Source organism: Mustela putorius, unplaced genomic scaffold, assembly GCF_011764305.1.
Source record: "Mustela putorius furo isolate JIRA1106 unplaced genomic scaffold, ASM1176430v1.1 tig00003853_pilon_pilon_pilon, whole genome shotgun sequence".
In the NCBI taxonomy this organism is placed as follows: Eukaryota; Metazoa; Chordata; class Mammalia; order Carnivora; family Mustelidae; genus Mustela; species Mustela putorius.
This window is the reverse complement of record NW_025422005.1, coordinates 74,334,169-74,607,545: the sequence shown is the minus strand read 5'-3', so window position 1 is coordinate 74,607,545 and position 273,377 is coordinate 74,334,169. Positions and strand designations below refer to the sequence as shown.

Genomic DNA, 273,377 nt, shown 5'->3' with positions numbered 1-273,377 from the left:
AGGGGCGCCTGGGTGGGTCAGTGATTTAAACATCTGCTTTCAGCTCGGGTCATGATCCCAGGGTTCTGGGAATCCAGTCCCGTGTCGGGCTTCCTGCTCAGGGGTGAGTATGCTTCTTCCTCTACCCCTCCCTCCTGCTTGTGATCTCTCTCTCTCTCCCTTTTCTCTCTCTCTCACGCTCTCTCTCTCTCAAATAAATAAATAAAATCTTGATTTTTAAAAGAAGAGAAGTGTTATATTCTTTCATCTGTGAGAAATCTCAAATATATCCTCTCACTTAGAACCCTTCCTGGCCTCCCCTTCCCTCGGCTCAATACTACTCAGGTCTCAAGCTAAATCCTAAGACATCTGGGAAGTCCTCACTGACTCCCCAGCCTGGATTTCTGAGGTACTCCCAGAGCACCTTGCCCTCACCTTAGAGGGGGCTTGATCACACTACACTGTCATTGCCAAGTGACTTAAATGTGCCCCTACTGGATTGTATTCTTTACGGAGGCATTGTCTTGTTAGTTGGCACTAATATCTGGTGACCAGTAATAGGGGATCAATAAATATTTTTTGAATGAATAAACATCATATCTTCATTTCTAATGGTCAAACAACATATAATGAGGCCACGTCCCCCCCATTTGGACAAAGCAGCAATTTTTTTTTTTTGTATTTTTGATAGCATAAAACTTAGCTGTAAAAAAAAGTTCTTTGAATTTCAAGTTTCCCTTTGAAATTGGCTATTCACAGAAATAGAACAAACAATCCTAAAATTTGTGTGGAACCAGAAAAGACTCAAACTGAAACAATCTTGAGAAAGAGGAACAAAGTTGAAGGCATCTCCCTGATTTCAAGCTGTATTACAAAGCTACAGTAACAGTAATGGTTTGGGCATAAAAACAGACATAAAGATCAATGGAACAGATAGAGAGCCCAGAAATAAATGCATGCATATATGTCAATCACTTATCAATGAAGGAGCCAAGAATATACAATGGTGAAAGGCAGGTTTCTTCAGAATATGGTTTGGGAGAATTGGACAGTCACAAGCAAAAATGAAACTAGACCAATGTCTTATATCTTACACAAAAATTAACGTGAATTATAAAAACTTGAATGTAATGCCTGAAACCATAAAACTCCTAGAAGAAAACATAGATGGTGAACTCCTTGACACTGGTCTGGGTAATGATTTATTTAGATTTGATACCAAAAGCAAAGGCAACAAAAGCAAAAATAAACAATTGGAGACTATACCAAACTAAAAAGCTCTGAATAGCAATGGAAACTCATCAACAAAAAGGCAACCTACTAAATGGGGTAAAATATTTGCAAACCAAATATCTGATAATGCATTAATATCCGCAACATATAAAGAACTCAAACAACTCAATTAAAAAATGGGGAGAGGACCCAAGTAGACATTTTTCTAAAGAAGACAAACAGATGGCCACCAGGTACATGAAGAAAAAGCTCAACATCACTCAGCATCACGGAGATGCAAATCAAAGCCACAATGACATATAGCCTTACATCTATTAGAACGGAAACTGTGGAAAAGAAACTGTGGAAAGTAACAAGTGTTGGCAAATATTTAGGGCAAAGGGAGCCCTTGTGCACTGTTGGTGGGAATGCAAACTGGTGCAGCCACTCTGGAAAACTGTATGGAGGTTCCTCAAAAAATTTTAAAAAAAGGGATTACCATATAATTCAGGAATACCACTTCTGCGTATTTATCTGAAGAAAACAAAACAAACCCAAAAAGATATCTGTACCCCATGTTCATTTCAGCACTATTTAATATAGCCAATATATGGACACAACTTCGATGTCCACCAGTGGATGAATGATAAAGTAAAAATTATATCCAATGGAATATACACACAAACACCTTATTCAGCCATACAAAGAAGGAAACATTGCCATTTGTGACAACATAGATAGACCTTGAGGGCATTGTGCTAAGTGGAAAAAGACAGAGAAAGACAAATGCTGTATGATCTCAGTTATATGTGCAATCTGAAAAACAAAACAATACACCAAGCTCATAGATGGGACAGATTGGTGGTTGCAGAGGTGGTGTTGGCAGGGGGTGGGCAGGGGGGTGGTGAGATGGGTGAAGGTGATCAAAAGGTACAAACTTCTAGCTATAAAATAAGTAAGCCATGGGGATATAATGTAGAGCATGGTGACTATAGTTAATACAACTATACTGCATATTTGAAAGTTGCTAAGACAAGAATATCTTAAAAGTTCTTATCACAAGAAAAAAGTTTTTGTAGCTAAGTATGGTGAAAGACATTAATCATATTTACTTTGGCAATCATCTTGCAATATATACAAATGCCAAATCACCATACTGCACACCTGAAACAAATATATGTCAATGATATCTCAATAAAAAAAGAAAGAAAATTTGCTGATTATAACCAAAAGAGTTTATTTGTTTGGGAGGATTATAAATTTATGACTAAAACTTTATTCATTTATAGATCAAATTGTAAAGCCCCAAACTCTTTAGATTTCTTTTCCCATTCTATGCAAGTTCCTAGAACAGAGGAAGTGACTTTAGTTAAAAAGAGAAAGTTCAGGGTGCCTAATTGTCTCAGTCAGAAGACTATGTGACTTGAACTCCTGGTCACGAGTTTGAGCCCCATGTTGGGCATAAACAAACTAACAGAGAGAGAGAGAAAGTTCAAATTCTTACTATAAAGATATTTCTGAAAATATTTCAGAAGAAAAGAACGGGCTGGTTTTGAAAAAGCCCACCTTGTATCATATGAGTGATCTGAAATAAAGATGGATTGGATTCTTCTCTTTTGATTGCCTTTAGCTTAAAACTGAAGAGACAGTTTGTAATTCTAAAAGAAAACCAAGTTGGGGTAAGGGGATGGGGGGGAATAAAGGCAACTTTTAGGATGATTTAGGTAAGTCTAAAGCACTCTGTAGAATACAGTGTAATTATTAAAATGTGTAAATTTAGGGGCACCTGGGTGGTCCAGTCACTTAAGTGTCTGCCTTCGCCTCGGATCATGATCCCAGGGTCCTGGGATCCTGCATCGAGTCTTGCATCAGGCTCTCTGCTCAGTGGGGAGTCTTCTTCTCCCTCTGCCTGCTGCTCTCCCTGCTTCTGTGTGCATGCTCTCTCCATCAAAAAAGTACATAAAATCTAAGAAAAAAAGGAGAAAAAAGTGTGAATTTAATCACTGAGAAAATATTTCAGATGTCATTCTAAAGAGAAGTAGAATGAAAATTTATAGCCCAAATGAAGGGTTTGTAAGTTAATGGAGAACCAGCATGTTAGAGGAGTAAACATGAGACTGAAGAAAGAACCTCTCACTCAGTCTCCCAGAGCTGAATTTTTCCATTTCTTTTCTTTAATTTTTTTTATTAACATATATTAATAGCCCCAGGGGTGCAGGTCTGTGAATCATCAGGTTTACACACTTCATAGCACATACCTTCCCCAATGTCCATAATCCCACCAACCTCTCCCTACCCCCCCATACCCCCAGCCACCCTCTGTTTTGTGAGATTAAGAGTCCCTTATGTGGGGGAAGAGTCAAGATGGTGGAGAAGTAGCAGTCTGGAGGTAGCAGGAGATCAGCTAGATAGCTTATCTAAAGATTGCAAACACCTACAAATCCAACAGCAGATCAAAGAGAAGAAGAACAGCAATTCTAGAAACAAAATCAATCACTTTCTGAAAGGTAGGACTGGCGGAGAAGTGAATCCAAAGATAGACCTTGGGGGGAGGGGCCGGCTCCCGGCAAGCAGCGGAGCAACAGAGCACAAAATCAGGACTTTTAAAAGTCTGTTCTGCTGAGAGACATCGCTCCAGAGGCTAAACTGGGGTGAAGCTCACACGGGGTCAGCGTGGCCTCAGGTCCTGCAGGGTCACAGAAAGGCTGGGGGTATTTGAGTGTCCTAGAGCTTACAGGTATTAGAACAGGGAAGCCGGCTATAGAAACTATGCCGAGGAGTGAGCTTCCAGCTCGGGGTTACCTTGAACTGGTCTCAGACTCAGTGAACTTGGAGCGTGGCCGGAGGCCAGGGAGACGGGAAGAATTGGGCGCTATTCTCTGAGGGCGCACTGAGGAGTGGGGCCCCGGGCTCTCGGCTCCTCCAGGCTGGAGACCAGGAGGCCGCCATTTGTATTCCCGTCCTCCGGAACTCTACGGAAAGCGCTCAGGGAACAAAAGCTCCCGAAAGCAAACCCGAGCGGATTACTCACCCCGGCCCCTGGCAAGGGCAGGCAATTCCGCCCGGGGCAAAGACACTTGAGAATCACTACACCAGGCCTCTCCCCCAGAAGATCAACAAGAAATCCAACCAGGACCAAGTTCACCTACCAAGGAGTGCAGGATCAATACCAAGGAGAGCAGTGGAATTCCAGAGGAGGAGAAAGCAAAGCACAGAATTCATGGCTTTCTCTGCATGATTCTTTAGTTTTGCAGTTAATTTAATGTTTTTTTTCTTTTTTCAATTTTTTTCCTCTTCTGCTAATTTTTTTAACTTTTACCCTTTTCTTTTTAACGTTTTTAAACTAGCTTATCTAATATATATATATATATATATATATATATATATTCTTTTTTGTACTTTTATTAGTTTTCTTTTTTTAATTGTTTTCTTTTATTTTCTTTTCTTTTTTTTCTCTTTCTGAACCTCTTTTTATCCCCTTTCTCCCCCCTGACGATTTGGGATCTCTTCTGATTTGGTTAAAGCATATTTTCCTGGGGTTGTTGCTACCCTTTAAGTGTTTTACTTGCTCCTTCATATACTCTTATCTGGACAAAATGACAAGGCAGAAAAATTCACAACAAAAAAAAAGAACAAGAGGCAGTACCGAAGGCTAGGGACCTAATCAATACAGACATTGGTAATATGTCAGATCTAGAGTTCAGAATGATGATTCTCAAGGTTCTAGCCTGGCTCAAAAAAGGCATGGAAGATATTAGAGAAACTCTCTTGGGAGATATAAAAGCCCTTTCTGGAGAAATAAAAGAACTAAAATCTAACCAAGTTGAAATTAAAAAAAGCTATTAATGATGTGCAATAAAAAGTGGAGGTTCTCACAGCTAGGATAAGTGAGGCAGAAGAAAGAATTAGTGATATAGAAGACCAAATGACAGAGAATAAAGAAGCTAAGCAAAAGAGGGACAAACAGCTACTGCACCATGAGGAGAGAATTCGAGAGATAAGTGATACCATAAGATGAAACAATATTGGAATAATTGGGATTCCAGAAGAAGAAGAAAGAGAGAGGGGAGCAGAAGATATATTGGAGAGAATTATTGTAGAGAATTTCCCCAATATGGCAAAGGGAACAAGCATCAAAATCCAGGAGGTGCAGAGAGCCCCCCTCAAAATCAATAAGAATAGGTCCATACCCTGTCATCTAATAGTGAAATTTACAAGTCTTAGTGACAAAGAGAAAATCCTGAAAGCAGCCCAGGAAAAGAAGTCTGTAACATACAATGGTAAAAATATTAGATTGGCAGCAGACTTATCCACAGAGACCTGGCAGGACACAAAGAACTGGCATAATATATTCAGAGCACTAAACGAGAAAAACATGCAGCCAAGAATACTATATCCAGCTAGGCTATCATTGAAAATAGAAGGAGAGATAAAAAGCTTCCAGGACAAACAAAAACTGAAAGAATTTGCAAACACCAAACCAGCTCTACAGGAAATATTGAAACGGGTCCTCTAAGCAAAGAGAGAGCCTAAAAGTAGTAGATCAGAAAGGAACAGAGAAAATATACAGTAACAGTCACCTTACAGGCAATACAATGGCACTAAATTCATATCTCTCAATAGTTACCATGAATGGTAGTGGGCTAAATGCCCCAATCAAAAGACACAGGGTATCAGAATGGATAAAAAAACAAAACCCATCTATATGTTGCCTACAAGAAACTCATTTTAAACCCTAAGACACCTCCAGATTTAAAGTGAGGGAGTGGAAAAGAATTTACCATGCTAATGGACATCAGAAGAAAGCAAGAGTGGCAGTCCTTAAATCAGATCAATTAGATTTTAAGCCAAAGACTATAATAAGAGATGAGGAAGGACACTATATCATACTGAATGGATCTGTCCAACAAGAAGATCTAACAATTTTAAATATCTATGCCGCTAACACGAGAGCAGCCAACTATATAAACCTATTAATAACAAAATAAAAGAAACACATCGACAATAATACAATTATATAGGGGACTTTAACACCCCCTCACTGAAATGGACAGATCATCCAAGCGAAAGATCAACAAGGAAATAAAGGCCTCAAATGACACACTGGACCAGATGGTTATCAAAGATATATTCAGAACACTTCATCCCAAAGCAACAGAATACACATTCTTCTCTAGTGCACATGGAACATTCTCCAGAATAGACCACATCCTCGATCCTAAATCAGGTCTCAACTGGTATCAAAAGATTGGGATCATTCCCTACATATTTTCAGACCACAATGCTCTGAAGCTAGAACTCAATCACAAGAGGAAATTGGGAAAGAATCCAAATACATGGAGACTAAATAGCATCCTTCTAAAGAATGAATGGGTCAACCAGGAAATTAAAGAAGAATTGAAAAAATTCATGGAAACAAATGATAATGAAAACACAATGGTTCAAAATCTGTGGGACACAACAAAGACAATCCTGAGAGGAAAATATATAGCGGTACAAGCCTTTCTCAAGAAACAAGGAAGGTCTCAGGTACACAAACTAACCCTATTCCTAAAGGAACTGGAGAAAGAACAAGAAAGAAAGCCTAAACCCAGCAAGAGCAGAGAAATCATAAAGATCAGAGCAGAAATCAATGAAATAGAAACAAACAAACAAACAAAAAACAATAACAAATCAACAAAACTAGGAGCTGGTTCTTTGAAAGGATTAATAAGATTGATAATCCCCTGGCAGACTTATCAAAAAGAAAAGAGAAAAGACCCAAATAAATAAAATCATGAATGAAAGAGGAGAGATCACAATTAACACCAAAGAAATACAGACAATTATAAGAACATACTATGAACAACTCTACGCCAATAAATTTCAGAATCTGGAAGAAATGTATACATTCCTAGAGACATTTAAATACCACAACTGAACCAGGAAGAAATAGAAAGCCTTAACAGACCCATAACCAGTAAGGCAATTGAAGCAGTCATCAAAAATCTCCCAACAAACAAGAGCCCAGGGCCAGACGGCTTCCCAGGGGAATTCTACCAAACATTTAAAGAAGAACTAATTCCTAATCTCATGAAACTGTTCAAAAAAAAAAAAAATAGAAATGGAAGGAAAACTTCCAAACTCATTTTATGAGGCCAGCATCACTTGATCCCAAAACCAGACAAGGATCCCATCAAAAAAGAGAATTACAGACCAATATCCTTGATGAACACAGATGCGAAAATTCTCACCAAAATACTAGCCAATAGGATCCAACAGTACATTAAAGGGATTATTCACCACGACCAAATGGGATTTATTCCATGGCTGCAAGGTTGGTTCAACATCTGCAAATCAATCAAAGTAATACAACACATTAATAAAAGAAAGAACAAGAACCATATGATACTCTCAGTAGATGCTGAAAAAGCATTTGACAAAGTACAGCATCCCTTCCTGATCAAAACCCTTCACAGTGTAGGGATAGAGGGCACATACCTCAATATTATCAAAGCCATCTATGAAAAACCCACTGCAAATATCATTCTCAATGGAGAAAAACTGAAAGATTTTCTGCTAAGGTCAGGAACTCGGCAGGGATGTCCATTATCACCACTGCTATTCAACATAGTACTAGGAGTCCTAGTCTCACCAATCAGACAACAAAAGGAAATTAAAGGCATCCAAATCGACAAAGAAGAAGTCAAACTATCACTCTTTGCAGATGATATGATACTATATGTGGAAAACCCAAAAGACTCCACTCCAAAACTGCGAGAACCTGTACAGGAATTCAGTAAAGTGTTAGGATATAAAATCAATGCACAGAAATCAGTTGCATTTATCTACACCAACAACAAGACAGAAGAAAGAGAAATTAAGGAGTCAATCCCATTTACAATTGCACCCCAAACCATAAGATACCTGAGAATAAACCTAGCCAAAGAGTCAAAGAATTTATACTCAGAAAACTATAAAGTTCTCATAAAAGAAATTGAGGAAGACACAAAGAAATGGAAAATGTTCCATGCTCCTGGATTGGAAGAATAAATATTTTGAAAATGTCTATGACACCTAAAGCAATCTACACATTTAATGCAATTCCTATCAAAGTACCATCCATCTTTTTCAAAGAAATGGAACAAATAATCCTAAAATGTATATGGAACCAGAAAAGACCTCGAATAGCCAAAGAAATATTGAAAAAGAAAGCCGAAGTTGGTGGCATCACAATTCCGGACGTCAAGCTCTATTACAAAGCAGTCATCATCAAGACAGCATGGTACTGGCACAAAAAGAGACACATAGATCAATGGAACAGAATAGAGAGCCCAGAAATAGACCCTCAACTCGATGGTCAACTAATCTTTGACAAAGCAGGAAAGAATGTCCAATGGAAGAAAGACAGCCTCTTCAATAAATGGTGTTGGGAACATTGGACAGCCACATGCAGAAAAATGAAATTGGACAATTTCCTTACACCACACACAAAAATATACTCAAAATGGATGAAGGACCTCAATGTGAGAAAGGAATACATCAAAATCCTTGAGGAGAAAACAGGTAGCAACCTCTTCGACCTCAGCCAAAGCAACATCTTCCTTGGAACATCGTGAAAGGCAAAGGAAGCAAGGACAAAAATGAACTATTGGGACTTCATCAAGATCAAAACCTTTTGCACAGCAAAGGAAACAGTTAACAAAACCAAAAGACAACTGAGAGAATGGAGAAGATATTTGCAAATGACATATCAGATAAAGGGCTAGTGTCCAAAATCTACAAAGAACTTAGCAAACTCAACATCCAAAGAACAAATAATCCAATCAAGAAATGGGCAGAGGACATGAACAGACATTTCTGCAAAGAAGACATCCAGATGGCCAACAGAAACATGAAAAAGTGCTCCACATCACTCGGCATCAGGGAAAGACAAATCAAAACCACAATGAGATATCACCTCACACCAGTCAGAATGGATAAAATTACTAAGTCAGGAAATGACAGATGCTGGCGAGGATGCGGAGAAAGGGGAACCCCCCCTGCACTGTTGGTGGGAATGCAAGCTGGTGCAACCACTCTGAAAAAAAACATGGAGATTCCTCAAAATGTTGAAACTAGAACTACCCTATGACCCAGCAATTGCACTACTGGGTATTTACCCTAAAGATACAAATGTAGTGATCCGAAGAGGCACATGCACCCGAATGTTCATAGCAGTCCACTATAGCCAAACTATGGGAAGAACATTGATGTTCATTAACAGATGAATGGATAAAGAAGATATGGTATATATACATAATGGAATACTGTGCAGTCATCAAAAGAAACGAAATCTTGCCATTTGCGATGACATGGATGGAACTAGAGGGTATCATGCTTAGCGAAATAAGTCAAGCAGAGAAAGACAACTGTCATATGATTTACCTGATATGAGGAAGTGGAGATGCAACATGGGGGGTTATGGGGGTAGAGAAGAATAAATGAAACAAGATGGGATTGGGAGGGAGACAAACCGTAAGTGACTCTTAATCTCACAAAACAAACTGAGGGTTGCTGGGAGGAGGGGGGTTGGGAGAAGGGGGGTGGGGTTATGGACATTGGGGAGGGTATGAGCTATGGTGAGTGCTGTGAAGTGTGTAAACCTGGTGATTCACAGACCTGTACTCCTGGGGATAAAAATATATGTTTATAAAATTAAAAAATTAAAAATTAAAAAAGAGTCCCTTATGGTTTGTCTCCCTCCGGATCCCATCTTGTTTCATTTTTTTTCCTTTCCTACCCCCCAAACCCCCCCTGTCTCTTCTCATATTCTTCATATCAGGGAGATCATATGATAATTGTCTTTCTCTGATTGACTTATTTCACTCAGCATCATACCCTCAAGTTCCATCCACATTCGTCGCAAATGGCAAGATTTCATTTCTTTTGATGGCTGCATAGTAATCCGTTGTATATATATACCACTTCTTCTTTATCCATTCATCTGTTGATGGACATCAAGGTTCTTCCCATAGTTTGGCTATTGTGGACATTGCTACTATAAACTTTGGGGTGCACATGCCCCTTCAGATCACTCCATTTGTATCTTTAGGCTAAATACCCAGTAGTGCAATGGCTGGGTCGTAAGGTGGTTTTATTTTCAACATTTTGAGGAATCTCCATGCTATTTTCCAGAGTGGTTGCACCAGCTTGCATTCCCACCAACAGTGCAGGGGGGTTCCCCTTTCTCCGCATCCTCGCCAGCATCTGTCATTTCCTGACTTAGTAATTTTATCCATTCTGACTGGTGTGAGGTGATATCTCATTGTGGTTTTGATTTGTCTTTCCCTGATGCCGAGTGATGTGGAGCACTTTTTCATGTTTCTGTTGGCCATCTGGATGTCTTCTTTGCAGAAATGTCTGTTCATGTCCTCTGCCCATTTCTTGATTGGATTATTTGTTCTTTGGATGTTGAGTTTGCTAAGTTCTTTGTAGATTTTGGACACCAGCCCTTTATCTGATATGTCATTTGCAAATATCTTCTCCATTCTCTCAGTTGTCTTTTTGGTTTTGTTAACTGTTTCCTTTGCTGTGCAAAAGGTTTTGATCTTGATGAAGTCCCAATAGTTCATTTTTGTCCTTGCTTCCCTTGCCTTTCGCGATGTTCCAAGGAAGATGTTGCTTTGGCTGAGGTCGAAGAGGTTGCTGCCCGTGTTCTCCTAAAGGATTTTGATGGATTCCTTTCTCAGACTGAGATCCTTCATCCATTTTGAGTCTATTTTTGTGTGTGGTGTAAGGAAATTGTCCAGTTTTATTTTTTTGCATGTGGCTGTCCAATGTTCCCAACACCATTTATTGAAGAGGCTGTCTTCTTTCCACTGGAGATTCTTTCCTGCTTTGTCAAAGATTAGTTGACCATCGAGTTGAGGGTCTATTTCTGGGCTCTCTATTCTGTTACATTGATCTATGTGTCTTTGTGCCAGTACTGTGCTGTCTTGATGATGACAGCTTTGTAATAGAGCTTGAAGTCCAGAATTGTGATATCACCAACTTTGGTTTTATTTTTCAATATTCTTCTGGCTATTCGGAGCCTCTTCTTGTTTCATACAAATTTTAGGATTATTTGTTCCATTTTTTAAGAAAAATGGATGGTATTTTGATAGAAATTGCATTAAACATGTAGAGTGCTTTAGTTATCATAGACATTTTCACAATAATCGTTCTTGCAATCCATGAGCATGAACATTTGCCCATTTCTTTGTGTCTTCTTCAATTTCTTTTATGAGAACTTTATAGTTTTCTGAGTATAGATTCTTTGCCTCTTTAGTTACTTTTATTCTTAGGTATCTTATGGGTTTGGGTGAAATTGTAAATGGGATTGACTCCTTAATTTCTCTTTCTTCTGTCTTGCTTTTGATGTAGAGAAATGCAACTGATTTCTGTGCATTGATTTTATATCCTGACACTTTACTGAATTCCTGTACAAGTTCTAGCAGTTTTGGATTGGAATCTTTTCGGTTTTCCACATATAGTATCATATCATCTGCAAAGAGTGATAGTTTGACTTCTTCTTTGTCGATTTGGATGCCTTTAATTTCCTTTTGTTGTCTGATTGGTGAGACTAGGACTCCTAGTACTATGTTGAATAGCAGTGGTGATAATGGACATCCGTCCCATGTTCCTGACGTTAGTGGAAAAGCTTTCAGTTTTTCTCCATTGAGAATGATATCTGCAGTGGGTTTTTCATAGATGGATTTGATGATATTGAGCTATGTGCCCTCTATCCCTACACTGTGAAGAGTTTTGATCAGGAAATGCTTGTCAAATGCTTTTTCAGCATCTACTGAGAGTATCATATGGTTCTTGTTCTTTCTTTTATTAATGTATTGTATCACATTGATTGCTTTGTGGATGTTGAACCAACCTTGCAGCCATGGAATAAATCCTACTTGGTCGTGGTGAATAATCCCTTTAATGTACTGTTGGATCCTATTGGCTAGTATTTTGGTGAGAATTTTCGCATCTGTGTTCATCAAGGATATTGGTCTGTAATTCTCTTTTTTGATGGGATCCTTGTCTGCTTTTGGGATCAAGTGATGCTGGCCTCATAAAATGAGTTTGGAAGTTTTCCTTCCATTTCTATTTTTTTTTTTTTGAACAGTTTCATGAGATTAGGAATTAGTTCTTCTTTAAATGTTTGGTAGAATTCCCCTGGGAAGCCGTCTGGCCCTGGGCTCTTGTTTGTTGGGAGATTTTTGATGACTGCTTCAATTGCCTTACTGGTTATGGGTCTGTTAAGGCTTTCTATTTCTTCCTGGTTCAGTTGTGGTATTTAAATGTCTCTAGGAATGTATACATTTCTTCCAGATTCTGAAATTTATTGGCGTAGAGTTGTTCATAGTATGTTCTTATAATTGTCTGTATTTCTTTGGTGTTAATTGTGATCTCTCCTCTTTCATTCATGATTTTATTTATTTGGGTCTTTTCTCTTTTCTTTTTGATAAGTCTGCCAGGGGATTATCAATCTTATTAATTCTTTCAAAGAACAAGTTCCTAGTTTCATTGATTTGTTCTATTGGGTTTATTGTTGTTGTTGTTGTTGTTTCTATTTCATTGATTTCTGCTCTAATATTTATTGTTTCTCTTCTCCTGCTGGGTTTAGGCTTTCTTTGTTGTTCTTGCTCTAGCTCCTTTAGGTGTCGGTTTAGGTTGTGTATTTGAGACCTTTCCTGTTTCTGGAGAAAGGCTTGTACCGCTATATATTTTCCTCTCAGGACTGCCTTTGCTGTGTCCCACAAATTTTGAACAGTTGTATTTTCATTATCATTTGTTTCAAATTAAATTAAAAAAATAATTATCATTTGTTACCATAAATTTTTTCAATTCTTCTTTAATTTCCTGGTTGACCCATTCATTCTTCAGAAGGATGCTGTTTAGTCTCCATGTATTCGGGATGTTTCCCAATTTCCTCTTGTGATTGAGTTCTAGCTTCAGAGCATTGTGGTCTGAAAATATGCAGGGAACGATCCCAATCTTTTGATAATGGTTGAGACCTGATTTATGACCCAGGATGTGATCTATTCTGGAGAATATTCCAGTGCACTCGAGAAGAATGTGTATTCTGTTGCTTAGGGATGGAATGTTTTGAATATGTCTGTGATGTCCATCTGGTCCAGTGTATCATTTAAGGCCTTTATTTCCTTGTTGATCTTTTGCTTCATGATCTGTCCATTTCCGTGAGGGGGGTGTTAAAGTTCCCTACTATTATTGTATTATTATCAATGTGTTTCTTTGATTTTGTTATTAATTGGTTTATATAGTTGGCTGCTCCCACGTTAGGGGCATAGATATTTAAAACGTTAGATCTTCTTGGTGGACAGACCCTTTGAGTATGATATAGTGTCTTCCTCATCCCTTATTATAGTCTTTGGCTTAAAATCTAATTGATCTGATAGAAGAATTGCCACCCAGCTTTCTTTTGATGTCCATTAGCATGGTAAATTGTTTTCCACCACCCCCACTTTACATTTGGAGGTGTCTTTGGGTCTAAAATGAGTTTTTTGTAGACAGAATATTGATGGGTTTTGTTTTTTATCCATTCTGATACCCTGTGTTAGCCCATTTACATTCAGGGTAACTATTGAGAGATATGAATTTAGTGCCATTGTCTTGCCTGAAAGGTGACTATTACTGTATATTGCCTCTGTTCCTTTCTAGTCTACTACTTTTAGGCTCTCTCTTTGCTTAGAGGACCCCCTTCAATATTTTCTGTAGAGTTGGTTTGGTGTTTACAAATTCTTTTAGTGTTTGTTTGTCCTGGAAACTTTTTATCTTTCCTTCTATTCTCAATGATAGCCTAGCTGGATATAGTATTCTTGGCTACATGTTTTTCTTGCTTAGTGCTCTGAATATATCATGCCAGTTCTTTGTGACCTGCCAGGTCTCTGTGGATAATTCAGTTGCCAATCTAATATTTTCACCATTGTATGTTACACACTTCTTGTCCCGGGCTGCTTTCAGGTTTTTCTCTTTGTCACTAAGACTTGTAAATTTTACTATTAGATGACGGGTGTGGATCTATTCTTATTGATTTTGAGGGGGTTTCTCTGCAACTCCTGGATTTTGATGCTTGTTACCTTGCCATATTAGGGAAATTCTCTACAACAATTCTCTCCAATATACCTTCTGCTCCCTGCCCTCTTTCTTCTTTTTCCAGAATCCCAATTATTCTAATGTTGTTTTGTCTTATGATATCACTTATCTCTCGAATTCTGCCCTCATTGTCCAGTAGTAGTTTGTCCCTCTTTTTTTTTTTTAAGATTTTTTTATTTGACAGAGAGAGAGATTACAAGTAGGCAGAGAGGCAGGCAGAGAGAGAGAGGGGAGGAAGCAGGCTCCCCGTGCAGCAGAGAGCCCGAGGCAGGGCTCGATCCCAGGACCCTGGGATCATGACCTGAGCTGAAGGCAGAGGCTTCAACCCACTGAGCCACCCAGGTGCCCCTGTTTGTCCCTCTTTTGCTCAGCTTCTCTATTCTCTGTCATTTGGTATTCTATATCACTAATCCTCTCTTCTGCCTCATTTATCCTAGCAGTAAGAGCCTCCATTTTTTTTTTATTGCACCTCCTTAATAGCTTTTTAAAAATTTCAACTTGGTTAGATTTTAGTTCTTTTATTTCTCCAGAAAGAGCTTTTATTTCTCCAGACAGGGTTTCTCTAATATCTTCCATGCCTTTTTCAAGTCCAGCTAGCACCTTGAGAATCATTATTCTGAACTCTAGATCTGATGTATTTCCAAGGTCCTTATTGATTAGGTCCCTAGCCTTCGGTACTGCCTCTTGTTGTTTTATGTTTTTGTGTGGTGAGTTTTTCTGCCTTGTCATTTTATCCAGATAAGATTATATGAAAGAGTGAATAGAACACTAAAAGAGTGGCAAAGACCCCAGGAAAATGTGCTTTAACCAAATCAGAAGAGACTCCAAATTGTGGGGGAAAGAAAGCAAGTAAAAATGAGTTAAGAAAAAATGAAGAAAAAAATATAAAAAAGAAAATATATATATTAGACCAGTGAATAGAACAGAGTCACCCACTTAATTTTGGGAGTATTTTGATCTCTTAGAAGAAACTATTCCCCAAATTTTAAAGAATGAAAATACACACACACACACACACACACACACACACACACACACACAATAAGGTTAAACATGATGAAGGGATGGAATATGACTATAAAGATGAAAATTTTTTTAAACAAGTTTATAAAAAAGGAGTTGATAAGGTAAGTTGGTTGGGAGAATAAAGAAAAATAAAGTGGAGGGAATTTGCTCAGGCTGGAGACTAGAAGAAAACCCTGTGCTAGATTTGGGGTTTATTTTGATCTATTAGAAGAAGTTGTATTCCACATTTTTTAAGAAGAAAAAACCCTATATGTATACAAAAAATAAAGTTAAATATAATGAAGGATAAAATAGGACTATAATAATGAAGTTTCAAAAAAGATTTTTTTTTAATGAACTAGGTATTGTTAAGATAAACTAGTTAAAAACCATTCAAAGAGGTAGGAGTAAAAGTTATAAAAATTTTAGCATAAGAAAAAATAAAATTAAAAATATTAATTAACTTTGCAAGACTAAAGAATCATGGGGAGAAAGTCATGGATTCCATGCTTTGCTTTCTCCTTCTCTGGAATTCCACTGCTCTCCTTGGTAAGTGAACTTGGTCTTGGCTGGATTTCTTGCTGATCTTCTGGGGGAGGGGCTTATTGTAGTGATTCTCAGGTGTCTTTGCCTGAGGCAGAATTGCACCCCCTTACCATGGGCTGGACTAAGTAATCCCTTTGGATTCACTTTTGGGAGCTTTTGTTCCCTGAATGCTTTCCATAGAGCTCTGGAGAACAGGAATGAAAATGGCAGCCTCCCAATCTCTGTCCCAGAGGAGCCGAGAGCTCAGGGCCCCACTCCTCGGTGAACCCTCAGAGAAAAGCACTCAATCACTCCCGTCTCCCTGGGCTCTGGCTGCGCTCTGAGGTCACCTAGCCTGTGACCAAGCGTCTCTGTCTCTGGCACACAGCCCCTCCTGGAGTCTAACCCAGCAGATCCCTGCACTCTTCTGGGGTGGGGGGGGTGTCTCCCCGGATCTTGTGGGGTCTCTGCTCACAGAACAGTGGCCTGACTGTGCCACGGTTCACAGTTTAAGGTAACCCTGAGTTGAGAGCTCACTCCTCGGCTCCGTCTCTGTAGCTGGCTTCCCCGCTCTAACCTGCGAGCTCTGTGACACTCAGACACCCCTGATACTTCTGTGACCCTGTGGGACCACGCTGTCCCTTTGTGGGCTTCACCCTGGCTTAGCCTCTGGAGTGATGTCTCTGTGGAGCAGACCTTTTAAAGTTCTGATTTTTTGTTCTGTTGCTCCACCACTTGCTGGGAACTGGCCCCTAACCCCGTGGTCTATCTTCCTGTTGCTTTGGATTCTCTTCTGCACAGGTCCTGCCTTTCAGAAAGTCGTTGATTTTCTGTTTCTAGAATTGCTGCTCTTCTTCTCTTCAATCTCCTGTTGGAATTGTAGGTGTTCAGAATGGTTTGATAAACTATCGAACTGATCTCCTGCTACCTGATATCTTCTCAGCCTGCTAATTCTCCAACATCTTGACTCCTCCTGAATTTTCACATTTTTTAAGGTGAGTTGAACTAGATGATAGTAATCACTAACTTTATGGCAACTAGTATGGATTCACTTGTCCAACATTTAACTTTCTTCTTTCTTGAAAAGGAGGTTAGAAGCAAAAATTACACCCCTCCAAAAAAAAAAAAAAAAAAAAGAAAGAAAAAAATCCCCAAATACCAGATTTCTTTGAAGCTAAAATTTTGGTTATAAGTTCTTACCTATTAGATGCCCCCACGTGATACTTGAATTCACAAAGGAGTCCAGTGGGGGAGAACACATAACATCCATTGTGCAGGACAAACAGCTACCAGATTCTCTGAACAACAGCCACGTTGTGGCAGGAGCAGCAAGTCCTCGGTCCAGCCCCGGGGCTGTGGCTATTTTTCCTAGTTAAGTCTGGAGTCCATTTCCTTGGTCTTCCCAGTGATCCTCTCAGCCACTGAATGGCTGAAGCTAAATTCTTTCTGGAGAGAGTTCTGTTTTCTGCAAGTCTTAGGAAGTAGGGGAGCCAACACCATTCAAGAGTGTTACTGTCATGGAAGTTCCGGTGCAGCTCACTGAGCAAGAACTAGCACAACTTCCATCTTACAGATGAGAAAACTGAGGGACACAGTCACCATCCCAGGACACACACTCTTATTTATCAGTCTCTATGCTTCCTCTACTAGAAGATTCCAATGAGTGATTTCATACCTGACGTCCTGACTCTAGTAGTCTGTATTCTGGGACAGAATGGTGATATATGTTATGAGTCCATGAGTGGAGGAAATTTCAGGTCCTAACATTCCCAGAAAAAATCCTGGATTATTTCAGACATGGGGCAGCTTACATATCCAGCAGGCAGTGTTCTTGGGGACCATAAGTTTTTCTTTTCAGAGGCTATTTGGCGAGTAGGCCAGCACATAGTACAGGCTCTTGGTGGCTCTTTATGTCTGGAGCAGGAGTGGACAAATGGGTTTGTGTGGTCACTGTACACTCTCAAAAAAAAAAAAGGCATCTTCCTTTCCCATGAAAAATTCATCTTTTTAGTACTAATAAGTTCTCAGACCAGTGTGTTAGCAGATGAACAAAGAGAGAGCATAGATGTGAGTCCTTTTTGTTTTCTAGAAAGGAAAAATAAGGGAACTCTAGTGGTTGACAGCCTGGAAGTTTACACTTAATTGCAGTTTTATAATTGTCCCTTTTTTCCCCCAAACAAAAAGTATTTATTGAACAACCAGACCCTCTGAGTATGTGTTATGTCAGGTGTGGGGGTTCACTTTTGGGGATTTGTTCCTTTTGAATTCCCTTCTTGCCATTCATTCACTTGCTCATTAAGTATGGAGAACATAAGAGCATAAGAGCATGGATCTTGCTAGGAGATGGGGTTTGAGTGCTGGCTCTCCCAACTGAATGTGTGCTTTGCACAAGTTAACTCTCCCAAGCTGCTGGTCCCTTTTTCAAATAGAATACTTTAGAGATTTTTCACAAGATTGCTATGAAGATCCTGTATGACCACACTGCATTAATCATACTTCATTACTATTTTTTAAACTCCTATGGTGTTAGCTAAATTGCTGTTCCCTTGGCATGTGTAAGATGTATTCATGTAAGATGAATACATGTGTTTGAAGAAAAGAGATATATAAATAAATAAATGCAATGGGGTGCTTGGGTGGCTCAGTTGGTTAGCTGTCTGACTCTTGATTTAGGCTCAGGTTCTGATCTCATGGTTGTAAGATTAAGCCCTGAGGTGGGCTCTGCACACAGCATGGAGTCTGCTTGTGATTCTCTTACTCCTCTCCCTCCCTTCACTCATGAGAACTTTCTAAATAAATAAATAAATAAATAAACAAAATATCTTTAAAACAAATAAATGCAACAAAGTATGAAGAGTCTTTGCAGGTTATGGTGGGGGCCACAAATGAGGATTTGATTAATTCTATATGGCGCAAGTGTGATCAGAAAAAGATTAATGTTCTTCTTTAGCAAAATCTGGAAAATGATTAGCATCTACGGTTCTTGGTTGTGGTTCCATCTCTGGGATGAGAGAAGATGGACATTATGAACCCAGGAGGTTCAGGCTGGATGGATCCTGTGGGAGTTACAAGCATGTGGGCAGCTCTCTTCACTGGCTCCTTCCTATACACATATGAACATACTGTAATCGTTTCTGTGTCCTAATCTTCTTGATCACTGGCACTTTCTTACCCTTCATAGCCAAAGTTCTTAAGAGATTCCTTCCTATCCCCACCATAAAACATTCCTGCCCAATTTCAGCCCTGGACACATCAGTAGAACTACTCTCATCATGGTCCCGATAATATCTGTATTACTAAAGCAGGTGTAGATGCCTTAGACCGCATCTTAACTGATTCATATTTGATATTATTGTCCATTTTCTCCTCTTTGAAATACTCTTTCCCTTGGCTTCCATGATAGTACTTTATACTTTTCATTGCCTTCCTACCTCTGGCTACTACTTTAAAGTCCCTGTGGAGTGTTCCTCTTCTACTCATCCCTTTTGTCCTGGATTGTGTCTTTTATCTACACGAAGTTGGATGATCTCATTTACTCCTGTGATTTTAGCTACCATCCAGTGACCCTCACATCTCCAGCACAGTTCCCTTCCTGTGCTCTAGATGTGGACATCTCAGCATGGATAATTATAAAACTAATTACAGAATACATATATATTCTCTTTTACTTTTAATTTATCTAAGGTGTTATTAGTTAACTAACCTAGAAATAACTTCCAGTTTAAGATAGTCATATTCACTGTAATTCAGACTGCTCTTTTCTTCACAGGCATCATTTCAAAGATCTTCAAGATGGAGTACCATACTCAAATGACAACTTTTAAAAGGCCATGACTGAATATTCTTATTTTAGGGATAAGGATAACATATAACATTTTCAGCTTAAATAACCAAAGCAACATTAAATAACTACAAAATATACACTTTACAATAGCATCAAACAAACTCAAACCTTACTCCTTCACTAAAATAAAAGATGCCTGATAAATATCCCTCAATCCTCCCTTAACTTACTTGGATTTTTCCCAGGTCAGGCTTTTTTCATTATCATAATTTAAGATAGCAAGCAGTATATGACAACTAGATGCTGTATAAAAATGATTCTGTTTTAGTTGATCTAAAATTACCTTTTTCAGTTCCACATTATCTCATTTGTTCAGCAAATACTATACACCAACCAATAGTATCTGTAAGTATTTTGCATGCTAGGGATATAGTGTTGAACAAGGTAAGGCCTGTGCTCTTATTCTAGACAGAGAAAAAAATACATAAATAAATGAGAAAAAATTGATTATGAGTACAAAGAACTAAAATATGATAGTAACTGAATATGTAGTTACTTTTAAATAAGTGATAGAAAAAAGACACTTTGAGATGTTTTTAAAAGCTTTTTATTATGAAAACTTTCAAACATATTCAAAACAGAGGGAATATTGTAATATTCCTCTGCTACCCATCACCTAGCTTAATTAGTAACATTACACAATTTTTGTTTTATCTTCTCTCTTGCCTTTTTTTTTTGAAAAAGTATCTTAAAGCAAATTCCAGAAATCTTATCATTTCATTCATAAAGAGTTCAGTATCTGATAGGAAATTTTTAAAAAAATATATAAAACCTTGAGATGTCTGGCTGGTTCAGTCAGTGGAATGTGTGATTCTTGGTCTCTAGATTCATGTTGGGAGTAGAGTTTACTTAAACCACCCCCACCAAAACCCCACATAGCCACAGTTATCATACCCAACTAAACTATCATATGATATGCAGTCTCATGGCTCCTCATTTGGTTTCAAATTATATTTTCCCCAAATTAGGACCAAAGTTCATACAGTTTTGCTAAGATTCATTATTTCAATAGGAATTGCAAAAAAACCAATTTCCTAATCCTGAATTTGTTTCATTTATTAGCTATGACTCTTCTATCAAAAAACAAACAAACAAAAAAACAAAAAACAACAACAAAACAAACAAGCAAAAAACACAAAAAACCTCTCCCCATATCAACTATTTGGTTACCCTGAAGTATAAAATGGTACAGGAAGGACAGATGGATCCTTGATTCTTTTAGTAATATATTTTCAGAGTAATAAATTAGAACCCTTATCAATCTGAAAAGCTGATATTTAAGCTGAAATCTGTCAAAATACAGCCATGCAAGAATTAGGAGAAATAGCATTTCAGTAACAGAGAACAGTTAGGGTTCTCTAGGGAAAAGGCCCTAAGGTAGGAAGGATTTTAGCGTGTTTACATCCTAGAAAGGAAGTCATTTTGGCAGGAGGGGAGTGAAAGGGCCAGGCTTGAATGAGACAAGATTGAGATTGAGTTTGGACCACATCATGCATTGTGAAGGCCCAAACCACATCATGTCTTTATAGCCAGGATAAAAGGATTGGCATTTTATAATGAAAGAGGTGAGAAATCAGTAGAGGCTCTGCATTTTTAAGAGAACTTTGCTGTATGGGGCAGTAGACTATAGGTAGACAAAGTAAAAGCTGAGGGGCAAGATGGTAACAGCTTGAACTAAAGTGATAATAGAGCAAAAGTGGGAGGGGGAAGTCAATACTCTGCATTAACCATCTTAAATTTGATCTCTCTTCCGGGCCACTCATGTATAATTGTGGAGAAGTCACATAGGCAACTGGACATAAGTCCCCTAAATTTCCTAGAAGAATTGAGACTAGAAATGCGATTTCTGAATTAGTGACACCTATAGGAATTGTATTTTAAGTCTTGGGACTAGGGACTGGATAGACAAAAAAGAGAAGGGGCTGAGAACAGAGCCCTGGGTTACATGAGCACCTAGAAACCAGAAGAATGTACAGTGGTTATGCCGAGAATGCACAGATATTGTACTTGGTACACCTTTCTTCCTTAGAAAGTAACAGAACACATGCATATATGTGCATCAGCTAAAAATTATCTGTCCGTCATTCTTGCAGCTAATATTAGGCCAATGGAACAAGAGTGAAAGTGATATAAGCAACTTCTGAGTCATCCCAGTAAAGGAAAAAAGTGTGCTCTCCTTCCCTTTCCTTCCTTCTTCTGACTGGAATGGAAATGTGCTGCAAGCCATGCAGCCTAGGGCACCTGGAAACCACAGAGCAATAAACTGAGTCTGAGTCACAAGATTTACCTTGCAGTAAGTGCAGCCACACTAACCTCTCCTTTATTCAAGTCATTGCTCTTTTCTCTGTTACACAAAGTAGTAGAAGCTATATTCTAATTCAGAGTCCAATCATTTTGTAAGATGATAAATATCTCTGAACCTACAGAGCTAAGGACCACACTGTGAATCTCTGGTAACTTCATAATATGTCAATATTCACAGTACTGGATGGTTTAGTTTTCTACTCATCCTAATTAGACTATGACAAACTCAAGGAAGTAGTCAGGCAGTAGCATCAGTGTGTAAAGATCAGGTGCCAAGGAGGCACAAGGGTCCCTTAGAAATCAGACTGTAATTTACTTACTTTATCTTAAAGAGCCCTGGATTTGATGAGTCCAGGATTGTGGATGAGAAATATAGCCACACCTCTCTCTTATAGTATTTAGACTGCTGGAAATCCCTAGAAGTCAATGAGGTTTATAAGCAGTTTGGTTGTCAGAGAAAAATTAATGGGATCAATTTTTAAATATAATTTCAAATTTATAAAAGGTAAAAGTAGTTGCTATTTCCACAGAAATCCAATTCTTTTGTTAACAATTCTTAACTATTTCAGGCACAATAGCACAGATTTGCCTTAGATAAGGCAATAAAGTATTTAGTTCCTAAATGCAAGCCCATTACTTAAACTTATGCTCAACTTAAAAAACAGCAACGTGTTCCAATGCTGGAGGACAAATTGACTCCGCTGACACAGAGACAGTATTTTTCTCCCATGTATAAAGAAATAGGGCTACAATAACATTAGCAAGCAATCAAAATTAGAATGAGAAAAACATCAAGGAATAAAAAAGGCATCCAGGGGCACCTGGGTGGCTCAGTCGTTAAGCGCCTGCCTTCAGCTCAGGTCATGGTCTTGGGGTCCTGGGATCGAGCCCCACATCCGGGTTCCTTGCTCAGCAGGAAGCCTGCTTCTCCCTCTCCCTCTGTCTGCTTACTTGTAATCTCTATCTGTCTGTCAAATAAATGAATAAAATCTTAAAAAAAAATAAAAAAGGCATCCAAATTGGAAAGGAATAAGTAAAACTGCTACTTGCAAATAATAGGATCTTATATAAAGAAAATGCTAAAGACTCAACCAAAAAACTGTTGGAACTAGTCAATGAATTCAGTAAGGTTGCAGGATATAAAATCAACATGCAGAAATCAGTTGCATTTCTTTACATTAATAACAAAAGACCTGAAATAAATAAAAAACATCCCATTCACAATAGCCTCAAGAGTAAGCTATTTAGGAACAAATTTAACAAAGGAAGTGAAAAATCTTTTTCGATGAAAACTGTAAGACTTTGGTGAAAGAAATTGAGGAAGACATAAGGGGCAGAAATCAGAGAGGGAGATGGACTCTGGGGAACATTCTGAGGGTTTCAGAACGGAGGAGGGTGGGGGGAGGGGGTAACAGGGTGATGGGTACTGAGGAGGGCACTTGCTGTGATGAGCACTGGGTGTTATACATAACTAATGAATCACTGAACACATCAAAAACTAATGATGTACTATACAGTGGCTACCTGAACATAAAGATTACAAAAAAGGAAAAGATATCCTGTGTTCATGGATTGAAGCAATTATTGGTGTTAAAATATCTACATTACCTAAAGCCATCTACAGGTTCAATGCAATCCCTACCAATTTCCAATGTCATATTTCACAGAAATAGAAATAACTATCTTGGGACACCTAGCTGGCTCAGTCAGTAGAGCATGTAACTCTCCATCTCCAGGTTGTGCAACCCCCACACTGGGTATCGAGCCTACACTGGGAAAGGAAAAGGAAAAGGAACAATCCTAAAATTTGTATAGAACCACAAAAGACCCCAAAAGTTCAAAGTAATCTTGAGGAAGAACAAAACCAGAGGTGTCACATTTCCTGATCTTAAACTATAGTTGACCCTTGAACCATGCAGGGTTAGGGGTGCTGACCTGTGCTGTCTAAAATCCACACAGAGGGCGCCTCGGTGGCTCAGTGGGTTAAAGCTCTGTCTTCTACTCAGGTCATGATCTCAGGGTCCTGGGATCGAGCCCGGAATCAGGCTCTCTGTTCAGCAGGGAACCTGTTTCCCTTCTTCTCTCTCTGCCTGCCTTTCTGCCTACTTGTGATCTCTGTCAAATAAATAAATAAAATCTTAAAAAATAAAATAAATTCTATAAAAAAAAATCCACACAGAACTTTTGACTTCCCCAAAACTTAACTACTAATAACTTACTGTTGGCTGGAAGCCTTAACAATAACATAAATAGTTGATTAACATATATTTTGTAGTTGTATGTATTATATAGTATATTCTTATAATAAAAAATTAAGAAAACCATAAGAGAAAATACATTTATATACTGTTGTGTGTTTATTGAAAAAAATCTGCATATTATGTGTACTCACACAGTTCAAATTGGTATTGTTCAAGGGTCAACTGTATACTACTACAGAGCTATAGTAATTATTATTATTTTTTTAAAATATTTTATTTATTTATTTGACATACAGAGATCACAAGTAGGCAGAGAGGCAGGCAGAGAGAGAGGAGGAAACAGGCTTCCTGCTGAGCAGAGAGCCCGATGCGGGGCTCGATCCCAGGACCCTGGGATCATGACCTGAGCCGAAAGCAGAGGCTTTAACCCACTGAGCCACCCAGGCGCCCCAAGAGCTATAGTAATTAAAATAGTATGGTACTAGCATGAAAAACAAACAAACACTACAAAGACCAATGGAACAGAATGGAGAGTATGCACTGTGGTCAACTAATATTTGACAAGGGAGCCAAGAACTAAATAGGAAGAGCCTCTTCAATAAATGATATTAAGAAAACTAGAAAACAACATGAAAAAAAGTGAAGTTGGGCCCTTATCTTCTACCATTCTCAAAAATTGACTTGAAATAGATTAAAGACTAAAAACATAAAACCTGATACTGCAAAACTTCTGGAAGACAATGTAGGGAAAAACCTCCTTGACATTGGTCTCTGGGCAATTATTTTTTAGATATGATCTTAAAAGCACAAGCAACAAAAGGGAAATTCAGCAAGTGGGCCTATGCCAAACTAAAGTTTCTGTGAAGCAAAAGAAATAAAAAGGTAACCCACAGAATGAGAGGAAATATTTGCAAACCATATATTAGATATATGGTAGATACATTAGATTTATATCTAATATAAGCATTAGATATATCTATATATAAACCATGTATTAGTCAACTAAAAATGGGCAGAGTAACCAAATAGACATTTTTCTAAAAAGACAAACACATGGCCAACAGACATGTGATAAGATGCTCAACATCACTAACCAGGCGAATACATATCAAAACCACGATGAGGTATCACTCACACCTAGAATGGCTTCAAGACAGAAGGTAACAAATGTTGGCAAGGATGTGGAGAAACGGGAGCCCTTGTATACTGTTGGCGGGGATGTATATTGGTTCAGCCATCATGGGAGTGTGGAAGTTTCTCAAAAAATTAAAAATGGAAATACCATGTGATCTAACAATTCTATTCCTGGGTACTGTTGAAAAGGAAAACACGCCCCAAATGGAGATGCTTAATGCTAGGTCAGGTCATCAAATTGGAGCTTAATACCTACCCTAATTACAGTTTCAATCTCCTTCAGAATTGTAGTCTTACCAACCAGTCAGGAATTTTCTGGTCAGCACCAATAAGCTCATCTGTCTCAGGGGCCCCCTCCATCTCCCAAAAAATGATGAGGTAATCCACCAAATAAGATCGGATTTTCCTCAAAGGAAGGGGACCTCACACAAAATAATCCTTTTTTTCTGTTTGGGACTCTCTTGTTCTGCCTTTGAAAACTTCTCCTTTTCTGCAGCTCTTTGTTGCTCCCCTCTACTTGAGTGAATGTTGCCTGATTCAGGAATTGATTAATAAAGCTAATTAGATCCTGAACTTGATTGGATTTTCATCACTTACGTTTATAGCCAATGGAAATTAAAACAGGGTATCAGAAAGATATGTGCACCCATTGTTTATTACATTACTCATAATGGTCAGGATATGAAAATAATCTTAAGTATCCATCAATGAATGAATGAAGATATAGTGTGTATATATATATTTACATATATACAATAGAGTATTATGTGGATATATATTTATATATATACAGTAGAGTATTACTCAGCCATGAGAAAGAAGGAAATCTGGCCATTTGGAACAGCAAAGATGGCCCTTAAAGGGATTTGTTGGGTGCGAGGTATTTGCTAGTGCTACAGTGGTAATCATATTACAATATAAAAGTATCAAATCAAAACATTGCACACTTAAACTTACACAATATGTCAATTTTATCTCAATAAAAAGAAATTTAAAAATGGAAAAATCAAATGATTCAGTGTCCCCTGTGATGAGCTAAGTTTGTTATAAGACTTAAAGATAAAAAAAAATTAAACTTGCCGTTGGAAGACACAAACAGCAAACGTGTGCCTATAGTTGGTTACACACTGCGAAAAAATTAACTGGTTTGTACAAAAAAGCAAGAGAGCAGCAGGGAGCTGAGGGTATTTGTGAGTGATTATGATGGATATGGGAATAAAAGCTGGAAAAGGAGAACAGTGAGGACTCGGGGGGGGGAAGCGAAGGGTATATTACTTGTTCTTAACATACTGAAGACTGACCAAGATGAAGACCTAGAATACTGACAACTTCTACCTACCACGACCATATTCTTCTGCCTCCCCACCAGATATCACTATTTTAATTTTTGGCATTTCCCTGCTTAAAAAAGACAAAAAATGTTTTATCACCTTTATGTTTGGTTTGGCTTAGTGTTTAATTTTAAAAATATGATGCACATAGTTTCTTCTTTTTAGCTTCTTTCATAGTTTGTTTCATATTGTTCTCTATAACTGCTTAATTTTAATTGCTCTCTAATATTCCATGGCTTAAACATATACCATGTATATTGTAAAATATAAAACATTTTATTAAGGCATCCTCTCCATTAATGAGCATTTGGGTTGTTTTCAGTTTTTGGTATTACAAACAATGCTGTGAACATTCTTGTTCATGACTCTTATACAGACATACAAAGAATTCCTTTAGGATATAGTACTTAGGTGGAATTGCTAGGTACCAGAGTATGTAAATGCCCAAATTAAAAGATAATTCCAAATTGTTTTTCCCAAGTGGCTATATTTCTTTACACTCTCCACAGCAATTTATATGGAATCTCATTGTTCCACTCCATCCTTACCACCTATCAGAATTTAAAATTTTTGCCAGTTGAATGTGTGCAAATGTACATCTGTCTTCATTTGTAGTTTCAGATTCCTGTTTAGATTGGGCATGTTTACTGCCTATGTGAAATGCCTGTTCATATCTTTTGAGCTTTTCTATTATTTTCCTTCTGGAGCTTTAGTAATTTTTAATATATCAGCTACAATTTTTTTCCAGTTATGTGTGATGTAAATAAACTTCCACTCTGCGTGCCTTGTCTTTTCACTTTTTGATATCTTTTTGTAAAAACAAAGTTCCTAATTTTGATAAATTCACCAGTTTTAATTATATTTTTGTGCTCTTTTCCTATGTACATATTCTTAATGTTTTGAAGTTTTACTTTTGACATTTATGTTTTAATTCATTTGAAATATTTACAGATGGTATGACAAAGAAACAATTTATTTTTCCCTTTCCACATGGATGGACAATTTTCCTGTTTCTCTTCAGGAAGTGTTTTTCCCCTCCACTTATTATAGTTTCTTTTTACATATCAAAATTTCAGATATGTGTGGGTCTCTTCTTGACTTTCTACTGTTAAATTTGTAATATGTATCAATATTTCATTAATTCCTACACCTTTATAACTCTTAATATCTGGTGGGGTAAATCCCCTCTTTTCTGTTCTTCAGAAATTTAACTATCCTTTACTTTTGGCTCTTCTAAATAAATTTTAGAAAGAGCTTATGAAGTTCACAAAAAATTGCTGGGATTCTAATTGGAAGTGCACTGAACCTGCAGAGCATTTCGAGAACTGACAACATCATAATATAGGATTCTTCTTTAATGTCTCCCAGCAAAGAATTTATTTTTTACACATCTTGCACATCTTTTGTTAGATTTCTATGTAACTTAGTTTCGTTCCTATTATAGAAGACATTGTCTTAAAAATATTATGTATTCCAATTGCTTCATGATGGTGTATACACATTAGTGGCTTCTGTATTTTCATCTTAAAACAAGCATCTTGGGTAAACTATCATTGTCAGTAAATTGTAGTCTTTTGAGTTTTCCAGGTAGACAATCAAATCATCTGCAAGTAACCATTTTTCTTCCTTCTTTTAATCACTATATTTTTAAGAATAGCAAAGTTCAATGTCAAACAGTAATAGTGATGACAGGCATTTTTGTCCTATTTCTCAATTTTAAAGGGGATACCTTCAGTGTTTCCTCATATGGAATGACGGCATTGATTTTAGTTTTGCTGTTGTTGTTTTAATACAGATACTATTTATCAGTTTAAGGATCACCCAACCCCCTTTAAAAGCAGAAATGTGATTAGCTTTTTCTAAATCTATTATTTTTCTCCTTTAATCTGTTAATATGGCAAATGACAATCACAGATGTTCTAGTATCAAGCCAACCTTTCATTATGAGCATGAACCCATTTTATAGTATCATTTTTATGTATCACTGAGTCTGACCTGGTAGTATTTTGTTTAGTATTCTTTTACAAGTATTCTTGAATGAAATTAGGCAATAACATACTTTCTTTGTATATTTGTTTTTCTAGCTTATAATGACTTCACTGAATGCGTTAGGAACTATAACTTTTTCCCATTATCTCAAGAACTTTCTATAAGCTTGGAAGAATTTCTTCTTTGAAAGTTTGGAAAAATTCTCTTGTAAAACAATCTGGATCCTGTGTACTCTTTGTGGACTTTTAATTTCTGCTTTTATGTCTTTATGTGATGAGATTATTCACTCTTCTTCCTAGTTTTTTTTTTTTTTTAACTTTTCAGGTTATGTCTATTTTTTCATATTTATTTGCATTTGTTCATAGTATTTTTTTACTCACAAAAGTCTTTGCTTGTTCATTTATAATAGCATTTATACCTACTCTCATTTTTCACTTTTTCAGAGCTATGTGTATTTCATTAGGATTTTCATGGAATAAGCATTTTGCTTCTATTATACTGTTTTTTCTATTGTTTACTTTGTTATTCTATTCTTTTAATGACTTAAGATGAATAGCTTGATAAATTTTTAACCTTCCTTTTCCTAAAAAAAGCATTTAGTTTACAAAGTTTCCTGCAAGAACTGTTTTTGCTGCATTTAATGACTGCTGTTGTTTCTTTCTCTGAGCCACTAAAGGGTATTTTAACATTTTTCCCCCAACCTATTTATCTTTTAAAATCAATTTGTTCTAATCAGTAAGAAAACATAATTGGTATTACTATATTTTGTAGTTTTCTATGATTTGTTTTATGGCTGTTTTTTATAAATGTTTCATGTATTCTTGAAAAGAATGTGGAATCTCTTCACTGCTGGATGCAGAATTCTGTAAATATCCATTGGATCAAGATTACTGTTTTGTTCAAACATTCTGTATCTTTCCTCTTTAGAAGTCTATTGTCCAATAATGCAAGTTGAAATCTTCCAACCTGATGGTATATATTAAGTATCTTTTAGTAGCATTATCAATTTCTGCTTTAGTCTGTATTTAGGGACTATTTTAGTAAATACATATACATGGTTAGAAATAATGTATCTTTTTGGTGAACTGAATCTTCTATCATTATGTAGAAACACTACTCTTGGTGATATTTCTTCATGATGGGTCTAAAATTGGTTTTGATATTAAGTAGAACTACCATAGCTTTAATTTGATTTGTTTTCACATTGTGTTTTTTCCCTCATACTTTTACTTTCAACTTTTCTATATACTTATATTTCAGATGTATCTTGCTAATATTATAAAGCTATGTTTTTTAAAAAGTAAGTTACCTTACTTTTAACCAATTTGTTCCATTTATATTTATTGTGATTTATTGATATATTTGAATTTATTTCTACTTTTTTATCTCTTGATTTGAAATTTATATGCACTATATTTTTATGAATATCCTGGACATTTAATGATGTACATTTAACTAAAGTTAATGAATACCTTGACATCTCAAAAATACAACAGAATATTTCAGCTCTGATCTTCCCTGTCTCAACTGTCTTACTACTGCTGTCTGGAATATGACTTAAAACAAACAAGTCATGTGTTCTATTGTGTTGTGTTTATTTTCACTTACCTAAGTGTTTACCATTTTTTCACAAGGCTTTTTGGGTCTTAGATCTATCATTCTTATATCTCTCCTCCTTTTGGAAGTGCTTCCTTTAGAGTGGGACCCTTGAGAGAAACCCTTATTTATCTATTTTTTAAAAAATATTTTATTTATTTATTTGACAGAGATCACAAGCAGGCAGAGAGGCAGGCAGAGAGGAGGAACCAGGCTCCCTGCTGAGCAGAGAGCCTGATGCGGGACTGGATCCCAGGACTCTGAGATCATGACCTGAGCCTAAGGCAGCGGCTTAACCCACTAGGCAATCCAGACGTCCCAACCCTCCTTTATTTTTTAAAGCAAATTTTCATTTGCTCTTAAACTAATTTCACTTTCTACATAACTTCAGGCTAACATTGTGCTTTCCAATGCTCTATAAAGAGAATATTGCACAACTTTCTCTGTTAATATTGATAAGTCAGCTGTTAGTCTTTCCTCTATAGCTAATTTGGTCCTTTCTGTCTGGGTAGTTTCAAGATGTTGTCTTGGCGGTCTACAGTTTCATTACAATGGTTCTATGCATACATTTATTTATATTTATCCATTATGGAGAATATTTTGCTTCCTGGATATTTTTTAATTTCTGGGGAATTTGCAGCCTATTATCTCTGCAAATACTGTCCCTCTTCCGTTCTTTCCTCTTGGGTCTCCACCTCATTTTCTGTATCTCTCAACCATATTTTCATATTTTCCATCTCCTTTTTATTTTATCCATTTGGGACTGATTTTTTAAATATATTGTTCAGTTCTCCAGTTCTCTCTTCAGCTGTCTCATCTACTGTTAACCAACATGGTTTCAAATTTGATCAATTATATTTTTCATTTTTGGATTTTTAAAATGTGAATTTCTTTAAAATTTTACTTGTTTATCCTGGTAATTTTAGGATGTACATAAAATATACATAAATACAGATAAAATGGATATAAATATGGATATAAATATATAAATATAATATGGATAAATATATGGTTATAAATATATAACATGGATAAATATATATAAATATGGATAAAATGTACATAAACATTTTATACATAGCTACTTTCTATTTTGCATCTGAGAATTTGCAATCTGTTGGAGGGGATGTCTAAATTTACTATTTTGTTAGCACTCATTCAAGTTAGTTTGCTGTCTCTCATGTGTTCCATGATCTTTTTTTTTTTTTTTAAGATTTTTATTTATTTGTCAGAGACGGAAAGAGAGAGGACAGGCAGACAGAGAGGCAGACAGAGGCAGAGGGAGAAGCAGGCTCCTGCGGAGCAAGGAGCCCGATGTGGGACTCGATCCCAGGACCCTTGGGATCATGACCTGAGCCGAAGGCAGCTGCTTAACCAACTGAGCCTCCCAGGTGTCCCTGTTCCATGATCTTTAATAGTATATTACTTGATCTTAACTTGTGGAAGTCCCATGCACCCATTCTGGAGAAGCTTTCTTCAGAATGCATTTGATTTTACTGGTAGAAAAAGAGTGACTTGAAAATTAAAACTTGGGCTCCTCTGGAGGATTTTAACACAAAGCATAAATTCTACTGCTACTGCAAGGTTTGTTATCCTCATAATGGTGTTGCTATAGTAATCTATCCTTGGCAAACTCATTTCTTCTGAATGCCTGCATTTCAAAAGCTAGTTCCTTGCCATTCTGGCACTTACCAGCTCTCCAGCTTCCTACTTCTCTGGCCTACTCTGTGGACTCAGCTTCCAATCCCAACCTCTGAGTGCTCATTTCTGTGTTTGAGCACTCCTTAATTCTTAGGTGCAAAAGCCCCAGCTTATTCAGATTTATGCTCAACTGTATCTGTTTTGGGGAAAGGGGTTGCCAGACACCACTCTTACCTTTAATGAGACAAGCAGTACCTCAAATTATGTGTCTTATTGGAGGTGGAAATCACGCAAGATATCTGACACTTAGAAGTTATTTAAAAACTTACCTCTATTTATATATGTATATAGTTATATACACATAAGGCCAGTATCTCAGAGATACATTAGATTTCAAAAGATAGCTAGAAAGCAAATAAGAATTCTAATTAAGATTATGACAATGATACGTGTTCCTTTGGGTTTCTCATACTCACCCTCAGTTGCTTTGGGAAGATCAACAACACCTGTAAAAATTTTGTTAGATTTGAATCTATACTATAATGCAGCTTTCACCTAGTCAACATATAATAACAATTTCCCCTGTGACCTCAGTTTGTGTTATAGGGATTTCATGGATCATTTTATATTTCTAAAATATTCCAACTGTAGTATTTGATTAAGATGACAATAAAATGACTAGCATTCTGTTTTCATTTACCTATTTTCTAAAAGGTCAGGTCCTAAAATAAAGTTAACCTCAAACAAGAGAATGCTACATATATTACTGGTGCTTACATTTTAATGCACACTGTTTTTCATTTATTAAGACTTTGATTTTTTTTTCATCTTTATATCTTCAGTGTGTAGGACACAGAAGGCATCCTATAATATCCAGTGAATAAAAGATACTATTGATATTATAAAAGTAGAATGCAAACTTTTCCCATTACTACGAGTGAAGAGGACAACTCGCTCTGAATCAGATTTTGCCTTAGCAGGACAAAAAGCACTTGCAAGAAAGCTAAGTAAAGTTAGTCTTTGAGATCTTGATTATAGTAGAGCTAATACATATTTTGACCGGCAGGAAGCTTCCAAAGGGAAATAATACTTAAAACCAAAGTTACAAATTATAATCTATTTAAACTTTAATTTGCGCATTTGTGGTAATTTATGACTGCAAAACACTTCTTTCTTAGAATGACATAAAGGCACATTTCATTTGAATGCATAGTGTACCATTCTAAAATATACTAATAATTTCCTTACAAAGTGCTTGAGCAGTCACTTACACATACAGTAATAGCAAAATATATTTACACTCTATAGAGTTTAAAATTTTAAAATCTGACTAAAATATATATATATTTTAAAAACTACAGAAAATATTAGTGCTTTCTTCAGCTTAATTGTGTGATATACCCTGCCCTCTAATTTTTTTAGTGATTGACTTCAATTAAAAAAAAAATTTCTGTACACTGTGTAGTTACAAAATGCTATGTCAGTTTTTAATGCTAAAAGCCTATTTTAGACATTGCTTTCTATGCATATTTGAGAACCAGAAATGGTGAGCAGACTGTACCTCAAAAGTATTTAGTGTTTTTCTCATGTTGTGTTAACACTGTAAATTAAAGCTGGATAAAGCTAAGATCCTCTACTGTCCTTTAACAAAGAAGTTAACTGGCATTTTAAAATAACTTTAAAACATACTGCTCCCTGTTTCTTTAAGATTCTCCCCCAAGGAATCTTGGGTAAGAATTAATTTGGAAGGAAATATGAATTACCTCTGAACAATTTTAATTGTTCTTAGAGTACACAAAAACATGCCAACATACCTAGCAAGGCTGAAATATATATAAACTTTCTATAAATCAATGTGCTTTTATGCTTCTCATAGAATTTAAATTTGAACAATTTTTAAGACATGAGATCACTGTGATTAAATGGTGAATTTAGTATAGTTAGTTAACAATTTGCTATTCCTGAGATATGATGACCCTAATGTGCTTAGCACAGAATCAAAGATGTTATTATTGAACTAAGGAAAAAGAGTAAAGTTGTAGACTAGGAGGAAAAGAGTGCAAAAACTAACAACAACAACAAAAAAACAAAAAACTCCAGGCAAGTGGAAGAGTCACGGCTTCCTATAACAGCATTAAAAAAGCCACAAATGGATCCTCTGTGAAGTTGTAAAAAGTATTTGATCAAATTATTTTTGAGACTTTTGAGGTACAGCTTTAGTGTTATAATAGTTTTTATAAAATATAGACTGTTTTATCAAAAATATTTATACATTCTGTTACAATATATTGCTTTTGCCCTCAGTAACTGCCAATATAAAATCTGGATCCAGTGGCCTAAAATGTACAAATGCAGTTAACGTAAATGCTGGAGTTTGAGGCGTCTGCTTGGCCACCGTACAAAAGTGATGAAGTGGTGAAATTAAATAATAAACCTACAACATAGAATACATTACAACTTACACATATACATGTTCACAGCATGTATACAATGATAATCCCCATGTTTTAACAGATATAGTTCTCTTCTACAGTAGACACAAGAACAAGATAAACTGGGTTGATAAATGTACGATGAATATCAAAAAAGGAGTAATTAGTTCATTGATTTTGGAAGAAGGTATGATTGAACATATCAAGTGTCTAGACTTTGGGAATGCATACAGGTAATACAGTATCTTGGTTCAGGCTAATCAGAAGTCCTCATTCTTAAAATTTTAAGTGAATGCTGATGTTTAGTTGTTCCTGTTTGTTTCAGCATGGTTTAATGAACAAAAAAATTGTTTGGCAGGTAGCTCTGTTGGAAAGCTATGAGGCTCTGTAACATGGTTGGTAAAGATAAGGCAATAAAAATTTTTTTCCTAATAAATATAGAAAATTTACAAAACAAGACATCAATTCATTTTTTTTAAAAAGCCAAAAAATGTGCACTTTTTAAAATATTACAGTTATTTCATTAAAAAAAGAGCATTTGCCTTATTCAAACAGAATTACTATATGTAAATAGTAGTAACATCCCAAGCCCTTTTGTTCTTTTTGTAAAATATAGCTAAGTGCAGTGAAATGATTAATCTTCCTTTCACTTAAGGCATAGCTAGGGACTGTGGAAGAGTGGGGTTCTTTTTTCTTTTCTTTTTAAATAGACTATTGATCCAAAAGTATTCATTTGTGATAGGTATTCATGGCCAATGTTCATTTCACTTAAACTCCATGAAACTGTTTCCAGTGCTCAGATTTACGTTGAAAATACATTAAGAAGCCACTTTCAAGAAGATTTTAGAATAGTCTTTTAAGAAATCTTCATGTGTTTAAACAAAAAACTCAGAAGCTACTGGTGGCACAGAGAGCAAATGAAGGGTTGCTATTGTTAAGAGGTCTTCTTGTGAGTCAGTTTGCTTGGTTTCACAGTATCTAGGAATTTAACACCAATCAGCAATGTAGTCAAAATCTCTGAACATTTCTTGCTCCTCTTCTGAAAGTATCCTTGGTTCTCGAGGTGGAGTCAGAATAGGTGCTTCTGAGGTAAATTCATCATCAAAATTGCTAACATCTTCTCGTCCTCTAATGGTAGGTACAAATGGTGGCTTGACTTTTTTGTCCATGAGAGCACTCCAATCAATTAGCTGGATTACAAAATATAAAATGACTAGTTTAGTTTCCTACACCTAATTGCTAGCTTCACGAAAAATTTTAAACTTTCACACTTACCCGGAAAAATGGGTGCTTTTTTACATCCTCTGCATCTTTCTCACCAGCTCCAAGGCGCCGCTCAGGATTTCTTCTTAATAGCTAACATTAACATAAAGTATAAAAGTTAAAATAAGAGCAGTGACTTCATTGATAAAGGTTCTTATAACCTGCAAAGATTTAGATGTTCTTTTGGTATATGTTTGTCTAAACCATGCAACATCTATGAAGTGACAAACAACTTCTAAAATTCCAATTGAGAAATGTCCTTCAATATAAGTAGTTTATAAACCATTATTTCTTACCCTTCTCATTATTGATATGGCTTCTGTAGATAAGAACCTTGGATACCTTACTTCATCATTTACAATACTGTCAAAAACCTCCTCTTCATCATCACCAGGAAAGGGAGACTAGAAAAAAAATATCTTTGAGTAAGTCAAAAGGAATTTTAATACTGTAAAATCTTATCACCTATCCAAAGTACAACCAAGAACCCAGGCAGTGAGGAAAACCAACAAACCAAACTACCAAAAAATCAAAAAACAAGGACTATAAGAAGCCACAAAAGAGACACAACAGATTAACCAGATGATACACGATATACTCTCACTGCAATCTACTTCAACTTTATTTCCCAGACTGTAATAACACATTTGGTTATATTGCATAATACCATCTTTCGGTTAATTCTGTACCATTTTGTTTTATTCATTTATTCATCTGGCCTGACAGTCAATATTTTGAGTGCCTACTACATGCTGAAAAATATTTAGATTATTAACACATTCCTCAAGAAGCTCAATTTTGTGGAAAGACAGATGGAAATGGGTAAATATGGTAATAAGTGTAACCATAAAAGCACAGAGTTTGTGGGAATATTTCTGATATGGATGTGCTTTGAATTTCAGTCAATAGAAAATTAATTAGCAAAACACAATGAGAGATCCGCAGGTATAATGACTACACTGAGAAGCAGCTGCCAACAAAGTTAAACTCAAAAGCACACATTTCTAGGCATTTTTAATTTAAGCTCTATATACAACCAGTCTTAGGGCATTTCAGTTAGCAGAGTATTAAAACTGTTGTTCATAATGATAGTAATGACCCTAAGTCATAAAAAAGGTAGTTAAATTACATTCAGTTTAACAATCTGATGCACAGGGATGCCTGGGTGGCTCAGTTGGTTAAGCGGCTGCCTTCAGCTCAGGTCATGATTCCAACGTCCTGGGATCGAGTCCCACATCGGGCTCCTTGCTCGGCAGGGAGCCTGCTTCTCTCTCTGTCTCTGCCTGCCACTCTGTCTGCCTGTGCTCGCGCTCTCTCGCTCTGACAAATAAATAAATAAAATCTTAAAAAAAAAAATCTGATGCACAAAGGGATAAACTCAACTATGTTGAAATGTAGCTATGAAATAAGACTTATTACCTCACAATTTGAGATGACTTAGATTTGACTGTTTGACTCCTGTAAAGTTATTAATGAATAAGAGCCAGAGAGAAAGCAGTACTAATGGAAAGAGAGGGATCTTTGACCTGAGGAGTATATAAAAATGAATTTAGAACCCAACTTCCTAAAGCTAAACTGCTAATCTTACTGCTCATATCTAAGGAAATTTCAAACTTTTCAGTTATCAAAACCTCATTTGCTCACTCAAAATAGATAAATAGATAAATGAAATATCTACTAGGTAGGATAATAAAATTTCTTTCTGGGATTGGACAGAAGCAAATGAGAGGAAAATTCTATTTCACAAGAATACTCAATCAGAATTTCAGGTGGTAATACAAAGCATTTTGTTTATTTGATGAGTCAATTTTGAATTTAAAAAAATGTCACTCTATATAAATTCCTGAATAGTGAAGATATACCCACATATTCATTAAGATGTTAAAATTCCCTGTTTCTGCAAATAGATTATAAGCTAACAGAACTAACAGAATGCTAACAAATGTGTCTTAAGCAGATATAAAAAGAATTCAATGGCTTTTTCAGATGTCAAGAGTCCAACTCTAGTATCTAAGTTTACTTAAAACTTCTCTTGATACTTTCATTCTCATTTGGCACTGGGAAAGAGACCTAGTTTATTCCTGGAGTCTTTCCAGTCCTCAAAACCCATACAAACACACATACAAATCTCAAAAACAAATTTGAAAATGCATGATACACCCAGTGAGTTTTCAATTATTTGTAACAACAGAGAAATCAGACATAAACTTTAGCCAAACCTCACTTTTATCACAGTTAAAAGTTAATGCTAAAATTTTACTAAAGCTATAAAAGTATAAAGCATATCAGTAAGTTTTAAGATTAGTTCTTTTCCCAACTATCCTCTTACAAAGATGCTAAAGAAAAAGGATACTGCAATAAAAAAACGGTGAAAGAACAGCTGGATCCTTTGTCTTTTATATCCTAGTAATTAGAAGGTTAATCAATTAGAAGCTCTTTTAAAAAATACAGAAGAGCTTCCTCAAAGTCCAGTCACTTTAGGATAGGAGGAGGTAGAATCGACTGGCTCTTAATTCTGTAGTTATTTTATAATAAATTCACATTTTTTGCCTGTCAGCTCTAATTTGGAGAATAAATTTTAAGCTAGCATCTAGTTTTCGGTAACTCAATTAAATCTCATCCATAAATAAATACACCACATTTGAAAAAAAAAGCAGCAAAAATGTTTCTTAAGAAGGAAAAAAAAGGGGGGGGGCGCCTGGGTGGCTCAGTGGGTTAAAGCCTCTGCCTTCAGCTCAGGTCATGATCCCAGGGTCCTGAGATCCGGCCCAGCATTGGGCTCCCTGCTCAGCAGGGAGCCTGCATCCCCCCGTCTCTCTGCTGTCTGTCAAATAAATAAATAAAATCTTAAAAAAAAAAAAAAAGTTGGGGGGGAGATCATGTATGCCAGAGCTTATAGAAACAACTATTATGAGTGCTTCTGGGATTCTTTGAAAGCAAAGATCACTGTGGATTAGGGATAAAATATATCTTTCCATCCTAAAATGCTGTAATACAGCTTTTCAAGATAGAGGTAAAATTTTCAGATCTGGATCACTGGTCTTAAGAACAGAAGTAAGTTTGAGTGGATTCCATACCCTGAAGTAGCAATACATAATGGTTTAGAGAGGTTGTGAAGCCAGAGAGCCAGAGTTAAAAAATCCCAGCTGTACCACATGAGAGCTCTGTGACTTTAAGCACTTTAACTTCTTTGGGTCTCCATTTATACCTTAAAATGGGCATAAGACTAGTACTGAGCTCATTAAAGGCTGATGAAAAATTAAATCAGCTAACATTTATGAAGCAAATAATACAGTGCCAAGCACATGGTAAACATTTTAATCAGCCATTTCTTCTCCTCCTTTTCTAAGTATCCACTCCAATTTGACATACCAAAGGGGTTGTCTTTTAGATAGACAAATCCTTTGTTTGGGACAAGTATCATTAAATGGTAATACACAGGAAAACTAGAAATTTCTGACATTCAATAATTTGGTCAATCATTTATTCAGCTACTAATTTATTCACACCTACACTGTACAAAGAAGATTGCTGGTGCTGGGAAAACTGCAAAGCAATGAACCAAGATTTTTTTTTGCATCCCAAGTTCATCAAGCCCCTCTAAGCAGTTTTCAATTACTTGTCTAAATATCTACCCTTTCCTAATTCTACTTTATCATTTCCAACAATTTGTAACAAAATAGATTAGCTAGTTATCGTTACTTTATTAGCTATAACTCATCATTTTCCAAGTAGTAACAATTTCTGTGTAAAATGAAGCTATCCCCAGAAATTACTTTTTTCAGGGAGAGTGAGCAAGTGCATGCACACATGAGTGGGGAGGGCGGAGGGAAAGGGGAAATATCTTAAGCCGAATCCACATTGTGTGTGGAGCTCAATGAGGAACTCAATCAATCTCATGACCTAAGCCAAAACCAAGAGTCATTCACTTAACCAACTGAGACACCCAGGTGCACTCCTGAAATTTAAGTTAATCTAAAGAAAACAGGAGGGGAAAAATATTAATCTTTTAATTCTACAATACCTTTTTTGAAGGTAGTATTTATTTTGACCAATGTATAGCTAACTTTTTGTTACAGGTACAGAGTATAAGATAGAATTATTATTATATCTTATAATATTGATATTATTATATCAGGCAATTATTAGTATTTTATAAATATGTATAAAACTTAAGTTCCACTTATTCAGAAGACATATTATTTATAAATGACATCTTTTGTTCTTTCAATCATCTTTCCTCTTTTGTCTCTCATCTATTTTATACTGCTTACCTCACCAACGAGCATTTCATATATAAGAACACCAAGTCCCCACCAATCTACAGCCCTTGTATAGGATGTTTCTGTTAATACTTCTGGGGCAAGAAATTCAGGAGTGCCACAAAATGTGCTTGTTCTATCTCCATATCCCATTCCTGAAAAGGTAAAATTTAAGTATTTGTTAGCAAAGAAAAAACCTAGATGATAGATAAAACAAAGGATGAATCCTTAGGAAGCAAAATTAAAGTTCCACATTTGTGTATGGTGAGCAAACTTAAGATATCCCAGACTTCAAAATAAAATGTTAAAGACTGGTGTAGAGAAAACTGTGCAATAGCAACTCTACTATTTAATTAATGGGTAAAAAATAAAATTTATATTTCATTTTATTTATTTATTTTCTCTTTCTTATCATTACAAGTGATGTTAAGAAGCTACAACAAAAAAACTGATTCTGAGCTTCAATTTCTATTATAAAAATAACAATTAGTATAGAAAATACCAAAAAGCAAACCCTTAGATAATCCAGAGTTAGCCACCAAAACAATTTTGAAAAAGAAAAATGAAACTGGAGGTATCACAATTCTAGATTTTAAGTTATACTACAAACCTAGAGTAATCAGAACATTATGGTACTGGCACAAAAAGAGACACATAGATCTATGAAATAGGACAGAAATCCCCAGAAACAAACCCACAATTATGTGGTCAATTAATCTTCAACAAAAGAGGCAAGAATATGCAATGGGAAAAAGAAAGTCTTTTCAACAAATGGTACTGGGAAAACTAGGCAGCTACATGCAAAAGAATGACACTGGACATACAAAAAGACTCAAAATGGATTAAAGACCTCAATGTTGATATCTGAAACCATAACAATCATACAAGTGAACATAGGCAGTAACTTCTCTGACACTGGTCATGGCAATATTTTTCTACATTGGTCTCCTGAGACAAGGAAAATAAAAACAAAAGTAAACTACTGGGACTACACTAAAATAAAAACTTCAACACAGTGAAGGAAACAATCAACCAAACTAAAAGACAACCTACTGGATGGGAGAAAATATCTGCAAATGACATATCCGAAAAAGCATTAGCATCCAAAATATATAAAGAACTAATATAACTCAACACCACCAAAAACAAATAATCCAATTAAAAAATGGGCAGAAGACATGAATAGACATTTCTCCAAAGAAGACATATGGATGACCATCAGACACATGAAAAGATGTTCAATATCATTCATAATCAGGAAAATGCAAATCAAAACCACAATGAGATATATCACCTCATACTGTCCAAATGGTTAAAATAAAAAACACAAGAAACAGGTATTGGAGAGGATGTGGAGAGAAAGGAACCCTCGTGCACTGTTGGTAGGAATGCAAACTGGTGTAGCCACTGTGGAAAACAGTATGGAGTTCCTCAGAAATTTAAAAATAGAACTACCTTATGATCCAGTAATCACACTACTGGGTATTTACCCAAAGAATACAAAACCACTTAGCACTTAACACTCAAACAATCTGAAAGGATATAGGCACCCTTATGTTTATTTACAATAGCCAAAATATGGAAGTAGCCCAAGTGCCTATTGATAGATAAGTGAATAAAGAAGATGTGGTATCTATATCTATATACACAATTGTGAATATTATTCAGGTATAAAAAGGAATGAAATCTTGCCATTTGCAACAACACAGATGGAGTTAGAGAGTATAATGCTAAGTGAAATAAGTCAAAGAAAGATAAATACTATATGGTTTCATGCATATGTAATTTAGGAAACAAAGCAAACAAATAAAGGAAAAAAAGAAGACAAATTAAGAAACAGACTTAACTATAGACAACTAATGGTTACCAGAGGGGAGGTGGTTGGGGGGATGGTAAAATAGGAATGGGGATTACAGAGTACACTTATCATGATGAACACTGAGTGATGTACAGAATGGCTGACTCACTATATTGTACATCTGAAACAAATGTAACATTGTGTATTAATTATACTGAAATTAAATAAAAAAAACTGGTAAAATAGGGGTTCCTGGGTGGCTCAGTGGGTTAAGCCTCTGCCTTGGACTCAGGTCATGATTTCAGGGTCCGGACTGAGCCCTGCATCAGGCTCTCTACTCAGCTGGGAGTCTGCTTCCCCCCTTCTTCTCTGCCTGCCTCTCTGCCTACTTGTGATCTCTGTCTGTCAAATAAATAAAATCTTTAAAAAAAACCCTAGTAAGATTAAAAAATTAACTAAATGGGGGCGCCTGGGTGGCTTAGTGTGGTAAGCCACTGCCTTCGGCTCAGGTCATGATCTCAGGGTCCTGGGATCGAGTCCCACCTCAGGCTTTCTGCTCAGCAGGGAGCCTGCTTCCCTTCCTCTCTCTCTGCCTGCCTCTCTGCCTACTTGCAATCTCTCTCTGTCGAATAAATACATAAAATCTTAAAAAAAAAATTAAATGTGTCATAAAATGAGATATGGTATTAATCTTTTAGTTAACTAGTCCTCAAATTTATGTTCCTCATAATTTATTTTATAATAATTCAGAATATATTAATCAAATATACATTGTACATATTGAAAATAAGGTCTCAATATATTCTGAAGTGTTAAAAGCTCCTTATAAAGCATATTATGAAAGAATCTGGAAGAAAAATTCTCAATTCTAAATTTTAAAAGGTATAATAACTGAAAATTTCAAATGAATTTTTGAGTCTACAGATAAACACATGAAAAGTATAATTAAATGCATTAGTACATAAGGGTGGAGAAATTTTTTGTTTTTGGAAAATTTTGTTAACATTGTCACACCGTTTTTTTTTTCAATAAAATATTATTTTTTAAAAAGTTGATATAGGATCTGCTAAGGTCTACAAAAGCCTTTTAAATGACTTGGCCAAGATTAGGAAAACCTTAGTTTAGGAAGATAGAAATAGAACTAATGTTTCTTGATCTTTATTCTATGCTTTGATCACAACTAGTGTATAATACAAATGCCATACTTTCGGGATAAAACTATTCTAATTTTTTGCTTACTTTTGTTTATAATAGTGGTATTATAAAATCTGTGATATTTTAATGTAATATATGTGTCAATTACAGTAATTTACTTATCATATCTAATTCATTCTGATAAATTGTCTTGTCCTGGTATTTTTAAAGAAAGGTGAAAGTACCCGAATTAGCTAGGGCTTCAAATTGGCAAAACTCCAAGGAGTTAAAGGCTCTAGAGTCATAAAAATCTGGGTTTAAACTCTTGCTTTGCCACTTGTTAGCTTTGAGAAGTTTAGAAAAGTTGTCTAATCTCAAAGGCTAGTTTCCTCATCTATATGTGGAGTTAATACTACTACCTACCTTCACAAGACTGTTAAAAATTAAAGGAGATCATGCCCATGAAGCATTTGGTAAAGTACTTGGCATATTGTAAATGCTCAAAAATTGTTAGCTATTATTATTATAATATATTACATATTTTTATGATAATGAAGAAAAAACATGTTTCATAAGTCTGGTTATTCGATATGTATTTTCTGTGTACCTGTTAAGTTCTAGGCATCCATGCCAAATGGTACAAACATAAAAATGAAAGATACAGTCCTTGTCTTTAAGGAGCTTACAGGACACTGGAAGAAAGCAGATATATATAGGTTTTTATTTTATTTTTTTAAAGAGAAAGAGAGGGAGAGAGAGGGTGAGGGTACAGGGGAGGGGCAGCAGGAGAGGGATAAAGAGAATCTTAAGCAGGCTCCATGCTCAGTGCAGAGCCCAACATGAGGCTCAATCTCACAACCCTGAGATCATGACCTGAGCCAAAATCAATAGTTGGAGACGCTTAACCAACTGAGCCACCCAGGCGCTCCATATATTGATAATTTTATAAGGATACAGTATGAGTAAGATATTAGGGAAATACTGACAAAGAACTCCTAAAGTTGACTTGGGAGGTGGGATAAGAGGAGAAAAACCTCAGGTAACTTTTCTGGGGAAGCAACACCTGAGTTGATTTTGAGGGGTGAGCAAATCTTACTTAGCAAGAGAGCTAGGATGGATGATACTGGTGAGAGACAAAGACTGTCAACAGTTCACTGTTGCTGGAGCAGAGGGCACTAGACAGAGAGCAGCAAGACAGCTGGGTGGGGACCAGAAAGTGCACTGTATACCATGAAGGGTTTTTAGCAGGGGTGTGTCATGGTCAGATTTGAATTTAATGGGCACTTTTAGCATTTTGGCACCTATATGGCAGGTGGATTTGAAGGAGAATAAAAAAAATCTAGATAGAGTAAAGGTGAAGAGGCTATTAATTTTGTCAAAACTAGATGACAGGTAGCAGTAGTAGAGGGGAAATGAAAAATTTAAGACATATTAAGAAGGTAGATGTCAGCACAATTTAGACATTAACTTGATATGGAGAAGTGAAGAGAACAGAGTCCAGGATAATAACACATTTTCAAGTTCGGAGGCTGAGAAGATTGTGGCAAAATCAACTACAAACTAGACTATTTGAAGAAAAGAAACTATTTTTGTTTGTATAGTGTTGGAGATATCTATTGACTATTTAAGCAAAGCTGTCAAGTAGATAGTTAATATTTATGTTAGGAAAGGAATAATAGATCTGGGAATCATTAGCATATTGCTTGCGGTTAGAAACTAGCAGTGAAGAGCAATGAGCTAAGGACAAATTCTGAGGAACAAAAGCATTTAAAACAACAGTGTTCAATACAGGGAAGTCCAATAAGAGAAAAAAAAATATTATCAAATTCAGATTGAGAGGTTGGGGGGTAACTGATGGAGTTCACTCATTTACTCGTCCAACCACTTATATTAATCGGATGTTCACAGAATACTTAAGATGTGTCAAGCATTATATTATACATGTGCTATGGAAACAAAGCTGAATAAGAAATAAGAAGCTATCCAGTATAGAAGGGGGGCAGAGACAATGTTCATTACAATGCAATGTACTAAATGTCAAGATGAGAATACCTATTTACTATACGTTAGGCACTGTGCCGCATATCTCCAATTCTCAAAATACTCTTGAAGAAGAAAAATTACAGACTCTATGAGGTTTGAAGAAACTCATCCCAAAACACAGCAAATAAGTGGCAAAGACAGGATTCAAATCTAGGGCTGTCTGGTTGCCTACACCTACAGTCTTTACACTTTTGCCACATTGGATTCACATTTCCCATTTATTTATTTGCTTTTGAATATATAGAAAGGATTCTGATATATATGCATTTTTTTCTTCTTATTTAATAATATTGTAAGTTTTAAGATGCTGGAGAGAAGTTATTAGGCCTATGTAATGTACTCTGTACAGTCCCAGCAGAATAAAAAATTTGGTGCTTAACCAATGTTTTCTCAGAGTAGTGACAGAATTATTAATTATACAAAGAGGATCTTAGGTTTTATGACCTTAGGTTTAATGATTCATATCAACAGAATTTTAATAATGTGATAATAATAATGCTATGAACAGTCCATAACATCTTAATAAAGAATAAATTAAAGTTAGAAATATATTTTACTCTCCATAGACAAATTTGAAAACTACCAAGTACAAAGGAATAGTAATCTATTAGAAAAGGAACTTTAAAATATCCAATTACCTTCTTTGCAAAGACCAAAATCAGCAATTTTCACAAAGCCCTCTGTATCTAGCAATAAGTTATCCAATTTCAAATCTCTGTTCAGGATTAAAAAAAAAAAATGCAAAATGAAAAAAATCAATAAAATCAGTAGATAACGTAGAACAAAAATCATTTCAATAGGAGCTGTACTTTACTAAAAATGAGTTTTTCAAGTTATGATTTGAGATTTTAATATTATATAACAAATGTTCACTCTTCTTCCTTTTGGCAACTTTATTTCTCTACATAATCTAATTTCTGAATAATTTTTGCCCTGTTATATAGAGAAGAATGTATTTTAAAATGGAATGTTTTATCTACTCAAATATGTATTTTAAAACATGGAAGGAATTCAAGTATTTTTAACTCTGGTCCTATTAATTTGTTATTTGTGATAAATCTGACTTGGAATAAGTTTAAAGTTTGTCTACACACCACTCATAAGAAAAGACTATCAAGCTCACGTATAAATAAAGTATCAAGACTGCAGGTTTAACCTTCTAAGAGAATAATGCAAAATAAAGAGAAAGCTATCTATCCATACTAACTGATTAAAAATTAGTTAAAAATATTTTATCCTTTGAGTAAAATCAGACCAGGAGAAAACCCTTACCTTGGAAATACTGTTTTAAGTATGAATAAATTGATGTTTTTAGTCTCCTGGTTCTTACTGGCCTTCCTGAATTTGTCTAATCTAAAAGCAATGCTATTCAAAGTAGTCCACTGCTTGGCTGCTGGGCTATTAACTATTTGTTACTGGTCTGCAACGTGGTAAGGTGCTTAGACTAGTACATAAATCAGCTCTGTCACCAAGTACAGTATTTAGCTGACACCAACACTTAAGCAGGGTGACGTTTTATACTCTGGCACAAGCTACTTATTTTATCATGGACAAATTTTGGGAAGTATTGGTCTGTCAAAGTTTTCAGAAGTGGATCAGCTGAACATAAAATATTCACCAGAATGAATACTGTTGGTGATTTTTGTTATCATAGGCTGACATATAATTTGACTATTTTAGTTAGGTAACAGGCAGAAGGAAACAAAAGTTTCATCATATAATTACTGCATTAACTATTTCTTTTAGAAGTGGAGCTTAACATTTTTAGAGGTCACTTTTCATTTGAACAAGAAAATTAAAAAGCTGGTTAAACACAAATATCTTTCTTAATTATTTTTAATTCAAATTTACACCAAAAAGTAAGCCGTTACAAGGATCAAAACTTTACTCACCTATAAACAATTTTGTGTTCATGTAAATACTGCAATCCAAGAACTACACATGCAGCATAAAATCTGAAGAAATAAATCAAAAGAAGTTTAATAAATTCTAATGCTCTTGAATCCCAGTTTAGACTTTTATGCTTCAAAGCAGAATTCTGTAGTTAACTAATTTCACAAATATTTATTTAGTCCTTACTGTGTACCAGACACAGTAAGACATGTGCTAAATAATGTGTAAAATTAAAAAGAAAAATACAATCTCTATAATGGAAGCCATTAACTTTGCCTGGGGGTAGTGTCACTAAAGTCTAGAGTAGACATTTCATCTGGATAAATTACAATTTTCCTTAAGGGCAGAAGGACTGTGTGAAAAGTAGAATTCTCATGAGGGAAATACAGGGCATTCATTCCCTAAGAGGGAAAGCAATAGAGGTGTAAAAGGTGTAAGTCTGACAACTATTAACAAGTATTTGTGGCTGAACTAAGAATGGGGAAGAAGTGGGAGACAAGCTGAAAAGATAGCCTAGGGTCAAGTTGTGAAGGACTCTGAATATCATATTATGGATACTGAAATTTCTTTTTTTTAGCAATAGAGAAGCACACCATTTAAATCAGAGCAGAATGATCACATTTCTGTGAGAAAGATTTTTAGGGAGAGTAGTATGAAAACTGGAGTACAAGTAGGTAGGTATCTAGAGGGAAACCAAAGACAAGGTTGTTTCAGTATGGTAGCAGACGGAAGACACTAAGAACCTCCCATGTAGTGGTAACAGAGAGTAGGAGATGGATTCAAGAGAAACTTTAAAATTAGTATGACAAGAATTGGTGTCTCCCTAGCAACAGAGGATGCAGGAGGGGGAAAGCTTAAGATTCTCAAGCTTTCCTTCTTTGTGTAAAGAATGATAGGTAAAGAGAGAAGTAGCCAAGGTTTTGTGGGGGAAATGAGGTTAGCTTTAGACATGTTGAATTTGAATTGCCTTGGGGCAGGTGAAGAAATTGGAAAAGTGGGTTTGGAGATTAGGAAAACTTGAGCTCAGCCAGAAACATTAACTCTTGAGGAACAGGGTCATGTTTGTCTCTTGCACTGTTTATCGTAAGTGTTTAGCACAATGCCTGACACATAGCAGGCTTACTGAATGAAAAGTTAGGTAACAAACGAATCAATTTTAAAAAGCAGATCTATCTTCAGTGTAGAATAGCTTATAAGGAAAAACGCAGGAGAATCAGCTCTTAATTATGCAAGTGATACATAAACATTTTCTCTGTAAGTACATGTACTATCCCTGGGTCTCAAAGCATAATATTTAAGCCATCCATCCATCCATCTCACCCCAATGCCACTATCATCTATAGTGATAACTACTCTTGTTAATTTGGTGCATGTTTTTCAAACTTTCAGAATACACTTAGAGGCAAAAAAAACAAAACAAAAACGAACTTATATGCACATGTTGGTAAATTAGCTACATGTTGTATTTACTTATTTTTACAAAATAAATGGGGCCATAATTTGGAAGAATTAAAAAATGCAAATATTTAGAAATATTTAATTATACATTAGATCTTATATAATAATTTGCTGAAAGTTTAAAGAATTTAGCTGAAGTCTATTAAACAGATGTGATTCTAAACTTGCTTAAGGTAGTTAATTTTATACATAAGTTTTTAGGAAACCTATTTTGGTAACAAAACATAATAATTATAAAAATATCTTGATTTGGGGCGCCTGGGTGGCTCAGTGGGTTAAAGCCTCTGCCTTTGGCTCAGGTCATGATCTCGGGGTCCTGGGATTGAGCCCTGCAACAGGCTCTCTGCTCAGCAGGGACCCTGCTTCTTCCTCCTCCTCTCTCTCTCTGCCTGCATCTCTGCCTACTTGTGATCTCTCTTTGTCAAATAAATAAATAAAATCTTAAAAAAAAAAATCTCGATTTCTCCTTTCGTTTTTTATAAACAAATTACCCTAATGATATTCAACAAATAGTATATATTGTTTAAAATATATATTTTACTGAAGCTTACTAAACTATGTGTTAGGTACTACATTGGATATTTTTTACTTTTAACATTAAATATTAATTTAATATTTAATCTTCAAATCAGCCTTTAAATCTTTTACAGAAACAGAAAATGAAGCTCTCAGAGAGAGTAACTAATTAGTCTAATGGTGCAAAGCTAGGAAACAAATTATTTTTGATACCACCATCTTGGTCAGTAACAAGTCACTAATCACCTAGTATGTACCAACCATACTTCTAGGTGTTTCACTAATAGAATAGACACTATTCTCCCTTTTAGTGAGGGGAGACAGGCAATAAAAGCATAAAAAATAAAGAGATGGTTTCAGGTAGAAATAAAGTGCTATGGAGATAATAAAACAGAAAATAGAGTAAGACTGATCTGATTTGGGCATTAGTGATACAGTGGTATTTTAGATAGGGTACTCAGGAAAAGATTTTGAAGAAATAACATTTGAGGTAAGATCTGATCTAATCTAATGGGATCTTATCAGAGGGAGGTACTTCAGATTTGAGGTACTGCAATGCAGCATTTTATTTTTGTATTTCACTGGGCTCAACAATTTCATTTGTATATGCCTTGTATTCTCAGCAAAAACAGAAGTTCCTTAAGGCAGAACTGGATTTTAAATTTCCTTAAAAGAGGGCAGAGCATAGTAAAACAAAAACAAATGAACTCCCATGTGCAGTTAGCACACGCTAAGCACAGTCAAGATGCTCTGCTTTTAATCCTTAAATATTCAGGGAAAGCCTTCTACTTTTTGGCATCTGTCTCCTTTTTGAAAGCTTCACTAACCACCAGAACTAATATCTCTATTTCTTCAGCTGAAACTTGAAGGTATGAGAGGACTCCTATTTTCTAATTGTCATGATGAAAATCAAATAAAGGAGTGAAAGTGAAAATGTTACACAAATGTCAGTTGTCAGAATATAGATATAAAGGTTTACTACCGGTTTATGATCTTTATGATTTGGGATGTTTTGAAAGTGGGCTGATCAGACCTGCTAATAATCTGGATGTTGCATGTGAGGGAAAAAGAGGATCATGAATGACACCCTCAAAAAAAAAATCCCTCAAATCAAGAAACAGACTCTTAATTATAGAGAGCACACTGATGGGTTACCAGAGGGGAGGTGGGTGGAAGGATGGGTTAAATAGGTGATGGGGATTGAGGAAGGCACCTGAGATGAGTACCAGGTAATGAGGTGATGCATGGAATTACTGAATCACTATATTGTACACCTGAAGCTAATATGATACTACGTTAACTGGAATTAAAACCTTAAAAAAAATGACTTCTTATGTTTTGGCTTGAACAACTCATGCTGCCATTTATTAAGTAGGGGAAGATTAGAAGAGTAAAAGGCCTGGGAATGGTGGGTAAGGTTGCGGGGAAATGGGAAAAATCAGGAATTTAGTTTGCAAAAAGAAATACTTATTAGTCATACGAAGGGAAAAAGTCAAGTTGGTGCTGAATGTTACTAGAGCTGGAAGTTTAGGCAAGCAGTCAGGGCTGGAGATATAAAGCTGGTAAACAAGAGCATAGAGAATGTGGCCATTTGGAGCACTTTCCTAGGTTCAAACCCTAGCTTCATTACTTGAAGAGCTATAAAACTGGGATAACAGTAGGGGGAAAATATATATATATATGTATATTTAATCTCAAGTTTCCTATTACTTTTCTTAATGCATCTGAAAAAGCAAAATCTTCATATAACACTGAATTCAAAGACCACAAAAAGAGAGTAGGAAGTTTGCTTTCTACACCTTTCACTAGAGGCAATATACGTACAAGTTTTTTTTACGTCCTTTCAGAGATATTATAAGCACATGCAAACAAATAATTTATACCTTTTTAACTTATTGCCCTTTAAAATGCAAATATAAATATTTCATACAAATACACGACAGAGACTCCTTTATACTTTCTTTTCTCACTTAACAATATACTTAGAGCACAGTTAGTATTTAAAGTCATGGTTTCTTTAAAAAAAAAAATAACAAGAAAACAAGGAGAAATTTTACTAATATGAACCTAAACTGTGTATCTAAATTATCAAGTATGATTTAGGGTAATCTATAAAATTTTCAACATGGACAACGGAGCAAAATACATTTATATATAGCAAAAAGTAAGTAAGATGAGTTCTCATATTCTTTGCAGAAGTTTTCCATTTGGAAAGAAAAAAAAAATCAAAGAGCTTTTTTCCTTCCTAGCAAGAAATCTGTCATGAAAAAAACTTAGAGAAATGTCTAAAGCATACTCACACAGCTCTTGGTTCAGAAAAGACATCAGTATGAATGTGCATCATTAGGTCCCCACCGGCAGCATATTCCATTACAAAGCAAACATGCTCTTTGGTTTGGAAACATGCAAAAAGGTTCACCAAAAAGGGATGTCTTACACTATTCACAGTTTCAAAAATTCTTTTTTCACACATCAGGCTGTAAGAGAAAACATTTAAAAATCAATAGTTTTTTCAACAAAAGTTCTAGTTTTCCAACTAGACATTTTCCAACTAACATTCTTTAAAAAATTACTGAACTCTAAAATAACCAAAGTTCTTACCTATTATAACTTTAAAACCATAAAATGTATCTTAGTTTTGCTTTAAAAATTTGGTCTGCTTGATATATATATATCTTTAAATATTTTCTTTCTTTCTTTTTTTTTTTTTTGATAGACAGAGATCACAAGTAGGCAGAGAGGCAGGCAGAGAGAGGAGGAAGCAGGCTCCCTGCTGAGCAGAGAGCCCGATGTGGGCCCTGATCCCAGGACCCTGGGATCATGACCTGAGCTGAAGGCAGAGACTCTAACCCACTGAGTCACCCAGGCGCCCAATATATATATCTTTAATTGAAATATATCAATGAAAACTAAAATGTATGATCAGCATGACATAAAGGTCAGAGTTCACATTGTATCAGAAATGAGAATTTAGCAACCTAAAGAATAGTTAAAACCACTTTTTAAAGGTTTATTTTATAAAGAGGGAGAGAAAGAGAACATGTGTGCATGGCAGGAGAGAAGAGGGAGAGGGAGAGATGCAGATTCCCTGCTGAGCAGGGAGCCTGTGGGGTTCAATCCTAGGACCCTGAGATCATGACCTGAGCTGAAACCAAGAGTGGGATGCTCAACTGACTGAGCCACCCAGGCACCCCAAGAATAATTAAAAAAATATAAAATTTGTGATAAAGGTAATATCAAGGACAATATTTATAATTCATAAGCTATAGTATTCAAATATTTTTCCATATAAAATATGAAGTTGAAAGGTAAAGATATGCTGCATAAAATTTTAAATTTAGAAGCCTGACTGGAAAATAAAGAGACTCCCCAGAGAATTCTATTAACATGCTTTAAGGAAGAAGTTCTTTGAGAATGATCTAATTTATAAAAATCTATAGCAATCACAGGTTTTGCCTTTGCGCAGCTTGTCACTCTTAAAAGCTGCTACAAAGAACAGTGATCATCCTTATGGACTCTGGAACATTAATTTTGCTGAAATAGCAAAAAATACCATTCCTCCTTTCCTTGAAAATATTTAGTAATCAATTTGACTTTAAAACTCAATGTGGAAGAAAACCAGGTCAAATATTATTTATTTTTTTTAAAACCTTTATTTGAGAGAGAGAAAGTGAGCGAGTGAGTAAGCAGGAGGAGCAGAGGGGAAGGGAGAGTCAGAGAATCCCAAACAGACTTTGAGCTGAGTGCAGAGACCAACATGGGGCTTGATCTCATGACCCTCAGACCATGACCTGAGCAGAAACCAAGAGTCAGATGCTTAACCAACTGAGCTACCCAGGCGCCCATCAAATATTATTCAACTGCAAGTTGAATTAACATATTTTAAGTACCTGATTAAAATAAAGATATTTATATACATTTTATGAACAATTAGATTATGTCTTTAATATAAAATAGGCACTTTGTTGACATTGTTTAAAAGCATTAACAATGTCTTTGTTTTTAAAATTAAAAAATTGCTTAGATTTTTGTTATTGCTAATTTCAAAATGCCAAAAAAAGCTAATGTTAGAGGGAGATAGATCCATTCTTCTTTCCTTTGGTTGTTTTAAGAAGGAGTTTTTTTTTTTTTTTTTTAAAGGTAATTTTAAAGATAAAATATTTATTTCGGTATCTGGGCTATACTGCTATGATTCAAAAAAAATTTTGAGTAGAATTTTGAAAACATTTGAGAGCAAGACAAAAGACCCTTATAGAGAGGGTAGGAGACAAACCATAACAGACTCTCCATCATAGGAAACAAACTGAAGGTTGATGGAGGCGAGGGAGGTGGGGGGATGGATTAACTGGGTGATATACATTAAGGAGGACACTTTATAATACTGGGTATTATTTAAGACAGATGAATCACTGACCTCTACCTCTGAAACCAAGAATACATTACATGTTAATTAACTGCATTTAAATTTAAAAAATTAAAAAAAATACCTGTTGTGTAAAGGAACATAATTTTTTTTTTTAAGATTTTATTTATTTGACAGAGAGAGATCACAAGTAGGCAGAGAGGCAAGCAGAGAGAGAGAGAGAGAGAGAGAGAGAGAGGAGGAAGTAGGCTCCCTGCTGAGCAGAGAGCCCGATGTGGGACTTGATCCCAGAACCCTGGAATCATGACCTGAGCTGAAGATAGAGGCTTAACCCACTGAGCCACCCAGGTGCTCCGAGCACAAAATTTTTAATGTTATGTTAATATAGTTGCCTTCTGGATTATGAACTAAAATATCTGCTCACTTTTAAATACTGAGAGTAAATGCAGCTATTATGGAATAGTGTTTAGACTCTACTTAATAAGGTCACATTCTAGACAAACTCTTACCCTGTCTCTGATTTCACACAATCTGTTTATAATTTTACACATACTAAAAAAGAAAAAGTCCCACTGTAATTGTTTAAAAACTAGGGTTATGTCTACATATATTTGGTAAGGTTTCTAAGTGTTATTACAAAGTAAGTGATTATTAGAAATAAATTCCAAAGAAAACTTTAAGAAAGTTAATAGCTCTGATTTTTATCACCACTTAAATATATCAGAAAATAATGTCCGGTTGGGTAAGACTGATAAGATGGCTTCTAAAACAATAGATTCATGAAATCTATCTAAATTTTGGGTACTATAGGTAAAATATTCAGACAAAATAAAAACAAAATAAGATGTTTGGGCTCAAGCAGGTAACAACACTGTCTCTTCATTGTCTATATGGTTTTATTTATGGGTAAATTACTAATTTACTAATGGGTGAATCACTAATTCTCATGGATGGGTATTAGGTTAGACTTGTGTTAAACATGTAAATGATGTAAAAGATTGAGACTCACTCATCAGAATGCCTCTTAAAATGGCTTTAACGTCATTCACAGGAATGCTTTGATGAGGACTAGGAATACTCAGGAGGACTCGATAGATGTCTCAGACTCTTAGGTAAAGGAGGCAGGTTCTTTGTAGACCAAAATTGTCACAATAATTTCAGGTATTTTACGGCACAACAAAAAGCTACACTGTTAGCATCTAAATTTTCCCAACCTTACCAAAATTGTATATTCCCCTTAAAAATTCATGGGACAATCCAACCTTATTAAAAACTTCAAATTTTATTCATTCTGTCCAGAACATTTCCCTCACTTCTCTCCATATTTCCAAGCATCTTCCATCTGCCAAAGAATAGCACAAATCCAATCTCTCTTATAAGGCCTTACCTAAATCCATCTGCACACAATGATGCTCCCCTTTCTTTGAGCTGCTACTGTCTGTAGTGTTTAAATTCAAACATACCTGGTCTATTTTATTTACATAACTAATGTACTTATGTTTTATTTCCCTAAGTAACTAATTCCATCCTAACATTTTTGTACACTTTCTTCAGAGTTCAGTACATTATTAGACATTCTAGAAACTTAGAAGCTTGTATAAATAGTTATTTTGGTCAGTGGAAAATAACATTGTTAATAAGACTATGGTCTTAGGATTGAATCATATTCATGTATATTTTATATGCATTTATAGATTTTAAATATAAATAAATGTATACTTATTTATAAAATATTATTTGTTGGTTGATTGATTTGTGAAGATTTTATTTACTTATTTGAGAAAGAGAGAACATGAGTGAGAGGAGAGGCAAGGAGATAGGGAGAAGCAGACTCCCTGATAAGTATGGAGCCTGACTCAGGAGACTCAATCTCAGGACCCTGAGATCATGACCAGAGCCAAACTCACATACTTAACTGACTGAGCCATCCAGGTGCCCCAGTATATATCTGTAATATCTGATTAGCTGTGCTCTTGTTCCATGACTACAAAAATATACTTCCAACCAATATAATTCCAGTAATATTCTGCTGTCTTGAAATATGAACTGGTAAGAAAAGAATGAGGAGGCACTACAGGGACATAAAAATTCTTACTCAGGAATGGGCATAGACGGGACAGAACTATCTATTAATGGCAGGGGGAGAATGCAATCTTTGTAAATGAATCAATCACATTACTTTAGAGTCACTCCATAATTTTCATTTTTAAAAGGAGACTGACTTGGAATTTTCTATGATTAAAAAAAAAAAAAAAAAGGCAGTTTTCTAAGTAAAATGATAAAATCCAGACTAGAGAAAGAAAACTTGGAAAATGGTCATTAAGTATTTTGGAAACATCTATTAAAAAAAAACCAACAGTAATATGCAATAACAATGAATTCTATGAATCTATTAAAAGGATGAACTAGAAAGTGAATATAAAACAATACGCTTACTTATTAGTTTGAGTTGTTTACTATCTGGAATTGCAAGTTACAAATATGTATTACTTTTCAAAATATGTTCATCCATTTTTTGATATTCTATTCTTTCCTTGCTTTGTTCTAATTGTTCCTTTTTGCTGTTCCTCAAATTCCTTCTAACAGTGGGTTTTATATCTCAATCCAGATTTTCTGTTTCTGTTTCTGTACCTGTTCTACTGAAGATTATTTTACTTCCATGTTATCGAATATGTGGATTAATAACTGAAGTTAGTAAGGATCACTCATTAACTTTTCACCAAGACTGGATTGATTTTCAGTAGGGCTAATAGCTTAGGCTCTGGCTAAAGCTCCAACCTCTGATCTGGACATCCTTCGTTAATGGTAATATTAATGTTATTTTGTCGAGATTTAATTAGAAAGCGTTCTTCTATTAAGACTTGACTCACAGTAGTAACAAGTTAGCAAGAAGCTATATAAACCACCAAGATTATCAGAGGGAGTACCGGTTTACTATTACTTTTGGGAAAAAAATGAATTTACCATTCACAGATCTGGAATAAAGCAAATATTCTTCCATAAAAGAAATATAGTTGACCCTAGTATTACTGCAGTTATAAAAAGACTGACAGTGTGATTAAAGGTTTGCTTTAACCAACTACTTCAGTAAAATAGAAATAGTTATAAATATATACTATGGTACACAGCATAGTGTATAAATATTCAGCAAAATCCTCCTGAATAGTTTCACATATCAAGAAAGTTTATTTTGATGTAATTGAGGGATATGGAAAACAGGTAAAAGATAAATAGGCAAATCCAAAAGAAATTTCTTTTTCTTACATAAAGGAAAACTTTTTTTTCTTTCTTTTTTTTTTTTTTTTTGAATTTTACTTATTTATTTGACAGACAGAGATCAAAAGTAGGCAGAGAGAGGAAGGGAAGCAGGCTCCCAGCCAAGTAGAGAGCCGGATGCAGGGCTTGATCCCAGGACCTTGGGATCATAACCTGAGCTGAAAGCAGAGGATTTAAGCCACTGAGCCACCCAGGCACCCCAAGGAAAGCTTCATTTTCAAGAGGTATCCTAATTCTAAGAACTTCCCAGAGTGCCTGGGTGGCAGAGTTGGCTGAGTGACTCTTGACTTCAGTTCAGGTCATGATCTCAGGGTTGTCAGACTGAGCCCTGTGATGGGTCCTTGTGGGACTCAGCACGCAGCCTGGAGTCTGCCTGAATTTCTCTCCCTCTGCCCCTTCCCAGCCTCAGTGCACACGCTCTCAATCTCTCAAATAAATAAATAAATCATAAAAAGAAAGAAAGAACTTTCTATAGGATGGGGAAAAACATCAGAAGTAGCAGTGTGTGTGTGTGTGTGTGTGTGTAGCACTTAATACAATTCACTAAGGCAAGCATTACCAGTAAACATGTTTTACAAATATGTGGGTTAACTGAGGTTCAAAGATGTTCAGTGAATTTCCCTGGGGTCAAATCATTAATTAAGAAGAAACAAGCAGGAACAGAGAAGCCAGTCTTTTCACTCATAGTCCTAGGCTCTCTTCATATACAGGGCTGCCTTCTATTATATCAACTGATGTTTCCAAATGGTTTAAGACAAATATTGCTTATAAATACCAAGTGAAAGTCTCTCTCTGTAATAAATACGCCATTTGTTATGCAAAAGTTTTTTATTTAATCATCCTATTAGGACAGTCTTTTTAAAGCAGTCTCTGACCAATTATAATATTGTCCCCCAAGCCCTTGCATTTTAAAAACTGTATATAAGGATGTATCCATATCAATTTACATTTATTAAACCCAGAGAGGTAAGATGCTCTGGTTAGGGGTGCCTAGGTGGCTCAGTTGGTTAAGCGCCTGCCTTTGGCTCAGGCCATTGTCTCAGGGTTCTGTGATCGAGCCCCAAGTCGGGCTCCCTGCTCCATAGGGAGCTTGCTTCTGCCTTTCCCTCTTTCTGCCACTCCCACTGCTTGTGTTCTCTCTGTGTTAAATAAACAAATAAAAATCTTTAATTAAAAAAAAAAAAGATGCTCTGGTTAAAAAATATTTTAAGAAAAATGAAAGCAAAAATATAGATATAGGTACTTTTTTTAAAAGATTTTATTTATTTATTTGACAGAGAGAGAGATCACAAGTAGGAAGAGAGGCAGGCAGAGGGAGAGGGGAAAGCAGGCTCCCTCCTAAGCAGAGAGCTGGATGTGGGGCTCAATCCCAGGACCCTGAGACTATGAACTGAGCTGAAGGCAGAGGCTTAAACCACTGAGCCACCCAGGTGCCCTACAGACATAGGTACATTTTAAAAAGCAGAATATATTAACCACTGGGGTAAGTGCAGATTACCTATAACTGACATTCTGTTCCTTATGTAATATGAAATGGGAAATAGTGTCATCTGACCACAGATGAGTAACAATTTCTGTACCATACAAACACTTTACCATCTCCAAGTATAAAAAACTTAACAGAATTATTTAAACATTTCATCACCTTTCTTTGGTACCCACTAACCAATAAACTGTCGTAAGGAGAAGCTGGGTAGAAAGATAAACAGTAATTAATGCCTACCCTAATCAAGTATAGATACATTAATTTAATTTCTTCATATATAATGGAAATGGAAGGTTTTGCTGTTGCAATATATACATCAATTTTCATGTTCTTGAGTTAAAACTTCAGAAAAATGAACAATTTCATTAAAAAAAAAAAAAACCACTAACCTGTCTACTTCATCTCGAGCCACAATGTCTCCTTTCTTTAAGGCTTTTATAGCAAACATCTCATTTGTGTGTTTATATTCAGCCAAAAGCACCTGAAATGAGATTAAAGTAAGTATTTTCTATTTGAGTTATTACTTTCATAGTCATTCCAAGAAAGCTTAAAAGATTACCTTTCCAAAATGTCCTCTACCCAAGACAGCACAACATCTGAAGTCTTGTAGATTAAACTGAAACATCTGTTGGGATCTGAAAACAGTATGTCAATTAAAAATAAGGCAAAAGTATGGGTCCAAACATGTAGTAGCAAAGCTGTGCATATATTCTTTACCTTCTATCCTCAAGTTCTCGAATACCACTGTATCCTAGGCCTGGTTGAGGAATATCAGGCTCATATTCAGATGGAGATTTTGGAAGTATACTATTTCTGTCATTCTCAATATTAAAGACAGTTTCTGAACCCTATAAAATATTAAGTAGTCATTAAATAATAGAAACACTGAGAAAACAACTTATTTGGTAAAGATAAAGTTTAAAAGTTTCAAAAGTCAAGAGAAATATTAGCGAGAAAAGTAAAATTCAGAAAATGGACATTCTTATAGCTATTAATTCTATATTACACTTACTTAAAAAATTTGAAAAATGAACACATTATCATCATCTTCAATGTATATTCAGAAATCATGTTAACCAAGTTAGGAGGTGAAGAGTGTTTGAAGCAATATATCATCTAATATCAACCATGCTCGTATGCTCCTTTTACCTTCAGCAGCCTATTCCATCTGTACTGGCCCATGAGCTTCCAGAGGTTTTATGTTTCACTCACAAGAAACATAAAAACACAGTTCACCCAGGCAATTTAAATTAATTGAAATGTACACCTCACTATGATGCTTTTACTGGTAATTCATTTGGTGAAAAAGAATTATACAAGGTTTAAAATGCCTTGCCTGTCCTGGTGTATCCGAATCTCTTAATTTAGCAGATTCATCTATTTCTCCAAGAGAAGAATCACGTGTTGGGGCCGGAGGAGGTTCAGGTTCAAGATCAAAGTCCAATTTGGTTACTGTAGAATCACTTATAGGAGATAAAGTAATTCACCAAAAACAGTAATCAAAAGTACAATAGCTTTAAAATTAAAGCAAACAATCTTATTTTTTTTTATTATTTTAAAGTAAGCAGAATACTAAGTTCAATATACCATTCGGAAAAAACCAGACTTTTAATAGATCCACGGTAAGCAGTATGTATGAATGTTACAATAACTATTTCATAAAAGCGATGCTTAAAAATCTTAGACACATACCTAGCTGGAGGTGCTAGTTCAGGGATGCGTACATCAACTACTGGCACTGTAGCAGGCACAGGAGCTTGAGGGCTGAAGGTGCCAGAGTGATTTACTGTAGGAATAGCTCTTCTCACTAGCCTTCCCCATGTGGCAATATTAATATTCATCTGAGGAGCTCTGAGAAATGTTTTGCCTGTGGATATTGTGAATAAAGAAAATAGAATAAGTAATTTTTTAATATATTAGCAAAAGCCATAATTTAAAAATTCATATTCACTGGTTTATAATTTATGAAGAACAAACAAAATTTGTTACTTCAAAAATAGTTCTTAACTATTTGTTATTAAAGGCTAGTGTAAAATAGTGAAAATAGTTTTAAAAATAAATAGGTAGGCACTATTTGTTCAAGTCTAGCAATGATATGTGGCTAAGGTTTAAAAAAGAATTCTCTTAAAAAAAAGAATGAACTGGGGCGCCTGGGTGGCTCAGTGGGTTAAGCCGCTGCCTTCAGCTCAGGTCATGATCTCAGGGTCCTGGGATCGAGTCCCACATCAGGCTCTCTGCTCAGCAGGGAGCCTGCTTCCTCCTCTCTCTCTCTCTCTCTCTGCCTGCCTCTCTGCCTACTTGTGATCTCTCTCTGTCAAATAAATAAATAAAATCTAAAAAAAAAAAAAAAGAATGAACTTTTAGAGCAAATAACTATAATATTTATGGATGAATCAATATGGTGTCTACCTTTGATTCATATAATCTGAAGTAGTATGTGGATGGGATATAAATGAAACAAAATTAGCCATGAGTTGACTGTTGTTGAGGCTGAGTGAGGGTACATAGTACCAGTCTCTCTACTCATGAATATGTTTGAAATGTTTCTTAATAAAAAAAAGTTAGAAATGAATGGAAAACAAAAACAAAGATGGGTATCACTTTTAAATGCAGATCACCTATGCATCAGAATACACCAAAAGACATATTTGATTTCTTAGTAACTACCTTGTTGTTTTGAAAAAATTTTCTTTTGTCTTTGGAGTTTGGGTCTTCTTTCAATAACTGGATTAAAAAAGGTAACCTGCAGTGAAGAAAATTCAAGTTGACATGAGTATAGCTTTGGATTTATGGTTCACGAAATTGAACAAAATTCTAACTTTTGAAAACTTAAGAGAACTTTAGATATATTTTAAGCCCAACTTCTTATTTTCTAGGTGAGAAAGTAGACCTAGAGACGATAAAAGATTTGTCTCAAGGTAATACACCTATGCAGTAGTGGAGTTGAGCGAAAAATTTAAATTGTCTGTCGTTCAGCCTAATACTCTTTCCATTTTTACATTATGCTGCCTACATAATTTCAATGAGAGTGATACACATTTAATAAAACACATTTATTACCTCTGCAAATAAAGTACCCTGTGGTTCCAAATAGAGACACATGCCATGCCGTTGGTTGTCTAAAAAATCTTCTAACCTCAGAAATTTTACAGCACACAGAGATCTCCAATCACGCCAATAAACTGAAATTTCCAGTTCACGTGACTAGGATAATTAAAAAAAATAATAAAACAGAGAAGACATCATTGGACACACACTTGAATAAAAGATCACAAAAAATATAAAATACAAATAAACAAAGATAACACACACAAAAATCACACTATTAAGAGTGCTTTGTAATGTTTCTCTATTATATATTAACAAACTTACATATTTTAACTACAAGGAAGAAATTTATATTCCACCAGTCTCCAGCTAAGATATTCTTTTTTTTTTTTTTTTTTTTTAAAACAAAGAATACACAACTGGAACAACCAATACAGAAGACTGACCACAGAAACTCCTCCCCATGCCACAGCTTCAGTACTGGTATCACTTACAATACTATTACTGAAAGACCTCAGTGCTCTCCACAAAGAACCCATTTCAAACTGTCTTATTACCTTATCCCAATGCGGAGTTAGGGAGGTCTGCAGACAGCATTTATTCTGTACTTACAGACGCCACACACTGTACTAAGCACTCTGAAAGTATTAGATCACTTAATCTTCAAAAGAATACTACCAGGTAATAGGACTAGTAATAGAAAGGGCAGATGCAGGTAAGAAGGGAGATTCAGACTAAGTTTTACACAAAATGATGTTCATTTATTATAACCCTTTTCCCTCCCACATAAGGCAGCAAAGCAGCAACAGCCTGAATGTCCAGAAACTAGGGACAAGTATATTATACCATATTCATATAAGAGAATAACTCTGTAATCATTAAAAATAATGCTTATGTGGAGAAACATATTTAAGGTTTTAACAATCCATTAGAACACAGTTTATAAACTGTGCCATAAACTGACCTCTACATATGTTATAATCTACATATATTTTAATTAGAAAGCACCAGACTTCTCCATTACTTTGTTTCTCAGGATTCTGCAGACCATTCACAAGAAGAGCTAAACATTTTCCCCCTCCTTAGGCTCAAGAAAGTAAAAAGTTATTTCTTTCCTGTAGAACTTTCAATTTATGAACTTATGCCTATTATATAAACTTCTGGCATAAATAGTAACAAACATTTTCACTTTAAATTATACAATGAATTGATGCAAATGAAGACAAAAAAAAACATAAAATTAAAAAAAAAATTAAAAACACAATGCACCAGAAGGTCTCATAACTAATCAGAAAAAGGCATCTATGGCAGTATGTCAACCCAGGGCCACCTCCTCTTTCTCTATGAAATATAATTACTATGAGAGAGAATGCTTGTCATGAAAGAAGAAGTGTAATTCTTTTAAGATTAGGCAAATGGCATCTACTCAAGTTAAAAGTTTAAGTATTGGGGGAAGTTATTCTGGGAAACAAACTAGGTGAATAAATGAACCAGAGACTGGTAATTTACACTACACAGTTTCAGACTTTCTGGCGATGGAATTAGTATTTGTTAAAAGTTCTTATACTTTCACACTGCTAACAGTTAACACATGGTTAAGATTATATCTTTCTCCAGATGAGAAGAGGTCCAATCACTACATTTGTATTTATTCTAGCCAATCTGATAACATACATTAACTCATTTCTCTTTCTGCTTTCACTTTGTTCTGTGTTTTAAACTGAAGTGTGTTAGAAAGATCTAAGCTTTGAGATGGAAGGCTAGCTTTCTTGGAATTCTACACTGAGGTTTTAGGTATAAAGCTCTTCACTTTTTCTGTCTTTGCCTTGTTCCTTGTGAAGATGACTCTCTATAATTTAAGGGGGGAGGATAACTGTGATCTAGAGCAGATGAAGATCTTTTATGTTGATACTTATAACACTGTTTCATGGAACTCTAAACATACTTCACTCTCTAACATCCTGTGTGTATTTGGATAGGTAAACCAGGAATAGAGCACCTAATAAGGAAAATACCTTTTATATAAAGAGAGCTCACTAATGTTTACTGAATTTAAACTCTAAGGGTGACTGCTTATTTGCTGGCAATTTTCCAAATGAAGTAGGCCAGTTCTAGAAAGCAACGACATCTTTCTAGGTAATGTCAAACTCCAAGAGCAACAAAATTCTAGATGGAGTCAAATCATCACCAAAATAGCAGAGCAGTATGATCTGAGCTACTCCTGGGCAGTTCTGGCAAACTGTCCCAACCTGTGCTTCATTTGGTCTTTTAATGAATTTGAACCTAGAATCAAAGAAATAACTCTGTTGTAGATCTAAGGCATCTGAATGATTTGTCTGACGTCTATAAGGCCTGAAAGTAAACAGAAAAAGAGATGTTGAATCAGCCCTATAAGGAGGAGAGGAAGGAAGGAAGAACAACTTAAAAAATGTGCTGCAATTAAAAAAAACCCAGCACACATCTATCATAAAAAGGCAGTGAAACATCAAGAAGGCTGAAGTTCCCAAACTGGGAGGAACTCTTGGGGCAATGGAGGATATTTTAACTTTACAAAAGAAACACAGTGACACCTATGGGATACCATAAGAAATACTAGCTCATAGTAAATTCCATTTGAGCATCAGAATGTACCACAATCTTTCTGATGACATCTTATCTTTGTTATACTAGATCTCAAAAACTGATTTTTCCACATGAAAAATAAATGTGTAAGAGGAGATAGGGATACTGTATTCATTCTAATTCCACGCTTTGAGAAATTATATACTATACAACAGGCAGACTCCATTAGTAAATAACTGGTTACATAAAAATGAAATAAAATTATTTTTTCATCATGACTTGAGCCAAAGGCAGCAGCTTAACCCAATGAGCCACCCAGGCACCCCAGTACTAATTTTTTTTTTTTAAAGATTTTATTTATTTATTTGACAGATGGAGATCACAAGTAGGCAGAGAAATAGGCAGAGAGGAGGAAGCAGGCTCCCTGCTGAGCAGAAAGCCGGATGGGCCGATCCCAGGACCCTGGGATCATGACCTGAGCCAAAGGCAGAGGCTTTAACCCACTGAGCCACCCAGGGACCCCAGTACTAAATATTTTTAAAGTAACTACTTTTTAAATGAAATCGTGTATATTAAAGTGTTTATCAAGAGGCACCTGGATGGCTCAGTCATTAAGTGTCTGCCTTTAGCTCAGATTGTGATCCCAGGGTCCTGGGATGGAGCCCTGCACCAGGCTCCCTGCTCACCTGGAAATCTGCTTCTCCCTCTCCCACTCCCCTTGCTGTGCTCCCTCCCCTGCTTTCTCTCTCTCTAGGCTAATAAATAAAAAGTCATAAAAAAAGGTGTATACCAAGGTATTTTGTACCTATACGCTGAAGATTCTTCCCATCTAGTTAATTAACACATCCATCATTTCATATATTTTATATTTGAGAACATTTAAGTTCTACTCTCAGTAAATTTCATTTACATTAGCTAATTGAATTTAAATGAAAAAATTTCATTTACAGTGTTAACTATAGTTACCATGTTATACAATGGACGCTCAGACCTTATTCATTTTATAATTAAAATTTACATTTTTTTTCTTTTTACCAACCTCTCTATATTTTCCCCACCCCCTAGTTCCTGGCATCCACTTCTCTACCTCATTCCCGGATGTTTGGCTTTATTTATTTATTTATTTATTTATTTTCAAGATTCCACATATAAACGATACCATGCAGTATTTGTCTTTGGCTTATTTCACTTAGTATAATGTCCTCAAGGCCATCCATGTTTACAAATAGCAGGATTTCCTCCTTCTCATGGTTGACTAATGTTCCATATAGATCTCACGTCTCATCTTCTTTACCCATTCATCCATTGACAGACACGTTGTTTCTGTAACTTGGCCATTGTGAATAATGCTGCAATGAACATGGAAGTGTAGATAGCTCTTCGATATCATTTCTTTGTTCGATATCATATCATTCGTTTTCATTTCTTTTGAAATGAAAACATACTGAGGAGTGGGACTAGTGAATCATATAGTAGTTCTATTTTTAATTTTTCGAGGAACCTTCATACTATTTTTCATAGTGGCTGTACCAATTTACATTCCCATCAACAGTGCACAAAGGTTTCTTTTTCTCCACATCCTTGTCTATACTTGTTATCTCTTGTCTTCTTGATGACAGCTGTTCTAACAGGTATAAGGTTGTACCTCATTATGGTTTTGACTGGCCATCTCCTTGATGGTTAGTGATGTTGAGCCTTTACATGTTACCTGTTGACTATGTGAATGTCTTCTTTATAAAAATGTCTATTCAGTTTCTGTCCATTTTTTAATCAGATTTTTTTTGCTATTGAGGTTTAGGACATTTCTATATATTTTGAATGTTAACCCCTTATCTGATCTATGATTCACAAATACTTTCTCCCATTCTGTAGGATGCTTTCTCATTTTGTTTCTGTTTCCTTCTCTGCACAGAAGCTTTTTAGTAAGTACTTCTTAATATGAAATTGTTGGATATTTCTTTTGGCCTGGATACACATTGTTAAAAAAAATAAAAATAAAAATAAAAACTAGAACACTGAGGATGCCGTGAATCAAGAAAGTCAGGGTACCTCTAAGACAAGAAAACGAAAGCTAGGAAGCACTGTTGAAAAGAAAAAAGGGGGGAGGGGCAAAAAGCAAAACATGGAAAGTTCAAGAGCCAAGGAAAGGTAAGACTTTGTAAACATACAACATGGCACATATCACATTAATTGGTCTTCCATTAAATGGCCTTCCGTGGGCTTCTGACAGCACAGACTTGGGAAACACCAGTTAGGGTCCCAGCAGCAAAGAAACTGTACACTCAAAGAGTCTAAATTTTATTTATTTTTAAAAAGGCTTTATTTATTGGACAGAGAGACAGAGAGCATGAGCAGGGGAGGGGCAGAGCGAGAGGGAGAAGCAAACTCCCCACTTTGCAGGGAGCCCAATGTGGGGCTTGATCCCAGGACACTGGGATCATGACCTGAGCCAAAGGCAGATGCTTAATCCACTGAACCACCCAGGCACCCCAAAGAGCCTGAATTTTAAAAATTGTCTATTTATGGAGGTGTGATTAAGGTTAAGGAACCAACAAGTATGGGAAGCAACTGACATCTAGCAGTAGTAGAAAAACCCCTAGCCTCAACGGGCAAGAGGCACTAGTTACCAGAATCCAGTGAGTACTAACAGAACCTTGGAAAAGGGACTGTCCATCAGGAGCTATAGCCATAGTTGAACCAATGCTGTGAAAATAGGCAAGGAGGGAAACAAACACCTTGACTTCCCTCTCCTTCTGCTTCCTAATAATGTCTCTCATTATAAGTCAGAGCCTAGTGGTTCAAGTTCACTGCTATCAGCCTCCAGGGGCAAAACACAGGATAGGGAATGGGGCCAATGAAATCCACTAAGGGCAAACAGAAAACTACATCATCAGGAAACAGTCATATCTCTTTTGAGTTCAGGAGTCCATTAAGGGTGATCTTCCAGATGGACCAAATGTGACAAAAAGAGGGAAACCTTAAACCTTTGGGGAGGATAGGAAATACAAAGAGGAGAGTTTGAGACTGAGACAATGGAGAATATGAGATTGTGATATTTGCTTGAAAAGTCTGCCTCCTACAGATGTGGGTAACTCTGCTCTCTTCACAATGAAAGAGAAAAGTAAACAATTATGATACAAACTAGTGCTTTAACTGTTTTATATAGATACAGCTTATTAGATACCACTTTATATAGATACTGCTATCTATATCAATTCATATTGTATAAAAAGGTCCAAAGACTCCCTATTATCCCAAACCCATTCTAAACTTTCCTGCCTCTGTCTTTACACACAGTTTCTATGTCTAGTCCTGTATCTTATTCCCCAGCCAAAAACTATACTGTCATATGAGATTTCAAACTCTTTGTACCAGTTCAAATTCGCTTTTCATCAAGACCAAATTAAACATCCATCTCCCTCACAAGGGTGTTCTTGAATAATTCCAGTCCATTATGTCTTTCTCTTGAGTTTTTAGATGTGTATAACTTTTTATTTATCTTTCTAGGGACTCGTGTTCTCAAATCTGAGGATTCATGTTTGTCATCATTTCTGAAAAATCCTAGGTTATTATTGCTTCAGACATGACCACTGTCCCATTTTCTGCACTCCCTCATTCTGGAACTCCACTTAGTGTATTAGTCATTTTCATCCTATTCTTTGTATCTCTCAGCCTCTCTTTTTTCATGTTTTTCATTTCTTTGTCTCTTTGTGTTGCCCTAGGGCAACTTTTTTAGCTTCATCTTCCATACCACTAAATCCCCTGTTATTTAACCCATCCACTTAGTTTTCAATTGCAAATGTTGTAGTTCTGATTTTTCTTAAGTTTTATTTCATTCTGCTTCCCACCCAGCTTCAGCAATTTACCAATGGCAATCATGTTTCATTGCCACTATTCCCCCAATTATTTCTGATGCCCATTTCAGATGTCCAGTATTTCCTTTTGTTCTTTAAAAACGTTGCCTAGTCTTTTTGACACTCACTCTTTGCTCATGTTTTTAAATTCCTCTATTACTTTTTTAAATAATTTAAACATTCATATTATACTCTACAACGAATAAGCCCATTATATACTGCTGCTTACTGATGGTGGTTGTATCCTTATGTATTTTAAAGTTTTTGATGCATGCTCATGTTGGGTAGAATTCTTCCCTAAGTTTCTGAAACACAATTAAATAGTTCTTTATTTTGTCTCAAACTGCTTTTTTTAAACCTACCAGACCACAGGGTACTTTATGGAAAGAACATTTCTTGCTGTTTTGTATTTCTCACAGCACTAAATGTAGTACTTTGTGTGATACTTTAAAGATCACAGAGGTAGAAAAAAGCTAAAATGCCAATACGGTGCTATAGGACAATAACAGGTAAAGCACAGGGAAACAAGTCAGACTCACTTGTGTGGGGGAGCATGGGAGTAGGTAAAAAGAAGATATTTTCAATTGTCTATTTTAATGTGTGTCATTCTGGAAATCTATTTGTATGAATCTGTACGAATAAGAGTGTGTCACCTGGGTATGTTGATGTATGAGGGAAAAAGAGGAAATTGAAACAACCTGCTTTTTAAAGATATTTTACATAAATTATTTTCATTCATCCTGTTAATACTCAATGAATACCTATCTTCAGTACTGTGACAGAGATACAAAGAGAAGCAATGTATGGTCCTGTTCTTAAACAGTTCAGTTTTATTAGGGAGATGGAAATGTAAATAAATACTGGCAACAGAGAGGCATATACAACTGGCACAATGATACAAAAGGAAGAACTGACCAATTTTTCCGAAGGAAAAGGTAGTCGGAAGATCAGAAAAGGTTAAGGATTGCTCAATTGGGTTTTCAGATATAAATTACAAAATTAAAGGAGAAGAGAACACAGTAGTCACATGGGAAAGAATGTACAAAGTTAAGCATGCATGAAGTATATCATATGGATAGGAAATAGTTTCATCTAGTTAAAGCCTAGAATATTAAGAATGGAAACTTTGGGAAATAAAGATGAGAAGATGGGCAGACAGTCATGAAGGGCTTCGTAAGATTTGCAAAGTATTTGGTCTTTAACTTGTAAATTATATGCTGCCACTAAAGGATTTAAAATATAGAGGAGTAGAGGTCAGGTCAGATCAGGCAATATAGTAATTAAAAACAAGGCCTCTAGAATCAAGACTGCCTGGTACTGCATAAACAATTAATTTCTGTAGAACAACATAGGTTGACATCTTAGCTTGATACTACTTACTAGTTTTGTGACCTTGGGCAAGTTACTTACTTACCTTTTTTGAGACTCAGTTTGCTCATATGTAAAATATATATAATAATGGTATCAAACACTAGGGTGGTATGAAAATTAAGAGTTAAGACAAACTCAGTACATAGTCAGTACTCAGTAAATGTCAGCTTTTATCATTACTATTGTGATAAGTCATTAATAAAATCTATATTGGAAACAAAAAGACAAGTTAGCCCACTATTAAAAAAGAACATACTGGTGTCAGGTAAGACTTGGCTTTAGTGTCAGATGCTTGCGGTGATTCCCAGAATCAGTGCTTTCTAGCTGTGAGGGCAAGAAAAGTTATTTAACTTTTGGAACTTCAAATAATCCCCAAAACAGCGAAAATAATTATATATGCAAGATTGTTGGGAGGATTAAATGACACTATATGTAATGTGTGTTATTCAGGACCTATTACAGCACAAGTTTCAGTGCAATGTATAATGAATGACAGAGGAAGAATAGATTGTGATCACAAATTACTACTTCAAGGATCTTGAGTATGAGAGACCTATCAACAGAGCTATGAAGAAGCAAAACAAATTTTTTTTTTTTTAGTGGGAGGAATGTTAACATATACAGAAGAATCAGAGGTGGGAAGAAAAGAGGAGATAAAAAAAATATATAGGTGATAGCTGGGGTAACTGATGGAAAAGGGTTTAGGAGATGAGAGAAAATGGAAACTGGAGCACAAACTGAATTCTTATAGGCTCTCACAGGACCGAGAGAGACCTCTTTCTCTAAAACCAATGAAAAAGATACAGAAATATTTGCAGGTGATGGAGGAATCTGAGGAAGCTGCATCCTAATGATCTTAATCTTATCTATAACACAGAAGCAAAGGAGTCTGAGAGGGAATAGAATTTTGAAGAGATAGGTGGAAGAAAAGCTTCTGGTAATGGGATTAAGATCTGAAATGCAGGATAACTTTTATAAGCCCAGCTGAGGTGAGAAACTAAAACTTATAGTAATTGGTAAGATTAATATTTTAGCAGTATTCAGTAAATTAGAGCAAAAAAGACAGATGGTAGAAATGACTGGCTGTTGGGAGTTTCTAGAACAGGTGTTGTTGATATAAAGACAATGTTGAAGAATGTTTTATGTGGAACCATGTCAATAAGGACAAGGTTCGGGATAACACTAGTTTAAGGGTACAGGGAAAAGAAAATGTAATTTGGAAGGGACTGATGGCCCTTCTTCAGTCCTTTCCTGAAGAATCAAAAAAATGGAAATAGTTGATCAAATATCAAGTTCTGAGGTAATAAAGAAGAGAGCCAGATGAGTAACAATAACAACATGAGCTGTCACTTACTATATAACCATTAATCTTGGTGCTTTATGTAACTATCTTCTTTAGAGAAGTAAAAGATTTGTTAAGTCTGGCATATCAAATTTAAGATTTCAGAACCATTCATTGCTAAAATGACAAGGAGTAAAGGTACACTGTGGCTGAGATGCTCCAAGAACTTTGTAATAATACAATGTTAAGTAGGTTATTTACATATATGTTTTGTTCTTTTTTCCCTTTAATCTCCCATAATGATGCTGAAGTGAAGAACCAAAGTCCTTAAGAAATACTGGAGACTGGTCATCAAAAGATGATAGGGATGGGGAAAAAAAAGGTAGATGATTATATACATAGTTCATTGTCTCCAGATTCATAGCCTCAGAGAATATATTGTGTCATCTGATAGAATCTGGAAGCAGCAGAAAGGTAAGAAGGGTAAATATTTTCATAGTTTCATTTCTTCTTCTTCTTTTTTTAATTAAGTAGGCTCTACACCCAACATGGGGCTTGAACTCATAACCCCGAGATTAAGAGATGCATGTACTACTGACTGAGCCATTCAGGGCGCCTGCAGTTTCATGTTAAGTTAAAAAATAGCATCTCAGATTGAATAGTATGGTCAGAGTCAGATAGCTCATACACAGAAGAAATTAATATGTCATTGTATTCCTATTCTATGGCTTGTTCCCCCAGGACTGAGGGAATTCAGGAAAAATGAGGTATTACATAGCTACTAATGTGTTTACAGTAAACATTAAAAAGGACCAAATTTTTAAAGAAAATATAAAAAGGGTAACCTGATAAGAATAGAAAGAACACAGGAACTTCATTAAGAATCCTGGATTATTGGGGTGACTTGTTGGCTCAGTTGGTGGAGTGACTCTTGATCTTGGGCTTGTCAGTTTGAGTCCCACACTTGTCAGTTTGAATCCCACACTGAGCATAGATATTACTTGATAAAAAAATTTTTTTTTAAATAAAAGAATCCTGGGTTATTTATGAAAAGTGGAAACACACCCATAAATACAGAGAATAAATGGATATTGCCAGAGGGATGGGAGTGGATTGAGGGGATGGGCAAAATGGATGACGGAGTGGCAGATACAGGCTTACAGTTATGGAGTAAGTCGCAGGGAAAAAGGATAAAAGCATAAGGAATATAATCAACGGCATTATAACAGCTTTGTGTAGTGGCAAAGTAGCTACACTTGTGGTGAGCAGAAAAATAATATGCAGATTTGCTGAATCACTACATCGTACACTTGAAAATAATATAATACTGTGTCAACTATACTACAGTAAAAATTTTAAAAAAGAGTTCTTGATTATACATTAGGCTAGTTACGCTAGTTACTTACAATCCTTAGGCCATAATTTCCTTATTAATTTGTGAAGTGAGGGGGCTACATTAAATTACATCAGCAATTTTCAAAGCTTGTTTTTCCTTTTTTTTAAAAAGATTTCATTTATTTATATGACAGAGATCACAAGCAGGCAAAGGCAGTGAGAGGGAGAGGGGAGGAAGCAAGCTCCCTGCTGAGTAGAGAGCCTGATGCAGGGCTCAATTCCAGGACCCTGAGATCATGACCTAAGCAGAAGGCAGAGGCTTAACCCACTGAGCCACCCAGGTGCCCCAAAGCTTGTTTTTCTTAAGTGGCAAATTTCAAATATCTTACCCAGAATATCAAAACAAACAAAAAGTCTCTGTGTTCTCTCCTAAGACAATTCTATGGAGCCCTGACCTACCAGGAACATAATTTGGGCTTTCTTAAATTATTCTAGGTCTAGATTATTTCCAGAGTATCTCCTAACTCCAAAAAGTCCTATGAATCTTTGTACCTTGAAAAGGATAGAAACAGTATAAATAACTAAGTTCCAGAATCCCGTACAAAAGAAACTTGACATTTGAGGCAAAATGCTAGGCATGAACACGTGAGACAGTTTAAAATAACATTTTCTATAAATACTTCAATAAACATTTTCCATAAATAAATATTCTATAAATATAAGGGATGAAGTAAAAGGGTAAAAGGCACATGAAAAAGTGAAATGTAATATGTAAACACAAGTGATTATCACAATAAGGAATGTAGTCTCTGTCAAAAAGAAGTTTCTAATCAAATTAGGAACAAGGAACATGCCTACCAGGAACCTAGAAAGTCTAGCTGGCCTCAGGGATGAATAGCTTTACTTAGTCATGCACTGTTTTCAAACTCTGAAAGGGAGGACTACTCCAAAGTAGGAAGACTATCTGAAGTCATGGAAAAAAAACAATTTTAGGTGAAGATCACCACTACAAGTAAAGAAAAACCAATCAACAGTTACCAGTCTTTGTAGTTTTCTAAGCTTGTAGTCTAAGTAATTTTAAATTATTTTCTCTTTCAGATTTCATTATCTTTCTGTTATTTCTTCCTCTATTTAACTGTTATCTACCTCATTCAAACTACCATAGAGGAAAGAATATTCATTTTGAACAACACTGAGGTTTAGTACCAACTCTGACATTTATTAATATTTAACTACCCTGGGGCTCAGCTTAACTATAAGATGATGATAACTTACCTTTTATTTTTTTTTTTAAAGATTTTATTTATTTATTTGACAGAGAGAGAAATCACAAGTAGGCAGAGAGTCAGGCAGAGAGAGGGGGAAGCAGACTCCCGCTGAGCAGAAGCCCAATGCGGGGCTCGATTCTAGGACACTGAGATCATGACCTGAGCCGAAGGCAGCGGCTTAACCCACAGAGCCACCCAGGCTCCCCGGATAACTTACTTTTGAGTTCTTTCTTACTGCATTTTATATGTATGTATGTATTACTTTTAAGTTCTATTTTAAATATAAAACTTCGTAAGACAATAGCCTGCCTACAAGAGAAAGCTTGTAACCAGCTGTTTTCCCTCTAACAATAATCCTCTGAGTTTCATTTGCTTTAAAGATCCATTTATTTATTTGAGAGAGAGAAAGAGAGCACACGCACACCCATAAGCGAGGGGGAGGGGTGGAAAAGAGGGAATCTCAAGCAGACACCACACTGAGGGTGAAGCCTGATGGTATGTGGGGCTCCATCTCACAAGCCTGAGATCATGACCTGAGCTGAAATCAGGAATTGGATGCTTAACCAACTGAACCATCTAGGTGTTCCTCTCTGAGCTTCATTTTGATCATACCATTCATCAAAACTCCTGTAATTACTTTAAACAGGCTCTGAAGTGAAAGAAAATGACATTCAACCAATTAATTCCCCATAACCTATTATATTCTTCTATTATACTTAAATTCATAGCCACCCACAAATCAAAGCCTAGGGCTAAAGAAAGAATTAATGCCACTGAGTGGCTAAAATGTGCCAGGCAATGAAAGGGATTTTCTATACACTACCTCAGTTTTTCTAACAGTCCTGAAAGATTACAAGTTGAACCCTGAACAACGCAAAGGTTACCAATCTGAGTATGACTTCTGACTCCTCAATACTTTACTAATAATCTACTGTTGACTGGAAACCTTACTGATATCACAAATAGTCAACTTATATATATTTTGTATGTTATATACTATATCCTTACAATAAAGCTAAAGAAACCAAGTATTAAGAAAATCACAAGAGAAAATACATCTCTAGTACTTTATTGTACAATATCCATGTATTAAGTGGACCTGCACACTTTAAAGCTGTGTTGTTCAAGGGCTGACCATGTTTTTAACCCCATTTTAGAGATGATGAAACAAATGCCCATTTGTAAGTTTATGCAATTTGTCTATTTTCAAAAGATATTAAGTACTAGATGGACAATGAGCCCATTTTTGCCTGGCTTCAAAGCCAATGTTATAGCAAATCTGATACATTAAAAATGAATGGGAACTGAAAGAAACATTTTATGGTCATAAATATCTATATGTGTTCACACAGTTTAGAAAGAAGCCACAAATACAACAAGGCATGAAAACTATATCTGTATATATTAACAACCCCAACTATTATTTCCCTCTCTAGTGGGCTTGATTGAATTATATTGGTCCAACTATTTAAACAGCTAGTTTATAGCACATAACAATGCTGGTTTTTCTACCTGAAGAGAAAATACCAGAGTTGAAAAAAAATCTTATAAGTTTAACTTTTTCTCATACAAGCATTCCTTTAAAATCTCTTTTACAAGCTGCTCGTTCAACTTTATTCAGAGAGAACTTACTATTTTCTATAGTAGCTCATTTCATTTTTTAACAATTACCCTTTGTACTGAAATAAAATCTGCCATCCATTGACTTTTGCTTTGTCCTCCACAGCCACAAAGTATACAGTCAATCCAAGGATGGAACATGTACAACAGCTTGCTACTTGCCACTTCTCCAAGAATGTGGCAAACATTGCTACTTAATCAGTATAATCTCTGAAAACCAAGACCCATCCAGTAAACCTTAACGGTGAGCTCCAGGACGTCACTACTAATCAATGAGAATAAATACACACAAATTAAAATCTCATTGCTATCCCTACCCTAACTTTTTCCTCATATGTTCCTCCTTTAACTTGAAAGACAGTTACAAAATCTTTGCTGAATTTCTTCTTTAATAGACTTTTTGAAAAGCCCATTTTTCAATTGTTTGATATGTAATAGGATTTTCATCACCTCAAAATTCCTGCAATTATTCACTGGATAAGCTTTTATAATGTTTATCTAAGGTATGATTTGATTGAACTCAAAGTTTTTGACTTCTCTTTGGCAGGCAAACCTTTCTTGGGATACTGCTTAAGAGTTGGTTTTTAGACCTTTGTTTCCTTTACAAACTCCTTCCCAGGGTGTGTCAATAAGTCTTTTATCAGTTTCTATAGTACATGGTACTTACTTCTATCACATCATTTACTATAGATAAATCAAATGATGTCAACTCCCCTATTAAAAGCCCTTCAAATGTCTCCCAATTCCTAACTTAAAAAGATCCTAGTGATTCAGCACGTACCTACATCTACTTCACTTTACCTTGATCTTCTATTTTACAATTTTTATTCTTAAAACGTATCAGGTTCCCTCCTACCCCAGGGGCTGTATATGTTGTCTCCTCTTGCTGGGAATACTCTCACTGGGTCTTTACAAGTTTGGCAACTTTTCACTCATCAGGTATCAAGTCAAATGTAGTCTCCTCAAGAGACTCCCTAATTACTCTAAAGTAATCCCTACTCCCTTATTACCCTATTTACTACCTTCACTGTACTTGTAGTTGTTTTTTTTTTTTTAACTTGTTTACTATTTATTTTCCCTCATTAGGATATAAGGTCCCTCAGTATATGGACTTCAGAGTTTCGATCAGTCATTACTAGGGTCTAGAATAGTGCTTGGCAAAGAACAGAAAATTAGTGATTATTAAGCCTAGGAGTTCTGCTACAGCAATGAGCATATATTATCTTTGTAAATCTAGACCCTAATAAAAAGCCCGGTACATAGATAAGATGTTCAATGAATATTTGTGAAATGAATGGATTGATCTTATCCACCTGGATGGCAATCACTGTGACCTCTAGTCAGGTATCTCTGAATCTGTTTATCCAGACCTGACTTCTAGTTCTACATCTTTATTTAATTGCTCAGTAACTAGGTATAGAACCCATCCTCTTCCAATATATTTTTCTAATAACTGGGGCATTAATTTCTTTGCAAATTATAGACAAATTCCTTCCCTTGTACTGAAATCCAACTAGTTACTAATGCTATTTTTTCCTTCATTTCCTACATATTATCTTTTCTCTTCCTACTGCCAAATTTTACTTCAAGCTCTCCTAATCTTACAATTGTAGCACTGGAGTAGCTGCCAGCCAACATACATGCCTTTAGTTCCTCCTCCCTCAAATTTGTTCTTCATACAACTTCCAAAATCAACTTTCCCATTTTATCTCTTCCATCCCATTTCCCATACAGACAAGTATAAACACCTTAGTCCAGCATTCTAAGACCTCAACATCATTTTAACTGAAATTCTCAAAATAAAGGTATATTTGGGAAATGAGGTGGCAGACTCTTACATTTCAGATGAATGGTAAAAAATTCTGCAACTAATCAGGTATGTATGAAGACCACTTTCTAAGTTCCTTGAGGAACCTTGGAAGATCTTATTTTTTATTCATTGTTAATCTACTGCCTGGAAGTGCTGGGAATATAGTAGATACCAATGAATATTTGTTGATTGAATGAGTAATTTCACAATAATTTTTAAAGAATAGATAATCCTAAATGAGAGAACGAATGCCAAGATGAAGGTAGTATTCTTTGAAAATCAGTCTGGTATTAAGACATGTGGGGATTAGCTAGTAAATTACTTTAGTAAAAAACAAAAAAGCCAACATCAATCAAGTTCTTACCATTTGTCTAAGATATCTTTTTTATATATCTCACTATAGTTGGTGGTATTAAAGCTAAGCAAACCAATGTATATGAAAATGAAGCATTTTGTTCAAGTATATAAAACATTTTTTGAACCAAGAAAAGCAGTGGTAAGGGCCTGATCAGGATGTTGGCTATGCAGAAAGAAAGAAACAAATTGGAAAAAAATATATTTTTTAAAGATTTTATTTATTAATTTGACAGAGAGAAATCACAAGTAGACAGAGAGGCAGCCAAAGAGAGAGAGAGAGGAAAACAGGCTCCCTGCTGAGCAGAGAGCCCGATGCGGGACTCGATCTCAGGACCCTGAGATCATGACCTGAGCCGAAGGCAGCGGCTTAACCCACTGAGCCACCCAGGCGCCCCTGGAAAAATATTTTTAAAGTAGAGGCTTCTAGAGCAATAATCACCACCTCACATCTTCATTAAACACTGTGAATCAGCTTTCACTAATATATATAATTTTAAAATGACAAATGTATCATCAACCTAAATACTAAATGATAAAAAGCTTGGTATCTTTCTTATTTTTTTAGGGAAAATTAGGGGTAAGTTCTAATATTTTCTTCCCACACCCCAATAGATGGATCAGAATCTAAATAATAAAGTTAGCACCATGGACTTGAATCTGCTGTGGACCAAATTTACTTCTGCTGGATTCTAAAGCTACGTATCTCATTCTAGCCATTCACATCATTCATGAAACACACAGAAGGCTGGGTAAGGGAGCACATCAGTGTATTTCAAATCCAGCTTTGATACTATAAACTACAAATGGTGAGTCAGAAGAATCACCTTAGTTGTTAGGGAGTGCATTACTAAAATAAATACATTTCAGTTTTAGCTCTCACTCGGTTGTCTTTTAGGTTCATACAAACTAGACATTTTCAAATCACTGCACAAGCAAAAGCTACTACAGCACTCTGATGTTCACCTCTGTTTTAAGGTAGACTTATATAATTCACCAGATGAGGAATGTCAAAAATACCTAGGTTCTTCGTTCATTGCGTTCAAACTTTTCTAAGTCTTCTAAAACAAAAAATGTACATTCAAAATGAATAACAATTATAATGAAGATTCAAGTAAAATGTTTTCATCTTACCCTGTCCAGTTCCAGTGTAAACTTTTGGTCCCATGACTGATTGGAAATGGGTTTCCAGCTCGTTTGACCAACCACAGTATTATCTAGCTTCAAAACTGCACACACGTCATCTGTAATTACAATTTGTAAACTTGCTTAAGTATTTTAAAACCTTTAAAACAGAAGTACCGCCGTTTAATAGCAACGAAAGAGTTATGATCCTCTGAAAGTAAGGTGTTTCTTTTGTTCCTTTTCTTTTTTGGGGTGGGGAGCAGAGATGCAGAGGGAGAAGGAGAAGAATCTTAAGCAGTCTCCATGCCCAGCGCAGAGCCTGACATGGGGCTCCATCTCACAACCCTAAGATCATGACCTGAGGAGGAACAAAGCGTGGGAGTCTTAAGCAACTGAGCCACCCACGTGCCACAAACGTAAGGGCTTTCTTAATCCTGAAGCTTTTGAGTTTTAAATGGCTACATTTTATATGTACATACATTCCCACTAGATACTCCCAATTTATCCTCTGTGTTTGAGAAAAACACAAAGATTAAATGCTATTTTGTATATGTATATTTGTATATAAATAGCAATCATCCAGTTTTTCAGCCTCTACACTTTTTATAGAGCTTGTTACCTCAGGCAATTTTTATTTTCATACTTTTCCTAAATCTCCGTCTTTATATAGGAAAGCACTGACATATTCACCTCTGTGCTCTATAGTAGAATGAATTATCACAGGCCTTTCCCTTCCACTCCCCAGTTACACCTTTATATCATAGTTTATAATTACATTTTAGAATGTCTCTCAAGTGCTTCATAAACCTGTTGCAGAATAACCTCCACCCTCTCCTCCATTTGTCTAATTGAGCTACTACCCTAGTAAATACGTTTGGTTCAGGGGTTATCAAAATTTCAGTTAGTTTAGAAGTGTCATTATACCACTGAAAAATCAAGATATAACAAATCCAATAGCCTCTGAACACTTTGTTTGGCATGAAGAGTGACACTTGATATTTCATTCTTCTAAAAGAATTAATGCTATATATCATTTAGTTTTCTAAGGTAATTTCAATAAACTTGGTTGCATTTGTTTTCCTGACAGGTATAGCTTTTAATGCTTTAAGATTAAATTATAGAAATCATAATTGTTAAGCTTTTCGTTCAACTTTGGCTCCTCCTACTGCTGTCCCCATTGCTAAATCTTTTGTATAGATCCTTTAATTTGTTATAGGAGCTTTAAAAAATCTGGTTACTGAACTGGATAAGTCGTCGGTTTTTAGGAGATTTCGACTACTTCCACTTTTACTTTTACTTGTTCTGCTCATGAATGATGATCTGGTTTCACTTGGGCTCCAACCAGGTAGTGCAACTGATGTTGCTTTTGACCGTCCAGGGACATTCTCTAGAATATCTTGACAGCCCATAAGACGAACTTCTAAAGTACCTGTTAGCATAAACAGATATCAAATAACAACATCAATTTTTAAAAAATATATTATTTATTAATTTGAGAGAGCAAGCAAGCACAAACGAGGGAGGGGGTAGAGGGAGAGGCAGACCTCCCATTGAGCAGGTAACCCAATACAGACTGGATCCCAGGACCCTGAGACATGATCGATGCTGATGGCAAACATTAACTGCCTGAGCCACCCAGGTACCTTAGAACATCAATTCTTAATATAGAACTATGTCTTTGTTACCCATTCAGAAACAGTGGGAAGAAAAAAAAGATGTGCTAAAATAACAAAATCTCTGCTCCCAGAGGATCTGTGAGGTAATTAATCATAATCTTTCCTGTTTTAATTAGAGAAACCTATTGAAAATTCTTAATTAATACAATCATAAGAAATTTTATGGAAAGAACAACACCTCCCAAAAACTGTCTGCAGGGCATAAAACAAGTTATATAAACTTCTTATATATCTGAATACTCATTTGTATCATTTATATAATTACATGGAAGAATTACAGAATTGTTGCTAGACCATGTGAGAGGGGAAATATAAAGCTCAATAATATGCCTATTAAAATAAACATACAGAAATTAGAAACAAGGAAATCTGACTATGTGAAAAACAGTTGTGTTTAGTAGTTATGTAGTAAACATGGAAAAGGACTTTATAGGGTTTTTTGCATAAATAAACGGGTTTCTGGTCTATTTCAGATGTAAAATAATATTAACTTACATTTTAATAGTTAGAAAGTCAAATAATTATGGACTGTAATTATCAAAGCATAAAATAATTACAATTTCCTTAGGCAAATAAATACTAAAGGTGTTCAAATGAAAATGAGGAACTGCGAGTCCATCTAAAGATTTGGCTTTGTCATTCTTTGGGCTAGGCTTAGTATACTAGAATGTAAATATGGTGCTACAGTATTAAAATTTTAGATACTGCACAGAGAATAACATTTTAGGAAGAGTATTTCCTGGTTCCATTAAACTTAAATAATAAAAGCTTCACTTAATTTAAAAACTTTAATTATTTAAGGTAACCAAAGGACTTTTAACAAAGTAAAAAAGCATGGATTTATGCTCAACTCAAACTAAAAATAAAATTAAGCAAAATACGTGAAAAAAGTGCTAATGAAACTGGATGTCAGGCAATGAAGAACATATACTCAAGAGATGGGAAATAAATGAAATGAACCTTAAGATTGCTTGAGTTTACTGCCTTGAATACATCTAGGGCATAGTGCAGGAGGGGGAGCTCAGGTGCAGCCAAGTGTACTACCTGAGTTAAGGAGCTAGAACCGAGAGTACTGACACAGAACTGATCAAGGTGGCTAGAATTCACAGGCAGTATAAAAGAAAACAGCTCTCCAGACCTAAAACTAAGATGTGGGGAGGGTTCTCCTGATTAAGTATTCAGTCTTGCCCCAGTAGTAGAGAATAATAACCCTTAGACTAAATGATGTTCTCTTATGCATAACAAATATCAAAAGCAACACTGAGATCAAATTATTTATAGGTAATCTAACTGTGACCTAGAACAAAGTTCAAGACCATTTTCAAGAATACAAAAATATCCAGCACCCAGGAAGCTAAAACTCAATGTCTGGCATCTAAGCAGAGACTAACAGGCACATTTGTTTTCTATTGCTGGATTACCCATTACCAAAAATACAGTGGCTTAAAACGACACTTATTTATTACATCACAATTATGTAGGTCAGAGTCTACGCAAGTTGCCTGCACTCTCTACTAGAAATCTCACAAGGCTGAAATCATCATGTCTGCCAGGAAGGCTCTTAAGAATCTGCTTCCAAGCTTATTCAGGTTGTTGGAAGAATTCAGTTTGTAGCTCTTAAGAATCTGCTTCCAAGCTTATTCAGGTTGTTGGAAGAATTCAGTTTGTAGCAGACATAGGATTGGGGTCCCTATTTCCTTGCTAGATGATGGTCCCTATTTCCTTGCTATTTCCTGTTCTTAAGGCCACCTGAATTCCTTACTATATGGCTGGCCCTCTCTTATCTTCAAGCCAACAAGGCACATAAAATCTTTTTCATGATTCAGACCTTTCTTCCTTATCTGCCACTGGCCGGAGAAGATTCTCTACTTCTGGGGGACTCGTGATCATGTTGGGACTACCCAGATCATTCCTCTTTATGTTAACTCAAAGTCAACTGATCAGTAACCTTAATCACACAGGCAAAATCCCCTGTCCCATAAACATAATACAGTCACTGGAGTAATACCTCACTGTATTTACAGGAGAGAGTTTCCAAAAATCATTCTTAAAATTCTGCCTATTCTACCAGGCAAAAAGATAAACACAAAAGTAAGACCCATAATAAGAAAAAAAAAATCAATTAAAAATCAATCTGAGGGGTGCCTGGGTGGCTCAGTGGGTTAAAGCCTCTGTCTTCGGCTCAGGTCATGATCCTAGGGTCCTGGGATCGAGCCCCACATCGGGCTCTCTGCTCAGCGGGGAGCCTGCTTCCCCCTCTCTCTCTGCCTGCCTCTCTACCTACTTGTGACCTCTGTCTGTCAAATAAATAAAATCTTAAAAAAAAAAATCAATCTGAAACAGATGTAAGGGTTAGGATTAGCAGATAAACACATTCACAGTTATTATAATTATATTCCATCTATTCAAAAAGTTAAATAGAGACATGGAATAAAAAAGATCCAGAACAAAATTTTAGAGATTAAAAACTGACATGTTTGAGATTTAAGGAAAAATACATTGGAATGGGACTGGTGGCAGATTATACATTGCAAAAAAAAGGCTAGTGAACTTGAAGCTATAGCAATGATACAGAAATGATCAAAAAAAAGAGACAGAAAGACTTGAGGGAAAAAAGAAAACAAAACAAAGCATATGTAAAACCGTGAGTTTTACTTCAATTGGCCCAATATATGTGCCATTTAGTCCCTGATAAAGAACAGAGAGAATGGAAACAGAAATATATCTGAAAAAATAATAGCTTAAAATTTTTCCATATTTGATATAAACTATAAACCCAGGAAGTACCCAAGAATTTCAATGAACACCATGCAAAAGAAAAATAAGTAAATTACATGAAAGCATACCATAACCTAATTTCTCAAAACAAATAATAAAGAGAAAATATTAAAAGTAACCAGGGGAAAAAAGACACATACAAAGATTAGGATGGCAGTAGATTTCTCATTAGAAACAGTGAAAGCAAGACAGAGAAGCAACAACTTTAAAGTATTGAAGAAATGAACAAGCAAATAAACTGTGAACATAGAAATTCTAGACTCATTGAAAATACCTTTTTTTTTTTAAAAAAAAAGATTTTATTTATTTATTTGACAGAGATCACAAGTAGGCAGAGAGAGAGGTGGGGAAGCAGGCTCCCTGCCGAGCAGAAAGCCCGAGGCGGGGCTTGATCCCAGAACCCTGGGATCATGACCTGAGCCAAAGGCAGAGGCTTAACCCGCTGAGCCACCAGGCACCCCTGAAAATACCTTTCAAAAATGTAGACTTTTCAGATATAAAAATGGGTAAAGAATCCATTATCAGTAACTACTATAAGATCCAGACATATCATTTCTAGGTATTTACCCAACTGAAATGTACATTTACACAAAATCTGCACAAGATGTTATTAACAGCTATATCTGGAAAAAATACAGAATGGAAATAACTAAAATATCTATCATGGGTGAATGGATAAACAAACTCTGAAATATTCACACAACTGAATACTACCAATAGTAGAGAGGAATTATTGATAGAGGCAACACAGATGAATATCAAAGTAATTATTCAGAGTGAAAAAGGCCAGAAATTCCTCTCCCAAAAGAAAATAGTATATACTGTATGATTCCATTTATATAAAACTCCACATAATACAAACTAATAGCAAGTGACAGAATCTGGTCAGTGATTGCCTGAAGACGGATGTGGGTAGGAAGAACCTAAGAACAGGAAAGAGGGATTACACAGAGGCACACAAGGACACTTTAAGGAATGATGAAGATATTCATTATCTTGACTGTTGTGATGGTTAAAGAACTGTAAATTTATGACAAAAACCTTGAAGTTATACACTTCAAATAAAACTGGAGGAGGTTGATGATGGTGCCACAACTATATACATTTCCTAAAAATCCTAAAATTGTGTACTTAAAAGTAGTGAATTCTATGGTATGTAAATTATGTCTCAATAAAGTTACTAAAGATGGAGGGGGAAGCTTCAATTTCATGCTTGGTCAGGCTTTGGAAATCTTCTCTATTGTAAAGCGTTAAGACAGATTCATAGACAGAATTTTTATTTTATTTTAAAAAAACAACTTGTTGGCTTTGTGTGTTTTATTTGGATTTTTTTCTTAAACTGGCAAACTTAGCTCCTTTCCAATGTAAAGGCTTAACTGCAGAAGTCCTCCTGGGGAATCTGAAAACATCTGGTTACTACTTTAAACCCTGGTAGCTTATTAAATATTTTAGTAATTTTAATATATCAGGAGATGACAATGCTCAGCACCTACTTTCACTCAGGAAAAAGAAATTGGAAGGGATTTAATATCTTTATTAAGCATCTAGAAATTTCTTTTATGAGGTGACACCGTTGCAATGGCAAACAACCATATTAGAAATAGCTTAAAATTATTTTATTTTTATAACCCACAATATGCAATTTTTAAAACAAGCAATCCAAGAAATAAATGTTTGTATCCATAAGCAGTAGCTATGAATTCCATTAGAACAAGTAAATCCTTTATTTTTTTAATGTTCCTGAAAAACTATTTCATATCCATCTTACTAATTCAGTATTTCATCTTGGTACAACTAACATTTTTTTTAATTCTGAGGAAATCTTTCATAAAAACTAGCAAATGTCTCAAAATGCAGACCAAAAAATTCAATACCTTAGATCAAAATAGCACTACATTTGCAAATTTCAATTTATAAGCATACAATCACAAAAGAAATCAGAGTATAAATGAGACAAACCACAAATAATAGAATGCAGTGAGAAACTCAGGAAAGTAAATGTTCCTACTACCTGTCCATGATAATTCTTCATTGCGTCTAATCCTTTATTAAGGCCAATATTATTTCTCTTCCTAGTTACTCCATATTTAGTTTAAGGTTCATCAGGAATTATAAATAAGTTTCAGCAGGAATTTAAAAGAATTTTTGCAAAAACTGAAATTACTTAAGAATTGTAAGATACTTTCTTTTACACTGGTGATTTACATCACATTGAATATGGTTCAATAAGGCAATAAGAACTGGAAAAGATAAAATGGAAGAGGTTAAAGAACTGGGGAGAGGAGCCAACAAGCAGAAAAGGAAAAAAAATTTCCAGTCATATCAGATGGTTTTCTAAAACATGCTTTATTACTCCTCTAGAAATATTTTTGGTTTCTAAATACTGACAACCATATTTTATCAATGAATCATTCAGAAACTCTCAAATATTATTGTGTTCAGCACTGAGCCATACAATGGCAAAACTTAAGTAGTAAGTACAGTTCCTTCTTTATCATCAAATAAACTTTACCAAGTATATCCTGAATCTATAAAGTGTCCAGGACTAGGGGTAGAATTACATGTAGGTAGATGATAAGGTCTTTGTTCCTCCCAGGTCTATACTGCAGTTCTGATTTTTAAAAATAGAGTAAGATGGATAATAAGGCAAGGATATTAAGCAGGGAGTGTGCACAAACCAGTTTAATTGTGACAGAAGATTCATGGTAGGAATTATAGATGATGTGACTAGAAAGATATAATATTTAAAACAGTTCAAATAAAATGGGAGGGTTTGACCAAAGGTTCCCCAAGGCTTGTTTCATGGTACCCTAGTGTCTCGATTTTTTCACTGTGCTCCTAGTCTAAAAGATATACCTAACAGTTGTTTCCAAGGATATTGCAATATATTAATAATTATTTACAAAAATAATACACATAACTTGAAAGAAAAAGTAATCTTATTTCATTTGTAAATAACCATGGTTACTTCCTAATGGGATGTCTGCACCTACTAAGCACAATATAGCTAGCTTCTCAAACTCTGAAACTGGACTAGAAACCGCCACTTTCTTTTCTACTCCACACTGATTTTTCACATGGTATTGATTATCACAGCAATGCAGGCAAACCTGGCTTCATTACTGTATGACATCACTGAAAGGAAGATAGCTCTACCTCCTGCTGAAACTGTAACTACCTTGAATTAGTAGTTTAAATGGTAACGCTACAAAGTGAAATAACACTGTGTTTCCCTCAAAAGGTTAAAATACCCCGTTGTACCCTGTGAATTCATTCTGGCATCCCAGGATGCCTCAGATTTAGAAACTCAATTTGGTAACTGCAGGTTTAGACTGAAACTAATAGTGGCAACAACTCGTTTAACCATAAATTTGTCCTTCAAGTTTTAATATAGAAGTCTGCCATAATATAAAACTGATCAATGATATTCAAAGCTACTAGAATATGACAGTATGCTATGCAATTCCGAAGAACAGCTTCACATCTTTAAAATATTGAAGGACATTATTTTTAAGGAAAAGCCCTCACTGACACTGCTAATTTAAGGATTTCTAAGGGCGACAGAAGTCAGTGTAACAAAAATATGTCACATTCATGTGGACCACAAAAACCTTTGCAGCTGATGGTCAGAGAAAATGGTGGAGTAGCAAAGTCTATAGGCACTTTCTTCACAGAAACATAGGAAACAAACTAACTAAAAGTTAGCAAAAACAGAATCAACTGTATGAGATATCTACAAAATAGTTAAGGGTTTACTGCAACCAAGCAAATGGTTAATAAAAAAAGCAATGAATACTCAATGGGAGAGTTCTGTGGCATTTTAACTTACCTTTCCCCCTACCTAAATGGCTTGGTGATGGTCTTCAATATAGCAATCTACAGAGAAAAATTCATTCTCAAGGACATATGATTGTCTGCTCTGACCTAACTGAGGGCTCCTTAAGGGACTAACACAAAGGCATGTTTTTTGTTTTTGATTGGTTTTTTGCTTAACTAGGAAATCGCTCAGGACAGAGAAATAGCTAAGTGGAAAGCATTTAACAGCAAATGAACTAGTCACTGCAGCCTGGGGACAAGGATATCAATTGGGACAAACAATAAGATATCCCAAAAAGTCCTGGAAGAGAATATAGGAAGCGAGATGTTTTGAATAACAAGGGGTTTGCAATGCTTCCACTGGGAAACTAGAAGGCAAGGAAGAAACAGAAGACATCCTCAGAAAAGACCCAAAAAAGCCCTAAGCTCTCACATCTGGCTGATCTCCAAGTTCTGTGTGAGCAATGGCAGAGTTGTTAAAAATGTCTTGGTAACCACTGAGAATATGCCCCAGCACACAAGCACAGAGCTCAGATGCAAAAGCAGGGCTTTTTTTTTTCTTTTTCTTTTTGCCTACATGCATTAAATATCTGTCAAAATGCTAGCTGACCACTAATTTAATGGAGACTTCTATGACCACACATGACAATAAATACAATCTTTACAAAATAGCTTATAAAAGCCCCTAACAACTACATCCCACACAAACAAGAAATTCTAGAGAAGGGGAGTATCTTTCAGAGTTACACATTATAATATTCATAATATTCAGTTTTTAATAGGAAATGATGATACAAGGCAGAAAACAGAATATGGCTAATTAACAAGAAAGGCAGAGATTAACAGAAACTGAGGAAGCCAAGACATGGGATTTACTGACAAGGACTTTATATCAACTTTCAAAGGACTACCTGCCACCCCCCACAAAAAAAAACCCAAAACAAAAACAAATGAAAACAAAATCCAAAACAAACAAATGAAAGAATGGTGTTTTGGCAAATAGAGGATATTAAGAAAGATACAGAATTTTTTATAAAAAAGAATCAAATGAAATTCTAGAGCAGGAAAGTATAGCACTGAATAAAAAATTTACTAGAGAAGTTCAATAGTAGATCTGAGCAGGCAGAAGAACTGGCAAATGTGAAGAATGGTCAATTAAAAGTACCCAGTCATAGGAACAAAGAGGGGAAAAAAAACAAAACAAAAATGAAGAGGAGTGGATATAATTCTGTTATTGAAGCGACTGGGTAACGAGTGTCATTGCATTAAGAGGTATACTGATAAAAATCATAGCCTACTTTTTATAATAGAAAAATAGACGCAAGAAGAAAACATTTTTAAAGATCTGAAAGAAAGAAAAAATACATCCACTAATAATTTTCTTAAAACATGAAGCTGAAAAATACAGGAAAAAGGTGAAAGAATGACACTCTAGCACAGCATCATTACAATAAATGCTAAAAGAAATTTTATAGCCAAAGGGAAATAATAATAGAGAAAATCTCAAGTACAAGAAGAGGAAATGAAAACAGAAAGAATAAATGGGTCATTAAATACATAGGACAATGTCTTGTTTTCTGAAAAAATAAACTCAAAAAATGAGTGATATCTATAGAGCTTTTAGCTCTCTAGGGAAAACAATACTCAAGGATGATGATTTTTAAGGCATATGTAGAAGTAAAATATATTGTAAGAATACAAAAGGGTAGAATGAAAGGATTTGAAAAATTTTTTTTTAAAGATTTTATTTATGTATTTATTTGTCAGATAGAGAAAGAGAGTGAGAGCACAAGCAAGCAGAGTGGCAGGCAGAGGCAGAGAGAGAAGCAGGCTCCCCACTGATCAAGGAACCCAAAGTGGGATTTGATACCAGGACCCTGGGATCATGACCCGAGCCGAAGGCAGAGGCCCAACCAACTAAGCCACCCAGGTGTCCCGAAAATATTTCTTCATAAAGATTTTAAACTGTTTTGGAGGTAAGAGAGCATAATGTGATCACAGGCTGTAATAAGTTCAATATGCATACTAGATTCCCTAAAGAAAGCAATAAATACACACACACGCAAAACTTAAAAGGCTGTTATGGGAGATGAAATGGAAAAATAGAAGGTTTGTTTCAGGAAGAACTACAAATGGCAGGAAAGATGCTATTCAAAAATCAAGACTGTACAGTAAATATGTATCAAAAATAATATTATATTAAAAGGAAAGTTTATAAAGGGCACATGGAAACTTTTGGGGGTATATCAAAAATTATCAAATTGTACTCATCAAATGTGTACAATTCTATTTACATAAAGCTGTTTAAAAAAGGGGGGAGGAAAAAAGGTGGGGCGAGGAATATGACAGACTAACAACTTCAATAAGATTTTCAGGGTAGATAAAAAGAAAAGAGTCACCTATATAATGTATATTAAATATGTCACTTCAAGTAAAAAAAAAAAGATTGAAAATGAAAGGATGGAAAAAATTCTTGCTAGGTTACATTAGGTATTAGAAGGGTAATGTGGCTCTAATAATATTAGACAAAGTAAACTGTATGTCTGAGTATTTTCAGAGATGGAGTATTTGTAATGATAAAAGAGTAATTCATCAATAAGATAAAAGAACACTAAATGGGTATGCTCCTAATTAAAAACAAAACAAAATAAAAAGCAGGAAGTAAAACAATGAAACTAAAGATGGTCTGTAACTGACTTAACCAATTTGACTTCTGGCTTAGTAACTTAAAAAGACCCTTATGAGAAGCTTCTTTCTGAGCTCTACTAAAGTCAGGCTTTTGAGAGAAATCTTGACAGTTTCAAACCAGAGAGACACGATTCATGTTTGTGGACAGAGCTCACAGGAGTTTGCTGGTCGGAAGACTCTGACTTCTGATGCTTTCCTCACCCTTCTAATTTCTGAAGGCCATGGAAGCTGATGTGTGCTTTTGTGTTTACCTCCATCTCTGGGTCCACAAAATGTCTGTACATCAATAAACATTTGTTCTTTTTATAAAGAAATACTGAACAGAAACAAAGTCACCTCTGGAATACCATGAAGAATACAGACACACACACTATGGGAGTTTCAGGAGAGAAGAGAGATAAAGTGGCAGAAAAAATATGTGAAGAATTAATGTCTGAAAATATCCCAAATTTGATGAAGGACATGAATCTACACATTAAGAAGCTCAAGGAATCCAAACAAAGTAAACTCTAAGAGATTACTATTTAAGACATACTATAACCAAACTGTGAAAAAAACCAAAGACAGAGAAATCTTACAAAATAGCAAGGGATGAGCAAGTCACCACTTAAAAGGAATCCTCAGTAAGAATAAAAGCTGATTTTTCATCAGAAAGCACAAAGGCCAGAAGAGACTGGAATGACATATGTAAAGTAATGAAAGAAAAAACTGTCAACCAAGTTTTCCACATATCACAAAACTAACCTTCAAAAATAAAAGATTCCCAGAAAAATCAAAGTTAAGGGAGTTTGTAACTAGTAGATCTGCCCAGAAGTGCTAAAATAAGTCATTCGGATTGAAATGAAAGGACATTTAGACAGTAACTTGAAATTGGGAGAAAAAAAAAATACCAGTGAAACTAACTACACAGGTAAATATAAGAGCCAGCAATACTGTTTCTGATTCGTAACTCTTTGTTTCCTTTATTATTTCAAAGACAGATGCATAAAACAGTACTTATAATGTGATCTAATGGGCACACAGTATATAAACATGTAATCTATGATACAACAACAACATAAAGACAGGGAGACACAGCTATATAGGAGTGAAGTTTTTGTAGGCTATTGAAGGTAAAGTGGTAAAGACTCATAAATTCAGGATATTAATCACCACGGAAACCACTGAGAACAGAACTAAAAAATACACAGTAAAGGAAACAAGGGAACCAAGAAGGTAAACTAGAAAAATTTAAAAACAAAAGAAAGCAGTATCAGAAGAATTCAGGGGGAAAAAAAAGATTAAGACCTGTAGAAAACAAATAACAAAATGGCAGAAGTAAGCCTTTTTGTTGTATAATAAAGGATTTGGCTGGGTTTTGTTCATGGCTCCTGGGAGCAAACCTTTAAATCATTGCTATTTCCCCAGTGACAACAGTGTCTTCATTTCTTAGTGGGTCCCTCAGACCTCAGATGGGTTTATACTAACAAAGTGATTCATGATGGGACCCTACACAGCTTTTGGATGGGGGCTAGCTATGCCAGAAATACAACCATATGGTTAGAGGGGTGGTGCCACGTAATATTAATCTGACCTCCTGACCTTCAGAGAGGGTGGGGAACTAGACACTGATTTCAATCAAGTGGCTGAATCACTCACCAGTGGCAGGTCACTCCCACATAATAAAGCCAAAATAAAAACTGTGGATACTCCCAGTAGAATGAGATTCCTGGTTGGTGACAGAAACTGATACACACTGAGAACTAGGAAGCTTCACATCTGGGACCCCCAGATCTTTCATGTATCTTTTCTAATTTATATTTTTAACAAGTAATAACACTATCATCATAAACACAGAGCTTTCTTGATTTCTTTGAGTTGTTCTATAAAATTATTGAGCCTGAGGTGGCAGTGGAAATCCCTGATTTGTAGCCTGTTCGTCAAAAGTGTGGATAGTTGGGGAAACTCCAAGCTTACAACTTGTGTTGGAAAGGAGGGCAGTCTTGTGGGGGACTGCGCCATTAACTTATAAAATCTGACCCAACTCTAGGTAGTTAGCATCAGAATTGCATTGCCACATAAGTAATTACCTTAAATGTACATGGATTACACTGCTCAAGTAAAAGGGAGAGACTGGCAGAACTGATTAAAAAAACACAATTATAGGCTATCTAAAAGGGCTTATTTTAGATCCAAAGACCCAAACAGATTAAAAATGAATGGGCAGGAAAAGATATTCAGTGCAAATAGTAATAAGGAAAAGAAAGCTGGGATGGCTAGACTATTATCAGACAAAATAGACTTTCAATCCAAAATTATTACAGGAGACAAAGAAGGACATTACATTTTGATAAAACAGTCAATCCATCAAGAAGATATAAAAATATTACAAACATGTCATGTGCACTTAACAACAGAACCCAAAAATACATGAAGCAAACAATTACATAATTAAAAGGAGAAATAGGCACACTAAATAATTAGAGATTGCCCCACTTTCAATAATGGACCCATGAAAATGGAAATAATAAGAATAAAAAAATGGAAAAGTATTGGTAAGGATATGTGCTCTTGGGAACATAAAATGATAAATGACATAAAATGATGATGCTGCCATTGTGGAAAAGTCTGACCACTCCTCAAAAATATAAACACAAAATTATCATGACCTGCTAATTATACTCCTAGGTATATACCCAAAATAAGTGAAAACAGATGTTTCAAAAAAACAAAAACAAAACCAAAAAAACCCTAAACACAAATGTTCATAACAACACTATTCACAACTGTCAACAGGTGGAAATAACCCAAACAATCCAAATATCCACCCACTGATGAATGGATAAACAAAACTCAGTATAAATCCACATACAAAGGAATATTATTTATCATAAAAAGGAATGAAATACTGGTATATGCTACAAGAACAAAGCTTGAGACTAGAACACTAAGTGAAAGAAGTCAGACACGGAAGGCCACAAATTATGTAATTCTACATAATTATGTAATATCTAGAAGACAAATCTATACAGAGAGAAAGTCAATAGTGGTTGCCAGAGGCTGGGGGTATGGGGAGTAACTACTTAATGGGTACAGGGTTTCCTTTTAGGATGATGAAAATGTTTTGGAACTACAAAGTGATTATGGTTACACAACACTGTAAATAAATACTTCTGAACTGTATATTTTTAAATAGTTAAAATAATAAATTTTATGTGATGTGTAAATTATCACAATGTTTTAAAAATCTGGGCATACTTTCTTATTCATTTATTAAACCAGGACCAGATGTAGACACAGAAGAAGGAATCAAAAATAATTAGGAGATGTACACAACCTACCTGTTAGTGCTGCTGGTTTGGATAGTGTACTATATTGGTTTTGTGTGGATATCATACTTTGACGTGGACTTAGTGTTGGTGATGCAACAAGTGAAAGCTCCTCAATAATAATACTGCTTTTGGGATGATTCTTGGGAAGTTCATTTAATCTTTGTTCTAATGAATACTTCAAAAGGTCCAACTTCTGACTTGATTCATTAAATCTTGCTTGGGCCTTGAACAGGGAAAAGACAATTATTATTTAAATAATTACATTCTTTGATTAATATATTTATTAAGTTAAAATATTTATTTAAAATTACTTCTGAAAGTGCTTTTCTGTCTGTTACTTTTCCTGAGCCAAGTAATTTCATTACATTCTTTGCACCTTCTGCTACTGCAAACTCTATCCTAAAATGATGCCTTAATTCTTCCATCCGAAGTTCAAGAGGACTTATGACAGGTTTTGCTAGAGGGGAAAAAAAAAAATGCAATTGAACCATTTATTTGGTATTTTCATGTGAAGTGATTAGAATTCATGAACAAAAAATTTCCTACTACTTAAAAGTTACTTATTAAGTCAATAAACACTCAAGTAATACTTAATAGATACAATGTTGAAATAAAAAGCCTACCATTTTAGCCACTAAAACTCAAAGATAAAAACTAAACATCAAGAAACATAATGCTTCCTCCTCCTTAACTTTGAACTACTGATTCTCTCCTACTTAACATTTATTAAGCACCATGCCCATAATAATAAGAATGACAATTTATCTCTATTCCATCACCATTATCAAAAGCCAATTCATTGGTCTGGACTGCCTGAAGAATCTGCATTCGAATCACTTCTATTTTTGTCTTGCTGTCCTGGAGCAATTGCTGAGCTGTGCCATGGAGTTTCCGATCCTATTAAAATAAGTTTGAAAAGGTAAGCAGGTGAAAAGACAAAACTTTTTCATAACTCCTAAGTCAGATCAAATGATTATCAGCAAGTGAAAAAACAGAGTTAAAAGAACACTTGTATGTAGATATACTTATTTTAAATATAAATAGATATACCTGTAGATACATTTATTTTAAAAAGCCACCAAACTGTTAGCACTATAAATGAGAAAAACAACTCCATAAATTAGGATAATTTGAGTGAAAGCAAGTGAATTTTACTACTGTTTAAAAAACTCCAAATTCACATTTGTAATTTTCTCTTTTCCTGCTTTACACAAAATATAAAGAATTTTCCCAGACCATGGTCAGTAATTCTCATACTCAGAAGCACTGTATGTGACAGAGATGCCTCAGTGACTAGGCCTGAACATTTTGAAAACCTCTTCCTCTCCCATAACAATACATTTACAATCTTCCGGTGTTTCACATAGGAAGGCAAATTTTTAAAACTTATCATAGATGGTATCTGTGATAAATCTGAGAAAGGAAACAAGAAACAGCATTTGTCAACATTAGTGAGATAATGAGAAAGGTTTCTTGAAATTCTTGAATGTCAAAAAAAACTGTCTCAATAAAGTAAGAGGGAATTATAGTGAGTACACCTCTTTTACTTCTTTTAACTTCAAGAAAGGTGAATTTCATGAAATAATGTTACTATCATACTTCAGATTAGTTTCAGTAACAATGAATGCTACTAACAGAGAGTCACAAAAACTTACCATTTTTGGAACTGTGGTCAGCTAAATAACGATCCACCCAAAGATGTCCATGTCCTAATCCTAGAACCTTACAAATGTTACCTTACATGGCAAAGGGGGACTAAGAGAGCAGATGGAATTAAGGTTGTTAATTGCCCAAACTTAAAATACAGAGATCATTTCCTGGATTTATCCAGGTAGACCCAAAGTAATCACAAGGCTCCTTAAATGTAGAAGAGAAGGCAGAAGAAGAGGGCAGAGTAATGTGAGAACTCTACACACTGCTGTTGACTTCAAAGACTGAGAAGAGGGCCATAAGCCAAGAAATGTGGGCAGCCTCTGGATGCTAGAAAGAGTAAGGAAACAAATTATCCTCTACCTCCTTCAGAAGGGAATGCAGCTTTGCCAATGCCTGATTTTTAATTCAGTGAGATCATTGAGACTTCTCAATTACAAAACTGTAAAATAATAAAGTTATGTCGTTTTAAGCCACTAAATTTATGATGATTTATTGCAGCAGCCATAGAAAATAAAACAGTAATTTCTTCCAAAAATTTCATATGTAACTAGTAACAGAAGTTAATACCATCTCCTGGTTAGTTATATTAGTTGTCAAAGTCTAGTGGTTTTCAATCCACAAAAAAAGAAATGATAAGCTACGCATCAAGTTAGGAAACATTTATTCACAAGAAAGGCTAATTTTTGCTTATTATGTAGGCATCTCTACTTTTATCACCAAGGCAGTCAGTACTGGTTTGGAAATAAAATAGGATAAATCAACCTATATTCTCTGGAAGAGTTCAAGCCTGGTCTCTAGCTTCTAAGCTAGTGATAAGTATCAGGTGTGCAGCATCATTTCAATAAAAATACACACAAGTATATGATGACACTGAAAAAAGGGGAGGGTGAAGATGTGGGGTGAGACAGACAATGACAACATTATATAAGGAAAAACAGAAAGTGAGCTGACATATTTTATGATAAATACTAAATTAGTTTGGCTAAATATAGTGGAAGAAAAAGCAGTTTGCAAACTTATTTTCATATTTTTCTACCATTTCTTTCCTGCTTCTAAGGTCAATTTAGGAAAGATCTTCTAGTCAGATTTCATTCTTTATTAAATATTTAGATTTTAAACCAAAGGAGTTGGGCAGCAGAGTTTAATATATGTAAATTAAATATCAAATTAAATATCTCTTAAATATCAATTTATACCATGAAGTACACACACACAACACCCCACACTGTATTTGGTAATTCTGCTTTACCATTAAAAATACTTGCTTGAGTTTGGTGTTTTGTTATGATTAATTATATATGCTTTTAAGAATATACCTATTCACCTTCCAGATTTAAAATGAAAATACTTTACTTTTACTTTAATTATTCCTTTCCAGTATTAGGTACATCAGACAAACTGAAGATTTAAAATAGCTTTTCTATTTCTTTGAGACCTCATTGGAGTAAGAGGAAAAACTTAGTATTCCAAAGCTCTAATTTAATGAGGCAAATATGTTTTGTAATCAGACAGACCGGGGTTCAGCTCATTTAACCTTGGGTTAGTTACCTATCTTCCGCAAACTTTAGGTTTCTTGCAGAAATTATGTAAATGGGGATACCATTCTCTAAAACATGGAGGTTTGTAAGCATTAAATAAAACTAAAATCATACTGCCTAGCACTTGATTGGCATTAAAATGTTCTCTTTTAGAGTAATAAAAATGATTATTAAGATAATGAAGTACTAGTATAAATATGTATAAATATTAAGCAAACTGTATAATACTATGCTCTTCAATTAAGCTACTCCTTTTATTATTTTTATTACCACGAGAGAAGACAGCAGTTCTATCATTTACTTCTTTGGAAATACTTTCCTTTTTTTTTTTTTTTTTTAAAGATTTTATTTATTTATTTATCTGACAGACAACGATCACACTAGGCAGAGAGGCAGGCAGAGAGAGGAAGGGAAGCAGGCTCCCTGCTGAGCAGAGAGCCAGATGTGGGGCTCAACCCCAGGATCCTGGGATCATGACCAGAGCTGAAGGCAGAGGCTTTAACCCACTGAGCCACCCAGGTACCCCTGAAAATACTTTAACTATTTCAATTCAACATGCAAAGAAGAGCATTGGTTCATTTTAAAATTAATTGACTTTTCCCAGACTTCTGGAAGATCTGCACGGATGTCAAAGTATGATGAAAGCTTTTAAAACTGACAGTGGATAGTACCTGTAACAGGTAATTTATAATTACTACATGTCAGTCTTATGCTTTCCAGAATTCAATAAATTTTTATGGTCAGTTTTATGCTTCTAGGGATTCAACAGATTTTTTACTGAGCACCCAATATATTCAAAACAAGAGATAAGGTAGGTCTAAAGTAGACAAACTGGTTTAAGAATTACAGAAATACTGGCCTTTATGTTAAGGTTTTGGAAAGATTTTTATGTATGTTAGGTTGAATCATATGAAAATGCCAATATCTGACTAATTCTGAACTAAAAAGATGGTAATTTTATATGGTTCTATTGGTGATTAGCACTCTACAATGCCTGTTATATTTTAAATGTACAGCATTTTAAAATTTTAAGTTAAAAATTTTGTATTTTCCAATTATGTAATATTTTGTTTTATAAAAAATAACCATTACTGTTTTGCAAGTCATAGTGGGACCTTTATAACAGATAAACTACATCACACACAGATTTCAGAAATAAATAAACCAATCATTATCTTTATTTTTCCATCACATACTTATGGCTTACTTTATATGTATTAATTATGGTCACATCCAGTGAAAATACAAAGATTTATCAGTTAGGATGCTACCTTTAAAAACCTTTAATTTTACTGAACAGATACAAATAATTATGTATGTATCAGAATGTTTAAAGTAGTCAAAGAAAATTCAAAGGAAGATGGGATCAATTTTAGCTGAGAAAATCCAGAAACGTTTTATGGGCTATTAATACAGATGATACTGGACTATATCAAAACTAGAACCATTGAGGAGAGTGAGGCGACGATAGATGATCAGATATTTTCAAATGAGAAAAAGTTTTGAAAGACCTGGGTACATTTAAAGATGTTAACAAGAACCCCAAATTTTAATAAATAGCTTGTCACCTGAATACATCGATGGAAAACATCTCTTCAACATGTCTTATGAAGCCCTCAGATTATTCTGAAAACCAATGGTGATCCTTAGAGCCAATAAATTTACATTCTAATGTTGATAAAGATGATAAAGAAATAATGTAAATTATAATTTCAGGTAGTAGTAATGCAATGAAAGAGACAAGGAGAGACGGGGCTGATACTTTATACAGTAGAGTAGTAAAGAGCCTGCTGAAGTGTTAGCATCTAGCAGTGACTGTAATGAAGTGAGAGAAAAAGCCCCATGAAAAGTACTTCAGTGGAGACATCTAGGCAGAGACACAGTAAATGCAAAGCCTCTAAAGTAAGAGTGTGCTTGGTATGTTCAAGAGATAGCAAAGAAGCTGATATAGCTAGAGTGTATTAAGAGAGAATATAGTGTTTTAAAGGATAAAATCAGAAGATAGCCAGGGTAAGTCATGTATGAACTTGTAAGCCACAATAAGGACTCTGGATTTTGTTCTAAGCTTGCCAGAAAGCCAACAGAAGGTTTTGAAACATGAGTTGAAAATATCTGACTTGGCTTTTGAAAGGACAACTCTGGCTATAATGTGTATTAGGGTAGTAATTTTGTTATGAGGAATATAATAACCAGGTGCTGGAGATGATTTTCACCAAGAAAATTAATTCATTACTCCTACCCTAAATTTGCTCCCCATTGTGAATTACCTATCTGTGTGAAGGGGCACCACCATTCATCAATCTGCCTACATAACCAACCTAAGAATCATCTTCAACTCTTTCTTTCTCATATCAAGACACCACATATTTATTCTACCTAAATAGCTTGACTCCGTCTTCTTTACTTTCACTGCTGTTACAAGAGGAATGAAGCATGTTTCACCTGGCCTCCTACAAAAGCTTATTTAAACTTGCTGCCTATACACTTGACCCTTCTCTAATGAATTCTTCAAGTCTAAGAAAGATGAATATGAACTTTCTAAACTTCAATTCTGATAATGTATTTACTCTGCTAAAAGTCTTTCAGTAGCTCCATATATCTCGTAAGATAGAATCTCAACTGCTTAATGCTATACCTTCTCACTACACCTCACTCACTTAAAGCTCTACTGGTAGGGAATAGGGAGGAAAAAAAAAAAAAGTCTTGTTGGAATCACCTGGAAGACTTTTCCCAAAAATAAATGTGCTTTTCTGGAGATTGAGATTTGTTCACCCATGAGGGCATGGCCTTCCACTGAAGATGACTACAAATGTTAAAAGTGTATTCTACCTACTTCAGATATTTTGGATAAGAAATAAGCTCAGAGTTTCTGCTACAGCCATACAATAGCACTTATACTCCTTAGAATAAGCCATGCTATTAAACAGTTCCTTATTCTGTATCTGCTGGGTTTACCCACATCATCTTCCCTAGAAAGTAATTCCCTTTTAAATTCCAAATCATCCCTCAAATCTCATATCGAGTAATGACTTCTTCTGGCAGTTAAGTGATTCTTATCCACTGTTTCTAAAGTAACTTGAACATACCACTATTATGTACTGTAATTACTTACATGTGATACTTCCTTTTCGGATAGTGAACTTTTGAAAGTGGGATATTTGTTATCTGTTAGTACCTATTATGTTATAAGGCATTAACTTTATTACATTTATACTCCAGAGTTCAGCAGAATAGCTATCAAACTGTTAAGTCCTTAACAAATTAATATTCCACATAACTACAATTTATAAATTTCCCTAATCTCACAGAGATACACTTTGACCCAATGAGAAGTTTAAAGATGAGAAATGAAAACAAGACCAAATCTAGACAGAAATAACTAGCAGGTCTACCTCAGAGACTTAGCAGCTGAACCTCTCTACTTGATCCCTTCTCAAACTAATAAATCCCCTAATTAAAAATAAAAAGCTACTGGGGTATCTGGGTGGTGCAGTCAGTTGAGCATATGATTCTTGGTTTCAGCTCAGATTGTGATCTCAGGGTTGTGGGACTGAGCCCTGCACTAGGCTCCACACCCAGCACAGTTTGCTAAAGTTTCTCTCTCCCTCTCCCACCTCCATCACTCACTCACTCTCAAACAAACAAACAAACAAACAAATAAATAAATCTTGGGGGAAAAAAAGGCTAGCAGAAAATTATCTGTTGTTTCAGTAGGATGCTCATAGTTCTGTTCATTTTGGACCTGTGGTTATCATAAGTTATCTATTTTATTTCCAGTATTTCCATAAACCTGTTCATACTGGGAGTGGAGTGGGGCAATTATGGACCATTTAAGAATGTAATGTATGGCCTTCTCATTCATTCATCTATCAACATACACATTCACTTTTGCTTTAATGTCAAAGGGTTCATAAACCTCTCAATCTAATCCATCAACTTTGTTTTTTTTTTTTTTTAAGATTTTATTTATTTATTTGACAGAAATCACAAGTAGTCGGAGAGGCAGGCAGAGAGAGAGAGAGAGGGAAGCAGGCTCCCCGCTGAGCAGAGAGCCCGATGCGGGACTCGATCCCAGGACCCTGAGATCATGACCTGAGCCGAAAGCAGCGGCTTAACCCACTGAGCCACCCAGGCGCCCCTCAACTTTGTTTTTAAAAAACTTACTCCAGGGGGTGGTGGCTAGGTAAATTTAATTTTTTTTTAAAGACTTATTTATTTGAGAGAGAGAGAGAGAGGAAGAGGGAGAAAACGTGCAGAGGGAGAGGGAGAAGGAGAGAGAGTCACAAGCAGATCCTGTTCTCAGGACCTGAGCGGAAACCAAGAGTCACTGGTGCAACAACTGACTACACCACCCACATGCTCCTGAATAAATTTAATTTTAAAACACCCAGCATAGTATCATGCATTCACAGTTCCAAGAACATAGTATTTGCCTTAAAACCAAAAAAGCCCAAAATAATATTTGATAAAAATGAAAAATGTTCAAAACTAAAGGTCAATATCAAAAATAATAACACAGAAAAAAACTATCACCCTATGAGTGTTCAGTTAATAAAATATGCTATTAAATATCATCTAATATATCAAGTATAAAACAAATATTTTCCCTAAAAATAATTTAAAAATTCATTTGCAATATGGCATATAAACTAATTTTCATTATTAAACTTAAAAAAATCTTATTTATAAATATATACACATTTCTCCCTTTTCTGTACCTTCCCAGATTTCCTTAGGTGGGTGAACAGGGTGCATAGCTCCAAGTTAAAATTCTACCCCATCCCCCATTTCAAATTCTTAAACAAAACAAGACAAAATCAAAACACAACCTAACAACTTTTATTCTGAAATTACTTAGGAAATATCTATTAAAATGTGAAAGAAACATTAATTTGCAGAGGCAAAATCTTTAAATTAGTTGAGAATACAAAGGTAAATTTTATAAGTCCACCTTTCTAATAAGACTTTATGGAAATTATAAAATTACAGAACCTTAGATTGGAAAGAACCTTTAAAACAATCGGTTTAGTGGTAACCAACACTTTCTCTTCTACATTATACCGCAGAACAAGGACACATTCCTATTTGTATCAACTGCTCCCCATAAGATGACTTTCAATTAGGAATTATATGCCCATTCCAGATTCCCAAAAGAACCCACAGCTCTACTCCAAATAATCACTCCCACTAGAATGTCCTGTCTTTCCATTTGTTGTTTCCTGAAAACCTGTCTATAGCGCTAGAAAACTAATATTAGAGTCTAAATTTTTTTTGAATTTTCTTTATTTATTTGCCAGAGAGAGACAGCAAGAGAGGGAACACAAGCAAGGGGAGAGGGAGAGGAAGAAGCAGGAGATGTGGGGCTCAATCCCAGGACCCTGGGACCATGATCTGAGCCAAAGGCAGACACTTAACCAACTGAGCCACCCAGGTACCCCCTGGAGTCTTAATTTTTTTAAAGATAACCTTTTGTGTTAGAACAATTTTAGATTCACAAGAAAGTTGCAAATATGGAGAGCTCCTGTGTACCCTTTTCTCATACAGCTAAATTTTTCTTAACTGGTTTTAGTAGGAGTAAGTTATTTTTTAAAAATTTTTTTAAAGATTTTATTTATGTATTTGTCAGAGAGAGAGACGGAGAGAGACAGCATGCTCGCAAGCAGGGGGAGCAGCAGGTAGAGGGAGAAGCAATACCAAGATGCTGGGATCATGACCTGAGCTGAAGGCAGATGCTTAACCAACCGAGCCACCCAGGCACCCCTAAAAATATTCTTTTAAAAACTATTGGTTCGTACTTGTTTTATTGTCAATACTTTCAAATTTAGAAGCTAAAATTGTCTTAGAAATCATAATACACGTTTAAACAGCAAAGTCACCGTAAGCACAAAAATGCAAAAACTGTGGTACTAAACAGACCATGAAAAGGATACTTGTTTACAGGGTAAGAGCTTAAAGAAGGTAGAGCCCCTTGTCTGACCTCAGTTTTGAACATGCACATCAGACAACTCACATTTTTCAGCCCTCTGTGCATGCCCACAAATGACTGTGAAAATGTCACAAGTATGGATGCTGGGACAAATAAGTTTTATCAGATAGGTGAATTCACACATATGGAATATGTAAATAATGCGGACTGGCTATATACACTTACATTTATAGTACTTACCTTGGAAGATCCATTTGAATACATCTGTATCATGTTCTCTGCACCTTGTTTTACTTTAAGTTCTATATCCAATTGTTTTTGTAAGGCCATCAATCTATTATTACTAGTGGAACAACGAGGGTCACTGCTGGGAGTATCTGGAGTCCTTGGGCAATCTGTAAATTAAATAGTATGTAAAAATTACTTAGCAGGACCAATTGCTGCTTAAAATTAGAAGCTGATATTCTCAAAGAATACAGAATTATAGGGTTTGAGATGAGCTTAAAGTCACCTAAATGGAATCTCCTTATGCTTACCAATAATACAAGAATTGAAGCCAAGAAAATACTCAAGTAGAGTTGCAGGATCATCTGCCAGGGATACACTGAGTTTGAAACTGAATTAGATCACTGCTCCAAAGTCTTCCCAACACTATTATGTTTACATTAAATAAAATAATTTGACTCATCTATTCAACAATTATACTAAATCTATACTTAATACCTGACTGGTTGAAGAAGGTGGCATATTTAAACATTATACAGATTCCTCTAAAGTAATTATTTGTAAATAGAATATAATGCCAGCATTCTTTATAGTAATAACTTAAACATACACATAAAGGATTTCACATTTTGTTTACTACTAGGAGGATTTCAATCACAATGAAAGTATTTCAAGGACACGGATTGATTGATACCACATTGATGATAGGGGTATATCTAAAACATAAAGTCCATGGTTTCTCATAAAGCATACAGTGATGCTTCTACTTTAAAATAAAAACAATAACTTTGAACAGAAACTTCTAATTATTTTGGCAAATCCATTATTGAAACACTTCTAATTTTACTGTATAATTAAAATTCTTCATAGTGAAGTTCATCATTTTGTGTTTTATCTACCTTAGGTCACTTGCTTAAAAAAAAAAAAACAACTTAGATGACTAGAATCCTAAACCTGGTTTAGTTATAAATAACTTGGCAATCACAGGAAAACTGTCTGAACTGAAAGTTACTTTAACCTTTGTGCTTCAGGGTTAAGTGCAATAAAAGATGGTATGACTAACCGATTTTAATGAATATTTTATTTTACATTTGGCTTTATATACTTTTAAAAAAATTCATGAATTTAAAAACAATTCAACATAATTTCTTAATTAACTTGTAAAAATACAGGTGCTATGCTAGTTATGGATATAAAATACCATTTTATCATTTATATACTATGCTACAAAGTATAAGTCCTGATGTAAGGGTTCTATAAACTCATCAATCCTCATAAACAGCCCTGTAATGAGCACTGCACCCACATTATAGGAAAAAAAAAAACAACTAGGGCACAGAGTGGTGAAGAAACTGGCCCAAGGTCATATATCTAGCAAGTCAGTTCCATACCAAAGTCTACCTTACTAAGTGCTGTGCTATGCTGCCTTATTACCATTTTAAAAACCTTGTAAACAACTGTACTAGACTCTGCATGTATGCATACTTACATATATAATAGTACAATTATACACACACAAGTATGTATATGTATGCATATTAATCCTTAAAATAACTTCTCTACATTTTATGCAGCAGGAAACAGGCAGTCACATTTACTAGCTGAGATTCAAATTCAAAAAAGGTTTCTATTGTAACTGAATTCCCCACATTATAAATGAGCTGCTCCAAAAGCTGATTTTATAAGTGACATATTCTTTTTTTTTTTTTTAAGATTTTATTTATTTATTTGACAGAGATCACAAGTAGGCAGAGAGGCAGGCACAGAGAGAGGAAGAAGCAGACTCCCTGCGGAGCACAGAGTCCGATGCAGAGCTCGATCCCAGGACCCTGGGATCATGACCTGAACCAAAGGCAGTGGCTTTAACCCACTGAGCCACCCAGGCACCTCTATAAGTGACATATTCTTATTTTAAAAAATGAATATTAAGTATAGATAACTTTTCTGAACAAGCTCACAAATGAACTACTTAACATATTGTTATGGACAGAATGTTTATGTCCCCGTAGATGCATATGTTGAAACCCTAATGTGATGGTACTGGAGGTGAGCCCTCTGGTAGGTAATTAGATCATGAGGATGGTCTCTCTTTCATGTAAGGATACAGAGAAAAGACTCTGTCTAAAACCAGGAAGAGGCCCATCACCAGAACTCTGACCCTGCGGACACCTCGATCTCAGCTCCCAGCCTCTAGAACTGTGAGAAATAAATGTCTGTTATTTAAGCCACCCAATATATGGTATTTTGTTGAATCAGTCTAAACTAAAACATATGCATCATAGTGGTTAAGAGTACCTACATTTGAATCTCAGTTTTGGAACTGAGATTTAGTACAAACCATATAATAGATGGTAAGCCTCTTAACAGTTCTGTGCCTCATTGTCATTATTGTTAAACAATAAAAATAGCATCAAGCACGCAGGGTTACAGTGATTTAATAAAGAACTTAGAACTGTAAAGAACTTAGAAAAGGGCATGGTACATAGTAAATATTCAATAAACATTAACTAGTAGTAGTTACTGTATAAAGTGTAAGCATATCTCCTATTGAGTCTATAAATGAATTGCACTTCATATTAATGACTAAAAAGTTATGTCTATTTAGATCTTTGAACAGTCAGATTTTCTTTCTTTCTTGTAGAAATTGAAATCACATAAAATTTGGCATATCAAGTTAACTTATAGTAAGCACATTTAAAAAAAAAAAGAACTGGGATGCATTCACAGAAGGCTCTCAGTTGTGGAAATGCGTTTTCTGTAAAATAGCTGATCATGCTTAGCCTAGGGCGAAAAAGAGAAATGATTCTTTTTAATTTTTTAAACTTTTTATTAACATATAATGTATTATTAACCCCAGGGGTACAGGTCTATGAATCACCAGGTTTACACACTTCACAGCACTCACGATAGCACACACCCTCCTCAATGTCCATAACCCAACCAACCCTCCCCCTAACCCCCTCCCTGCAGCAACCCTCAGGTGTTTTTTTGTGAGATTAAGAGTCTCTTACGGTTTGTCTCCCTCCTGATCCAATCTTGTTTCATTTTTTCCTTCCCAACCCCCAAACTCCCCATGTCTCCTCTCAAATTCTTCATATCAGGGAGATCATATGATAATTGTCTTTTTCTGATTGACTTATTTCACTCGGCACACTACCCTCTAGTTCCATCCACGTCATTGCAAATGGCAAGATTTCATTTCTTTTGATGGCTGCAAAGTATTCCATTGTATATACATACCACATCTTCTTTATCCATTCATCTGTTGATGAAATCTAGGTTCCTTCCATAGTTTGGCTATTGTGGACACTGCTGCTTTAAACTTTAGGGTGCACATGCCCCTTCAGATCACTACATTTGTATCTTTAGGGTAAATACCCAGTAGTGCGATTGCTGGGTTGTAGGGTAGTTCTATTTTCAACTTTTTGAGGAACCTCCATGCTATTTTCCAGAGTGGTTGCACCAGCTTGCAATCCCACCAACAGTGTAGGAGGGTTCCCCTTAAGAAAAATGATTCTTGCCTAAATATTTAAATATCTGTCTATGAAAGAAGCTATCCACTTACTATTTCCCCACAGAGCAAAGAATTAGAACAAACAGATAAAGGTAGTGAGGGTAAACATTTTTATCACAGGATAAAGAGAAATTCCTTACATTTTCAGTTATCTAACAATGAAACAGAACCCTTAAAATGTAATAAAATCCCCTGTTTCTGCAAGCATTTACACAAGAGCTAGGTTATAATCTGTTAAAGAAGTTATATAAGAAATTTTTGCACATTGGGGCACCTGGGTGGCTCAGTGGGTTAAGCCTCTGCCTTCAGCTCAGGTCATGATCTCAGGGTCCTGGGATCGAGTCCTGCATCGGGCTCTCTGCTCAGTGGGGAACCTGCTTCCTCCTCTCTCTCTCTCTCTCTCTCTCTCTGTCTCTCTGTCTCTCTGCCTACTTGTGATCTCTGTCAAATAAATAAATAAATTCTTAAAAAAATTTTTTTTTGCACATTAAAACAGGTTGTACTAAGACACTGAAAGAGACACTGATTCTAACAGTCTAAGAATTTGTAATAGTATTATAAAATCTAACATGGTTTTTATGGAAAAGTATATCCTCAGTTTTAATAAGGATTATAAGAACCTGAGAAATAATATAATGATGAGGAGTCCAGGCTCTGGAGGTTAGAATGCCTAGGTTAAAATCCTGTGGCTACTGCTTATTGGTGTGATCCTGATCATATACTTACTTACTCCGTGCTGCCATTTCCTCAGCCACAAATTGCGGGTTATTGTGAAGATAAAGCCTGTATAGTGCTTAGGCCAATGTTTAGGGCTCAATAAAATTACATGACAGGGCACAGTTAAGTAGCTGGTATTTCTGCTCATTTAGTCTTCAAAGAAACTCAGAAATTTCGTAATATAACCCCAATTTACAAATAAAAACAACTAAAAGTTAGAAGGATCAAGTAATTTGCACAAGTCACAAAAGTGTATGCCACGGCAGAATTTTAACCTTAGATATGTCTAGTTTTATAAAGCCTACTTTTTACTCATTGAGAAACTAGAGAAACACTTTGCTGTCCCCCTATTTTTCCTTTCAACAAACTCCTTTTTTTCTCTCCCATTTCCTTTCTTACGGGTTATGGGAAATTACAGCATTATTAAACATACAGTGGCCCGTATATTTGTTAAACACTTTCCTTCATTGTAAGACATATTTTAAAACAGGGATAATCAGAACTCCCCATGTTCTCTTCTTTCAAAAGAGGCAACTTTTTAAAATTCTGTAAAATGAAATTATTTTTCCACACTGAGAAGATCAAATGTTGAATTTATTCTTTTTTTTTTTTTTTAAAGATTTTATTTATTTACTTGACGGAGGGACAGATCACAAGTAGGCAGAGAGGCAGGCAAAGAGAGAGAGAGGGGGAAGCAGGTTCCCGGCTGAGCAGAGAGCCCGATGCGGGACTCAATCCCAGGACCCTGGGATCATGACCTGAGCCGAAGGCAGAGGCTTTAACCTACTGAGCCACCCAGGCGCCCCTGTTGAATCTATTCTTAAGTACATACTTTGCCACTTTAAAAAAATATACTCGATTAAGACTCATGTCAAATCTCCATTTGCTGCATCTATTTGCTATAACTACCAAACCAGCTTTGGGGAGGGGGGTGGATTACAGGAATTATTTGTACTTCTAACCATTACATCTAAACATCATGATATAATTTGAAATATGTTACACAAAATTCAGTAACAAGGTTTTAATGTGTTTATATATTAGACCAAAAAGGTCCCAAATAAATTCCCACTTTCATAGCTAGGCACTTTATGGTCACTAAGTCTCCATTACTGTTTTTTGTCAAATTCAAAAAAATTTGCTTTAAAAAAAAATCTCTTCCTATTCATCAAAATACAATGTACTTTTCTTCCTCCATACCACTGTTAACTCAGCTAGGGCATTACTTTTTCCTTCCCTAGCCATCCCCTCATCTGCTCAGGTGCTCTTTCTAGTGTGTCTCCAAAGTATATTTTCTTCCCTCTATTGAAATATATATTATACAGTATTACAAGGATCTATTTTCATGTCTATTTTCCTTCTGAAACTACAGGTATCTCGATTTAACTATTTTAATGGATTAGTTTAACAGCAAATTAGACATAGAAAAATAGCAGACTCGTACTGAAAAATAAGTAAGTTTAAAAATCAGGTGGAGGGCATTAAAAGGCATGGAGGGCAAAACAACAACAAAACAAAAAATGAAATGTACTTACTGTGTTTCAGGAAAAAAAGAAAAATGATTCGAAGACATTATGTGAAGAGAAAATGGCAATTTTTGCAGAACTTATAAAAGATACCAATCCGTAAATTCAAGCTACCCAATCAACCACAAGCAGAAATCTATCTATCTATCTATATATGTATATACACACATATACATGGGAAAAAGTCCATATCTGGACACATCATGGTAAAACTTCAAAAAACCAAATACAAAATCTTAACAGTAGCCAATAAAAGGGTACCTTTAAAGAAGCCACTGTAGATTGACAATAGACTTTTCAAAAATAGCAATGAAAGCTAAAAGACAGAATGATAGTTTCTTTGTAAGATGTAATTATCATGGTTATATTGTAAACTCAGTGAAAATACCTTGCAAGAATGAAGAAAAAACTAAAACATTATCAAAATGGAAAGAATGTCACAAACATAAACTCTTAAAAAGAAAGCTCTAAAACTGATACAAATTAGTGTATCAAAAGAGAAATAAGGAATGAAGAGCACAGAAAATGGTTTATATGTCAGAAACTTTAAATGACCACTATATAAAATCAGTAAAGTCATGTAAGGGTTTTAAGAAAGCTAGAATAAAAAATAAGGCAACAACAACAGATAAGCCAAGATGTGGGTAAGTAGAGGCATCCTAAGGCCTCTGAATTGTGTGGAGATGAGTAAGGACAATGATTAACAATAGTCTTTGATAAGCATGCATTTTACGTTGTCTAAATTAACCAAAATTTCCAAAATAATTGAATGATGTTTAAAAATACTATAAAAATGCTAAGAAAGAAGAAACACTGAAATCACAAAATATAAATCCAAATATGTCAGTAATTATTTAAATAAAATGAAGTAAATGGTCTAGGTAAAAGACAAAGAAAGATCTTAAACTGATTCTAAGATTAATCTGGGTAAAAACTATACAACTAAATGTAACTATATGTTATTTACAGGACACACATCTAAATTACAGTAATATAGAAAAGCTGAAAGTAAAAGAGTAGAAAAAAATATTCCATACAATCAACAATTCCAACCCCCAAATTATAACAGGCAAAAGACACTTTTAGCACAAAAATTTCTGGAGATAAGAAATTCATTTTACTAACAGAAGGCTCAATTCACCTTCTATTGAAAAGATAAATCAATTCTAAATTTGTAGGTGCTCAAAAACATGGCCACAAAAGAAAGCAAAAGTTGACAGAATTAAAAAGAAAACAATAACTCTGTATTCCACTAAGTAATTACAGTGTTTTTAGTAATGAATAAAGTAAACACAAATCCAGGTTAAGGATGCAGATTTTAACACCATAGTTAAATGCTTGACCTATAAACATACTAAGAATAACACCCAACAACTGGAGGATATGCGTTATTATTATTATTTTTTGGCACACACAGAACATAAAGCAAGTCTCAGCAAATTTCAAGGGACTACAGTGTAATTAATTTAAAAAAATCAATAAATAAAGGATAACTGGGAAGTCCTCATGTTTAATAACTAAAAAATACACTTTTAATTAGTTCATGAGACAACAGAGACACAATGAAAATGAGAAAATGATCTCAAACAGATAAGAACTTTAGGTGGTATCAGCACCATGGTGTTACAGATGTTCCTCCTTTTTGTGCACCCTTTTATTTTTTTAAAAAATTGTTTTTAAAGATTTTTTATTTTTATGTATTTGACAGAGAGAGAAATCACAAGTAGGCAGAAGTCGGCAGAGAGGCAGGCATATAGAGGGAGAAGCAGGCTCCTGGCTGATCAGAGAGCCTGATGTGGGGCTCGATCCCAGGATCCTGAGATCATGAGATCATGACCTGAGCCAAATGCAGAGGCTTAACCCACTGAGCCACCCAGGCACCCCTGTACACCCTCTTTTAAAACAATAAATTAGACATCCGTCTATGAACAAAAGTGCCTTTGTGAAATCTGTGGTATCCAGCACCATAGGCCAAAGGACATGGGAGCAGTCTCGCCCACATTAGCATTCAGTAATAGGCAAGACAAATCTTGTGTATCTCCAAATCTTGTGATCTTTTTTTCAAAAGATCATCAAGAAGACAAAAGGTAACAAGTGTCCTCAAAGGCTTTAGAGATAGAGGAACCCATGTATATTGTTGGTGGGAATGTAAACCCATTTAGCTATTATGGAAACCAGTATGAAGTTTCCTCAAAAAGTTAAAAATAGAACTGCCACATGATTCAGCAATCCCACTCCTGGGTATATACATAAAGGAAATAAAAACATGCCGAAGAGATATATGCACTCCCATGTTTATTGAAGCATTTACTCACAACAGTCAACATCTGAAAATAACCTAAAGATCCAACAACAGCAATATGGATAAAGATGTGGGGGGTGTATGTACCTATGTATGTATGTATACATACACACACAAAATGGAATATATATTATTCAGCCATTTGTGACATGGATTTTGAGGGCATAATACTAGGTGAGGTAAGTCAGACCCAGAAAGACAAATACTGTATGGTATCACTTACATGTGGAATCTAAAAAAGCTAAAATATCATAAAATAGAATGTAAAATGATGGTTAACAGATGCTGGAGGTGGGAAAATTGAGGATGTGTTGTTTAAGGGCATAAACTTGGAACTGATAAATAAGTAGGTCCTAGAGATCTAAAGCACAGCAGAGTGATTATAAACAACAATGCTGTATTATAAATGTCAGAGATACTAAGAGACTAGGTCTTAATTGCTTCTACCACAAAAAAGAGACAATCACTTCATAAAGCTGTCAGCTAATGCTATAGTGATAATCATGTTGCAATATATAAATGTATCAAACCAACATATTGTTAACCTTAAACTTATATAATGTTGCATATCAATTATATAAAAAGAAAAATAAATTAAAAAATTTTTACATATGGAAAATGCAGTTAAGCAATACTGAGAGGATATTCATAACCCTAAAAACATATATTAGGAAAGAGAATAAGTTTTAAAGTTCTAAGCATCTGTCTCAAGTTAGTTTAAAAAAAATAGCCAAGACATTCCAAAGAGACCAGGAGAAAGAAGTACTAAAGATTAGGGTAGAGATTAACAAAATAAAATCAAATACACAAAAGAAAAGATCAGTAAAGATTTTTTTTTTTTTTTTTGAAGGAGCAGAATAATAACAAGAGAAATCTTAGAAAAGTGGTCAAGGAAGAAAAATGGATAACATACCAGTATGAGAAATGAAAGAGCAAATGTTACTAGAGATATATGCTGACTTTAAATGAATGATACAGATGTTATAAATTATGTCAATAAATTTGAAAATTATGTTAAATGGAGAACATCTTAAATTAATTTCACCCAAGTAATTTTTTAAAAAAGATAACCACCTATAAAATTCAAAGTGCTGGGGTATCTATGTGGCTCAGTAGGTTAAACATTCAACTCTTGATTTCCGCTCAGGTCCTGATCTCAGAGTTGTGAAATCAAGCCTGGCCAGCATCTGACTCCATGGTGGGCATGAAGCCTACTTAAGATTCTCTCTCTCTGCCTATCCCTCCCACCCCCACTCTAAAAAATCAAAAACAAAAATCAAAGTGCTATGAGACACCTAAAATAAACTACAGAATTAGAAAATATTTGTAATCTTTAAGTACTAACTTCATACTCCATGTTCAATCTCCTCTCCTGCTTAAAATAAGAGGCAAGTTAAGAGGGAAAACAAAATTTCTCAGTCTCACTTGGACAAGTCAGTACATGGCGCATGTGACCCAATTCCAGAGCAGATAGGAGACAGACATCTTTAGCTTTGTTTTTCTGAGAATGCTTTTTGCTTTTGTGATAAAAAGAGACTTGTTAAACTCTCATCATCCTGTTGGAATAAAGCTTGGATTTTAATAAGAGCCCAAGAAAGGGCTGTGGCAGAAACCTACAAAGTGAGCAATGAAATCAGAAAAAGCCTAATTAAAGACAGATAGCTTATAAGGTGCCATCCATAATGGCTGAATTATCTGCTGACTTGCCTTTGGCTTAGGATGACTGTGGGAAAGAATGGTATCTTTTAAACATTCCTACTGCCCTCATCTAGCTTTGACACAGGAAATCATACTATCTACATGGTCCCCAAAATTTATTTTAATGGGCCACAGGTTGATAATGCTTCCAAGCATCTTACCAAAAGAAATGCAAATCCTCTTTGAAAAAATTCAAACCTAGAGGCACCTAGGTGGCGAGGTCAGCTGGACCACCTCTTGGTTTTGCCTCGGGTCATGATCTAAGAGTCACAGGATTGGGCCCATATCAGGCTCGAGCCATTCTCTTTCCCACCCCAACCCCTCCCACTTGTGCATTCTCCCTAAAATAAATCTATAAGTAAATAAATAAATAAATAAATAAATTCAGACCTGAAAGAACCTCCACAGGTTAAGTTCCGGTGAAAATGTGCACACAATTATAAATCACAAAGATCAGGTAGAAAAAAAAATCACCCTGAGTGAGGAAAAAAGCTACAGGAGTAGCATGGCAAAAATTTCACTTACTGTCATTCTCTAATATAGAATATGAAAAAGTATATTTAATATGTAAAACTAAATTTAAAAAGTATCAAAAGAATGGCCAGGAGAAGAGACTATCAAAAAGTACCAAGATTAACAAAACAAGACTATTAAAAATTACCAAAACTAGAAGTAGTAAAAAATATGTAACAGAAATTAGAAATATATGGGCTCAAGAGCAAACTAGACACAGGTGAAAGAGTATTAGAGAAATGGAGATAGACCTGAAGAAATTACCATGCATCTAACTGGAGTTCCCAAAATGAAAGAGTGGAGTGAACGTAGGAGGTGCAATACTCAAAAAAACAAAAAACAAAAACCAGGAGCTAAGAATTTCCCATAACTGACGAAATATGCAAATCTCAGATTCAGGAAAGTGGAACAGAGGGGAAAAAAAATGATAAACATGTGGGTAATTAAAAACCAACAATGATTAAATAAAATAATAATCAGATCTAATTTGTAGAAATGAAGATAAAATGATAGAACTAGAATATGGACAAGAATGGTACACAAATTAAGTGGAGTTAAGCAGGTTGGAGTTCTAGTATTCTCAGTTTGTTGTATGGTATTGGGAAGATGGAAAACCATTCAGCCTAGTTGATAAACAGAAACCATACTAGGCATTTTGAACAAAGGGAATAAAGGGAATTTAACACAGAGAACTGATTACATCATATCTATCCAGGTATTATTCAAAGGATGAGGGACAAAATAGTAAGAAAATGAAAGAGCTTAGTCAGGTGTACTGCTTTGGAAGTCATCAGAAAATACAATGCAGTTAAACTATCCCTATGGCTGAGATTCTCCAGAGCCAGAATAATTAGTAAAAACTCAATATGTTTTGCCAACAATATGTAGAGCAACAGATATGCTATTTTCGGTGCTTTCAGTATTTTTTCTAAAACCACAACTGAGCAATTGTCTTCCAAGATGAATGAGAGTTTTAGAACACAAGAGCAATCCATATGCTTAAAAGGTTCTTGATTACTTAAGGTCTACAGCCTTAAACTGGTTCCTTCCTTCTTTAGGAGGTGACCTTGTAGCTGACCTTGAGTCTTCCCTCACCCAAGAAAATTTCAGACTTTACTTTATCTCTAAAAAGAGGTTTCATGGTCACAATCAGAAGAGATTACATGCTCATAATTGACCTTTCATCAAGCTATTAAAACACCTTATTCACGAAACACCCTAGAAAGGGCATATATAGTCCATCCTCCAGGTTATACAAATGAGAAAAACAAGTCCTAGAGGGGACATAAGTGGTATATAATCACACAACTCCTGGATTAATCTCAAGTCATATAGTCTTTGATCTTTGTTTCATACCCAGCTGACTCTCAGTGCTCAATATTCATGAAATGGTACGTGTACAGCCAGGATGTCTGCTTATGGAAAAAGGACTATTTATTTACTTTATTAAAAAAAAAAATTAAGAGGAAATATAGTGGAAGTAAACCTAGCCACATTTAAATTAATCAGAGTAATACACTGAAGCACTAGCTTACCATTTATCTACCTCTTTCACAAACTTCCATCTAAAGTCTTAGCTACTGTTTACTTACCAACATTCTGGTTTTCACCTGATACTTGTAAATTATTTTAAGAATAAACTGCTCCCAGGATGCCTGGGTGGCTCAGTTAGCTAAGCATCTGCCTTCAGCTCAGGTCATGATCCCAGGGTCCTGGGACTGAGTCCCACATCAGGCTCCTTGCTCATCAGGGAGCCTGCTTCTCCCACCGCCTGCTCTACCTGCCACTTTCCTGCTCATACTCTCCCTCTTTCTGACAAATAAATAATAAATAAAATCTTGAAAAAAACAAAAACAAAAACAAATTGCTACAATTACATTAACTGTTTATATTTCCCCAGAATTGAGCTTTTGTGTTTAAACAGATATGCTTACCTTATAGAGCCATCTGAACCTGCTCAGACTATAATGAATGCTCACTTATTATTAATGGGTGCTTAATCAATTAATTTGTGTACTCAGGATGACCTTTGGCATAGGTCATCAACTAACGTAATGTTGAGATCTTCTGTAACTAGTACAACCTCAGGATTAGCTTTCTTAATATTTTACAAAAATAGCAGAGGTAAGATTGTGGGCTGTAACATTATTAAGGTTAAATAAGCAACTTAGGCATTAAAAATTTCAGAGCTGCTTCTATCTATTACATCTTAATGTTTGAAACTGACATGTATCTCCTGGTAGAGAAGACTTCTTTATTCTGTACTTAGGGCATGCACAGTTCTTTCATAAATTCTCCTATAGATGGTGTTACTTTATTTTTCTTCTTTCCTACCTCTGATTACAATAATGTGTCTCATCAACCACTATAAATATGTTAGACTGGTTAAAAAATATATTAACAATACCAAGTGCTGGAGAGGATGTAGAACAACTAGAATTTTAATACAGTCCTGATAAGAATGATAAACGATACAGCCACGCTTAAAAACATTTTGGGAGCTTTTAAAAAAATTTTTATTTCAAGTTTTTATTTAAATTCTAGTTAGCTACCATATATGGTAAAATTGGTTTCAGGAGTAGAATTCATCACTCACATTTAATATGTAGTGTTCAGCATAATCCTTAATATCACCCATTTAGTCCATCCCCGGCCCACCTCCCACCATCAACTCCATTCTCTGTAGTTAAGAGTCTCTTATGGTTTGCTTCCCTCTCTTTTTTCTTCCTTTATGTTCACCTGTTTTGTTTCTTATAATGTTAAACATACTCTAACATGACTTAGCAATCACACTGCTAAGTATTTACTAAAGTGAACTAAAAACATGGTCACACAAAAACCGTTAATGGGTAGTTATGGCAGCTTTACTGATAGTTGACAAAAACTGGAAAACCACTTTAAAGTTCTTGGTTAGAGGATAAACAAGTTGTGGTACATCTATATAATAGACTTACTACTCAGCAATAAAAAAGAGTGAACTATTGATAAATGCAAAAATGTGGATGAATTTCAAAATGCAATTCTCTCAAAGAAATTAGTCTCAAAGATTACATACCTTATGATTTCATTTATATGACATTCTTGAAAAGCAAACAACTGTGACAGAAAATAGACCAGCAATTGCCAGGGGATAGGGAACGGGGAGAGAGTGCAACTATAAACATCCCTGTTCCCTTTTCTGATTGTGGTGGTTAGATAAACCTGGTGTGTATTAAAATTTATGAAATGGTTCACCAAAAAAGAATCAATTTTACTGTGTATTACCTGTTTAAAAAAAAGTATATCAAATAATTTAAGTGTTAGGAATCTATGAATCATGTAATCTCACGATTGTAAAGATGAGAAAACTTGCTAATTAATAATCACAATTACTCAATGGCAACCCTCTCATTAAGAATTCAAAACTTAATACAAAGTATGTTTACCTCAAAATCAGAAATTCAGTCCCAAAAGAAAAATACATAGAATTACAAAACAAACCAGGCCACAGATTTCACACTTGTATTTTAATATAGATATAAAATTCAACTACAATTTCTATGCCATATTTAGGTGGATAGACCAAGAATAAAAAAAAATTCAAATATTACTTCTATTCAAGAAAGACCTCATAACTGCACCTTAGTCATTAGGAAAGAAAACTCCTTTAATACAGTTATTATCTCCAGAATTTAGCAGAATTTCTAAGGTTACCTCTAAAAAATTCCAATATTGTTAGTTGTATACTAAATCAGTATTTCCCTTCTGGATATTCTAGATATTAAAGAAAATATTCACTACTTCAACAGGTAAAAATCAGTCTAAGTTTGGTGGAAATGAGAAAATGGAAATAGGAAGAGATATAAGAAAAGGAAATAAGATGATAACAGAGGGACTTAAACTATACAAATTACTAGCTATACTTAATAAAATATGAGACATACCCTTAACCTCTTCTTTAGAGATGATACACAGAAGTTTAATATTCAGGATCCTAGTTCTTTCCCAGTATTTTCTTTTGGAGTCTCAGGTGTCAACTAAGAGAGATTACCACTCCACTTTACAGAGATCCAATAATCTTTTTCATAAGGTGCATTCAGCCTCATCTAACCATATCTTAATAATTTCCATGTGGGATGATAATAATTCCGATAAGACTACCTTAAAGTACATAGAAAGTAAACAAGGCACAGGCATGAAGTAAACATCAAAAATATTAATTTCTTGCTACTCTGAAGAATAAATGAATACTCATATATTCCACCAATAACAGTCCCAAATGATCAGATCTTGTATTATAACATGCAACATTTCAGAGTTTTATTAAGTCTTGAAATGTATCTGATAAAAATCCTTATTTTACAAATAAGAAACTAAAGATTAATAGAGTTAATCATTGCAAAGGTGAATTAAGAGTAGGCTTCCTACCTATTTACATAGTAATTATTCATACAATGCAGCCTTAAATTTTGTCCCTCTTTCCTTGAGTCATTCTGCTTGCAGACCTCCAAGATGAGAGGAGTTAGCTAAACACTTCTGTTATTAATACACATATTTTAGAGAACTGAAAGCAAAGAACTATGTCCTTGAATCTTCTTGTCAGACCTAATCTAAAATGATTTTGTTTACCTTAATACAGAATATAAAACAGATACAATTTTATGGCAATCTAATCTAAAATTAACATTCAACTATCTTTAATCTTGTGTTGTTGTTGCTTTTACTGCTGCTAAATAAGTAATGAGGAAAAAAGAAAAAACAAAACAAAAAACAAACTTATTACCAGGAGGTATGACTATGCCATTTGCAAAGAGACGTTTAAAAAAAAAAAAAAAAAAAAAACCCTCAAATTTTAACAAAATTGTCAAGTTTATTCCACACAAACTTTAAGTATTAATAAGTCACAATATAAAGTTACATTTCATATAACATTTGCCCTGCAATTATATGAAAATTCAATATTAAAAATGATAATAAAAGGGCACCTAGATGGCTCAGTCAGTAAAACACCTGACTCTTGATTTTAGCTAACATCATGATCTTAGGGTTGTGAGACTAAGTCCTGCACTGGGCCCTGCGCTGGGCTTAGAGCCTGCTTAAGATTCTCTCTCTCCCTTTCCCTCTGCCCCTATCCGACCCCTCACAACTGGCTTGCATGCTTTAAATAAGGAAATAAATAAATAAACAAATAAGAAAAACAAAGATCAGTAAAGAAAATTTCCAATTTATTTTAAAATTTTTATTCAATGCTTTGTTCCCCAAGTTGTTAAATTTTTAAAGTACTATGATAAAGTCTATTTTGGTATTAATTATAAGAACTAATACAAGATTTTTATTTGCTGGCTTTTTTTTTTTTTTTTTTTTGAGATATACAACCAAACAGCTATATGTTCCAGGCTCTATGAAAAGCCTTGAAAATAAAAACATGTCCTTCCCCTCAAGGAGCATGAGGTTTAGTAAGTAACTTAAACATGTATGGAAGTAAATTACGATGCAACATGATACAACGATGAATGCACAGAGTAGAACAAAGAAAGATAATCAGAGACAGGAAAGATTTCACAAGGATATTCAAACTGGTTTTTGAGAAAGAAAAAGAATTTGCTAGTAGGATCCCAGGTCATTTCTTTAAATGAAACTTAGGAAAGAGAAATCTATAAAAGGTAGACCAGTGGTTGCCTAAAGAAAGCTATGGATGAGGACTGGAGATTGAGAATTAAGGTAAACAGGGGGACCACTGAAGTGATGAAAAGGTTCAGGATCCACTTGTTTTAATGACAGTTACCTGGGTATATCCATTTGTTAAAACTCATCAAATCATATACTTAAATCTGCATTTTATCATATGTAACTTACACTTCAGTAAAGTTGATTTTTTAAAAGGGTCTGAGGAAACCAAATGGGCTACTCTCTGTGGGGCAGAAACTCTCAATATTCCAATTACAAGGTAGTTATCAGTATTCTGTGAGGAAAGAAATGTTTTCCCTAAATAAACAAGAGTTTAAAGCTCCAGTGCCATTTCTTATTTTAGACCTCTCCTAAAGAAGTAATGGGCAAAAAATGCAGAGCTCGGCAGAGTTCCAGTAGAACAGGCTATTTCTACATTAACATGATATTGCTAAGAAAAGCATTCTCATAATATTAATTTCCATTTATATTTAATTATTGAATGTATGGGTAAGAGAATACTAGAGTTGAAGAGTTCTTAGCTAACTTTGTTATTCTGGGAAAATTCACATCTTTGGGATTATTTTAGTTCTAAAATAAGATGACTGGTTTCTCTATGATAGCTGTCATTTTTAAGATTCAATTCTCCTTACTAAAATGAAATCTCTACATAGAGAGTCTCCAGATGAAATCACTAAGGTAGGCCACAGATGTTGAAATTGATGCATTAAAATTAAGTTTTATTAAGTACACTAAAGATCTGAAGGTATCTTATTCAATATTTTAGATTGGTAATTTGAGATTCTTAGTCACATTTATGTATTTTCTTAGTCAAATGTAATTTTGCTTATATCTGTTATTTCTTATTAGCTAATCTCACAGATACTTCTAAAATTTCTATGGTGTTGGATACATTACTGTACATATACCACTCCTTTTCTCTGTGATGTTGGATACGTTACTGTACATATACCACTCCTTTTCTCTGTGAATGAAGACACTGAAGGTTACAGAGAGTACAAACCTTGCTCAAAATATCATCTTTGCAAAGACAAAACAATTAGACAAATGTGTCTTATGTGATTTTTTAAGTAAAAAGTTTGAAAAGTATGCTTATATAAATGGATAAATATTGATACAAACGTGGAAATTTTTCTTCTGGAAGGATATACAACAAAAAGGTTAGTAATGCTACCTTTAAGGAGAGAGCCTAGGGAAGAGAGGTAGTTCTTCTATTTTTACTTTCTGTGCCATGGAAAAATTTCCAACATGAACATTTGTTAATTCCATTGTTTACAAATCTTAGGTCAGACTTATGGGTTATATTTTTCTTTTCTTTTCTATATTTAAGAAAAAAAGTAATGTTTGGTTTTAAAAAATTTTTTTCTTCTTTCTTTTCAAACTATATGCCTGGTGGCTTGGTTGTTAATTCAGTTGCTTAGAGCACACAGAACAAAGGTCATAGGTTTGATTAATTATGTTGGCAAAGAATAAAAATATCCCTCAGTCACAGAATACATTTTTAACTTTAAAAAGTCATCTGGCAAACTCGTGTTGCTGATCACAAGGATGAATCAGGTAAGAGCATGTGGTTGACTCAATACAAAACATTAATCTTGGAAAATAACTCTAAGTGATGTCTTACTGAAAGAGGGTAACAGAGTAGACAGCAATGTTACTCATCTCCAAGTAAACATTTCAATTTTCATAACCATCAACTAACTGCATTTCCCAATAAATAGAAACAAGACCTTAACAACTGGTCTTTCAGAAAAACCAAAAACAGTTATGTCATAAAGCTAACTAATTTCAAAGATAATATTCTTATTAATACACTATATAAAAATAATTCTTAATACATTATATAAATACCAAATAAAATACATATATACCTGTAACATCTTCTGGATCTGAAACAACAATATGTGCATTTAGTTCCTGTAGCTTGTGATGAAGTTCTTCTAGTTTTTTATTTGACTTTTTCAAAATGTTGTCCACGTAAGCCAAGCTTTTTTTATCTGTTGTGACTTTCCTCAGATTTTCAGCTCCTTCTTTGATTTTCAGTTCTTTCCTTATTTCTCTCTTGATTCGATCCTTGATATCATCCAATTTCTGCTGCACCACAGTATCTGAAAAGTCTAATTTTTGAACAGCACTCACATTCTCAGAAAATGGAAGACTTCGGGAATCTCCCTACAGAAAAAAAAAAACATACAAATGTGGTAGTTTAGGAAAATTAGGTGCTCAGTAACGTGCAGTGTAAGTGCAAATGTATTTAGTGATTCTTTATTAAGAACACTAAATTATTTCCTTAATAAGCAACAGACTAGTTACCTTTTTTATTACCATACCAAATCCTAAATCCAAAACCTCTCTGCCTACTCACTAAATAGCATTATTTGACAAATTTATATTAAAGTAAACACATCTACACACAAAAGCATCTTAGTGTTCTATAAAGACAGTGAATTTCTGATATCCAATGAAGCCAAGTTAGATTCTAACACCTAGGGACGCCTCGGTGGCTCAGCTGGTTAAGCGGCTGCCTTTGGCTCAGGTCATGATCCCAGCGTCCTGGGATCGAGTCCCACATTGGGCTCCTTGCTCAGCAGGAAGCCTGCTTCTCCCTCTGCCTCTGCCTACCTCTGTCTGCCTGTGCTTACTCTCGCTCCTCTCTCTCTCTGACAAATAAATAAATAAAATCTTAAAAAAAAAAAAAATCTAACACCTACACTCCAAATCATGAGCAAGTTATTTAACCTTTCAAATATTCAGTTTAATCATCTGCAAAATCAACATAATAGTGCCACCTTTCAGAGGTATTGTGATAATCCAAAATATTTTATGTGAATCTCCAAGTACAATTTTTGGACCACTATACAGTCATTCAATAAGTGAAAATCATTAAAGCCCATAGGTAATATACAATTCTATTTGATCTTCTATAAAAAAAATCCTCTTAAAAAAGTAATATTGGCAAAAATAAAATAAAGTTATATCCCCATGACCACTTTTTGGTTAATGAATTAAACGTATCAGGATTTGGAAAGACTATATTCACAATTTCATGGCTAACTGTCCCAACTGAAAACTTCGTTGACTCACTACAAAAACATCATTACTAAAAAATAATGTCTCAATTATGTCCTACTGATAGAAGCTAAGATAATACACAGTACCAGTTATTCATCTTAAAATAAAAATCAGATTGGTAAGCACATTAAATCTACATTTAAAACAAACCAAAGTTATGTCCTAGCTATGTGTTTATCATTTGTTATTTTAAACTCCATTACTATAATACTACTGGTTCTAAAATTTTTAATTTCTGAAACACAAAAATTAAAAGATAATGTTTACCTCTGGGAAGAGGAATGGAGTTTGTGAAGGTTCTAGAAAAGAGACATTTCACTGTGCACCCTTATATACCTTTTGAACCACAGATCCAATTAGTTAAAAATCATCCTTAATTCCTTCAGAAATTCATCATAACCATATAAATAAGTTCTGCTTAAATTCTTGGGTACAGGAGCGCCTGGGTGGCTCAGTGGGTTAAGCCTCTGCCTTCAGCTCAGGTCATGATCTCAGGGCCCTGGGATTGAGCCCCACAATGGGCTCTCCACTCAGCGGGGAGCCTGTTTCCCCCTCTCTCTCTGCCTGCCTCTCTGCCTGCTTGTGATCTCTCTGTCAAATAAATAAATAAAATCTTTAAAAGAAAATTCTTGGGTGCAAATTTTTTTTTCTAATATTTTACTTATTTATTTGAGAGAGAGACAGCAAGAGAGAGCATGAGCGATGAGAAGGTCAGAGGAGAAGCAGACTCCCCGTGGAGATGGGAGCCCAATGTGGGACTCTATGTGGGACTCAATCCTGGGACTCCAGGATCATGACCTGAGCTGAAGGCGTCACTTAACCAACTGAGCCACCCAGGTGCCCACAAATACTTTTTATATCTAATTCTTAACCTCTAAACCTTGCAGAATAGTTAGTTAATAGATGGGAAGATGGGGGACCTCGCCTTGGCTTTGGATCAATCTACCCTATGCCGAAGGGCATACTATACAGAAAAATGAAGCAGTTCATAAATCTATTCTTAATGTTTCTAGGGCCAAGAACCCCTTTGGAACTCTGACAAACAAAAACAAAAACAAAAGAAAAACAACAACAACAACAAAAACAGTAGAACAAAGAAAATTTCATGTGTGATATACAGTTTTTAGGTTTCATAGGTCAGAGATTAAGAATCCCTGGGAAAAGTGATCTATACCTAATTGGCCTTAAATTTCTGATCCTTGGGGCGCCTGGATGGCTCAGTGGTTTAAGCCTCTGCCTTCGGCTCAGGTCATGATCTCAGGATCCTGGGATGGAGCCCCACATCGGGCTCTCTGCTCAGCAGGGAGCCTGCTGCCCCCCCCTCTCTCTGCCTACTTGCAATCTCTGTCAAATAAATAAATAAAATCTTTAAAAAAAATTTCTGATTCTTATTTATGTGGATATATAATGATCCCTCCACCTGGACTAAAACAGTATCTAGATTTTCACTACTTATAGTAGACTATAAATCCTATCACCCATTTATTCAGTTTCCAAAGTTTATGAGTCTACCTTTGGCAGGTCACCAAAAATAACAGCACATGACTACTGTCAAAAAATAAAATGCCAAATATCTGCTGTCTGGCTTCAGGTAAAGTGGATTGAGGCAAACAAGCTTAGATGAAAAAGTTTAAGCTAACTGCATTCCTCTAGATATTTTTATTTTTACCTTAGAGGCTTAGAAAATATGAACTGCTTTCATAAATCTGTGCTTTAATATTATGTACTAAGCTAGAGGTTCCCTAAATTTCTTGGTTCCTGGTGAGCTTGGTGTATCATTAATTTTTTCCATATGCCCTACAGGCCAAGAGAAATACCTAAGAATTCTGTATTAAATAGTAAGTTTCTAATTATAATTATAAATTATAATTTAAATTATAATAAATCTATTTATTATACAATATATTTAATTATATAATTAATGACATATAAAAATTATATAACTTAATATAAATTATTAAAATATAATTAAATTATAATTATAAATTATAGCAACTCAGTCACTGCTTGAAATAATACAAATAAGAAATAAAATGCTATATTTTAAAAATTCTTTTAATAACTACAGTTACTTTTAAAATGTTAGGTACTTTCACCATTTCTAAAACTTTGAAATCAGATTGGACACTCCCATCTTTTCTGTTCCTCCATACAAAAGGAATGTAGAATAATCTAATATTGAAACTTAACTGACTCTAGTTAGTTCACAAGATACCCAACAAATAGTGTCACTGTATTTCCCTGGAAATTTTCAAATACAGTGAAACATCCTGAGAGTTTGCTGAGGCACCCCAGAGAGCCTTGTACAGTTTGAGAATTGTGGTACTAAAATATAAAGGCTGTTACAAAAAAAACTTATATGAAAATGGCATCAGTATTTGATGTGAATTCTTGGGAGGTCTTTGGCCTACTTCAACTCTCATTTCCTTTCAATTTGCTACCTAAATCCCAAACCTACCAAACTACAGAATTTACTGCTGGAGACAATGTCTCTTAGCTCAGCTACTAATGGATGCGTGTGCACCTTTGGGATACACTACCTTTCCTTCTATTCTTCAACTATTTCTTCCTAGTCCCCCCTCTGCTAACTTTTACTTCGTTTCAAAGTTGATCTTCCTAGAAAAGAAGATGTCTGTCTATGCCCTCTTAGAATTTAGATTAAATGCCTTTCTTCGCTCCCCAAAGACTATTAGCAATTTGAGAACAAGTCTTAGGCCTACCTGGCAGAGTTGTTCTGTTTCGCTTTCCTAATGATTAGTCCATTATTTTATTTTATAAAAGAAACCTTATAATTTTCATATCTTTCATCACTGAAATCATATGCTAGCTACTTCATTCTAGTCAAATTAATCTAACATTTTGCTGTTTTCATTATTTTACCTTGGCTTTCTTTCTTATGCCCTAATTATCTCATTTTCTAAATTCAGCATCACAAAATCTTGTTTAAAAAATATTTCAAGTCTTTCATGGTTAATTCTATTTTAAAGTTAATATCATCCATATGTTTAGTCATTCAATCAAATGGATCAAATTCAAATAAAAGGAAATCACCAGTAAAATTAATACTCTCAGGATTTATAGTAGAACTAAGATGATTTTTAGTAAAGTAGGCTTTAAGTGGCTAAATAAAAGAAGGAATAGACATCTCAATGAGTAAGAAACAAAAAGTAACCCCAAATTGGATGGATTTCAAAGGGACCATAATAAATTAAAAACTCAGTGGTTAGGTTAAACAGTAGATTAGACCAAGATAATGAATTAGTATACTGGCAAGTAGAAAACTGAGGAAATTATTCTGAATTTATCACACAGACATATGAGAAATTAAAAGGCATGGAAGATAAAATGAGAAGATCCAAGATCCATCTAGGAAGAGCTCCAGAATAAGAGAATAAAGAAAATGAGGAAAAAGTACTGCATGAAGATAAATGAGAATTTTCCAGAACTGAAGAATGGTATAAATCCTTGGGTCAGAAAGCCACATCAAATTGTAATGAAATAAATGAAAATAACAACAGAAATAAACAGAAAAGGTATTTTATCAATAAATGAATGACCAAGCAACAGAAGACTTTTCTTTAGTGACAACAGAGACCCAAAACTATCAAGCTTCTATAAGATTTTGAGCTTTTATCTTAAGGTCTTCAGATATTGCTAAGGCTTTCTCAAAAAAAAAAAAAAAAAAAAAAAAAAATTTTTTTTTTTTTTTTTTTTAAATCTGCCTCAAAATATTAACATTCTGGGGAAAATTACAGATGAACTAACTTGGAGTCCATGTTATACTTACATCATTCTCCTGTTCACTATTTATCTGTTAATATAAATTAAACTGTGCTATGGCAGAAGAGAATGCATCACTGTTACCTCTGAAACTGACAAAGATTTTTCTAATTGTATTGTTTGCTATAATCCAAATGTGAAATACAAGTCTTTAGAAAAGCTGGAAATCTGTAACAATACTTAAAAAATAGTCATTTTCTTTCACCTAGTCATCCTGATTCTAGGAATATAACCTAAGAAATAATTACAAATTATTATTGTATAGAACAATCAATTCAGTAATTTTAAAAACCATCAATAATATATGCAAGGCACTATTACAAGGCATGGACTTCCTCATAAATTTTACAAATAGCCTTGCTTTAAACCAACTTAGGGAGAAAAAAATTCAGAATGCAACTAAGTGTCACAACAAAAGGATTTCACACAGGCTAAGGAATAAAAGAGTTCTGTGGTGCCTGGGTGGCTCAGTTGCTGAGCATCTGCCTTCAGCCCAGGTCATGATCCCAGACCCTGGGATCAAGTCCCACATCAGGCTCCCTGCTCAGTGGGGAGACTGCTTCTCCCTCTCCCACTCCCCCACCTTGTGTTCCCCCTCTCACTGTGTCTCTGTCTGTCAAAGAAATTAAAATCTTTAAAAAAAAAAGAAGAAAGAAAAGAGTTCTCTTATTTTCACCCTTTATTATTCCACCATAGTATATATAGCTTCATATATTGCTGCTATGTACACAGTTTTATTTCAAATTATGTTTAAAATAAAAATGGGGGGGGGAGGCTAGCAAAAAGAAAATTAAAATATTAATAAAAATTATTTCAGGGTCAGGACACCTGGGTGGCTCAGCCAGTTAAGCTCTGGCTTCAGCTCAGATCATGATCCCAGGGTCCTGGAATGGAGTCCTGCACAGGGCTTCTTGCTCAGCGGGGAGTCTGCTTCTCCCTTGCCTGCCGCTTCCCCTGCTTGTGACAAATAAATAAATAAAATCTTTAAAAAATATATTATTTCTGGGTAAGAAAATTTAGAGGAATTTTCATTTTATTCTTCAGAGCTTTCCAAATTTACTCAATTTTTTTTAAAGTAATGAACATATGTTGCCTATCTAATAAGGCAGGAAAGACATTATTTAAAAGAAAACAAAGTAACTTTCACTGTATTTCAGTTTTGGCAAATGTAAAGCCTGAACTGGTATCTTATAGTCTATAATATATTTGTTATTAACCTAGGTTATTTTGAGTCAATACAATTCTACTGCTGCAAAGGGTAAGGCTATACATTCCACTCTATTTAGACCATATCATGTGTAAGCCAAATATTTCAAATGCACAGATTTGTTAATTATATATTTAATAAATACAACTATTCTTAACTTATAAAATAATGAAATTCTGATTTGTAGACTAAAACATAAATTTGTATTTTCAAATTATTACACTTTAACTGGCAAAGAAGTAAAGAAAAATCATAAAATAAAAACAGGATCAGATTCAAAGAAGAAAATACAGAAAAAGGTCTGTTACTTATGATCAAACACTTCATTTAGGGAGAAATAGGAAAGGATGTTTACTCCTCACTGGCCAAGTTCCCAGAGAAGAAGTAAAAAAGCTGTTATTTTCTCTGCACTATAGACATATAAAACATTCTGACCTGTTAGATGCCAAGAAATGCTAGAGCACCCATTAAAAAGTCACTGGGAACAATGGCTCAAATAATGTTTTAGATAGAAGGAACTTCAAAAGATCAAGAAGCCTAAATCCCTTGTTTTAGTTTTGAGGAAAACAGATTCAAAGTAGCTAAGCCATTTGCCTAAGGTCACAAAGAAAAATCAGTGGCCTGCATGAGTTTACCATACTGGTCTCCTGACTCCTGCTCTGGTGTTCTTTTACTCTCTACTGCCTTCTTAGAGGAGAGCCTAGGAGTATCCACTTCCTTATATTTGAACTACACTTTGATCTGATTTGCATTAATTAATAGATATTATGTACCTTAAATTATGAATACTGGCAGGACATAATTCTTCTAATTTCACCATCTAATCCAACCCAGGAGAGAATACTCTCAACCAGAAAACAAGAAACCAGTTGTAACACCAGCTCTCTGCCATTAGCTATGCAATTCAAGCATGTTATCCCCATCTCCCTGTACCTGTTTGCTCATCTGCAAAATGATGTTTGGCTTTTCTATCTTCTAGGTTTTTTTTTTTTTAACTTCATTTATTCAAAATGTTCACTGAATGTTAGGCAATAGAAAAAGAGCACAATCCTGTTTTCTTTCAGGTATTCAATTTATTAAGGTAGACGTGAAAATCAAACATAATCTGAAGCAACAAAGCTTTATACAAATGTAGATGATATTGTGTGTATATATATATATATATATATATGTGTGTGTGTGTGTGTGTGTGTGTGTCTTTAACAGAAAGCTCTGTTAGAATATAGCATAATGGTAAGAACTAAGCATTCAGAGTCAAAATGGCTATGTATAAATTCTGACACTGCAACCATGCTAAAGCTTCAATTTTCTCATACGGAAAACGGAATTATTACAACTACCTTGACTGTATTATTTCTAAGTCACATAATAGCTATGCCTAGGACTGAGAAGTATGTTTTCATAGTAACAGTGCAGTTTCTGTCACATAGCACTGAAGCAGATAGTACTGGATGCCTACTTTTATAATACTCCTCCTTCCTTTATCCTTACTGAGAAAACCCCCCGCTCTGCTAGATTCAAGGAAGTAGATAAAATTCTCACTTCACCAGGCTCTCTTGGCTGCTACAAGTAGCCATATGACACTTTTTATTAAAGAGAAGCCAGTCCAACATTTGGGGAAAGTGTATATTTCTCTCTTTTTGTTTAAAATGCAGATCCAAGGCCTGAAGACCATAGGAGCCATCGTGTGTCAAATAAGGGACAAATAGGACAAAACCCAACATACGAAAGATGGCAAAGCACAGAGTGAGCCTAGGGCCCTGACGGATTTAATAAACTCTACACAAGTCCTATACTGCCTACCTTAGATTCCTCGTTTTCGATATAATATAAATTCCTACTGACCAAGGACAAAGGGCCTTGTAGGCAATATAAAGACTTTGGTTTTTGCTCTGAGTGAGATAGGGTAGGGCTTAAGCAAAATAAGTGATATGTTATGACCTCCTATATCAAGAGATTTGGGGGGAGGGCAGAGAAAAGCAGGGAAACCCATTCTATGAAGCTACAGTAGATGGCTATAAAGTAGTCTCAAATGAATCCTGCCTCCCTGCATTACATTTTCACGTAGCCCCCACCTTCACACTGATTGAAAAATAGCCTTTTCACTTACTCTGACACTGTGATCGAAGTAATATTCTGCTGATAGGCAAAGAGACACAAGGATAAGCTTCAAGAGGAGTCACAGCTTCTGTTTCACTCTTGAAAACCCAAATACTATCTAAAGAAGTCTAGACTATTCTGTTAGAGAGAGAGGCCCTGGAAGATGAGAATGGCCATGTGGAAGAGAACCAAAGCACTCCTGCTGTAGTACCAGACATGTGAGTGAGGCTACAGTGGACATTCCAGTCCAGCTTAGGCACCAGCTGAATGCAGCTGTGTAAGTGAGCACAGGCAAGGCCAACAGGAAAAACACAAAACAAAAACAAACAAACAAACAAACAAACAAAAAACCATGCCTAGTATACCCACAGAATCTTGAAAGGAGTTTGTTATACTGTAACAGATATGTCCTGAGGCCAATGCAGTAATCCAAGCAAGAAATAATTATCACTTTAAGCAGTCTCTTCAATAATTATATTATTATTAACATTATTATTTTAATCCCAATAGATAAAAAGTATAACAATCTAACACTGTTTTATGTTAATTTTTTTCCTTTTTTCCTCCATCTAATGCCCCGACACAATGCAAGGAGGATATAAGTAGAGACAACAATCCTCTTCTTTAAAAGAATAAAACAAAACATAAAGTCATTAATTTTTAAAAATTGACTCGCTTTAAAAAACTGTCTTACTTCCTTACCATTCCTTTAACAAAATTAAGCATAAGCTGCGTGTAGGAGAGAGTATGCAACCCTTCTATTCAGTGACCGATTTAGGATTAGTCATGTGATTGAAGTAGGCCCATTCAGATACCCTTTTCAAGGGAATTGATAAGGAAGTCCTACTACTGGAGAACACCAGTTGCAAAAACAAAATTTAAACCTACTGATGAAGATAAATGCTTTTCTTCTCAGAGATAGCCAGAAAACAAAGCTTACCCTATGAGAGAAAGAGAGCAAGATCACTGAAGACACAGGCTGAATATCTAAATCCAATCATGTTTAAACATACCCCTAAACTTTTTAGTCATAGTGCTTATCAATTCCTCTTCTGCTTAAGTTAGTTTGACCTAAGATTTCTCTTATTAAGAAGGGCGTGTGCTGTGATGAGCACTAGGTGTTACACGCAACTAATAAATCACTGAACAGGGGCGGCTCAGAGGGTTGAGTGTCTGCCTTCCGCTCAGGTCATGATCTCCACAGATACTAGGATCCAGCCCCACGTCTAGCTCCCTCTGCCTCTCCCAACTACTCCTGCTCTCTTTCTCTGTATCTCTCTGTCTCAAATGAATAAATGAAATCTTTAAAATAAAAAAAACACTGAACACTACATCAAAAACTAATGACATATTTTCCTATATGTTGGCTAACTCAACATAATTAAAGAAAAAAAAATTTCTCTTATCACAAATCAGAATCCCAAATAATAAAATATATCTAGCTTCCTGCTTTGAAACATGAAGTTTTATCTAATTTAGTAATAACTCAAATTCCAGATCTATGTAGATTTTTTCCAATATCAAGATCCATATCCTTATAAGTATTTGTGTACACTTCCACAAATATAAATAACCGCATTTTATACCACGAAACTGAACTTAATGGGTCAGATTTCTACTTTTCTTCCAAAGAAGCTACTACTCATTTTTGGTCTTATTTTGCATACTCTTCTCCCTTGAGTTTCTGGATCTTATATCACTCAAACCACGTGATTCTAGTGAGGCTGTCAATTTACATGATCCCGTAATCGGCAAATTAAATCAATCCATGATTTAAGGATGGACATCTTACTAAACCAAACCATAGTGTCCCACATCCTGGCCAAACATAACAAACAAACAGATTCATTCATCTCACAAATATTTACTGAATACCTATTATGGGTGCTAGATGCTGTAATGGATATTGGATCCACAGTGGTGAAGAAATAAAGGACATCTATATTGTATTATGACTATATAATGGCATCTCCAACTCTAATCCATAATCCGTATGTATTATTCTAACCTCCTTCACTTGCTTATCTATAAATTTCCTTCCAGTAAGAAACCTGGCTCCTACTCCTGGCCATCCACTTACTTATTCAATGCCAATACACATGTATACTATGATCATAACTGTTAACCAATATCCCCCCTGGAAATAACTTTCTCAACTATAGTACTGAGCTTACATGCATTTCCTCTTGCTTTTGCAGGTTCCCTCCATTTTTAAGTTACCTACGTTAGCACTTTTTCCCACCACTCTTCAGTGAGGTTGTTTCATATATATGTGTAATATACTTTCTCTTACAACAATCTGTATCCCTTTCTCAAATCTGATGATCGAAGAGTGTATGTGTGTATTCTACCATCAAAGAAGAGGAGTGTAACCCCCCCCAACTCCTTGTATCAGTTGTGCACAGTGACTTCTTTTAATTAGAGTACAGTATGAAGAGGAGGAGAAAAAAAAAAGACTAACTTTATAGTCAGGAGAAATCTGACAAACACCACCTCATTTGGATAATCAAGGTCAACATTAACAGTGATAAGTCTTGTTGGTATTATGTACCCTTGATACAATATGATGAAAACAGTACTTTAACACTGTAGTTTACCTTCCAAAACCCCACAACTCTGGTCTATAAGGAAAAAAACAGAATTCCAATTGAAGGGCATCTACAAAATATCTGACTAGTCTCCTCAAAACTGTTAAGATCTGAAAGAAAAGAAAAAAAATTTTTAAGGGAAGTCTGAGAAACTAAAATAGCCAAGAAGAGCCTATGGAGACGTGGCAACCAAATGTAACGTGGCATCCACGATGAGATGCTGGAGTAGGAAAATGAGAACTATAGAAATCTGAGTAGAGTAAGAACTTTAGTTTCTAAGAAAATTCATTAACTGTAACAAATGTACCATATTTATGTATGATGTTTTAAAAAAGGGGGAAATGAGGGGCGCCTGGGTGGCTCAGCTGTTAAGCGTTTGCCTTCGGCTCAGGTCACGATCCCAGGGTCCTGGGATCAAGCCCCGCATCCGGCTCCCTGCTCATCGGGGAGCTTGCTTCTCCCTCTCCCATTCCCCCTGTTTATGTTCCATCTCTGGCTGTTTCTGTCAAACAATAAATAAAATCTTTAAAAAAGGGGGGGCAGGGAATGAGTCTGGGGTATGTGGGAACTCTCTATTGTCTTCTCAGTTTTTCCATAAATTTAAAACTATCCTAAAAATGTTAAGTATTTTTTTCTTAAAAAAAGACCGGATCCTTACTATCAAGGAGCTTATATCTAGAGAAAAGACAAACATTCAGCAAGTAAACCACAATTAAAAATTGGGACAACTGTAATGAAAGAACATGAGATAACAATGAAAAGCCCACCTGTAATTTGATTAAAACATTGAGGAAAGTCTCCCTAAGACTCTCTGAGAAGCAAATTTTACTTGGAGACCTAAGAGATGATTAAGAGCTATCCAAATAAAGCAAAAGAAAGAAGTGTCCCAGCTTGAGAAACTAAAACAAAAATCAGACTTGTCAAATTTCTGGTTCTGGACAAGATGGAACAAGTTCATTTCTTTCTAATCCTGCCTGATAACTGTAACTAAACACTCTCGAAATAAAACAGCAATCATAAGACTGAAAAAAGGGCAAATCAGTCAGAAACTTCAGGTCCTGAGGAACATAAGGTGGTAAATTCTCTCTCTCTCTTTTTTTTTTTTATCACAGCTTCTCCATACTGGGTAGCAGACAAAAGAGCCTTCAAAGCCAAAGTTAAAAAAAAAAAAAAAGTCATGAAGAGTCTGCTCTCTCTCTAGTAGAATGTGAAAAAGAGTCTAGCAGGACAGAAACCTTTTTGACAACACCCACCCTATCCCAGCCAAGCACCATAGATGGCTCTCCATCTGGGGAGTCTGGACTTCTACACTGGCAGCAGCAGACAGAATGGCAAAAGCCAAGTACCATGAGGTGGTGCTCTCCTTCCCGGTTAGTTCAGTTTCCACAGAGCTGAAGTAAGTATACTGAAGGGTACAGCAGGGTCCAGGACGGGGCTCCTCTTACTCATCCAGGAAAAGACACCAACAGAGACTAAGTAGGGAGTGTGGTCCACTTTCCTTGACCATGAGATAGCAAACGCCTGGTAAGTAGATTTCCTTCCCCATTAGGGCAGCCAAAATAGAGATTAAGCACAGAATGTGTACTCTTACTCAACAAGAGTAGGTAAGTCGGGATGATGCTCCCTTCCCTCACCAATGCGACCTTAGCAGAGACCTGCCCCCAAGTTCAGTAACAGAAGATGAAACAAGATGAAACTCCCATCTCCCATTTGCATGGTGTCAGCATACAATGAAAGGGATTCTGGGCTTTTCCCCCTCATCAAACAGTAGCAGGGAGTCTGAGATAACAATCACCTCCTGCAAAGGCATACTGCCAATGAAAACCAAGTAGGAATCAAGTCAAGAATTCCACTCCTATCTAGAAGGAACAGGCAGTCTCCTCACTACCTCCAAGAGAGTAGAGTAAAAGGAAGAAGACCTGGAAGGAGAGAGCTGGAGAAAAGAATTCATTAAAACTGCACAAGAAGTTCTACATAGAACCATGACATGGCAGAACCAACCCCCAGATCAAGCTGACGAATTCATATACAAAAAGTTTTGAGAAATGGACTACACCATAAAACTCAACCTTTTGGAATAGCTTTCCAGTAGTATACAAAGCAAACCAGAATAACACTGTGAGGGCTCAGGGAAAAAAATGATCATTGGAATTATATCCCGCAAATAGGCCAGAACCTATGTGTTAAACCTAAACAGAGTGAGGGACTTGCTAAAAAAAAAAAAAAGATTTAAATAGGATACAAGGTCTCGTAAGCCAAAATGTCCAGGATAACAATAAAAAGAAAGAAAGAAAGAAAGAAAAAAACCCTCATTCACCGAAGAACCAGGAAAATGACAAACTGAATGGGGAAAGATAGTCACTATAAGCCAAAATGAAGATAAATCACGTGTTGAAATTAAATGGCAGGATTTCAAAGCAATCATCATTAAAAATGCTTCAACAATTTAAAAAAAAGGAAAAAATTGTAAAAAAAAAAAAAAGAATAGAAAAGTTCAGCAAATAAAGAGAAGATTTAAAAAAATCAAGTTAACTGTAAAACTGAAAAACTAATTAAAAAGTTCACTGGATGGGCTCAATAGTATATTGAAGATAGCAAAGGAAAGACTCGTTAAACTTGAAGATAATCTGAATGGGGAAAGAAACAGACTGAAAAAAATAAACAAAGCACAAAAATATATAGGACAAAAGATCTAAGATTTGTGTTACTGGAGCCCCAAAAGGAGAAAAGGAGTGTGTGTCCGAAAGAATACTGGAGGGGAGAAAAAAAAAAACTAACTTCTAAAATTTGCCAAAAGGCATAAATTTACAGACTCAAGAAACTGAACAAATTCCAGAAAGGATAACCCTAAGGATATTCAAATAAAGCCAAGATACAATAAATCAAATTCATGAAAACTATACACAAAGAACCATTTGTGAAAGCACCCAGGGAGAAATGATGCATTTCTCAATGGAAACCATGGATGCCAGAAGCAAGCAGTATAATATTTTAAAATGCTGAAAGTAAACTGTTAACCTCAAATTTTATACCCAGTGAAAATATTTATCTGAAATTAAAGGGAAACAAAGAAATTCTCAAAGAAAACTAAGAGAAATTATCAGCAGCAGTCTTACTCTTAAAGAATGGCTAAAAGTAGTTCTCCAAACTAAAAAGTGATTAACTGAGGGAGGTTTATAACTTCAGAAAGAAAACAAAATAAATAAAAATAGGGCTAAATATAATAGATTATCATTCTCCTTATGAGTTTTTATACGATCATTTGATGTGCTCAGTGTAGAGAGAAACAAGACAAATTTTTAAATGGGTAAAGGGGCCTAAGTAGAAGTAAGATTCTAAATTTCACTCAAAGAGGCAAAATGTCAATATCAATAGTATCTAAAATAATTTATGCATGCATAAATGTAAAAATCAAAGGAGCCACTCTACAAAAAAAACCTGGTAATATGCTCAAAAACATTATAAAATAAAAATGGAATTCTAGGGGTGCCTGGGTGGCTCAGCTGTTAAGCATCTGCCTTTAACTCAGGTCATGGTCCCAGGACTCTGGGATACAGCCCTGCATCTGGCTCCTAGCTCAGCCAGAAGCCTATTTCTCCCTCTCTTGCTCCCCCTGCTTGTGTTCCTTTTCTCGCTGTCTCTGTGTCAAATAAATAAATGAAATCTTAAAAAAAAAAATAGAATTCTAAAATATGTTCGGTAGACAACAAAAGAAAGAGGAGAAAGAAACAGAAGGAACAAACAGAAAACTAACAGTGATCTAGCAGACCTGAGCTCTTACATATCAATAATTACTATAAGTGTAAATGGTCTAACAACGAAAATTCAAAACAGAGACTGGCATAATGGATTAAAAAGTATGACCTAGCTACAGGCTATTTATAAGACCCTAACTTTGATTATTATGGCATAAGTAGATTGGATGAAAAGGATATGCTATATAAACATTAATCAAAATAAAAGCAGCAGTGGCTATTAATATCAGGAGAAGCAGACTTCGAAGCAATGAAAATTATCAGGTCAGGATATGTTTATTACAAAATGACTAAATGATCTATTCACCAAGACAACACAACAATTCTAAATGTAGAAACAACAGAGATTCAAAATATAATAAAAGCTGGTAGAAGCCAGAGGAAAAAATATAAAAATATAAAATTATAATTGAGGACTTCAACACTCTTCTCTCAGCAAAACAGAACTACAAGATTGAAAACCAGCAAGACAGAAGAACTAAACACAACTATCAAAAAGAAATTTTGAATTTTAAATTTTTATTTATAGACTATTCCACCTAACAAGAACAAAATACATAGTCTTTTCAAGTGCTCATGGAACATTTGTCACGACAGACCAGAAACTAAGTCTTAAAACATACCTAAATCAATTTAAATGAATTTAAACAGGGGCGCCTGGGTGGCTCAGTTATTAAGTGTCTGCCTTTGGGTCAGTCATGATCCCAAGCTCTTGGGATTGAGCCCCACATCAAGCTCCCTGCTCAGTGGGGAGCCTGCTTTACCCCCTCCCTCTGCCTGCTGCTCCCCTTGCTTGTGCTGTCAAATAAATAAAATCTTTAAAAAATAATTTAAACATAAACAGCAAGTTCTCCAACCATAAAAGAGTCAAGGTAGTCAACAACAGAAAGAAAGAAAATTTCCAAACACTCAGAAACTAAAACCACACTTCTAAATAATCTATAGTTCAAAGAAAAAGCCTCCAAAGAAACTTTTAAAAAATACACAAAGAACTGAATAAAAATTAAAACACAATGTAACAAAATGTGTGGAATGTAGCTAAACTCTCACCTCAAGAAATAGAAAGAGCAAAATAAACCAAAAGCAGGTAAAAGAAGGAAACAATAAAAGAGCAGAAACCACAATGAAATTCAAAATAACAGAAAAAAAAATCAATGAAACAAAAATTAATTGGAAAGATCAATAAAACTGACAAACCTCCAGCAAGACTGACAAAGACCTAAAAGACACAAAATACAATATCAGAAATAAAACAGTGGATGTGACTATAAATATTACAGCCATTAAAAGTAAGAAAACATTCGGGACTCAATCCCAGAGCCCTGAGATCATGACCTGAGCTGAAGGCAGTGGCTTAATGCATTGAGGCACCCAGGTGCCCATAATCTGAACAGTCTTATTATACCTGTTAGACAATCTTTTACAAAAAAATATGAGGGAATACTTCCCAACTCCTTTTATAAGGTCAATGTTACTCTGATAAAATGAATACAAAGACCAAATTCTCCCATGAATTTTGATGTAAAAATCCTTAAAAAAAAAAAAAAAAAGCAACCTGAATCCAGTAATGTAGAAAATTATACATTATGACCCAGTAAGAATTTATTTCATGTATGCAAGACTGGTTCATATTCAGAAATCAATATAATCTACCACGTCAAAAGAATAAAGATGAAAAATCACACATAATCATACCAACTGATACAGAAAAGTATTTGACAAAATTCAACAGTCATTTATAATTAAAAACTCTCGGTAAACTAATCAGGAATAGAGAAGAACTTTCTAAACTTGGTAGAGATTCTACAAATACAGCTAGTATACTAATAGTGAAAGACTAAGTGCTTTCCCCTAAGATCAGGATCAAGATAAGGACATTCACTCTCAGCAGTGAATAGAATAGAATAGCATTCTAACCATTTCAAAATAAGACAAGGGCATACAGATTGGAAAGGAAGAGGCAAAACTATCCCTATTAGCAGATTAAATGGGTTATTTACATTAAAAAAATTCCAAGAAATTTATCAGAAACTACTAGAATAGTTCTGCAACATTAAAAGTTACAAGACACTAAAAAAAATCAGTCACACTTAAAAAAAAAAAAACAATCATACTTCTGTGGACTCACAATGACCACATGGACATCAAAGTTAAAAACACAATTACCATTTATGATCATTGCTCCAATCCTCAGTACCCATGCCTGTTTCCTATCACATCCTTACTTACCATACCTTACTTTGTCTTCCCTGCTTGACAGTAAGATAAACTCTCTAAGAGCAGCTGCAGTATCCGTCTTGTTTACAACTGTGTCCCCAGCTCTGTGTCTGACACATCATAGCTAATTAACAAATATTTTTGAGGACATTAAAAAAAAATCTGCTTCAAAATTTCCATAGATAAACAATTCTCCCATAGCCAAACCCAAAAGGACACCTCTTTCCCAATTAAAAAAAAAAAAAGTGCTAGTTATATAAATAACATTTCAGGCAAAAAGAAACAAAAGTACTGGGAATAGAAACAGCTAGAGTTAGAAATCAAGATAATCCTTACATTTTATAATACGGAAAGGGCTTTCAGTCACAATTTTTCTTTTAAGTCACAAGCATATTCAAGCACAAAAAAATTATACATTAAGCAAAATATGAATTTTAATGACTACTTAATTTTCCTGTTATTTTATCTTCACATTCCAAATTCTTAGACCCTTATATGCTTAAAGTAGAAAACACTTAATCTTGTCAGCATTCTAACCAGAGGGCTCATTAATAAGCGACAGATACTAGAACTACCAGTAACTCTAGGAGCATCCAATCACCATTCCACTGATCAAGTTTATCAATTTTCCCTAGTAGTGGTTCTTAAACTTTTCTGTGTGTGTGGAGCTGGGGTAAGGGGTGGGGGTACAGGTTACAAATCTACTCTGGGATCCTGATGAAAGCAATGGACTCTCAGAATATTCTATATGTGTAACAAATACACACAAAAACACAGAGTGAGAAGAGGTTTCAGGGCTTCACAGATCCCTAAGTCTATCCAAGCACCCAAAGTTCAGAACCCATGGAGGCCAAGCCTATTGTCAACTAGTTACCTTCTAGCTATCAGCTATTTCTTGTGCAAAAAAAAAAAAAAAAAAAAAAAAAAAAAAAAAAGAAAGAAAAGAAAAAAATGCAAAAAAGACTTTTTGGGAAATATACCATATTCAGAAAAAAGCTTACAATAAGACCTTCATTAATTAACTTCCTGGAATACAAAATTAACTTCCTTTATACAAAATTAACCATGTTAAAAATTTAAGCAGAGCTTTGAATGATCAGAGGAATAAATCATCTTCAGTGTGCCTTGATTCTATTTGTTTGCACACCTCTGAAGCTAAAGCAGAGGATTTTTTTCATTCTGAACATCCTCCATTCCTGAACTTCCCAGGATAAAGCATACAAACTCTGTTTTGTGTCCATGGTCCTAACAATGTAAGAACTAAGAATAATAATCTCATACATTCATTAGTGATCATTGTATTTTAACTGAGACTCTTAAAATCAACAAGTAAAAAAAAAAAAATTAAGGGCTATTTCTATATAATATTTTTCTTTCATCTCTAAATATGAGCTAAAAGTCTTTTCCCCTAGCCAGAGCTTCTCAATATGGGCTTTATCACCACACAGGGCATTTTGGAAAAATGTGGAAATTCTGGTTGTGAAGATGACAATAAGACGGAGACAGACTGGTAGAAAAGTGACTCAGGCAGAGGCAGAGAACTGTGACAGAAAGCAAAGTAAACAAGTATATCACAACAATTAAGAACAAAGGTTTATGTCTCAAAGGACTAAAGTGATTAAATCAGTAAAACACCAAAATCTTTGTCACAGTATCTGGCATTTATCAGTTATTCAAATACCAGGAGAGCCAACATTATTATCATTATCACTAAATACAGCCAAAAAATGGGGAAGGGATAGTAGGACATGATAATGGAGAAAAGATGGGACCAAAATTAATTTTTTGTGTGTAACATTTAATTTAGAACAGATGTGATATATCCCAAACCTCCAATGTTCTAAAGTGTTAAATATTTTTAAATAAAGCAGACAAAATAATATAGTAGTGTATCTATTTCAAGCATAATGGTAAGAATTGGGGGGAGGGGGCTTAAATAAAGATATATCAAAGTAACAATTAGAGGGGCGCCTGGGTGGCTCAGTGGGTTAAGCCTCTGCCTTCGGCTCAGGTCATGATCTCAGGATCCTGCGATTCAGAATCCAGCATCAGGCTCTCTGCTCAGCAGGGAGCCTGCTTTCTCCTCCTCTCTCTCTCTCTCTGCCTGCCTCTCTGCCTACTTGTGATCTCTCTCTGTCAAATAAATAAATAAAATCTTTAAAAAAAAAAAAAGTAACAATTAGAAAGGGAAAGCCCAGAGATGTCTTTGTTGTTGTCTGAAAGTATATAAAGAAGGCAGCCAAACTAAGATTATAAACAGATGAATGGACAGACTGGGAGGAGGGAAGAGGAAGGAAGGAGGAAATCAAACTTGAGACTCTCATTAAATGTTTTATTTTACTGATTAGGTTGAAGAAATAGAGAGCTGGTTGTCATTTACTCAGAGTTGGGAGGTAGGGAAGGCATAATGAAACTATAGACAATAGAACAGGACATCCCTATGGAAGTAAAACTAATTAGTGTTAGTGAAGTGCAAGATAAGTAACAGCTATTTACAAACAGAAACAATGAAAGAGCCAAGTGACTTGGCTGAAACAAGTTAAAAATTAGTGAGTGATAAAGTGTTTTACTGGTAATTAGATAAGAATATGGTGTATGAAACTGAGCGCCGCCTTCCCACTGTCCTTCATATTGGTCTTCATGTCCACTGATGACATGAGGTACAGTATTTATAATTACCATGAGGGTGACTCTCAGAGCTAGAGATTTTATCGAAAAGTAATTTCAGGTGCGGAAATGATAAATACCAGATTTATTATAGTAGTAAGGGGTAGAGGGGAAGAAGTGCTAGAGAGGTACCCTCATTGAATTGTATTGGTAATGTTTATTTCTTTAGCTGAGGGAATATAAGTGTTTTGTTTTATTATTCTTTAGGCATCTTTTGGTATACCTACAATATGCTTAACAAAAAAAGAAAGGAATAATAGAAAAAAATTAAGAGAGAGATATAACTAAAGTAAAGACACCGGATTCCATTACTGTGGAAGAAGTTACAGAAATCTGTAGAATTCCCAGAAGGTCATCTAAAGTAGGATGCCCCTGCCTTCGGCTCAGGTCATGATCTCAGGGTCCTGGGATCAAGGCCCACATTGAGCTCTCTGCTCAGTGGGAAGCCTGCTTTCCCCTCTCTCTCTGCCTGCCTCAGTGCCTACTTGTGACCCCTCTCTCTCTGCCTGCCTCAGTGCCTACTTGTGACCCCTCTCTCTCTGTCAGATAAATAAATAAAATCTTAAAAAAAAATTATTTCATTCAGGGGTGCCTACGTGGCAGTCGGTTAAGCAACTGCCTTCAGCTCAGATTCTGATCTTAGGGTCCTGGGATCAAGCCCCAAGCATCAAGTGGGACTACTTGCTCAGTGGGGAGTCTGTTCTTCCTTTCCCTCTGCTCCTCCTGACCTCTGTGAACTCTCTCTCCCTCTATCTCAAATAAATAAAATCTTTAAAAAATTTATTTCATTCAGCAACAATTTATTAAGTATCTACTATGTGTGAAGTCCTATTCTAGACACTGATGATACAAAGATACCAAGCCATGCTTCATATAAATTGGTGGATCAGAACTAAGTTCACAGAAGTATTCCTACTTTAACTTATTTAAAAACTATAATCGTTTTATCTTGAAAATGTGATTTTTAAGCTCATAAAATCAGTAAAATATATATGTAAAACAAATAATTTTTAAGCCAACGTGTCACAAGTTTACTCATCTTAATAAAATTATGAAGATAAGTCTTCATAAAGGAAAAAGTACGTTAAAAATTATTTCTCCACATGGTTTCCATTTCTCTTACCAAGCCTACACATATAAAAAAAATACTAAGTATAATAATTTTAAAAACCAACAAACTTTTACAGATGTTTATATTAGAACTTTAGAGGGCAATGAAAGAAAATTACATAAAGTACAGTTTCTTCCTCCTCAAATTCTAACAAAATTCAAACCTCATTCTACTCCTATAACTTTAAAACTTGTGGAGATTCATCTCTCTACTTACCCAGCAATTATAAATGATCACATTTCTACCTGCAATTGTAAAGTATCTTTCAAGCATTTTAAAAGCATTCCAAATATATATTCATTGTACATGCATTGTACATCTAAAACAGTAACTTAAATACCTAAGGTTTAATTACTTCATCATATGAAAATCACTTTTTCAGCCCAATCATAGCTCATATTTGCTATTATTGTTGGTAAAAATGGTACTTCTATCAAAAATAGATTGAAAATCTCTATTTTAAAAGACAGCATGTACAAATCTCAGGTTCTCACATGCTTCCAATACAGAAAAATGCTTCACAACCAAAAATACCTAAAGTGATCAAACAAAGGTGGGATATTAAAGACAACAGAGAAAGTGAGAAAGAAAGATTATGACTAAGAAGTCCTAAATGTTAATCATGGTTCTGTCATTGGTTTGCTGTAAGACCCATAGCAAATTCTTAAACTTACAATTGTTTCTTTTCCAAAACAGTAACTGGTTCTAATTTTAATTCAAAGTGTACATGATGTCCATTCTGAATCCTATAAACAACTTTTGTTTTAATGATGATCTGGGATTGTAGGCTTCCTTTTTTTCCTTCTTTATCCTGGCTCAGCAGTTCTCAATATCCATGGGCTCTTAGGAGACCCAATATTCTTGTATTATTATTTAATGTCTATTTTCTTCTCCATATTTTGTAAGTTCCATAAGAGAGGAAAGTATATTTGGTCACTTTTAAATATTTTGATTATTATATTACCAAGCCTCAGAATAATGCTTTGAATATAGAAGGTAGTCAGTAAGTATTTGCTGAATGAATGGAAAAATGGCTGCTCAAAGCTCACATACTGAGTGAGAAGTTAATACCTAATTGAAAAAGAAGGGAAAAAATGGGGCATGTGGGTGGCTCAGTGGGTTAAAGCCTCTGCCTTCTGCTCAGATCTAGGATCTAGCCCCACATCAGGCTCTCTGCTCAGCAGGGAGCCTGCTTCCTCCTCTATCTGCCTGCCTCTCTGCCTACTTGTGATCTCTGTCAAATAAATAAATAAAATCTTTAAAAAAGAAAAAGAAGGGAAAAAAATCATACTACCCACAAAGGCCCTTAGGTACAAAAATAAGAAGTACTACATAACTCAAGAAAGAGTCCAAATTTCTATGTACATTATGTTAAATCAGGGAGCAAAATGTGACATCTATCATATAAATAGGATTTCTGAAAACAGTATTAAAAAAATCAAAGTTTTGGATTTAAAGGAATGAGACTAATTTATTTGGAAAACATACTTCATTCCCCATTATTGAGACATTATAATATGAATCAATATTTAATAAAACCACATGTTAATCACAATTTAAAATTGGTAATTTTAAAGTATAACTTATTACTGTATCCTAATACATCAGGTCATATACTCCAAATGAAGAACCAACTTCACTGATATAAACAATACTGCAAAGGAAAATAAACAGCCATATAAGACTTCAAACTATCTTACTCTTTATTACCAAGTGGAACAAAGTTTATAAAATGACTTATTCCATTATGGGTGAGGTTAGGTAACAAAAACCTATAGAGAAGCACTAATACCCCTAACTAGTTTCCTTATTTCTATTCACATTAACAAAAGAACTACAGGTTAGACAGGTTGAACCACAAAAACCATAGTTAGAGGAAAACAGGTAGGTTACCACTGCAGATCTATGGGATGTCACTAAGGCATTATGTATCAAGGAAACAATAATGAATAACTTGGGCCCCTCCACCCCCAGAATGGCAATCAGCATTAGTGTTAATCATTCTACTGAGTGAATATAACCAAATAATAATCAGTTTTGTTCCTATATACTAAATACTGTCTAATAAACTGGCCTTCCTTCAAATACACGAAACAAGTAAAAATGCATCAAAAGGAGGAACACCTGGGTGGCTCAGTGGGTTAAAGCCTCTGCCTTTGGCTCAGGTCATGATCCCAGGGTCCTGGGATGGAGCCCCACATCGGGCTCTCTGCTCAGCGGGGAGCCTGCTTCCCCACCCCCCCTGCCTGTCTCTCTGCCTACTTGTGATCTCTATCAAATAAAGAAATAAAATCTTTTAAAAAAAATGCATGAAAAGGAAAATTTCATGGGATGCCTGGGTGGCTCAGTCAGTTAACTGTCCTACTCTTGATCTCAGCTCAGGTCTTGATCTCAGGGTCATGAGTTCAAGCTCCACTGAGCTCCATGCTGGGTGTGGAGCCTACTTTAAAAAAAGAAAGAAAAGAAAAGAAAAGAAAAATTATAGACCTAGGGGCCCTACTAATTCAAATATGAATTACACATGGATTACTTCTGCCATTATCTAGAACACTCTGGGATAAGGAAATGTTGAATACTAGAATTTCTTTCCCTCAATATTTTGATTAGAAAAATAGGACTGAGTAACTAACACAAAAGAATTCAGATAGGCAATAAGGATTATCTTAGCAACTGAACTTGTATCTAGAGCTCCACTGCCAGTTCAGTAGCCACTAACCACATGTGGCTATGTATATTTAATTAAACTAAAAAGTCAATTCCTCAGCTGTATGAGCCACAATTTCATGTGGCTAATGACTACCATATTAAACAGTTTCCAAAAGGATATATAACATTTCTCTTTTTAAAATCGAAGTGTTGTTGACATATAATATTAATTTCAGGTGTACAACAGTGATTCAATGTTTACACATTAAGAAATGATCACCACCATAAGTCTACAATGATATTTGTATATATACATATATGCACACACATATGTGATTTCTATCATCCTAGGGACTTTTAATGAACAATGTGTTCTAACTGAAGCCAGGTCCAATGTTGTTCTGTATATACTACAGCTCTTAATACAGTACCTGAATATGGTAGGCACTTCAATATTTGATTTTTTTAAATGATTTTATTTATTTGACACAGAAAGAGATCACAAGTAGGCAAAGCAGCAGGCAGAGAGAGAGGGGGAAGCAGGTTCTCTGCTGAGCAGAAAGCCCAATGCAGGGTTAGATCCCAGGACCCTGAGATCATGACCTGAGCCACCCAGGTGCCCCTCAATATTTGATTTAATAGAGCCAAATCACTACAGTAGCAGAAATGATCCTACAAACATGTCTTGTTTGGTTAATAGTTTTTTAAGAATTGGAACAAATATTTTAAAACTTAGAACTTGTCTCTAAAAAAGGCAGTAAGAGCCCGAACGGAACCAAATCACCATAGCAGAGAAGCAGTTAACACCAGCTGCTTCTATAATGGCTTACCTGTTCAAGAGTCACTGCCAATCCCTCTATGTATGTATGTCCCTTACTCTCACCTGCCTCACTAATTTATGTTACTCGCCTAGACCCTGAAGGCATATTCTCGTTGTAACCTCTGCTTTATACAGTTTATGGACATTTAAAAATTATTTTTTCTAAGTAATAATAAAGATTAATTTTGATCAATTTTCTAAAGCTGTAGATAGTGTTACTTAAAATTGTATGGCTCCATTTCGATATATAATCCTTTTAACAATGCAAGCCCTTAACTATTCTTTATGCAAATGAAAATTTTTGAACAAGAAATTTTCATTTGGTGTCTAATTGGCAATCATAAGATTGCCTAGATCATAAGAACTGATCATATTCAGGAAGACTTTCTCAAAGACACATTTTTAAAAGATTTAATTTATTATAAATATAAATTTATTTGAGAGGGAGAGAGCACAAGTTGGGTAAGGGGCAGAGGGAGATGCAGGCTCTCCACTGAGCTCCAAGATCATGACCTGACCCAAAGGCAGGCACTTAAACAACTGAGCCACCCAGGCACACTCAAAGACACATCTTAATAACGCAACTTTCGTAATTAATAAAAAAAGTTTCTCTGGGAACTACTGAAATGAAAAAAAAAGTGTTTGTTTTAACTTCACAATACTACCACAATTCATTTACTCGTATTTGATTACAACAGTAGGTAAACAATACACATTCCAATTGACTAAATTAATAAATTATATCCTTTCCTAGATATTAAAAAAACTTGCTCCAAGTGTCATCAGATAAAAGCAAAATGTTAGTATTCAAGTAGTGAACTGTGAAATTCTGGTTTGGTAACTTTTCCTGAACTCTTTGTTTGTTATGTGTTTCTGCTATTTGTATAGAAGAATATCTGCAGTGAGACAATTTCCCTTTCACTTAAATCTATCTTACTCTCTTGGTTACTGAAGTTTTTTTTTTTTAAATAGTATCTATTTACGCTAGATTTAAAAAATTACCTACTTCCTCAGCTTCAGTCACTTTATATACCAGCTCATTAACTGTAACTATTGTAAAGAAATAACAAAATAACAAAAGTTCCTGTTTTCTAAAGAACTGGAGTATGAACTGGTATCCTTCCTTAGCTCATCTCCAGTAGTTAAGCCTAAAAAGATACTTATTTCGGAGCTGTTTATTTTCAGTACCACTCCTTTCTTTCCACAAGATCAGAACAATCTAATTTTTATTCCTTAATATTAGTTCTAACTGAAAATTGTTTTTAAATTCATGCAATAATAGTAAGAAGTTTTGATATAGAAAAATTCATTAGATTTTCAAAAATGAGATTAAATCAGTTTCCTATTTACTTTTTATAAGAAACACATAAACCATTACTCTTAGAAATAACTAATTTTATTCTTTTGGCTTAACCTCTTTCTTTTTTTTTTTTTTTTAAGGATTTTATTTATTTATTTGACAGAGATCACAAGTAGGCAGAGAGAAAGAGGAGGAAGCAGGCTCCCTGCCGAGCAGAGAGCCTGATGCGTGGCTTGATCCCAGGAGCCTGGGATCATGGCCTAAGCCGAAGGCAGAGGCTTTAACCCACTGAGCCACCCAGGCACCCTGGCTTAACCTTTTTCAAATAATATACTCAAGGATTTAATAGTTTTTAATTACCTAAAAAATGCTAGATTTAAATGCATTCTCAAACTCAAGCAATTTTTACCAAGTTAAAATAATTCCAAACAGCCAGCAAGTTCAAAAATGGTTTTGAACATCTAAAAAATATCTTCTGATATCTTTTTAAAAGTAATTTTTAAGAGACAGATACACAAACTGGTATTAATAAAAACATATAATCCAGAGCGATAAAGGGAATGTTACACATGCACACACAACATGCTCCTCCAGTTCCCTAAAGATGGCATTTGAGATTGCTGGCAACAAAACAAAACAACACAACCCCCCCCCCTCCAAACTTCATCTAATCTCAGTGACAGTAAAAATGATTAAGAACACAGAATTTCCAGGGCACCTAGATGGCTCAGTTGGTTAAGCGTCTGGCTTTGGCTCAGGTCATGATCCTGGGGTCCTGGGATGAAGCCCCACTTCCGGCTCCCTGTTCCCTCTCCCTCTGCCACTCCCCTTGCTTGTGCTCTGTCATCTCTCTCTCTCTCTGTCAGGTTTAAAAAAAAAAAAAATTCCGGTTAATAGTACTATATATATTTGAAATATTTTAAAGTAGCTAAAAGAATAGATCTTAAAGGTTCTCATCACATGAAAAGCAGATCTGTAACTATGTGTTGATGGTGTTAACTAAACTTACTGTGGTAATCATGTCTCAATATTTGCACATATCAAATCATTATGTTTTATACCTAAAACTAATACAATGTTCTATGTCAATTTTATCTCAACAAAAAACTTAAAACTAAAATTAAAAAAGAGAAAACAGAATTTCCAGGATAAACTATTTTACGATTTCAATAGGCAGAAACTGGACAAATCATTACTAATCATTTACTGTTTTCTACACCTGCAACCAATTAAACTTCAAGTTCTAGAAAAAGAATGTAATTTAACACACATCCCCTGAGGGAATGATGGATACAAAACAGAACTTTAAATTCAAATTATATTTTTTCTGTAAATCTTTGATATATACACATACATATGACCATTTGCGTATTTTTAATATAAACTTCTAAGACAGGGATTACCAATTAACCAATTACTTAATTAACCAATTAAGTCATTTTGCTTGAAAAAATGACTTATTTAAAATCTATCCAGTGCAAAGTATTTTTTTTTAATATTTTATTTATTTATTTGACAGAGAGAAATCACAAGTAGACAGAGAGGCAGGCAGAGAGAGAGAGAGGGAAGCAGGCTCCCTGCCAAGCAGAGAGCCCGATGTGGGACTCGATCCCAGGACCCTGAGATCATGACCTGAGCCGAAGGCAGCGGCTTAACCCACTGAGCCACCCAGGCGCCCCCAGTGCAAAGTATTTTTAACAACATTCCAGTCACAGTGTGAACAAAACCCTCTGAACTCACTGCAAAAATATCTTTAAACAGACATAATTATTTGCTAAACAGAAAAATTTCCTTATTCAAATATATAATTCAATTAATAATTCTATAATCCACAAGGGACTTCTCGGTCTTCTCTAAATTCAAGGTATTAAAATAGACCTTTATATTTATTACCCATGGCTGTTTAATAGAACTTTTTCAATGGTCAAAATATTCTATATATCAATGCTGTCCAATATGGCAGCCGCTAGCAACATGTAGCTAATAAACACTTAAAATGTGGCCAGTGTGACTGAAGAATTAAATTTTAAATTCTGTTTATATTTAATTTAAATTTTTAAAAAGATTTTATTTATTTGACAGAGAGAGAGATCACAAGTAGGCAGAGAGGCAAGCAGAGAGAGGAGGGAAGCAGGCTCCCTGCTGAGCAGAGAGCCTGATACGGGGCTCGATCCCAGGACCCTGGGATTATGACCTGAGCTGAAGGCAGAGGTTTAACCCACTGAGTCACCTGGTGCCCCTATATTTAATTAACTTATATTTTAATAGCTACATGTGGCTAGTGGCTACAGTGGTACAGGACACAGCTACAGACTATCAAATGATCATGACTAGGTATAATAACCTCCAACAATGCTATATTTATTTAAAAAAAAAAAAGCATCACAGGGAAGCAACCCAAGTATCCACTGATGGATGGGTGGATAAACAAAATGTGGTATACCCATACAAATATTATTCTGGCTTAAAAAAGGAAGGAAATTCTGACACTTTACAAAATGGCTGAACTTAGAAGACATTATGCTAAGTGAAACGGACAAGTCACAAAAGGACATTGACTGATTGATTCCACGTGCATGTCAAATACATGGCAACAAAAAGTAGAATAGTGTTTGCCAGGACCTTTGTTTGCCAGGAATGTTAATGTTTAATGGGACCAGAGTTTCAGCTAAGGTAAAAAGAATTCTTAAGAGATAGATGGTGGTGACAGTTGCACAATATGATGCATGTACTTAATGCCACAGAACTGCACACTTTAAATGGTTAAGACGGTAAATGTTACACATATTTTATCACAACCAAAAAAAAAAAAAATTTAAGCATCATGATTTGTCCAAATAAATACTTCTGACAGAATAGCTAAACAGAAATATAAAGTCACCAATAAATGAAGAACCTGTTTCTCAGAGAAGGAAACATTAGATTTGCTCAGAAAAAGTTATAGGAACCCCACAGTGAATCAAGTCATACTATATTACCACATCATAACTAAAGAGCTGAGCATTTAACTTCTACAGGCTCAAGCTGGACAGAACATACTGGAGCTCTTTTAAGAAGTCACCTAAATAAAGTAAAGCCAAAGCTGAATTGTAGTGTTTGGTGTTTGTTGTTTGGTTTGATTTCGTTTTAGGGACTGTCAACAGAGCTGGCCTTGAGCAAGAAAAACCAAACCCAGGAATGTATTATTTGCTATTTGTGTCCAGTTATTTTTAACTTCTTTAGAAGACTATTTTCATGAAAAGGCATAATAAAAGTACAACTCTCTGGTCACAAAGAGCATAGCAAGCAAAACCTCAGGTAGCAATGACAGTATCACCATTAACAAGAAATAACTCATATACAAGAAAAGATAAAATTAATGTAGAGCACAAAAACAAAAGAGATCCTTTTTCATATAACTTATCTGATGTATTTATGCCTAAATGTTATGATCACTAAATATTAATATATTACACCAAAATATTTTAGGAAAGCTGCTAGGTGCTCAAGTGGAAAGGACGTATAAAATGAAGTTTAATCTTAAGATTTTCAAGAAACTTTTTTATTTTTAAGATCTTTACCCCCACACAAACAGACATAAAGGATAAATAAGTGCAGGCTAAATTTTTTTTTTTAAAGATTTTATTTATTTATTTGACAGAGAGAGATCACAAGTTGGCAGAGAGGCAGGCAGAGAGCCTGATGTGGGACTCAATCCCAGGACCCTGAGATCATGACCTGAGCCAAAGGCAGAGTCTTAACCCATTGAGCCACCCAGGCACTCAGGCTAAATTTTAACAGAGAAATATATTATTCCTTTAAAAAGATATAAAACATGTATATTTTTCCAGTTCACTAATATATCTCATGCATATAAAACACTCACTTCCCAAGTCTATTTTGTGGGTAACAAGACTGGCCTCCAGTTTATAAATACAGAAAACATCATTCAACTTCATCAGGAAGTTGATGTTTTTAAATCTTTAAGTGATTTTAAGTGATTTTATTTATTTATTTTTTAAAAGATTTTATTTATTTGACAGAGATCAAAAGTAGACAGAGAGGCAGGCGAGGGGGGGCAGGGGGAAGCAGGCTCCCTGCTGAGGAGAGAGCCCCATGCAAGGCTCGATCCCAGGACCCTAATACAGGTGAAAATGCTTCATATCACATAGGGTGAAATTACTATTAACATTATTCTCGTATTTTTCAACATAGTTCTCTTTATTTTTTATGAGGTCTCTTATAACCAACCCTAGTTCCTTCTCTATAATTACCATTAAACTATACTAAAATAAAGGATTATCCACAATCTTGCCAAACTCAAGGAGAGCAAAAGGAAAGGTATCCCAACCCCTATTAGAAATTTAGTATAGTGCTTTTAGAGACTTGATAAAGAAAGAATTTTGCTTTAGATCTGATATTTAAGGTTCCTGTTAGCTATTGAACCATCCTTAAAAGGACACATCAAAACTAACTGTAGGATTCTGTGTAGAGTTTAGTGAGGTTTTAACACAATAAAAGCATGCACCAGAACAAAAATTTATAGTAAAATGAACACCTTCCTGATGCTGGATTTCAAAGATAAGGCTTCCATAGGAACAAAATGGGAAATTAGTAATGCTAACCAATAAGCAACAAACAATTGGACATTTACTTTAATTTACACAAAATTCAAGCATATTCAACTACAGAGCTGATATTATTTATTAATATTCAGAAGTATATTACCATAAGTCTATCTCTCTGTGCTGAAATGTGCAAGACCATTGTGGACTTTGCAAATATGTAACCTTAGCTCAAATTTTATAAAAAGTCCCAAGCCTCTGGGAAAGAACATAATACAGATCTTAGCTTAAACAGTTTCATGAGATCACTTAATTCTTCTATAGTTCTATATTTGCAATAAATATTTTCTGCATGACACATAACAAACCACAGTTTATTTGGTTGGTTATTAATTTTTTTAAAAGATTTTATTTATTTATTTGACAGAGATCACAAGTAGGCACAGAGGCAAGCAGAGAGGAGGAAGCAGGCTCCCTGTTGAGCAGAAAGATCCTGGGTTGAATCCCAGGATCCTGGGATCATGACCTGAGCTGAAGGCAGAGGCTTAGGCCACTGAGCCACGCAGGTGCCCCTGTTTTGTTTTTAATTTTAAGTGGGCTCCATGCCCAACATGGGCTTAGACTCACGACCCTGAAATTAAGAGTCACATACATGCTCTATGGACTGAGCCAGTCAGGCACTTCTCACACCACAGTCTTCAATGAAATCTCAATCCTAGTAGTTCGTCATATATCAACCTATGATTTCTTTATTCTTACACACATAATCTCAGCATACTGTTATCTTAATATTTCCGTGGTGTCTTCACACCACGGAAATATTCTTTCTGATAGCTATCCTCATTATACCTTCTATAGTGCCAAAAATAAAGAGAAGAGGGGAAAACAATTAGTCTATAAAGCATGATCAGCTCTCTACCTCTCTTAACGTGCCTAACTTTAAACAGTCTGTCAGCCACACAACTTCAGTATTTTTAAAAAAATTAAAATGAAGTAATCTTAAAATGTAAACGGTGGGAGGTCGGGGTACCAGGTGGTGGGTATTATAGAGGGCATGGATTGCATGGAGCACTGGGTGTGGTGCAAAAATAATGAATACTGTTATGCTGAAAATAAAAAATAAATTAAAAAAAAAGAAAAAAAAATTGAAAAAAAAAATCCAAGTTTAAGTGGACCTGCATAGTTCAAGTCTGTGTTGTTCAAGGATCAGCTATAATTTTAAGCCATTCTTTTAATATCTTGATGTAATTTGAGGGAACTTTCCAGTTTCCCTTTTGATTCTTAGAGAAATAAAAATATCAATGTAAAAAATATATATATAAACCTGAGAGAAGGAAGAGTTACTATCTACTATATCCCAGGCACTCTATGTATCATGAAAAAAAAACCAAACAAAAAACCTACAATAACCTTCTGAGCCAGAAATTATCCCCATCCTTGTAAGAAAACTTCCCTCATGTTGCTAAATAACACATACCAAAGCCAGGCAGCTAATATGTGCTAAATATGAGATTTAAACCTAGGTCTGTAGGATTCCAATACTTGAATTACTGACTAGTCAGTGATTTAAACTAGGCCTTGAAATTACTGATTAGTAAATTCCCAAAAGAAACTGGGCAGGTATATATAAGGTTACTGATTTATTTTATTGCCAGTTAAGATATTACTATCAATTATTTTCATCATTTCTTAAGAGACAGTACATTTTGAGAAGTAGAAATGGCAAAAATCTCAGAACAGAGGACAGTCCACCCCTTTACTTACAAATTCACAATTTTATATCATATTCAGAATACATATTCATAGATTGTCCTTAATGTGAAAATATCATGACCAGCACTGGTCCATGACCCAGTGGTTGTTAACATGCTTGAGTATCTTCAAAAAATGCATATGTTTTGTTTTGTTTTTCCTTAAAGCTCAATGAGGTTTCCCTTTCTTCAGGAACCAAACTGATAATGCATCAAGGTTAGGCTCAAGTACCTTTATTGTAACAAGCACTTCTAACTCGTAATAGGCTCATTACCAGATAAAAGAATCCCTCTCCCTCCTCAAAGCTTCCAAAAGATAACTTTTACTGATATACTAAGAAGTAAGTTTTGCTATTTAAAGGTATCTCTCCTTTTAAAGAATTTATCCTATATAAAAGTTCCTTTTGTTAGATGAATATTTGAGAAAGTTGGCTATGCTATCTGAGAGGAGGAATTTGAGACATATCAAGATACTGTATTGTCCAAATGATAATGAAGGCCCAAGCATGGATAGTAGCAAAATAATGAATTCAAGTTACAAAAAAAAAAAAAAAAAAAAAATTAACTAAAGCAGCTTAGACAGGAGTCAAATAAAAATGACCAGCAGACTTCTAGCATGGGCAAGAAGAGGAAGAATGACAACCTTTAAAAATATAGAGAAGTCAGGGGTGTCTGGGTGGCTCAATGGTTGTTAAAGCCTCTGCCTTCAGCTCAGGTCATGATCCCAAGGTCCTGGGATCCAGCCCTGCATCAGGCTCTCTGCTCAGCAGGGAGCCTGCTTCCCTTCCTGCCTCTCTGCCTACTTGTGATCTCTGTCTGTCAAATAAATAAATAAAATCTTTAAAAAATATAGAGAGAAGTCAAGATGTTGCAAAAGAATAATAGAATCAGTCATAGAAATCAGTCACTTATTTATTCAAGCATTTATCAAGCATAAGCATAGGGCAGGCGCTAGGTACATAAAGATGAGTAAGACCTAGTTCCTGCACTAAAATCAGCAGACACAAATATAACAACAATTAATTCCTATATTGGGTAATAAATATATATATATTCAGTAACACGGGCCACAAAATGGCATGTAAGCTAATTTGCCAACGGATCAAATGCTACATGATCAATCACTAAAATTACTTATCAAAAATGTATCTTAAGATTTCTGATTATAGAATATGAATATATTCATATATTCAATAACATATATGCTTTTCTTAGTAGAATTTTAAAGAGTGTCCAATTTGCCAAAAGCTTTTCAGGCAGATGATCAATATCACTATTCTTAAAGTTAGAAAGAGCAAAGGCAAAGACAGGTATAAAAGCAGTAGTTCCAAGAACGGCAAATATTTTAATATGATAGAATAATAAACAGGGAGAAAAATCTGAAAAGATTAAGAAGGTCTGGATAATGGAAGGTCTGATGTATTTTATTGTAAAATTAATGGAAAGTTATTAAAAAAGATCTTAGAGAAGTTCTTTACAACCTATACTCCCTTCTTAGAGAACAGTCTCTAACCCAAACTCACTACGACTCTTGGTAGTCATATTGGTACTTATCAGTACACTGAGAACTCCATACTTCTATTGCTATAATTGACCAGACCAGGAGTACATGTTCTATACAGGGCCAATCAAGTTTTCACATTAAAAATTTATAACTGTGGCACAGAATAAGTGAGTCAGTTAACTGTAGATATTAGAGTTAAAGAGTTCATGGAAATTAAGAAATTGGGAGTACCATTTGGGGACCATATAAAAGAAAATCAGTATATAGAAGATATAAAGAAGAAATAGAGATGTAGCCCTAGAAAGAAAGCAAGCCTCTAGTTTTCTGTTCAGGAGTCATGACTATATATCTCACCTTTGGATAAAGTGAGATATCCCTCTACCCTTCCAATAAATCTAATTTTTGTTTAAGCTAATTGAAATGGGTTTCTATTCCATGCAATCCTGACAAAACAAACTGATTAATGCTGGCAGTTAATCTAAAGAATAAATTAGAGGACAAACTGGCTAAAAACAGGTAGAACATTTAAACTAGGGAAGTTCTCAAAAGAAAGCCATAGTAGCAAATATAGGCAGATTATGATGAAAGAAAAACAGCCAACATTGTGCAGGTCCATGAAGCTTAATTTAAACAACAGAGTTTCAGGAAGCTGAAACAGTATCAATTGCCTCAGGAGACTAGAAGAAGCAGGTCACTGATGCTTTTATGAGAATAATTTCAACAAAATAATTGGGACAGAAATAATATTTTAAAAAGTTAAGAAATAAGTGGTAGAAAATAAACACAACTAAGAAATTTCTTTTAAAAGATGCCTGGGTGGCTCAGTTGGTTAAGTCTCTGCCTTCCAGGTCATTGGGATTGAGTCCTGCATCAGGTTCCTTGCTCAGCAGGGAGCCTGATTCTACATCTGCCTGCCACTCTCACTGCTTGTGCACTCTCACACAGCTCTCTTTCTCTCCCCCTGACAAATAAATAAAATCCTAAAAAAAAAAAGAAAGAAAGAAAGAAAGAAATTTCTTTTAAGGAATGTGATGATTAAAAGAAGTTTGGGGGACAACAGTATTAAAAAAAGTATTAAAAAAAAAAAAGAAAGAGAGAGAGATGTAAACTTTTTTTAAGCAAAGAGTCAGGGGAAAATGAAAGCCCCAAGTGCAAAAGAATGGAATAGTATTCCAAAGAAAGCAGAAATCTAGGAAACTATAGCCTCAATCAGATCAAACAACTTTTCCTTAAGATTGATTAATAGCAACAAAAACCAATGGCTAAAATTCCAAGAAATCTTAAAGTCAAAGGAAGAAAAGTTGCGGCGCCTGGGTAGTTCAGTCATTAAGCATCTGCCTTCAGCTCTGGTCATGATTCCAGAGTCCTAGGATCAAGCCCTGCATGGTGGTCCCTGCTCAGCAGAAAGCCTGCCTCTCCCTCTCTCACTCCTCCTGCTTGTGTTCCCCTGTGTTTTGCTTGTCTGTCTCTGTCAAATAAATAAATAAAATCTTAAAAAAGAAGAAGAAGAAGAAAAGCTGAGGAAACTCACATTATTAAATATTGTGCATTACTCAGTAGAAGTAGTGACTAGGTGAGTAATGCTGAGAACAAAGGAATAGGAATAGATTGGGCTTAGGAAAATACAGGTTTGAGCCACAAATGGGGAATATGATGAGAAGTTAAGAAGTAGATCAAAGATCTTATTGACCAAAGGCTTCTGAGGATACAACAAAAAAGAGAACAACCACAAACTGATACTGTAAGGAAAAAGTGAGTTACTAACAATTTAGGTAAGGATAACTTCCAGTATAATTCATTACATCACCTAGTATGATATACCCTTAACTTCTAACTCACAAAAATTAAATAAGGCTCTTCAGAAATGTTTCTGCCTTAAAAACTGAAAAATGTTCTATTTTAAATTTAAATTTAAGAAATATTGATATATATTTCATAATATTTTAAAAATTAAGTAACTCAGAGGTGCCTGGGTGGCTCAGTGGTTAAGTGCCTGCCTTCGGCTCAGGTCATGATCCCAGAGTGATGGGATCAGGTCCCGCATCAGGTTCTCTGCTGGGTGGGAAGCCTGCTTCTCCCTCTTCCACTCTCCCTGCTTGTGTTCCCTCTCTTGCTGTCTCTCTCTCTCTCTCTCTCTCTGTCAAATAAATAAATAAAATCTTTTTAAAAAATTAAATAACTCAGACCTTTATCTTATTCTGTATTCAAAAATCAACTGTGGATGTACTGACTAACATATAAAAAATAAAACTCCAAAAACTTAGAAGAAAATATAAGTAACTATCTATTAGACCCAAAGTAAGGGAAAATTTCTTATACAAAATGCAATTACGAGAAAAGATTGAAAAATTCAACTAAAAATCAAGTTTTGTTTCTTTTTTTTTCACCAAAAGATACCATAGCAGTGACAAGAGTAAGAGCCCAGGTTTATAAACACCAGGAAATTCCACAATAATATTTTGTTTTATATCCAGCATTAAATCTAATCAACTCCAGCACTTTACTAACAAACTACGCACATAACTAAATAACTGATCCAATTTGTTCTTTAAAGAAATAATAATTAATAATAATAGTTTGCACTGCAGAGTTAATGAATGGGAAAAAACAGAAGTTCATGAACGACATATAAAATTTTCACTACTTTTTGCTTGTAAATTCATTCTTTTAACAATTTTTTAAAGATTTTATTTATTTATTTGGCAGATAGAGATCACAAGTAGGCAGAGAGAGAGAGGAGGAAGCAGGTTCCCTGCTGAGCAGAGAGCTGGATGCGGGGCTCCATCCCAGGACCCTAAGATCATGACCTGATCAGAAGGCAGAGGCTTTAACCCACTGAGCCACCCAGGCGCCCCTATTCTTTAGTTGAATCAACTAACTTTTGAGTGCCTGGTACATGTTAAGTGATAGAATATTTTAAGACTTTCTATGGTTGTTCATTTGGACCGTTTGTGAATCCAGAGGTCAAAACTGTGTAACTTTACCCTTTCTGTAACAAATCTAGAATAGATATTAGGTGCATGGCTTGCTGATCACAATGATATAAATTATTCTAAGTATCTGCCAAAAGGTAAAACATTTAAAACTGTCCCTCCCACAAACTCCCTAAAATAAAGTGAAAAGACAAGTTACAAACTGAGAGAAGACATTCACAGTATACACAAAGAATTAACATGAAGAGGAATTTCACTGATAAGGAGTTATAAAAGGCCAGTAAACATAAAAAGAATTGTTCTACATCAGTGATGATCTGGAAAATGCAAATCAAAACTACAATGTGGTAACATACATTCTACACTCTTCTAATTTGTAAAACTTAAAGACAATACCAATTGTTAGAGAACATGGATAATCAAAGGATCTTTCATCTCATATATTGCTATATGAATATAAATTGCTACAATCATACTGGAAGTCGGGCATAATCTTCTGGAGTTGGGCATTCACCTACCCTGTGAGAGAGCAATTTTACCTTTAGGTATATAATAAAAATTCTTATATGTATACAACAGGAAAAATGCATAGAGTGTCCACAGTAGCATTTTTCACCATTACAAAAACCAAAGAGTAACTAAATGCTCAACAAGGGAGACTGAGTGAATCAATAACCAAATATCCAACAAGGGAAGAGCGGATGATAGTTTACTCATGAAATATTATACAGAAATTAAAATGACTATAGCAACATCCAATGATATGAATAAAAATATCAAGTTCAGAAAGATCATTTTCAACATAATTATGCAAAAACAACTAAAATAAAAGACACATCTTTTTGAATCACATATCCAGCAAAGCTATATACAAATAAAGCAAGAGAATGAAAACAGGACTCATAACCTTAGTTGTCAAGAAGGTGGAGATAAGCGGAGCTTAAGTTCCTAGCTTTTTGGGGAGGAGGGGAGTGAATAGTGGTCCTTGGGTGCCTATTACAGTGACTGATACATGGACTGTACCTAAGGTTCAGTAAAAGTAAAAAGAAAAAAAAAAGAAAGAAAAAAAGAAGAAAGAAAAAACAAATATAATGAAATTAGTTCAATGAAAATTCTGAAACAGGCAAAACAAGAACCTCCTTAGAGAATCACTAAGGTGGAGACTACAGGAAAGGGGAAACAATATGATTGTGTAAAACATATGATATTTTACATATGTATATATGATATTTAGATATGTAAGTATGTCTTCTATAATCTAAAACAAATTCCAAATTCTGTCATAACAGCTTTCCAATAAATCAAGGTATATTTGAGCCTGGGAAGCAAAGCTTTAACTAATTAGAAAAAGCAAATCACTACTGAGTTTCTAGAATAGATAGATGTTATTAACAGTATATGTTATGTAATTCTTATGTATCAGTTCATCTTTATAATGTGACACCAACATTTACCCTCAAATCTAAGGTATTTATTATCAAATACATTCTTCCATGCTTTCCTGTTCATTTTAAACAGACAGTATTTATACACATAATATTACACAATTGTTAGATTGTGAAAAATAAAACATGACAATTGAGCTAATTTCAAATAAAGTTTTATTAGATAAAATTAAGAGAAACCAGACGTATCAAATGTTTTCTACTTCTGCTTTTCTAAGATATTAGAGGCTTTTTGACCAATATTTTCCCATTCGAAATATAAAATATCTTTTTAAAGCTTTTAAATACTTTTCAGTTTTTCAACTTTGCTGCCAACTTTGAACACTGCTGTATACCTAAAGTTAATCATATTAAATGTTACATGATCTTCTCACAAAGTAAAACTGGTATATGAAATACAACAGACATTTGATAATTGTTCAATGCAGCACATCTTACAAGGAAATGATGCAGAAGTAACTATTCTTTTTTTAAGATTTTATTTATTTATTTGAGAGAAGAGAACACACACAAGAGAAGAGCAGGAGAGGGAGGAGAGGGACAAGCAGACTGTACTGAGCACAGAGACTCATGCAGGGTTCGATCCAATTACCTCAAGACAGTGACCTAAGCTGAAATCAAGAGTTAGATGATTAACCCACTGAGCCACCCAGGCACCCTGAGAAGTAACTATTCTATTTAAATATATATACATCTGCAAGTTTTAAGTGATATTTATCTCTACAAACTACTACTCCACTTTTTTGTTGTTTAAAAGGTTGCACAGAGGGGCATCTGGGTGGCTCAGTGGGTTAAAGCCTCTGCCTTCAGCTCAGGTCATGATCCCAAGATCCTGGGATCAAGCCCCGCATCAGGCTCTCTGCTCAGCAGGGAGCCTGCTTCCTCCTCTCTCTCTGCCTGCCTCTCTGCCTACCTGTGATCTCTGTCTGTCAAATAAATAAAATCTTTGAAAAAAATAAATAAAAATAAATAAAAGGTGGCACATAGGAATAACCTGATAAAAGGCATAAAAATCTTCTGTTGCCAAATTTGAAAAGCAAAAAGAGAAGAGCCCAAGGAATCAAATGCAAAGCCCTGGGGTAAACAGACAATGCCTAGAAGATGCCCCACTACCAATCATTTGTGAATGAAGTTGTACAAGACTAGAAAAATCTGTATTATATTAGAGATAACAGAAAAACAATCTATTTAGAGCCATCATTTTGTAACACTAGTTTCAGCACAGTTTTTACCTAGATAAAAGGTATTTGGCAAGTCATTTAAAGACAGGCCTTATTAATAAAATATGCAGCATTTCTATAAGAGTAGCAATAATCAAATCTAAGCTGAAAAACCACACTGTATCAATTTATTATTCAGAGTTGATGCTATGTATCATTGTCCATTACTAAGTCTGCACTGTACTCTTCACTTTTCTTCTCAACTGTATCTCAAAGTACTGACTTAAAATCAAACTATTTTTATATAAAAAGTCAGTAAAGCCAGTTAGATCCAAATATCTATAACTAGTGGAAAGAAATTTTCTTAACCTATAGCTACTTCTATCTTAAAAGGCTATGAACCTCATTTTTCTTTAAAATTCTAATAATTGGGATAAAGGGAAGAAAAATATTAAATCAATACATTGTATACCTTCAATTATACAATACTGTGTGTCAAATTAAAAGTGGGGAGACAAAGAGAAAATGGATTAAAATGCCTTGGAACTTATAAGTTGGAAAATTTCATCAGTTATCTCTGAGTAACAGAACTATAAGCACGTTTTATTCTCTTTGTGCTTTTTCCTATATTTATAGATTTTCTACAGTGAACATGTATTATGTTTAAAATTAAAAAGAAACGTAGGGATGCTTGGATGGGTCAGCTGGCACTTAGTTAAGTGCCGGTTAAGCAACCAACGATTTCAGCTCAGGTCATGATCTCAGGATTGTAGGTTCAAGTCCCACATCAGGCTCCATGCTGAGTGTGGAGCCTGCTAAAGATTGTCTCTCCTTCTCCCTCTGCCCTTCCCACTTGTGCTCTGTCTCTCTCTTTAAGGAAGAAAAGAAATGAAAAGAACTATAAATTCCACCTTGCCTATCCTGCTTACTTTCTCATACTACATTCCTCCAACCCACCATAAAATCTTAATCATCCCAACAGAGACATTCTACTTTCTGGCATCAGTGCAAAATTAGATGTCACTTAATTTTGCGCAAATGGGTAAAATAACTGTGTGTGTGTGTGAAGGTGTTACATAACTAGTGCAGAAATCCCTTTTAAACTTTTCAAGGGAATATTTTTGGGACAAGGGATTCAAAATTTTAATTTCTTAGGCAATGATTATAATCAATTTCTTTCTTTCTTTCTTTCTTTCTTTTTTAAGATTTGATTTATTTGAGACAGAGAGAACAAGAGAGCACAAGCAGGGAGGAGAGGAAGAAGGAGACATCCTCCTAACCAAGGAACTCAGTGCTGGGCTCAATCTCAGAACCCATGGACCATGACCTGAGTCTCAGGAAAGCAGATGCTTAACCAACTGAGCCAACTCAGGAGCTCCTATAACCAACTTCTGTTGGAAACGTCAAGATATTTCTCATTGCAGGTGACAAATGGAGGGCATCTTCTCATCAATGTACTGAGTGCCTACTAAGTGCCAAACACATAGCTTGATTACACAGCTTAAAATTTTAAAGTTAAATTTATCTTATGGATAAGACTACAGAGAAATGGAAAATGGAAAATCATTTGGAAGAATTTCAGCAAACATCTGACAACTTTCACCAGAAACAGTAATTATTAAATAATGAAAACCTGCAAAAAGGTTATTTTTGCACTCTTAGTCTTTGTAGAATATTACACCTTATTCCCAATGACAAAGAACAGCTAAATTATAGACTGTAAAATAGAAATCATTTTTGTTATAGAGGCACCTAACAACAGTATAAAATTTATATTAAAGTTAACTCTGGTTAATTACATTTTTGGTAATTTTTTTTTTAAAGTTCACACACCCATAACACTGCAATGCAAAATATTTACAGAACCATAGAACTGTGGCAGCTCAAAATATGGTCTAGTGGGAAACCCACAGATCTGATTTCAAACTCAGATTTACAGTGTAACCATGAATGATCTACCCAATAGTCCTAAACAGTTTCCTGATCTGTTAAATGGAAATAACAACCTTATTGGGCTATAGTAAAGATTAAATAAGGGAGATAGAGTATCAAGCACAATAACTGACATAAAGCAAATGTTCAATTAATGTTATTTGTACTCTCTTCTAGAAAGTGAAGTCATATCTTCTCAACTTTATATCCTTGAATATTGTAGATATTCAATAAATGTTTCTTGAAATGAATCCCTGTAACTTAAGGCTAACTACCTCAACCTTCCACTTGAGCAAGTTACCTCTACTTAAAAAAATTCTGCTAAGAAAAGAATTTGAGATTCTTGGCCTACTACTTTTTATTAGGTATTCTGATGACAATAAATCACTGATAATCAACAAGGTAACTTTATTCGTATGGCATTCAATATCTGAATCTGCAGTCTACCAAATTACTGTTGTAACCAATATTTCCATTTTGAGATTCTTTAGTTTTTATTAGTCCAGTTCCCTTAAAAATAAACTTTAATTTCTTTGGCCCTACAAAAAAATATCTAAGTTTACACTTCAAATAAAAGATAAAGAGAACAGTTGATAAAAAACAAGTTAGTTATAAGAGATAAAAATTGAAAACTGCAAATTAAGTTTATATTTTTAACAGCCTATTTTTATTTTCTATAGCAAATATTCTTCCTTATACATTGAGGCCTCTAACCATCAATGTTTATGTGTACTTTATTAATGATTCCTTTTTAAATTAGCCTCCTAAATTACCAGCAAGAGTTAGAAATATTACTCCATAGAAATATTACAGTAATTTAACAAGGCAGAACACCATGGGTTCAGATTTTGTTTTGTCTTTCCACAACTGAAGGTTATTAATAAGCCAATTCCAACTCAAGTACTGAAGTATTTCAAATTCTGCAATATAATTTGAAACCCAGTTTTAAAATGTTGGATATACAGTGGTGCCTGAGTGGCTCAGTCAATTAAGTGTCTGCTTTTGACTCAGGTCATGATCCTAGGGTCCTGGGATCAAGCCTAGTGTGGGGCTCCCTACGGGGGGGGGGGGGTCTGCCTTTCCCTCTTCCTGCTCTTGTGCTCTTGCTCACTCTCTCTTTCTCCCTCTCAAATAAATAAATAAAATCTTTTTTTAAAAATGTTGGATATACAATGTTTCTAAAAATAAGTATCAATTTCATTAAAAGTAGGTTGTAACATGTAACTTTCAGAGTGACACAAGTATTCCTGAGACAAGACAGGGCAAAGTAACAGTTTTTAACTACTAAACACCAGTTAAAACTTGCTACATAAGTATTTAAATACTTAAAATCAGTATGTCAGAGAAGCATTAGGAACTACATATTAATTTCTCAATTTAAACAAATTCAAACCACTTACATGCTTTTTAAAAACTGGTTCTCCCAACAAGTTTGAGAAACATTTGGTTACGATATACTAGTTTCACGACCAAATGAAATAGTAAAGAAATAGACGGATATACTTGGTGAAGCAAATTTTATCACAATTTATCTTCAGTGCTGATATAAATAATGTTCTCAATTAATTTAATACATATTAATTTTATACTTATAAAGTCTAAATGCAATAACTTCTATTAAAACCAGGAGTCAAATACACCAAGAAAAATGACCTGAATATACTTGTCAACTTATAAGGTAATACTTAATAAAAAATCACTCTTTTTCTGGAAGGTGTTAGACTTTCTTAAAAAAAAAAAATAAATCTAACTTTAGGTATTCCCCTACTTTGATCCCATTTTTTAAATAGTCATATTTAAAATTTCTTATCTCTTGGGCTTGCTTCCTTCATACTGTCAAAATTGATCTTATTAAAATTCCCTAAGTGTTTTAACACATATGAAAATATATTTGCAGGTCCAGTGCCAAAATGAGTGTCTTTTATGAGAATTTTCTATAAAACACAAATAAGGTTGCCAAGTACTTTCTCATTCTAAAGCCACTATATTCAAAGAAAAATGCTCCTGCCCAGTTTTGCAATTTCTTCTCAGAACCAAATGATGCTTTTCATATTTCAAGACTAGGCAGTGGAAACCATTTCCAACGTGTCTCAAACAAACCTTATTTTAAAAGCTTATGTAAATTAATAAAATAATAAATTTCATTCATTTAGCAAATGCAGTATGCTGTAAGACCTTATAAAAGGCTAAGACTAATTAAACTAGATATGGCAACATGTTCAATGACATGAAGTTCAAAGCTGATTCAAAGCATTCCAAGTTAGCAACCCTGCATTGGTATACCTTGTTGAAATCTCTACTTTTGCTCACTAAATATCAAATATAACAATGCTTCAAGCTTACATCTAACTGCACAATAAAATGAACTTATAAAGGGGTCTATCAAAAAATATACTTAAACAGCAGAACAGAAGCAGTTGCAGTACTTAATTCTGGCATCATCAAGAATCAACCCTTCAGGGTCTAGATTCAGTCTTTTAAAAAAGAATCAACAGTCTAACGCATACACACAAAAAATATATCTTTTCTTAATTCCGATCTCCAATATTTTAGTAGTTAGAAGACGCCTACAGTAAAACACACCAAAATAAATATAAGTTAAAAAACAAGCATAAAATTTTAATCCAGATGTGACCATCTCTGGAACACCCCAAAGTAATAAAAAATAAACTCAACAGAGCAGCGTAGGTACCTTTGCATAGCACAGACTTAAGGACAAAAATCATGCCTATATCATTAAATATTTAGACGTAAATGGAAAACAATACTACTACTACGCGACATACTCAACTGATCAACGAACCTATTTTGTTCTCATCTCTACCGCACGCATGTGGTGCCCAACATTCTCCCTCAGTCTACTGCTAGCTCATTTGTAAACAACTTCTGTAGCTCTTTCAAACGGGAGGGAAAATGAAAGTCTGAAAAGCATCAGCATCTGAGCTTCCGAATCTGAGCAGGGAGCAGCAACCAAGGGGACCATATACCTATCATCTGGTTAAAGAAAGAGACAGGAGAAAGGGGATCCCTCCTATTAGAGGAAAGAAATTCAGTCACCTGAAGAGGGATAAAGAAGGGAGGCAAGCATCTGGTATGACACGCTTTAAAAAGAAGAAGAAGAAAGAAAGAAAAAAACTTGACTGGGGGCTGGAAGTTATGGGGGCGCTCTTTGTGCGGAGTCGGAGGGGAAGGGGAGGGATGAGAAAACAGCTTGGGAGTCATTCAAAGGAGTTTAAGGAGCGGTGTACGAGGGAAAGGCGGGGCGGGGCCTGGCCTGGCGAAGGGAGGGGGCTACAGGGGCGTCTGCGGGCGGCTCTGACACCAGGGAGGGGGCGGTGAGCTGGCCGCTCCGGGGACCCGGGGCGGGGGGGGCACAGACTGCAGGCAGCCGACAGACATGGGGTCCCTCTGGTAGGTAGCCTCAAATTAAAGTGCTGGCAGGCCAGAGCTGTGGCGGGAGAAGAGAGTCCGGCTCCCGAAGGAAGCGGCTCCCGAGTGACATCCCCGAGTTTCCGCACTTAGCGGGCTAGGGGCGCGGCAGCCCTACGGTTTCCCCGGGCCCCTGACCCAGCGCCAGACTTTCTCCCTCGTTCCTTCCCCAGCGCCTCCCGCCCGGGCCGCGGGCCTTACCTGCAACTCCGTGAGCAGAATCTCCCCCCGTTCGGGGTTGGACGCCATTGCGCTCCGCTCTGGACTCCGCACCTGGCCGCGGCCGCCGCTGGCGAAGGGAGAAGGCGGGACGGGACCCCGGGCGGGGGCTGAGGAGCGGGGAAAGAAAGAAAGAAAGAAAAAAAAAAAAACCTAGGGATTCATGGAGGCGCAGCCCCTGCTGGAGGTGCGGCTTATTTCGCCCGGTTCATGGAGAGCGGCGGGGAGCGAGGGCACTCGTAGCGGGCTCCCCCTCGCCGCCCGCCGCCTCTGCCGCTGCCGCCGCCCGCCCGCCCGCGCCTGATTCTGTTCACTCAGTTGCTCCCTCCGGGCGACGCCAGGAGCCGCCTCAAGATTCTCGGTGCGGGGCGCTGCGGCCGCAGCTGCAGCTTCTCCTGTCGCACCATTTGGCTGTCACTGCGTCGCAAAAGCGGCTTCACTTGGCGGCTGCCGGAACACGTGACGGCCCGGGCCGCTACCTCCAGTAGCAAGGGGGAGGTGGGGCGGAGAGGACCCCGAGGGCGGGAGCAGCGCGGGGGGCGGGGCGGCTTCCGACCCGGCACCGCGACTGGGGCAGTCGTGGACCCCGCCCGGGTGAAAATGAGGGGAAAGGACTGGACTCGCGTCTCTTGGGAGGCGGGAAGAGGAAGAAAAAACACACGCCCGCTTTTCTGCGGCGTTTAACGGCCCTACCGTGAACACTAGAACTCGGGAGCTTACTCTTTTGTTTTGTTTTTTTCCCTAGCGCCACTTTTCTTGTCGAAGTTTAGGCCTAACGTAAACGAGCCCCATTCTATCCTCCATAACCTAAAGAGTTTCAGGCTCAAATTTTATAAGATTGTTTCCCGGCCACCTCCCCACCGACCCAGGCTGTTAATCTTGCCTTTTGCTCCCTCCCACTCGCAGCGCGCCATTCCGACCAGTAAGGTGCACAGCTTCTAAACTGGGGTGTGGTCTGTAGTTTTCAAGAAAGGAAAGCTCTTGGGATCTCTAGCGGTCTCTAACGCACAGCTAAGATGCCTTTTCCCAAGCGCTGAGCTGTTATGGTTGAGGAGTGTAGAACTCCACTGAGTTTAGATTTCTGATTAACTAGTTCCCGGATTGTTTTAACTGAATGTAAAGTGAGGGAGATGGAGCGGATTAGCCCCGTTCATGGGGAAAAAAAAGCCAACTTTCCTTTATGTGGCAAACATCCGAGCTAACCTATCAATTAGTGACGTATAGCTTGGTAGTGTAAGTTTTGGTTTAAGAAAATGACACTAGTATTCGGGAATGTCAATAAAGTTACCAACTGGTAGCCTTTGTTTTGTTTCAGCAGTGAATGGATATTCCAGGCAGTTGATTAACTTTAGATTGAGGCTGAAATACAATGTCTTTGTTAAAAGCTACTCTGAGAAGGTGTTAGGGGTTATTTAGTTAGATAGCTACTTGAAAGTACTTTAAAATAGAATCCTCATGGGGCGTCTGGGTGGCTCAGTGGGTTAAAGCCTCTGCCTTCAGCTCAGATCATGATCTCAGGGTCCTGGGATCAAGCCCCGCATCGGGCTCTCTGCTCGGCGGGGAGCCTGCTTCCCCCTCTCTCTCTCTCTGCCTGTCTCTCTGCCTACTTGTGATCTCTGTCTGTCAAATAAATAAGTAAAATCTTTAAAAAGAAAAAAAAAATAGAATCCTCATGGGATACCTGGGTGGCTCAGTCAGTTAAGCACCTGATTTTGGCTCAAGTCATGATCCCAGGGTCATGGACCCCCTGCTCAGCAGGGAGACTTCTCCCTCTGCCTGCAACTCCCCCTGCTTGACTCACTCACTCTCACTCTCTCTTTCTCTCTCTGACAAATAAATAAAAATTTAAAAACTTATTAAAAAATAAAATAGAATCTTCATTTACACTGAATTCAAAGCATTATAGTCCCTCATTTTTTAACCAAAGAAAAAGACTTCAAACTGTACATATTTCTAGAGCTCAAAAAGTTTTAATTCGATATATCACATGTGAATGTAAGTAACAAATATAAAAAGTTCTTAAAGATATGGGAATTATTTCTGATTAGGTTTACTGGGGAAAATAGTGCATACAAAAGGGAGGCCAAGACTATATAAAAATTGCATGACACTCTGGAAAATGTAACAGTTTAAACAATAAATTAGTTTAATTTAAGATGGAAACTGCAATCCAGCTCATAGTCTCTGTTTAGGGAAAAAAAATGTAATAGGACATGGGACATACTTATCAGAATGAAACACACTTGAAAAAGTTTTAATGGAAACTCATATCATGTTACTTCAGATGAATTGTATTCAGTCACCATTTGCAAATGGTTTTAGGGAATCCTAGTATATGTTACCTCAAGTTACGTTCTAATTTATATTAACAATAAAAAAGGGGAAAGTTTGTTGTTGCTGTTTTTCTTGTTTTAAATAAATGTCCATGTAAGAAATAAAGACCAAAAATTAACTGGATTGTATTACTAGTTGTGCAGGTGCCTTTAAAAATATTTCATAAATATTTAAAGGTCCTTAAGAAATAGAAACAGGATGACTGGCTGGCTCAGTTGGTAGAGTATGTGACGCTTGATCTTGAAGTTGTGGGTTTGAGCCTGATGTTGGGTATAGAGATTACTTAAAATTTTTTGGAAAGAAAGGTAGAAATTACCAAACATATAGAAATAGTTTCAATTAACAATAATTAATTCAATAACAATAATTATTTTGTTTTCCTTTTTTAAAAGATTGTTACTTATGTATTCAAGAAAGAGAACAAAGTAGGGGTGGTGGGGGGCAAGGCAGAGGGAGAAGGAAAAACAGACTCCTCACTGAGAAGGGATCCTGACTGGAGGCTTGATCCCAGGACCCTGAGATCAGGGCCTGAGCTGAACAGAGACAGACATTTAACTGACTGAACCACCCAGGCACCCCTGTTTTCCATTTTAAGTTGGAAGAAATGTTATTGGAAAAAACCTAGTAAAGCTGAACTTTAGTTTTTTTGTCATTGTTATCTTTTGTGCTGTTGGTGAGAAACATTCAGATATTCAGATGATAAGGCACCTCTTTTCCCTTGATCCTAAATGAAATGAGATAAGAACCATATATCCAAGGAAAGTGTTAGAAACCTTTTCTTTGTGAGCCACAGTGTTTTTATTGTCTTGTATTTTTCATTTCCCTTTTGCTCTTCCTTAATATTTATTAAAATTCTTCTGAAAATTTGAGCTTATCTATCCCAACAGTTATTATGGGGAATCAAGGGAAGGGTTTTTATTGTTGTTATTTTGGTTTGGTTTTGTTATTTTTTTTTCTTTCTTTCTTTTTATTTATTTGAGAAAGAGGGAGAGAGAGAGTGAGAGAGGGAGAAGCAGACTCCCCACTGAGCAGGGAGCCTGATGCGGGTTTGATCCCAGGACCCTGAGGTCATGACCTGAGCTGAAGCCAAATGCTTAACCAATTGAGCCACCCAGGTGCTCCTGTTACTGTTTTTTCAATGTTAATGTTGATAGAAAAGGAGAAGAGTAACCATCCCCCGCCAAAGGATCAAAGTGAAGTAGCAGTGGTAATCAAAGTGACAGACTCCCAAAGGAGAGACAAAACTCAGAGAGACAGAATCAGAATTACTTGGTCACCATCCTCTTCCTTAAGCAATCCCCTGTAGAGATTGTTCCATTGTATGGATAAGGATAATTTTGAGAGCAAGATTGTTAAAGTCAAGGTCACAGTAGAGTCAGCTGTAGTGACTGTAGCAGATACTCTTGGAGGTGTCTGCTCAACTCTTTTCCCCTTCTCTGGGCATTTCCCCAATTCTGTGAGAAGTCTCTGTAGCCATGTTGGTTCTGCTTGACCTAGATTTTCCAGTAAACGATGGATGGATCATGATAGAACATGTCTAAGTTTAGTCAACAAGATTCTTACTCCAAGAATTTGGAAATAAAATATTGGAATACTGATCCTCTGGTGGCCCTGGAGTTAAAAGTACTAGAAGGGCCATTTTCTGTCATACATAAAAGAGGCAGAAAAATCTGTTCTTGGAAAGAGAAAAGTCCTCCCTTCCTGTTACTGGAAATATAATGCTTACTATGGCATACCTGGTCTTCTTCTTCATGGAACTTATAGTTTAGTTAAAGGAACATAATGACAAAGAAGGTGAATTCAGGATACTTTGTGTTTTTTTTTTTTTTAAGTTTTCTTTATTTAGGTAGTCTATACACCCAATATGGGGCTCAAGGAGACCAGAAGTTGCATGCTCTTCTGACTAAATCAACCAGGTGCCCAGAACTCAGGGTACTTTGAACATAGGTCAGGCAGTCCTTTCCTGAGTACTTCACACTTACGCTGAGATCTCACTGGTGAGTAAATATTAACTGGTCAAAAAAGGGTGTCAAGAACTTTCTAAGGAAACAGAATAACAGAAATAAAGTTCTAAGGGTGGGAGGAGAAACCTGTGTAAGCTCTGAAAGGCTAGTGGGGTCACAGCAGAGAGATTGAGCAATAAGTGCTCTTAGAGCACGTGCATCAGTTAGGATAGGCTAGGTTCTGCCAAATAGCAAATGATACAGAAAATCTCGATATCCTGCAAGAAGGCTTATTTATCTCTCATGCTACATACCACCATGACTCTGTACCAAGTCATCTTCACTCTGAACTCAGGCTGACAGACTGGTTGCTACCTGCAATGTTGCAGAAGGAAAGCAAAAGGAGTAAATCCCTACTGGCATGTGCTCACATTTCACTTTCACTTAGAAAAAAAATATTTTATTTATTTGTCAGAGAGAGAGAATGCAAACACAAAGCAGGGAGAGTGGCAGGCAGAGCAGGCCGAAGGAGAAGCAGACTCCGCACTGAGCAGGGAGCCCGATGCGGGACTCAATCTCAGGATCTTGGGATCGTGACCCAAGGGGAAGGTAGACTCTCACTTTCACCCTTCACCAGCAAAACCTTTGACATACCTGAAAGTAACAGGGGCAGGACTATATAATCCTCTGGCAGAGAGAAACACAATAACAAAGGGCAGCACTGGATATGGGTGAGTAGTAGCCCAGTTCCATACCATGTTTAAGATTTTGATGTTTATCCTAGGAGCAACAGAAAACCACTGAATACATTTCCCATCAAAAACCTCTTTCTGAACGGCGTCTGTGTGGCTCAGTCAGGTGAGCATCCACCTCTTGGTTTCAGGTCTTGATCTCAGGGTCATGAAATTGAGCCCCGTGTCAGGCTCCAAGGTGGGCGTGGAGCCTGCTTAAGATTCTTTCTCCCTCTCTCTCTGCTCTTCCCCACCCACTCTCAAAAAACAAACAAACAAACAACCAACCAAACAAAAACTGGCTGCTGTCAGAACAACAGTTTAGAAATGGGAAAGATGGATTTGGGGAGAAAAATTAGGGGGTCATTTCAGGTTTCCAGGCAGAAAACAGTATTTTAGAATAAAGTCATGGCACTTAAAATGAAGAGAAGCCAAGAGATTTAAAAGATAAGAGGATCTAATCATATGCAAAGAGAAGTTGCAGTGAGAGAGACTATGTAGTCCTAGGATGGTGGGAGAAATATAGCTGAATTGGTTTCTTTTTTTTTTTTTTTTAAGATTTTTATGTATTTCTTTGACAGACAGAGATCACAAGTAGGCCAAGAGGCAGGCAGAGAGAGATTGGGGGAATTGGGGGGTTGGGAAACAGACTCCCTCCTGAGCAGAGAGCCTGACTTGGGGCTCTATCCTAGGACCCTGAGATCATGAGCCAAGCCGAAGACAGAGGCTTTGACCCTCTGAGCCATACAGGCACCCCGCTGGATTGGTTTCTGATGTCTTACTATTTGCTGGCTCTAGTCCTCTGGGAAGATCAGCTACTCTGTTCTCTGTTCTTGGGTTTTCTATGTTCTCCTAATAAGTCTCCCTTTTGGCTTAAGCTAGTGTGTGTGTGTGTGTGTGTGTGTATGTGTGTGTGTGTGTTCTCAAGCAAACAGCCCTAACTAAGCCACTCAGCCAGGATGAGAACCATCTGAGAAAAGTGACACTTTTCTGGCTATAGGGTAGAAGGAGGTAGAACCAGTTTAACTTGTGCTCTCTCCTCCTATCCAGTCTACTTATTATTCCCCCAAAGACCCCAACACCAGCAAAGGTACAAATTATAAACTAAATCTAACATGAACCTTCCCAGAACACTTTCCTGATACATCTATCATGGCACTTATATTCCTTCTTTTATTTTTAAAAAATATTTATTTATTTATTTGACAAAGAGAAAGAGAGCACAGTAGACGGAAAGGGAGAAGCAGACTCCCCGCTGAGCAGGGAGCCCAACATAGGACTTGATCCCAAGACACAGGATCATAACTTGAGCTGAAGTGGACACTTCAGTGAACAAGCCACCTAGGGAGCCCTGAGCACTTATACTTCTTTGTGGAGTCTTGTGTACAATTTTGTTCTCCTGCTAGACTTAAAGTCACTAGAAACGGTCCATGTGTCTTATATGGCCTACAATAGTATCTCTTGTGAGTGGATAGTGTGTGTGTGTGTGGGTGTGTGTGTGTTTCTATATGTATTACAGAAAATTTTAGGATAACCATAAGCTTGGGACTCCCCTGTCTCTCAGAAAATTAAATAAACTGTTTCATACCCTCTAAAGTCAAGCCTCTATTTCTCCAATTTTTAGGACTGTGACAGGTTATTTAAACATGCTTGCCTGCTTCTCTCCCCATCTAAAATACTCCCACAGCACTCCTTCCACTGCCTGTGTCCCTTGGTTCTGCCTATATTGATATGGACCTGAAGTTCAATCCATGACCAGTTACCCAATACCAAGTGTCATCAAGCAATTGTGAATTCATAAACCTGGTACCAAAGATTTAAGAGGGGTCAAACTCTAGGATGTGATGCCTTTGAATCTGGGTCTACCTCTCTTTTTCTACCCTCAAAAGATTAACAAGTAAATCCTACTCCTTTCCTGGGCTCTTACAGTTTCAGGGCCTTCTGATTCTCGACTGTTACTATGAATGAGATTGTTTGGAAATTTCTCCCCAAAATATACATGTTGTTCTGAAAAAGATACCAGAAAATACCATTTTCCTAGCTTGGCAAACCGAATCACCAAATGAATGGTAGTATTTTAAGTTTTAAGTATTTGAAGTAATGAAAAAGAAAATAAGTTTTAACAAGCACTGAGAAGTTACACTTTTTATGTTAACCCTCAGGATCCATTTATACTCTTAAAAATTACCAGATTCCAGGGGTTTCTGGGTGGCTCTGTTGGCTAAGCCTCTGCCTTCAGTGGTGGTCATGATCTCAGGGCCCTGGTATCCAGCCCTGCATCCGTTTTCTGCTCAGTGGGGAGTCTGCTTCTGTCCTTCCTCACAACACCGCCCACTTGTGATCTCTTGTGATCTTTTTCTCTCTCTCAAACAAACAAATAAATAAATAAATGAAATCCTTTAAAAAAATTATCAGACTCCAAAGAGATTTCATTTTATATCTTCTAATGTTTACTGTATTAAAAATTAAAAGTGAAGAATTTTTAAAATACATAACATACATGCTCATATTTCACTGTGAGAACCTCATCCCATGCCATACAACCCCTACCTTATATGTGTGAGAGAATAAGGATAAAAAGGCAAGTAACATCTTAATATGATGAAAATGGATTTGACTTTGCCCATCCCCTGATCCTCTGATGATTCTGGATTAGTAAAATTTCTCTACAGGTGAATATGCAAATGTGATCTCTGTGCTTCTAGCGTTTAAGATCTATGACCATACCAAAATAACTACAAGCTTTTGGACTTTTGTTTGAAACATTGGTGTGGTATATGAGAAATTTCAGCTGTCCTTATCAAAATAAAAAAAAAATACAATATGAAAAATCTATGTAACAACTGACTGTTTTACTACCAGTGCTTCCTTTAGAAAAAAACTCTTTTGCAACTGTAAAATAGTAATAGAAATTAATAGGTATAAAGAAGTTAACATAGGTCATACCATATATTTTAAAGGGTTTTTTTCTTGGTGGACAACAGGGAGGTGGCTTTTCCTAGCATCATTTCTTAAGCATCCTGCTATTATTTGATAATGTGTATCTACTATTGAATTAGTGTAAACCTAAGCTTGTGTAATGAAGAGGCTCCAAACATCATGTAGAGAACACTGAAATTTGTTATTCTGTCACACATGAGGACTGCACAAGGTAAGCAATCCAAGTTATCAGACTAGCTCTGCTCCATGGGGCCATCCAAGGATCCAGGTTCCTTCTATCGTACTGCTCTACTATCTGCTATGGCATTATTCTCAACTATGTGGTTGTAGCTGGTTAAGGAACTCCATGACCTACCCTTATGAAAGGAAAAGAGAGCATAGGGGATCCAATGTCCTATGTCTTAAGGTCCAGACTCAAAATTAGTACACATGATTTCTGCTCCCATTCCGTTGTGAAAATGTCTTTATTTGACATCTAGTGTCAAGGGAGGCTGAGAAATGTGCTTTCTAACTAGTCATGGCCTCAACCGCAATTCATTTACTGAACCAGAGGGGCAGGGTGGACATTGATGGACAATTCACAGTACCCATCACATAGACATTTTAGCCAATGAGTTTTGCAATCAGCGAAGTGTTCCACTTCTCAAACTTTAAAATGCAAGCTCTAAATCTGTAACTCTCAGATTCTCTAGGTCCTAGAGTAAACACACACATTGTGTCAATTTAAAAAAAAAAAAAAAGACCAAAAGTTTTTACCACTTAGAGCAAGTGTTTCTATGTTTAAATGATTGCTGTCTCAGAATATTCTCTGTAAGATTTCTTAGAACGCAACCACCATTCTCTGAAAATCCAAAGCCTCGTAGTGAACCATAAGGAGGTGTTCTGGTCAACAGTCCCAGCTGAGCCCAGTCTTCAAATGATCCCAGCCCAGGCACCAGACAGGTGAGTGAAGAAGCCATCTTGGTAAAAGACCTTCTGTTCTCAGCCATTATAGCCCCACTCTGTTCAAGTCACCAGCTGTTGGAATCATCCTATTTGAGGCCATAGACATCATGGAGGAAACAAACCATCCCTGTTTTGCCATTTCCAAATTCCTGAATCAAATCTGTGAGCATAATAAAAGAGTTTGTTTATTTCAGGAGAAGGGAGAGCAATAGATATATGTGTTAATAGAAAATTGGAAAATGCATTCCAAGCTGGTTATGTAAATAAGCTCTTTTACCAAACTTGCCATTAATTGATTTTCCTGAAATATTTAATTGAAATTCTCTAAGCTGATCAATTGAAAGCAAAGTTTAGCTCTTCTAATTCATTTGCTCATTTGACAATACTTATGGAATGCCTACAGATTACTGGGATTATATATAGAAACCACACACTCTAGGACACAGTTATATTCACTCTTAGATTTCCTAAGTAGATTTGAAGCTTCTTGAGTGAAAAAAAAAGGCAAGCATCAGGTGCACCTGGGTGGCTCAGTCATTAGGTGTCTGCCTTTGGCGCAGGTCATGATACCAGAGTCTTCACATAGAGTCCCGCCTCGGGCTCCCTGCTCAGTGGGAAGCCTGCTTCTCCTTCCACACCCCCTGCTTGTGTTCCCTCTCTCACTGTCTCTCCCTGTCAAATAAATAAATAAAAATCTTTTAAAAAATGTATCAGACTTTTGTAATCTCCACAGCATTTAGTATATGTAAAGCTCATTATAGGTAGAAACTACTTGATGAGAACTTATTTGATTGATAATAATTTTAAAATTTATAGAAGTGTGTATATATATATATATATATATATACCCATTCTTCAAGTTCATATTTTATTCAGGTATTCAGCTTATTCAGGTATGGCTGAAAACACATGTATTTTCTAATTAAAAATAAGAACTGCTAGTTATAAGTACTTATAAAATATAAAGATGGCTTTAAAATATGTCACTTTATAATGATTCCTATGAAGGGTTTCGTATTAAAGATGCTATTTTGGAAAAGAGTATTACAGTCATTTGCATATTTATTTTTATATGCTGGTAATTCACATGATCTGTGTATTGCTTTTACAGTTTAACTGTAAGCCTCTCACCAAATGAAATTTTATTTTTAAAGTATCTTATCATCACACACACATTTGCAAGCAGTTTGAATGGTGTAAAATACAAGATCCACATTTCAATTGCTTTAGTGTGTTGCCTATCGCAACAAGAGCTTCCTAAAGTTCTTCATTATTAGAGCCAAATGTGGATGATTCAAATGCCATGCTTCAGCTGCCTTCATCATTTGAATGAAATAAACTCTCAGCAAGATGTATTCAAGAAACTAGGGTTCAAACTGTGTTATCCTGCTATAAAGCAATCTGCTAAACATTTCTGAAGCAATTTAAGACAGCTGTGACTTAGTTGCAAACAATGTGGACACTTAATCTATTGACTTGAAATTGGGGCTGCAGAGGATTTATTCTAGAGTTTTCTCATGAGTTCATTTTCTACATAGAAAAATGTTTTCTATTTTTTACATGCTAAGAATGGAAAGCTAAAAACAATGTTAAAACAAGGAATGAAAAGGACTGACCTTATAAATTAATTTTTGTTAAAGGCTAGTACTGTAGTTTTAATGATATTATTCCACCTATTGTAGGTATAAACATATCTTAAGGGCTTTTACTCAAAAGAATATGACTTGCTTTTAATTTTGTTCTGGGTTTTATTTATCTTAATATAAATTGTTCATGGATATTGCTAAATGCCTTGCCGATATTACCAACATCTTTTTTTTTTAACTGTTTTTTTATGCTGACAAAATCTATATTTGGAGTAAATAATTATTCACCTAAGAAATGCATGCCCTGATTTAAAACACATTTCAAAAATAATTATTTGTACTGAGACAGTTAATAAAATGTTACATTTATTAACTAACTATACAATAAAATTAGATATTAAGAAAACCATATTAAAATTTGAAATTCACTATGAATAATATTGACATCAATCTGTGAATAAAGACAGAGAAGTACAGAACAATTATCAAAATAGGGAAAATGAAATGCTCATTAAAAATTTTTTAGTCAAAAAAGTAAAATTCTTTTTGTCTGTTATTTTTAAAGATATCATTTACGCTGTGACTATAATGTCAAAATTCACTGTCTAGACATCATGTATAATGTTAAAATTTTTAAATGTTAACTGTACCGTGTTAAAATTCAATTATATTTGTTTATAATAACAAGTAGATAAGCTAGATTTTCTCATTTTCAATTTCTTGGTTTGGCATTATGTGGATATAGTTAACGGGATAATAAAGCAAATAATTTCTTATGGCCTATTGATTATTTAAAAGATTTTTATTATCTCATATTTTTACTTTTGAAAAAATTTTTAAGGATTTATTTATTTATTCATGAGAGACACAGGCAGAGGGAGAAGCAGGCTCCTCAAGGAGTAGGGAGCCCAAGGCGGGACTCCATGCCAGGGCTCCATGCCAGGACTCCGGGGTCATAATCTGAGCTGAAGGCAGCTGCTTAACTGAGTGGACCACACAGGCACCCTGCTTTTTAAACTTTCTAAAACCATTACCCTTCTAACACATATTTTCTTCTCTCACCAGTTCCTGATATAAACCAGCAATTCTAGTAATGCCAATTCTGAATGAGTCATTTTTCATTTGCACCTGTTTACTTGCCCTAGCTACCAAGTGAAAGGTGATTTCAATTTGGACCTTCTCCTATCACTTAAATGCTCTAAGAATTTAAATTCCTTAGCTATAATGGTACACGCAACTCATTTGTTTTCCTTTGAAAGGTAAATGAGGCTAGAAGCTATAAAGACTTGTATGAAAGGCAGAGCTAACTCAGGGCATTAAAGATTTGATTTGTTTTCTGTATGCAGTTCATACAGGACATCCTTTGCCTTAGGCAGCATTAATGGATGAAAGTCGGACATTCCTAGGAAAGATTTTAAGTGTGATAGTCTGGGTTTTCTACATATTCATTCCTTCTACAGTTGCTGTGATATTGATGTGGTCTCTTTGATGGAGATAGGTTGTAGACAAATACTTAAATCTTTAAGTGGCAAAATATGTTTTTCAATATACTATCATTTTCCCCCCTGACATCGGCCCCCTGGCCTCCTTTACTCACCTTTTTCTTTACCCCGTACGGTTAGAAATTACTGAAGTGCATTGGTGAAGTAAGACATGTAGAATATGGGTAATATCCCACAGCTACAGCTTCTATTTATTTCAGGGTTTGGATTTATTTTCTTGATATAAATACCTATAAAAATCTATAATTCTAAGGTGTTTCTACCTAACCCATCCCAAGAAAAAAATCTTAATTTTAAAATTTTCAATGGGAAAAATATCCGTATTTTCCCTCTAGATTAGTCTTAAAAATCTTCTTTGTCTCAAATCTATACATTTTTTCAAATTTGTTAGTTCTTCACTCTCAACTTTAAAAATATAATAGCTATCTGAGTCTTACATTTAACAACTGAAGAAAAGAGATATCATTTTCTGATTTATGTATATATGAGAATTAGATAAATTGGATGACTTATTCAACTCTGTTCAGCAATTGTCCATCTGTTTCCATGTAATCTAAGTTCAATTTTCTTACCTATCAAAGGAGTACGTTAGGGCCCCATTTGCTTCCTCATTTGAGTTATCTCTGGATCTGATCAACATGATGAGCTAAGATACAGAAAAGAAAATTCCTTTCCACTTCCAATAGGCAGAGTTTAAGGTTTGAGCTCTAGCTTTAGTTCAAATTGCCCCTACAATTTTATTGTTCTTGCATTTACCTGTGTTGTGCTATCTTGTACTTCTCTGTCTGATCGTATTGGCACCTGTTTGAGCCACAAAGAATAAAACAAAGAAGCAAAGAGGATGAAACTACAGTAGAACTTAGGATTTAAATAAAACACACATTTAATTTTACCTCCCTCCAGGGGACCTATAGCAGCTCTAAGTTAGACTCTCCAAGACTGAAGTGAAGATCTCTTTCTGCCTACCTGTTTGCCTTGGTCAGATACTAATTGGACTCACATCACATTTGACAACACGATTTATTTGTGTGTGTATTTGCATGGATCAAATACATTTTTATGTCAACAGAAATGATAATATTATTATTACAATAGTAAACATTTATGCCAAGTACTATTCTAAATGTTTTATATTTTATCATTCTGACAAACCAATAAAGTACTCCTAGTTCTTGTGTTTTAGAGGTGAGGAAACAAACTCAGAGGGATTAAATGAACTGCCCAAGGCTTCAAAGCTGTAAGAGACAGAATGGATCCAAGGCTGTCTGTCTTCAGAGCCTAATGCTTTCTCTCTCTCTCTCTTTTTTAAAGATTTTATTTCTTTATTTGACGGACAGAGATCACAAGTAGGCAGAAAAGCAGGCAGAGAGAGTGGGGGAAGCAGGCTCCTTGCTGAGCAGAGAGCCCAATTCGGGGCGTGATCCCAGAATCCTGGGATCATGACCCGAGGTAAAGGCAGAGGCTTTAACCCACTGAGCCACCCAGGCGCCCCAAATGCTCCCTTAACACAAATATTGACTGATACAGTTATGAACATTAAAATCCATTTATTAATGGGTTGAGGCAGAACACATGTACAGAAGCCAAACAAGAAGAGGGAGGCAATTCCTAGAAAATATGATTTGTGACACCATTCTATTAATTCTAGGTTTTCCGTTATACCCTCAGCTAGAGTGGATACCACATTAAATACCTCCCTCAAGGTTACTTTCTTTTCCCTGTTAGACCCACTCATAGTAGTCATTCAAAATTTTTTTGTTGACTCATTGTCTAGGAAGTCCTGGGATCTTTGCGAGCTAAAAGATAACAAATAAGGAATAAGTAAAGAACCTTACTTTCTGGTCTCTGACCCAGTGGTCCAGTCTCAGGGCTCAGTTTCAGATAGAAGAGGCCATACTTTCAAGACTTACCTAATATTTATTGACTACATATTCCTTTTTAGTAATAAAATCTTCTTCTTTGATAAAATGCAGCAAACTCCTTTATATATATGATTTCTTGGGGTCAGATTACAGCCTGTTTTACAGAGGATAATGCTTCCTCTGGGGATATATTTTATTCAATTGCTAGTCTATTCAAATCTGTGTAATAGAATGTAGTGTTTTATAGTAAAATTACTCAAAGGAGCTAGGAGACCATTGTGATCTTTTATCCCTACCTTTTCATCTCAAACCATTTCATAGGCAGGAACACAAAGTGTACATTCCACTGGTATGTAAAGGACATACAAAGGGCTTATTTTCAAATGCCCAATGTACTACTTTTCAAATATACTCTTTATTACTACAGTATTTTCCCTAATTACTCATTTCTAATTATATTCACAAGTCATTAATAATGACATCTCATTTTCTTATTTAGTTAAGCATTTGCATAATGTTTTTATACAATTAAACATTGGCATAGGTATTTTGAATTATACAGTGTAGTAAACTCTTTAAATATTATTCTTTTTTTAAAGATTTTATTTATTTATTTGACAGACAGAGATCACAAGTAGGCAGAGAGGCAGGCAGAGAGAGAGGAAGGGAAAAAGGCTCCCTGCTGAGCAGAGAGCCCCATGTGGGGCTCAATCACAGGACCCTGGGATCATGACCTGAGCCAAAAGCAGAGGCTTTAACCCACTGAGCCACCCAGGCATCCCTAAATATTATTCTTGAAAGGGCATATTTCATTTGTCTAACTTCAAACTATAAAATTAAGAAAATTCAGAAACGATCTTGAAATTCTTCTTCAAAAAAACATATTGAGAATAGATTTAAGTAAAAATGTTATGTGAAGACCACCTATTCATTCATTGGCTAGAAAACTTTTTTTTTTAGATTATTTACTTATTTATTTATTTTCTAGAGTGAGAGAAGGAGAGGCCCACAGAGGGAGAAACAGGCTCCCTGCTGAGCAAGGAGCCCAGTGTGGGGCCTGATCCCAGGACTCTGGGATCATGACCTGAGCTGAAGGCAGATGCCCAACTGACTGAGCAACCCAGGCGTCCCTGGCTAGAAATCTTAAATTTTAGATTTAGCTTATAACACTAGTTGGGGGGCAGGTTTCTGGTAGTCAAATATTCTTACTCTGTATATACATTTTTTTTTTTTTTACTGAATTAGCCTGATTTTGAAATTCAGATCCCTGGTATCTCAGCAATAAATAATCACCAGTTCTAACCAATAATTTAATATCTTCATCCTACCTACTTATGGTTAGCACTGTATCTTAAACCTTTAGCGTCTCTCTCAGTGATCTTATCTACTTTTTCAGATTCTACTAATATCTCTGAGAGATAACTCCCAATCTAGAATTTTAGACTGACCTCTCCCATTAACTTCAGCCCATACCTCCTATTTCCTACTGAATATTCTGAATATTTCAGGTTCACCTCAAACTCAAATTATCTAGAGCTGAGAACATCACCTCCCCTTAAACTAGTCTCCCTTTCAGGTTTTCTTACTTATATGAATATTATCTTCATTCTTTTGGCTCTCCAGGCCTAAAATAATTAAGTGACTCTTTTTTATTCCTACCTCTCTTCTCCCTTCCCACCTCACCCATTGCCCATTACAAAGTTTTGTCTGTTTCTTTTTTTTTTTTTCAAGATTTTATTTATTTGGCAGACAGAGATCACAAGTAGGCAGAGAAGCAGGCAGAGAAAGAGGGGGAAGTAGGCTCCCTGCTGAGCAGAGAGCCCAATGTGGGGCTCGATCCCAGGACCCTGGGGTCATGACCTGAGCCGAAGGCAGAGGCTTTAACCCACTGAGCCACCCAGGCACCTTGTTTTGTCTCTTCCTCACTTCACTAATGTTTCTTACATCCATCACTTATTTTTTCTACTTCCACTTTCCTTATCAAGTTCCCCAGTATATCTCATAGGCTCATATCTCACTCATATTTACCTATTCTCCTAAATCATAGGATATTTGGATTAGCTATTCCTACAAAATCTACTGCACAATTTTCTTCTGCTGGGATCTGCTTACTGTTGATAACACTATATAAAATTCTCTGGGTTTTCTCTGGTGTACTTTTTTTCTTAGTTGGCTTTCCTTTTTTTCTGTCATTAGGGATAACAGCTATACCTGAATGCCCAGATTCTTTGTTTCTTCTATTCATTAAATCTTGTAGCAGAGCCTACATCTCTGGCACTATCATCTCTTATTTGGGATTCTCATCTAGCCTTAGATCCCCTGGGTTTACAGCTTGCTCCTTACTGGAGAAGTGAGCTGTGCTCTCAACAGCAGATTATTCTCTTTCTCTCTCCTCACCCACAACCCCCTTGTCTCCAAACCCAACTTCAATCATCTCTTCCTAATAATAGAGAAGGACTTTCTTTCCCAAGAGACTACTGACATATACTAAGTTCACATGGGGACCCAGCTGGCCAACACACTAACTTCATTAGGCACTTAATGTGAATTGTGAAATAATTTACATGTTTAGTGATGACAATTGATTTCTACTCCCTGTCCCATTCAGAGCTTTACCATAACGTCTATCTGCTTCGGGGTTATACTTTCAACATTCTCCTGCTGCTACACATAAAGGATGAAGTTCAAATATGTGGCACATTCATAAATCTATGAATATACATTCATAAATAGGTTTCAAATTATGTGAATTAACCAGTGATTCTGACCCTTTTTCTTCTCATTCAATAAAGCATAAAAGAATGCAAGAAAGAATGATGTTGTCATAGCAATAACCTTAAATCTTTTCTTAAAAAAAAAAGAATACTATTAGCAGACTTTAAAACCACATCTATATCCAAAAAATTATTTGCAATATACCACATATCCTTCTCAAAGGTAGATACACCATTGTCCCATGATCTCAAAGTAGAGAACATTGCTATTAGTGGGTCAAGTTATTATTATTTTTCCTTTGAAAGTTTTACAAGGAAAGAGTGGTTAGACTTCTTGCTTAACCCGAGTAGGAATGTATTTAAGTAGAGGTCCCTCTCTCTTTTGATCAGAAATCATATTCTCAAAGCCTACAGGGGCTAGGTAGTTTATGTATAAGAGTGAAGTAGAACTTAAGGAAAACAACATTGTAAGCTTGAGGATTAACGACGCCTTCAACAGAACACATGTCTGGGAGATACTAAGGAATGACGGAGACTCTAGAAAATGGTACTTTGGCCCATCTAAAAAGTTCAGTTGATACATGAGAGTGGGAGTTCTTGTTAAGGACTGCAGAGCAGAAAGACAGAAGGAACGTGGATCCCTGAGGACCATGGAGCCACCATACCAATGCAGGACAGCCCGCCTCCACACAAAGCAAAGAGCTAAGTCCAAGGAAGTGAAAGCCTTGGGCTATCAGGGATCAGCAAGGCTTTCTCCATCTTGCTTTCCTCTGCTTCTCTATGTTAGCTTTGGTATCTCCTAGATTGGTTCTTTTCACACGGTAGGAAAAATGGCATCAGCAACTCTTCATTTGGTAATTACCATGAATAGTGAAACCATGTGCAGGCTTCATGCCCCACCCTTAGATCTTGTTGTGATCCAAAAGTAACACAGGAATACTCCTCCCCTTCTAACTCCTGCAGAAACCTTCTGAGGAAGACTTTGGTCTAGGACAGTTACAAATTCATTTCTGAACCATTCTGATTGGCCCTTTCAGATGGAGAGAGTTGTGAGGAATTGCTTGAAGAAACTATGAGAAAGCAAATACAAACTATAGTTCCCATCATCCATTGCAACTCCTATGGCATAATCATCATTTTAGTTCTGTCTCCTTTATTTTGTAAAGGCCTTGAAGATAAAACCTCCTTATTAATTTTGTACCCACCAAGCCAAAACCTGGCATATAGTAAACCTTCAGTAAATGTTTGCTGATTAAAGAAATGAATAAACAAAGCTAGCCAAAGAATTTCAAGAACTCATGACAAAACTCAGAGTGATAGGTATAACCTACCAGCGATAAGTAGTGGCGTTATGACTGCTAAGACTGCCTTTGTTTTGGGAATTTCAGACAATTATGTTGAAGGCAAGAACTTACTGCAATGTGGCCAGTTCATACTGAACTAACATGTGATTGGCATATAAACTTGTGTGCATAACAAGCAGGAAAAAAAAGAATTTATATATATGTGTATATATATATATATGAAGTTCCTGAAAAGTCTCTCATAATTTGTTGTTTAATCTAGTTAAGATTTTCAAAAAGTCATATTTCAAAATGTAAACCACTATGAGAAATCAGTTTGACTGCCCCAAATGATAATGGGTAATTTAAATTCAGAACTGTGAGATCATTTCACAGACAAGTCTCAGTTTTATCAACCCTTTTCCAAGCATGAACTTGGGTGGGACAACACAATTTAATAGAGAATTGTGCCAAGAAAAGATAAAAATAAAAATGAACATGAATCAAGTTCAAAATTGACTTGTTTGAAAATAGCTTAAAAATAGCATGTGAGGGAGACTATGGGGTAAGAATTGCTATATTCAGGTTTAAGTGTGTATAGGGACAGGAAACATTCAGCAGGGGACTAGCCACAGAATCAGTTTTGAAAAAAGCTAGTATTGAGGCAATCAGTGTTAAACTTGAGGAAGAAATAATTTATCCAGAAGGTAAGCAGAATCTGACCTTGTGCTGTGGAAAGTTTAGAGGTAAAACATGTGAAAAGTTTGCTTTAAAGAAATTAATTTTAGGTGGCACCTGGATGACTAGGTTGGAAGAATATGCAGCTCTTGCTCTTGGGATTGTGAGTTTGAGCCCCACATTGAGGGCAGAGATTACTAAAAAAACCCAAAACCCCAAAAAAACTTTAAAGAAATTAGTATACTCAAATTTTGAGTCATATCTCTATTCTATAGTATATAAGCTATCCCTGCTTTTTTTTCTTAACATATAATTATTAGGCCCAGGGGTACATGTCTGTGAATCATCAGGCTTACACACTTCACAGCACTCACCATAGCACACATCCAATGTCATAACCCAACCTCCCTCTCCCTACACCCTCCTCCCAGCAACCCTCAGTTTGTTTTGTGAGATTAAGAGTCTCTTATGGTTTATCTCCCTCCTGATCCCATCTTGTTACATTTTTGTCCTTCCCTACCCCCCAAATCCCCACCCTGTCTCTCAAATTCCTCATATCGGGGAGGTCATATGATAGTTGTCTTTCTCTGATTGACTTATTTCACTCAGCCTAATACCCTCTAGTTCTATCCACGTCCTTGCAAATGGCAAGATTTCATTTCTTTTGATGGCTGCATAGTATTCCATTGTATATGTATACCACCTCTTCTTTATCCATTCATCTGTTGATGGACATCTAGGTTCTTTTCATAGTTTGGCTATTGTGGACATTGCTGCTATAAACATTTGGGTGCATGTGCTCCTTCAGATCACTACATTTGTATTTTTAGGGTAAATACCCCGGAGCGCAATGGCTGGGTCATAGCGTAGCTCTATTTTCAACTTTTTGAGGTACCTCCATGCTGTTTTCCAGAGTGACCGTACCAGCTTGCATTCCCACCAACAGTGTAGGAGGGTTCCCATTTCTCCACATCTTCTCCAACATCTGTCTTTTCCTGACTTGTGAATTTTAGCCATTCTGACTGGTGTGAGATGGTATCTCATTGTGGTTTTGGTTTATATTTCCCTGATGCCGAGTGATGTGGAGCACTTTTTCATGTGTCTCTTGTCCATCTTGATGTCTTCTTTGCAGAAATGTCTGTTCATATCCTCTTCCCATTTCTTGATTGGATTATTTGTTCTTTGGGTGTTAAGTTTGATAAATTCTTTCTAGATTTTGGATACTAGCCCTTTATCTGATATGTCATTTGCCACTATCTTCTCCCATTCTGTCAGCTGTCCTTGGTTTTGTTGACTTTTTTTTTTTTTTTTTGCTGTGCAAAAGCTTTTGATCTTGATAAAGTCCCAATGGTTCACTTTTGCCCTTGTTTCCCTTGCCTTTGGTGATGTTTCTAGGAAGAAGTTGCTGTGGCTGAGGTCAAAGAGATTGTGGCCTATGTTCTTCTCAAGGATTTTGATGGATTCCTTTCTCACATTGAGGTCTTTCATCCATTTGGAGTCTATTTTTGTGTGTGGTGTAAGGAAATGGTCCAGTTTCATCTTTCTGCATGTAGTTGTCCATTTTCCCAACACCATTTGTTGAAGACACTGTCTTTTTCCCATTGGACATTGTTTCCTGTTTTATCGAAGATTAGTTGACATAGAGTTGAGGGTCTATTTCTGGGCTCTCCATTCTGTTCCACTGATCTGTGTATTTGTTTTTGTGCCATTACCATACTGTCTTGATGACAACAGCTTTGTAATAGAGCTTGAAGTCTGTAATTGTGAAGCCACCAACTTTGGCTTTTTTTTTTTTTTTTTCAACATTCCTCTGCCTATTTGAGGTCTTTTCTGGTTCCATATAATTTTAGGATTATTTGTTCCATTTCTTTGAAAAAAAAATGGATTGTATTTTGATAGGGATTGCATTAAATGTGTAGATTGCTTTAGGTGTCATAGACATTTTCACAATATTTCACATATTTCACAATATTTGTTCTTCTAATCCATGAGCATGGAACATTTACCATTTCTTTGTGTCCTCCTCAATTTCTTTTGTGAGTACTTTATCAGACAACTTTTTGTTGTCTGGTTGCTGAGACTAGAACTTCTAATACTATGTTGAATGGCAGTGGTGTTAATGGACATCCCTGCTGTGTTCCTGGCCTTAGTGGAAAACCTCTCAGTTTTTCTCCATTGAGAATGATATTCTCTTTAGGTTTTTCATAGATGGCTCTGATGATATTGAGGTATGTACCCTCTATGCCTACACTTTGAAGAGTTTTGATCAAGAAAGGATGCTGTACTTTGTCAAATGCTTTTTCAGCATCTATTGAGAGTATCATGTGGTTCTTGTTCTTTCTTTTATTAATGTATTGTATCACATTGATTGCTTTGCGGAAGTTGAACCAACCTTGTAGCCCTGGAATAAATCCCAATTAGTTGTGGTGAATAATCCTTTTAACGTACTGTTGGATCCCATTGCATTAAACGTGTAGATTGGCTAGTGTTTTGGTGAGAATTTACACATCTGTGTTTATCAAGGATATTGGTCTGTAATTCTCTTTTGTGATGGGTCTTTGTCTGGTTTTGGGATTAAGGTAATGCTATTGGCTAGTGTTTTGGTGAGAATTTTCACATCTGTGTTTATCAAGGATATTGGTCTGTAATTCTCTTTTGTGATGGGTCTTTGTCTGGTTTTGGGATTAAGGTAATGCTGACCTCATAGAATGAGTTTGCAAGTTTTCCTTCCATTTCTATTTTTTGGAAGAGTTTCAGGAGAATAGGTATTAATTCTTCTTTAAATGTCTAGTAGGCAGGGCACCTGGGTGGCTCAGTGGGTTAAAGCCTCTGCCTTTGCCTCAGGTCATGATCTCAGGGTCCTGGGATCGAGCCCTGCATTGGGCTCTCTGCTCGGCAGGGAGCCTGCTTCCTCCTCTCTCTCTGCCTGCCTCTCTGCCTACTTGTGATCTGTCTCTGCCAAATAAATAAATAAAATCTTAAAAAAAAATTGTTTGGTAGACTTCCTCTGGGAAGCTGCCTGGCCCTGGGCTCTTGTTTTTTTTGGGAGATTTTTGATGACTGCTTCAATCTCCTTACTGGTTATAGGTCTGTTCAGGATTTCTATTTCTTCCTGGTTCAGTTGTGGTAGTTTATACCACAACTTCTAGGAATTCTCCAGGAACAAATTCTCTAGGAATGCATCAATTTCTTCCAGATTGTCAAATTTGCTGGTGTATAGTTTCTCATAATATGTTCTTATAATTGTTTGTATTTGTTTGGTGATGGTTGTGATCTCTCTTCTTTCATTTATGATTTTATTTATTTGAGTCCTTTCTCTTTTCTTTTTGATAAGTCTGGCCAGGGGTTGATCAATCTTATTACTTCTTTCAAAGAACCAGATCCTAGTCTCATTGATGTGTTCTACTGATTTTTGTTTGTTTGTTTGTTTTTTGGTTTCTATTTCATTGATTTCTACTCTTATCTTTATATTTCTCTTCTTCTGCTGGGTTTAGGCTTTCTTTTCTATTCTTTCTCTAGCTTTTTAAGGTATAGGGTTAGGTTGTTTATTTGAGAACTTTCTCAGGACTGCCTTTGCTGTGTCCCAAAGATTTTGAACAGTTGTGTTTTCATTTTATCATTTGTTTCCATGAATGTTTTCAATTCTTCTTTAATTTCCTGGTTGACCCATTCATTCTTTAGTAGGATGCTCTTAGCCTCCATGTATTTGGGTCCTTTCCAACCTTCTTCTTGTGATTGAGTTCTAGCTTCAGAGTATTGTGGTCTGAAAATATGCAGGGAATGATCCCAATCTTTTGGTTCCAGTTGAGACCTGATTTGTGGCCCAGGATGTGATCTATTCTGGAGAATGTTCCATGAACACTAGAAAAGAATGTGTATTCTGTAGCTTTGGGATGGAATGTTCTGAATATATCTGTGATGTCCATCTGGTCTAGTGTGTCAGTTAAGGCCTTTATTACCTTGTTGATTTTTGCTTGGATGATCTGTCCATTTCAGTGAGGGGAGTGTTAAAGTCCCCTACTATTATTGTATTATTGTGGATGTGTTTCTTTGATTTTGTTATTAATTGCTTTATATACTTGGCTGCTCCCATGTTAGGGGCATAGATATTAAAAATTGTTAGATCTTCTTGTTGGACAGACCCTTTGAGTATGATATGGTGTCCTTCTTCATCTCTTATTATAGTCTTTGGCTTAAAATCTAATTGATCTGATAGAAGGATTGCCACCACAGCTTTCTTTTGATGTCCATTAGCATGGTAAATTGTTTTCCACCTCATCACTTTAAATCTGGAGGTGGCTTTGGATCTCAAATGAGTTTTTGTAGACAGTATATTGATGGGTCTTGTTTTTTTATCCATTCTGATACCCTGTGTGTTATGATTAGGGGCATTTAACCCATTTACATTCAGGGTACCTATTGAGAGATATGAATTTAGTGCCATTGTATTGCCTGAAAGGTGACTATTACTGTATATTGTCTCTGTTCCTTTCTGGTCTACTACTTTTAGGCTCTCTCTTTGCTTAGACAACCCTATTCAATATTTCCTGTAGGGCTGGTTTGGTGTTTACAAATTCTTTTAGTTTTTGTTTGTCTTGGAAGCTTTTTATCTCTCCTTCTACTTTCAATGATAGCCTAGCTGGATATAGTATTCTTGGCTACATGTTTTTCTTACTTAGTACTTTGAATATATCATGCCAGTTCTTTCTGGCCTGCCAGGTCTCTGTGGATAAGTCTGATGCCAATCTAGTATTTTTACCATTGTATATTACATACTTCTTGTCCAGAGCTGCTTTCAGGATTTTTCTTTGTCACTAAGACTTGTAAATTTTACTATTAGATGATGAGGCGTAGACCTATTTTTATTGATTTTGAGGGGTGGTTCTCTGTGTCTCCTGGATTTTGATGTTTGTTCCCTTTGCCATAATAGGGAAATTCTCTATTATAATTTGCTCCAATATATCTTTGCTCCCCCCTTTCTTCTTCTTCTGGGATCCCAGTTATTCTGGGATTATCTTATGGTATCACTTATCTCTCGACTTCTCCTCTCATGGTCCAGTAGTTATTTGTCTCTCTTTTGCTCAGCTTTTTAATTCTCCATCATTTGGTATTCTATAATACCAAATACTAATTCTCTCTTCTTCCTCAGTTATCCTAGCTGTAAGAGCCTCCATTTTTGATTGCACCTCATTAATAGCTTTTTTGATTTCAGCTTGGTTAGAATGAGTTTTCCTGCCTTGACATTTTATCCAGATAAGAATATATAAACAAGAGAATAAAATACTAGAAGGGTGGCAGTGACCCCAGAAAAATGTATGCTAACCAAATCAGAAGAGACCCCAAATTAGGGGGAGAAAAAGGGAGTAAGAAGAAATTCTTAAAAAATTAAAAAAATATATATATATTAGATTGCTGATTAGACAGAGTCACCCACTCCATTTTGGGTATATTTTGGTTTCTTAGAAGAAACTACTTCCCAAAATTTTAAAGAAAGAAAAACTTATATATATACAAAAATAAGGGTAAACATGATGAAGGGATGGAATATGACTGTCAAGATGAAAATTTTGAAAAAATTCTAAATAAGGAAATGATAAGATAACTTGGTTAGAAAAAGAAAGAAAGTGGAGAGAATTTGCTCACATTGGAGACTAAAACAAAGCCCTGTGTTAGATTAGGATATATTTTGATCTGTTAGAAGAATTTGTATACAAAAATTTTTGAGAAGAAAAAACCTTATATGTATACAAAAAATAAAGTTAGATACAATGAAGGATAAAATATGACCATAATAATGAAGGAGGTTTAAAAAGATTTTTTTTAGAAAGGTATTGTTAAGATAAACTAGTTAAAAATGTTAAAAGAGGAAAGAGGAAGTTTTAAAAAATTAGAATAAGAAAAAGTAAAATTAAAAAAATTTAATTAACTTGGCAAAACTAAAGAATCATGGGGAGAAAGCCATGAATTCCATGCTTTGATTTTTCCCTAATTCCACTGTTCTCCTTGATCAGTGAGCTTGGTCTTGGCTGGATGTTCTTGCTGATCTTCTGGAGGAGGGGTCTGTTGTAGTAATTCTCAAATGTCTTTGCCCAAGGTGGAATTGCACCACCCTTGCCAGGGACTGGGCTAAGTAATCTGCTGGTGTTCACTCTCAGGAGCTTTTGTTCCCTGAACGCTTTCCATAGAGCTCTGGAGGACAGGAATGAAAATGGCGGCCTCCCAATCTCCGGCTTGGAGGAGCCAAGAGCTCAGGGCCCCACTCCTCATGTGCTCTTGGAGAAAAGCATTCAATCACTTCCATCTCCCTGGTCTCCAGCTGTGCCCTGAGCTCACCTGGCCTGTGACCAAGCATTTCTGTCTCTTCACACAGCCCCGTTTGGAGTCTCCAAACCCAGCAGATTCCTGCTGCTCTGCTCTTCTGGTGGCTCTCCCTGGATCTGCCACTTACAGGGTCCCTGCTCAAAGAGCAGTGAACTGATTGTGCCACAGGTCACAGTTTAAGGCAACACTAAGCTAAGAAGTCACTTGTCTGCTCTGTCTCTATAATTGGTTTCCCTGCTCTAATATCTGCAAGCTCTGCTACACTCAGACACCCCCGATCCTTCTGTGACCCCACAGGACCCGAGGCCACACTGTCTCTGCAAGGGCTCCACACCTGCTTAGCCTCTGGAGTGATGTGCCTCAGTCAGACTTTTAAAAGTCTGACTTTTAAAAGTTCAAACTTTGTGCTCTGTTGCAGACTTTTAAAAGTTCAAACTTTGTGCTCTGTTGCTCCACCACTTGCTGGCAGCTGGCCCCTCCCCCCATGGTCTATCTTCCTGTTGCTTTGGATTCACTTCTCCAAATGTCCTACCTTTTAGAAAGTGGTTGATTTTCTGTTTCTAGAATTGCTGTTCTTCTTCTCTTCAATCTCCTGTTGGGTTTGTAGGTGTTCAGAATGTTTTGATAACTAACTGAAGTCCTATGACCTGATGTCATCTTAGCCTGCTACACGTCCACCATCTTTTTTTTTTTTTTAAAGATTTTATTTATTTATTTGACAGAGAGAAATCACAAGTAGACGGAGAGGCAGGCAGAGAGAGAGAGAGGGAAGCAGGCTCCCTGCCGAGCAAAGAGCCCGATGCGGGACTCGATCCCAGGAGCCTGAGATCATGACCTGAGCCGAAGGCAGCGGCTTAACCCACTGAGCCACCCAGGTGCCCACGTCCACCATCTTGACTGCTCTCCCATTCCTGCATTTCTTAAACTACTGTATTCTCTGCCAAGTATTTTGTCAACTTTAAATATTTAAAAAGTTAAGATGGCCTGAGCTTATTCACATACTGGATGTTATCTAGATCTTATGTGATGTTATAAGAGACAACAATATCATATTGTATTCATCTTAATTTTCTCAGCACCTAATAAAGTCCACAACCCACAGGAGGCATTCAATACATGTTTATTGAATGAAAAATTTCTTAACTTGCAAAGTGCTTTACAATTTTCAAAGAGATTTCACACACATGATTTCATAGAATCGCATAATAACCCTTTGAGGTGTTTTTTGGATGAGAAAATAGATTCAAGAGAAGAAAATAACTTCCTGAGTCACAAAGATGTTGAATCCAAATCTTCCTTCTGGTTTAGTTTAGTCATAATGTCCCCTTCCAATGAATAAAGTATATTTTAAGTCACGCACAGCCTGAGACATCCAGATGTGAGGGGATATCTAGTTTTTTCCCTTCAGCACCACACCTCCTTAGGGAACTGACAGCTGCCATTCACGCTATTCCATACTTCTGTGCAGTGGTATAGGAAAATGATCCATTTTCTGTCAAAAATTGTACTCTGATGGAATCATTGGGCTGATGTGAGGCTATGACTCAAGCTATGGCAACCTGAGTCCTGCTCCAGGATTTTTCAACATAGAGGCGAAAAGGGTAATCACCCATGGAAATCACAGAGCCTGCATGAGTGACATGAAGGTGGGTCTGCTTTGGCCCTAGAGAAAGGCAAGTTGTAGTTGAGCAAAATGAAGCAAGCTGACTGTGTGATGGAATGGGATACAGCCCCTGGATGGTCATGCCTAAAGGATCAGCTCTGGCCTAGATATGTTGGACCATATGAAATTGCCATCTTTGGCTTAATATCATTTTCATTTGGCTCAACCTAATATACAAGTTAAAAGACCACACATCTATCTTATCCAGAATCTTATGTTTCTAGCCCAACACTTTTCTCATGATAAATGAGAACAAGAAGGCTTAGAAATCAAAGAACTTGATCAAAGTTCATAGTAATGCCAAATAATGCAGACTTTCTGAATTTTAGTCCAGGGCCCTTTCCATTAAGCATAATGATCCACCATTTTAAATTAGTCATTTTCAAATTTTGCAAACCAGTTGCTTCTCACTTTTTTATTTTGTTTTAAACTTTATATTTTTCCCTTGTTCAGCCTAGGGAAATAGACTCTTATGACTCAAAGCAGGCAAATATATTAGTTATAATCTTTTTCAGGTAAATGAAATCTCTAGGTTTGGGCCAAAACCATGGACTTAAAACCAAATGAAATGATCTGATTCAAGTTAAACACATAGTTTTGTTGTTGTTGTTATTGTTTAATTTTATTTTTTCAGTGTTCCCAAATTCATTGTTTATGCACCACACCCAGTGTTCCATGCAATACTTGCCCTCCATAATACCCACCACCAGACTTACCCAATTCCTGACTCCCTTCCTCTCCCAAACCCTCAGTTTGTTTCTCAGAGTCCACAGTCTCTTATGGTTCATCTCTCCCTCTGATTTCCCCCAAATCACTTCTCCTCTCTTCCCAATGTCCTCCCAAACACATGGTTGTTTTTAAGGCAAACTTCACATACATAAAGTTCTGACTACTCTTCTCTTCTTCCTTTTTATTAAACCTTCCAAAAGAAACTCTTGAACTTCAGAGTATATGAAAAACACGAGGTGTTGCTTTTTTTTTTTTTTTTTTAAGATTTTATATATTTATTTGAGAGAGGGAGAAAGAGAGAGCACAAGCAGGGAGAAGAGGGAGAAGCAGGATCCCTGCTCAGGAGGGAGCCCCATATGGGGTTTGACCCCAGGACCCTGAGATCATGACCTGAACTGAAGGTAGCTGTTTGAGTCACTCAGGCACCCCACTGGCTGTTGGTTTTGCAACATGCAGATTCCTGAGCCCCACAGCACACACTGAATCTGGGTCACTGGGGGTGCATCCCAGACATCTTCATTCCTGTGAGCTTGCTGGGTGTTCTTATGCATGCCGAAGTTTAAATAGTAGTGCTGTAAATATTACAATCCTCAGGGATTCTGTCACTGAGTCTGTATCTCAACGCTCAAAGGGGAGAGTGCTGGGGCACCTGCGTGGCTCTGTGGGTTAAGTCTCTGCCTTTGGCTCAGGTCACAGTCTCAGGGTCCTGGGGTCAAGCCCTGCATTGGGCTCTCTGCTCAGTGGGGAGCCTGCTTCTCTCTCTGTCTTTGTCTGCCTCTCTGCCTGCTTGTGATCCCTCTCTCTCTCTGTCAAATAAATAAATAAAATCATTTTTTTAAAAAGTGGGGGAGAATGCTGAGAGCACATCTCTCAAAAATCACCATATTGTCATAGTTACTGATGAGGTTGCAACATATCTCATGGGTGAGCTGGGCTGGGAAATGGTCAGGACTCAGTGTTCCACATGTCTGCAAACTAACTCCCCAACTCCCATCAGTCAGGCAATCACCTGTGCGTCTATTCTCCTCAAACTTTTGGCCTAATCAACACCATACTTCTAAAAAACAATGAATTATTTCTTCCTAACACCCTACAGATCTTAAAGCTCATTTTTATTGCTTTCACCAAATCTGCTTTTCCTTTTATATTATCCACTTCAGTTCATGGCATCACAAGCCACCTACCTGATCAAACCACGACACTCAGAACTGTCCTCACCTCTGTGTTCTACCTGCCATCTAACTCATCACTTAGTGTGTATTGAACTTACTTTTCTTTTTTAAGATTTTATTTATTCACTTATTTGACAGAAAGAGAGAGAGAGAGAGCACAAGCAGGGGGAGCAGCAGGTAGAGGGAAAGGGAGAAACAGACTCCCCACTGAGCAAGGAGCCTGACACAGGGCTCAATCCCAGGATCCCGGGATCATGACCTGAGCCGAAGGCAGGTGCTTAACTGACTGAGCCACTCAGGTGCCCCTGAACTTACTTTTCAAACATCTCTCAGATGAGTTTTCTTCTCATAATCCTCATGACCATTGTGTTAGTTAGGGTCCTCCCTTAGAGGTTTGTCATCTCTTTGGGGCTTTTGAAAAAGCCTCCTTAAGAGGCTTTTGTCTCTAGTCTCATTTTTCTTGTAATCTGTCTTTCACACATTTTCTTGTAATCTGTCTTTCACACATTGGAGGTACATTTCTAAAATGCAAATCGGATTTTAGCCCTCCTAAGTCCACTCCCTATTACCTCCCAGATAAAGTCCAAACCATTCGCATAACATACAAGGCCCTTTGTAATCTGGTTTAACTTTTCAGAGTAATGATCTCTTGCTCTTCCTGCCAAATCCCATGATTCAGATCTAATAGTTTTAGCTTTCATTGAACTATTAAATATTGCATTGTTTTCATCTTTTGATAATCATTCTAAAAAATATCTTGTTAGTGTTTATTAACTGTAAAATTGGAGACTTTCATAAAATGTTTAAAAAACTATTAAAGCCTAACCAAACCAAGGACTCACCATGAATATGAGCAAGTGTGTCACCATTATCTATGCAGAAAAGGTAGGTTGATTTATCCTATAATTTACCTATGTGCGAAGATCTGTTCTCAGCAAGATGCAAAAAATGACAGCATTTCTCTACTGTCACAGATCAGGATTAATCTGATACTCTAAGCATATTTCCCAAAAAGTTTGAAAAAGAAAATTGAAAAAATATTTATATTAAAGAGGGAAGCACGAGTTTTGCTCAAACCCACATGGACTCAAGCCCTTGTGCTATAAGAATTTTAGGCATTCCTTCTATAATTATTCAACTGACCCTCCCACATGTATTTCCAATTTTGCATCCAACCTTCCTTAGTGTTACTACTCTGTATCACTCATATAGTGATCTTATAGGTCAAGAAATGATAGAATCAAAGTGGGAAAAGAATAAGAATAGGAAAAGTCTGTTTGCATTAGAGATTTGTCTGCAAATTTCATGAGACTAAGTTCACTTTAAAACAATAGGAAGCAGTCACTAGCATAAGTGTAATAAATTGAAAAAATGTCTCAAGTAAGAGAAAAGCCTATTACAAAAGAATGAACATAGGATTACAGGAAAGGAAAAATATACTGGTGATACAAAAACCTGGGTAATCGTCATCATGGGAATCTAGAGGGGAGAGAATAAAAATGTTACACTGACCAAGGGCAGTTCAAGAGGCCATAGCTCAAATAATCCTGAGTATACCATCAAAGAAAAGCTATACTCTTTTTAAATTTTTAAGTGGAGCACAGAATAATTCTTTAGGCTCTACTATAATATTTTTTAAAAATTTCTTTATTTTTTATAAACATATAATATATTTTTATCCCCTGGGGTACAGGTATGTGAATCGCCAAGTTTACACACTTCACAACACTCACCATAGCACATACCCTCCCCAATGTCCATAACCCCACCACCTTCTCCCTACCCCCCTCCCCCCAGCAACCCTCAGTTTGTTTTGTGAGATTAAGAATCTCTTCTGGTTTGTCTCCCTCCCAATCCCATCTTGTTTCATTTATTCTTCTCCTACCCCCTTAACCCCCCATGTTACATCTCCACTTCCTCATATCAGGGAGATCATATGATAGTTGTCTTTCTCCGCTTGACTTATTTCGCTAAGCATGATACCCTCTAGTTCCATCCACGTCATCGCAAATGGCAAGATTTCATTTCTTTTGATGGCTGCATGGAATACTATGCAGCTCTACTATAATCTTTAGCACTGCTATTGTCTTTCACCACTGCTTCTTAGTGTTTTCTCTAAGAGGTTATATCAACCTTAAATTCATGTACCTGATCTCAAACCAAGTGAATTTGTCCCTCTCTACCAGCATGAGTTTGAAATTTGTAAAGACTTGTTTTGCATATGCTGGGTATCTCTTCTGTACCCGTTCTCAGAGCTGGTTAAGAGATAGGTTTGAATTTGATCCAGCAAGATCCTACCTTCCTTCCAAGTTTCTTCTGTCTTCCTTTATGAAACACAGCAGACACCACAGGCTAGTCCTGGATGGTTGCTGGGTATAATAAACACTCTGTGTCCCTCTTCTACCAAGCACTATAAGATAAACATTCTCATTGTTCCCAGCTGCTCACTATCTGGACTATAATGTCTTTGTGTTTGTATTCAGGAGTAAGGTGAATTATTTACTTCTCAGCTGTGGATGGCTTAGCCACTAGTGTCTTCAAAAACAGCCTGAGGTCACAGAAGTTGGCAGTATTCTTAGAATCAAGCAGCACAACAGAAAAATTTAATAAATTATACTTTCAGAACAGGAAATTTGACAACCTCATGTGGTAATCCATTTTAGTGATTAATAAATCTGCTGTCTAAAAATATTGCCATTTATGGAATGACTTCAAGTGACAGGATGGACCCATTTTATCTTGTTTTGTCATCAGTGTACACGGCCGCTCTTGGCCACTATGCTGTTGTTATAGAGCCTTTCCTTTATCATGTCTGTAATTCCATTTTCCTTTTTATTTTTTTTTAAACTTTACATGCTTCTTTATAGCTCTCATGTCACCTTAGGTTCTAAAATCTCTACTTTGCTCTTAAAGTGGTCCCTATCAAAAAACCCACAAAAAACCAGACTCGACTATAGAGAACAGACTGGTGGTTGCAGAGGGGTGGTGGGTGAGGGAAGGGCAAATAGGTGAAGGAGATCAAGAATGCATTCACCATGCTGAGCCCTGAGTAATATAGAGATTTGTTGAATCACCATATTGTACATCTGAAACTGCATGTTAATTATGCTGGAATTAAGTACATTAAAAAAACCTCTCTGATAAAATGTCTTCGGGAGAAAAAAAAGAGTAATATATATCTTACATAGCTAATGTGTCAACTAGTAAAATATAGTGCTTGCCAACGTACGGACTAATGCCTACTAAACTTCAGAAAATTTTGTATGAGGCGATTTTGGTGGCAGGGAGAATACCGTGAAGGGATTAACCTGAATGGGAGCCAGGAACGGAACTGCAGTAGCTAACACAGGATACGGAGAGTGCATGGGGAGTTTTTCCAACAATAGAGGTCATGGTGAGAAAGGAAGGTCATTCATCAATAAGGTCCAGGTGTGAAGAGAAGGCACAGATATCCCCCTGGGGATATTTATTGTTGCTGTTGTTTGTTTGTTTGTTCCCCTGGGTATCTAAGACTTGAACAAACTTGCAGATTTAGGTGCATATCCTCTGTCTACTGAGTAGGAGACAGGACTTGGATAAAATGTGCCTTGTCCTTTATAGTTAAAACATTTGGAGGGTTACTAAGTTACAATTCTAGTGGCATCAATCACTGTTTATTTGGAAATAAAATGGATTAAAAACTCTTAAAAAAAAAGTGGTGGAATTGGCCAGTGTTCTGGTAGAGTATCCACTAACATCGAACACACAAGGAAACTGGCCTGATGGTCCTTTCATACCAGAAAAAAGTGCAGTTTCCTTGCTTATCTGTGATGAGCTAATGATTCACTTTGACCCTACACAGTTTGCTGCCATATGTCTGTATAGCCACAGTCCCTTTCTGCCTTTCCTTTTTGATAGTTTAGGTTGTCCTCGCTATTTGTGTTGTACCTGGCCCCACTCAATACTGTGTTCTTTGTTTCCAACTCTTCTCCAGTTGTCCAAGGTCATTTTGAATTCTGATGCAGCCTTGTGGATAATGCTTCTTGATATTACTTGAGATTTTTGACAACATAGCTTCTGTCCTCTCATCCAGGTTTACACGAGACTCACAACAGTTTACTTATGTATCAGTAAGAAAATCTAAAGAGGGGAGTTTTACCCACAATAGCAATTAACTACATGAAATACCAACTTAAGAAGAAACATAAGAGGCTCGTATAAACCAACATACAAAACTACTGAGCTACAATACGATTTTTTGCACAGGTTTTATAGCTGAGAAAAACTTAGCATTCTCCTGGGTAGCTGAGAAGGACTTAGCATTCTCCCAGAAGGTATTATGTTGAGTGAGTGAAGTGACACAACACTGTGATTTTTTTTTTCTTACTTTTAAACCCACAAAATCAAGGGTACTTGGAGGGTGTGGTGTCATCTGTAACCTGAATTACAATAGGAACACCAATTACAATGAGCATTTGGTCAGGTTGCCTTGTTTCTTGCAGGCAATGGTTTCTAGTTTCATTTCTGAGAAAAATACAGGCATTTTTGTTTAGAAATAAAAAAAACAGGGGTCCCAGATGGTTGAGTTGGTTAAGAGTGGACTCTTCGTTTCAGCTCAGGTCATGATCTCAGGGTTGAGAGATTGAGCCCCACTCGGGGCTCCAGGCTCAGCTTGGAGTCCTCCCTCTCTCTCCCCCTCTGCTGCTCTCCCTGCTCATGCTCTCTCTCTTTTGCCCTCTCTCTAAAATAAATAAATAAATAAAATCTTAAAAAAAGAAATTAAAAAACATGGTGAACTTTCACTGATAGATTTTAAATGTGATCATTTATTTGAGTGCACTCAGCATTAGGTTTAGAAATTTACTGTAAATGTGTAATAAATTGGACATTTGAGCTTCAATGTAGTTAATTTTTAAAACCTTCATATGACTCTTTTTCACTGAAACCTCTGGTGTCCTGAACACCTAAAGAAATGAGTTATTGAGATAGCTTAATTTTCCCCATTCGTTCAAACAACCTAAAATATGTAACATTTTAGATGGAAATTTTCCTTTGGACTGTTACATGTTCTCCTACATCTGTGAACAGAATATTCAGAATAAAGCTTAGATTTTATTTGATGTCACAGGTTCAGAAGAACAAAGGGAAGTCAGAAGCTTTTTCTAATCAAATCCTGGTTCTGCCATTTAACAACTATGTACTTGGAGTTAAGTCTATCTTTCTCTCTGAGGCTTGGATTACACACAACCTCAGCTATTTACTTTTCCAGGTTGTTGTGAATACATGAGAAAAGAAATTAAAGCATGGACTGTACACTATTAAATGGAGCAGTGTTGTTTTAAGCTGAATTTGGGATTCAAAAGAGAAAGAGAAGTAATGTAATTTTCTGGAGTGATGGTCTTATGTCAACTACTTCATCTATTTTGTCTTCTTCAATATTCTTAACTATCTTATAAGGTGGTTGGTATTACTCCCATTTTATACATGAGATACTAAAACTCAGAGAAGTTAAGTACCTTGCTCTTTGTACCAATGATGAGAGAATGAAAGTTAATGGACATTTTCTTCATTTTAGGAGAGGTAAATCAAAGTCTGGAATTGGTCATGGTCATCAACTGGGCAAAACTAAGATTTAAACATAATCTTTTTCACTGTCAGCTCATTGGGCTTCTTGTTTTAAACTTGTTTAGTTTTCTGTTTTTTTTTTTTCATCCATAAAGGAAGTGTATGATTAGATATTTCTTGATGTCACAGAATTACTGTTGATTTCAAAAGTATGATAGAGATATTATGGTGGTTATTATTTTTTAAAGAGTCTTGTTATGGACTGAATGTTTGTGTCCCCCGAGATTCATTTGTTGAACCCCCCTACCCATGTGATGCTCTTAGGAGATGGGGCCTGCAGGAGATAATCAGGGTCAGATGAGGACATAAGGATGGAGCCCTCCTGGATGGGCTGATGCCCTTAGAGCAGGACAGAGCTTCCTTCCTCTCTCTGTTCTTGGCCTCAACTGGAAATCAGCAGTCTACAGTCTACGGTGGACTCCCACTAGAAACTAACCCTGCTGGACCCTCAACACAGACTTCCAGCTTCCAGAACTGTGAGAAAGAAATTTTTGTTGCTTAGAAGCTCATCATTTTATGATATTTTGAAGATCAGCCAAGCTGATTTTATTATTTATTTATTTATTTATTTCCTAATTTTAAAAAATTAACATACAATGTATTATTGCTTCAAGGCTACAGGTGTGTGAATCATCAGTCTTAGACAATTCACAACACTCAGTATAGCACATACCCTTCCCAGTGTTTGTAACCCAGCCACTATAACCCTCCCCCCCTCTACATACCCCAGCAATCCCTCAGTTTGTTTCCTGAGATTAAGAGTCTCTTATGGTTTGTCTCCCTCCCCAGTCCCATCTTGTTTCATTCTTTCCCTCCCTTCCCCCATGACCTCCTGCCCTGCCTCTCAAATTCCTCATATCAAAGAGATTATATGATAATTGTCTTTCTCTGATAAACTTATTTCACTTAGCATAATACCCTCTAGTTTCATCCACGTCACTGCAAATGGCAAGATTTGCAGTTTTTTGATGGCTGCTTAATATTCCATTGTATATATACACCATATCTTCTTTACCCATTCATCTGTTGAAGGAAATCTAGGTTCTTTCTATAGTTTGGCTATTGTGGACATTGCTGCTATAAACATTGGGTGCACATGCCCCTTCATATAACAACCTTTGTACCTTTAGGATAAATAACCAGTAGTGCAATTGCTGGGTCATAGTGTAGCTCTATTTTTAACTTTTTGAGGAACCTCTGTACCATTTACCAGAGTGGCTGCACCAGCTTGTATTCTCACCAACAGTGTGGGAGGGTTCCCATTTCTCCACATCTTCTCCAACATCTGTCGTTTCTTGACTTGTTAATTTTAGCCATTCTGACTGGTGTGAGGTGGGATCTCATTGCGGTTTTGACTTGTGTTTCCCTGATGTTGAGTGATGCCGAGCATTTTTCATGTATCTGTTGGCCATTTGGAAGTCTTTGGAAAAATATCTGTTCATGTCTTCTGCCCATTTCTTGATTGGATTATTTTTCTTTGGATGTTAAGTTTGATAAGTTCTTTCTAGATTTTGGATTCTAGCCCTTTATCTCATATGTCATTTGCGAGTATCTTCTCCCATTCTGTCAGCTGTCTTTGGTTTTGTTGACTGTTTCCATTGCTGTGTAAAAGCTTTTGATCTTGATGAAATCCCAATAGTTCATTTTTTAAAAAGATTTTATCCATCTATTTGACAGACAAAGATCACAAGTAGGCAGAGAGGCAGGCAAAGGCGGGGGGGGGGGGGAAGCAGGCTCCCTGCTGAGCAGAGACCCCAATGAGGGGCTTGATCCCAGGACCCTGGGATCATGACCTGAGCCAAAGGCAGAGGCTTTAACCCACTGAGCCACCCAGGTGCCCCCCAATAGTTCATTTTTGCCCTCACTTTCCTTGCCTTTGGTGAAGTTTCTAGGAAGAAGTTGCTGTGGCTGAGGTCGAAGAGGTTGCTTGTTCTTCTCAAGGATTTTGATGGATTCCTTTCTCACATTGAGGTCTTTCATCCGTTTGGAGTCTATTTTTGTGTTTGGTGTAAGGAAATGGTCCAGTTTCATTCTTCTGGATGTGGCTGTCTGATTTTCCCAACACGATTTGTTGAAGAGATTGTCTCTTTCCTGCTTTATCAAAGATTAGTTGACCAGAGAGTTGAGGGTCTATTTCTGGACTCTCTATTCTGTTCCAATGATCTATGTGTCTGTTTTTGTGCCAGTACCATACTGTCTTGATGATGAAAGCTTTGTAATAGAGCTTGAAGTCTGTAATTGTGATGCCGCCAATGTTGGTTTTCTTTTTCAACATTCCTCTGGCTATTTGGGGTCTTTTCTGGTTCCATATAAATTTTAGGATTATTTGTTCCATTTCTTTGAGAAAAATGGATGGTATTTTGATAGGGATTGCATTAAACGTGTAGATTGCTTTAGGTAGCACAGACATTTTCACAGTATTTGTTCTTCCAATCCATGAGCATGGAACATTTTTCCATTTCTTTGTGTCCTCCTCAATTTCTTTCATGAGTACTTTATAGTTTTCTGAGTACAATTTCCTTGCCTCTTTGGCTAGGTTTATTCTTAGGTATCTTATGGTTTTGGGTGCAATTGTAAATGGGATCAACTCCTTCATTTCTTTTTCTTCTGTCTTGCTGTTGGTGTATAGAAATGCAACTGATTTCTGAGCATTGATTTTATATCCTGACACTTCACTGAATTCCTGTATGAGTTACAGCAGTTTTGGAGTGGAGTCTTTTGGGTTTTCCATATAAAGTATCATATCATCTGCAAAGAGAGAGTTTGACTTCTTCTTTGCCAATTCGGATGCCTTTAATTTCTTTTTGTTTTATGATTGCTGAGGCTAGGACTTCTAGTACTATGTTGAATGGCAGTGGTGTTAGTGGACATCCCTACCATGTTCCCGACCTTAGTGGAAAACCTCTCAGTTTTTCCCCATTGAGAATGATATTCTCTTTAGGTTTTTCATAGATGGCTTTGATGGCACTGTGAAGAGTTTTGATGAAGAAAGAATGTTGTACTTTGTCAAATACTTTTTCATCATCTATTGAGAGTATCATATGTTTCTTGTTCTTTCCTTAATTAATGTATTGTATCACATTGATTGATTTGTGGATGTTGAACCAACCTTGCAGCTCAGGAATAAATTCCACTTGGTCGTAGTGAATAATCCTTTTAATGTACTGGTGGATCCTATTGGCTAGTATTTTGGTGAGAATTATTGTATCTGAGTTCATCAAGAATATTGGCCTGTAATTCTTTTTGATGGGGTCTTTGTCTGGTTTTGGTATCAAGGTAATACTTGACTCATAAAATAAGTTTGGAAATTTTCCTTCCATTTCTATTTTTTGGAAGTTTCAGGAGAATAGGAATTAATTCTTCTTTAAATGTTTGGTAGAATTCCTCTGGGAAGCTGTCTGGCCCTGGACTCTTGCTTTTTGGGAGATTTTTGATGACTACTTCAATCTCCTTACTGGTTATGGGTCTGTTCAGGTTTTCTGTTTCTTCCTGGTTCAGTTGTGGTAGTTTATATGTCTCCAGGAATGCATCCATTTCTTCCAGATTGTCAAATTTGCTGCTGTATTGTTGCTCATAGTATGTTCTTATAATTGTACTTCGTTGGGATAGGTTGTGATCTCTCCTTTTTCATTCATGATTTATTTGAGTCCTTTCTCTTTTCTTTTTGATAAATCTGGCCAGGGGTTTATTAATCTTAATTGTTTCAAAGAGCCAGCTTCTAGTTTCATTGATTTGTTCTACTATTTGTTTCTATGATATGTTTCTACTATTTGTCCTACTATTCTTCTGGTTTCTCTTTCATTGATTTCTGCTCTGATCTTTCTGATTTCTTTTCTCCTGCTGAGTTTAGGCATTCTTTGCTGTTCTTTCTCCAGCTCCTTTAGGTGTAAGGTTAGGTTGTGTATTTGAGAAAGGCTTGTTTCTTGAGAAAGGCTTGTATCACTATATACTTTCTTCTCAGGACTGCCTTTGCTGTGTCCCAAAGATTTTGAACAGTTGTGTTTTCATTATCATTTGTTTCCATGAATGTTTTCAATTCTTCTTTAATTTCATGGTTAACCCATTCATTCTTTAGTAGGATGCTCTTTAGCCTCCATGTATTGAGTTCTTTCCAACTTTCCTCTTGTGATTGAGTTCTAGTTTCAGAGAATTGTGGTCTGAAAATATGCAGGGAATGATGTCAGTCTTTTGGTACTGATTGAGACCTGATTTGTGACCCAGGATGTGATCTAGTCTGGAGAATGTTCCCTGTGCAGTCAAGAAGAATGTGTATTCTGTAGCTTTGCGATGGAATGTTCTGAATATATCTGTGATATCCATCTGGTCCAGTGTGTCACTTAAGGCCTTTATTTCCTTGTTGATCTTTTGCTTGGATGATCTGTCCATTTCAGTGACGGGGGTGTTAAAGTCCCCTACTATTATTGTATTATTGTGGATGTGTTTCTTTGATTTTGTTATTAATTGGTTTATATAGTTGGCTGCTCCCATGTTAGGGGCATCGATATTAAAAATTGTTAGATCTTCTTGTTGGACAGACCCTTTGAGTATGATATAGTGTCCTTCCTCATCTCTTATTATAGCCTTTGGCTTAAAATCTAATTGATCTGATAGAAGGATTGCCACCACAGCTTTCTTTTGATGTCCATTAGCGTGGTAAATTGTTTTCCATCTCCTCACTTTAAATGTGGAGGTGTCTTTGGGTCTAAAATGAGTTTCTTATAGACAGCATATCAATGGGTCTTGTTTTTTTTTTTTTTTTTTTTTTTTTTGTCCATTCTGATGTCCTGTGTGTTTTGATTGGGGGCATTTAACCCATTTACATTCAGGGTACCTATTGAGAGATATGAATTTAGTGCCATTGTATTGCCTGAAAGGTAACTATTACTGTATATTGTCTCTGTTCCTTTCTGGTCTATTACTTTTAGGCTCTCTCTTTGCTTAGAGAACCCTTTTCAATATTTCCTGTAGGGCTGGTTTGGTGCTTGTAAATTCTTTTTATTTTTGTTTGTCCTGGAAGTTTTTTTTTTTTTTTTTTTTAGTCTCTTCTTCTATTTTCACTGACAGTCTAGCTGGATATAGTATTCTTGGCTGTATATTTTTATTGTTTAATGCTCTGAATATATCATGCCAGTCCCTTCTGACCTGCCAGGTCTCTGTGGTTAAGTCTGCTGCCAATCTAATATTTCTACAGTTCTATGTTCCAAACTTCTTGTCCCAAGCTCCTTTCAGGATTTTCTCTTTGTCACTAAGACCTGTACATTTTACTAGTAGATGATGGGGTATGGATCAGTTTTATTGATTTTGAGGGGGGGTTCTCTGTGCCTCCTGGATTTTGATGCTTGCTCCCTTTGCCATAATAGGGAAATTCTCTATTATAATTTTCTCCAATATACCTTCTTCCCCTCTCTTTCTTCTTCTTCTGGGATCCCAGTTATTCTAATATTGTTTCATCTTATGGTATCACTTATCTCTTGAATTCTCCCCTCGTGGTCCAGTAGTTGTTCTCTCTCTTTATTCTTCATCATTTGGTCTTCTATATCACTAAGTCTCTCTTCTGCCTCATTTATCCTAGCAGTAAGATCCTCCATTTTTTGTTTCACCTAATTAATAGGTGTTTTGATTTCAACTTGGTTAGATTTTAGTTCTTTTGTTTCTCCAGAAAGGGATTCTCTAATATCTTCCATGCTTTTTTCAAGCCCAGCTAGCACCTTGAGAATCGTCATTCTGAACTTTATTTCTGACCTGTTACCGATGTCCACATTGATTAGGTCCCTAGCCATTGGTACTGCCTCTTGTTCTTTTTTTTGTGGTGAGTTTTTCCACCTTGTCATTTTATCCAGATAAGAATATATGAATGAGAGAGTATAATAATAAAAGGATGGCAAAGTCCCCAGAAAAATATACACTAATTAAGTCAGAAGAGACCCCAAACCAGGGAGAGAATAAAGGAGGAAAAAGAAAAGAATAATAAATAAATATACATTCATATATATGTATGTATATGTATATTAGATTGGTGGGTAGAATAGAGCTGCCCACTTGATTTTGGGTGTATTCTGGTCTCTTAGAAGAAAATGCCTCCCAAAATTTTAAAGAACGAAAAACTAATATATGTACAAAAATAAGAGTAAACACGGTGAATGGATGAAATATGATTGTAAAGATGAAAATTTTAAAAGATTCTAAAAAAGGAATTGATAAGATACATTGGTTGGAAAAAGAAAAAAAAAGAGAATATGATCAGGCTGGAGCTAGATTTAGGAAATATTTTGATCTATTAGAAGAAATTCTATCCCCACATTTTAATGAAACAAAATCTATATATACACAAAAGATAAGGTTAAATACAACAAATGGATAAGAATATGACTATAATAATGAATATTTAAAAAAAATTTTTAAAAAAGGTATTGTTAAGATAAAATAGCTTAAAATAGTTAGAAGAGGAAAGAGGGAAAGTTAAAAAAATAGAACAAGAAAATAATTTAACTTTGCAAGAGTAGAGGATCATGGAAAAAAAAACCCCATGAATTCTATGTGTTACTTTCCCCTAGTTCTGGAGTTCCGCAGTTCTCGTTTATAAGTGATCTTCATCTTGGCTGGGTGTTCTTGCTGATGTGGGCCAGGGGCCTGTTGCTGTGATTCTCAAATGTTTTTGCCAGAGCTGGAATTGCACCACCCTTGCCAGGGGCCAGGCAAAGTAATCTGCTGTGGTTCACTCTCAGTAGCTTTTTTTCCCTGAATGCTTTCTGTAGAGCTTTGGAGGATGGGAATGAAAATGGTAGTCTTCCAATCTCCAACCCCATAGGAGCTGAGAGCCAGGGCTCCACTCTTCAGTGCACCCTCAGAGAGAAGCAGTCAATCCTTCTCATCTCCCTGTTCTCCAGCCGCACTCAGAGCTCACCCGGCCCATGACCGAGGGTTTCTATCTTTGGCACTGGGCCTTGTTTGGAGTCTCCAAACCCAGCAGATTCCTGATGCTCACTCCAGTGCCACTCCTCACTGAGTTGGAAGGAGGGGGTCTCTTCAGATCTGCCACTTGTGGGGTCCCTGCTCAAAGAGCAGTGGTCTGACTATGCCTTGAATCACAGTTTAAAGTAACCCCAAGCTGAAAGCCCACTCCTTGGCTCTGTCTTTGCAGCTGGCTTCCCCACTCTGATACCTCGTAGCTCCACTGCACTCAGACACCCTGGTCTTTCTGTGACCCCGCGGGTCCTGAAACCACATTGTCCCCACGAGGGCTCCACCCCTTGTTTAGCCTTCTGAGTGACATCCCTCAGTGGAGAAGATGTTTAAAAGTTCTGATTTTGGGCTCCGCTGCTCCACCACCTGCAGGGAGCCAGCCCTGCCACCTGTGGTCTATCTTCCTGTTGCTTCAGATTCACTACTCCACACATCCTACCTTCCAGAAAGTGGTCGATTTCCTGTTCCTAGAATTGTTGCTCTTCTTCTCCTCTATCTCCTGTTGAGTTTGTACGTGTTCAGAATGGTTTGGTAACTATCTAGCTGAACTCCTGGGACCTAATGCTATTTCTGTCTCCTACTTCTTTGCCATCATTTTTCCTTCCCTAAAATGTGTTTTGGGAGTGCATAGGTGGCTCAGTTGTAAAGCTTCTTTCTTTAGCTCAGGTCATGATCCCATGGTCCTGGGATTAAGCCCCACATTGGGCTCCCTGCTTGGTGGGAAGACTCCTTCTTCCTCTCCCACTACCTCTGTTTGAGTTCCTTCTCTTGCTGTGTGTCTCTGTCAAATAAATAAAATCTTTAATAATAAAATAACTGTTTCTGTCTTCCTATATAAAGTTGACAGAGCTCCCCCAAAGACTTTCTAGTTCTTTCTTTCTTGGAAGAAAGGGAAACACCCTGAAAATTTGACTCAGGCTCTTGATCCCAGTGGAGACAGGCGGCATTCTGTGGGGGATCTCTTGTGTCCACTTAACTTACAGGTGGGGTGAGGGTGTGTATTACGACAGCTCTCCCCATTTCTCATCTGAGAGGTATGTATGGTCTGAGCAAAGCTTCGACACTGGCTGTGAGAGCTGGCTTCTTACTAATACTCCCATACTTCCAGTATCTCTGGCTCTCCCGAGGGTTGGGCACATGTCCTGCCATTCTAATGAGATTTATGGCAGCTTCTTTCTAAGTTTCCCCTTAGCAGAGGCCATATGCATATGGTCTTTAGATTCCAGAAGAAATCCTCGTCCCTATATCGTAGACTCTAATTCCTGGAGCACACATGACTCAGAGGACATGACACAGACACATTCACAGTTGGCTCTCATGATTGCAGAGCTGTATTATAATCATTGCTATACTGTATTTAATGCTGAGTAAGTTTTGGGTATATTTGGGTAGCTATTTTCTGAGTCGAAAATTAGGGAAAACCATATGAAAATATTGAGTGCCCCTATGGGGTTATGGGAATAAATGCTTAAGGTCTAAAGTGTCCTAAAAATTTCAGAAAGTATGTAATGAAACAGCAGTTTGCTGACTCTTTAAATGACCCCAGATTATTATGCATTTTAAATTTGTTTCACTGCTCTTTACACATTCTCTCTTCTCTTGCTGTTAGATTAGTTATGGTCATTTCTTACTGCTGTTCCAGGCCTGTAAGTTACCAGTCCTTCTTCACAGTAGTTAGTGATTTTGAAAGTAAGTTTGAAGCTCAGCTGTTTGGGGGGATGCCTCAGATCTGTCATATGTAACCCTGGGAAAGTTACTTAGCCTTGCTGGTCTTCAGTTTTTTTCCAAGTGTGAACTGGTGGGTAATAATAGCACCTTGCTCATGAGGTTGTGGTGAGGATTAGGTGAAATAAGTCTGCTTCGAACAATGCCTGGAAAATAATGGGTGCTTGATAAATATTTTTTATTGTCATTCCCTTTCTCAATTGTTATCTCAAATCTGCTAAGGACTAAGAAATCAGATAATCATCAGGCTTATTCAAACTCTATATAAGATAAAATTAAACGGCCTTTGGGTGAATAACTACCCAGCTAGCTCACGTGGAAAGTGTTTGAGCATGAACGCAGCTGTCCCATTCAGGCAGGAAAAGTTTTAATGAGGCATCATTCTGTGAAGACGGCTGCTCACCTGACTTGCTTCTTCTAATCAACAGAATCTTGACTCCTGTTATTGGTCTAGGCAGAGAATTTTAATGTTACACAAAAATACTCTTTATTATTTTATTTTTTAAAATTAAAAAAATTAAGTTTTTATTTGAATTCCAGTTAACATGCAATGCAGTATTAGTTTCAGGTGTACAATACAGTGATTCAGCCCTTCCACACATCACCAGGCACTTATCACCACAAGTGCCCTTCTTAATTCCCATCCCTCTCTCACCCATCCCCCTACCCACCTCGCCTCTGGTAACCACCAGTTTGTTCTCTGTAATTAAGAGTCTGTGTCTTGGTTTGACTCTCTCTCTCTCTCCCTTTTCCCTTTCTCATTTGTTTTGTTTCCTAAATTCCACATCTGAGTGAAGTCATGTGGTATTTGTTTTTCTCTGACTGACTTACTCCACTTAGCATTATGCTTTCTAGCTTTATCCATGTCTTTGCAAATGGCAGGACTTCATTCTTTTTTATGGCTAAATAATATTCCATTATATATATATATGAATATATATGTGTGTGTATATGTATATACATATACAAACATACATACACACACACACCATTCATCAATCCATGGGCATTTGGGTTCTTTCACTAGTTTGGCTATTATAAATAATGCTGCTAATAAACATGGGGGGCCATATATCCCTTTGAATTAGTACTTTTGTGTTCTTTGGGTGAATATCCAGTAGTGCAATTGCTGAATCATAGTGTACTTCTACTTTTTAACTTTTTTGGGGGGGGTTGTGTTGTTTTTGAGAGGAAGAAAGAGAGCACATGAGCTGGAGTGGGGTTGGAGGCAGAGGGAGAAGGAAAGAGAGAATCTTAAGCAGGCTTCACGCCCCCTGAGATCATGACCTGAGCTGAAATCAAGAGTCAGACACTTAACTGACTAAGCCATCCAGGTGTCCCAATTTTTAACTTTTTGAAGAACCTTCATACTGTTTTTGTTTGTTGGGTTGGTTGGTTTTTGCAGGAGCAAAAGTATTCTTTAATTCAAGTCTTTATAATGACAAAAAAATTGGCTTAGCCTGAAACATGGATATATGACTAATAAGCAGCTGTATTAAACACAATGGTGCTCAGAATGAAGCTGAATGTTCTGTGTGGTTCTGACATGGATCTCTAGTACTCTATGTCTAGGATTGTTGACACCCATAGTCAGTAGTGGATAAAGGGAAAGTGTCTCTCCCCATTTGGTTTTGATTCCCTTCCTCCATCACCCTGGTTATCACAAGCCTCAACACTTGTTTCACTCATTCTAGCTATTCTTCTTTTTTGTTTTTCCAGAATAGACTCATGTAATGCTGAACTTTCCAGTGTACAGTCAGACTCAGCCTAATTCTGAGAAAAATTCTGTCCGTGAGATGAAAGTGAGTACAGATTATGATGACCTTAATAATCTCTCTTTAAAAAAAAATTATTTATTTATTTGACAGACAGAGAGATCACAAGTAGGCAGAGAGGCAGGCAGAGGGGCAGGGAAGCAGGCTTCCTGCTGAGCAGAGAGCCCGATGTGGGGCTCAATCCCAAGACCCTGAGATCATGACCTGAGCTGAAGGCAGACGCTTAATGACTGAGCCACCCAGGCACCCTCCTTAATAACCTCTTAATAAATATTTATTAAATGAATGAGTAATTGCTCTGGCTTTCACTGAAAGAGAATAATGCACATGATCTAGAAAAACTTCCCCCAATTGTACAAAAATTATTGACCCTAGACTGTTTTGTTTCCTATGCCACACTATCAAACATCATCCTGGCTCTTCCAGCCAGGCCTGCATTGTTTAATGCATACAAAAAATCATCTACACATGAGGACATCTCTACACAAATGGTGTGACACTTGTTTTGGTCAGTCAGAGGTAATTTTTGCTTCTTCCAATGGAATGGGTCACATTGTTCACTAGTAGATTATAGATACAAGAGCAGTTAATGTAGTTGTGAAGCATATTAAAATGTGTAGGTTGAATTTCTAATTTATTTTACTTGAAATTCTGAATTCTTATTTGCCTGTGGTCCATCTTTTCACACAGAGCTTTAAGTTTACAAGATGAAATCCACTAATGGCAACGATGTTTTTATTAAATGTTCTCTGGCAGAGATTATAATACATGTCCAAACATCTGATGGAAAAAAAAGGGAGCAGATAAGAAATAAATGACCTAAAATTAAGACTAAATTCAAAACAAGCTTAAAGTTTTGCTGTGAGTGAAAAATTTAAAATTTAGTTGCTCCATCTAGTGGTGAACCGTTATATGACTTTAGTGAAGAGCTTTTTAGTTTCTCATGCTGATTTTATTCAAATTTTGTTCTGGTAGGTAGAAAAAAAATTTAATAGACTCCCTGTCTTACTGTTCCACATACATTAACAGAAGAATACTCCACATAAAAAGAAAAAAATCGCTACTTAATGAATCTCATAAACTTGAAGACATATTTGCTCACCAGCTCAAATTTCAAATCATTGTTTCTTCCTCAGTAAGTCAAGGAACCAGCAGCAGTGTTGATATCTATACCTATAACTGTATTTTTAATCCTGAAAATGTATTTATCATCCTGAGAGTGTAAGAAAATTTAGGCCTACCCTGAATTAATAGGAGAGAAAGGCTAATGAAGAGATTAGTTCTCCAACAGTTAAGAGCATGAGTTTTTGACTCAGGCCTTAATAAGACCTGAAAAGTGCTCTGAATTGTATGAAAAATATCAATCCAGTCAATAAGTGAAGGACATTAAGGCGTACAAATTTCTAGGTGTAAAAGAAATGAGAAAAATAAAGATCACATGTGTACCTGAATATAGAAAATTGTTCCTGTTAGCAGGGACTCTGGATCAGTCTACTTGGGTTTTGTTTCCGACAGCAGCACTTGTATGGCCTTTGTATCTCAGTCTCGTCAACTCTAAAATAAAAAACACACTACCCTTCACATAAATTGTGAGATTTAATTAGATACTGCATGGAAAGCACTTGGAACTATATCTGACGCAGAATAAGTACTCAAAAAACTTTCCCCAGTATTCTTCCTGACTTTATTTTGTGTATTCAGGATTTCTTGATGCTGTTTTGTGTGGAATTGAATTGTGTCATGTAGTCTGGTATCCCTTTGGCATGCCATTGGGACCCTCTCACTTCCTTGACTCAGTGAAGTTTTTCTTGCTCTGGGAGGGTCTCTTCATTGCAATATATATATATATTTTTAAAGATTTTATTTATTTATTTGACAGAGATCACAAGTAGGCAGAGAGGCAGGAGAGAGAGAGGAAGGGAAGCAGGCTCCCGACTGAGCAGAGAGCCCGATGTTGGGTTCGATCCCAGGACCCTGGGATCATGACCTGAGCCGAAAGCAGAGACTTAACACACTGAGCCACCCAGGCGCCCCCTTCATTGCAATATCTTAAGTGCAGTGGCAACCCATATCCCATTCTGCAACAAGATTTGTATGGTCAGTCTTACACTTCCCAAATTCAGCTTTGTCTCCCAGAATCACAGCAGTCACTGGAAAGCAAAGATGGCGTGTCTTGCTCCTAGGCATGCCCAAGGTTTGTTAATTTTCTCCTCAGAACTTCAAAACCATAGTTTTGTTTCAGTCTTTCCTGATAGCAAAGTTTGATGAGAAAGGTGGAAGGACTGATTCCCTGAAGTTATTTAGATACCTATTCCAGGAAAATAGCACACTGGGTTGACCATATTAGAGTGTATTTTCTTTTACTCTTAGAAACCTGTCTGCCATGAAATACCTTCCTTTCTCCAGAAGCTAATTGTAGATGCTCCTAAGAGCCTGGACTATGGAGCTGGAGATGCTGAGTTTTAAGTCGTAGCTCCAAAATTTAGTAGTTGAATAACTTTAGACAATTTATTGACCTCTATGTGCCTTTATTCATTTGTCCAAGGGAAAGCATAAAAATTAAGTCAAAAGTTTTTCTGCAAATTAAGTGAACTATGTATAAAGCTCATAGGATAGTGCTCGGTATGTAGTAAGTGGTACATGAGTTAGTTGTTATAGAGTTATTATTTGTGGATACTTAGTATTCTATGGAGCCTGAAATGTTGTATCTTTCCAGAAGTTTCAAATTCAAGATAATCTAAAACTTATTCTTTCACTTTCACTTTTGTGACATTTTCCCCCATACATGCTCTTCTTTACTCTGGTCTTCAATTTTGTCTCTTCCCCGTCTTTGATTTACAAATTTTCTTCTTAGATGATATTGTCCACTTCAGAAACACTTTTCTCCTGTTAATACATTTTGCTCTAACTCTTGTACTTCTTACTGAGGAATTTCTCAAGGACATAAACTATGTTTATGCTTTATATATTTCTGATGCTTCCCACAGAGCTAGTAGGTACCCAACAAACATGCATGAATAAAATAATATAGAAATACCAGCTCGCATCTGCACCTCAAGTTTGTGATTGCCTCAGAAAAGAATACCTACAATTATAATTATTGTCATTTACTTTATAGCAATTCAGTGCAAGGCACTGTCCTAAGGGTTTTATATAGCATGACTCATTAAATGGCAGCAACAATTTCATTTCATTTTACAAACCAGGAAGCTGAGTTTCAGAAAATATAAATTGTTTGTCCGAGGTGTCACTGTGGCTAAAACTCCTTTCTCTTGAAAAAGTCCTCTCTCAGTTGTTGGGCATGTCCTTCATTTTTTTTTTAAAGATTTTATTTATTTATTTGATAGACAGAGATTACAAGTAGTCAGAGAGGCAGGCAGAGAGAGAGGAGGAAGCAGGCTCCCTGCTGAGAAGAGAGCCTGATGCAGGGCTTGATCCCAGGACCCTGGGATCATGACCTGAGCGGAAGGCAGAGGCTTAACCCACTGAGCCACCCAGGCACCCATGCCCTTCATTTTTTATTTCTTATAGCATGTCAGTTTAGGGTAGGGCTACAGTTCTTTGGTCTTCCATCTCCTATGGGCAAATGGCTTTGCTACATGTTTGAGAGTTTGCAAATTCTAATGCTACAGGAGCCATATAGAGAAGAGTATTTGTTGTGTGAGGCTATGGGTCATATCTTGGAAATCTGGCATTTTCCCCCATCCTGTCACCAGGACCTATGGATTTTTTGTGAATAATTTCAGCTATGGCCTCTCTGTCCTCCCCTCCCCCTGCACATCACTCTGGTTCAAGTCCTTGTTACCTCATGCCACTGGGACAATTGCAAGAGTTGCTTAACTTCTTCCTGCAGATCTTGTGTCCTCGCCTCCCTAATCTAGTCTGTTTATTGCAGCAAACAAATTTTTGGACTTTAGCTCCTTACTAAAAAGCCTTTGTGGTTTCCCATTGTTTATTACTGTGTCTAAACCTAATTTTTCATTGTAGATCAGCTGCAACATATTCATACCTAACACTCTGTTCTTACGCCTCTACCCAAATCTTCAGCTTTGGTCAGAATGGTTCCATTGGCAGTTCCCGAAAATTCCAAGCACAGACTTTCTTTTCCTTTTCTCCCATGATCTTTTTCTTTGCTTCTTCCAGTTAAATAAATCTTATCCCAGTTTCTTGTTCTATACTAGTTCGTTTTTGTTTTTGTTTTTGGTGAGATGAATACACTCCTATGTCTGTCTTTCTTTCTTTCTTTCTTTCTTTCTTTCTTTCTTTCTTCTCTCTTTCCCTCATTATGAATTTCCCTGACACTCTACCACACTTACTAAATCATGAATATGGAATGCATTCTGTATACTGTTAAGTAGAAAGGCAGGAGAATACAGTAGTCCAATACATAGACTCCGGAACTAGGCAACTGACTTCAAATCCTGGTGGTACCATTTGCCTTCCTGCTGACCTCCGTCAAGTCACTAAACCTTTCTGTGCTGAAGTTACTTCTACTCTACATTGTAGATAAAATAATGCCTGTCTGGCAAGACTACAGAGAGGATTAAATGAATCACTGTGTGTAAAACAATGTTTGACACAATCTAAGCTCTAAATAATAGCAGTGACGATGATGATGACGATGTAATTTGCTCTTTTGTGTGTATGACATTTTTCCATAACTGATTTGTAAACTCTTTCAAGTCAGAGATTTCCATAAATCCTTGCCTTGCAGGAAGAAAGTGTGATACAAAAGTTCACAGTGGTCAGGAGATCAGAAGTATGAGATTAGGCAAATCTTCAACTTCCAGACTCCCTTTTGCTTAGTTGTAAAATGGAAATAATTTTCCTTATATTTGTATAGTGTATTATAAGTCATTTTTCATATACAGCGTTCATTTATTATCTACCTACTATCTTTGCATGGGGTAGTTTATGCAAAGCATGTTGGAAACTGAGGCATGTGGATGTCAAGTGTATTAGCCAGGTGCTCCGTCATGCCTTTTGATGAATGGGATCAAATGCTTGTCTTTCCTTCTCTCCCCTCCCCCCTGCCATCTAAGCTCCATATAAAAAGAATTAGAAGAATTCTTTTTTGAAGTTTTTAGTCAATAGTATCTCCATCCTCTCATGGAGCACTCTCCCATTCCCTCTTCCAGAGAAGCATTATTTTTTTTTTTTAGAAAGTCAAGTTATTGGGACGCCTGGGTGGCTCAGTTGGTTAAGCAGCTGCCTTTGGCTCAGGTCATGATCCCAGCGTCCTGGGATCGAGTCCCACATCAGGATCCTTGCTCAGCAGGGAACCTGCTTCTCCCTCTGCCTCTGCCTGCCATTCCGTCTGCCTGTGCTCGTTCTCTCCCCCTCTCACTCTCTGATAAATAAAATCTTAAAAAAAAAAAAAAAAAAGAAAGGCAAGTTATGAATGTGGCTGGAGGCAGCTAGTTCTGTGGTATACCCATGGCTGGAGGAATGGTAGGATTTGAAGAAGTCTCCTAAAATAATGTTCTAACACTTGTTCCATAGAGTTTAGGTTTTGTTTGTTTGTTTTTGTTTTTGTCTGTTTGTTTGTTTGGTCTATGTTTTATCAGGGTGATTACTATTTCTTTTCTGAGGTAAAAGGAGATACCAGTCTTGGAGGAACGGGAGTAGAGTGAGTGGGGAATAGAAAGCAAATAATTGTAATGGGAGAAAAGAAAATCAGAAACTGGAAACCGACATAGGGCAATAAAGGTATTGGATTAAAAACAAATAAAAGGTGGACACATACAAAGTGAATATCATTTTTTAAGGCAAGAAATGGTGATTTGTTTCATCTTTGAGAAGCAGAGTATTATTAAAAATGTAGTAAAGTAATGAGTACAGAAGGGTATAGGATATGGCCAGCTGCAGGAATTTCTAGTCTGTCTTCTGTGCTACTTATTAAGTATCCCAGCTCTCATTCCATATTCAAAACTAAGCATCCATAAACTTCTCTATCTAGCAGGATGAGACCTAGGAAGATATTCAAATACCAGAGTAACTATGGAAATAGGAAGAACAAAGAAGAATTCTTGAAAGTCTCTGGGTAAAGATAAAAGGAAAACAGAATAAAGATCTCACAGCAGGGGCTTGTGACAGATCTCCAAATCAAGAAGTCAGGGAAGATGAAGTGGAACAAAGCCAAATCTCCACAACCAGGGAGATGGTCCATAGATTCCCACTACCCAGTTAACTTTCAGACAACTCACTCAGGAGAACAGAACTGGAAACATATAAAACATAAGTTTAATTCTCTCAGTAAATGATGCAAAAAGAGTAGTGAGAATTTTGAAAATGGTCTAACATTTGGAAGGAGATTTTATAGACTGCCTGAATGTCTTAAAAAAAACCTGGAGAAGAATGATCCTGGATTGGCCAAATTCTAAGTATGAACATTATTTCAAAAATGTTAGGAAATCAAGGTTGACATGCTTATAAATTTGATGGGCTATAAAAATATGTATATAGATGTGTGTATGTATATATTTAAATAATAAAATTTTTGAGGAAGATTAGAGATTTATGTCATACCAATAAAAGGCAAGAGTCACTTTAAAATATGTATTTATTATAAATGCCTTATTGGATCCCTGTTCTTCTACTATAGTTTGAAATTAGCTGTGTCGTGATGATGTATAGATTATGTATTTCTTTGCAGCGAACGCCCCCAAACTTAGAAGTTCTTGCATGGTTTTGTCCTCTTATGTGGTTTTTTGAGGCCTAGACTTGGAATTCACACAATGTCAAATCTTTCTTTTTCAGTCAAACCAAATCTCAAGGTCAGCCACCGTTCAAGGGCTGGGAATGGACTCTTCTTCATAGGAGGAGCTACAGAGAATTTGTGGTTATTTCTCAGCTACTGTAGGTGTTTAACTCAATTATAAAAGGAGATATGAGATAAGAGACCTCAATTGAAAACTGCTAAATTATTGCCAAGAGTTATTAGTACGTAGCTGGCCCACTGTTCCTTCCCTCCCTCTCCAGGATCATTTTTTGGGGCAGATATTCTTATGAGGAAGCTCAAGATAAACTGCTGAAACCTTGCTGAGCCAACTGGAAGGGTGTGTGGGGTCTTGGCCACCACCTGTTTATCCGTGGCTTTTCAGTATCTCATGTATGAGTCTGCTACCAATTCAGTGACATACAAAGTGCACTGAATTTCAGAAAGAAGGACTTTTCTGTGTGCCATAAATCTTGTGATAATATTTGTCATTAGCTCAAGCACTGATCCATAGTTCAAAGGAAATTTACACTTCAGCTGAGTAAGACAGGTTTTTATCTTCTTAAATCATGGTACTGGAGGCTGGAAGAAAAATAGTCAGGCAGAAAAAAAGTAAGGTTGAATGACCTCGTTTATTCAGCATTCTGACACCCTCACAAGAACTCAACAGAGACAATTGGCCTGAAGGATCTGTGAGTATTTGCAGGAGGCACCTCATACGATGGCTCCACGTTGCAAAGTTTCCCTTCTCCAAGGAGCTGCGATGTGCACAGGTATGTGCTCTCCTTACCCCTACCCTGACTGCCATCTCAGTGTTAGGAAAGAGTCTCCTGGACCATGGCTTACAGGCTTAGGCCTATCATCTGATCTAAGATAAGCCAATCAGTTTGTCACTGTCGTCAATTGGAAATGTTGCCCAAGGAGTATCATTGTTATTGGAAGTTGCACTGGAAGGAAGACCCACCACCTCCTGCTTAAGAAATACATGGAATTGCACTAGTTTTTACCCTTTCTGAGTCTTGGTTTAGTTCTCCCTTAGATTTGGTAAGGTATTCCACTAATCTTGCACTAAATTCCCTGTTTTTGCTCAAACTACTGCAGTTGATCTCTGCTCCTTGTCGTCAAAAGAAACGTAACTAACAGAAGACAACCACAATTGAATGGTTAGAAGAAAGTGGTTTATCTGGATGCCATTTCATCAGTTCACTGAGTCATTCAATAGTCATTTATTGAGGACCTATTATATGCCAGTCACAGAGCTAGGTAAGCAAATAAGACAGAAGAAGGCGTAGAGAGACAGGCAAACATATAATCACACTAAATTGTGAAAATGTTCTGGTAGAGATACTTACAAAGTGATGTGGGAGTACAGATAAGAGTACTAATGAACTCTCTGGATAGGTTGGGAGCTGAGGTTAATCAGCTTGGAGAAGGATATAAGCTAAGGACTAAATCAAAGTCATACAGGAAATTCAATCTTATTACATTACAGGGGCAGCAAATGAGGAATTGCTACATGGAGGCTGAAGACCAGCTGTTCTCAATATCAACTCAGCTCTGCCAAGTGGAAACTGATTTGAACAGCAGCATGAGAGACTGAGATTATATATGGAAGAATATCCTGATGGTGAGAGTAGTTAATGTTGGGAGATTGTAGAATCTTCTCCTCTGGAGGTTTAAAAAATAACACAGCACATCATCTGCCTGGGATAGCATTATTGTGATGCTAGCTAAGTATGGAAATGGAAGATAATTGCTCAAGGTCTTTTCTAGCTTAGAGTTTTCATAATTCTGTCATTTTTTTAAGAAAAACTTAATTGAACCAGTGAAAAATAAAATTACAGCCAGAAAAGGAATGTAAAAGGATAGAAAAATAATTGAATTATTAATTCCCTCTTGGTTCAGGAATGAGGAAGAAACTAAGGGACTAAAAAGATTCAATATGTGTTATTTTAGAAATTAATTTGAAGTCACATAGTCTGTTAGTTGTTTAAGAACTCCCAGGTTGGGACTTAACTGGTTGCTAACCAATGGTCCTGTCTTTTCCTTCCAGCCCAGAGTACTTTAATTTCCCCTGATTCACTTTGTAACTAACTTCTTCTGCTTGTAGAAGATTTTGTGTGTGTGTGTGTGTGTGTGTGTGTGTATATATATTAAGATTTTATTTATTTATTTGACAGAGAGAGACACAGCGAGAGAGGGAACACAAGCACAGGGAGTGGGAGAGGGAGAAGCAGGCTTCCCACAGAGCAGGGAGCCCAATGTTGGGGTCAATCCCGGGACCCTGGGATCATGATCTGAACTGAAGGCAGATGCTTAACCAGCTGAGCCACTCAGGTGCCCCCATTTTGTATATGTTTATAAATTTCTTTTCATTGTGAACTTAAGCAAATTTATAGACCCAAGACAGTCAAATGAACATTATTTCTCTACATCACTCCAAATTTACATCTGTCCTTTTTAAGGTTTGCTACCTACATTCTGCTTATAGAATTTTTGAATTCTGCTTTCTTCCACATGATTCATATCATTTATGAACGTTGATGTGTTCCCCAAACTTGCCACATTTAACAGCACTTGAACACATCACTGTGAATCCATGTACTAAGTGGGCTAGCTAGAACTGAGTGGGAGGTCAAATGCTCTGGGACCATCTGTGATGGGATAAAACCATCACTGCCTCACACCTGTCACTGGAGTAACGTCATTAAGAAGTTAATTCTTCCTCTCTCTCTCCCTCCCTCCCTCCCTGCCTGTCTTCCTGCTTTCCCCCTCCTTCTCTCCCTCTCTCCCTTCCTCTCTTTCTTCCAATTAAAGAGACTAGGATGAGAGTAAAATTACAACATAGGTTCAGAGAATTGTGAGTCCAGTTGGGCTACCAGTAAATTATATGACTAGATAATAAAATTAGAAAATTAAGTTCAGTAAAATTATGTAGAATTTGTTAAGCCACAGAGTTTGGTTTGTAGGGCAAGCACTGGGAAACCAATGAACACACAGCATTTGGAAGATAAGCATGGAAGTGTTGCACAGTGGAAGACTCTAGAGAGTGGGGATCAGTTTAAAGACTCAAAGCAGGGGACTCATTCAAAATCAGACACATTTAGAATTGACATTCTATTTTATATTAAGCTTCACGATGTACATACATATACCAATGTTTTGATATTGGGCTAATGCCTTGTTTTATTTTTTAGATGTGAATCCACTCAGTGTTGTAAGTTGTTTTTATTTTTGCTTTAATCTTGATCATAATTCATTGTCTATGATTTTCAGTTTTAGTTTCTTGAAAGCTGCACAAAAGTTTAAAGACATTTGTTTGCAGAGCAATCTTAGTGCAGTGTCCCTTAAGATTTTAATTTTTTTCACCATTCTTTTTTATCTCACTCACACTTAATTTCACAGCAGTTTTTTTTTAACAAATGCCTTTATCTCGTTTTTACCAAAGCATTCAGTTTTTCATGAAAAATCTACCTCTCTTTTCTCACACATATTTCATCTGTTTATAAAATTTTTAACTCAATAAAGAAATTAAAATAATGAAAACACATCACAAACTGATTTTCTGATAAGCATACAACTTGACTGGTGAGAAAAGAAGGTATAGGTATGCTAAAATATAGTCTTAACCTGGAATATTAGGCATACTTGGACATAAGGCTTATATTTTGGAAGAAAGAGAACATGGATTAATCTGCTGTGCCAGCTAAGAGAGTTTAGGGAAAGGGGCAAACAAAACAAAACAAAACAATAAACCAGCCTAGAATTTAGTTTTGAGTCTTTCACCAGAAAATCAAATTTTATTTTTTGGTGTCCTTACATAGATTTATTATACTTCCTTTAACATACTAAACTTCCCACCCATGTCTTTGTGTCTTCTGCATATTAATTTTTTCCTTCAATTTCCCTGAGATTCTATCACAAGGGCAGAACTGGATGGAAATATTTCAGTAGCCTAGATAGTACCCTCTTCTGGGATATTCTTGAGAAAGGGAGGAGGCCTTCTTGTTCCTGAGATTGTAGAGAATTAAAAGTAGGATTGTTTTGTGTCTTGGTTTGGAATCCTCTCAGTAGATTTTGACTTGTAACCCTTTTTCCGAGGATACACTTTCCACTGGGAGTATAATGGGGTGTAATTCAGAGTTTTTGTCTGTTTTTTTTTAATAGAACTTTTGGGATTACCAGATCACCAACATCTCCATCTTGTAGAACTGGTGGTGAGGGCGGGAGCGGGGGGAGGAAGAGGAGAGAAAGAGCAAGAGGAAGAAACCTTCCTTCTAGTTCTCCCTAATGTACACAAAGAGTAAACATATCCCTTTCCCTACCTCTTCCTTGAGAGGACTTGTAAAGTTAGGACCCTGGAAACCCAGAAAGTGACTTTCCTAGCTCAATGCTGTATGTGGTGCTGATTCACATGTGTATCCTGGCTATCAGAGCTAGCTTGATAGCAGATCTTGTGGAAACAGTGTAAACTTGTTTCTTGAAAAAGAAAATATAAAATTATAATTGATTTTTCCTTTAAGAATAAAATCAAGTTTAACTAAAAATCCAGAAGGACTATATTGTATCCTGTAGTGTAGCATAAAATCCTTCAACCAATTACAATCTCAAATGACAATGGGGTTATTTTTTTTCTGATAAAGATCAGGAATCTAGTATTGTCCAAACACCCAAGAGGTGCTATTTGTTTCAAGTGGAATGGAAGGGTTTTAGCAATTATTGTGATGAACGAAATGAAATGAAGAAAACTTTGGATAGTTAAATGTTTTCTTACATGATCAGGTGGGTATTGTAGCCCTAGGCTCTGGGTGGGAGCAAAGATTCCTGGAATGTTCTAGTCCAAGTATTGAAAATACTAGACAATGGGGTGCCTGGGTGGCTCAGTGGGTTAAAGCCTCTGTCCTCAGCTCTGGTCATGATTCCAAGGTCCTGGGATTGAGCCCCACATCGGGCTCTCTGCTCAGCGGTGAGCCTGCTCCCCCAACCCCCTCTGCCTGCCTCTCTGCCTACTTGTCATCTCTATCTGTCAAATAAATAAATAAAATATTTAAAAAAAGTAAAAATACTAGACAAAGCCTAAATTTTAGAAGAAAAGCTGCTCTCTGGTTGTGTTCTTTTGACACTATTGGGAGTATATATTTATGTAAACTCACTATCTAGTTCACTCAACAGTGGTTGAAACTAATGAAGCTTCCATTCAGGCTCCTCACTTGCATTGGCCTTTCAAAATGCTCATATGGTCATATGCTTTTGTGAAGTTTGGAGAAGTAGGATACTTTACCTGCAATTTGTTAAAATCACTAGACCATTCAACTTTGACTTCCTGTGATGGTTAATTTTATGTGTTGACTTTACTGGGTGATGGAGTGCTTAGATAGTTTCTTAAATATTTCTGGGTGTCTGTGAGAGTGTTTTTGGATGAGATTAACATTTGAGTTGGTAGACTGAGTAAAGCAGATTGCCCTCTCTAATGTAGGTGGCCCTCATCCAATTGGTTGAAGGCTGATTATCACCCTCCCATGAGTAAGGGGGAACTCCTGCTTGAGTGTTGAGCTGAGACTTCATTCTTGCTGTCTGAAACATGGGCTCCTCTTGGGTCTTCAACCTTGGCTTTTGGACTGAAACTACACCATCTCTTCTCCTGGATCTCCAGTTTTCTGACTGCGGGTCTTGAGATCACCCCCACAATGCTGTGAACCAATTTCTTAAAATAAATCTTTTATACAGATATATATCCTTTTGGACCTGTTTCTCTGGAGAACCCTGATGAATATCTTTCTTTCAAAATTACTCTTGAGTTGGGTGCTATTGGAAATGTTTTGGGGATTTAAGAAGAAATTTAATTGGGGAACACACTTAGTTGAGTATATTTATATAGCTTGCAGTCACTTCTGTGTGCAACAAGCTAGCCTGGCATAGAATTGGCTTCTAGCTTTATCCCCCTGCCCACTGTACCAGCTCACTTGATAATGTGGCTGAGGACCTATGCCCCGTTATCTATCACTCTGAGTGTTGTTTAGCACCTGGCACTGAAAGTTTGTGGATAGTGGAGGCAAAATGATGTCAAAGATCCACCCCATAGAAGGTTAATTCCCTTTCACTCATGAGGTTTTCATATATGGGTACCATAGCATCTGTGCCTTGATATCAATCCAGAAACCCCAGGGCAACAAGTGAGAAGTGAGCAGCATGGGCATGAGATCAGGTACAACCAAGTTTTTGCCTACATGAAGTTAATGAGTGTAGCACTAGCTCAAACAAGAGTAAGTAGGACAGATAGCTAAAACTGAGATTCACACCAGCATCATATAACACAATGCTTCGTACATGGATCTTCCTTCAATTCAAGAACATTTTCTGCCATTATGTCTTCAAATATTATGTCTTTCTGATTCTTGATGTTTTGAAATCCTATTAACTGTTGGAACTTCTTCTTCTATCCATGATTTCTTTTCATTATGCTTTCATGTATTCTGTTTCTTTTTTCTCTAAGCTGTATTTTGACTGATTTTCTAGGTTCCATCTTTTAATTTGTCAGTTTTCTTTTCAGCAGTGTCTTAATTCCACTCATCCATTTTGCATTTAATTTTCATGATTGTATTCTTCATTTCCAGAAATTCTATTATCTGTTTTTAAAAACCTAGTTCTTTTATTCCCCTATTTTATTCTTCTTTTATCATTTTGAACATTTTAAATATGTTTATTTGAAAGTTTCTTTCAGAGTTTTCTTTTTCACTGGTTCTTAAAGATAAAAATATAATTTTTTTTCTTCAATATGGATTGATTTTTCCTGTGTGCCATTTTTCATGGGAGTCCTTGATACTAGGAATATTCCTGTGAAAAGTTTCAAGTTTGCTTTTGCCAAAGCTCTAAGAGCTCCATTTGTTCTGTACCATAGCTTTTATTTATCTAAAAAACCTTTTTTTTAGTATAGTTGACACAACAATGTTATATTAGTTTCAGGTGTGCAATATAGTGACTCAACTGATACCATTTCATTATTATAGCTTATTACACTTTATATCTCTCTCTGCCCCTTAAAGCACAGGGCTTTAACTTGCATCATATGAATCCTAAAGGCAGAGGAAGGCTAGATCAAGGTTAGTGAACTACAGTGTAGATTTTCTCATGATGCCCAGCCCAAGACATGAAAATGAAATAAATATGTTCCAGCACTGAGGATATTTAAGAGTTTATGTGGGGATTTTACAACCTCTTTTACCTCTTCTATAAAATTACTTTTATCTACCTATTTTCTTTCTTAGTACCAAACCTTTCTGTCAACAAGACTCCTTCTCTCCTGTACCTTCAGCTTCTACTCTATTGATTCAATTCCAGTGACATTTAAGTATGTTGAATCTTTTCTACTATTTTGAACACAAATTTTGGGCATCTTCTTAGACTCTCTTGATCACTTTAAAAAAAATAAAGATATTGCTTGACCCTGGACTGTGTTGTCTGTCACCACTGCCATCAGACTGCATCTTTGCTGCAGTCTGAGTTAGAGCCTTGAGCCTGCCTTGTTCCCATGGCCCACACACTGAGCTCTCTGTTCCAGGGTGCATTGACTGTTTCATTCAGATTGGATTAATGACTAGACTCAGGGCATGGAATCTGACTTCTTGATGACTGCTAGGGGATTGGATGACATAGCCTGGAAGTGTGGAGGAGAAAGTTTCTTGTAGGATGAATATTGACCAATGAGATTAAAGAGTAGCAAAAGATGAATTCCCAATGTTCCTGCTTACCCAACGCAGACTGCTCTGAGGTGTGCTTGCTTTGTACAGCCCTCTGACAGGGCCTGCAGACACACCTGCTGAACATCCTACTGTGTGTCTTCACAGATCATTATGAAGTGGCCATCAGTGCTTGGTGCAACTCATCACATTGGTTTGCATCTCTCCTTGCTTTGTTCCTCCTTTCCTTATCCTCATTTCCCTGGGCTAGCATCTCACAAAAGAAGAATAGTTTTTGTCTGTTTGTTTGTTGTTTTAAGATTTATTTATTTATTTTAGAGAGAGAGCACAAGTAGGAGGGACAGAGGGAAAGGGAGAGAAAAATCTCAAGCAGACTCAGTGCTGAGTACTGAGCCCAATGTGGGGCTTGATCCCATGACCCTGAGACTATGACCTGAGCTGAAACCAAGAATTGGCTGTTTGTGCCATCTGGGTGTTCCATGAAGAATAGTGTTTTAATCCTCACTTCAAGTGTGTTTCCTGGAAGACTTCGACTAAGGTACCCATTATAAAAACATTTTCCTTAACCCTATATCTCCCTTCATCTATTCCATTTATAGCTCCTTCCTTGGAAACTTTTTGAAGGAGTTTGTTTTTGGGTTTTTTACCCTTTAACTCTGTTTCTTATCTGCCATTCATTCTTCAGTCTAGCTCCTCTCTCCCATTTGTCTTAAAGCTGCCTTCACCAAGATCAATAATGACCATGTTGTTAAATCCAAAAGATAATTTTCAGCCTTTATCTTACCTGATCTGTGTGCAGCACTTGACGCTGACCTCACATTCTTCCAGCATTTTCTTTCCCTGAATTCTAGACCATGTAGTCTTAATTTTTATCTCACATTATAGCTGCTCCATCTCAGTCACCTTTATATATCTTGAAACTATTGGTATTTCACAGGACTCTATCCTCAGTTCCTTTTCCTTCCCTCCCCCCATTTTCCATTATTCTCTTCTCTTTCTTTCTTCTCTCCTTTTCTCTGGTATAAACCATCCCTGGGCAGTCTTACTTATTCACATAGCTTCAGGAGCCATCTATATGCCAGTAACTTCCACACTATATTTTAAATCTAATTTTTTCTCTTTCTTTTTTCCTTTTATTCATTTAAGACTGGGAATACTTTATTCAAGCCCATCAGAGAAATGGACAGCTTGGGTCTATAACAGAGCATGTGTTTTAAAGCATAGGTTAGCATTGTATATGAGACTATACACTGCTACGCACAAATCAGCTCATAAGAGCACAACTTTTCAAGTTTAAAACAGAACAAGCTTCCCTGTAAAAGAAGCACCTTTGTGATATTTTTAACTTTAGTAGTCTTCTCCTTTTTCACCCTCTCCTTCAACAGAATCCACATCAGCTTCTTCATAATCCTCTGAACGACAGCCATGTCCTCATGGGCCTCAAAAAAAAAAAAACCACTGTCCTTCCTCCATGCCCTCCCCCACATACCAGTGAACAAAGGCACACTTGGCATACATCAGGTCAAACTTGCAGTCCAGGCAAGCCTAGGCCTCAGTGATGGCTGTGGTTGTGTTCAGCAGGCACACAGCTCGCTGTACTTTGGCCAGGTCTCCACCAGGAGGCTGGTAATTAATGCCAACTGGGAAACCAGAGGGGAACCAGTGCACAACCTGGATAGTATACTTGGTCTTGATGGTGGCAATGGCAGCATTGATATCTTTGGGAACCACATTTCATGGTATAACAGGCAGCAAGACACGTATTTACTGTGGTGAGGCTCACACTTCACCACCTGGTTCACTGGCTCAAAAGCATGCATTGGTGATCTCTGACAGAAAGCTGTTCCTGGTAGGCTTTCTCAGTAGAGGTGACAGGGGCATAGTGTCCAGAGGGAAGTAGATGTGAGGATAGGGCATGAGGTTGGTCTGGAATTCTCTCAGATCAACATTCAGGGCTCTCTCAAATCTGAGAGTAGTAGTGATGGAGGACACAATTTGACCTATCAACCTTTTTTGATTAGTGTTGTTTGGCATTCAATATCGAGGTTTCTACAACGGATGTCACAGATGACCTCATTGTCTACTCTGAAAGCACAATCAGATTGCTCCAAGGTGGTATGGGTAGTGAAGGTGGAGTTGTAGGGCTTGACTACAGCTGTGGAAACTTGGATAGCTGGGTAAATGGAGAACTCCAGCTTGGACTTCTTGCCATAATCAACTTAGAGACATTCCATCAGCAGAGAGGTAAACCCGGAGCCAGTTCCCCCTCCAAAGCTGTGGAAAACCAAGAAGCCCTGAAGACCTGCACTGGTCAGCCAGTTTCCGAATTCAGTTCAAGACAAGGTCAATGATTTCTTTACCAATGGTGTAGAGCTCTCTGGCATAGTTATTGGCAGCATCTTCCTCTTCTGTGATGAGCTGCTCAGGGTGGATGAGCTGGTGGTAGGTGCCAGTGTGAATGCCATCAGTGACTGTGGGTACCAGGTCTATAAACACTTCCCTGGGCACATGCTTCCTACCTCCTGTCTCACTGGAGAAGGTGTTGAAGGAGTCATCTCCTCCCCTAATGGTCTTGTCACTTGGAATCTGGCCATTGGGCTGAATGCCATGTTCTAGGTAATAGAGTTCCCAGCAGGCATTGCCAATCTGGACGTGAGCCTGACCAACATGGATGGAGATGCATTCATGCATGGTTGCTGCTTTGTGACTGCCAAGCAGATGGCAGAGAGGAAGGGGAGATGTTGTTGTTTCTTAGGTGGTCGACATAAGAGAACCTGCCAAGTGCCAGATACTTAAAAGGACTTAATTGCCCTCTAGATATTTCTTCTTTGGTGTTCTGTAAGTCCTTGAAACTGGACATGTCCAAAAATAAAACTCAACATTTTCTTCCCACCTGAATCTGTTTTTATCTGTTTTTTCTTTCTTTTTCCTTTTTTTTTTTTTTTTTTTCTGCCTTGCCTGTCTCAGTGACTGGTATCTCCATTCCCCAGCCAGAAATTAGGTGTCACCTCACTCACCCACAACTTCACCCCCCATTAAAGTGACAAATTCACCCCTGTTTTCCCAGATTTTTTTTGGTGTTTGTATGAAAAATTTCACATCCGTGGAACCCCCACAGTTCCATAAAAACTGGAATGGCTTGCCTGGAGCTGTCTTAATTTTAAAACTGAAAGTCTCATGTCTTGGGAACCTCTTTAGTCCTGGACAATCCATAAGGTTGATAATCCTTTTGCCTCTATCCAATCAATCATCAAGACCTACGGATTTAAACTTTAATGTGTCCGGGTTGTCCAGTTCTCCCCATCTTCACTGTTACTCTAACCAGCATAGGTCATTGACATGTCTTGCCTTGACTGCTGCAAAGTTTTGCAACTTTCCTTTGCCTCTAGCATTTCTTCCTCCAACCCATTCTCTGAATTGCTGCTAGAGTCATCTTTCTAAACTATAACCTTGATTGTATAATTTTTCTTTTGAAATCTCTGTGACTGTTCTTTATTTGCCCTACGATAAGGGGCACACTTTTTTTTTTTTTTTTTTTTTTTAAGTAGGCTCCATGCCCAGTGTGGAGCCCAATGTGGTGCCTGAATTCGCAACCCTGAGATTAAGACTAAGCCACGCCAGTGCTCCAAGGGGCTTATGTTTTAAAATGTCTCACATGACCTCTCATGAAATCATCCTGTTTATTCTTTCATGCTCATCCCTTCTCACTTTGTTGTTACACTGCATATGAGCCCAGATACCAGCTGTCTCCTCTATGAAAGCAACCTTTGTTTTTATTTTACACCCACATGGACATAGAACTTTTGCATATCTTCACATTCTCTATGTTGAGCCCATCTCTACAAAAGTCTTGGTAAGAAACACAGAATTCACAGAGAAGATGAAAGGGATCTCCTAGCATGTGTGGTATAGCAGCAACACCCCAACTCACTATTTGACATTTCTTCTCCAAAGTTCCTTCTCAGCTCTGACACTCCTCTAAGATTTCTTTTTTCCTTTGTCTCTACTTTTCTTCCAAGGTATACAGCCTTCCTGGATCTATACCCCCCCTTCCTGTGTCCCTTCCCCAATCTCTTTACACTCATCTCTTTATTATCCTGAGTGATTTGGCTTTGCCCTAGATCCTCTTTATAAATGTACATTCCCAACTCCATCTCAGGGTTCAACAAAACAAAGTGTCCTTCTATTTTGAGATTCCATTCCTGCTCAGTGCCATCATTTTTAACTTGACATGTCTGGTGGGGTCTCATCTCTCATCCCAAGTGGGTTGTTAAAATACTTCTTGAAAAATGTGGTGTTACCCTATTAGAGAAATTGTTTTACCAGCTGTTAAGACAGTAAAAGTTTCTTCCTTTTGTCACCTGTTTTTCAGCTATAATTGCTTCCCTATAGTTCTCATAATTTTTCTTGTTCTCTTCTACTGTGTCTTTGTATAGGTTGCCAAATCACCTGAGATACTATATCACCATTTACTTAAAAAAAAAAGGAAAGGAAGAAAGATTTGACTGACTAATAAATACACCTAAAGTTATAATATTTTTCCCTTGCCAAAATTTGTCTTCAGCATCAAGAAGGATGGACTGCTTTTATAAATGGAACTGGTGTTAGATGTAGTTCATGAGGTTTGATTTGAACAAAGAAATTCCTAATTATATCATGACTCATTTTAGCATTTTTAATCATCATAGTATGATGAAATTCACTGCATTGGTCTCTAGGGGATTAGAAAGAAAACTAATTTCAGTTTTTGAAAGTCATTTTCAAGATCTCCAAAGAAGGCTTATATAGGATATGAAAGGGGCCTAAAAAATTACATAGTCCTCAGTCTGAGTCTGAGAATTAGTACAATTAATCAAAACTGCAATCCATCTTCCCCTAGAAAACAACAATATGCAAAACACATGGCCATTGTGTGCAGTCCAAACAATCATGTACATGTACAGGTAGGTTATATTCAATTCAATTAACCTAGTTTATTTCTTGATAACATCATTGAATATATCTACATTTTTTACTAATGCAAATGATTGAAGATTTTAAGATGGCAGTAGAATAACTTTATGTTGTATGTGGAGAGTCACACTACTCGGGTTTTTCAGTGGCCTTCCTTAGTGCTAGGACACTTGAGCTTCAAAGACTTGAGAGGAGTATGGATTATCAAAACAAATACAGAGTTGGAGTTCATAAACCCGACTTCCATATATATAGCTAGCTATATTTTCTTAAGTCTTTTATTTCATTTTATTTTTAAAAGATCTTTAAAATTTATTTAACAGAGAAAGAGAGATCACAAGTAGGCAGAGAGGCAGGCAGAGAGAGAGAGGGAAAGAACCCAATGTGGGACTCCATCCCAGGACCTTGAGATCATGATCTGAGCTGAAGGCAGAAGCGTAACCCACTGAGCCACCCAGGCACCCTTCTTAAGTTGTTTTAAACTCTCTGCATTCTTTAACTTTTTAAACAATCTTTACAATCACATTTTATTTTATTTTATTTATTTTTTGAAAAGATTTTATTTTTAATAATCTTTTTTTAAAATTAATTAATTAATTAATTTGACAGAGAGAGAGAGATCACAAGTAGGCTGAGAGGCAGGCAGAGAGAGAGAGGAAGCAGGCTCCTGCTGAGCAGAGAGCCCGATGCGGAGCTTGATCCCAGGACCCTGAATCATGACCTGAGCCGAAGGCAGTGGCCCAATCCACTGAGCCACCCAGGCGCCCCTATTTTTAATAATCTTTACACCCAACAAGAGCCATGTGTTCTTCTGACTGAGCCAGCCAGGTGCCCCTACACTCACATTTTATTGTTATGTTATTGTTATTATTATTATTATTATTAATATTATTAACATATTCTTATATGTTGATGTTGTTATTATTATTATTTTGGTGCAAAAAGATGGTTTTATTAAAGTACAGGGACAGGACCCTGGGCAGAAAGAACTGCTGCACTGGAGTTGTGAGGAATGGCTGATTTAAACTATGGGGTTGAGGGAGATAAGGAAAAAGGGAGGTGTCCAAAAGGACTTTCATAAACTAAAGAAGACCCTCAGGATACTAGAGGCCTTGTGGTTATCATGCTAAGATTGTTTTTCCCTCTAGCAAAGCATTCACATTATGAAACTTGGAAGTTTCCTAGAGGAATGTCACACATATCCCACCCAGAAGTGGGGAGGGGAGTTGCCAGGTGTCAGGTTGTGCTTTGTCCTCAGTTTGTCTTCTGCTTCCTCATCATTTCCCCCCTGAAGAATCTGGCCCTTAATTTTTTAAGGTTGGGGAAGGCAGAGGTCTTATTTTCTGTAATTTATTCCTGCTGAATAGGAGTGTATAGATGTCTCTACCAACTGGTCAATATTGGTCAGCTGGGGAACATGAGGGGGAGTTACAAAAGGTAGAGACAGCTGAATCTAATGTGGTCACCATGTATGAACCTCCTGGAGTAGATAGGATCGTTTGTTGTAGTGAAGTGATCGTAATGATGGAGTCTCAGCACCAAGCAGAGAGACACTTCATCATTTTTTGAAGAAGAGTTTGAGGTCTAGAGGTCCATGGGAGTAAGAAGGCACATTAATTTGCTCATTGGTCTCCTGAGACACTGGTCAGGAAATCTGAAGTGGACAGCATTAAGTCTAGAGGGTCTTTTCTTGCTTTTTGACAGAGAGGGAAGAAGAAGCCATGGTGCCTGAGGCACTGAGGACGGTATCATACACTTACATTTTAAAAGAGAGATGGGACGCCTGGGTGGCTCAGTTGGTTAAGCAGCTGCCTTCGGCTCAGGTCATGATCCCAGCGTCCTGGGATCGAGTCCCACATTGGGCTCCTTGCTCTGCAGGGAGCCTGCTTCTCCGTCTGACTCTGCCTTCCACTCTGTCTGCCTGTGCTCGCTCTCGCTCACTCTCTCTGACAAATAAATAAAAAATCTTTAAAAAAAAAAAAAGAAGAGAAAAAAAAAAAAAGAAGAGAGATCTTCCCTTGTTTTCTTTCTCATTGCTGGAGGAGGAGTGGGTGTGTGGATGGGGTGATTGGGAGATGGGCATTAAGGAGGGCTCATGATGTGATGAACATTGGATGTTAATAGGCAACTGATGAATTATTGAACTCTACATCTGAAACTAATGATGTACATGTTGGCTAATTGAATTTAAATTAAAAAAAGAAAGGTAAGATAAAGTAATAGGTGTGAAAATACTTTGAAAATGAAAAAAGCTTTCCAATCGTAGATGGGCCTGTCATCTTTTAAATTTGCAAAGGGCAAAAATGAGGAGATTCATTGTACTAATCTGTTCATCCTTCCCACTATTCAACTATCCATCTCTCTTACACATCCTTCTTTCAACAAGTATTTATCAAGTACTTAATGTTTGCATATGATGGCTACGGTGGTCCCAGTCCTCATGGAACTTACATGCTTGTATAAATAGTACACAGACAACTTAAATTCAAATTGATAAAGACTATACTTGAAAAGGGAACCTTGGGATGGTTGGAGCAAGTAGGGTTGTGGTTGGGAAAGGTTTTCCATAAAAATGATGCCTAGATTGTCTGATCTTTTAGCTTTCATGAGAAAATATGGGAAATGTTGTTAAGTGTCATGGGAAGTATGGGTAGTAGCAGGACAAAGAGAGGTAGTAGAATGTTCCAAGCAGAAAGAACACGATGTGCAAAGGCCCTGAGGCAAGAGTCAATTTAGTTCAACAAAAATTTCAAGGTAACAGTTCTGCCAGGTGAGAAATCTTCATTTGAATTATTTATGAACAGAGTAGTAGCTAGTTCCATAGAATATCTGATGTGTGAAAGGTGTGCCATTTATCCATTTGCAGCTGTCCTTTGGCCTCAAGTTTTAGATTGAATTGTACTACCCCTGGCAGCTCTCTTTGTCTTTTTTTTTTTTTTTTCTTTCCCCAACCTCTGAAAAGTAGATTGTTAAGACTAAAACTTTTGGTTTTTAAGGCATGGCATTTTGAATTGAAACCCTGCCATTGTCAGAGGACTCAGTAAAAAAAACTTCCCATCTCTTCCCATTTTGAAGAGGAGGAAACTGCGTGGCAGAGAGGCTAGTTACCTTTTCCTAGGTTCCCTAGCTATTAAATTGCAGTTGCTAAAGCAAATACAGGCTAGACCTGGAATAATAGTGGTCTCTACATATTAGAATCAGTAGGAACATGACCACAGGAACATGTGAAGATCAAGAAAAACCACATGGGCTGACTACTACCTTTAACAATACAGGATAACAAGGCTACTCAAACTCTTATCAGGGACAAAAGCACATTCTTCATCTCATTTGATGGATCAAGTCTTCTAGTCTGAAAACATTGCCAAGGTTACCTGCCAGGGCTCTTTCCTAATATCCTGTTATTAGAGGAGTTGAGACTTGAAAGTCTGAATTGTTTCCAAGTGTTCCCTTGAAGTCGACAGCTAGTGGAGCATAAAAAAGGCCCCAAGCAATGGCTGGAAACCTGGAACTGTGAAATAAGGAAAAGGCAAATGAAGTGGAAGTATAAGAAACCCCATGCAAACTTCCATTTACCTGGGGCTGACAGTTTATGATTCCTAGGGAGACTGGGTAAATATAATCAGAATACTTGCTAAAGATCTCCAGTCTTTTTTTTTTTTTAAGATTTTTAAAAATTTTTATTTGACAGAGATCACAAGTAGGCAGAGAGGCAGGCAGAGAGAGAGAGAGAGAGAGGAGGAAGAAAGCTCCCTGCTGAGCAGAGAGCCCAATGCGGGGCTCAATCCCAGGACCCTGGGATCATGACCTGAGCCGAAGGCAGAGGCTTTAACCCACTGACCCACCCAGGCACCCAAGATCTCCAGTCTTGACCAATGATTAATCACAAGGATGACAAAGCACAGGAAAACAGTCCCTCTGATTATTTGAATATGTTTGTAGTTAGATATGGTGAAGAGAAGCCGGTCTGTCCCGAGTGAAGGTAGTAGTGCTATTTTTTGTCTAACGGATGTATATCACACCAAGAAACATTAATGATTCAATTTCTTCACACACACTTCCCCTAGTAAATATATATCAGGCCAGCAGCAAAGCTTCTGTTGTAATTGTTTTCCTGCCACAGGAAACTTTGCAGATGATGTCTTAACCCTTGAGTGAAATCAAAAGGGAACCCTCTCTTATCAGAACTTTTTCTACCATAAAACTTTCAGTTGCTAGGGAATAGAATACCTAACTCAAATTTGTGTAACCATCACCTTGATCGGTTCATACATTTAAAGGGCTAGAGATAGGACTTGTCATAGATGCATTTTGATCTGGGGGATCAAATGATGGTTATCTTATCACCTCTCAACTTTTTCTTCCTTTGTGTGCTAGCTTCATCTTTGAGTTGCTTCTTTACTAAGAGGAGATGGTGGCAGCATTCCTGAGCTGCATATTTTCAGCTACAAAATCCAGTGGAACATCACTATGGCCAGGGAGCTTGGGTTGTGAAATTTTACTTAAGTTAATCAAGGTCCTCCATGGAGGTGAGAAGTGGGATCACTCCCACCCAATGGAGTTGGCAGAGAATTGGGCATGAGAGGATTTCCCCAAAGAGAGTTCTGCTACTAGATGAATGGGGGAATGGATGCTAAGTAGCAAAGAAGAGATTTTTGCTCCCTTTGATTTTTTCTTTCTTTTTTGACATTCTACCTTGAAGGACTCTCAGTAGAGTTTAGCTTCTGTATTGGTTAGAATATAGTTTTTGGTGTGTGAAATAGGGACTCAACACTATATTAAAGGAGACTGATGGTTTCCTTCACACTCATTTAAAGTCTGAGATGGTGTGGTGACTTTGCATTGCAAAACGCTAAAGACCCAGACACTTGCTTTGTTTTGTCACCTCCAGCATGTGGCTTCCATCCCTGTGGTCCAACATGGATCACTGCTATGACCCAATGCCAACCTGACAGGGGTAAAGAAGGGGAAGATACATCTCTTCCCTTTAATTCAGACTTTCTCAACATTGGCACTATTGACATTTTGAGCAAGATTATTCTTTGTTGGAAGGGAGGATGTCCTGTGTGTTGTAGGATGTTTAGCAATATCCTTGGCCTCTACCTACTAGATGTCAGCAGCATCTTTCTTTCCCCTCCCCCACCTCAAGCTGTGACAACCAAAATAACTCTAGATTTGCTAATTATTCCCTGGCTGGGGGCATATTTTACTTCTGCTTACATTCTTCGACTAGAATTGAGTTATATGGTCATTCATAGTTGCACGGGAGACTGAGAAGTGTGGTCCTTTTCTTTTTCCTTGATGGCTATGTGTCATCAAAAATGGGACCACTGACATTCTTTGTCAGTGTTCAAGTATAAGTATGCCATTCTTTGTAAACCTCAATCATGGGGCACAATATGATAATGGAGAATAATTATTGAACCTTTATCTTCATCCACTTTTAGGAATCCACAAAAATTCCCTGAAATATTTCTGAAACTCTTTGGATGTGTTTCTTAATTGTGAACATTCTTTGAGACTATGACAATGGAAACTTGAAATCCTTTTGATTATATGCAGGTGTCTTACAAATAATATTTCCACTCATGTCCGTTTTGAGGGCACTGCAGTCTGTGTCGTATGCAATTTCTAGTAACTCTCAAAGCTTTCTCTCCTAAACTGTTAGTGTACCCTTATGCCTGCCATTACTGCTGAAGCCATTGGCATCAACTGAAGCTACCAGCCATCCTACTGCATTCTAAATCTCTTCCTACCCCCACTCTTTGGTCTTGATGATGTACTGATGAGGATGTCCAACATGTTATAGACATTTAAGTAAATCTGACTTTTCAACATGGCTTCTTCTCTCCTTAGAACTCACAGAAAGATTGTGAGTGTTGGGATGGAAGACAATTCTGAGTAATGTAAACCTAGATGTTCTCAAAATCCTTCTGTTCTGTTGACTGAAACATGGTTATTGAATCAAGCTTATATGTTTAACACTTAGAAGAACTATTTCCCTGAACTATTTCTCAGTTTCACGTGTAAAGAGATTTCATGTGTTATATCCCATAAGTTTTCCTGATAGGCCAAACATGTGAAGATCCAGTTTAGGCTCAAACTAAAACACTTTGCTATTTATTGATTCTGTCATAGATTTCAATCATTCATTATTTTCTCTTATTTATCCAATAAATACATTTCTTGAATGTCTACTACATAAAGGTATGTTCTGGGTCTTAGAGTTACAACTGTGAGCACCTCTGACATGACCCTTACTTACATGATATCTAACAGATACTATGGTGAGAGCTCCTTCCTCCTCCACATTATCAATTTGTGAATTGTATATTTTGTGTGGTCTTTCATCAGAACTTTGTAAGTTAGCTCAGAATCTTTCTGCTACCAGTGCTGCCAGTGGTCTGTATGCAGGCAACTCAATAGTTGTGTATGTCATCCTACTAGTGAAGATTTTTCTGAGGTAAAAAGTAGAAATTATTCAGTCACGTGCTCTCAAGTCAAGCAGGAATCTTGAATTGTCAGGAATCTTGGTTTAGTGTTTGCTGAATCTAGTTGTTCTTTTTCCTCACAAGCTTTAGTCAGACTGAGGGGTAACTACATTGTGCAAATTCTGCAAGAGTTGAAATCTGAAAGCTATAGTTGTGTAGCTTCTTATTTTTTAGAATTGTTAAAAAAGTTTTATTGTGATAAAATATACATAGGATTTATCATTTTAACCATTTTTAAGTGTACAATAATTACATTCACACTGTTTCTCAGTTATCACCACCAACCATCTCCAGAGTTTTTCATCTCCTTAACAGAAACTCATTGAACAATAGTTACCTATCACCTGTTCAATCCAGCCCTCAGCAACCACCATTTTACTTTCTGTCTTTATGAATCTAGGGACTGCCTATATGTGAAATCATATGGCCCTTTTATGACTGGCTTATTTCCCTCAGCATAATGTCTTCAAGGTTCATCCACATTATAGCCTCTGTCAGGATGTCTTTCCTTTTTAAGGGTGAATAATATTCTATTATATGTATAGCCTACATTTTGTTTAGCCATTCATTCATTGATGGACTGAAATGCTTTTCTTCTGCTTTTTAGGTGGAATCTCATCTTGAATAATAAATTCTGAATGCCCCCCCACCAAACTTACACTGGTAAATGTAAACACTTTAAAGTAGGGCATTTAATTCTGTGACATTAATGAACAAGAGATAAAATCTGCAATTGCCATTCAAGAAGAAAATGTAATTTTATAATAAATCAAATTACTGCCACCTTTTTATTAGCAATAGAAGCCCCAAGATGGGATTATGAAATTACTGTTTCATGAAAAAAATCAGTTTAGGAATTTAGCAGTCTTAATGCCATTAAGTATATTTAAAAATAATGAAAAATCTTTCTCTGATGTGTCTGTACTGACCATTATGAGAGCCACCAGCCAAATGTGAGCTTTAACATTTAAACTAATTAAAATTAAATGGAATTAAAAAATCAGTTCCTCAGTCACTCTAGCCACATTTCAAATGCTCTACTGCCATGGTTAGTGGCTACTGTATTGAACAGTACAGACATAGAATGTTTCTATCATCCCAGAAAATTCTATTCTACAAGGCTGATGGTGTTAGCTGGGATTTTCTCCTCCATAGTCATTAGAGATCATTTAAACTTCATAAAATTTTTTGCAGCTTCACAAAGTGTGATATTCTGAATGCTTCTTGGTTTTGCCAGCCTTTAGTCTATAGTCGAAGGGCTTAATCCTCTGTGGAGCATAAAAACTTATCTAGTCCTCGTGATTGCTAGCCACTCACTCATAGGCACGCAGAGCCCAGTATGCACAGAGGACAGGAAAAGTAAAACTCCAGTAAGGGTGGAGGAGGCAGAAAATGAAAGAGTAAATTCTCTGTAAGTTCGTTGCATTTTAAGTTTTTAAGTTTAAGAATGTAGTTTGTAGTGTCTCAACCTCCAAGTAGCAAAAATACACATAGATGGAAACCTTTTATAAATAACACATTTGGGGGTACCTGGGTGGCTTAGTTGGTTAAATAACACATTTGGACCTAATGACTCTTCATTGTTAGGATGGGATAACTGAAAATCTATTGTAGAAAGAACTCTCAGGAGGATAGTAGATAGTACCTGATTACAACAGAGGCAGAATACATTAGACTCTGCCTCTTCAGAGATCCGATTTTCAACCTCTCTTTGCAACAGAGATATCCTGGTGATAATGGTTTATTTATAATTATTTTGTTATTCTATTTGTATAATGACATGTGCTCTTAAAACAGAGCAAATAAATTTCATTTTTAGGGTCTTGACATTTTAACTTTTTAAATTTAACCTTTTAACTCATTAGACAGAGGTCTTTTTTTTTTTTCCAACTTGCTGTATACCCAGAGCTTAGCATAACCCCTGCATATAATTGGTGCCCAGCAAATGTTGAGTGAATGAATGAATGAACGAATGAATAGGAATATTTAGAAGTTCTGGAAGAATGAGGTTGGGAATCATCCCTTTAAAAAAATTGATTTTCCCTGGAAGAGACTCTGTTGAACCTATTCATCAGTAGGCTTGTTGGGTCCTTCTCCAATTAACAAGGAAGGGACAGTGGATTGTGGTGAGTCTGTTAGCCATGATATAACATGGTTTGGGTCCCAGGTCCATCTCAGCCTCTCATTAGCCATGTGCACTTGACCATATTAATCTCTCAAAGCTGTTTCCACATTTGGAGTACGATAATAACTATATGGGTGGATTTCTGTGAGAATCAAATTAGATACACAAGCTATTTAGCAAGGTGCTTGGCATGTAGTTCTCAGGACATGTTAACTTAAAAAGAGGACACTTTAAGCATGTGTAGAGGGAATCTAGCCTTGGACTTAAAGTAAGAGAAGGAAGGAGAGAGTGTGTGTTACGGGACTCTAGAAGAAAGAGAGAGCTTGTGACATGCTCCACAGAATCTAGAATTCAGGAGCTGAGAGGCGGTACAGCTCTGGCCATTGAAAGTATCATTTCTGAGAAGGAGTTAATGTTCTGGATACCTACTGGATTTGACAGACCTAACACATTCCAGCCTCTAGGCCTTTGCCTTTCTTGGTCTCTGTTTGAAACTGCCTTCCTCCAGACACTTGCCCATTCTCTCCCTCAGTTCATTCAGGACTTTGCTCAGATAATGCTCCTCTCTGTTGAGCCTACTGAAAAGGTACCTCCTAACCTCCTAATGCCTTATCTTCAATTATAATGATAATCACACACCCTACTTTTTCTTATGAACACTTTCGCTACTGACACTATTATATATACATTTTTCACCCACTATATTCTTTTATTTTTATTTTCAGCGTAACAGAATTCACTGTTTATGCACCTACTATATTCTAACTACATGTGTGTAGGGACTTTTTGTTGCTGTTGTTCACTGTATTTTGAATAGTGCTTGTTCATGATAGACTCACAATGAGTTGTTTTTTTTTGTTGAATTCATATTTTCATCATTTGACCTCATAAGAACACTGCATGGTAAGTGGCATTAACCTCAGGTTGTGGGAGGAAAACATGCAGTTCAGAGAGGTTAAATGACTTGCTAAAGATCACATAGCTAATGAGTCTTGAAACCAATATTTGTGATTCAAAAACAAATGGTCTTTCTATTATATCACATAAATTTCTTTATGTTCTTTTTTTCACAAGGACTCATAGGTTCCATGGGGGGTATTCATTATGCAAAATAAGGCAATTTTTTTTATATGAAGAGAACTTGTATATAAAGTTAAGGAAATAGGCCCTCTCTGACACTTGAGATGAGCAAAATGTTGCCACAGTTATTATTTTTTTTTCTGGGCCCAGGGCAGCTGGTTGAACCAAACATGTTCCCGTCAACTTTGGCACTCAATCTCTTATCCCAAGTATTTGAGTCCCAACACCAGAAGCCTGAATCTTCAAGTAAGTCTGTTTTCTTTATTACATTTATTACAGAGTCTTTCTGAATAGGAGCTATATCTTAGTATCTGAATCCTTACATCCTTTAGCATGACACTCGGCCAGATGGTCAGTGTCTGTAGAGTGACAGACATCTGTGCTAGGGAAGTTAGGCTAAATGCTTTCTACCATTCTGCCTCCCTCTAAGGGTCTATTTTTTGAAAAGTATTTGAAGTATTGATATGAGCTTGCTAAAATAATCATATGTATCAAACCCCAACATAAGAGAAATTGAAAGGGAGTAGCAGTGGAAGTTTCCATGCAGCAGCTATTCTCACTCTGGTAGGTGGCTAACCCATCTGAGCATGAAGGCTGAGTAGTAGGAGGGCTGGCAGGTGGAGCCTCCTTTGGGTTCTGGAAAAGAGCTTTGATATAATGGGTGGATGAAACCTTAAAGCTCTGTACTATATACTATGGAAGATATAACTGGAAGCCAATATAATTTTGAGTGAACGTACAATTTGATTACTCTCTCATCAAGTAGGGATTACCTTTGGCTATGTGTAATAGAAAACCCAAGTATTTAGTGGCTTAAATGAGACAGGGATTTATTGTTCTTTCATCAAACAAAAGATCTAGAGAAAGGTAGGGATGGTACAGAGGCTCAAGGACATCAGGTCTCTAAGATTCTTGCAGGTCTTCTTAGCCTTTCCTTTGTGGTAAAATACAAGTGGCCGCTGTGGTACTTGCCATCATGCCCACACTTGAGGGTGTGTGAAGGAGAAATTAAAAAGGGCACAAAGGGCAGAAAGGGAAGCTCAACTGAGTCTGTCCCCTCTTCTTTAATGCTCTTTTCTTTTTCCTGCCTTCAAATACCTGCTCACATCTCCTTGACCAGAAATCCTGACATATGGATACCTCTGTCCATGTATATGACTATCTTCAATGGAGGCTGGGGAATTTAGTTTTCATTATCTGGGCACTCTGCCCTCATTGTCCAACAAAATAAATGTTCTGCCAGTAAGGAACAATGGGAGAATTAATGGATTTGAATAAACATCTAGCTGTTTTGCCATACTATCCGTTAAAGAACCTCAGAATAGGCCACGGAACATCTTACTTTCAAGAATATTGCATTTTGATGGGTCTCCTGATGAGTTAGTTGCATGATAACATTCTGAAGTATCTTTATGACTTTATTTTTTATAGGGATATTTAAGAGTAGTTTTTCTCTGAAATTCTGGGTATTATATAGGAGGAGCCCTGGAATTGGTTCAAATTTTGACATTACCACAATTCACTGTGTGCTACTTTGAGGTTCAACTTAATTACATTTAAAAGTGATATGGTAGGGGTGCCTGGGTGGCTCAGTGGGTTAAGTCTCTGCCTTCAGCTCAGGCCATGATCTCAAGGTCCTGGGATCAAGCCCTGCATCAGGTTCTCTGCTCAGCAGGGAACCTGCTTCCTCTTCTCTCTGCCTACTTGTGATCTCTCTCTCTCTGTCAAATAAATAAATAAAATCTTTTTAAAAAAGTGATATGGCAAACTGAGCTTAAAATGTGTATGTAAGAGCAGATGATTACAAATAAACAAGACGTTTCTAATGAAGAAGTACAGGGTAGAAAAACTTCCTTATCAGAAATTAGAAATTTATTATAAAATTCTATTTCTTCAGATGGCCTGGGATTAGGTATAGACCTATGTAGGCTGGCCAATGAAACAACAAAGAGAGCCCAGAAACAGACCAATACAAAAATGGAAATTTTATTTATGACTGAGATAACATTGCAAATTATTTAGAAAAATATACACTTTTCAATATATGGCATGGAACAATTGGTTATCTGAATGTGAAAAGATGAAATTGGAACCCTATCTCACACTGCATATAAAAAAATCAAATCTATGTGGATTAAAACTTACATGTACAAGGCAAAATGTATAATATTGAGCGGAAATAGTAAGTTTCCAGTATGTTTCCACTTGAGCAAAGTAAAAAACCATGCAAAACGACATAATACATTTCTTAATAATACAAACATGGTTAAGTATAAATAAAAATAAGACAAAGATAAAGAGAAAATTCAGGATTATCTTTCCTCCAAGGGGAAATGCAAGGGGACAGAGAAGTCCTAAATATTCTTATTCCTAAATTGGGCGGTGTCTACAAAGAAGCTTTTATATCATTATGCCTTTTGCCTTACACATTTTTATAAAGATTCTTTTGTATCTACATATGACTTTTAAAAGATTTAAAATGCATTATAGAAGATAATAGTCTCATTGGTTTGTTATGAATAACAAACATGAAAGTATTTGAAAAAGCATTTGATAAATGCAAGTTATTTCTATTCACTACACTGTGTACTTCCTGAAGCTAAGATTAATTCTTATCCATCTTTGTATCCTTAGCCCAGAGTCTGAAATACAGTATGAACATAATAAGCATTTTTTGGATGAATGAATGAATGAATGAGAAAACCGTTTTAATGTTAGCATATAGATTTTTAATTTTGCTATTATTAGAACTAAGCTGCTCCTTTGAAATTTATTAACAAACATCACTCTTTGTGCTCATTTACTCATTTATTACTTTATTCATTCTTCAAATATCTAGTAAAGCCTACAATGTTCTAGATGCCATGCTAACTATTGGGGGAATTGAGATGAGCCACCCATATTTCCTATTCCCAACAAGCTCGCAGTCTAGTGGAAGAGACACACAAGTAGCTAGGCAATAATAATTGCTTCCTTAAACCATTACTTAGTAGTGATAACACTAGCATTTACTCTGTATAGTATTGGATGCTTATCTTCCTGGTTGACTTTTTCTTTTCTTTAGATAATGAGAACATTCTCAACATGTGCCTTGATGAGCGGTAGCTCAACTTACTTAGTTCTATTTCAAAGGCATTCCAGAGAAATGAGATTTTAGTATCTCATATGAACTAGATACTGGGGAATAGGCATGTTTTTGCTTTTAAATTGAGTTTAGTTTAGACCGGAAATCAGGTATAGATAGGAAAGGGATCTACTTAATCAGCATCTGCAAGGAGCCTAGTGACAGAAAAGTGCTTTTAGTACAAAGAGTTTGTATTTGACAGACTTCAGCACCTGGCTAGCAACATAACACCAATTCCAATATGGGATGTGATAGCTGTGGGGAATATGAATGCCGCCAAGATCAAGTACATAACAAGGAGGGAGGAAGATTGAAACTTCAGCTGCGTTGATGCTAGGGTGATTACATTAAACCAGACAGACAACTGTTGAGGACAGGACTTCCCTAATTGTATTCCTTGGAATGCCATTGCTTCAGAGATGCTTTATAAAAAAAGGAATTGAAATACATTTGGGAAATGCTGATCCTCTCCTTGGATTCACAATGCAGAGTATCATTTTAAAGGCCTCATGAAACCAGTTCAACTTTTTTAGAAAGAGGACAAAATGATGCAGAGGCTCTTCAATTGTTCATGCATCTGTCATTTACATTTTTAATTATGTCTTATTTTCCCAACAATAAATTCTTGAGTGCCTCCTTTAAGGCAACGGAGTACTTACTATAAGTGAATTTAATTGACTATTAAATTAATAGTTTTTAGAAGAAGGTAAAATAATTTTTAAATGAAATAAAAAAACTTAGAACTTGGTTATTTTCTCTGGGATCACATCACAGCAGTACGTATGTATAGCAACCTTAAATTAAAATGTTTTGGGGGCACCTGGCTGGCTCATTTGGTTGGGCGTGCAACTCTTGATCTCGGGGTTATAGGTTTGAGTCCCACACAGGGGGTAGAGATTACTTAAAAAAAAAAAATCTTAAAACATAAAGTCTTGAATAGCTACTAGAGGAACAGTGTACCACCTAGCACCCCGTAGGTGGTTTTTCATCCCGTCCCTGAATGCAGATAGTGAGCCTTCCCTTCCCACACAGAGGTCCTTAAAAAGTAATTGCAGCTTGGATGGGCCATGAATTAAAAAAAATTTATTGTAAAATTAATACATGTGATTATAGAAAATATAAAAGATATAACTATAAAAGAAAAAATAAGAAAAAGCAGGTATATATACATTATATATGTATTTGTGTATACATATACATACACATACATATACATGCTCACATTTTTATGTGGTCGTATATTCTATAAATGTTTTATACTGTAAATTTTACTATAATTGATGATTATGAGAAATGTTCTTTTATAACCATATTTCACATAATAATAATTCATGACTATCTCTATTTCAATGAATATAAGTCTAGATATTTAAAATTTATTGCATAATACTCTATTATATGGTGCATTGTAATAATTTAATCTCATCTGGTTGATGAGTATTTAGGTTGTTTAACAATTCTCATGATTATAAATAACACTGCAATGGACATATTTTGTATTTTTGACATTTATTCCTTCAAAATAAAATCTTAGGAAACAGAATGTTGATCCTCAGGATATATACATTTAAATTTTAAAATTTTCTCAGAAAATTTTTTGCCACTTTGAATGTTCACCAGTAGTGGTTGTGAATACCTTTCTCACCATATCTTTATATACTGAATAGTACATATGAAACATGAATTTAATATGTAAAGCTAATGTCTCATTGTTCTAGGTTTCGTTTCTTTGATTAACTACTGAGTTAAAACCTCTTTTCTTTTTTCTTTAGAACCTGTTTACTGTTGGCTGTTCATTTCCTTTTCTTTGCCTACTCTGCTTCCTTCTTCTCCTGAGGTTTTGGCTGCCTTCTTACTGGTCCGCCATCATAAGTGTTTGGAAGTGTTTTTTGTGTATTGTTTTTGGATTTACAAGTTTATAACAATATAGAGAGAGTTCCTGTATAAACTTTACCACCTTCCTCTAGTGTGTTACTCTTATATAACCATACCACATTCTACAAAATCAGGAAGCTTATGTTGGCACAACACGACTAGCTAAACTACAGACTCTATTTGAATTTTAACAGTTTTTCCACTAATTTCCTTTTTCTGTTCTGGCACGCAATCCAGGATCCCACATTGTATTTAGCTGTTATTTCTTCTTAATCTTCTCCAATCTATAACTGTTCCACAATCTGTCCTTGTCTTTTGTAACCCTGATTCTTTTAAGAAGAAACGATCAGTTATTTCATAGAAAGCCCTTCAATTTGGGTTTGTCTCATGTTTTCTCAGGATGGAGTGAGGTTATGCATTTGGGGTAAAAATACCACAAAATAATGTTCTGCCATTCTCAGGGCATCATGTCAAAGGGTTCATGATGTTGGTATATTATTGCTGGTGATGTTATCACTTGGTTAAGGTGGTATCTGCTGGATTTCAATAAAGTTTCTATCTTTCCCTTTCTAGTTAATATCTTTTTCAGGAGAGACACTTTGAGGCTGGGCAAATCTAGTTTTTCCTCAAATAATTAAGTTCTTGCTTCAAATTGAATAAATTGAAACTGAAAATTATATATGATAAATTATAGATGGGATTATTATAAGACAGATATGTAGAATGACAATCACTGGGCGCATTCTCAAACAAAAGTCTTTGGTTCTACATTTTAATAAGTTGGTGAATAAATATTTTATATCATGTTTTATATAAAACATGTAAAACATTTATATGTTTTAACAAAATAAAATATTTAAAGTATTTATTATCTTTTAATGATTTCATACTTTCACTGATTCCTTCAATTAACAACTTAATACTGTCCCCATTACAATTGATAAGAAGGCTCCTACTATATAAGAAATTCTATGCAATATTGCCTGGTTGAAACCTTAAATCTATAGAAGATAATTTGAGGAATTGTTAAATCCTGAAAGGATTGTGGTTTTCTGTTTCTTTATAATAGATCACATAAAATCTTGTGAGTGTTGACATTGTAAAATTCTCTTTTTGCATATCTCCTATCCCAGAAAAGGCACAATAACTTCAGAGAAACAGTTCAGTTGTCTTGGAAAAAACTGACTATTTGAATTTGAAGATTGCGTCTTACTAGCCATATGACCTTGGACAAATTAAGTCACCTCTCTAAGTCTTAGATCCCTACCTGTCTCACAGGACCATTGTAAAGAACAACTCACAGAACACTGGCCAAAGAGATTTGTAAACTGTAAAGCAATAAACACATGCAAGGGATTATTAATACTCTTATCTTTTATTAGCTCTTAAGACCATCTCAGAAGTTTAAGTGTTGGTTATGATCGTGTCAATTTTGTCTCTAGGGAATAAGGGATTATTACAAAGTATATGGCATGTGCTATAATATATTTTGTTTTTGTAATATACAGTATTGCATTTGATTCATTTCTATATTATTTTCTTTGTACAACTTCCTTTCACACTTTGACAAACAAGGAATGAGCTGCTTATCTATAAAGATTTATAGTATAGGGATTCTATAGTCTTGGGAAGATGTCATTGGCAGTGCAAATAGCAAGGTTAACATGGTTGTTTACGAAATAAATACAAACTTCAGTGAGTATTTCATCTTGAAAACCAGTTTAAGCACTTTTTAGATAACCTCTTATAATTGAAGTCCTTTTATAAGCTTGGCCTTTATATTGAGTTTTGTCAAATTCAAGGTCAGGCAGAAATTCTAACATTAATCGGTTCAAAATTGTGGTCATTGTCTTCTTATGAAATATACTCGCTGCTGCTTGCCCTTCGATCATCTTCCCTTTTCTTCTTATAGCTCATATGTATAGTTTTTTTTTAAAGTAATTTCATTAAGTTGAATTAGTCACAGTGAAACAGAAGTTCTTGCCTTTTGATTTAGTGAATACCTTCTGACTTATTACACCCACAGTCAAAAGCAGTTCATTCTGATTTGATAAATGCATTGAAAGCATCTGAAATTGTTTCATCCTTTTTCTTTCTTGCCTTTTCATCTTTTGGTTCAATCAAATGAAATATCCACTAGGTTTCCTAATCGAAGCTGTCTGCTCTGCTCTGGTGTTAAAAATGTGTGTTTCAATACGTATTGCTACGTGAGAGTAAATGCCCCCGTCTTAAAAGTATGTTATGTTAAAGTTTTGAAACAGATTGCCTTAAATCAATTTCCAATATGTTTTTAAGTTGTGCATTAATTATTAAATCAGTATGTATATATTACACATGTACGTACAATACATTAGATGTATTACTATGTATATAATTCTATAGTTGAGTGAGAAAAAGAAAGAATGTTTTTCAGTTGTTTTGTTAAGTAGGCCACAGACCACCCACGGTAATTCCTATACTTGCATTTTTCCCATCCATGATTTTAGTGCTAATACACATTCACAGATCTATGCTCTACAGCACCATTTAACTTTAAAGATGTTTCACAGTCTATTCTAAGAGCCATAAGAGCAAGAAATTGACCTTGCTTGCTTACCAGATTACTGGTTAAGAAGGACACACACATTTAGGGTTAATTTTAATATAGGATTTTTTTTTTCTCTGTGGAATTGTCCAACCTGAAGTCATCTTCAATATACCATGTTTTCATTGTCATAACTACTTTTCGTTTTGTTCTCAGGAAAGTTTGTATTCACTTTCACAGTGATTTTTCTCTTTTCCCTTAAAATAAAAACCCCTTTAATCATAATGTCATACCGCTATCTTCTGTGATACTTTTTTATATTATGCGGTCCCTAAAAGGGAGAATTACACTTGGCCAAAATATAGTGATACAAAAGGCCACTTGGGCCCCCGAGTAAATTGCTGAGAATGTGATGACAGGACAATGATTGAAATCACATAGCAGATGTTTCCATACTTCAACAAAAATGAGAAAGAGCTGGTTTAAAGGTGTGGTGGCACCTTCAGAAGACACGCACCTGACATGTGACAGTCAAGTGATGGACAGGCTGGTGAGGAGCTGAAATATCAACCAGGTATTCTAGGCCTCCACTAGCATAACTTGGTGCTGAATGTTTGCCATGAGTCCTTTACTGAAATCTCTGCTGAGGAATCAACAGGATGGATTATCTTAGCTTAATTCATTTCAAGAGATTGAATTCAAGAGAAAGCATCTATTTCTTGTATCGGCTACTACTCAAACACAAGAACGATAGTTAACAACAAATTATTACATGAGTTGTTTTTTTTTTTTTGTAATTGTAAATTTAGCTTAAGTTTAAAAAATGTTTTAAAGATTCTTTAAATTTTGGAGTTGATAAAATATTCCCGCCATGTTCTACCACTGTTATTATTTCAATGGATGAATTAATACAAATGAATATTATTAAAACTTTGATTTAAATGATTCATTAGATGTAACGTCTACTATGTTTCAGGTACTGTGCCAAGTCCTGGTGATAGAGAGATGGGGAAAGCCTGGTTTTTCTGTGATTCTTGTCCTTAAGAAATAAAGTGTATAGAGGGCGTGGAATGGAATTCTGCTTAATGCAAATATGATGGAACATCTCCACATCTGTATAATGCACATTCTTTGTTCCTTGGCATTTAAACTACTAGAGTATAGAAAATGAGCTCTTCTATTAAGCAGTTAAAGCCTGTGGTTGCAAAACAATAACATGGTCAAAGTGGTCTGTGGCAGTGATATTCTAAAACCCAAGAAGATGGGGATATTTCCTGTGTTTCAAAAGGAAACGGTGACTCATATCATTTTGCACATGGAGCCAAGGACTGAAGAATACTCGGTCACTAGTTTCATGAGGCCCCTTAAGCCTAAGTGTTCAGCATTTTGACACATACTGTGGAAAGGCTAAGAAAGAAGCACCAAGGAAGATATTAATCTTCTCCACCCATCTTGAAATTCTGTTATATCTTATTCTCTTGTCTCTGGTGTACTTTGCTTCCATTTTGCTAATCTCATCCATTCTTTGGATCAATTTAGATACCATAGCCTCAAGGAAACAAACCTAGCTACCTCAGGCTATGTAAGGGTCAGCTGTTGCTTGTGCATACACCTTGGCTTTTCTTTTCTTTTAGATCACTTATCACAATTGTTATTCAAATGATCATTTATGTCATTATTTGTGTAATGTCTACCTTCATTATTAGCTCTAGTGGGCTGGTAATATTGGTAATGGAGTTTTAGGCATTTGTAGTTATTTCCCAGTAGAAAGATTTAGAGGCTGAATGAAATAAAAGGCTTTGGTTTTACATTTTTACGGAAGAATAAAGGTAAGAAAATGTAGCAATGATGTTGATTTCATACAACGAGAAAAAACGTGTATAAAGTAATGAAATAGCTGTTTAAATAAAAAGCTACAAAAACATAAAGTATAGGAATTTATATGTTCTATATGACCTTCTAATTTTAACTTTAGTTTTGTAAAGATAACTAGAAAGGTTAAATTCTTGAATTGTGGATTGACGCATTAGGGGTAGCTATGTGAGTTTTGATTTTCAAGACTCTCCTTAAATACCATAGTGTAAAAAAAGATTTTCTTGTTAAAGGATGTATATCAAGGAAAGATTGCCACTCTAACTACAGCTGTTCCAAGTCAGATTCCCTGGGAAGAAAATTCTTGAGATTAGCATGCAGAAAGTTTACTTAAACCAAGCATTCTTGGATTAACACCTGTAGGGGAGTGAAGAATGCAGGATGGGGAAGAGGGAAAATGAAAGCTCTGATGTCAAAACTAGACCTCAGCTGACCCTATAGGAATTCTGGATCTGAAATGGCTGTGAGCCAAGGGGACTGAGCTTTTATACCTTCTTTGACCAGTCGATAAATGCAAGCTGAAGTCCCTTTCTTGTGCACTCAGGTCCATTTGCCTTGCAGAAGTTCTAAAGATAGCTCTTTCAGGGTTTTGGTGGGCCTCTTTTCATGAGTGGAACCCTTTAAGAGGGAGGTTAATGGAATGAACCAGAACTCCCACTGTTGCAGCTGGATAGAGGATAGAGCCCATCTCATGGTGGACAGTCCTGACAGTGTGATTACTATGGTCTTACAGTCTGCTTTCCATTTCTACCAAAGCCCTGTAGCACACTAAGAGCTGTGGTGGTTTTTTTTTTTTTTTTTTTTAAGATTTTATTTATTTATTTGACAGAGATCACAATTAGGCAGAGAGGCAGACAGAGAGAGGGAGAAGCAGGGTCCCTGCTGAGCAGAGAGCAGAGAGCCTGATGTGGGGCTTGATCCCAGAACCCTGAGATCATGACCTGAGCTGAAGGCAGAGGCTTAACCCACTGAGACACCCAGGTGCCCCAGAGCTGTGTTTTTTTTGTTTGTTTGTTTGTTTTTTGAAAAGTGTCTAATTATCTACTGCTAATGGTGTGGCTTTGCTTCAGAATCCCAGGATTCTTCATGGTGATCCTCATATTGGAGTTTGTTGTAAATTCTGTATAGTGTCTCCCCCTGCCCCTCCACCAGATACCTGTAAACCCACAAGGTTTGCTGTGTCCTCTGGCCCAAGTGTTAAGACTCCTTGTATCATGACCGGGACCTGCTGTACACCCTTTGGCAGCTCTGGGATACACTCAAAGCTGGCAATCTTTCATGTTTCCTGGTATATGGATCAGAACAATAGTGCAAGTATGGAATATGCTTTTTCCAGGCCTTCAAAAATGCCTTCCAGACATTTTGCTTTCTTCTTTGTGGTAGGAGGTAGGAGATGCAATTATTTCTTCTTTATCGTGAGAGAATGTCCTGGCATGCTTCCAGACTACTGGGCCTCCAACATTTTACTGATATTGCAGATCTCTTAATCTCTGTAGGGTTTATCTTTACCTACCCGAGGGTTATGTTTATTACTAAACTTCCAACTTACTGCTGATTACTAAAGCTTCCAACTTACTGCTGATTCTCAATATTCCAGCCCAATTTAGTTATCACTGAAAAGACAGGCCAAATGTGATGCTCTGTGGCCTGCCCAGATGATCCAGGTCACTTTAGATCACTGTATGACATAGGGTGAGAGAGTTAGCATAACCCTGGGGCAAGACTGTAATTGTTCACTGTTGTGAGAACTGCCTCTCATAGAGATGGAAAAGAATGCATAAGCCAGGTCAATGGCCACATGCCAAGTAACCGAGGTTGTGCTAACCTGGTCTAGCAAAGATACATACATACATACATACATACATGGTAGAGTGACTATAATTGAGACTGTTTGGTTGAGTTTGTGGTGGTCTATTGGTAAGCCTCCAGGATGATCTGATTTTGCAGGAACCAGATTTGCAAATTAAATAGAGATGTTGTAAGGACCACCCCCATTAAGTCCTATAGGTCTTTAAACATGGTACCAACTTCTGCCAGTTTCCTCAGGATGTAATATTGTTTTGGGTTTACTATTTTGGCTGGTCAGGAAAACAACTTGGGGTTGTACCAACCACCACGGAAGTTTCTTTCAATTAGAGGACTTATTGATGGGTCTGTGACCCAGTAGATCTTCTGTGAATTGGACTTTCTTTTCTTTTTTTTAAATTATCTACTCTTCAGACACCCCTACTTTAACAGGTGGCTGTGAATGATGTCTTGGGTCCTTGGTATAAATGTCAACCTAGAGCCTGGCTCCAAAAATCTTCAAAATATTTGATAATACCCCCTACCTGGATTAGGTTCAGAAATTGAGCAAAGGATTGGGACTTTTTATGTGCTATCAACCTCCTGATCACCTGTCTCTGATTTTCTTTTTTTGTTGTTGTTGTTTTGACTGTACAGATTGAGTAGTGCCTTTCTTGGTTGCCCATCTGTCTTGCCCCTAGCAATATTTTGTTCTAATAATTATGTCTATTTTGGGTCTGTGGGTCATCAAACCCTCCAGGCTGCTATTCCAATCTTGCTGCTGTGTCCACCTTACTTTTGATGAGTATCTTTGACCACCTGGCCTCTATTGTTTTGGTGTCTTATCATCCCAGCTGCTATCAGGGGATCTGGATTTATAATTGAATCTCTTACTATCAGCCCTGGTCAACCAAGGACAGCCACTACTGCACTCAGCATCAAGCTGTCTGTCACCATTACTCTTAGCAACGGGGTCAGTGAGTGCATTGGGAGTGGTGTGGGGAAGACTGTGGCATCTCCATTGCACAACATGGTCTTCACTACAACAGCCTTTCATCTTCCATGTGGTACCCTTCTCGACCCTTTACCTCTTACAGTCTGAGAGCAAACATGAAGCAAAGCAGCTGACTAAAATTTGTTATCCTGCTGACTTCCTTTTGAAAATGATCCTGAGAGGTTAAAAAATACCAATCTTATAGTGTAAATACCTTGAGTCCTTAAGGACAATTGGGCCTGCCAGGTGTTTTTTTTTTTTTTTCCAAGATTTTATTTGTTTTTTTGAGAGAGCGAGACTGAGTGAGCGAGTGAGAGAGATCAAGCAGGGCAGAGGGGCAAGGCAGAGGGAGAAGCAGACTTTCCGCTGAGCAGGGGCCTGACACAGGGCTCAGTTGCAGGTTCCTGGGATTATGACCTGAACCGAGGGCAGATGCTTAACTGACTGTGCCACCGAGGGTGCCCCATTGCCCAGTGATTTTATATGCTTGGCAAATATGAGGCACCACCGAATGGTTCACTGTGTAAGTAGATGAACAAATGATTAAGTGCCTGCTGTTTACCTGTGGTCTATCACACCTTTAACCACAATGACTGATGAAGAGCTGAAATTCAATTCAGAAATCATAGAGTTATTTGAGAAATCATAGAGTTATCATAGAGTTATTTGATTTTCAATGCTTCCCCAAGTTAGAATGGAAACATGGAAAGAGAACTGAATTTGGACTCAGTAGGCCTGGATACATGCCCAAGACTGTGTTACTTAGACTGTGTTACTCAGAAGCTGTGAGAACAGGGGCAACTGACTTGTGTTCCATGGGTTTTGGTCCCTTTATCTATATATTCGGTATAATAATCTTGTCTTCCTCACAGTTTTCTTATGAGAGTTAAGCTGAAATATTAGTAGCTAAAACATTGACAGCTATAAAACATCATGCAAACATGGGGTATTTTTTACTACTACTACTACTACTACTACTACTACTACTACTATTGCCATTACCAGTATTAGTAGTTCCTTTGTCAGTCATCAAAAGAAGCAAGAATGTGTCAGGGAACACTAAAATAGATAAAACTGGAAGAAGAAAATGAGCAGGAAATTTGCACAAATAAGGACAAACTGTGAATCATAAAATATCAGCATGCAAATGTGTATTCCTGGCAGATGGTTTTGGGGCCATATGTTATGTCTTAGACTCTGTACTAGTAATAAACTAAAAGAATGACCAAATTCCTGATTAGTTGGTTAAACGCATAGTTGTAATATTTATCTCTGTGTTAAACTGAAATCCTTCACAGCATTTAAAAAAAAATAGCTTCTTTATTATTTGCATCTTTGGTTTCTCTCAAGCGTCATATAATGAGGCCTATTGTCAAAAGGGTGTTTATTTGGTGTTGATTTTTATCATTCTCATTTAGTTGTTGAGAGCTGAGGTTCCCATGCCTGTGTTATGGTACATTATTTCTTTAAACCACACGATTAAGGTTATGGATTTGGGTATCTCTGCACGTAAAATGCCTTCATTGGGGAGGAACTATTTTATATCCTCACACAAAGAGCTTATGGCCATGCAATAGAAAGTAACAATAAAAATCATTGTTCCAAAAATACTTTTTTGACCCTGCTGTATAGATGGCTGCCGAATGGTCAGTATTCTAAATGTTTTCTTGTTATCTTGTGGGTGTTCAAATCCAACTCATTTAAAATGTTAGTTGTGTGATAGAGTTGTAAAAAAACCTTCTATTGTGTGTATACACACACACACACACTATATATATATATATGTATATATTTCTGTATATACATATACATGTATAATACATTGCCATGTGTCTGGATTACTAAAAGAGAATTTCTGGAGTTACCTTTTCTGTCCTTGCCCATGCTCCCCCATTTTGCTCAGAGATGCAGAAATCAGGTAGGGAGACAGATCTATTCGGATCGAGTTACACGTTGGCAAGCTCACATCAGTCACAGAAATACATCAGCAACATATCTATTTTCTCATTTTGAATTCCTTTAACCTAAAATGTTCATTGAAAAAGGAACACATCCAGCGGAATTCAGGTTCATCACTTACCATGAACACACACACCAGGAGAGACTCAGAAACAGGAAATAAATGTTCCTATCCTCAGGACCTTAAAAACCTAGTAAATACCAATAAATAACTGGCAGGGTGATGAGTGCCTCAGAGGGAGTTTCAACTAGCTGTTCTGTTTAAGGGTCAGGGAAAACTTAAAGGAGGTAGAGTTTGGGAGAAACCCACAAGGGTATCCTTAACCTTTTCTTGTGCTTATTTTCCCATTCTCAGAATAGTGTTTTGAAACTTAGTAAAAAAGACACAAAAGATTTTAATGGAAACCAATTTTATTGAAATACATTTGTTGAAATATCAAAAAAATTATGAAATCATAGTAAGTATACTTCTTCCTAAAGGGATTAAATAAAAATTTCCAGTTGCAGAATTAGTAACTATTGTAATTTTGAAGGGATTTTGAAGTAGTGATGAGCATAAGTGATAATTCCAAGATATTTGCTGTGACTGTAATGTGATATGGATATATCTGATTTCTACACGTGACAAAGTCACATGTACTCCTAATGTTTCTGTAGTTTGTTCCTTAAATTCATAATAGAAGCAAACTCTACATTTTAGTTAGGAGTTAGTGAAAGTCAAGATGTAGTTTTTCTTTAATCCATAAATTCCCTTAATTTCATCTCTGGCCCCTTTGAGGATCCAGAGTATAGGTTAAGAAATGCTGGCTTAGAAATAGGAGTAAGGCTTACTTGGGTGTCTGGGTGGCTCAATCAGTTAAGCATCTGACTCCTGATTTTAACTCAGATCAAGATCTCTGGATCCTGGGATCAAGCCCTGGGTGGGGACACAAGGTCAGCAGGAAGTCTGCTTATCTCTCTCTCCGTCTGCCCCTGCCCCTGCTCACACACTCCTGTGTGGGCTCTCTTAAATAAATAAATAAATCTTTAAAAAAAAAAAAAGGAATATGAATAGGACATTGACAGGGACATGGATAAAGAGGAGAAAAGTGAGAGAGGACTTTCCAGGTAGAACAACCTGAGCAAAGACCTTGGGGACAGGGCATAAAGGGGGTTTGAAGTGTATGTGGGGTGTGTGCTTAGTATGGAGAAGGATGAGAAAATAATAGATGGACAGGAATAGGAGAGACTGCTGGGGGCTTAAGGCCCAGACTGAGGAGTTGTATCAGTGTGTAGTCATCAGTGACAGTTCTAAGCAGAGAACTGATGAAACAAGTCTATCTTTGTTTTAGGAAAGTAATTTGCAGCATAATGGGAGTTGGGTTAAAAACACTGGAAGCAGGAAGCCTTTTAGTAGTTTATCACATTGGATCGGAGAAATATATTGAATGCTTGAATTAATTCAGTAGAAGTGGCAAAAAGAAGACCAAGCAAGGGGTAGGGGCAGATTGAAAGGACTTGGCCATTGGATGAAGAGGGTAGATAATGGAGTGCAGAGAAAAGCTGACTTTTGGTGTTTGCCTTGTCATACAGGGGAAATGAACCCAAGTAGAGGGCACAGCAAGATGGGTCAATTTGTGGCAAAGGAATTAAAAGTTCTTTTTGTGCATATTTGAGGTATTCATAGGCTACTTATGTGGAAATGAATGTTCAGCGGACTGTTGGAGATGTGAGTCTAGAACTTGGAGAAAAGTTCAGGGCTGGAGATGTAGATGTGGTAATCCTAAGAAAAACAGCTGAAATCAGACGATGGAAAGAAATTGCCAAAGGAGACTAAGGGCGCTGAAGACTGAATCTCGTGTGACTTCTCAGGCTGAGCAGAGTATGTTCCAAAACAACTGGTTAGCAGTTTTGCACGCTTAGTCCTTGCCTCTTCAATTCCAGAACATGAAAAATGTACCTGTTAGGTCTCAGACATTCTACTTTTTCCAAGATCAATAATGCATTGGGCTGCTTTCAAGGAATTAATATTTCTGGTAAAAGTCAACATATGAACAAGCAAATATGACGTAGTAGAAGTGCAATAATAGGAGTATGTATACAATACAGAAATGGCAGAGAGAGGAGTGATTAACTATCACCAGGCTGATAGGACAGCTCCTTAAAGGTGACATCTGATCTGGGTTTTGAGGGATGAATAGGAGTTTCCCAGTTAGGAAAAGCATTTTAAGCAATGGGAATGGAATGTGCAAGAGCTTCGGGTACTCAAGGAACTACCTTCCTCACATTGTTTCTTATGATCAATCTTCTCCTGTGTCCTACAACAGGATTTGTTGTATGTTCAACATATGTTCAAAGATTTACAAGATTTGAAGTATTGTCTCTCTGTGATTAGCCCCTCTCTTTCTCTTAAACTTTAAAAAAGAACCCTCAAATTCAGTCATGAAACTTTGCTTTATGCTTAATCAAAATCTTTCAGTTGAAATTTAGCTCTACTTTCTCTTTCTCTCTTTTTTTAAGATTTTATTTATTAATTTTTCAGAAAGAGAGAGAGAGAAATTGAAAGTACGAGCAGGGGGAGTGGCAGGAAGAGGGAGAAGCAGGCTCTCTGCTGAGCAAGGAGCCCGATGCGGGACTGGAGCCCAGGAAATTGGGATCATGAACTGAGCTGAAGGCAGATGCTTGACCAACTGAGTAGCCCTCAGTTGACAGGCATCCCACTGTTTTTCTTTTTTTTTTCTTTTAAATGTAAATAAGTCAACAATCCTCCTTTTTTAAAAAAAAAATGGTCTTTAAGGCATCCATTGGGGGAAAAATTAAAAGTAATGCTATGTTTCATGGAATATAATTTTATCCAAAGTCTTCTGGGCCCCAGCAGGGTTTTTATTGTTTTTGTTTTTTTGTCCTTTCATAGAAATTAAGGCCATGTCAGAACTGCTCATGATATTTCCTAGCTGGTTAAGCTGAGTTTCAAGGTAGAGTCACTAAGTGGTATTTGTTAGATAGATGTTTATTTTTAAAATATGAGAAATCCCATCATAAAATCATAAAACATTGTATTATTTTTGCTACTTTATATCTTTATACTACTGTATCAAGACAAAGTTTTCTCCTCCAACTCTTTCTTGGGCTGAGGTTCTAATCATACTTTGTGGAGCCCTGGCACATACCTATTGATGATGACAAAAGATATTCTTTGGAAAAGTAAACAAATCAGAAAGACTCTATATGCGTAACAAGGGAGTTCTGCTTTAATGTGCAATCAACTGTGAGAAAGATTTGTCTTTTACATATTTAATTCTGAGCTTGGACTGGGAATGATTATTTTCCTTCATTTCTCAATGATCCTGGAACTGCAAGAGCCATACACAGCCCTAGTAGAAAGAAAACTGGATGGAATCACTTGACTGAAAGCCCCTGTCCAAGGTCAAGAGGAAAAAGCCAGACACTGTACAGAAAGGGGTCAAGCATAAATGGAAGGTGAAGACAGAGGGACACCAGAGAGGAGGGACTCAGTTACAGAATGAGAGGAGAATCAAGGAGGAAAATGAGGTTTTTTTTTTCTTAAGATTTTTATTTATTTATTTGACAACGGAGATCACAAGTAGGCAGAGAGGCAGGCAGAGAGAGGGAGAAGCAGGTTCCCTGCCGAGCAGAGAGCCCGACGTGGGACTCAATCCCAGGACCCTGGGATCATGACCCGAGCGGAAGGCAGAGGATTTAACCCACTGAACCACCCAGGCACCCCAAAAATGAGTTTTGAAACAACTTCTAGACTTCATGTACACACCTGTCTATCTTAAAAGATATAAAAATTATGTGTATATTACTGTACATCAGGCATTTACTTCTTTAAGAGAGATGGTTTATGCAAATGCCAATTCTTAGAAGGCATAGAGGAGAGGAATAAATAGCTAATATTTAAGAACAAGGACACCATTGCTTCTGTACTATCTTATACATCTTACAGGGCTTAGGGAGGAGGAAATAGCCTTCTCCTAGGAACTCGCTTTTCAGGGATGCAGAGCTGGCCTAGAAACTCCTACTGAGTCCCCTTGTCTGAAATGCTAAATGAGTGGTTCCCACGTTACTAGATCCAGCCAAAGTCTAGTCGAGCTTATAACTGTCTTGTATCTTGAATTGATTGATTAAATAATTAAACACTTAGTGAAGTTACACAGCATTCTCCATGTCCCATGTCTGGTGTAGAAGCTGGGGGAACATGGATGGAAAAAAACAGAACCTTTCCTTGAGGAGCTCAGGGGTATTCAACATGTAAATGGTATCCACTATCTTTCTACCCACCATAAACATGAAAGAAGAAAAGTCATAACATTTTTAGGAAGTAATGTTTTGCAGTGATTGGCTTTTTGCTAGTGGGATGTGTACTAAAAAGCCTCAGATAAATTTACAAATCCCAGTACGAATCTTCCTAAGGCCTAGACTTGGCTCATATCTGCTCTCTGGTTCCTAAGTTCTCTTAAACAGCCTTTTTTTTTGCCTGTTGGATTTCACACAGGAGGCCTTTGAAATCCAAAGTATAAGCTATTAGGAATCTGATCTTTCTGGGAGACAGTGACAGCTACAAATTTAGTTCAAATCATTTATTCCCCCCTCTCTACACCAATACCACTGGAAGGAACTGTGTTCACCCCCACTTGTTGGCAGGGATAGCAGTGAACATATGCACTTTTTTGACCCTCATTTTCAGGCCCAGGATGGGGCTTCCTACATCCAGTTATTCCTTGCTCTAATCTGCCTTATCCACTGCCAGGGTTTTCTTTTAAGTTAGATCCAATTAGGCAATTCACATGTTCTCCTATGGGGAATGATCTGAAGTCCTTAGCATGGCCTCTGTGCCTTCTACAGTCTATCTTTCCAGCTTCATCTCCTTGTCCATTGGCCACTCTGGGATCCTTGTGGTTTTCTGAGTGCTTTTATGATCTTTTTGTTTGTTCTTGCTGCCCATGCCCCCCAAACCTGGAACAGGCTTCCCCTCTTAGGCTATTAAACATATCAGGCTGTTTAAGTCCGACTCATCTCTTAGGACCATATTTAAATATCACAAATATTTTGGAAGAGCCTTCATTATTTCTTTTCTTAGTATGAATAGCTTTCTTTCTCTGGGGTTTCATAGCATTTTATTTATATCTTCTTATAATATTCAGGTTGAACGCATTAAACCAAATAGTATAAAGGACAGTGATCGCCACAATGAAATTGTTCAATGAATATTAGCAATTAGTTTTACTTATCACATAATGTCTAAGAAAAACATTTCCACATATGTGTAAGTAGTATATAAATAAGTCCTCCACTGGTCCTTAAGCCCTTTAAGAATTAAAAAAAGACAGTAACTTACTCATTTTAGTGCTTAGAATCTTAGACCTGTGCCTTGTTACCTAGGAAAGATGTGAAAATATTTGTTGAATGTCAACAGAATGAATATTACCAGAATCTAGAAAAAAAAGTATAGACTGGAACAGCTTTTGACCCTGCTATGTGTCAAGGCATTTTGTTGGGTTTTATATACTTTTCCTTATTCGGTCCTTAAAACCACCCTGTGAAACATACTGATCTCACTTTACACAGGAGGACATTGAGACTTGGGGGATTTAAATAATGTAGCCTAAGTCAACAGTCGGTGAGAAGAGAAGCTGGAATTTGTGGCCACTGTACTGCTGACTCCAGCTCCCAGATTCTTGCTCCTATATTACTCCACACTCAGTGATATCACAGTGTCCCTAAGGGGCTACTAGATGGATGCCAAAATTGTTCTTAGCTAAGATTACTAAACCAGGGCTTAGAAAGATGATAGGCCATTAAAAAAGAAATTCATCATCCCAACCCAAAGTTAAATTTCTAGATTTTTTTTTCAGAGATGTCTCCACTCCCTTCAAAACATGTCTTTGGAATGGACCATAAAATAGTATTTAAATTGTAAAGTCCCATGGGAACAAATCAACCATTTAGATAGTGCCATGAATGAGTGTGTTGTCAGAGGACTCTAGATGTGTATAAATCCTCTAATTACCATTTCCAATGCTAACGTATATACTTTAACTAGAGGTATGTAGTAGGCTTCTTTGTTGAAAAAAAAAAAAAAAAAAACACCAAAAGGGGGAAAAAAAAAACCCCCAAACTAGAACCATATGGATGTTGCCTCATTTTCATCTGAGCCCTTCCAGGGACTGTAAACCTTAAAATGAAGTTGGAGCCCAGCACTTTTCCATCTGCCAAGGAAGGTGAGAACAGTAAGTCTTTGTGCAAAGGCTGAATATACATAAGCGAAGTGTAACCCTAAATTGCTCTTTGCTTCCGCGTGCTTTTGCCTCACTTTGCTTTGACTAATTAATTAATCCGCAAGTAGGAAAGCAAGTGATTTTTACCTATCTTCCTGATGACATGGTTTGCAGCAGGGATGCTTTGTTCTAAGGGAGCTTCCAATTTGCCTTGAACGTGGAACTATAAGCAAAGGGTGCTTCCTGGGAGAGAACTTTTGAGAAGCCCAGAAGGAGAGGGAGAGTCAAAAGGATTCAGTTATGGTGATGGCTTTGGCTCTGGGCTTGAATTTTGGTCTGCCACTTAGTAGCCCTATAGTTGGTTTGCAGCAAGGTTTGAACAGAGTCTCCAAAGCTCGTTTTTCTCATATCTAAAATGGGAATAATAACGCCTTCTTTGCCAGGTGGTTGTGAGATTTAGAGATAATGCGACTGATTCATGTGGATGATAACTCTCTTGGTGCATTTTTTCTTTCTTTCTTTCTTTTGTTTTTAAGATTTTAAAAAATTATTTATTTATTTGACCAACAGAGATCACAAGTAGGCAGAGAGGCAGGCAGAGAGAGAGAGAGAGAGAAGGAGGAGAAAGACAGGATCCCCACTGAGTGAGAGCCAGATGCAGGGCTCGATCCCAGGACCCTGGGATCATGACCTGAGCCGAAGGCAGACGCTTTAACCCACTGAGCCACCCAGGTGCCCCAGTGCCTTTTTTCTTGTTTCTTTGCCCTTCTTGTGTCCCTCTGCAGGTTACATTAATGTTCCAAACTCACCCTTATCCGCCCTTCTCTTTTGCCTTTTTTTTTACCCCCCTTCTCATTCTTTTAGAGAAAAGAAACTGGCAGAGCAAGTCAGACCAAGTGGTTACAGACGGGCTTTGTTTGTTTCTCAAAAATTGCTTCTCTTTCTTTTGCCCTGCCCGACTTTCCTCCTCTGGTCTTTCACTCTGTACATGTCAGAGTGTATTGTGAGACAGATCAGCAAATGCATCACCTTGACACTTCGGTGAGTGAAGCATAGATTTGAATAATAGACTTAGCTGAAATGTCTTTCTGGGGGTGTCTCATTCTGTTATTCACAAAACAATTGCTGTATCAGAAAACAACCGGTAGACACCTCCCCCAAACTGAGTATAATTCTCATAGATGTGGACTAAGGAAGCTATTTTCCTGAGGGATTCATTAGATTTTGATTAGCCTCCAATACATTTGTTCTGAACACCATAGCGGATTTCCCCCAGGCCAGGCTGGGGTTGCCAGCTGGGACAGAGATGGACATTTAATTTGTTTGTGATTGGGTTGTCAGGGCTGGACATTTGTCATTTGAGATTTCTTCTTCACTCCTTTCCCCCAAATCTACTCCTAACAAGGGAAATCTTAAAACGAAGGCAGATTAAAAATTGATGATATGGAGTGTGTTCTGGGTTGTTTTCAATTTTATTTTACTTAGTGAAAATCATAATTTTGGGGCCAGTGATTAAAATTCCTCACTATACTACAGGCAAAGCTCACATTGCTCACAAAACACCCCAGCAATCTCATCCCATTTTTTAGGGAAGATTTAATAGCAGTCCTGTTCAGTGAGGCACATACAAGTTCATTACCTTTATAAAACACTCTACAGGAATTTTACTAGTGTCCAAGGCAGTGCAGCTAGTGGTTTCCAGCTACACAGTTCGACAAAAGAACAAAAGACAACCTGTCCTGGGTTAGCCTGGATTTTTAATTTCTTTTTTCTTCCTAGATGATTTCCCGAATTCAGTTATTGAGACTGATTCTTGTAATCATTTGTATTAGTTAGCAACTTGCTGTACTGTGGTATTCCACTGTCCTTGAGATGAGAGTTGTTTTAAGAATGTTATTGTCTAGGGACGCCCAGATGGCTCAGTTGGTTAAGTGTCTGCCTTGGCCCAGGTCATGATCCCAAGGGCCTGGGATCGGGTTCAGCATCGAGCTCCCTGCTCAGTGGGGAACCTGCTTCTCCCTCTGCCTGCTGCTCCCCCTGCTTGTTCTTCCTCTTTGGCAAATAAATAAAATGAAATAAAATAAAATAAAATAAAGACTGTTGTTGTCTAAACTGGAATCTAATCCCATGCGCTTGGTTCATGCAACATTTCAGCTGAGATACAGGCATAGGTTCTGACTTTTATGCTGTTGTACCGAAGGTCAGCTGAGATTGGTGTTACTCAAACTTAATTCTCAAAGGCAGACTGGGCAGGAGCAAAGCTGGATGTTTGATGTTCTCTCTGGCCTTCAGCTTGAGTCTTTGGTAATCTCATGTCAGATATTTATTTGATGAAGTATTGCAGTTTTGATATGCATATTTTTTAAGGATTATCATTATTACTATTATTATTTTAGTAAGCTCTATGCCTAATGTAGGCTTAAACTCACAACCCTGAGATCAAGGGTTGCATGTGCTACTGACCGGGTCAGTCAGCCACACCTTAACATCCATATTCTTTTCGGAGATTAGACCCTGCCTCAAACCTGTGATTCAGTTTGGAGCCGTTTTTGTAGATGTGGGTTGATAAGGGTTTCCCCAATGTGTTCTGGTCCTAGAAACTTGAAATGGTCACTCTCTCTTCCTCCCTGCTCTCCCAACGTCTATGCTCCTTGGTTCAGAGCTCTGTGTGGAAATGTTCTGAGTTGTAATTCTCTTAATTTTAGCTTTCATATTATGTTGGTGCAGTTAGGACAGAGGTACAATATTAAATAAATACAATTTTAATCTTGTTGGTTTGGAGAAGTTGGCTCTGTGTGGCTATCCATGTAGAACATCAACAGCCAGTATTTGGCTCCATCACTAACCATGTGAGTGCTCACAGGGCCAGTGGATTTGTATTGTGTACTCAAAGGTCTGAAGAAGCTAGTTAGGTTCCAGAATCCTCTTCAAGAGAAGACTTCTGCCAAGTTAACTGTGGTGTGATACATCGTGAGCGAGCATCACAAAGAACACCCAAGGACACACTGAAATGAGCACAAGAGGATGTTATGGTGAGCCCATGTGTGTTTTTGCTTCATAAGCAGTTGCCCTCGTGGTGTAGGGGAGGGAACATTTCGCTTACAGAAGGAAGTTTCTAGTCATGGCTTTTCCACTAACGAGGTGCGACCTTGCGTAAATCACTTAATCTTTTTTAAACGTTGGTTAGATGTCTGTCACGGAGCAAATCTTACTCGATTTCAAAGGTTCTTTCTAGCTCTAAAAATTCCTGATTCTCATACAAGGATGTTTTATTTGATTGTGACATTTCATTTGGCACCTAATTCTGTACAGATGTCTTAACTCAGAGTATTTTGGTTCTTGTAGATTGAATCCATGGGATTTATCATTCTATTAATGTACCTTGGAGTAAAATGTATCCTGGTGTATCTACCTGCTCTCACATTTATAATCTGTATTACATCTTTTTAATGGACATCATGAGAAATGCCAGTGGATCTAAATGAAATATTACTATTGTTGCATTCATTCTTACCAACTCTGTCGGGCTAGATGAATTACATAAAGAACAGCGTGTGCTACTGAAACCGCATTTACCATATACTCAAGTGTCTGCATACAGCATAAACACAAATTGAATATACTTTCAGTTTTCTTTTCCAAGAACCAGAAAAGTTCCTAACTTGAAAATAAATTGAAAATCAAATGGATGATTTGACTGTTAAACACTAGGCTGAGGTTATTGTTACAGCACCCATTGTCTTGAGCAGACAGCACAGCTGGGGACTGCTCAGTTCCTTTTGCCCTCTACTTGGCCACTGAGCCCATGAGAGGGGGCGAGGTAGATGTGAGAGGTACAGGTTATAAGATTCTGAGTAGTGGTGGGAAGGGTGAACTGAGGATCAAGAAGCCTGTGGGGGCTCCTGAAGATAGAAAACCCAGGGATCTTTGATCTCCGGCTCTATATATCCTTCAGAACATTTTATTTTTTTCCCCTTCTCTCTCCATCTCCCCACCCTCCGGCCCCTATCCCCCAGTTGTCTGGAAAACTTCTCATCTTATTTCTTCTTTGTAAGAAAAAGTGTAGTCTTTTTTGGAAATCTCACTTTAGCATAAATGATTCCAGATTTGAATAGTAAATTCACACCAGGGGGAATTCTACCTTGACATCTTTCTGCAGAAAGATGATGAAAGGGCTCAGGAACCAAGGACTGGAGAGGAGAGCACGGCGTGGATCTCCAATGTGGGGAAGTGAAACTTAAGGTCTGCAGTAGCCACTCTCATCCTAAGCTCTCACTTGAAAAATGATGTAGTGTTGTCAGAATGTTCTGTTTTGCTTTGCTTTTTAACTTTTTTAAAAAGTCACAAAATAATTTATAGAGAATAAAGTACACAACTCTTAAGTGTGCAGCTCTGTGATCACACACACACACACACACACACACACTCTCTCTCTCTCTCTCTCCTTGTAATGATTACTAGATAAAGATTTAGAATATCATCAGCACCCAGAGGCTGCCACAGGACTCTTGCCAGCAGATAAATTCCCCGAAGTGTATTTCTCAATCTATTGAAAGCGTGGTTCAGAGAAGGCTTCTATTTGTTTGACAGACGTTGCTAAGAAAAATATAGTTTCCTTTTAAGAATCAAAATTCAAGTCCTAGAAAACTTATTTGGCTAGCATTGTAAGTGTGGGTATTAGTGGCTCCCAATTTCCAGATAGTTCCAAGGGAAACTATTGCCATGATCTACAGGTATCTTTTCACTGAAGGTTATTGCAAGCCACAGTTGAGTTCCAGCGGGCTCATTTACAATCACACTCATCCTCAATAGCCATCTTTGTGGTTTCCTGTGTAATGAGGCGATTTATCACAGTATGTCAGCCAGAGAGAGTTCAGTAGAAATGAATTTGGTTTCTTAAAAAAAAAGGTATTTATATCTAAACACTTTTACAATAATCTGACATTGCCCTTTAAAGGTAAGCACATATTATGTGATTTGCATATGAAGAAACCAGGCATTACTCTTACTTGACTGACTGTCAGCTTCAGCAGCTGCACCTGGTGGGCCCCAGGTCTGTCATTGTTTTCATGATAGAGCTCATTTTTCAAGGGTTAATAACATAGACCTTAACATTCACTTTGGGTTGAAACTTGGCAACCACTATGAGTGTACAGCCTAAGGAGCTGATTTTAAACAAAAATGGCTTAAATTGATTTACCCTTTTCAAATTAGAGGATGTCACAATAATGGTGCTTTACATCAGTTCTAATGCTTTAGGTTTATTTAATGTTAAAATCTGTAAGCTATTATTCCCAGCTAGTGATTCGGGGGATGCCAGCCATAGGACAAGTTAAATAGAGATTGGTTTCCATTTCCACAGAGAATTCCAAAAGAACTTTGCAAATTTTGACGATTTTTCTTTTGTAATATCATTGCTGTTTTAAAATAAGAAATGGTATTGTCCTTACCTTTAATAGAAGAGAAGAGTTGTGGGAGAATGTGCAATTTGAAAAGAAAGGGGGAAATAAAATGTTGGAAATCACATCTAGTTGTAGAGCACCCCGATCTCAGGATGGATTCCTCTTGGCTCAGCAGCTCAGCATCTCTGGGTGCTGCTAGAACTGGGCTGAGCTGCCATGTGTGAAGTCATTCATGATGTTTCGTTTTTCCATTTTAAAAACTCTACATGGGAAAAAAAGAGAAGGCAATATTGGCATTCCTATCATGAAACGACTTTTGCTCCTCTGTTCAAGTATGCATGTCTATTTTATATACATTTGTTGGAAGTATGAACTCTCCCATCCTCCTTACAGAGCCAGCACAAGTTAAAACTCCACATTCATTTCTCTCTTTTTAAAATTACTTAGATGTCAGTGTATTTGTATATTTAATGTATAGCCACATTCTAAAGAAAAAAATGCTGCTGGGTCATTTTTATACTGAAGCCATCTTCTTGATGAGGGAAGAACTGGACTAATGAGGAGATCGTACTGTCCGTTTGGAACTTTAATCAGTTTTTGACTGAGCGTGATATAGACAGAAACTGGAGAAGAGGTTCTCACCTATATTAACAGTGAGATGGATTTTCATGTGTCAAAAGATGCAACTTCAGGGTGCCTGGGTGGCTCAGTGGGTTAAGCCGCTGCCTTCGGCTCAGGTCATGATCTCAGGGTCCTGGGATCGAGTCCTGCATCGGGCTCTCTGCTCAGCGGGAAGCCTGCTTCCTCCTCTCTCTCTCTCTGCCTGCCTCTCTGCCTACTTGTGATCTCTCTCTGTCAAATAAATAAATAAAATCTTTAAAAAAAAAAGATGCAACTTCATTCTTGTATTGTACAAAGACATGTCTGGGGAATAAGACAAGGTTTAAAGTGGTTAGTATTATAGAGTGGTCTGTAATAAAGACACGAGGCTGGAGGAATATAGTCTAGGTAGAGCAAAGTTCAGAGGGAACGACATTTCTTGTGGGGCCAGACATTTTTGGATTTGAATTGTCGGACCATTTATTAGGTCATTTGCTCAACCTCAAACATGCTAACCATCCCTGCTGATAGTCAACAAAATGTTAACAGTGGCTGTCTTTCCACAATTTTGGTAAGAGTTAAAAACAATATATGTAAAGTATTTTTTAAATATTATTTATTTATTTATTTGAGAGAGAAAGAGAGAATGAGAAAGGGAGAGCAGGAGAGGGGGCAGGGTCAAAGGGAGAAGCAGACTCCCTGCTGAGCAAGGAGCCCAGTGCAGGGCTTAATCCTGGGACTCCAGGAGCATGACCTGAGCTGAAGGCAGTCACTTAATCACCTGAGCCACCCAGAGGCCCCTGCAATGTATGTAAAGTATTTGTCACATAGTAGTTCCTCAACAAATGGCGTTCTTATGATGATACAATTGTAAAGATTCAAAATATGAACTTATAAGTCATGGAGAGTTCTGCCAGTTATATTACCTTATTCTGCAAGGTCTTGGGGTATGCATATATCTACAATCTTCCTGGTGACAACTTCTTCAGAAATCTTCATAATTTCTCTGTGTGACTCTCACACCCAGGAAAAACCACTTAACAGCTATAAAATGGTCAAGGGGAACAATGCTGCCCAAAGAAGTTATCTGTGGTATCTAGATAGATGGCATCTAGCCAACCAATCTCATCTTCTCTTTGAGAAGTTCAAATTCTAGTCATATAGAAAGTAAGGCCAGTAAGTGGTAAAAGCAGAAAGACAACGAGAAGAGAAGGCAATGAGCACTGTGAGCTAGAAAGAAGGGAAGGGAGAAAACATGGTATGGTAATAATAAACAAATAGGTTGCTGCAAAGGCAGTAAAACAAAACCTGGGCCACTATAATGGTGGAACACTTGAGCCATGAGCCATAGGCACATCTTCTGGAGGAGAAACGCTATGAGTAGCAGGCTAGTGTTCCTATGAGTAACCCTACTAGAGTTGCTATGTACTTAGAATGACATTTTTGTTCTCCCACAAGCTTGGTTCTGAGTTGCCTTTATAGGACCTTCTATCTCTCACTTCCCCAGTTATGGTACACCAAAGCCCCTTTAGCTGAGGTAATTTGAGTGTATCATCCATAAAGCCCAATAAATACATTGTTTCGTCTATAGATCAGAGTCAGCTTAGAGAAAAGACCCTAGGTATTTTCCCTAGAGTCCAAGTAAAGTCATGGATGTGTGAAGCAGTGTGATATTTGGAGAAATTGTGAAAGATTTAGTGTTCCTAGACCATAAAATGTGAGTCAGGGAGAAGGGAGAGATGAAGCTGGGGAGGTCAGCAGGGGTGAGTTCCTTAAGGCAAAGTAAAAAATGTGAAGAAGCCTGCAAAATATCTTATAGCTGAGGGAGCCATTAAGGAATTTTTGAGAAGGGAAATGATATGATTAGTTTTTTTTTTTTTTTTAGGCAGAAAAAAAGTTGTTTTGTGGAAGATCATTTGAAGGTGACAAAACAAACTAAAGGGAGATAGATGGAGAAACTATTAAGTAGACCAGCTTCTGATTACCAGGACTTTAAATAAGGAAACAGCAGTAGGAATGGGGAGGAAGATATGGTATTCAATAAAATTTTCAGTAAGTCAGCAATACCTAGTTAATGTAGAGAAGCAGGCAGTCAAGGATGATTCCTAAATTTCTAGGTTGGGCACCTCAGGGGATTGTGGTGATATCAATGTAGAAAGAGAATACAGGAGGAAGACATGGATTTGGGAGATGATGGCACACGCCATTTTGGATGTGCTGTTTATGATGTCTACATGACGTCTAGGTAGAATTTTTTTTTAGAAGGCAGTTATATGTATATTATGAAATTCAGGGGAAGAAATCAATTCTGGGGTCAGAGAACACATTCCTTTTCTGTGGTATTTGGAATCACAAGGGTCGAAGAGGTTAAGGAAAACAGAGGAGGAAGATCATTCAGAAGGGGAAGAAACACCATTGTAAGTGTAGGCAGAAGAGGGATAGTCATGTTAAAAGGAGAGAAGGGGTAGTCAGAGTGGAATAAAGAAAGTCAGGAGAGAATGGTAGAATTGCTGTTAAGAGAGGGTAGAGTTCACTAAAGAGGAAGTAATTATCAACGTAATTCAGTGTTTCAGTGAACACAGAAAGATGACTCCTGAAACAAGGTCAGTTCCAGAAGGAAGAAGGGGTTAGGAGACATTACAATGGAGCTCTGACTGGAAATGAATGGATACTGCTGATTTGACAAGTTTAGCTGGAAATACGGTGAGGAGAGGAGCGAGGCTGGGACGGTATCTGAGGGAAATACGGGGACAAGGGGGATATGGAATCGTGGTAGATATTTTTTGCTTTTTTTGTTTCAAATAATGGAAGCAACCTGAGGATGTGTACAGGCAAAAGAAGAGACAGTAGGGAGAGAGGAGTTTAACTTGAGATATAACTGAGGGAGAGTTCAACTGATTAAATGAGGTCCCTGAGGAGGGAGATGAGTCTTAAAGGCAGTTTCATCTCATTCTCAGAGACTGAGGGAAAGTGGTGGCTGCCTTGGAGTAGACAGCAGGAGGGTGAGATCATGGCTGTGGATTCCATTTTCCCAGCGAGGAGGGATGCAACGTCCACTGCTGCGAGTGACAGGTGCAGGGCCGAGCCTCCAAGGAGGCCAGAGAAGGTCTGGAATGAGCAGTTCCCTTCAAGAGTAGGAGAAGGTGATAAAACGCTTATCAGAGCCTGAAGGCAGAGAAATTCAGAGACCATGAATGCATAGTGATGCCCTTCTGCAAGGTTATAGGTTTTTTCAGGCAATGCTCAGCTGCTTATAATTAAGGTTCTATCTTAAAACTGCATTCAGGTTTTTCACGCACCGTCATTCAAGTATGCCTGGTCCTCTTTGGGTTCATTCTGAATGCATTGAAATGAGAATTGGGAGGGCTTCACACTGAGTTGGTGACATTTGGGCAGGACACTGTGGAGTCATTCTTAGCCCTATCTCATATTTTGTTTGGTTCTCCAGTTCACGCCATACTCTCTTGGAATGAGAGCACAAGTCTTTGTTTTTTACAGAAAGCAAATTCAAATTCAGGGGTCGGATATGGTAAAGAATTTATATCACTTCTTGGGCATTGTGTGTTATCCAAGAACCGAAATCATCGCTGCGGCTGTTTCTGCTTGCTTCCGGACAGAAAACAGATTTGAGCATTAGCTCAGGCGCAAATGCTGAAAACTCGTGGATTTACAGTGTTGAACGCTTGGGCCCAACCAACGTGCAGCCTGCGTCATCCTCATTATCCATGTTAACTCCTAAAGACAGAGAAGTAGTTTTGTATAAACTGAAGGCTTATCTGAAGCTTTGCTCCCAGCTCCAACTGAATGCCAGATTTCTTGGAGTATGAAAACGCTAGCAGAAATCTTTTCTTGGAAAAAAAGTATCACTTTTATTCCTTCTGCTCCTCCGACTTCTGGCTGGACATGTGAAAAAATGTCAAAACAGCCACAGCTCGAGTTCTGTCGGAGGCAGTAATGGCTCTTTTTACAGCAGGGAATAGAAAGATCTCCGAAGTGAAACCTATTGTCAGGAGACTTGCGCCCTCCCTGGCTGACTTCCAAGGGAGAGTTAGTTTGGATTAGACTTGGGCTGGGTAACATTTAATTTCTGGAGTGGAGATTTAAATCAAATTGTTAACCTCTCCAAGTTTAACCACCCACGGGTGATGATGGCCCTTTAAAAATATTACCTAAAAATGCCCAGTTCTTGGTAATGATTATAATAACACAACATGCATTCGTCTCGAATGCCCTGCCTTTGCGCCTTGACCTTAAAACACTAAGCAGGGGCGCCTGGGTGGCTCAGAGGGTTAAGGCCTCTGCCTTCAGCTCAGGTCATGATCTCAGGGTCCTGAGATCGAGCCCCGCATCGGGCTCTCTGCTCGGCAGGGAGCCTGCTTCCCTTCCTCTCTCTCTGCCTACTTGTGATCTCTGTCTGTCAAATAAATAAATAAAATCTTTAAAAAAAAAAAAAAAAAAAAAAAAACACTAAGCAAATTTTTCATGTGCGGCTATTTGGAAATAGGGCTCTTTTCTTGTGTGATTGTGTAATGAAGTAATTACCAACCTAACTTTTGGAAATTTGGTTAGTTTGATTCAAAAGCATTTACCTAATAATTTGCTTCCAGATTTCAATTAGCAGAAGACTTACCTACATTAGCCTTGCAAATGGAGTGGCCAAACCATATTGACCATCAGACGGTAAGGGATTCTCTACAGCACAAAGGCCAAACCAAAACAGACAAGTAGCTTGTCATACACACGTTTATGAGCCAATGGAATGACAGTCCTCATTTGAAAGCAAACAGTACAAATTTGGCCCATACCACTGTGGGTGTGAAAATTGCAAGGTAAAATAAAACAGATGAGACCATTTAAGTTTGAAATGGAAGAACAGATCACTGGCAACAGCTATTTACTTTCACAGCCACTAAAATAGGGTGTTTTGTTGGGAAAACTATCAATACAGGGTGATGGATACCCTGCTTAAAGTGCCAATATGATGCCATTCTGAACTGCAAAGCGATTTCATTACAAGTGTATGGGGAACCTTTAAACATGACATTACGATGCGACTATAATGTAAGATAACAATGGAAAAACAATTTCAGAGTAAGTGTAAGGAGACTATAACCATGCAGTTAGAAGGCCACTGGAATGTGAGATTATAATAGCTCAACATTAAAATGGTGAAAAGGATATGGTCAATTGCTTTTTTTTTTTTTTAAACTGGGAATAACCTAGACAACATTTATACTCATGAATAGTATGGTCACGGGATGTATTTCAGGGAGGAGGAAAACTCGGCCCCAGTACAACCAGTTCTCATCTCCATTCAAGAGTGTATCCCCATCTTTTTTCTCTTACCTGGGGTTAAGCTAGAGACAGTTTTTGTCTGACCCTATCATTCTCCTTCGACCCCACTGCTCTGAGGCTCTGTTGCATGTTCATAAACATTTCCTTTCTTACTCCCATGTAGTCCCATGACTTGGCTGCATTAGTCACCTATGGGATATGATTTATGTTCGACTAGGATGGTTTTCTTATTGTCCACCTTCCTTCTCTGGCCTCTGGTTATCATTCGACCTGAGCTGAAATCTCAGCATTGGAAATGCAATTCCTTTGGGTCTCAAAGGAATTTTCATTATCTAGAGCACCGAATGAATGAAAGTTGTAGAAACACGGGTGAATTTATAAAATTTGTAAAAAACAGTAAACATGAACAATCTAAGGAGCATAGACTTTGTCAGTCAGCTAGACCTGAGTTCGTATCCCAGCTCTTACACTGAGTTGTGTGTGGACCTGAAGACTGTCTAAGCCTAGACTTCCTCATTTGTAAAGTGGAAGTAACAATGGCACTTAATTCCTAGAGTAATTAGGGAATGAAATAGATATTATATATGAAACATCTTGCATAGTACCTGGCCTGTATGAAGGATTTTTAAAAAAAAAGATTTTATCTGTTTATTTTAGAGAGAGAGGATGTGTGTGTTGTAAGTGCATGCGAAAAAATGGGAGGTGGAGGGGGAGAAGGAAAGGGAGAGAGAGAGAATCTCAAGCAGACTTTGTGTTGAGTACAGAGCCTGACATGGGGCTCGATCTCACAACCCTTAGATGATGACCTGAGCTGAAATCAGGAGTCCGACACTTAATCAACTGAGCCACCCAGGCACCCCAATAGGAGGGATTCTGTGAATATTCTCTTCATGCAGATATAGAGCAGGATAAAAAGACAGGTTGAGATCCTGAAGAGTGAAGCCAAGGAGAGAGAATGGGGCTTAGTGACAGTGTGAGGGAGAGGATTTCTCCCTAATTTCATTTCCAATTGATCTTTGAGCCTCTCTAGTTCAATTCTGATGGGATAGTCTCTTAGTTTTGGTTATCTAAAGCATGCTTGTGTTTTTGTATCTTTTCCTGATATCCTGCACCTTTAGGTTGTAGGGTTTGTCCCTAATCACCCCTCACTTAGTACTGCTCTCTGTAGGATAGTGGAAAATTCTGTCCTTGAGAGATGACTGTGGCCACTGAATGAGCTGTCACTGGGCCTCTTTCCTCTAAGCTTCTACCTTGCTTGGTACCTCATCTTGGATCACGACCTGGGGCTGCCATGTCTTAGCAGCTGAAGTTATACAAAAGTATGTTAACAAGAATTTGCTATGTCTTTGAACCAGTTTTAAATCTGTTCATCAATATTCAACCTAAAGGACCAATTCGTTAATAAGATCAAACATGATTTGTTGAGCATAGAAATAAAACCTTTTCTCCTCAGAGTTTTCTTCTGTTAAGAATCTTGATTTTTAACTGTGGTATTATTTTTGTCTAAAACCCTCATAATACTAATAAAACATTCTCATGAAGGAGTTACCTGGCTCTAAAAATATGTCCTTGGATTAGTCATGTTTAATGGCATCATTTAGTGTTCCATTGGCTTATTTCCTTAAAAGTCCTTCTATAGGGATGAGTCATCAAAGGAACAACTCAATGATCCTGAACTCCTTGAGAACAGGGCCCATGATGAACATAAGGTTATGGTCCCAGGCCCTAGCAGTGCTAGACATTGAAGGTGATTAATAAACGATTCTTGGAGCAAATTGTATGTAGACTATAAACCAAACAAAATTATTCAAAGCAATAAATCTGGGATGACCTGGAAAGCAGTGTGACTGCCTTGTACTCCACCTATACTAAGAAAGTGAAAGACATGAGGGTAAGCATTAGGACATAGCATGGAAGTGGGGAAGAAACATATTTCTTATTTGTCTCGTGTATGCGAGATCTTCGCATGCCTTATTACTTATTTCATTTTTAACACAACTCTTAGATGTAAGCATTGCCATTCATATTTTACGAAGAATGCAGACTGAGAGGCTGAGAACCTTGTTTGAAGTCACGTACATGGAAGTGCTAGGATTTAAACGTAACTGTTTCACAACACATCCTTTGCTATTGCTATTTCCCCTCTGTCTCATTGCTGCTCCTATGTGAATTTAAACACAGTCCAAAGAGGAGAAGGGAAAAGAATGTAAAAGATTGATGGCAAGGTAGTCTGTGGTAAGTATCATCTGAGAAGCTTGAAACATACCAGAGGGTTTGAATGAGATCACTTCTGCCTGAGATTCTGTCCTCATGATGCATTTTTCTCTTTTCTTTTTTCATCTGCTTTATTGGGGATGCTGTTTTCCCCAATGGCATGCCCTCTTTTTCTATAAGCAATGGTCAACAGTGACTTTGCAACATTCTTGAGCCAGTAAGTGCTGCATACTAAAAAACCCTAGCTCCTAGGTCACGGGCTATCTCCTAGCTCCCTTCTCGTCTTCCTCCCACCTGGATGATCTTCCTTCTCTCTCCACTGAATGTTGAAGTTATCCTTTTCAGGTCCAAATCACATTCACTTTCTGGCAACCCTTCCCCATGGCAATTGGTACTACCTCCTCTCTTTTTCTCATAGCACACTGGTCATATATCTTGTTGGTACTTGTTCCCTACTGTCTAGCCTAGTGGAGTATCCTGATGGCAGGTCAAGCTGTGTTTTCCTCTAGGATTTAGATGTCTCTGGGCATGTCTGCCATACTAGGAAGGTGGACCTGTTAGTAGTCCACCTTACTGAGGGTTGGAGAAGTCTCTTTGGATGTCAGGGATAAGGTTGGGAAAACAGAATCAGAAACACATGCTTCATCCAAAACATATCATCTTTATGGTAAGAGGATGGGTTTCCTTTGTGATTCCAGCTTTTCTCCTGCCCCCATTGGTTGTGTCTGAGTCAGAAGGTCTGAAACTGTTTTCATACAAATTGGCTGTGAAATGTCTGGGGCAAGAAAGCAGTGTTGCTAGAGACTGACATACAGAGTTAACACTTTGTGCACCTGGTATTAGTCGCAGGGCATCACTCAGGAGATGACTGTGGAGATCAGTTGCTCTGATCAGTTCATCACAGGCTTCAGCAGAGAAGCTCATCAAGTCTGTAGGTTTCTGGGGGAAGGGTTAAGCTCTGTGGCGGGGGACCACAATTCCAGTGTGCATGTGAGGTACTATTGATGAGAAAGCTAGTATGTCTCCCAAATGGATGCTGTACTTCCACAATTCCAGTGTGCATGTGAGGTACTATTGATGAGAAAGCTAGTATGTCTCCCAAATGGATGTAGAAACCATCATGATAAGTAAATACAAATTTATTGAAAAAATTACTGAATTCATAGTAACTTGCGTCAATACATTTTAAAAAATTTTAAAATATATTTTATTTTATTTTTTGTTTTTAAATTTTTTTGAGAAAGGGAGTGAAAATGAGGGGGTAGAAGGGGCAGAGGGAGAGGGAGAGGGAGAAAATCTTAAGCAGACTCGGGCCGTGCATGGAGATCGAGGCAGGGTTCCACTCATGACCCTGAGATCGTGACTTAAGCCGAAATCAATGGTTAGAGGCTTAAATCAACTGAGCCACCAAGGTGCCCCTATTTTTTCAATTAAGATATAAAATCTATATCTATTTTTGAATAAATATGAGTGAACATGAAGCTTTTCAGTGTTAGATGTTCTCATACTCACCAATGCTGTGAGTGGTGAGGGCTGGAGTTAGTGACACCTGGTGGTGGCAGTTCCCACTCAATGAATTAGCTCCATGAAGACCGGTACTGGCTCTTCTTTACTATTAAACATATCAACATTGGTGCCCAGCATTTAGTAAGTCAATCCTGACTGAATGGTTAAGTAAATGAATGCATAAACTTTGAGCTGACAAATGTTTACCTTTCAACGACTGAATTCTGATATGTTATACAGAGCTCCAAGCATTGTCTATTTTTAAAAATTTTAAAAGGTTTTATTTATTTATTTATTTATTTATTTATTCAAGAGAGAGAGGAGCAGAGGGAGAAGGACACGGAGACTCAGGGCTGAGCATTTAGCCTGACGTGGGGTTTGATCCCATGACCCTGAGATCATGACCTGAGATCATGATTCCTGAAATCAGGAATCAGATGCTTAATTGATGAGTCACCCAAGCACCCCTGCCCACACCATTTAAACAGTACTTTTATTAGACTTTCCTCTATTACTCCACTGAATACAAAATCAATTTCTGCTTGAACCCTGATTACTATGCCCCTCCTCTGTTGCCTTATTTTTTTCCCTATTAAAGCAAATGATAAGCTATCTTTAACTTTTTTTCCCCTTATTTATAATCTGGCTTTCTTGACCAGAATGTGTTTCCATAGCTTGGCACAGTGCCTGACACACAGTAGTTGCTTGATAGTTGAATGATTAGATCCAGGCTTCAAACTTTCAGCTCAAAATTCTTTCTGCACATTATGATGAGAATAACCCTCTAGAATTTTAGGTATGAATCAACATAAAGTGGAATTTTAAACCATTTTGATTAGAATATAAATTTCATAGGCTTTTGTGGTGGGTAACTACTATCTAATAGGTGGTTTCTATGGTAAAATGCACTTTTCTAAAAAATTATTTTTATTGACATATAATGTATAATTGTTTCAGGAGTACAGGTGTGTGAATCATCAGGCTTACACATTTCATAGCACTGACCATAGCACATACCCTTACCCATGTCCATAACCCAGCCACCCTTTCCCTACCACACCACTTGTCTCTTATGGTTTGTCTCCCACCTAATCCCATCTTGTTTCATTTTATTCCTTTTCCTACCCCCAAACCCCTGCCCTGCCTCTCTAATTCCTCATATCAGGGAGATCATATGATAATTATCTTTCTCTGATTGACTTTTTTCGTTCAGCATAATACCCTTGAGTTCCATCCACGTTGTTGCAAATGACAAGATTTCATTTCTTGTGATGGCTGCAGAGTATTCCATTGTATATATATACCACATCTTCTTTA

General features: G+C 36.6%; 1 protein-coding gene and 1 pseudogene across 2 annotated transcripts; both read right to left on the bottom strand.

The window, feature by feature from the left end:
* Positions 1 to 32,976: 32,976 nt before the first annotated feature.
* On the bottom strand, positions 32,977 to 163,601 carry PKN2 (protein kinase N2). Of its 2 annotated transcripts, XM_004752649.2 has the most exons (22): positions 163,138 to 163,600; positions 118,847 to 119,147; positions 101,054 to 101,208; positions 92,476 to 92,593; positions 92,008 to 92,153; positions 91,706 to 91,919; positions 78,671 to 78,856; positions 77,437 to 77,546; positions 60,859 to 61,002; positions 60,466 to 60,541; positions 59,491 to 59,665; positions 59,135 to 59,261; positions 58,516 to 58,646; positions 58,358 to 58,433; positions 58,188 to 58,279; positions 50,974 to 51,150; positions 46,699 to 46,761; positions 45,445 to 45,521; positions 39,844 to 39,986; positions 35,866 to 35,973; positions 35,582 to 35,662; positions 32,977 to 35,496 (listed from the first exon to the last, which is right to left on the bottom strand). In XM_004752649.2, the coding sequence occupies exons 1-22, from the start codon at positions 163,183 to 163,185 to the stop codon at positions 35,293 to 35,295; spliced, it is 2,952 nt and encodes a 983-aa protein (XP_004752706.1). In that variant the 5' UTR covers positions 163,186 to 163,600; the 3' UTR covers positions 32,977 to 35,292. The 2 variants fall into 2 exon arrangements, with proteins under 2 accessions (XP_004752706.1, XP_012911647.1); XM_013056193.2 differs by lacking the exon at positions 78,671 to 78,856 and having other exon boundaries at positions 163,138 to 163,601.
* A 59,786-nt stretch (positions 163,602 to 223,387) lies between these two features.
* On the bottom strand, positions 223,388 to 224,731 carry LOC101675200 (annotated as a pseudogene).
* Positions 224,732 to 273,377: the final 48,646 nt, after the last annotated feature.

Coding starts and splice junctions, on each gene's coding strand:
- PKN2 (XM_004752649.2), bottom strand. CDS start 163,185: ATGGCGTCCAACCCCGAACGGGGGGAGATTCTGCTCACGGAGTTGCAG. Junction 101,209..118,846: donor AGATCCAGAAGATGTTACAG/GTATATATGTAT, acceptor TTTAATTTACAG/ATTGCCCAAGGACTCCAGAT. Junction 46,762..50,973: donor TTTTCTGAACCAAGAGCTGT/GTGAGTATGCTT, acceptor TTATTTCTTCAG/ATTTTATGCTGCATGTGTAG.